This window comes from Notothenia rossii, assembly GCF_949606895.1.
Source record: "Notothenia rossii genome assembly, chromosome: 9".
Lineage (NCBI taxonomy): Eukaryota > Metazoa > Chordata > Actinopteri > Perciformes > Nototheniidae > Notothenia > Notothenia rossii.
In genome coordinates, this window is record NC_136907.1 from 69963657 (window position 1) to 70252014 (window position 288358).

General features: G+C 40.2%; 15 protein-coding genes and 1 pseudogene across 54 annotated transcripts in view; 8 read left to right on the forward strand and 8 right to left on the reverse strand.

Annotated features, from left to right (window-relative positions):
• Positions 1 to 16633: 16633 nt before the first annotated feature.
• On the forward strand, positions 16634 to 48863 carry LOC307018793 (unconventional myosin-IXb-like). Of its 3 annotated transcripts, XM_079649218.1 has the most exons (43): positions 16634 to 18206; positions 18304 to 18340; positions 18612 to 18739; positions 19433 to 20258; positions 27785 to 27879; positions 28051 to 28113; positions 28289 to 28388; positions 29040 to 29140; positions 31297 to 31420; positions 32253 to 32342; positions 32441 to 32557; positions 32991 to 33125; positions 34124 to 34245; positions 34788 to 34923; positions 35562 to 35751; positions 35947 to 36016; positions 36266 to 36358; positions 36457 to 36496; positions 36667 to 36789; positions 37299 to 37379; positions 37467 to 37577; positions 37839 to 37961; positions 38321 to 38470; positions 38751 to 38887; positions 39213 to 39527; positions 39831 to 39912; positions 40151 to 40348; positions 41230 to 41336; positions 41745 to 41818; positions 42102 to 42286; positions 42764 to 42871; positions 43029 to 43199; positions 43290 to 43331; positions 43418 to 43529; positions 43629 to 43702; positions 43822 to 44014; positions 44583 to 44711; positions 45018 to 45123; positions 45397 to 45525; positions 45679 to 45802; positions 46594 to 46694; positions 46781 to 46905; positions 47761 to 48863. In XM_079649218.1, the coding sequence occupies exons 4-43, from the start codon at positions 19491 to 19493 to the stop codon at positions 48045 to 48047; spliced, it is 5631 nt and encodes a 1876-aa protein (XP_079505344.1). In that variant the 5' UTR covers positions 16634 to 18206; positions 18304 to 18340; positions 18612 to 18739; positions 19433 to 19490; the 3' UTR covers positions 48048 to 48863. The 3 variants fall into 3 exon arrangements, with proteins under 3 accessions (XP_079505344.1, XP_079505346.1, XP_079505345.1); XM_079649220.1 differs by lacking the exons at positions 16634 to 18206; positions 18304 to 18340 and having other exon boundaries at positions 18373 to 18739; positions 46781 to 46917; positions 47761 to 47899; XM_079649219.1 differs by lacking the exons at positions 16634 to 18206; positions 18304 to 18340; positions 40151 to 40348 and having other exon boundaries at positions 18375 to 18739.
• Positions 48864 to 49465: 602 nt separating this feature from the next.
• Positions 49466 to 67649, forward strand: mfsd14a2 (major facilitator superfamily domain containing 14A2). Its single transcript, XM_079649223.1, has 12 exons — positions 49466 to 49745; positions 52345 to 52440; positions 55051 to 55113; positions 56145 to 56272; positions 56406 to 56520; positions 58009 to 58227; positions 58925 to 59038; positions 60067 to 60138; positions 60637 to 60749; positions 62314 to 62411; positions 63435 to 63592; positions 64327 to 67649. The coding sequence occupies exons 1-12, from the start codon at positions 49662 to 49664 to the stop codon at positions 64537 to 64539; spliced, it is 1473 nt and encodes a 490-aa protein (XP_079505349.1). The 5' UTR covers positions 49466 to 49661; the 3' UTR covers positions 64540 to 67649.
• Positions 67650 to 77319: 9670 nt separating this feature from the next.
• Positions 77320 to 131143, forward strand: insra (insulin receptor a). The gene is made up of 21 exons (XM_079650537.1): positions 77320 to 78449; positions 88232 to 88780; positions 106136 to 106472; positions 110725 to 110864; positions 111464 to 111608; positions 111939 to 112153; positions 115610 to 115736; positions 116446 to 116699; positions 118760 to 118927; positions 120965 to 121163; positions 121916 to 122196; positions 122945 to 123084; positions 123853 to 124012; positions 124520 to 124619; positions 124706 to 124773; positions 125149 to 125378; positions 126214 to 126324; positions 127705 to 127864; positions 128488 to 128617; positions 129090 to 129224; positions 129573 to 131143. The coding sequence occupies exons 1-21, from the start codon at positions 78353 to 78355 to the stop codon at positions 129928 to 129930; spliced, it is 4104 nt and encodes a 1367-aa protein (XP_079506663.1). The 5' UTR covers positions 77320 to 78352; the 3' UTR covers positions 129931 to 131143.
• Positions 131144 to 134197: 3054 nt separating this feature from the next.
• On the forward strand, positions 134198 to 154964 carry LOC307020875 (rho guanine nucleotide exchange factor 18-like). Of its 3 annotated transcripts, none has more exons than XM_079652522.1 (22): positions 134198 to 134464; positions 137704 to 137751; positions 141467 to 141527; positions 141648 to 141770; positions 142078 to 142209; positions 142371 to 142511; positions 143186 to 143436; positions 145288 to 145413; positions 145607 to 145724; positions 145858 to 146109; positions 146823 to 146899; positions 147038 to 147219; positions 147576 to 147631; positions 148296 to 148475; positions 149163 to 149300; positions 150151 to 150242; positions 150328 to 150390; positions 150505 to 150552; positions 150770 to 151249; positions 151600 to 151912; positions 152499 to 152606; positions 154016 to 154964. In XM_079652522.1, exons 5-22 carry the CDS (start codon positions 142119 to 142121, stop codon positions 154165 to 154167), a joined length of 2868 nt encoding a protein of 955 aa, XP_079508648.1. In that variant the 5' UTR covers positions 134198 to 134464; positions 137704 to 137751; positions 141467 to 141527; positions 141648 to 141770; positions 142078 to 142118; the 3' UTR covers positions 154168 to 154964. The 3 variants fall into 3 exon arrangements, with proteins under 3 accessions (XP_079508648.1, XP_079508647.1, XP_079508646.1); XM_079652521.1 differs by having other exon boundaries at positions 142103 to 142209; XM_079652520.1 differs by lacking the exon at positions 137704 to 137751 and having other exon boundaries at positions 142103 to 142209.
• Positions 154965 to 155641: 677 nt separating this feature from the next.
• On the reverse strand, positions 155642 to 165990 carry sppl2 (signal peptide peptidase-like 2). 3 transcript variants are annotated; one of them, XM_079652524.1, is made up of 16 exons: positions 165854 to 165990; positions 164158 to 164274; positions 163844 to 164026; positions 163052 to 163141; positions 162672 to 162811; positions 161146 to 161288; positions 160337 to 160433; positions 159944 to 160060; positions 159718 to 159799; positions 159540 to 159614; positions 159389 to 159451; positions 159199 to 159298; positions 159035 to 159112; positions 157995 to 158155; positions 157744 to 157784; positions 157129 to 157274 (listed from the first exon to the last, which is right to left on the reverse strand). In XM_079652524.1, exons 1-16 carry the CDS (start codon positions 165899 to 165901, stop codon positions 157265 to 157267), a joined length of 1545 nt encoding a protein of 514 aa, XP_079508650.1. In that variant the 5' UTR covers positions 165902 to 165990; the 3' UTR covers positions 157129 to 157264. The 3 variants fall into 3 exon arrangements, 2 of the variants coding, with proteins under 2 accessions (XP_079508649.1, XP_079508650.1); XM_079652523.1 differs by lacking the exon at positions 157744 to 157784 and having other exon boundaries at positions 155642 to 157274; XR_013803000.1 differs by lacking the exon at positions 157744 to 157784 and having other exon boundaries at positions 157137 to 157274; positions 157892 to 158155.
• A 12258-nt stretch (positions 165991 to 178248) lies between these two features.
• Positions 178249 to 188350, forward strand: LOC307018609 (tropomyosin alpha-4 chain-like). Of its 4 annotated transcripts, none has more exons than XM_079648932.1 (9): positions 178249 to 178566; positions 180919 to 181044; positions 185163 to 185296; positions 185950 to 186067; positions 186163 to 186233; positions 186330 to 186405; positions 187157 to 187219; positions 187300 to 187369; positions 187556 to 187789. In XM_079648932.1, the coding sequence occupies exons 1-9, from the start codon at positions 178453 to 178455 to the stop codon at positions 187636 to 187638; spliced, it is 855 nt and encodes a 284-aa protein (XP_079505058.1). In that variant the 5' UTR covers positions 178249 to 178452; the 3' UTR covers positions 187639 to 187789. The 4 variants fall into 4 exon arrangements, with proteins under 4 accessions (XP_079505058.1, XP_079505057.1, XP_079505060.1 ...); XM_079648931.1 differs by lacking the exon at positions 187556 to 187789 and adding an exon at positions 188007 to 188350 and having other exon boundaries at positions 178259 to 178566; XM_079648934.1 differs by lacking the exons at positions 178249 to 178566; positions 180919 to 181044 and adding an exon at positions 183697 to 184096.
• A 1223-nt stretch (positions 188351 to 189573) lies between these two features.
• LOC307018796 (ras-related protein Rab-8A-like) lies at positions 189574 to 194752 on the forward strand. The gene is made up of 8 exons (XM_079649224.1): positions 189574 to 189765; positions 190370 to 190430; positions 190931 to 190991; positions 191107 to 191184; positions 191295 to 191384; positions 191514 to 191579; positions 191665 to 191715; positions 191920 to 194752. Exons 1-8 carry the CDS (start codon positions 189642 to 189644, stop codon positions 192007 to 192009), a joined length of 621 nt encoding a protein of 206 aa, XP_079505350.1. The 5' UTR covers positions 189574 to 189641; the 3' UTR covers positions 192010 to 194752.
• Positions 192701 to 198838, reverse strand: cib3 (calcium and integrin binding family member 3). Its single transcript, XM_079649225.1, has 6 exons — positions 198735 to 198838; positions 198102 to 198136; positions 197605 to 197716; positions 197017 to 197164; positions 195468 to 195663; positions 192701 to 195295 (listed from the first exon to the last, which is right to left on the reverse strand). The coding sequence occupies exons 1-6, from the start codon at positions 198783 to 198785 to the stop codon at positions 195274 to 195276; spliced, it is 564 nt and encodes a 187-aa protein (XP_079505351.1). The 5' UTR covers positions 198786 to 198838; the 3' UTR covers positions 192701 to 195273.
• A 2616-nt stretch (positions 198839 to 201454) lies between these two features.
• On the forward strand, positions 201455 to 204987 carry LOC307019945 (excitatory amino acid transporter 1-like; annotated as a pseudogene). Its single transcript, XR_013810577.1, has 7 exons — positions 201455 to 201595; positions 202298 to 202495; positions 202861 to 203032; positions 203211 to 203403; positions 203515 to 203709; positions 203839 to 203973; positions 204242 to 204987. The product of XR_013810577.1 is annotated as an excitatory amino acid transporter 1-like (transcript).
• Positions 204988 to 208157: 3170 nt separating this feature from the next.
• On the reverse strand, positions 208158 to 210651 carry admp (anti-dorsalizing morphogenic protein). The gene is made up of 5 exons (XM_079652633.1): positions 209940 to 210651; positions 209700 to 209836; positions 209462 to 209584; positions 209163 to 209352; positions 208158 to 208823 (listed from the first exon to the last, which is right to left on the reverse strand). The coding sequence occupies exons 1-5, from the start codon at positions 210226 to 210228 to the stop codon at positions 208399 to 208401; spliced, it is 1164 nt and encodes a 387-aa protein (XP_079508759.1). The 5' UTR covers positions 210229 to 210651; the 3' UTR covers positions 208158 to 208398.
• A 1813-nt stretch (positions 210652 to 212464) lies between these two features.
• On the reverse strand, positions 212465 to 217654 carry pnhd (pinhead). The gene is made up of 7 exons (XM_079651042.1): positions 217259 to 217654; positions 216713 to 216808; positions 216349 to 216488; positions 215763 to 216039; positions 214690 to 214868; positions 213848 to 213906; positions 212465 to 212793 (listed from the first exon to the last, which is right to left on the reverse strand). The coding sequence occupies exons 1-7, from the start codon at positions 217308 to 217310 to the stop codon at positions 212643 to 212645; spliced, it is 954 nt and encodes a 317-aa protein (XP_079507168.1). The 5' UTR covers positions 217311 to 217654; the 3' UTR covers positions 212465 to 212642.
• A 4004-nt stretch (positions 217655 to 221658) lies between these two features.
• On the reverse strand, positions 221659 to 224679 carry ccl25a (chemokine (C-C motif) ligand 25a). The gene is made up of 6 exons (XM_079649649.1): positions 224640 to 224679; positions 223711 to 223934; positions 223144 to 223225; positions 222768 to 222885; positions 222534 to 222645; positions 221659 to 222325 (listed from the first exon to the last, which is right to left on the reverse strand). Exons 3-6 carry the CDS (start codon positions 223202 to 223204, stop codon positions 222302 to 222304), a joined length of 315 nt encoding a protein of 104 aa, XP_079505775.1. The 5' UTR covers positions 223205 to 223225; positions 223711 to 223934; positions 224640 to 224679; the 3' UTR covers positions 221659 to 222301.
• Positions 224680 to 230888: 6209 nt separating this feature from the next.
• ranbp3b (RAN binding protein 3b) lies at positions 230889 to 247619 on the forward strand. 6 transcript variants are annotated; one of them, XM_079652525.1, is made up of 17 exons: positions 230891 to 230990; positions 233047 to 233102; positions 233215 to 233251; positions 233353 to 233430; positions 233540 to 233611; positions 235894 to 235959; positions 236149 to 236241; positions 236461 to 236564; positions 238354 to 238464; positions 238840 to 238937; positions 239035 to 239110; positions 239224 to 239320; positions 240038 to 240165; positions 240254 to 240374; positions 240685 to 240827; positions 244539 to 244728; positions 246432 to 247619. In XM_079652525.1, exons 1-17 carry the CDS (start codon positions 230969 to 230971, stop codon positions 246473 to 246475), a joined length of 1536 nt encoding a protein of 511 aa, XP_079508651.1. In that variant the 5' UTR covers positions 230891 to 230968; the 3' UTR covers positions 246476 to 247619. The 6 variants fall into 6 exon arrangements, with proteins under 6 accessions (XP_079508654.1, XP_079508652.1, XP_079508656.1 ...); XM_079652528.1 differs by lacking the exon at positions 238354 to 238464 and having other exon boundaries at positions 230889 to 230990; XM_079652526.1 differs by lacking the exon at positions 233540 to 233611 and having other exon boundaries at positions 230889 to 230990.
• Positions 247620 to 262163: 14544 nt separating this feature from the next.
• On the reverse strand, positions 262164 to 271441 carry LOC307019610 (neurturin). The gene is made up of 3 exons (XM_079650611.1): positions 271180 to 271441; positions 264722 to 265055; positions 262164 to 264289 (listed from the first exon to the last, which is right to left on the reverse strand). The coding sequence occupies exons 2-3, from the start codon at positions 265026 to 265028 to the stop codon at positions 263853 to 263855; spliced, it is 744 nt and encodes a 247-aa protein (XP_079506737.1). The 5' UTR covers positions 265029 to 265055; positions 271180 to 271441; the 3' UTR covers positions 262164 to 263852.
• Positions 271442 to 274266: 2825 nt separating this feature from the next.
• Positions 274267 to 277509, reverse strand: LOC307019947 (la-related protein 6-like; the record flags this gene model as incomplete). Its single annotated transcript, XM_079651043.1, has 4 exons — positions 276950 to 277509; positions 275587 to 275639; positions 275323 to 275509; positions 274267 to 275220 (listed from the first exon to the last, which is right to left on the reverse strand). Exons 2-4 carry the CDS (start codon positions 275601 to 275603, stop codon positions 274267 to 274269), a joined length of 1158 nt encoding a protein of 385 aa, XP_079507169.1. The 5' UTR covers positions 275604 to 275639; positions 276950 to 277509.
• Positions 277510 to 277633: 124 nt separating this feature from the next.
• LOC307020878 (receptor-type tyrosine-protein phosphatase F) overlaps positions 277634 to 288358 on the reverse strand; it is a 169299-nt gene continuing 158574 nt past the window's right edge. For all 25 annotated transcript variants that reach the window (XM_079652549.1, XM_079652544.1, XM_079652555.1 and 22 more), the window contains 5 exons: positions 283688 to 283814; positions 282935 to 283060; positions 281700 to 281854; positions 281016 to 281151; positions 277634 to 279514 (listed from right to left, as the gene is read on the reverse strand). In XM_079652549.1, coding sequence (XP_079508675.1) covers positions 279446 to 279514; positions 281016 to 281151; positions 281700 to 281854; positions 282935 to 283060; positions 283688 to 283814 — 613 coding nt within the window. In that variant the 3' untranslated portion in view covers positions 277634 to 279445. The remainder of the gene's footprint in view (positions 279515 to 281015; positions 281152 to 281699; positions 281855 to 282934; positions 283061 to 283687; positions 283815 to 288358) is intronic.

Consider the following 288358-nt stretch of genomic DNA (forward strand, 5'->3'; position numbering starts at 1 on the left):
ATGTAATGCTGACCCAAATGAAGTGAAAGATATTTCCGACCGGTCTACAGCGATGAACCAAAAGACATATCTATCAATAGAATCCAGATTTAAAGACTAAAACCCCAACAGAGCTACGAAATGATATCTTTTTAAAATGTGTGGCTCTCAACTTTGTTTTTTTTCTGGGAACTAAACAGTGCGGCTTCACAAAGACATCCGTCAGGGACTTAAAAAGCTCGGCCTGGGGTCGTCTCAGAGTCCAGGACGCTGCGTCTTCAAAAGGACCAGACAGTCGGACTTCTTTTCATTCAGATCTGACCTGCAGCAGAAACATGCTCTGACCCAGATACAACCGTCACGTTGGTCATTAAGTAGCTCCATGCCAACGCCTGTAGTCATTAATGCAGGGCAGGAGATCCTACATTACTTCACGTCCAGTGACTGTATCAGAAAGAAGTATTCATATCCTTTACTTTCCTGTAAGTGCAGTATTAATATATATTATATTGTGATGTATTGTTGCATTGATGTGTAAGAAGCGTTTAACTGCTGTAGCTTGTTTTGGAAGGTCTATCTATAACCGTGCATCATATTTTAAAGGTTAATAAAAATGTTTATGTATTTTTAATTGGAAAAATAAAAGTAGTATCTAGAGTAATGTAGAGTGAAAGTAAAATGCATAAAGATCAAACTGAAGAACAGTTTTCATCCCTTTAGAGAAAATATTTTGTTCTTCATGAATGCATTTTTTAAATAAAAAATATAATAATAATAAACCAGAGGACAGTGGGCATACTGAGAACTGTTCAAGGACTCCGCTGTTGTACAAAAAAGCCCACTTGAAAGCATTTTCAAAGGCAGTTGGAGGAAGTAGAAGTAGGCCGTGCTCCTTCCTTGAACTATTCCAGGCACAATGAAGAACGAGAACTGTGCGACCCGCAGAACACTTATCAACTTACTGTTAAAACATTTTATTTAGAGAAAGGGAAAAATGAAGAAAGAGGTAACGATTCTGAAACATGGGTAGAAATCCTAAATAGACATTAGGGTTCATTATCTGGTAACCATAAATGTTTTGTTTTTTTTACAACATTTGCCTGAAAATCTATTTCATTCTGGTTGAAAAACATTGATGCTACACAAAATTATATTTATTGTTTCTGACAGCTTGATTGTTTTACATCTTAGCTCCTTAACTCCTGATAGTGTTTTTCAAGTAGATATATTTATTGTTTTTAGCCATAAAAGGTTGGAAACCACTGGAGTGAGACAGCAACATGTTAACATAATAAGCTATTCAGATATTTAAAACTGATCATTTAGGGAATAAGTGGCTTTGTTAATTAAATTCATCAGTCTTGATTTGATTAACTCATTCTCAGACGCAGGCAAGATATATTTACTGCGAACATCTTTGCTGTTATACATAATAAGTAGAAAACTACCTTTCAATTCTTGCCGATCAGGCGACGATACAAATACTCTCTTCCTTTGTATTTTATCTTGACCTTTAAGTTCACGGCTGTCCATTTGTCAGAGCAATCTCTCATGTTTACCCACAAACAACAGCTAGATCATTCATTCACAGACACTTCCTTTTAACACAGTGAAGCCTTCAGGCTGCAAATCACCACATTTGAGATGAAAAGCGCTGCACTTAAATCCGTGCACCGAGGGAGGAATCAAAGCCATGCTCAAGCTGACAGCCGCTCATCAGCATTATGTTTAAATTCACATCCATTCTGATTAAGTGCAAAACCCTCCAAGTTATCCAATTAACGTCAAATCATCAATTTCTTCCCCAAACACTGACTTTAAGGCCCCGTCCACACGGAGACGAAAACGAACCAAAGTCGTATTCAAAAAAGTCTTCCGTCCACACGAAAACGCTCGAAAACGCTGGAGACGCTGTAGTACATATGCCAGGCCTGTAAGTGGCGCTGTACTTCCGCCACATAATATACCAAAAGCAGCGAATAAGACCGATGGCGATTATTATTATTATTATTATTATATTATTATTGTTTCTGATGGTTGTGGTAGAGGAGCTGTACATTTTGCACTAAAATCTGTATCATGGTCAGTAGCGTCTGGAGCACGAACACAACCCTGTGATCCGCCATTGCTGTTGTTGTTGGCGAAACGCATCAGCAATGACACGGGGGACGCGAGGGTGAGCAGCAGAGATGGGGAGAGGCGGGACTATGGCGTAATCGTTTTCAGGAAATGAACGTATAGGGCGTACACACGGAGCCGCAAGCATTTCGTCCTCAGACCTACCCACTTTGGGAGCCGTTATCAAAGTCGGGCTCCGAATCCATGGCTCCGTTTCGGCCTCCTGCGGACGAACCCTCTATACAATAGAGAACGTTAGCGGATTCAACTGATATCGTCTCCGTGTGGACGGGGCCTTACTCTGTCTCAAACAGAGACTTGCTCTGAATAAATATATGTGCTGCTCTTTTGTGGATCTTTCTAGAATATCTCCGTGTCTTTAGATATTGAAGTGTAAATCAGATTTCAAACTTTGATGTACTGTGAGAAGCCAGTGATTTAATGTAACAAGTACATCTACTCTGTTTGCACTTAAAAATATCATATTATGCTAATGTTCAGGTTTCATATTTGTATATTTTGCCTTTTCTGTGACATGTCTCCATGCTTTAATGTTCAAAAAGGTATTTATTTTTCTCATACTGCCTGTGCTGCAGCACCTCTTCTCACCCTCTGTCTGAAACCAGAGCCCAGTCTGTTCTGATTGGTTAGCTGGCCGGCTCTGTTGTGATTGGTCAACCGCTTAGAGATGTCCCGCCCCTTAGCCAATCACGTACAATGTGTTGCACACAACATTAGCTCCACATCAACCAGCTATGATGGACCCATAAATGCATAATCCAGTCATTTAACATAAATGATTATGAAATTAGCCAAAACACTTAATAAGTATTTCTACTTTGGTACATTAACTATGTTTTAATGCAAATACTTTTGGATTTTTACTTATAACCAATAACTTTTATACTTTAGTAGCCTCCACTTCTGGAAGACTCTTAGCCATTGTCTCTGGCTGGTGAGAACATTACTTGGCTCACATTTAATCTGTAGAGAAGCGTGCCACCATAGACCAATGATCATTAAAAGGGCCTTGTGACTTTACTTAGTGAACATTTGCAAAGATGTCCTGATGTTACCCTTAGCGTGGGAAGGGCTACTCGTGGTCGGTGGAGGTGTTTTTATACTTCGTAAACACCCATTACAGAAAGATGGGCAGTCCTGCGAATAGCTCCAGGAACAGCCGAGCCTGGGACTGTGGTTTAACACTCTGCTGACGCAACGCTCAATCTTGGCTGCAGCTTTGCGACCTCTCTTATTTTCCAAAGTGGCAGTGTCTTATTTAGTGCTGCAGCTCTCATACAGCATTGTCTGTGAGTGCGGAGACCTTTTCTCTTCTGTAAATCATTGTTGAAGTGGAGACCATATGAGGTGACTCTCAAACTCATGTTCAAATCAAGTCTAGACGGACACTTACTTATCAAAGGTAACCATTCCTCCTTCCTGTATGGCTATTTATCAGTTTAGATCATTTTATTTCTACCAAATGATGCGCACAAGCCTCTTGTCAATGAGTCCTTGCCAATGGTTCTTGCACACTTCCTTCAGTGCGGTGACACGGTTAACGAGTTTATTTCAGTTGAAAGAAAACAATTCCTACAAGGTCTGTGGATTCAAAAAAAGAAAAGGTCTGGAGTGCCGGGAAGTATAATTTAGATTACTATCTGGTAAAACACAAAAGTTAAAAATAAAGTTGTTTTCAAGAAATGTTCAGAAGTACTTGCATATATAAGACCAAGAATAGAAATAGAGAAGTATACAGAGTTTGACAACATGTCTATGTTCCCTCTGAGAGCTTGATATCGCTGCGATCAACACCAAAACAGGTTGCCTGGAAATAAATAAAATCGTCTCTTTCTATCCACCGGCTGCTGGCGTCAGAGACAACAATGCTTTTCATAAAACAGCTTTCGATGGATGAACATGAGATTCACTCTTGATGGAAATTCAGCTGCTAGTTGTTGAATATTTTGTGTGTCTTGTGACACAATTAAGTATATTTGTTGATGCTTACTAAAAACGTTGCTATTGCTGCACTATTTTACCAATCATAGGAGAAATGGAGGTCAGGGGCCGTATTCACAAAGCATTTTATCTTACCGCTAGGAGTGCTCCTAACTCGCGCTAAAACATTTTACGTAGGAGTTTTTTCTTAAAAGTTATTCACAAAGCCGCTGAGACCTACTCATACTAAGGATAAATCACTAAGAGTGAACTAAGAGTGACGCGCCGTTGCTATGGATTATGTCGATTCTCGTGCATGAGTTTAGAAGCGGTCAGTACGGTGATTGGTTGTTCAGAGCAGGCGGTCTCGGTGAAACTCATCCGCAACATCCCACAAACAAGCCCACTAAAACAAGGAAATAGCCTAGGCTAGAAATGTATTCCTATCAAATAGTTATGGACAGTGCAGTTAGCAGAATACAAGCATGATGACAAGTTTGTGCAGACCACGATAATGACGTTGTATATGCACGTTAAAGAGAGAGAGCAAACAATAAAAATACGTAAATTGCATTAAATCAAGGAGGCAATTAAAAGGACCCCGCAATCTATTATCCAATGAGCATATTTCCAGCACTTAAACACTTTCAATAACAACCCATACAGCCGTTAAAGCCCCCCTATCATGATGAATGAAAACAATCTGCGTGTTGATGGAATGTACTTTCTTTCTATTGACGAACACGTCCTCATCTTTTGAGGGCGCAATTATTTGTATGTGCGTCCCGTCAATAGCACCGACCGCACCGGGCATACCTGCAATTGCCATGAAGTTGGCTTTGATCCTGTGTAGTTGTTGATTGTCCAAAGGAAACCGGATAAACTGTTGGATGATATGTGGTCTAGAGAGCGCGTTGATGGTTTGGTTTATGGCACGGCTGACTGATGTTTGCGATATTCCTAAATCGTCGGCATTGCAAAGTTGCATTTTCCCTGTTGCTAAATATCGTAGTGTTGCCAAACATTTTATTTCCGGACTAATAGGGTTATTCCTGTTAGTCGAGGATATTATTGCATCCCGCACTAATTCCACAACAAGTTTGATACCCTCACGATTTTGCCTATATCTCTTGATCAATTCACAGTCTTCCATTGTCTCCAAAACATTTCGTCTCGAAGCCATTTTCAGATTCTTTGTGAATAGGTCTTACTGAGTTAGGAGTCCTCTCGCGGACTTTTAAGCTCTCCTAAACTTAGGTGCTACTTTTAGGCCTAAAATACTTTGTGAGTTGCTCTTAGTTTATACAATTAGGAGTCCTAAATTTAAGACTGACACGCCCATTATGTTTAGGAGTTTCTCCTAAATTCGCCAGTTAGGAGCTACTTTTAGCCCTAAGATCCTTTGTGAATACGGCCCCAGGAGTGGATGTGAAACTCAAAACTGCAAAACATTAAAACAAATAGAAAATGTCAGAAAGAACAGATTCAGATATAGGAAAACAAATAGAAAATAAACTAACAAATGAAATACATGGAAAACCCTTTACCTTTTTTTGTGAATTTAAATGGCTAGAGACATTGCTGTTAGATGGTGCGTGGGGAGGCGTGTGGCGCAGTGGATAGAGCCTTGGTGTTCGGATCAGGGGAGCACAGGTTCAAACCCCACTGCAGTCGGCATGTCGTTGTGTCCCTGAGACACTTCACCCCAAATTACTCCTGTGGGGATTACCCACAGTATTGAGTATGTAAGTCGCTTTGGATAAAAGCGTCTAACAAGTAACATGTAATGTAATGCATCACTTCCTGTGCGTCAAAAACTGTAAAATGTTGCTAACTGCAAGAACAGTATACTACAATGAAATGTATAAATCATATAATGTATATTTATTAAGCCTGTAGTTGTAAATTAGTAGCTTTGGCACTTACCAGATAAATCTATCAACAGCCATTTATTTGGTTATTATTTTATAGTTTGAGTCGTTTTTAAGCAGCATTAGTTCCATCTTCTTCTTCGACTGAACATTATAGAAAACTGGATATATTCTTAGAATTTTGGACAGTCAAAAAAATACAATGTTGGTCTAAGATATTGGCATTCACATTTTCCACAGTTTACCCTGTTTCCACATTTTGCATATACACAAACTTTTGCCCACACCATAAAAAGATGTATTGAGAGAATGATTGACAGCATAAGTGATTATGATTATCATCGTTACAGAATCTATGAAACAACGTTATAAGGGTATTTATGTGACAGGAAATGTACTTTCAGTCAGCAGTGGTACAAAAAACTAAGTGTACGCTCGAGTAGATCAGTCCTGGATGATTATTTATACACTTTTAAACTAAAACACTTCTAACTCAATATAATTAGCTCTCTGCTTTTCCTGTGTGAAGCCGCTGGAACCACAGAGAGACAGCTCGGTATGCTCCAGACTCTACTAACCACAGCAGGGGTCAAAGGTCGCCAGGCCTATTTCACAGATGCTGTTTTCCTTCTCTGTTAGCAACTGGATATCCTCTGACCCCACTGAGACTCCAGGAGTTCAGGCTGGATGTTTTACACATTCTGCAGCTGCTCACATGCTGCATGTTCAACATTTTCAAATTCCTCTCATTCCTGTTTTTTCTTTTTAACCAAGCAGGCATGAAATTGATTGAATGGATCTTTGCCGTCTCTGAAATATATAAAAATCCTCCTCATGGTCCATAGGTGGCACTCAAGATCCTTAACAGTTTTGCAAGGTCATGTTTTCACAGCAAATCATTATTTCTGCAAACAGTGAGTCACTTACACGTGCACATATGCTTTATTCTTTCATTTAAATGATGCAAATATATTTGTTGCATCCTAAATTAAACATACCTTTGATATAAATCATGTCGCACAGATATTTTATGGATGTTATCCTGAATAATCCTCCTGTATAAAACAACCTTTTCCGCAGTAAAAACACTTCCCATCTCTGTCCTTCATTATCTTGGCTGCTGAAACTCTTATTGACGCTTTTATTGCCTTAAGATTTGATTAATGCATCAGCACCCTCTATGGCACATCTCCTAAAGTCCTGCAGTATTACTTACAGCCTGAGTGCTCTCTCTCTCTCTCTCGCCCTCTTTTTATTAAATTACTTATTCTACCTCTAATATGCCTGTTGGCTTTGCATGCAGCAGAGGATGCAGATCAATCCACTTCTCGTCACAAAGGGCTCTTCATCATGTGGCCTCTTCCCATCTATGCCGCGGTATTCACTATCTTACACTCTTCCTCTAGAGCTGATGCCAAATGTCCTGAAACTCTCTGGAAGGATAGAGAAATTAAACGTCCGTCATTATCCACCTTCAATCAAACACTTACCGCAACTACTGTAAAAGTCACCTATTTAAATAAAGAGTGGGTAATTTCCCTGTCACAAGCCTTGTCTGAGCCCCTTTTGTTCCTGCCAAATTACATTAATATGACTAAAGTAGTACTTTCCTGGTCCTTTTTACTTTTCTTCATGCATATTATTCTAAACTAGCTGGTGCCGAATTTCCGATGCCTAGATGGCTGGACGGTTGAAGAAAATGTGAGTTTGAAGACCTTACATGATTACAGGTCAACAGCCGTGCTAGCAGCTCTGAGACTATGGTTTGGCAGAGCAGTGCTTTGAGCTAAATGCTAATGTCAGCATGCTAACATTTGCTAATATAAAAAAAAAAGATGACGCTGATGGGAATGTTGTTAGTCGTGCAAATGTTTAGTCATTAGTCGGAGTTATGGACAATTACATTTGACCTGATGGTCGCGGTAGATGAAGTTGAAGAGGAGAGAGATGTCGTATTGTCATTTTTAAAAAAATGTTACTCAGAGATTATTTGACCTACACATGTCATATTTTCAGGCAAATGTCCTACTGTACATGTGTCTGCTATCTTAAACTACTTAAAGTGCAACAATATAGTAATGCATGGAAAATCAGCAGTAGTTTAATAAAGCATTTTATTTTATTGACTTTTAAGGATTAGATCAGATAAGGTTTAAAACATGATTATATTAACACAACTCTGAGGAGGTAGGAATGTGATTCCTTGGTTTGCGAAAGCTAATTAGATTAATTAAAGTTTTTTTAAATAGTTAAGATTCCCCATGAGGGATATGAATGTGTGTAGCACATTTTATGGAAACCCATCAAATAGTTGTCAAGACATTTTACTTAAAACAACAAATATGAACCTTGGCGATCGATGAAAAGCCCTCGGGGGGCGTTTTGAATGAAAAGTCTATTATCGTCGTGGGAAGCTGACAATTGAGTGGCCCGACCAAGCAAGGAGGCAGACGCAGAACGTCCAAATACAACCCGGTGTGGGCATTTATTAACTCATGAACACATGACACACAGCCTCAATCCTGCTGAATATGTGCACACCGTAACCAACCACAGGGATCTCCCACACACTACCTCCCAAACAGCAAAACCCCAGAGCCTAAATGCCCAACCCAACAGGACACAGGTGAGGGGGGAGGAGACAACACAGGGCACCAGGTGCACACAATCAACGGCAACAGACAAGGGGAAAGGGGAACACATTTCAAAATAAAATACAATAAACACTACATCAATAAATAGTATAAATTGTATACAAATGTGCACATATGCAAGGCCCGAAGCCATCAGTCCGCAGTGACAAAGTTACCTTCATCACACGTCGTCATCACCGTTCATTTGAATCGAAAGCAAAGTGATGGATTTATTGTCATGTTCATCACCAACAGCATTACAGGAATTCAAAAATAAGGGTTGATTTATATAAGAATATATAATTTCCCTGCAACAGAATGCCAATACACAAGTTGTTTACGTCCAGCAGAAAATGTTTTTTTCATGATCTAATCTCAGGTTTCAAACGTCAGTATCAGATACCAGTGCCACTATGAGAGTTAAAAGGCTTGTTGGACAATCAGAGCGCTCATAAGAAGTTAACCTGCAAACTCTTCCAGCCGTAGCCACACGTAATGGACAGCCAGGCCTCTCGGAGCCAGTTAGCCCATTAGCCGCGGCTAATGCGTCCAGGACTCCCTGCCATGCTCTGCCTGTCAGTACCGGCTGGATCTGGTTTCACACAGAAGCCGCCTCATCTCTTTCAGCTCGGGGCAACTCTCGCTGCAAAACAATTTTCTCTGAGAAACAGTTTCTGAGAAAAGTATGATTTCACTCTCATACTAATATATTTGTGTGTTTAGTAGCTGAAGTTGAAAAGGTCAAGTAAAGGCCTAGGAGAGGATATAAGGTATCTGGCACAATAATAAACATTTATGAGGTTTCACAGATAAACAGATTGTGGTTACAAGCGTTGGGAATACTCTGAAATGAACAGATTACAGAAAGCAGTATATTGTACGCGTGTGGTAACGCATATCCGATTCCTGTTTCTCCTCCGAATGTAAAGTGGGTGAAATAGTTTTTGACCGTGCTTGTGATCTTGGGTTTCACAGCTCTGGCTTGCTAAATGGACCGGGTGCATTAGGAGCCAGAGGAGCACGTTGCAGAGTGCTCTTAAAAGGCAAAGGGAGGAAAACAACTGGAGACAGCCTCCCTGTGTTGTTCGGCCCCGCTGCCTCTCTGCAGAGGGACGGTGACATGGACCCACCATGTAGGGACGCGCTGTGTATCGGGTTGCTGCCATCAAATCACAACAATCGTCCTGATGGAGAGAGGGCAGGAGGGACATGCACGGTATGGTGACTGACATGAGGGCCCTCGTGTGATGAAGGGTGAACATTTTCCATTTCCTCTGGTTTGTTACAACTGGATAGTGTTATTTTGCACCTCTTCTTCTCCCACATTCCACATCGCAGAAACTCCAAACGTTCAGCTCCGTCGGGAATCGATGGCTATTACTTTTCTTATTCATAACTTTTATAATTCCAGAGATACATCCCATAATTCATCACATTTTTAACCATTGAAGTCAATGGAGAAACTCTTCAGACTTCAACAATCTTCATGCGACTTCAACTGCTAACTGTTCCTTCATACTTTCACTCAGAAACCTCATTCCAACTTTAAAATGTTACACATCTTTCTGCCATTATTTGTGTAACACAACCTTTAAATCTGATTGGTACTTTTAGAGATATTAAACATTGTTCAGACCTTGGTAAAGAGGCCTTCTTCAGATTTTAGAGTGTGTGATGTCACAGAGTGGAGGACAGATTTAATTTTGCCTTCATACTTTCTTTTAAACCTGCCATAATTCCCAAACCCTACATTCCTGAGACATACTTTTTCATGAGAAACGTAGGAAAACATCTCGTAGCTTAAAAAAATAAATAATTAATTAATAATAATAATTAAACAAAATGCCTTTTTGTTTGAACAACTTTCAACATGTCTCCATTAAACCCCATTGTAAGTTCAGCCTCATCTTTCCCCACCACAGCAGCCGCACACCTTTAGTTAATCTGGGAAAAAGGCAACATTATTAACCCGAAAGTACACAAAAAGCGCACTTCAGATGCTCAAGTTCCTTTACATGCTTCACGCTTTGAAATTTCACCGATATCTGTTACGGTTCTACAACAAAACGTTCACATAAAAGAGGTTTATCTCTCATTCAGAACAAGGAAAATGCTCTCCTCTCACTGATTACTGCACATCACCATGGAAACCTCTGATCTCTGGACACTAGTTAGATCAAATATAAACACCTGTGTCATGGAACACGATGATGTCATAACTCCAACTGACATGCTCGGAGCAGCAGACTCCAGATAATGGTTAATGGTCCTGCCCTCAACAGCTCTACGTCAATAATGGGGTGTCATCATATGCCGTTTCCATGGAAACGCATCCCTCGCCATAAAACATGATGTCGCTGTAGCCCATGCCTCAACAGCTTTACGTCAAATCTGAGATCTCACCATGGGCTGTTGCCATGGAAACGCATCCCTCACCATAAAACACGATGTCGCTGTAGCTCCAATGGACACGGTCCGGTCGTCCCACAATCTTCACCTGTATATCACCTCTCCATGCCTCAACAGCTCTACGTCAAATCTCACATTCCACCATATGCCGTTTCCATGGAAACACATCCCTCGCCATAAAACATGATGTTGTCGTAACGCCTATGAAAAGGGTCAAAACAGCACCAGAGTTCAGATAATGGTTAACGGTCCAGCCCTCAACAGCTCTACGTCAATTATGGGGTGTCATCATATGCCATTTCCATGGAAACGCATACCTCGCCATAAAAGACGATGTCGCTATAACTCCTATGAAAATGTTCAAAAAGTGCTCAAACTTCACATGTGTGCTAACAGTCCAGTCGCGAAAACATCTACGGGACAGTTTTGAGATTTCTTCAATTGCCGTTGCCATGGCAACACAATTCTCACCATGAAACACGGTTTTCTCATAACTTCAGTGAAAATGCTCCAAACGGCCCAAAACTTCACAGGTTTGGTAACGATGCAGCCATCAACGCATCTAAGCTTATTATGGGATGTCATCAAATGCCGTTGGCATGGCAACAGATCATTCCCCATCAAGTTAGTTCAAAAGTTTGCAGTATAAATATTCTGCTGCTTTTCCAAGCCTTTTTATTTTATTTTCTTCTCTCATCACACATTCAAGCCCCCAGTGTTCATGTATCATTTCAATCTAAATTCTTCACTTTCTTCTTACACATTACATTTCAGCATAGCAGTTTAGCGTCAGCTTTTCAGCATAAAGCATCCCCACTAGCAATTTCTTCAGGAATTGCATTCTCTAGTTTTCTTTCTTATTCATCTAGCAGCAATGTGTGATCTTGCAAAAAGAAGAAACAAGGAATTATATTCTTTGGACATCATTTGGGCATTTTTAAGTCACTAAAACATTTATCCTAGTAATCAATAATCAGTAGTGGTGCTTACTAATGAAAATATTTTTCTTATTTGGTTAAAACAACTTTATCTTGAAAGGCAACGTTTGTTATTTGCCATTTTTACTATTGTCAAGCCACTCAAAAAGTCAAAAAACAACTATCTAATAAAGAGATAAGCCTTTAACAATTGGTGTTAAATATATAGTTGAATATATTACAAAACGTGTCCCAAACCAGCTGAGCACAGTGGATCTATCTAGAAAAAGACACTCAAAACAGAGTAAAAGAGCTTTTTTTGGAGACTGCTTTCTGCTGGGAGATAATACACATTTGGTTTTCCAGTTAGTATTTCGGGGCAGTATGATGGTGTTTGTGGATGTGGTTTGAAATAAACCACAGTGCTTATGATAATGAATGAACATGTCACTCAGTGTAATCATCTTGTGGCTCCTTGATGTGTTTTTAATAGTTCTTTGTCAACAATCTCTTTGGCTCAGAAGAATAAAGAACGCTACATGATTCGGCTACACAGACAATACTCGTTGATGTGACTGAACATGGGATTTGTTGAAAGAATATAGAACAGCCCCAGATTCAAAAAGCCTCTCTTTGACAAAATGGTTCCTAGTGTAAAGAATAAATATCCATGCTCTACAGATTATTTGATATTTTCAGTCATGAATGACACATTTCTTGGGTCGTTATTCTTCCCCACAAACATTAGCTGATATGTTACTTTTATCTTATTTGTTTCATTCAACTTTATGCATACTATGATCCATAAGCAAACCACTGCTTCAACAATCACTTCTTTGGTATTTACATTTAAAGTGTTTGACTATTTTATTTTATTGAAGCTTTCAAATTCATGTGAAAAACATTGGAAAAACTACCCAAAATCGGATGGTTAAAAAAACATTTTGTAGGGGAAAGTGTGTTAAAGTTGTGGTATATTTGTTTAACGTCTGACACATTTCTATTGATAAAACATGTACATCTCCTACAGGATTGGGATAACAATACGTTAGGTACCCATGGGTGCTTTTTTAATTTAATGTGTGCTTTGTTGGCTCCACAGTTTTAACGTTGGCACTAAAAAGAGATATTTTTAACTCCGAGCATCAAACTAATAATCCTGTGTCTGAATGAAACAACCATACAAACAGCAGACAATGTATCCCTTTCAGTGCGAGTCTCCCTCTCGCTCAGAAACCCACATCTTCTCTCACCTCCAGCATCAGAAGTGTGACTCATCACGCTGAGGCTAATATGCTGATAGTGTGCACTACCAGCAGGGTGTGTAAATTCCACACCTGTCCCATCATCCTCTCTCTCTCTCTCCGTCACCCCTCCCTTCCCCTTGTGTGCCTTCTCTCTTCTCACACATGCCCCCCCCCCTCCTCCTCCCTCCTCACCACACTCTGGACAGCTTGAGGAGCAGAGAGCAGCGCTGACTTGCTAAGAACATGCAACAGAAAACAGACGATCAGGCAGCAGAGACAACAATGAGGGCCTTTCTTCTTGTTTTCCTCACAAACAGGTAAGTGGAGATTCACCCCTTTCACATGCACTTTTATGACTAACTGCATGAAGCCTGGTAGAGGACTCTAGATGAAATAAATAGCAATTGTTGGAATAAGAGCAGCTTTTTTGAAAGTATTCATATCTGAATGTGGCGCTGCAGAATTGGTCGTAAAGAAAGATTATGTTCCCCTACAGTATTTTACTGTCTCTCTCTGTCCTTATATAACATCCAGTTTTTCTTATAATAACTTCACTATCTCTGATTCATGTTCCCGTTATTCTCCCTTCTAGAAGAGACCATCAATCTGAGCAGAACAATCTTTTAATAAGTTTAATAAAGTCATGTATTAAGGTGATGGCGGAGCCTTTGTGCTCCTGCTCATTTGACACTGAAGATGGATCTTCTCCTCAGGAACGAAGGAGGTGATGACAAAAGGCTGCAGCTGCCTTTTCTTCTCATGAAGCTCAGTGAAAAATGACATAATGGCATTGGAGCTCAGGTAACTTCACTTGGACACTGATACCCTTGAAACCAAAGTCTTGGGTGTGTTTACAAGATGTGTGCTGCCGCGAGAGTGTGAAATCCAAGACATTTTGAGGACTCTTTGGCTAACAATAAAAGAAGTGAAGAGGAAATTAGGTAATGCTGTAATTAAGACTGTGATTAGGTGTTATCTTCTCATGGAGTCCTATGTTTATAAGGATGTATCTATTGCTACTTAGAAAGACTATATATAACAATTGTAGTATCAAATAATGAGTTGCTGAATATTAATGTATGCCTGGATGTCCACCCAGTTTTCTCCAGATGGAGACGAGCGTGAGAGAGACTTGTTTTCCACGGAGCGGTGATGTCGTGACACCGCTGTTTGGGCGGACGAACAGTTTATTCTGAAAACTGAGCCGTGTCCCGAGGCTCAGACAAACTATCCGAGTACAAACGATGAAGGCAGAGAATCTTCACAGCCGAGGAGGAAAGGAAGATATCCTCTGTGTGAAAGGAGAAAGACGATAGCTTCAATTGAAGTTCATAAAACAACAGTTTTTTACACGCAGTTTATAAAAACAAATATATAATACTTTTCAGAAAGCGGAGGCCTGCATCTGAGGTAAAAACTAGCTAAGCACCTTAATCCATGTACTGTTCTTATGTGAAATATAGAGGTGCTTTACTCGTTCATTTCCATTTTATTTTCCATTTGAAAAGGAAATAGTGACCTATTTACTGAACTACATTTATAGAAAAGCTTTTGTTCCTTATAACTAAGAGAACTTGAATATTTTTGCAACATTTAAAATGGTGCACACGTGCCTTACAAGTTGCAATCATTCCCACCTTTTATACTTTCAGCACATTTTGAATGAACAAATGGAATAATTTTCACTTTAACTTTAATAATTGAAAAACTTCTTCCACCACTTGATTTACGGATCGATTCGAGGCCATTTCCTTTTTACAACGCCTATGAACATGCAAGTATGAAAGGGTTATTAATTTTTTATTTGAAAGTAATAAAGTGGGGTTTTACTTTATGACTAACTATCATCTTATGTTTCCACACATGTCTTATTAGAGCCCAGAGTAATATATTAAACAAATCAAATCAATTTCCTATATGTAATGATCTCTTCTCCTGCAGTGAGCCTGGATTTCTCATTTAGTGAAATCACAGCATGAAAACATTCAGCACATTTTACAGAAGACATTAATACGTTTGGAGGGCTAAGTATAATTGCAACATCCATTAAACCAGTAATCTCCATATGAAAACTGTATAATTATGAGTTGTATAAAGATTTAATTTTTCTTGCAGATTGAGAGATCTGCTGATGATGAATGTCACTCTGGGAAGACTTTTCTGAAGATGCAGAACTTAGCTCATTAGTGAGCATTGAAACAAACAAGAATTGTTCACAGTGGCTAAGTTCAGTGTCTGACATGAAAGCATGAGCTCCAGCAGACCGTCCCAACACGGAGAGGTGAGGCGAGAACGTTTTTGCATGCCAAAACACTGTACAGTAGGAAGAAGAAGAAGAAGAATCGCTGTTATGATGATTTGATTCAGTAAAAGTATTATAAATGTGTCAACGACATGTATGGATCCTCACAAAGTTTAAAAATAACAAGAACCACAGCTTGTTAAATTCTGTGCTTTCAATCATTTTGGGATTTTAATAATGTGAACTTTAAATCCTGAGTTGTGCACTCGTGTGCCTACTGGACTGGATTCAGTGTGTCTCTGCAAAACTGGCTCAGTCCAGCAGGAACAAGAGTGACTCCTAATGTGACACCGTCGATGCTAACAAGCCTGTCCTCATCGTCCCCATTCACAATAATCTAAAGGATCACGTCCCAAATGACCACGAAAATGTTTATCACAGCACTCTGCAGCAGGTATTTTGTCAGGAGTGATGAGTTTGCGTTTCTGACCCAAAGAAATTATGCTTGCGTGTGTATCTGTGTGTGTGTGTGTGTGTGTGTATGTGTGTGTGTGTGTGTGTGTGTGTGTGTGTGTGTGTGTGTGTGTGTGTGTGTGTGTGTGTGTGTGTGTCTCTGTGCATCTGTGTGTATCTGTCTTTGTGTGTGTGTGTGTGTGTGTGTGTGTGTGTGTGTGTGTGTGTGTGTGTGTGTGTGTGTGTGTGTGTGTGTGTGTGTGTGTGTGTACGTATGTGTATCTGTGTGTGTCTCTGTGCGTCTGTGTGTATCTGTGTGTGTATCAGTGTGTGTCGGTGAGTGTATTTGTGTCCTGATTTGTCTTCTCCTGTGTGGGAGAATGTGCCTCGGCTGCAGGTAGTCGTTATGAACAGCAGTTGATTTGTGCTGAGTAACACTTCACGTTGCCTCTCATACCTCACGCTATAATAAGCTGTCAGTGTGTCTGCGAGCTTCTTCACTAAATTGGGATTCCACCGCCCCCCCCCCCCCCCCCCATCCCCCCACTCAGTCATTATATACCCGAATGGACAGGCTGCATTAGCATAAGCAAAACTGACCATCATTAGACTTTTTATCGATTTGTGTATCCTGTACTCATTAATTAAAAAAATGTGCACACATGCAAAAATGTATATAGCCTGATCTGAAAATTGCACTCTGCAATTATATTATGTATCTGTGTATCTAACTTAATCTATGTTGAGGAAGCATGAAGAACTTTCATTTCTTCATTAAATGTGCTCATTATTTCTGTGTCAGACAGGTAAGATATTTTCGTTTCTGAAGATGGATCTTTTAAGGTGCACAGATTCTGGAATATATCAAAGACTGAGCCCTCGTGAGGATTGAAATACTTGCACACAATGTGGCAAAAATCCTGTAGTGAAAAATCAGGAGCTGTCATTCACCTCTCAGTTTGGTTTCCATCTTGCACATACATCTTTGTCTGTTTTGTTCTAATTCTATCTTTAGGTTATTACATTACATGTTACTTGTTAGACGCTTTTATCCAAAGCAACTTACATACTCAATACTGTGGGTGAAGTGTCTTGCCCAGGGACACAACGACATGCTGACTGCAGCGGGGTTTGAACCTGTGACCCCCTGATCTCAACACCAAGGCTCTATCCACTGCGCCACATGCCATCCCTTATGTGCTATATATCCTATTTAATGTGTTTGTAATATGCTTTAAATTGTCTTGCATATTTGTCTCTTTTTAATAGCAGAAATAGTTTAGAAGAACATTGTCAAGACGAGGGCACAAAATGTGTCAACTTTTTTCCAAAAATGTTACCAACGTGATTATGCAGATTTGAGCTTTGCCTGAACCCCTCTCTGTCAGTCTCAACAAGGTTTAACTTTTCAAGGTTAACTGCAGGTTTGTGTTGAATTGCATTATATTTTACATATGCTGCTTATTTTTTATCTTGTACACTAAATAGAGTATAGAAAGGCCAAATAATATCCCTACTATTGACTGCCACAAGAACAGTTTCAGGCCCAGTTGAGCATTTTAAAACCAGTAATAGTCCCAACAGGATCATTTACAAATACTCTATTGAGATTTGTCCGCGCTGAGGATGGGGATCTCAAAGAAGTAGTAAAACAATATGACATTACTCAAAGAATACAATTCTATAGTGTAATAAGATACAGTTTCATAAAAAAGTAAGAGGTGTGAAAAGGTGGCAAACAACAATACAGAACATACAGAGTAAATGTACATTACATGTCACTTTCTTTATGTGATAGAATAAACATACTTAACTTCACTGTCTTTGTGTGATAACATAAATGGCTTTAACTAGTGTTTTAATGTGGTAAAATAAAGGTAAATTATTCTGTATGTCGTCAAATAAATGTACTTTATAATGTATGTGGTCAAATAAATGTACTTTATAATGTATGTGCTAAAATAAAGGTACTTTATATGTGCTAAAATAAAGGTACTTTATACTGTATGTGGTCAAATAAATGTACTTTACTTGACCGCCTATATGTGGTAAAAGAGATGTACTTTATGGTAAAAATAAAAAGGTACTTTGTACTTTACGTGGTAATATAAGTGTACTTTACTTCACTGACTGCCTATATGTGGTAAATGAAATGTACTTTGTATGTGGTAAATTAAATGTACTTTGTATGTGGTCAAATAAATGTACTTATATGTGGTAAATTAAATGTTCTTTATACAGTATGTGGTAAAATAAGTGTACTTTTTAGGTGGTTCACTGCATGTATCTGCTAGTACCATAGGGCTAGTACTCTAATATGATGAGAGGTGGTTGTAATACCCCATGTTTCCACCAGGTGGCGCCTAAACCCCCCAGTTCACCTCATAACAAATGAGGTAAATTAAACTCTGTATTAACTTCTGCTCCTCGTTAATGTGTAAGAGTTATCTTCTCTCGACACGTCACAACTTGCTGTGTTGTTTTTATCTGCAGCTGTACCTCCTATTGGCTAAGGTGTGACATCTTTCAGGTCAGTAAAGGTACAACATTAGTGTCTACCTCGTCGGCGGGTGTGTCAGTGTGTGTGTGTGTGTGCGTGCGTGCGTGTGTGTGTGTGTGTTTGGATAAACCTAGGAAGTAAAGTTTTCGGCCAGGACGACGCCGAGACGTGAACCCTGCATTTCTTTAAGAAGCTGTGATTTAAAACTAAAACGTCGCCGAACTGCTGGGAAATTACTTGTTAACCATTTAAAACGGTGAATATGCAATTCATTCGCTTACCTTTTTTTCTCGAAACTCAGGTGAAGAAACATATTTTTCCCTGAAGTTGTGTGACCGGATTTCGCAAACGCCAAAGACCTTCCTCTTCCTCCCGTGTTCAGGAATATTTCGGCATTAGAAAAGGAAATGAGCGGGTTTTTCTGTAAAGGTGAGATTTATTTTTGTCATCTTGTTACTGTTAGGTATTTGTTACCTGGGCAGATTATCTTGGATTATCGTTGATACAGTTGATACAGTGTGGGAATGAGGCCAACTAACATGCCAATGTTATGTCATTTGTACACATAGATCTCAATGTGCATGGTCTCAAAACATTTACCTGAGATAGTTTCACCGTAATCACACTTTCTATTTCTTCATTTTAAAGTCGCATTTGTTGACGTTTGACACTTGTTAATGAGTGGATGTATATGGGAATTATGAGGTGGATTAGATTCTATAGTGTTACCTGTTGTTACCGTGTGTGGGAATGAGCCAACCAATGACAAAATGCATTTGTTATGTCGTTTGCCTACGTTTTATATCCCAGAAATAATTACATTACATACAAAGGACTCAATAGATTTCCTGTGCTAGTTTTACTCTTATTACACTTTATATTTCTTAATTTTTAACTAGCTTTTGATGACATAATGTGGATTATCTTTAGTATTACATGTTGATACAGTCTGTGGGAATGAACCAACCAATGAGAAATGCATGTTATGTCGTTTGCCTACGTGTTATATCCTAGAAATAATTACACTGCATACAGATGACTCAAAGATTATCTGTGCTAGTTTTACTCCTATTACACTTTCTATTTCTTCATTTTTACCTAGCTTTATGTGTGTTTCTACAGTGGATGCTGGCCGAGAGTTGGGAGAGTGAGTTATGCTGAGGCCTGTCTGTACATCAGGATGAGCTATACAGATGGATCCGGGCGCCCTGAACATAATGGAGAGGCCCGAGTTGTGCAGATCTACCCCAGGCTGCCCCGGGACACTTCCACCTACTGTCCCCTGCAGGTCAGCGGAGGGGACACGGCCAGGGCGGTCATCCACAATGCAGTGATCACTCTGGGCCTGGACGCCAGCCAGAGGTACAGCCTGCTGGAAGTGAGGAAGAGCGGCGGGGAGGAGAGGCTGCTGGAGGCCGGGGACCACCCTCTGGAGAGAGTCCTGCTGTGGCCCCGCAAGGCTCAGAGGTGGCACCCTCAGAGTGAAGGGCACTACTTCATCCTGCAGAAAGACAACAGTGCAGGCAACCAACTAGAAAGCTACAGAGGCGGCTACGATGACCTCTGCAACCTCCAAACTGTGACTGAGGAGAGCATCCTGAAGGCTTTACATAATCGCTTCTACAGGCTCAACATCTACACCTATGCCAGCAACATCCTCATCGCCATCAACCCCAACAAGTTCCTGCCTCTTTACTACAACCCAAAGTTTGTGAAGAAGTACGAAAACCAGCCACTGGGCAAACTGAGCCCTCATATATTTGCAATAGCAGACGTGGCTTTCCGTGCGATGCTGACCAGGCAGAAGAACCAGTGCATCGTGCTGTCTGGAGAGAGTGGCTCCGGGAAGACTGAGAGCAGCAGTTATCTCATCCACTGCCTCACTGCGCTCAGCCAGAACTCCAGCGGACTCGAACGCACCGTCCTTGGGGCTGGCCCGGTGCTCGAGGTAGGTCACTGTGATGAGAAGCACCTGATGAAACCACAAACACCCACATCTGTTGTAGCAGTACACACTGTCAGCTCTGTAGAGGCAATAACAAGAGAGTGTGACACTTTCCTGCTGATTCACCATCTGTGTCAAAATGTCTTTCAAAATAGGTTGACAGAGGGCCAATCAACAATCAGAGAATCAAGTTATTTGTCAGTTAAATTCAGGGTTCATACAGGTGCTGGAAATCCTTGAAAATGCTTGAAATGTTATGAGGTGTTTTCAAGGATAGCCTGTATAGACTTTTTTCAAATGTTCCTGAATGATAGCCAATCGTCGTGGGGTTTTGAGTGACGAGCCCTGCGCCAGGTGGAGTTATTGAGGTGAAGCAGTTCAGCTAAATCTCGGTTGAATCAAGGACTGCATCGGTTTTTTATCCTCATTTTTTGATTGGAGCGTGTTTATTGATTACCATACCAAAGGAGTCATAAAAGAAGGACCATGCAGCATCGATGTCAGGGATCAAGCTAATTCTGTCCCACTTGATAGCAGCCAGGTCGTAGAGGAAGGCTTGTTCATCAAAATGTTTCAGTATTCGTCTGTGACTGGTAAGGACTGGCTGTTTAATTGTGCCGCCATTACGAATGCAGCCAATAAGAAAGTGGTCACTGAGATCGCTACAGAAGACGCCAGTTTTCTACCTGTCAGGGTTATTTGTGAGGATGACATCAAGGAGGGTGGCTTTTCCTGGATTGTTGGTGTCATACCGTGTAGGAGTGAGGATAATCTGCGAGAGATTAAGAGAGTCCCATTGTTTTTGGACCTGTGCAGGAGGGTTGAGCATTTCCCAGTTTAGATCCCCCAGTAGCACGAACTCAGAATGAGTGTGGGGAGGGTGCAGAGAGTAGGTAGGGTACATGCTGGGGCAGAGGGTGGGCGATAGCAGCCAGCGACTGTCAGTGTAGAGCTATTTGTCAGTTTCATGTTTACGATAAGTAGGTCAAATAGTTTGAGGACAGATTTACTAGTGGCGATAGAACACTGGAGGTGTTGCTTTGTGAATATAACTACTCCACCAGCTTTAGATGATCTATCCTGCCTAAACACATTATAACCAGCGATGCCGATGTCAGAGTCTGGGATATTCTTCTTCAGCCAAGACTCAGTGATGACAAGTACCTCTGGATTGGAGCTTTGAACGAGTACTTTTATCTGGTCAATTTTTGGCAGTAAGCTTCTAGCATTTACATGTAGAAAACCTAAAGCCTTACGAGAGCAGAAGTCAGGGAAACTCAGATCGTTGTCAGGGCACAGGTCAGAACTAGGGCTACATACAATAGAAGGTCCAGGATGAACATGCACATTGCCCGATATCATTAGTAGGGATACAATCAGAGCACGGCCAAGAGCTAGCAGTGAGTCACAATGCCTAGTTTGATTTGTGAGCACATTGACTGTGGAATGTAACGTGGCGGCGAATAACATAAGGAAAAAGCAGTGAAGTTTGGGATTAGCCATTGTTAGTCCAGTGAAGGTAGGAAGCCGCACTCACCCAGAGGTCAACAGTCCTTGGTTGTTTATAGCATAAAGAACATCTGATTTAATGTGAGTTAGGGGAATAATCATTTAAGTATAAGTATGTGTATATAAATATGTAATTTACAACAGCTGTAAGATGCTTGAAAAGCTTGAAAATGCACCTTGAAAAGTGCTTGAATTTGACTTTGGAAAAGGTGTAAGAACCCTGTAAATGTTCAAGCAAAACTGTCCAACATTCCCGGTTAAGGTTTCAGGATATATTTGGGTTTTATTACTGCTGGCTGAAGAACACAGGCAGTTTGAACATACCACTAAGTCTCTGGAAATATGATATGTATGTTTCACTGTGTTATGACATAAACTACTAATAACTAAAGATCCAAAGGGTCATATGCAGTAGCTTTGGCATACATTGGCCGGAAATCCGAAGTCTCAGGCTCCTCCAAAAGCACAACATACAATAAACTCAAGACATAAACGAAACAAAATATAACTAAAAAACAATTTAAGAAAACACAAATTTTAAATCAAAAAAGCATGCTCTGAAGTTTAAGCCCCTGCGAGCACATCAGTCTGGCCCTCTTTTTTTTCAGTAAACTTTCGAAATTGTCGCAATCTTTCACCAGAAACCAATTTGCACGCACGTTGGTTGATTTAGAAGAGTGATTATCTGATGGTTTAACTAATCTGAGTATCTGCCTTCACCGTTTCCTGCAGAGAGTAAAATGAAGCAATGCTCTGCCATTCTGTCTTCATAGGATGATGTGAATATGAGTTGGATTATTGTGGATGGTTTTTTTCTTGTTTGTTGCTTTAGGTCAGCTTTAGAATTTTGAACTGAAACTGTTTCTGTTATATCATTTCCTTTTCTCGACCTCTTTATCCAAAATATAAAATGTCAAATGAAGAAAAACCTCTCCTTTTTATACAGGAAACAAAAATATAACCACCATGTGTTTTGCACTTCCTTGCAACCAAACCCAGCCAATCAGTTTAATCAACAATAACCGCACGTGGTGTAGTCCAAAATGAAAATCCAATCAAATCCAATCCACTTTATTTATATAGCACATACCGTTTACCGAAGTGCTTCACAGCAGACATAACATTATAATAAAATATAATATTACAATAATAGATAAAAGGCACACATAAGAATCGATAAAAGGTACATAAAGGCTATGGACAGACAATAAAAGCATAACAATCGATAAAACATAGCTCAAACTGACTCGAAAGCGAGGGAAAAGAGTTGGGTCTTCAGGCGGGACTCAAATGTTTGAAGGTACACTGTAATTGATCATGTACTGTATTTGCAAGAAAAACAACAAATGGCAAAACATAAAGGGACAAAATCTCGTAAAGGTTCCTAGAAAAAGGCAAAGAAATCTGTATACTGGAACACATACAAATATTAGGTTTTACATAGTTTATTTTGCCTCATACGCTTAGTCAGACATTTCATCAAATCAAAACCCCCAAAGAGCAAAACAGTGGCAGTGTTTGTCGACCGTGAAATCAGACTTATTTTACACTCCAGTTTCGTTCTCACTCTTCTAGGTTAATAGGTCTCTTTGTTCACTATCAAATCAGCCGTGTGAATAAATGTTTCAATGAGTAACAAACAGGCCGCTTCCCTGTGTGCTCTCTGTTTCATTTATCTGTTGGGTTGCACCAAGGTTTGACTGATACCTGATATGAGGCTAGGCTAAATGCCTTAGAACTAACCAAACTTAGATTTTTATGGGAAGAAAATTGCATTTTTTGACTAGGAGTCTCTTTACATTGTGCAAGAACACATCTGAAAGAGGGGAAGCAAGGCATTGGTTGGTTTCAGTTCATTTAAAACACGCATTGTTTTTGCAATGGCTGGCTCTTTACTTACATCTACTCCAGCTACCATTAAGTACATGCTATGTCTATCCATCAATACAACAAGCTAACACAAAGGATCCTGGCCTGCTTTGTTACTAAAGACACACACACACACACACACACACACACACACACACACACACACACACACACACACACACACACACACACACACACACACACACACACACACAATCCCAAGGGGCCAGCCTTTCGTTGGAGAGTGGCTAAAAATGGATTCTTCCTCTCTAAACAAGTCCAACAAGTTTATCCTTGTAATACGCATTGGCTAAAGTATTTTTCCTGTTAACTGATGTTCCTGGATCAGTGTTCACAGAGGCAGAGATTCAGTTTAAGGAAAGAAAGTGGCGTATTGTTTTGGTGCAATTGATTGTTTTTTTACCAGGGTAAATAATTAACACGATTGCTGAAGAAAGAGATTATGGCATTAAAGTTAATTTTAGGTTAACACTGATGTACCACACGTCTTTACATCAAACCTGAACATCAGTATAGGAAAAGACAGACCTATTGCCAAGATACCTACTGTGTATTGAGTGTTTATTGGTTTGGGTTTGTATGATTTTTGATGTTTTTGTTAAAATGCCTCCTGCCGTCTTGGGATTTCCCTCTTATGCATGAGTAACATCCTAAGATACTTCCTTTTTATCTGAAATGACAAAGCTTTTACTTTTATTCAACTTTAAGTTTTGGGGGGGAGGGCATCTTCCTCTATCTGTTGACTTATCACATTTGACATCAGTATGTAGCAGAAACTGTACTGTGTATCTGCAGCTGGCTTTACATTCAGTCCAGCTTTGAAATGTGTGTTTGATTTCAAAATCTGGAGAGGATCTGCAGTCAATGGCCAGCAGGTGATTACACCTTGCTTTCTTTAAGCTTGGGTTGGTGATCAGGAAGCTGAGCACTGAGCACTGAGCTTCACGGTGGGAATTTGCAGGGCGTTGTCTTTTTAGGGAACACCAGAGGGAGAAGAGAACAGGAACGTGTCAGAACAGGCTCAGCCAGGTCTGCTCTCATTCTCACCAGTGCACTCTGTCTCTGCTTCTTCTGTCTTTGATAAACTGTGTTTCAATTCAAGGATCGCAGTTCCTCTTACATCTTCATTTTAAGGTGCAATTCGGCCCCATCTTGCAGATTTGAAACCTTTTGCTATCCCGCTGTCCTCTTGTCTTTCTAAACTGACACAACAGGTGCATATTGTTTCATTTTCATTGTTACACATGTTTGTGTCCTGTATTTTATTTTGCACAGGTCGCATCAGTCCTTTATTGCAATTGTCGGGTTGTTATTTGCAACTCAGAACATCAGGATATGTCTGGGAATATCAGATTGTATTTTATTTTACATTGTAAAGCCCCCTGAGACAAATGTATAATTTGTGATATTGGGCTATTTAAACATTATTTGATTGATTGATTGATTGATTGATCGACATGATCCTGTCCTTAAGGCAGTCATTGATGACCGGGACATATATTAATAATAATAATAATAATAATCCTTATATTTATTATAGCGCTTTTTCAATGACTCTCAAAGCGCTCCTTACAAATACACATTACACATATATACATGTAATGGTCATGTACTGTGGACAATACCCACAGGAGCAAATTCAGATGAAGTGTCTTGCCCAAGGACACAACGGCTTTACAGACGCAGCGGCGGCGGGTTTCGCCCCCTTGATCTGATAATCAATGTACAGCGCACTGCGCCACACCGCCCATCTTCACACCTCGAAGACATCAAGGCGCTTTACAAGAACACATTGATATCACACATGTACTGTGGACAATACCCACAGGAGCAAATTTGGGTGAAGTGTCTTGCCCAAGGACACAACGGCCTGACACAGTGGCGGGTTTCGAACTGGAGTTCCCCAACGCCCCCCTTGATCTGATTATCAGACGCACGGCCCACTGCGCCACTCCGCCCCGCCCCATTTTGTAAGAACTAGACCGGTTATGGCCAATAAAGGGGCTGCAACTAAGTAATGGAGTCCCAACACAATGTACAGGATAAGAAAGCAGAACTATTTTTGTTTTGTCCTGGCAGGAATGTGTTTTTTTCCGACCCTCTGCTAATTATTTTATTTTGCTAATTTAATTGTAATTTGTTTGTATTTTTAGATAGGGCTTATATTATTAGCGATTATTTCCCTTATTGAGTAATTTGCTGATCTCCTGAATTGATTGGGGATTGCTTAGTTTGTAAACTGTCACAGCTTGTCACAGTTCAAAAGAAGTTGTCCATCATCTGTTGAAGTTAGACGTCACAGCTTATTCTGACAAATTGGGGATTATCCAACCTAGCCCAGTTTTTCTTGGTATTTCCCACCTTTTCAGGAGTTTCTCGAGGGTAAACCCCTGATGATAATCTTGGAATTCTCTTTGTTTACATGCAGACCAGTTCTACTTAAATGCATCATTAGTTTCTATCTCTGTTAGTGGGGAGATGCCTTCTTCATGATGGTCTCCCTCCCACGAGTTATCCCCTGAAACGGGACGTGGCGAACACCTGTTTCTCTCCCTCTTCCACATGCCATCCATATCTTTTCAACTACATTTGATTGATTGATCTGGTAGAAAATGAAAAACATGCACTGTACAGGGAGGAACATTCCTGCCTTTCAGAGTGTTACCTGTCAGAGATCAGTGCCGTGTGCAGGACAGGTCGAGCTCACTGTGCGAACGCTGCTCTGGCCTGTTTCGACACGAACATCTGCACAACTCACACTGGAATGAGGGGAGAACAAAACCTTTGTAGATGCAGACTTTGCTCAGTTTTTTTCTTTTGCTTTGGGAAACCTGGAAAGTACAGGCGCTCATAATCCTGTTTACGTCATTTTACCTGGTGGTGACTTTAGGCGGAGTCTGTTGTGTTATTGTTCAACCTTAGATACCGTCTCCAGTTACAGAATAACAATCCATGCAAATGTGAGGGCAGTCATCACGTTTTCCTCATGATCTGCTACCAGGATGCAACATGATCCCTTTCTGTAACACTTCATGCTTTACCTGTCACTCAAAAATGATGTGGGTTTTTTGGCTGGTGAATAAACCAAATGTACTAGCTCCTTGCATATTTGTGTCGCTATTTAAATGGTGAAAGTAGATTTTTGCAATTGATGACTATCTTAATTTTCCATTGTTCTAGCAGTTTTCTTTTCAATCAATCTTTTTATTTCTAAGAACATTTAATTGGATCAAATGTGTTTTTAAATTGCAAACTTTGTGTGAACATCAGAGATATGTTATTCATTTAATCAGATATCATTCATGGTATGAAACAAAACAAACCATAAATACTAACTAACATGAACTCAATTAATGTAGGCAGTGCTTTATTAATTAAAAAAATTATAAATTAATCAATTGTAAAGATAGCTAAATGATAAGCCAACCGCAACAACAGAATATTACATTACATGTCATTTGTTAGAAGCTTTTATCCAAAGCGACTTGCATACATTCAATACTGTGGGCAATCCCCACAGGAGCAATTTGGGGTGAAGGGTCTTGCCCAGGGACACAACGACATGCTGACTGCAGTGGGACTCAAACTACCCCCTGATTCCAAGTTCATCGCACTAACCACTGAGCCACCGCCTCTCACTGTACCCATGTACATAATGTCTTACAGTTCCTTGAACTATATAAACCCTGGGACCTGATGGATTTATTGTTGATGGAGTAAATCTGCAACAATTAGGAGATGAATTAATAATTTCATTTAAATAAAGCTAGCAAAGTAACAGGAACCTTTTAACAATTGATAAAGAGTTATGACACCTTTTATTATATAAAGAAAATTACCTGAATTTGAAAACCTAATTTTGGGCTCTGGGAAGATTTAATGGAGATATTTCAAAATGTTTTGAGATTTTAAAGACCTTAGAAGAAATAATAGTTTCAGCTGTAGTTTAGAGTCAGACCAACTTGATCTTCGATGTCTCGTCAGGTTGGCAACAGAAAAGTCTCCTGCCATCGGACATTTGATCGCTGCCCTTTCCAATGTTTAGGTGTGGGTGCCAGTGTCTGTGAGAAACATTGCTACTCTTGTCTGTTTATTCAAGTGAAAACTTATGTCCACTATGTTTTAAACAGGCCTTTGGCAATGCTAAGACAGCAGAGAATAACAACTCGAGTCGCTTTGGGAAGTTCATCCAGCTCAACTATCTGGAGAGCGGTGTCATCAGAGGGTACGTCTTCATGTTTTACATTTATCTCACTGAGCTTCAGTCGTGAATCACACAGCACAGTTGATTTATTTATCAATATTTTACTTCCTATGTCATAATGGTACAGTGTTGGCAACCACAGCAAGGCTTCGAAGGCTTTGTTGACATTCTCTTCTTGTGCGTCTCTTGCAGGGCAGTTATCGAGAAGTACCTTCTAGAAAAGTGCCGCCTGGTGTCCAGAGATCAAAGAGAGAGGTATATTTAATTTACATTGTATTTTTTAACCTCACTTAGATTACCACCAAATTGTACCTGCACTTTGAACCTTCTAACATAAAGCAGACAACATTAAAAACTTTTGTGTTCAGTGAAATGTTGTGTCAATAACATAGCATGGGTGTATTTGTGCTGCGTGACCTCTGACCCGCAGGAACTACCACGTGTTTTATTACCTGCTGGTGGGCGCGTCGAAAGAAGAGAAAGAGGAGTTTCGTCTGTTAGAGCCGCAGGATTATCTCTACCTCAAGCAGGTACCTTTGATCCAAACACTTAACAGCAGCAGAGACAGGATGTGTCTTTAATTGTTATGAAAGGCATGTAAACTGCTGGGAGATGTTTTATAGAAACAATCCCACAATATCTAGAAACTTCTCAGCAGTAAAGTCATAGTGTGTCAAAGTGCTGCCTCTGCTTTGGATTAACAGACACTCACATAACTGTCCAACGACACATTAACCAGAATTATAGAGCAACTGCTTTCACTCACAATCATTTTATTATGTTGAGAATTTAACTCCATGTTTACATTAAAGAACTCAAACTCAACACATTTGGAAAAAACTAAAAATGTTGCTTTTAAAACTTATTTACAGGTTTGAATAGCAACTTTAAAATGCATTATAGGCAAGTTTATTTATTTATTGAAACCATTAAAAAAAAAAAAAGTTTGAGCATAGGAGATAATAGAGAATCGGATAAAACCTGAAATATCAACAGGAAAATAAATTATTTTCGATACAGAAAATCAAACACAAAAAAAGAAAAAGAGATGATTCTGTTATTCGTGTTTCTACATTATCGATTTTGTGTTGACATTAACATTAGATGAAGATTGTTTATTTGTGGTTATGCTTAACATTTACCCCGTGTTTCTATCCGTATCCCATATGATTTCCCCTCAGGATGATCTCCATTTGGATGATAAGGAGAAACTTAGGCAAGAGTACAAGAGGCTCCATCAGGCTATGGAGATGGTTGGCTTCCTGAGCTCCACCAAGAAACAGTGAGTATGATTTCATAATGAACGACACAACTGGTATGCTGCAGGCCTTAATCAAAAGTGCTTAAGAACAATAAGGTTTAATATCAAGATTAAAACATTGCAATTGTTGAGGTTTCCTCAGTAGTCGTCACACTGCTGAGCTGCCTAATGACTATCAATCAGTCTATCAATCAATCAATCAATCAATCAATCAATCAATCAATCAATCAATCAAGGGGAAAAAGGGAGAGACCTCAGGGAGAGCAACAGAGGAGGGATTCCTCTCCCAGGACGGACAGACGTGCTGTAGATGCCGTTTGTAAATCGAAAAGATAATACATTTACAACATACTGTAGGTAGACCAAATGTTTGGAAAGACCAAATGTTTGGAAATCTTGTGTCTATAATAAGAAGATGAATCCACGAGGATGTCAACAATCCTGTGGGAGCCATCAGGGAAGTAGTATGGTGAGAGTCAGGCAGGACCGCAGAGACAGGTTCAGCCACGACTCGAAGTCCAGGACTCAGATCAGGACTCAGGATCCCGGCGTAGATAGACACCATAAAGAAATGTGGGGGAAGCTGGGTTATTCGGAACATGAGAGTACGTAGGTACAGACAGAGAGAAGGAAGAAGGAAGATGTCCTCTGACAGTCTAAGCCTATATCAGCAAAACTAGGGGCTGAATCTAATCAGCCCTAACTATAAGCTTTATCAAAAAGGAAGGTCTTAAGCGCACTCTTAAAAACGGATAGGGTGTCTGCCACCCGAACACAAACTGGAAGCTGATAACACAAAAGTGGAGCTTGATAAGAAATAAGATTTTTTTTTTATTTTGCCTTTATTTATACAGGTGTAAAATCTCATTGAGACACAAGGTCTCATTTTCAAGAGAGACCTGTTCAGTGGTAACACTACCACACAAAGTTACAAACAGACAGGGCACTAAACACAGAGGCAACACTAAAATACAACATCGTTAAAAAGTAGTCAATCCATCTTCTGATCGAAGACACAGCAGCACATGCCTGGGGCTTTAGCCTGTCTGAGAAACATATATCATTACAGTAAAGGCTTCTCACTGGGAAGAGAGAGCCACGAATTACAGAAATATTTGAAAGACAAATATTTGCTGTATGAGGTCCAACAACACTCAGTCTCTCAGTCAGTGTTTACAGGGAGTTAGCTCTACCAATCTAATCATGATGTAGTCATGTGGATCAGTTTGTTCTTTGACTTGTAGAGTTTCCACACGGCGGGCTGGTGTCAGGAACAGGTCAGAGCTTGTCAAGCAGGAGAAAAATGCAGCAAGTATTTCAGAAAGTGCATGATGGCCTCGGGACACGGCGTACACATAAAAGCATGGCAGCACAGTTTGAAATGTGTTCAGGTGCAACCTCCTCGTGAATAACAGTCTAACATCTAACAGAGCAATGTGCGGTGAGAAACATAACATATATAAAGTCAGAAACTACAGACAAAGTACAATTGTAATTAAAGTGACTTATACGAAATGAAGGGCTTCATGAATTCCTTAGCAAACACCTCCAGTGAAGTGACATACATGTAGATACAGTGGAGACTTCCTTACGCTAAGTTAAGTCCATACAATTAACTTTAAATATTCTGTAAAGGCACATTTTCTTTACTTTTACTGCAAGTCAATCTAACTCACTGTCTCTCAACATGCATGTTGTTGCCCTAAGGAGGCATGTCATGTCTATCAAGAATGTCTAACAATGTTGCTCTTAAATAAAGGACACACTGTAACTTCCTGTAACGAAGCGGAAGCTCACCTGTTTGATCTGCAGGATTTATGAATGGACAGACTGAAACCTGAACCGTCCATTACTACCACTTAACTGTTTGTTTTCTCTCTGCTCTGAACGTATCCATCGTCACTTTCTCTCTCTCTGTCGCACACTAGATCACAAACACTTAACTACTCTTATCAAATATGCAGCAAACTGTCAACTGTAAACACGAAATAACAGCGGCACAAAACAACTGTATTTAAGAGCTTTAAATAATATCTCAAGTGAGGCTTTCAGGGTCGAGGCATACTGTATATTAAAAAGGATATTGTGACTCAAAATGCACAGCAAGTCAAATCCAATGTGTGCATTTTAGGCAGAAATAAACCATCTGTTTGTGTGTCTGTTTTTCTTCTGTGCAGTATTTTTTCCATCCTCTCTGCCATCCTGCACCTGGGAAATGTGACGTATTCGCAGTCAGAGGACGCAGAAGTCCTGGTGGTCGGACCGGCAGACGTTTTGTCCACACTGTCCGACCTGCTCAAAGTACTGAAGTGAAACGGTTGATTTTGTATTCTGTGTGCTAAATCATCATCTGGATTGATTATGGAAAGTCTTTGGTTATTTTTGATAAGGCTGCACGACGTGGAAAAAATAACGTATTGTAATTATTTGACTAATATTTTAATTGCTGTATGAGTTACGACATGGTTACGATACAGGAGGAATTGATCGTTTTTGCATCTCATTCTCATGGATATAGTTAAAATGATCATATTGGGATTTTTATTTTTTTTTATTTTATAAGAGGATCTGTACTAAAGATTTTTGTATTAAGTCCGTATTTCTGTAGTCCATATTGCAATTTTTATAATAATTGCAGACCCAATGTTTCCAGGGCTCTAACACTTTGGATGAAATCACTGTCACATCATTATATTTGCACTCTGTGTATAGAACCAGAAACAGGTTTATTGCCAGGTAGGTTCGCACATACTAGGAATTTGACTTGATGTTATGGTGCACACAAGAAATCTAATATAAAAAACAAAATATTTTACACCGTAATAAAATACAGTTAAATAGCAATCAAATAAAGTAGTAATTTACATGGAAATAGAACGCTACGAATGAATTTTTGCATATAAACTATGAAAAACTTCATTCATAGCATTCTATTTCCATTTCCATTTTCCAGAGCAACTCCCACAGATTAAATGCGTCATCGCTATGCCTAAAATTAGTCCTGTATTGTTATTTCTGAAAACATGTTTCAACCTGTTCTGTTGATCAAGTACAGTCATAAGACGTGATTTAATTTGGTATGCATATTGTGTAACAGTGTAGTGGAACCCTCTGTATATATTTCTCTCTCCAGGTGAAAAAGGAGCTTCTGGTGAAGACTTTGACCAAGAAGAGAGAAGTGACGGCCACGGAGAGCGTAGATTCACCGTACACACTCCAAGAGGTACAGAGTTAAGAATGAACTATAAACTAGGAGATGATATGTTGGATTTTGGTCTTTCGTTGAGTTAAAGCAGTCATTTGCTTTGTGTGCAACATTAGGCCTACAAAGTGCGGGACTCCATGGCGAAGTCTTTATACGGCGCTCTGTTTGACTGGATCGTCCTCCACATCAACCACGCAATGCTCAACCGACGAGACATGGAGGAGTCCGTCTCTGTAAGTAACACAGCCACAAACTACAATACTGAAAAATGTAGGCAGCTGACATTTTTGTGAAATGGGAGAGGGTTAAACGCTTTTTAGTGGTCCTCCTAACCTGCCTATTGGAACATTTATTTCATATATTCAAATATAAAAAAAGTATCATCAATTCTTGTCTTTGTTGTCACTAAAATTGGGAAATTAATGCAGTAAAAGCACGATATATAAAGTTTTGAAGCACATTCCTTTACAACATTGAAAAAGTAATCATAAAATGTTTGTGCACTCGTGTACCTGATGTCAAAGTGGCTTCATTCATGAAAAATGCATACATTGGATAAGCAGTGTGCAGTAGCATTAACGGTCTCACACGCAGACCTAATGTAGTAATTCATTACACTGTCTCAATTCTAGTTTGCATGTTGGTTCTGAATTGTCTTGTTTTCAGTGTTTGTCGATCGGTGTCCTGGATATGTTTGGATTTGAGAACCTCAAGACAAACAGCTTTGAGCAACTGTGCATCAACTACACTAATGAGAGACTGCAGTGTTACATCAACCAGCACATCTTCACGCTCAAGCAGGTATGTGTTTATTTTATTCCATCAAGATATTCAAGAGTGGTTAGTATTCATTCTTTTTTTGGACCTGCAGTGGCTAATTTATTGGATAACCTAATGCCTTCATAGCCTCTGCAGTGAGTCACCAATGAGCCTGTGAAAGTCTTAAAATATTTACATTGTCTTACAGACAGGTATACTAATGGTTTTGCTGGTTATTTTTTTTAATCCAGTTGGCATTAAAGAGTCTTAAAGGGCCCATGTCATGCTTTTCCGGTTATTACCCGTCCCCTTGTGTGTTATGTAGCTTGTTCTGCATGTAAACGGTCTGCAGAGTCACAAACCCTCAAAGTACGCAGAAAAGACCTGTCTATGCTGCCCCAGAATGCCTCGTTGGAGATTTTTCTTTTTCCTTTTTTTTCATCCCATTTGACCAATCCGTGGAGCTCTTCACACAAACACACTCTCTCAGCGGCAAAACAGGAAATGAACCCAGCTCACACTGTCCGCTCCTCACAGCAGCGAGCCGACGCGCAACGTCCCGCCAACACGGCACCCAGACCCCACGCAGCATTCTCATCTGTTTTGTTTGACTGGTGTCATTTTCTGGTTGCTAACGCCATCGTAACACATAATCACTGATGTTCCGCTGTAACGGTGGTGGACTCATCAGAACAGAGTGGGCGAGCTGACCAATCAGAGCACAGTGGGCTCATAGGGAGGGGGGGGGGGGGGGCAGGAGCTTCAACAAGCCGTGTACGTCAGAGTGAATACACATACTATACAGAGAGGCTGTATGAGAAACCAATGTCATTTTGGAACTTTGAACAATGTAAATCTATTCTAGTAGACCTCAACAATGGAATTATGATCAGTAGAAATGGCCATGACATGGGACCTTTAAAAAGCGTTTGCACTGTTTGACTGTTACTAATAAATAAACTTCATCAGTGCGACAGAGACAAATACATTTACCTCCTCTGAGTGACATAATTATGTATCTGGGATTTAATTATTTTCAGGAGGATTATGTGTCGGAGGGCATCACCTGGACAAAGGTCGACTGCACGGACCACAGTGGCTGCAGTCAGCTGATCAGCCAGAAGTCAACAGGGCTCTTTGACCTGCTGGATAATGAGAGCAGGTGAGTGAGCCTTGCTTGTAACTATGATTTCTAACACTAAGCATATAGTAATATTATACAATACATTTGAATAAGTGGTCTGTCAGGTTAGTCTTAGTAAGTCTTAGGGTAAAGAGAGGTACAGTATAGTTTGTTTTGTTAACAAATAAGTTACAAACCCTTTCCTCCAACTGTCAGCTATTCAATCCCTATAGATACTGTATACATCTAGCTTTTCAAGTACCAATTGACTGCAAAAACAATTGTCTCTCTCTCTCTGTCTCGCCTTGTGAAGAGGAATTTGCAGTTGATCCAAGAGGATTTCAAATACTTTATTTAGCTTTACTCGACACATAAAGTAATAACTTGCTCAGAATGCTAGACAGCATTATTCTGTTACATTAAATCATAATTTCAGCATGTTTTTTTGTACATTTCTAGTTCATCAGTTGACCATTTCTATTGCTGGTGACCTACAGTTTTCACCCTAGTCCTTCTTGTTATCGTTCCCACATACCACACTGTGTGTTGATATTGATATTCTTCTTTGTGTTTATCTTCAGCCTTCCTGAGGCCACAGATGAAACCCTGCTGGACAAGTTGCAGCAACAGCATCAAGACAAAACCTTCTTTGAACCAGCCTCAAATACAACTTTTGTCATTCAACACTTTGCTGGGAGGGTTACATATCAAATCAAGGTGGAGTTTATTTCCCACACTGCAAACATCTTTATACTACAAAGTAAATATAAAAGTAGGGCTGCTCGATTATGGCAAAAATCATAATCTCGATTACTTGGGTCAATAATTGTAATTGCGATTATTAAATGCGATTATTCATTGACTTTGAAAGCATTCATTTATTGGAGAGAAAAAAATGTGAACAGTATGTTTTTAGCAGTTGATTACCCTGAACTTATAGTATAATTCAACTGAAAAACAAAACAAAAAAAAATTATTGAATTTTTTTTTTTTTAAAAAGTAATAATAATATTTAAAAAATAATCGTTTTATTTTGATTACGTTGTTTTCGTAATCGCTGCAAGCCATAATCGTAATCGCGATTAAAATACGATTAATTGAGCAGCCCTATATAAAAGCATTTCAGTAAGTGTCCACTGTGACAAAGAGAGGGTCTGCAGTAACCTTCTCAGATAAGCCACCGTGGGAAAAACCTAGAAATGTTTGAACTAAGTGAATGATTAAAGCTGCTCCCTTCACAAGAAGCCTGTTGTTTTCACAGTAGTTAAGACATGTAATGAATGTGGAGCTCTCTTTTGTGCAAGCCGGAATAAAGGAATAACACCATGTTGATCGTGATTATTCTTGCTCTTCAGGATTTCCGGCAGAAGAACACAGAGCACATGCTTCCTGAAGTCGTCTCACTTCTACGGAGCAGCGAGAGGGCGTTCGTGCATCACTTGGTCGCGTCCAGTCCAGAAGCCCTTTTCAGATGGGGAATGTTGCGAGCCACCATCCGCATCCTCACCATTTTCAAGAAATTGGGACGCAAGCGGGCAGAATCACGTGGGTAGCTTTATTTACAAATGGAGCCACATTTCTATTTTAAAATCTGCAGATTTGTCTTTGCAGTTATAACATGTTTGTTTAACTGACTTTTTCTCCAAGACCCAGGTGTCCTCCACTTGATTCATGTGTTATTTGAATTCTTCTTTGAGTAATGTTCTGATGATCTACTGACTTGCTGTTTTGTCTCCCCAGTATCTGCCAGAACACGCAAAACCCTCCGAGAGATTAGACAGAGCAGCTCTGCTGTGGACAGGCTGTCCAGGTACATTTAATACACTGGTGCATTGGAAATTGATTTGACTGCCACTGACTGTCTCCGTTTAAATATTTATATATATTTGATACAACAAGATGCATTCAATCTGACTATACTTCTTGAATCAGGCAGGGTTCCTTTGTTTCAAATTCAGATCTGTTTTTAAAAAAGATTTGACATATTAAAAGTACACAACCTCTCCTGCTTATCAAAAACGAAATATACACTTCAAATCTCTCTCTCTGACGTTTTCAGCCACAGTCTGACTCTGGATTTCTCCTTTGATCGCTCTGATGAACATCCTCTCGATGTATTCGAAGACATCTTTGCCAATTATGAAAAAAGAAAGTAAGTGGGCATAGGGCTTGAGTTCAAACAGACTTCACACACATTATTTTCAAAGCTGTTTATTGTATGGAGCTGTACTTTGTGTGTATTTTCTGCAGGAAAACTCGCAGCGGTCGACAGAAGCAGCTCATTCCAAAGGTGAGTCTTTAACGATAAGTGCAGCGTTAGCTTTTAAAGTAATTTTAAAAAGCATAGATGCTTGTGATTGTTTTGTTTATTTTTCACTTCATGCATCTCTGTGTGTTTATCCATCTATCATGTATGGGTCCATCAAAAGCTCACAGACGTTATCATGTCTCTTTGAACAGAACCTCATGGATCTGAAGTCCCTCCGTCATATCGTTGGTGTCACCGCACATGACAGAACCAGCAAATATATTTTCCACCCTCACCGCAAGTCAAAACCTCCGACAGTCGCCGCCCAGTTTCAGGTTTGCCGACTAATATTCCTGCTCTGTTTCATAATCTCAAATCATGACATAATGTGAGGAACATGAAAGCAGTAGGGAATGGAACTTGGATAAAACTAAAGCACTATGAATAAATATCAATCGGCAGGCAAACAATATAATAACTTTTGCATCTCTTTAAGCCACACAAATGTCACTCCTTAAATAAGAGGAAATATTTCCTCCAAACTTTAAGCTATGGATTAAAAACCGTTATACATAATTTGACATAGGAGAAAAAATGGCATTACATCACGAACTGTATGATTTAAGGGCCATATTGAAATCATGTTAGGCTCACTTGATACCTGCTGTGTTGATGTTTGATCATAGTGGACTGAGCATAGGATGGCTCATGTACTAAGAGTACAGAGAATACAATAGTTTTAAAACTCCACACTATTCCCTTTATTCTAGAAACAAATTGTGTTTTATAATCTACTATCATAAGAACTTAACCATCAACCCAATCACCACTCTGTATCTCACAGGCCTCCGTTGGGAAGCTGATGGAGACAATTGAAAAGGCTGAGCCGTTCTTTATTTTCTGTGTTCGCTCCAATGCTGAAAAGGTATCTGTCAATCTGGAATATCATCCTCAGTGTAAATGCAGTCCTACACATGTACGGTTCATCACTTGGTTGTTTTTGTGTTTGCAGAAGGAGCTACACTTTGATGAAGAGCTTGTGCTAAAGCAACTCCAGTACACAGGCATTCTGCAGCTGGTTCACATTCAGAAGGCTGGCTACAGCGCCAAATACACATTCAAGGTGGGAAATCATTTCTTAATGATGTTGTAATAATAATAGATTTATTTTGCTTTTACAGGTGCTCAAAGACGCTTTACAGATATGGTGAAAAGAAAAGAACAAGAAATAAATATATATAGTTAAAGTCAAATAATACAAAAACAATCACAATGTTGTACATTATATTCAAGCAATTTTTCATGACAAGGAACTCACTTCTGTACCTATCAGTGACGAGAAAGTTAAGTTGCAATTCTGATACGGTTTTGTTCTTGTTGACAGGAATTTGGCGGGAAGTTCAGGATGTTGCTTCCTAAAGGAGCGATTGCAACTTCGGAGCAAATAAGTGAGCTGTTTAAGAGGATGCAGATCGAAAAGACCAGCTATCAAATAGGAAAAACCAAGGTAAACATTCTTGATAATGATAACATTAATGTATTCTCATAGTAACTCCACAGATTCCTTGTTATGTTGCCATGTTGGAAACTTACTTTACACTGAGCTCACCCGTAAGCACTACTTGTTCCTGCATTAATGTTGTTGCTTTTTACTTTGAATGAAAGCATCCAACAGATGACTTTCAAGAATTTTGTGAACATCAAAATCTCTCTTACAGTAAACTGTTACTTAAGCCCTTGAATGGTTTCTGTATCATAGTGGGTAGATGTATTTGAAAGGGTGTGTCCATGTCTAACAGGGCCGCATGGATGTATAAATGTTCCCAGTGATTTCAAAATGTGTTTGTTTCTCATTCATCTACCCAGGTGTTCCTCAAGGAGAAGGAGAGGCAACTGCTCCAAGACACTCACAACAAAGAAGTGATGCGTCACATCATCGTCCTGCAGCGCTGGTTCAGGGCCTGTCTGATGAGGTCACACTTCCTGCAAAAGAGAGATGCCACTCTGATTATACAGGTACTATTTAAAGTGTAAAATGATAGTGCTCCAACACATGGTACGTGGTAGGCAAAAGAGCAGGGCATCTCTTAGCGATTGACCAATCACAACAGAGCAGGCCAGCTAACCAATCAAAGCAGACTGGGCTCTGGTTTCAAACATTGAAGCTTAAAACAAGCACAATATGTCCTTTAAATAGTTTGTCGCTGTGCCTTTTCTGCTCCAGCCCAAAATATATAAGTCTCAAAGCATATAAAGACACAGGAGGCAAAAGTTGATGATTTCTGGTGTTTTTCAGAGGAGCTGGCGTGAGTTTTACGAGAACCAAAACCGGGCTGCTTCAGTGATCCAGACAGCGTGGAGGATTTCCCTGAAGAAGAACCCCCGTGAGACAGAGGATGAGAACCCGTCCGAAGAACGACCGGGACGAGACAGGTACACACACAACTAAAACTACACTGCTTACATTGTAAGAGTTACACAGTAGTTCAATTGGTATACATTAAAAGAGATATTTGTTGACAACACTAACAGCTTTATTCCAATGAATGTAATACTGAGGGCTCTGTCGGAGGACTTTTTCATTTTATTTTAGGGTTATAAAGTCACAGAATAGGAGGACAGATTATCAAAGCATCATTCCAAAAACATTTCAGTTTCATCATCATTTCAAGTAAATAATCAAATAAATTAGAAAGCATTATCATTTATGGAAACGTTAATGTGACACCAGCCTGATTTAACGTTCCTTACACAACAGCTTGAAGAAGGAGCTAAAGAGGCAGGAGAAAGTGGAGCTGAGCCCCAGCAGGAACCAGGACAGGTCCCAGAGTCGAGAGAGACGAGAGGGCCGAGGGTCGCCTCCCCCTCTCACCAGACCCCTCTCCCTCCCACTGGACACTAAAGATGACAGTGATGACGGCTCTTCTGGCCCCTCAAGTACGAGCAGCTCGCTCCAGCGCTACAAAGATATGGGGGGCATCAAGAAAAAGGCAGAACAGTGGAGGGAAAGAAAGAGCGAGGGCGAACACACGGATGAATCAAGTCCAGAAGTGCGGCGGAAAGATGAGTTTCGGTAAGTATCATAAACTATTGGAACAGATCGAAAATAGCTTAAAGCTTCTCATCCTTCTTTAAGTATTGTATTTGTATGCATGATCCTTTTTGAATAAAGACACACATTTAACTTCAAATCGTCAATTAATATTGCACAACAAGGTCTTTTTTTATTTGAGTATTTATTGTTTCTCTCATAATTAGATAGACATATAGACATGGCAATGCTTTCGCTAAAGGTATATCTTGATGGTCTTTAAGGTCTTTAACGTTTTAGTCCCACAAGGGTCATGAAGTGTGTCTATATCATTCTTTAACACAGGAGCAAAGGGAAGTCCATGTCTGTAGATGAACTGTCCAGGATCAGCACATCAGGCTCGGATAGCTCACCTTCTGCCAAGGAGGTAAACATTTGAGATATGTTATTATATTATATAAAAAACACTACAACATTAAATGTTATGTAATGTTTGTTGTTGTGAGTGTCTTGTACAAAAATACAGGTTGGCACTGGCTTTTCAAAGGACTTTAGTTACAGTACAGTATGTGTGCTGTAAGCTCATAAACGCACAAATGGAGGCTCCTTACGCATGATTATAAAAAAAAGGGCCTCCCACTCATCACCTCTCCTGGCTCAATTAGGTCAGCGTGCGTCTCCGCAAGCAGCCCAAACGCAAGCGGCGCTTAGCCAATGCCCGCAGCGTTATGATGCTTAACTTTGGGAGCTCCAAGGAGAGCGAGTACTGGAGCTATCCGCTGCCCCCCATGAGCCCCTTTGTGCCCACAATGAAGAACTCGGCCAGTAGCGTGGATGTCTGGCCCTCAAAAACCAAGGTCAAGGTACCGACCAAACGGACATTTTAACGCAACAAGACAACCCTCTGCATGCAGGCGTTGCTTGGGACTTCTCCTTTCTGCTCTGCAGCCCAGGAAAAAAAAGAAATGAGCTGTTTCTTCTGAAAAACTAAAAGGAAATCTCTCCGCAGATTTCCCAAAGCTCATTTATGATCTTTTTTGTCCCTTTAACAAATGTAGGTCCGCAGGTACAGTCACCACAAAACTGCTTTTATGTGACTTGAACATTAAGACAATTATTGTGACTTTAAAATTCACTTTGAATTATTTAGCTTATTGATGGTTTTTGTTTATTATGTTAACATTACAGGAGTACAATACAACTTACCTCACATTCATTATGAGGTGATGGGGGATATAACACTATTCCATCTTTGTCAAATAATGTATCGAGTCACAGACTTACCTTTATCATATTTACCTGTTAAACTGTAACTGTATGAACAAAAACATACAAATTGTGTTAAAGCTTAAACCATTTAATAATGAACGGATAAATGATGGAATAGTATTAAAAATAAGTTGAATGTGTAAATAATGAATGTTTTAACACACTGACACAATGTTACCGATGTATGAACTAACTTAACTCAAAGTAACTTAACTCAAACTAATTATGGCAAAAAAGGTCGAAGCTCAGCTGGTGGCAGGAATAAAGGCAGCTATGCGTTAAAAATGGTGATGTTTAAGGGGCCTGGCTTGGTGATGGTACAGCTGCTTTTGGGCGATGTGGTGGTGAAACAGCATCAGCTTGGACAAACAATTTGGGGTTCCTGGGACTTTTTTTATGAAGTATTTGTTGGTTTTAGTTCTTTGTTCGCAGGTTATATACTCCGGCATAATTACCTGTGTTGATACTGTTGCAGATATTGTCAGAAAATGATGGGGTAAGATTCAGTCTTCCTGCCAGGAGCAGCAACGAGAACTCAGAGCAACAGGAATCCAACCAATCACAGCTCACAACTCCTGAGAGGTAAAACTACACCCAGTTCAAAGGAAATGTTTAAAGGTGTTGTCGTTTTTGTTTTAAGCTTTATATTGTTTTTTCATTACTTAATAGGGTTGTGTATTGTTTAAAAATACCAATATTGGTTCCCGTGCAGTAATAGCTATACCAATAAAGTAATTTGATGGATAACTTTTTTATTTATTGGATTTAAGTGAGCCAATTACACTCCACTTCAAACCAATTGCTGTGATTGGCTGCAAGCAAATACTTGCCAATGTCTTTTTCCCAATATCTGCGTACAAAAAATACAGTTCAAAGGAAGAAATGTCAATGCTTGGTACTGGGTCCTTTTTGTCGATACCTTAAAGGTATCAAGTACCGGTGACAAGCCCTGTTACTTAAAATATATATATTTTGCTGTCTGTTCTGCAGGATTTGGTTTCTCAGTAGATTCCTGAAGAAGCGGGCTCCTAAATATCCCTCTGGCAACGACTCAGTTATAGGAGGTAAAGTAGTAGCAAAGTGGCGATACGTAGCTATTTATAAATTGCAGATATTTTTTATGTACACATACAGTTTAATACTTCAAAATAGGCAGCAGAGTGTAGAAAGTAATGTGAACAATATTTCTGGTAATGTTCTACTCTTCACTGCCATCTGGAGGTTATGCTGATCAGTAATATGTGTGAAATAAAGAGGCTCTATGTATCCTATCCAGTAGATATAAAGTTTAAACTTGTATTTGTCGTGTCAGACTAATAATGAAACATCTCCCTCTTCTGACTGCAGTCCCCTTGTCCAGCTACAGCCCTCATCCCTACCAAAGGCCAAACCAGAGCACTGAGAAGATCGCTCGAAACCCGACCATTAAAATCAGCCGGGCCACGCGGGCACTGCAGTCCAACACCGCTCTGGATCGGGAGATCACCGACCCAAAAGAGCTGCGAAACCTGGATGAATTCCTCGGAAATCAGGTGAGAACGAGACCTGAAGAGGGGAAATCTGAAGCCCAATTATCAGCTTATTCATGTTTTATTTCTAGCACTTGACAAACCTACTTGCACGGTTTTCATACGAAATTGGTGGGAGGGTGTAACAAGTGCAGAGGAATACCCAACACAATTTTGGATTGGATCCAAATCACGGCACAGATACACAAATTATTTTTCACTTTCATTAACATAGCGAGACAAATCTAGCCTTGGAAGAGTTCTGTGATCTTTGTGGGCCCTAGTAGTTGTACATAGATAGATTGTAATCATCTTTTATCTAGTGCATTTTTGTAGTTGTTCTACAGATGTCTACGTTTTTGGGTTCCAATTTCTAAGGGACATCTAGAATTTGGAAAATAACTCTACCCTGGTGAAAGCACATCACTTTATTTTGTTTTGTATTATACCCCTCTCTATCCTTAATCCTGTGTTCCACATGTTCCTTGTCTTTGTCCTCAGGTGAATGAGCTGCAAAGTAGGACAAAAGATCTGTCGCTTACAGAGAGCCTCTTCCTCACAGCCACCATGGAGTTCAGAGAGACCATCAAAGGGATGTACTCTATGCAGGTCAGGCCAGCCTCCCCCTCGGTACAATATAATGTTTCATCTAGCTGTAAGAAAGTAAGGGATAGTATGTATGTGTTTTGGGTGTTAAAATCGATTGAAGTTTATTTAACTGTTGCTTATTATAAGTCTGCAAACTAATATCTTCTGTTATCGACAGAAGCCTCAAATCGGCTACAAATATCTGATGAAGGGCTTCCAAAACAAAGTGAAAACACTAGCAGGGATACAGAAGAAGGAAGAGGCCTCGCTGGTGGTCAACCTGTTTCAGTCTGTGCTGGACGGGTTCATTAGGGGCGAGCTGAAACGAGCGGATTCTGAGCCAGCCAAGGTGAATTAGAAACTTTCAATATCTTAACTACTTTGTGAGTGTAAACCTTCCATTGACCCACTCGTATATCTCAATTCTGGTTTCTCTCAGGCCAACAAGACGGCAAAGAAGAGGAGAAAAAAGGATAAATGTGTAAGTTGAGCATCTAAACCTGCATTGTGATGTTTCTGCATTTATACATCCAGGCAAACGATTGTATGTACTTCCTGTCTTTACAGCCGAAGAATCCTCTGGATCACTTGTTCAGCACATACCAGGTGAATATCATGCAGTCATGTGACCTGTGTGGCTCCTACATCTGGGGAATGGAGAAAGCCTACATGTGCAGTGGTGAGTTCAAAGACCTGCAGCAACACAAAATGTAACAGCATTTTCTTTGCCAATACGAGAGTAACGCAATTAAATCAATTTTTTTCCCTTTTTTTTTAGCTTGCAAGTTAATATGTCACAAGAAATGTCTGGATAAAATCATCACAGATTGCTCGACACGATGTGCTAGGCAGGTAGGAACTGATATGTTTCAATACTACTACCATTATGTCTAAATAACTCACATTGATTGCTCAAACTCTGCCCATAACTCCCTGCAAATGAACAGCCCTCTTGTCTTGTCTTGTGATAGGATGACAGCGTGCCAGGCTCCCTTCACTTTGGGGTGCAGGTGTGTGTCCTCACCAATAAAACTAACCCTGTGCCCAAAGTGGTGGAGTTGCTTCTGATGCACATTGAGCTGAACGGCCTCTACACCGAGGGCATTTACCGCAAGTCGGGCTCTGCATGCCGAGCGAGGGAGCTCCACCAGATTTTAGAGACTGGTAATACATTCTTTACACACCAGCTGAAACTCTTTACTTCAGTTTTGGAGATCCACTTTACATGAGGTTACTGGTGTTATTAATCTGCATAGTTGGTGTGCAGCGGCAATAGCCATAGACTATGAAGACAAATAAATAATTGCAGTTGGAGAGATGTTCTCTATCTGCCATAGAGACACTTAACATGATTTTATATGATATGTATTTGACTTTATTTTCTATAATATCTCAATTCTCTTATTGTCTGTCTTTCTTTGTCTTGTCCTCTCTGTTAAATTGCATTTTTTGTGTGCTCATGTTCAAATCAAGAATAATTATAGCTTAGAACCTATGATAGCTGGGTTTTTAAAAATATTTGGAAAATGATTATGTCGCCCTTGTAACGACCTTAAAAGTTATATTAGGTTTTTTAGCACTTTAAAGACTAAATCAAGTTTTGATCGATTAAAAGGGAATATATTAAAAAAAGAAAAGATGAACTTTAAGTACTGTACTTCTAAAAATGTGATGGTAGAATCACTATTAAATGTTTTGGTGTGTTTCACCTGTGTGCTTTGTCTTGTTTCAGATCCGGAGGGGCCAGATTTAGACAACTACCCGATCCACACCATCACAGGTCTACTGAAACGTTGGCTCAGAGAGCTGCCGGACCCCCTTATGACCTTTTCCCTCTACAACGACTTTCTGCATGCCGTGGGTGAGTGAATATTTAAATGATACAAAACAGCCTGAAAAAAAACTGTTTTTGTATAATGAAACTGAAATAAAACTAAGTTGAAAACAAAAACAAAAACAAACTGTACATACATCGGTAAGTCCGCAACTAGTGCCTTCTTTTAACTTTTCCTTTTAAAAAGTCAATTCTTTCAATTCATCGATACATGAGAAGTAGTTCAGCTCTGCTTGTGATTATCTTGATGTAAATGATTGGAAATCCTTGTTTGGGACCTTGACTCTGGTAGATTTTTGAGTGTTATTGATATCCATGTTTTTTTGCCCTCAGAGCTGCCGGAGAAAGCTGAGAGAATAAGGGCTGTTTACCAAAAGATTGATGAACTTCCTCCTGCTAACTACAACACGTTAGAGCGGCTCATCTTTCACCTTGTCAGGTAGGACAAACTCTACATAAGGTACATTACAGTTTCCTCACTTGATTCATTCATCCTGCCACATTTATACATTTGTTTTACTGTGGAATGTGCTATAGTAAAACAAAAATAAATAAACAAAACAGAAAATCATATCTCAAAAAGACAAGAATTGTGTTAGTATAAATTTTAAAAAATGGTTCATTAATTGTTTTAATAATACAATATGAGTTGATGATATGTTTACGTGTAGTAATGACATGAGTGAGACCTTTTATCTGTGTGTCTTTTTAGGGTTGCGAAAGAGGAAGAAAATAAGATGTCAACAAGCTCTCTTGCTATTGTGTTTGCTCCCTGCATCCTGCGCTCACCTGATGTTGACGACCCATTTCTGGCTATGAAGGATGTGGCCAAGACTACAACGTGAGTCATTCTGCACACTCCCATATTCATTGTTTTATGTATCTTTTCAAAATATCGGGTGTGCTTTTGTTGCATTAGCTTTACTGCATGTATTTCTAGAGATGAACGTTGTTTACGTGGAGGACTTCTTCTCTCTGACCTTGTTTCCTGCAGGTGTGTGGAGATCCTGATCTCGGAGCAGCTCAGACGATACAATGAGAAGATGCAGAATATCCAGCAGCTGGAATACGCAGAGGCAGTGGCTGTCAATCAGCTCAAACTGAGGAGACAAAACACGGTGAGAGAAAGCTAAAGACCAAAGGAAGATGCATCATGAAACATGTGGTCTCTCAGAAAGTCAATTCAATCTAGTTAGTTGTCAGTCCAGCTATTATATTTAAAAGTTGCATCAAGACAGCACAGACCATGCCACAGGAAAAGTTATACCAACTCAAACAAAAACATTGAAATTGGATCTACCAGTACTTATTATTAAATTAGTATTAAAGGTGGGGTAGGTAAGAATGGAGAAACCAGCTTGAGTGCGCTAGAATTTGAAAATACACAGCCGGAAGAAATCTGCCACTTCCTTACAGAGCCCCTCCTCCAACACACACGAACGCGCACATGACCAATGAGGGCACGAGATAAGTTTGTGCACAGATGGAAGGCTGACAGGCAGGTAGGCCATCCAGTTATTGTAGCCGGGCCGGCTCAGATGATTGGTCGTGCTTTTTACAGTGCTACGGCTTCCACAGATGAAATTTTTTTATGGATTTTTTGTCAAAGCACTTCAGATATTCATTGCTATCGGGATGTTAAGAGCATTCCATGGAATATAACAAAAATTGTATCTCGAGCCGGTTTCTCAAACTTACCTACCCCACCTTTAATTAAAGGTAACATTAAACAAATTAACTTCTTCCTTTATATTGATTTTGTTCCACACACCACTGTCACCTAAGTTTGATTCATATCAAATTTAAACAAAGGACAGCTAAAAATTACTCTTAAACTAAACTTTGAATAAATTATCTCGATCTATAAACGTGCACCCATCTTACTCCAGCTCCTCTGATCTTTGTTCAGGTTGTTGAAAAGCCTCCACAGCTGGATGTTCCCGATCATAGGCCTTCGGATGAAACGGAGAGGACCCTCATTGATAGGATCAAGTCCATCAAACAAGAAAAGTGAGCTTTCCTTTTTTCCATTTGAGTTGAATGCTTTGTGTGCAATGCATTTCATTAATGATGATGTATTGTTTTGTTGTCTTCAGGGTGGACTTGGCTTGCAGGTTGCCTGACCTTGAGCAGGATAACTCTGACGACAACATGGACTCATCATCTTCATCGATGAGCTCAGAGAGTCTAGAGGACCGTATGGGCAGCCTAGACTCGGAAGGTCAGTAGGGAGGTACGGTACTTTCACCTTCTTCTGGGTTTAAGGAGACAATTTCATAAACGTCATATTAAATAAAAGCGTTTTTGTATCTCCCCACAATGATACATGGTATAATAGATAATGTCCTCATGACAGTGTTCTGCCTGTGTATAAAGGGTGAGGTATTCTTAAATAGAACATATTCATCATGGCAGCAACAGTTGTATATTAAATCACAACAATTATTAGGTAACAATAGAAATATACTGTTCAAGTATTCTTCCAGGAATGTGTGCTTACACTTAGTTGATTGGCCATCACAGTATCTTTGTAGATGGCATTGAGTGGTGGTCTATCATAGGTCGAGCCAGGTTAAAGTTTTGTGATCCTGTGTTTTATTTTTGCGGTGCAATGTTGGAATCCCTGCTGCACCACCTGAGGGCATGCAATATTGATATACTTGAACTTGTAATTGCAATAAAAACATTTCCTTTGATTTCTCTATGAGATTCAATATATATTGTTGAATGGATATACAAAAACATACAGATAAAGATCCTTATTATCCTTTATAAATATCCTTATTAATTTGGTCAAGTTGATTTTAATGCTCAGCCCTAATGTGCATTTGTTTTGTTTTGAACGTGGCATTACATTTTCTCTATCTACGTCTTTTAAAAAATGTAATTAAACTTTCCATATGTTTTTTTTAAATTGTGCAGCAACTCTAGCAAATTACTATAGCTTCATATCCTCTGTAACCACACAGATCATTCGCCGTTTTTGACTGGTTCCATATACATCAAGTCTCTTATGTTTATTGTTAATTTAATATTAAAGTACTAAACAAGTTTGCTCATCTGTTTCTATCACCAGCCAAGGTGACCATGCGATCAAAAACCCAGAAACCCAACTGCCCGCCTAAACCTGCTGACCTGGCGCAGAGAGTGAGAAGTCTGATGGCTCAGACAGGTAATGCGTGGGGAGGGTTCACACCAGGACAAAAGACAGATGTTACAAAATCCATGTGCTTCCTGCCCAACCCAGATAGCCCCTCCCCCGACGACAAGCCGCAAATCATTAGCAAGTCTTTCAAAGGGAGCTATGACGACCTGGACATCCCTTACATCGACGATGATGAAGAAGATCCCACCTGTGAATAACACCACAAGTTAACATAATAAGAATATGCTCCAGGTGTGTTAATAGAAGACTGGATTTTTCTTGGAAAAAAAGAACTGTGCACTTTGTTTTATAGACTTTTCCATGTGTCAATGCTGCTATGGAAACAAAGTGCCTTGAGAATTTAAATGTATTTAATGCGAGATGTACGGAATGTCTGGAGAAGATCCAATTGCAATGAGGACTTGGCCTCTTTATATACAATACACTGTGTGTGATTTTAAACATATCTCAGAATTGTACAGTTTTACATTTAATATAAAAAGATAAGTACTTATGTAACAATGTGAGACCAGCTAGGGATCAGGAGCATTTGAGGATACAAGGTTCTCCTTTACTAATGGACATTATTTTGAGCTCATCCACTGTTGCAAATAATAGGACGTTATGGTGTTTGTGGGTAGAAAAGTGTGCATCGGAGAATCAGAGTGGTTCTCTATTGTACAGACACAGAACCATTGCATTTTGGGTTCGCTCTTAATGCATGGTCGTGCATATGAAATGTTTCAGTTGTGTTTTTCTGCTTTTAATATTCCTGTGGTATCGACTGCTGCGACTGACTCATTCAATACACTTGTAAGGCAAATGGCCATATTCCTGCCTTTAAGACTGACTGAAAAATACTAACCTGTCACTGTGCAGTTTCACCAAGTAAACATTTTGTCAATACATATAGGTTTTTTAAATAAATATGCATGCCTGTACATTTATAAGGGGTTAGGAATCATGCGTATTTGGGTGAGCATCCTCAGAAATCGTCTTTTGCCACATGAATAAACTGACCTTTTTCAAATGTCTACTGCTGTAAAACCAATCATTTCAACCAATACTGCAGCTTTGACAATGACATGTCAATTAAGAACATATTGCATATTGTAAAAAAGTACATGAAATGTTTACCATTTTAATAAGTGTTCATGTGAGGAAAGTTTTTCATTGTGTCAATGAGATCATGATTAAAAATGACACCTATTGCAGACCATTCTCGGCCAAATTTAGATTTCTAGCAGACCCGGCTGCTCTTGATAAATGTTTCTAGACCTGAATGTTGTTTAAATATAGGGGCTTTGTGATAATAAGACGCTGGTGGTAAGGTAAGTAACATACAAGTATATTTATGAATGTCTTTCTATGTCTTAACAAAGACTTAAAGACACATTTGAAAATGAGTGTAAGAAAGGAGGAACTTAAGGATGTGGATGTAGCTGAACATCTTGTACACTTTCCTTATAAACACAACCACTCATAAGGGAGTTCCTCTTTCTACACAGAACCGCGGTGTGGCGTTCACCAATCACCATTTGAGGATCAATAGCACAAACGTTGTTCTCAACCAATCAGACGAACTGGTTGAACTGGTCGTTTATCAGACAGCTAATCGCTGAGCGGTGTTGCCCTGGAAGGGCGGGTCAACATTTAGTACAGGAAGAGAGGTTGAAGTGAGGTGGAGGAATCATCAGTTAGCTCACTGCTAGCTGTCTCCTGGAGCCAACCGCCGATGTGTTATGAGCTTTGTAGCCGAAATCAGTATATTATTTTAGTTTCGATAGTTGCAACGATGACACTCTGACACCAAGAATGGACATAAGTTAACAATGACGGGGGAGAAAAAGAAGAAAAAGCGGGTGAACCGCAGCATTCTTCTTGCAAAGAAAATTATAATAAAAGATGGAGGAAGTGTGAGTTAAATATTTATTTATCTTCGTTGAACCAGTTTGCCACGGAGCTAATCTTACTATTGTCCTATGAATAAGTTAGTAGCCCATGTTTATATCAAGAAAAACAGTGGTGCGGCTTTTGTTTACGGCTTTGTGTCTTTAGTGGTTTGTCCCAGCGGATAATGTTAACCGTTAGCTGGGTCCGCCTAGCTAACTCAGCTAGCTGTGTGCTACCATTGGCTAATGTAAGCGGCCTTCGTTTACACGTCAGCTCAGGTAACGCAGGCTAGCTCATATTAACGTTAGCTGTTTTTCTTGAGGTTTTCACAGTAATTCTGCTGCCCAAAGTATATTTGATACCTTACTTTAAACTATCTATTTAATGCTTAACGGTTTCTCTCGTTTGTTCAAATATTGTGGAATTTATGCGTGACAGTGCATCACTAAACTGGGGCTAGGTTAAAATTAGCTCACTAGCATATGTGTGTATTATGTGGGGTGTTTTTGTCCTGTTGTAAACAACGGTTAATTAAATAAAGGGTTTAAAATACTTAATGTATTACCTAGCAAATGGTTTAAGAAACAAAGTAAGCTAACTTGTTGGATATCTTTAGGTTTGTTCGTTTACGAAGGCTAGATAGGGTTGGTAGTGTTTGTTTAAAAACAAGCAAACATACCGTTTAAGTCAACATACCAGGAAAGCAAATATACTAATTGCCACTGTATTAACAGCTGTGCAACGCAACTAAGCTTATAACCATATAGGGTTTAGAATCGGGTGCCAATGATCTTTAAACATCATTTAAAGATATTTTTCTATGACACATTTATACCCTATTGTCTGGGTTATTGACACCTGTATTCAAGGTCGGAACAAGTCCTACTATAGTGACCTGTGATAAGATGCCCTTACCTGGGAGCATCAAACCTCTTTAATAGACATACCAAAATAAAAGCAATTTAGGATCAGTGAACCAATACTAGGTGGTGGAGTGATGATTGTCCCAAATGAGACAGTTGGCAAAGAAAAGTGAGTATGATAGAATTGTTATAAAGAAAACAGTGAGGCATCAGTGCTGGTTATATAATCAAATGAAAACCTGTGCCAAACAAGCTGGGTGTCCAAATGAAGACACACAGACTTGTAATTGTAATTAAGAGAACAAAAAGGTTGTTTTCCCTTTTTGTAATGGGCCTGTATTCCTGATGACAACCTTCTGTCTGAACACCTGACATGATGTGGCGCTGTTCCAATTAGGTCTTCAGTTTAAATTACAGTTATTTCTTTACTCCTGCAGCAAAGTCTGTCCACTCAGCTGTTAATATTTCACTTTCAGCAACCAATCTAATATGGCTTAGTTGCATTGGTGTCAATAGCTAAATTTGATCTCTAAAGATGCAGCCTGGCTGGGATTTCAGTTGCAACATCCATAATATGGATGTTGCAACTGAAATCATTATAATACAACAGTTTCAGGTTAGCAAGTGTTGTTAAATAAAAAGCCGGGGTTCTTTCTAATTTACTGCTAGTCCAGCAGTCAAACTCTGTAGGCGTTTACTTCTCGATGCTTTTACTCTCCCCACATAGGGAAATGGCAAACCACATGAGCGAGTAAACTAGCAACTAGAGTCTTTGTAAAGTTGGACCTGGCCTACTTTGACTGTAACAAAATGATCACACCTCGCTTTGTTTCCTGCCAAAGATCGTGCTTCCACGCTCACTTTTCACCGCACTTTGTCTTCACCTCACAGACTTGTATAGATTTTACTGTGCCGTGGTGAAGTGTCTACTTCACTAATCACAAGGTATTGCATTTGAATGAAAGTTAAAAGAATGTGTTTTTGCTCATTAAATAGATATGTTTGTATTAGGAGTTACCGAGTAAACAATAGCACATAAAAGTTTACTTGTTGGATTAAATACTTTGCTTCGTACCTGTGACATTTTCTTTGAATGCTGAAGGGTTAAACATTTATTTGAATGAATATTGTTGTGTTTGCCAGTAAACATGCTATTCAATCTGATGCCACTTTAACCTATATACATGTAATCTAATTTTACTCAATAAAATTCAATTGTCATCATAGTCTCAATTATAGTAAGGCAATTTATCTAAAATTACACGTCATGTAAATGGTTGAGCCCAATGTCTTACATTCATTTAGTTTACAGTATGTATGACTTAATTAATTGAGCCACAGTGATCGAATGCTTTTGAATTAATCTTGCCATGAAATAGTGAAATGAAGAAAATTAAGATTTGTATTTAAATTGACAAATAAAACAACTCGCAGTAATTGTGATATGATGTGGTGGCTTCTTTAAGTTAAGATTCAGCAGTTTATTGACGAAGTCAAAACTTCCCCTGTGTACACATCCTCCAGTTTCAGAGTGAAAAAATATTTCTCATAATCGTACTCACTATTTCCTAACTGTGGGCAGTCCTACAGATCGGCTGATGCAGAGTATTGTGTCATCAGATGGATGTTGCTTTGAAATGGATTCCAGTTTAAAGTTTGATATGTTAATGTGTACAGGCAATTTGATGCTTTTAAAAATGTTTGTTGCTTCTCGGCTAATGATCTTTCTAATTGTATGCGCCTCTCTGTCTCCATCCAGCCTCAGGGAATCGGTGAGCCGAGTGTTTACCATGCTGTGGTGGTCATCTTCCTGGAGTTTTTTGCATGGGGTCTTCTTACCACCCCAATGCTCACGGTAAGCCTGGACACAATGTACTTTAACATGGAGGCAATGTTATGTAAACTGACATAACTTTCAGTAATAAATTCATACGCCTACACCTCTCCTCTCTAGAAACTTAGCCAGAGAGTTTTCCATTGACTGGAATCGCACCAGGCCCATCAGTGTCTATGAATGATTGAACTCCTAATCCAATGAGCCTTGTGTGACGCAGTTTTGTTTTTTGTGCGTGTCTGTTAGCAGATGTTTATTCAAGCACTACTGGACTGAGAAATATGAAAAGGGCATCAAACAGTTGTATTGTCTGAGCACCAGTTCTTTGTTGAAAAGGCTTATCAGGGGGTCACTGGTTTGTGTTGTCAGGCCACAGCAGTGATACCGACGAGCACGCCACGCACTCACTGTGCTCTGCGAGTGGTGGAGTGTACGTGTTTGCTACAGGCAACTCAAACAGCATTATTTAAAATACTATTCTTAAATGTCACCTGTCTTTCTGAAAAATGTTGGCACCAAAAGATCAACCAATTTTTGAAAAACAAGGATTATTATTTCCTTAAAAACTGATCTTAATTGTAAGCTAAGAGCTAAGGTGACTGATAGTGACGACATGCTTTATTTCACACAAGCAGGGGATCGTGTATTAATAGTTTTTCTATTTCAGGCACCATATTTTTTCATTTTTCACCCAAGCTCGATATTTATTAAATCCTGTCAAGGCTTTCTTAGCCTAAATATTTGTTTTCTACTAAAATAAATTACCATTGTTTGAAACTAGTATCCCAAACAAATGGTGGCAGACATCTGTTTGCCAGATGATGTTAACCAGACAGGCTTTTGCAGTGCAGACTGCTGTTTGAAGAGGTGGTTATATGTGTAACTGTTAAGCATTAATTACTGGGGGTTTGTTGCCCTCAAGATCCCTGGACGGAGGGAGGATTTGCATTTTGGACTAATCAGAGGGTGCCTGAAGATGAGAGGGTCTGCTTCACTGCTCCCAATGAGCGCGCTGCTTCATTAGCATCCAGCAGCAACAGCCGTCACTGAGCCTTCACAGCCAGTGTGTGTTGGGTAGCTGACTCCCAGAGGAACAGAGGAGATTCTTAGCCATGCCACAAGCTTCTCCACATGTTCTCATTTAAACCGAGGCTCCATGTTCCCACAGCAGTGTCAATGACACTTGTGCTCTATGCTTGCTGCACACAGACATATGGACTTTGAACTGAACAACATATCAATGATTTTTTACCATCTAAACACGTCTTTCTCTTCCGTATTCAAACTATGATACAGTATTAGAGGAACAGAGTTTCTGATTTATTTTTTCCTGAAATACTTGAGGATTATTTTTATTTGCGGGAAAGCACAGTAAACCAAGCATGCTCAAAAATATAACCGTTCTCCATTTTTCAACCTTGCAAGTGAAGCAAGTACTTAATTTCTGTAATGCATGACTTTAATCTCGGTAAATCTGAGTTGTTTTTTTCTCAGAATATGACCTCCCTCCCCAACTCCATAATTAAACATTTTTGAGAATATTAAAAACATTTTCCAACAATTCAGACAAAAGGATTGTGCAGACTTGAAAAGGTATTTACTCTCGGAGTACCTCACACAGAGCAGTTTGTCATCTAGACACCAACAAACGGGTGTCACTGTAAGTCAAATGTTCTAAGATGATCTGATACCACGAGAACAAAGAGGAAGGTTATTTTGCACACCATTTTTATTAACCATATTACTCAGCTCCTCAGTTTATGGCCCGACTGTCCTTTATATCAAGATGAATACGCTCTGTAGTGTCCGTGGCCACGCTTGGATTGTCGTACGTACTAAAAGTATTAATGTTCTTCTCAGAGGGAACAGCAGTTTGAAACGGGCAAGACCACTGAATTATGGTCCTTGCTGAACTGCATTGCTGCATGTAGCCTTTCACCCCTGGGTGCAATTAGTATAGTGTGAATTTATTTTTTTGTATAAGTGTAAATTGCTTTGCACAGGACGTTTCACAGGTCTTGAGCCTACCAACCAAAGACAGAAAATAATATGCAAAATGAAAATGTTTCTTTTGGATTTAAATTCGCTAAATTCACTTGGTGGGGCCTGATATATTTTATTTTATTGTTTTAAAGGCTTTTTATATCAAGGAAACAAAAGATAATGTATTAAATGTTCAGTAAATACACAATTGTTTTATATGCTTTGAACAGTTTAAGTTGATCTGCATGTCAGTGTTTGTTTTGCTTATTATATGGTTTCCCAATGAATAAATGATGTTTTAAAGGTTTTATTTGATTACAGAATAAAACCAACTCAACCAATTTAAGGATTATGTGTGTCATGTCCCTGTGGAACGTTTCAGAAAACACATCAAATATACAATATGTATGTTCCATCTAGGCCTTTATAATGTAAAATATGATTCCTTTTACAGTTTTTGTTGCAGCGTCTACTTTAATGCCCTCGGCCTCAATGAGTGAATTAATGGTCCGTCGCTTTTGTTCGATTTTCACACTTTTTATGCTTACTAGTTAACTCTACAAAGTACAAAATCCCTTGTTTGAAATGTGATGCAGACTGTTTGCATCAATTGGTTTCATGTTGCGTTATCTGTGTTTTGGTTTTCAGGTATTACACCAGACATTCCCACAACACACATTCCTGATGAATGGGCTCATCCATGGTGTCAAGGTAAGACAACAGCACACACAAACACAATATTCTGTGGTGACAAACCATGATGCAAAAACACATTCCTGTGTGCATGTTGGCAACTTACTACTACTATTACAACATCCTAATACCAAGCTGTATCCTTGTGCTACGACTACATTTGTGTTCACTGTGGGGTTTTTCAGTTAATAATTAATAGCATCATTCTGGCCTTCTCTAAACCTCTTGACAGTTTGTACTACTGCTCTTGCTGTTAAATAACATTCTTCTTCAGCGTGTTGATCTTGCTTTTATTTGCCCTTGGATGATTAGCTGAGCGTGTGTGCTCTTGTTCGGCGACGCCCTGCTCGACAACAAACGCAGTTACATGTTAACACCTGCGAGCTGTCCAGTAACGGCAGCCGCTCCCCAGCTGGAGACCGAGCAGCAAACGAGAGCACACACAGCGATGGGCCCCGAGTGAACCTTAATGATCTTTATTTAGGGAACGTGTGTCCAAACATAGTTGGAGAGGACACGCTTGTAATTTATTTCTGGGCTTTTTTCTTGTGATCACACGGATGAAATAAAGAGATTCTCTGAGGAAGAAACACTGTGAACAAGCAGAATTAAGAGGACACATATATTAGTGACCAAAACATAACTATAATGGCACTCTGTTGTCCGTCCATATATCAATGTAAAGGATTTCTTATTGCAGACTACTAACTACAATTTCTTGGTGACACAAGACATCAAAGTCCACATAAAAGGCTCTTTATTTGTCCAACAGCAGACACTGGTAGCTTCAATGTCAGTGAAGGACAAACTGCAGCTAGAGCTTCACATGTCGCTGATGTTGATTTTCCGCTCGAGCTAGCCACGAGATCTAGGTTATAGATATGTTTTGTTACATTGCGCCGAGTATGTTCATGAACTCGAATCAGCGTCCCTGTTAGTCTACAAGTGGTAGCTTTACTCAAGTTATCCATTAACAGCACTTTTCTGATACATTTACCTCCCTCTCCCCCCCGTGTCCTCCCCCATCCTCCTCTCTCCATCCTCTGCAGGGTCTATTATCATTTCTGAGTGCGCCACTGATCGGAGCGCTTTCAGACGTATGGGGACGCAAATCCTTCTTGCTGCTAACGGTCTTCTTCACGTGTGCACCCATTCCACTGATGAAGATCAGCCCATGGTGAGTGCAAAGCGCGGACCACTCTAACAGCGAATACATTAAAGCTCCAAAGATTATTAATTAACTATAAGGTTGCATTGTATCATTTGTGTTTGTTTCTATATTGATAATCTAATCTCCTTTCCTCTTTCAGGTGGTACTTTGCCGTCATCTCCATGTCCGGCGTGTTCGCCGTCACCTTCTCTGTGATCTTTGCCTACGTGGCCGATATCACGCAGGAGCATGAGAGGAGCACAGCATACGGTTTGGTAAGGAGAAAAAAATAGGGTCCGTTTCAAATTGTTATATAAAGTAGTATTTATGACTGTACCTCAAGATGGCTGAAGACAAAAATAGTTATTTTGATTAGGCCCTTAATCTCATAAATTATTACCGGATGTATTATTCAACAAACATTTCCATGAACGGAGAAATCAAGATTTTAATGACTTTACCTAAAGTTTAAAATGATTATGAAATGGAAATATTTGATCACTTATTTCATTCACTGGAGTAATATGCATCTGAATAACAACGCTGGATGACGCATGGGGTAAAGTACGTCACCCTAACAGCAGCTGTGCATACTTTAGACCGGCACGTTAAGAAGCTCAAAACAATTGACAACGCTCTCTAGAATTCTATATTCCTGCATATAAATACTAGTGTTATAAACCATTTCCAATTTGCAGAGCTTATATATATACCACATTGTAGGGCTGCTCGATTACGGCAAAAATCATAATCTCGATTATTTGGGTCAATAATTGTAATTGCGATTATTAAATGTGATTATTCATTGACTTTGAAAACATAGATTTATTGGAGAGAAAAAATGTGAACAGTATGTTTTTAAAAGTTGATTACCCTGAACTTTAAAGTGGACCTATCATTCTATATTTAAATAATATAGTGTAGGACCATACCTATATAAGGCATATTTATACTTTTTATTTTTGAAAATACCAAACAGATCATGCATTTTAGCCATTCCTCATTTCGCTCAATTTAACACTGTCTTTTCATGGGCTGATTCTGTGAGAACAGCACCATCTACAGGCCTGGCATATGTACTACAGCGTCTCCAGCGCTTTCGAACGGCAATGTCCGTGGCTGTCTCCTCGTGATTGGTGGAGTTGGCCCAAAAGGTGTAGCGCCACTTCTGTGACGTCATAGAAGTGTTCAAATCTGGATCAGTCTGTATCAGATCCGTTGCAGCCCCTTTTTAAGAGATTTGGGTATGGAGGGAAATAAAGAGGGTTGTGTTTTAGGACACTTGGTGAGTTCCCTGACACACCGGGGACACATATTCATGTAGAAAAGACGTACAAAAGTGCATTTTGCATGATAGGGGTCTCCTTTAAGTATAATTCAACTGAAAAACCAAAAAAAAAAAAAACGTTTTATTTCGATTACGTTGTTTTCGTAATCGCTGCAAGCCATAATCGTAATCGCTATTTAAAATACGATTAATTGAGGAGCCCTACCACATTGTTGGGTCTGTGTGAAAATACTTCATCATACTGGAGAGGAAAACCATCCTTTGACTGGGCACAGCCATCATACTTACATACAGATGAAAACAATCCAAATCGACGTAAACATCTCAGAAATGATTAGGAGGCAGTTATCATGATAGAATCATGCCCGTGTCTGTTTTGAGTCCTTAACCCAAGAGTCCTCAAAGACAACAGCCTGACAAGACGCATCCATCACTTCCTGTTTGTCTCACCGTGAGCTCCCCCCCCCCCCTCCAGGTTTCGGCTACCTTTGCAGCCTCCCTGGTCACCAGCCCGGCCATCGGAGCCTACCTGTCCGTTAAATACGGCGACACCTTGGTGGTGATCCTGGCCACGGCCGTCGCTCTGCTCGATATCTGCTTCATCCTGGTGGCCGTGCCGGAGTCTCTGCCGGAGAAGATGAGGCCGGCATCGTGGGGGGCGCCCATCTCCTGGGAGCAGGCAGACCCCTTTGCTGTGAGTACATGTACATGGCCCAGTGTAACACATGGGTTAATCAAAAATAAAGGACCAGCAGTTTATTGCAGTTTGTTTTATCAGCTCTAAGTATTTCTTGGAATAAAGTGGGATAATAATGTGTGGTTAATTTATTCAATGGAAGCTTACTTACATCATTAATGTTATTAGTTGTAGCAAATCATGCTGGGAACAAACTGTTGCAGGGGCACATTGCCCACAGAAACACAATTATTTTAATGAGAAAAAAAGAACAATTATTTTATTCATTCATTCCTGCATAGCAACACAAAGATGCATAACCAGATTGCTTTTTGTAATGAATACATTTGACTAACACTGTAGCTTTAGGGATGAGTTGTTATTTTATAATTTGGCTTTGTTGCTGCCTAAATGTATATTTTGATGAAGAAAACCAGATTAAGGGGCTTCTGGATTATACATGTGTTATACAGGAAAGGGTTGAAATGAAAGGTATCCATGGGGTGTTCAGTTTCTCTTTTTAAAATAGGAGTTACTGGTTTCACAGAATATGAAACCCATGTTGATTGCTTTGGTAGTTCTACCTGTGATACTGGCCATTCAAATATATGTTTTAATCCAATGTAAGTGCTTGGGGACAGATTCCACAGTCCTTGCACTAACATTGCTCATGTTTGAAATGAAGCCTAATCCTTCGTGCTGTTCTCTTGCTCAGTCTCTGCGTAAGGTGGGCCAGGACCCCACAGTGCTCCTCATCTGTATCACAGTGTTTCTCTCCTACCTCCCTGAGGCCGGCCAGTACTCCAGCTTCTTCCTCTATCTCAGACAGGTAACACACTGCTCTCCCTGCTTACCTTTTTTGTAGAAAAAACACAAAAAAGACAGATTATACACATCTAATATCGCCTAATCATCCAAAAATGTGACCTAAAACTGTCATTTAAAGATTTAACTTCAACTTGTTTTCATGTCAACACCAACAGCTCTTATTTTACCATATTGTAAAATGAATTACATAATGATTGTGGTGATATTCAGAAATGAAAAACTGCTTCCTCAGCTCAAGTTGGGTTTCCACACAGAGGACATTGCAATGTGGTATTTTATGCAGCAGCATCCGACTTTATCCATTAGTTTTTCTAATAAAAGACTTAAATTGCTACTGGAAAGCTCGTCGAAGTATAGCTGAGGGGGGGATTGTCCAACACACACTTTTGCTAACATCACTTTAAGATTGGATCAGCAGATCTGCTGAGCAGCCAGTTTCAGTGTGTATAAGTAGAGCACATTTACAAGGTGTCTCAGCAAAATGCAACCGCAGGAAATCTATTTTAAAACCACAACGAGCCCAAAATGGAGAGTATCATCTGGAAGCAGCAGGTCGGTTTCTTGACAAACTGATTTCATGTCCTTTCGCAATCTGCTGAAGAGAGGATTATGTAAAGAGTGTCAGGAGAACCAGTCGGGGGAGTCTGAAGCTCATTCTCTGCTGCCACCATCCTTCAAAAGCCAGAGAACTAGTTCTGAAGGATTGCTGTTAGCGTTACTCTACACGCCTTCCTGTTCCAGTTAGGCCATTTATCATATATCTCTCCACATTCATTGTAATGAATTATACATACTATTAAAGTGGATAAAGGGCAGTTTGACCTAAATCCAAGGGAAGGAAAAAGCCAAGCACCTTTCTTGTTCCAGGACACAATAGTCAACATCTCGTGTTTACATAAGGCCAAATAAAAAAACTTTTTTTCCATTGTTTTGTGAGAAATAGGTTTAGTGTTTGAGATACTTGCTCGTCTCTGCATGCTTGTTCTTTTCACGTCCTAACTTGTGTTATCTGAATGCTCTCACCCTCAGGTCATAAGCTTCACACCAGAGACAGTCGCTGCCTTTATCGCTGTCGTGGGGATCCTCTCAATAATAGCCCAGGTACGACAAAATACACTTCTGCTGTAGAATTGCATGTGATATTGAGGAGTCATGTTCTGAGTGTTATTATTGGGTTTTTTGTCTATAACGTGGCAGAAAAGCGTAAAAGATTTCAGAATTCACAAAATCCCAGAACCCAAGTTGCCAGTTTGAAATCTAAAATAAGTACTTCCTTTCAAAGGAAAAATAAAAAAAGGAAAAAGCTGTGTGAAGAGCAGCAGAGGACGGACAGACATGTGATGGATGTGTGTACACAGCAGACAGTCTTCATTTTTCTTGCTTTGTCTAAAAAAAACTAGTTTTTCAGTGTACCATTAGAGAAGACAAAGGTGTTAAAGCTATCCAAACTATTGACATTTCATTTTAACATTGTTTCAGATCATCTTTCCGTCCATATAAGATTCAATAGTGATTACAACAAATATTGAAAAGGTTTTGATAAATGACTCAATGCGTGTTTAAGGTTTCTTGTATGACCTTTGTTCTGTGTTTCCTCAGACGGTGGTGTTGGGGGTCCTGATGCGCTCCATCGGGAACAAGAACACCATCCTGCTGGGCCTGGGCTTCCAGATCCTCCAGCTGGCGTGGTACGGCTTCGGCTCTCAGCCCTGGTCAGTACACACACACACACACACACACACACACACACACACACACACACACACACACACACAGTCACACACACACACAGTCACACAGTCACACCTTTCCACTACTTTTATTTATATTTACAAGTCGAATACCCAATATTCTAAAAACAATCATATGTTTTTCAATTCCACTTATTGATTCACTAAAGTGAAGTTGAGCTCAGGTTTCAAATTAGTTGGCAAGGTTTACAAAAGTGAGTACTGATGTAAGAAAGAAAATGTAATCAGTCAGTGAATATAATTCAAGGAAGGAAGTAAGTTTGGCTAACATGACTAACATTTCCTGCGACATTGTGCAATACTGCAGTCATAGTCATAATGCCTGTGACTAAGTGAGTGATGGCCCGTTCAACCCCAGGGAAAAGGTGAATAACTTCTGCATAGCACATCAATTAACCTTTTGAATAAAAAAGAAAATCATAAAATACTTTAAAACAAAGGATTTAAAAAAAATTCTTCTGCCTTTTTTTTTGTTGATTTTTGTGACAGTAAAGAGAGATTCCTTAAAAATGGAGTAGAGTCTGATATAAAACTGAAATGGAAACTATTCAAATCTAGATGTCAATGGTTTTGCGTTGAAATATGTTGTTGTTGTAATACCATGACAAACCACCAGAGGGAAGCATAGCCTCAATCCACAGCACTGTAACCAGATACTGGTGATAGTCTATTCTGATAGTGTAGTGTTGTAACTCGAAACCTTTAGTTTGACTATTGCGTAACAGTTTTTTTTACACGTGCACAGGCATTTAACTGTCTTTGACCTTACAGTTTGAGATGAATCGCCTGTCAAACATGCCTTTGTATGGCAAAATAAACCGTAGTAAAACTAATCCTTCTGTGTTCATTCACTTGTAATTGGAGAGATTGTGGTTTTTATAAAAAAAATCCCCCGCCCACCCACACAGGCCACACTATCAGTTTCACTTCTCTTGTAGTGAGATCATATCAACTGCGTCAGTTTCTCTTGTTGTTTTTGCCAAGAAGTCGGAGTGACCCACAATGTGTATTGATCCTGAAGGGAAACATTCACGACCTGTCTCCTTGTTGCTCCGCTCTGCTTTGGTCAATACCCAGGAAATTAGGTTGAACAAAGGTCAAGCTGTTCCCTGTTCACAAAAATATAAACAATATCCTCTGTCTAGTGTCTATGTTTGGGATTATCATTCGAATTTCTACAATTTCAAGGCAGTCAAGTTTATGATGGAAATACAAAACATTGTCACGGTTTTAGTTTTTCGTGACAGTGACATTTTGGAATTTGTCATCTCGGTCCCTGTTTACTTTGTGAATGTCCCCGCTGTGGGACAAATAAAGGGTTTCTGATTTAATAATAGCAGTTTTGTTCAATTAAAATAAATATTTGACAATTTATTCAGATACGTTTTTTTACACATACGGTTTTAACCAAAATCTGTGTACCAACCTTTCATCCACCTTTTAAAGAACGTGTACAAATCAAATTCTTGAAAGGTTAAATAAGGCTTTGTTTGCATCCTTAACAAATGTGTGTTGTTGGCTGTAGGATGATGTGGGCTGCTGGAGCGGTGGCAGCCATGTCGAGCATCACCTTCCCCGCCATCAGCGCCATCGTGTCCCGCAACGCAGACCCCGACCAACAAGGTAAACATCTCTCACCTTTTCTCTGTCTTGTTGTTAAACTAAGCATGTACCGTAATTTTCGGACTATAAGGCGCACCTGAATATAAACCGCAGCAGCTAAATTGAATGATGTGTACATATATAAGCCGCACTAGACTATAAGCCGCAGGTGTTTTTAATGTTTAATTACCATATGTAAGGGTTCGTGCACAGAGGGGATTGTCGGGAAAGAGATGGCTGTTTGAGGAAGCTCCCATTTATTAACATTTCAACAAACAAGTTGCATATTTGCATAACGTATTCAAGTGTTACCATTTAGTGCAATAGTAGCTACAGAACATGTACTGTGCTGTGTAAACTGTACTGTATCACATAGCGTTTCAGACACACAAACTTTTCAACTTTCAAACTTAAACGGTGCGCTCCCAGCGCACGTACCGGCAGTGATCTACAGCAGTGGTTTTCAACCAGTGGTACGGGGACAAACTGTCTCGCTCTCGTAATGTCTGTCTGTCTTGCTCTCGTTCTGTCTCTCGTACCACTCTCGGTTCCACTTTTACTTTTGCGCGCTACCTGTCTCACTCTTTTCTGGCCTCCAGCTTTTCCTGCTGGAGCCCGCCGCTTAAAGGTGGGGGGCGCGGACCGGCCATAGAGCCCATAGAGTTAAAGGTGGTGGACTGTAACCTGTAAAATCCATAGATTTAGGAGGTCCCCTAGTGGCTGTTAGCTGTAAAAATCCATAGATTAGCCGAACCGTTATATAAACCGCAGGGTTGAAAAATGTGAAAAAAGGCGCGGTTTATAGTCCGAAAATTACGGTATACGTGTTCTTTTTCTTTAAACAGAGTGCTATCTGTGATCTTTTAATTAATATAACCGTTCTGCTCAACTAAAAAGTCTGAAATAAGTTAAATGATTGAAACACAAAGTACAAAATGTGACTTTTGTTATAGTCACAAAGACGTATGTAGATGTTCAGTTTGCCCTCTGAAATGTAGCATGTATCATCTTGACAGCATTGTGTTTCTCTCCGTCTGCCTGTAGGAGTTGTCCAGGGGATGATTACTGGAATCCGGGGCCTCTGTAACGGTTTGGGCCCCGCTCTTTACGGTTTTGTCTTCTACCTGTTCCACGTGGAGCTGACGGACCCAGACGGAACTGAGAAAGGTGGCAAACCCAACATGGCCAACCCCACTGATGAGGTAGTTGCACAATACTGTTACACAATACAAACATGTTGCACATATTGAAGCTGTACTTAAAGAGACAGCTCCTCAAAATAAGGAAAACTCATACCTGTAGTGCTATTATTGTTTTGGTGTGACCTCTAGACATATCTGTCTTCTATCAAATATGATGTTATTTCATGGCACTTGTGGTGCTTAAAGTGGTAAAAAAATTAATACAGCTCTTTCTAGAAAACAGGAACCGGTTACTCAACATAGTCCACAGATCTTGTGAACACTTTTATGGAAGCACCATTTTCTTTCTACAGAAATACACCTTCCAACCATATCACTGCACAGGAGGAAGCAGCTAGTTCCTGGATAAAAGACTTGTGTGTTGGCTGGTGTAGTTTGATAGAGGAAAAAAATGGTCTTGGTCAACAATGCAACAATCTCGATTCATAAATATATCTACATGTATCTATGTTAGATTTTTTATAGTGAACTGTCCCTTTAAACAGGATGTGAAGTGACTGTTATTTTGTATATATTGATTGTTGCGTTTTTATTTAGGTCTTAATGTGTGCACATGTAAAAATGTGTCTCTGATTCTGTGTATATATATCTACATATTTGCACACCTATTTTTCTATACGTTTGTTTTTATATTCGGGATTGTGGGAAACGGTATTTCGATCTCTCCGTCTGTACACACAAACTGGAAAATTGACAATAAAGTTGACTTTGATGATTCTCTTTCTTTCTTTCAGAGTTCCATCATCCCAGGCCCCCCCTTCCTGTTTGGTGCGTGCTCCGTGCTGCTGTCCCTGCTGGTGGCGCTGTTCATCCCGGAGCACACGGGGCCCGGCGGGAGGCCCGGGGCCTACAAGAAGCACAGCAACGGGGCCCAGAGTCACTCCCACAGCCCCCAGGGCAGCGGGGCCGAGGGCAAGGAGCCGCTGCTGGAGGACAGCAGCGTATAACCACATCTCCGGGGGGCAGAAAGCTCCAACCAACCAAACACACACACGGACTGATACACACATTTCACCACATGGACACACACTCACCTCAGGCACACATCAGACTCAAGTGCCACCAAGAGGTGTTTGTGTCCACGGCACAAAAAGTGGGCACCCCTAACTTAGCGGCCCTTTTCTTTCTTTCTTTTTTAAAGCAGGGTATAGGGAAGACTCTCAAAGCGCCCCGTTATAAAGAAAGAGTGTGTTGAGGATCATTTGCTCGGGCTGCAGTGGAAAGGTGTGTGACCCGGTTGAGCTGGACTCTTATCCTTGGTTTCTATTAAAGCAGTGACAGAGAGCGAACAACAGCTTGCACCCCCCCCCCCCCCCCACACACCACCTTCTCCTGGTACAAAACCAACCAGGGTGTTTTGGTCTAGAAGTGAGGCTGGGGTCAAACGTTACTAAATCCCTGTGTGATAATTAATGTTCCTCTGAAGCCAGTGAAGTGGCAACTTTGCTTGTCCAACGAGGGTTTAACAAACAGATAGTTGAGCACTTGTCTAAGCTAACCTCTGATTGGATGCTTGTGATGCAGCTCTGTTAAAGTCTCTGGAGAAGTGAACTCAGATCTTACTCTGAATGCACAGCAGAAACCTGCGAGGGGAGTCTCTGTTGGAGACGCTGCCTAATCAAGGTCAGGATGGGTCAACCAGTTCCGATATAAAAAGCTTCGTAAGACCACACTTTGTCGCAACATCCCACTTCTTACAGAGAGAGGTGGGAGAGAGACTACTTTATTAGCAGAAACTGTTTCTTAATGTTTACTTGCCATTCTCTAGATTAGTAGTACAGTTTGGGTTGTATATTTTCTCCGTTAGAAACTGAAGGCTAGTTGTGCTTCAAGTTTTTATTCAAGAAACAAATGTTGCCTCGAAGTGACTTAATATATATATATAAATATATATATTAATTATGTAACCTGTATGAAGACCGAGGTCTGAGAAGGCTCTGTAATCTTTACGCTATCGCTCCCATCGGAGCCGTTACACACTTTTTATTCCTCCTGTTTTCAAGCCCACGTTAATTTTGTTACCGGACATTTATCACCATCATGGTCAAGGCTGACAAAAAAACAGGTTTTTTAATTTCATAAGCTTCTGGAACATTTGTAGCTAGAGAGGAGTCGCTATCAGGATACAGAGTCTTTGAATTCATATCATTAGGTTGAACAGAATATCACTCGTGCTGCTGCAGTAGATCATTCAAAGGTTAAGTGTGATGTAATGAGCAATGAAACGGTTTCACAGAACCCCTGGCGTTTAATGTAATCTTCATACAGTCAACAGGCACTGCATATTTCCCAATTTGTAATTAACAGATGGTAGACAGTTCAGATGTGAAGCATCTCAAGGAACTGGCTTTTAACTCGCAATTGTGTAGGCATCCGATTCTCCACAAAAGGAGCGGTTTGGTTATTGTCAGACCGGTGTGTGTGTGCACTTTAACCCGCACCACCTTTAGGAAAACAAGTTTGTAGCCAAACAAATAATTGTTGCCCCCCTACAGGCAAGGAAGGTAACAGCTGCTTAGAGTTTAGCAGATGTGACCGCTGCAGGTGGTTTTAAAATGTCCACAAAAAAACATGCTAACTGAAAAACTCAAACTATTCCATCATAAAGTGTCTCTCGAGGATCAAGTTCCAATGTATTCATTCATAAAAACATGGAAATAACAGTGTTCACATCCTAGTAAACCAAAGCAAATATAGAAAATAAATTCCCATGAGTTTAAAACAACACAAAACTACATGACATGAGACAAAACAACCTTTCAAACAGAATGAAAAAAACAAAACAGAATTAGAATATGAGTTTTGATCCTGCCTCCTACCCCCTAGTATACATTCAAATTAAGCAGCCTGTGATTTTGAATCCATTCGTTGGTCGACGCCTCACCCTTAAACAGGTTTTACTCTAATCGAGCCAGTGGTTTTTGCACATCGGCATATCTGTCAGCTGTTACCTTTCCAGCCAATAGGTGGCTCAGGTTCAACATGACCCTCAGAAACGGTTGCAGCTCCATGATCCAATGATTTAGTTCTACACCTATTTTGGGGTGTTTCATCAGTGACACTGTGATCCCTTTTGTTCACAAACTGCACGAGAAAATGATCCTAGAAGTTCATTTATAAATGCCTCGGGTGCATTTAAATCAAAGCTTAACACGGACTCGAAGCTAAGTGGGTGTGACGCTGTCTAACATCTATCTGAAGAGAAATGTTCGTCTTATATTTTGTGCCAAATGTTTTATTTTTCTTGGTTTGCTTTTTCATACGGTGTGTGTGTGTGTGTACGTGTGCTTGCTCACTTGAGTGATTTGAATATTTTCTTTTGTGTGTCTTAATTTCTTTGGCTGAAGGTTTAATTTTTAGTGCTCAAACTTCATCTGATCATTTTTAGGAATCTTTTGGTTAGATGGTTAATCTGTTCAGTTTCAATCTTCAATTAACAACAAGCATTTCAGTGTGTAGTTACATTTGATATTAGTCCCAGATTGATCAGTAGATAACAAGTCACTGAATGTTTGAAGCCAAGTTGTACATGTTGACCACACTATACCCTCAACATTTTGACTTAACCTGTCCTAGTTTTTATTATTTCAGAAGGGGAGTTACTAGACAGGAGGCCATCGGTGTCGATTTATTCTCTAAATATCATATAGTTCTTTATCATTTATTGGACCAACACATTGGTAAACAATTCAGATCCTACACAAATTGGTAAGATTCTGCACCAGCCCATGTGCACCCGTACATTTTCCAAGCAGACGACTGTAAATGTACAAACGTCACCTGTACGTACAGCTAATGTATATATCTATCGCTCAAGGAGACGGCCACCTCTTGGTCTATTTGGTTGTATGGTGCAATTATTATTCTATATTTCTCAAGATTTACCTGCTAGCCACTCCTGTTTTTAGTACGATGTGGTTTGTGGCCTGAACCCCCCTCTCTGTGTGCCTAAAATTAGCCAAGAAATGAGTATGGCAACATAAGTAAATGGTGGTTATTATGTAAATATGGGAAACTAATGACAAACTATTTATTAAAGGTTTATTGTACAATGAAATGTTTGAGTTGTCTTTGTGAGTTTTGGGAGGTGTGTTTCATTATTGAGCCAAAGCTAATTGAGTGGAGCAAGTAAACATTAAATAATTCTCATGTGTTTTGTTTAAACAGGGATCTTAAATATAATGGCTGCTAAATCCTATTTGATCCCATAACAAATAGTTAGTAACCCATTCAGCTTTTACTGACTCTTCATAATACCAGTTCTTTTTTGTTTAAAGCTCTCACTTTTCTGGTTAGTTGTTTAGTAATCCTGCCCTTCGGACTTCTATCGCGGCTCTAATGCCTCCCTCCACCAACACACTGTCTGTTATTAATGCACAGACATAAGCTTACTTACTCTCTGAGCCTTTCTTTATTAAAGCCACATGGAGGCAGTAGTAAAGTCTGGCAGGAAACGAGGCCATCACTCCCCTGAGCAAGTGTAGTAGGTGGGCGGTTTGATCCAGAATCAAGTCATTTCAGAGCCACAATGATATCTTTTTGAATGTTAAAAGCAGCTACTGTAATAACGTGCTGGGGAGAGGAATGTGTGGTGATTCATGAGCTATCTGAATATATTGAACATTCCAGATAATCATTTGAACAACATTAGGCGTTTCTTTTACCTTTCTGTGCCTCTATGGTACAATAACGTTAACTTAAATGTCAGCGCTCACAAGAGTTTTGTATCCACAGCTTTAACTTTAAAAATATCCTTTTTCTTTTAGTGTTTAGTGTTAGTGTGTCATCAGTCTTGTAGAAATGTGTATTTGTAGCCTCAAGATCCTTTCACAAACATGCATCATAATCCTTTACTCTTTTATATTTCTCCTATTACTTGGATAGACTTGTTGTATCCATCAAGCCCTTTTGAAATGTTGCTTTATTTAGAAACGGTTACCTCTTGATATAGGTGCCCCAATGTTTTAACTTTTAGATTTTATGGTACATTTTCAAAGACAAACATATCAAGAACGACAACAAGCACGCAATACTGAAACAAATAAATAATTCAATAACAGATGGGGAGGAATTACAGGGTCAATCTATTTGATGCATGTGTTCCTATACAACAAGTAGTGTGGACAAAGGAACACATACATGCACGTGGTCTTGTAACAGTACATGGTTTACTCCAAAACTTAAACTAACTTTTATTATTATTATTTAATGTATTTGTTCTCCTCTTTCTCCTGATGGATTCTCTATGACTCAATAAAGGTTCCCAAATGAATTAGAGGTTGCAATCATTAAGACATGTTTTCACTTATTCATATGTTGAGTTCTGTTCATTTTACTTCAGCAATTGATTATGAACAGTAAATCTGCAGCATGGTGTGAATGTGGAATAGATATTTCAACTCATTAATGTGGACTATTATTGATAAGAGGAGAATAGTCTGCGGGCCGGAGCAGCCTCGCTGTGTTTATACGCTCTGCATGTGATGAGACAGGCAAAGTGTCCGAGTGTAGCAACATGTGCTGTGTGGTCTTAGGAAGAGATAATAATAAGACTCTTAACTTTAATCCACGCTCATTGTTTCTGGAGATCTCTAATAGCACTGGACACTGAAACAGTTGTGGAAAGTAACTAATTACATTTTTCAAGTACAATTCTATCTTGTATTTGACTTGATTCTTTTAATTTTTAAACTACTTTATACTTCCATTTCAGAGGGGATACAATGCGATTAAGTCTACTACATGTATGTGACACTTAAACTGACTTTTTAAATATATATTTTGAAAAGGATCTTGATAGGAAAAAGGACAAATGAAAGGATCTGAGTACTTCTTCCATGAATGGCACTGAGGTGGATTTTGTTAAAATTGACAACACCAGGGGGTCTCATTTTGAGAGTCCTTCATCATTCAGTGAGTACCATGTTGGCTTCAGTGTGCGAATGACCACTTGATTACTGTTTCATACCATACTTTGATTTAAGTTTCCTCTACATGTAAAAGTTATACAACATTCGCTTGCACCACAAACCTTTCCCCATGTCAAACACAAACGGCTCCCAAAAGAAGGAAAGGGGGGGGGTGTTTTAACTTGAGGCCTTGTTGCTTGTCGCTACACAACACATCAACACACGGCAGGTTCCAGCTCCCTGGGAATTAGGGGCGCGCTGCCTTGTTGGGATTAACAGCTCTCTGGCAGCGAACAGATCGGGCATGTTTTAACAAGAGCGACTTTTCTGAGCACTTTAGAGAAGGTAGCTGCTTAGATTATTTCTAAGGCGTAAGTGTGAGTGCGGGAGTCCCTCTTTAGTGTTTTTCTGTACTTTGTGTGCTCATGTTGCAGATGAAGGGAGGCCATGTGAATATTTGGGGGAGCTGCTGGAATGTATTGTGATGTATAGTCGCTGTCATAGCACATTTACTTTCCAGGCTTCAATTAGGTGCATGAGAGTGGAAGAGTGCTTACATGTTTGGAAAGTGGCCTCCCTGACTTGGCTACAGGCCATGCACAGTCCACAGCACTATAAATGAGAGAGTCCATTAACCTGAGATATGAAGTGTATCCATCATGTTCAGCCTCAAAACCAAAAGTATTGTCTTTGCAAACACTGTACGTGTCAGCAGGAAGAAATCTGTCTTTAGAGGCGTGCAGCTGAGACGTACTGGGAAAGGGAAGTGGGCCCAGTGGATGTCCCACTCTGCCCTGACACCAGCAGCATCTTTTCCTGTAGCACACTGACGTCGAGGAAGAGCCCCGGGATGAATCATGTGTGAACCTCATTGTTCTTCCAGTCAAACAGGTCTGTGTGAACCTGGCATTGTCACTAACATCTGCCACAATGTCGACTTTCCCATGTTCTATATGCAGACCCTCAACCTGACATTTCCTCACATGACTTCCTAGCACATTGGTTGACGATTAACTCAGAGATAGGTGTGGGCCTCCGGCTGCTTGCTCTTTCACACACAAGAAACCCAACATCTCTGGATGCTTTTCCTCCTTATGGAAAATATTATCATTCTTAAGCCCTATACCCCACCTCTTATAGATACAGACGGACATAAATAACACCAGAATGTCACAGTGTTCATAAAAACACAGTGAGTCCGTCTTATCACGCTGAACTCTGACCTGTTGTTTTTGCTGTCACATTTAAACTGTGTGTGGTTGTTTTTAATGCAGCTCCATGAAGCAGACACCTTTAAGAGTGGCAGAGAGAGCAGCCACTTGCTTTTATGTAAGAGCACTTTAATAATCCCTGCCTGAGGATTTCAAGCATATTTATGTCATTACTGAGAGAGAAACAACATAACTAATGCACCTGTTGTTGTGAGTGGTACCACAATGATGGCTTTTCAATGGCTGTTTACCACGAACGGTGTCTACTTTGCTGCTTCTTCCCCTTATAATAAGATATATTAAACAGCTCTTACCTCGCTGTGTGCTTCCTTATAACCTTTTAGTTGACTTTTAGCTGAGCGCAAATCAAGCTGGGTACACGTCGGCGCTGAAAGAGGTATTCAGATATCTTGGATTAAAACTAGCAATACTACAGTGTAGAAATAGTCTGTTACAAGTCCCGCATTCAAAATATTGCTTTGGTGGAATAACAGAAGCATACACATCAAAAATATTAATCTTATTTACTGGATTATAATTATTGATGCGTTAACGAGTTAATTACTTTAATGTGTGTCGCAAATTCGCTATAAAATGGGTCACCTAAACCCACAAATAGTAGTGACCCAAATCAGGAGCCCTACTGAAAATGTTCGCTTATTTTAAGTGATTGTTTTTGTTTGTTGACATATTACTTTTCTACTCATTTCAGAAACAAAAGAGCATGCCGAAGCAGAGGCTGCTGAAAAAAGTTTAGGATCTAGCAGTAAAAACATTATTTTTCACAGAAGTTGGTGGAGAGCTAATTTTAACATATTTGTTGTGACCATACAACCATATCTCTGCTGATTAAATATTCTAAACTCAAAATGCATTAACTATCTTTTTCTTGAGTTTTGAACCCATATCTCTCAGCCTTACAAACAGGAATTGTGGCGACCCAAAAAGAGAAGTAATAAAAAAAGTTTTTTATTATTTGAATGATTATTTTATTATGTTATCTGTCTTTTGTCTCGTCCGCTTCAGTGTCATTGTTTAATTGCTCTGGAAACCACTTAAGAATCAGCTGCCAAAAAGCTCCGAATGTTGATGTTTTGCCAAATTCCTTTCCGGGACATCTATTTTTGCATACTGTTCGTCTTCCGGGTCTAATTTCCTGTTAACTTAGCTTGTGAAATCAGTGTTTTTTGACAGACCCCATGTAAATATCGGATGTTAAAGCTTCCTTGAAGGCACCACAGAGGAAGAGTTATTTCTTGAGCAGCATGACCACACAACATAACTGCCGACAGGAAACCAAATGGCGGGAAATTGTTCAAGCAAGTTTAAACTCTGGCAAATACAATTTGTAATACTTAAGTTAAATGAATGGAATACAAAGCCTGGTTGGGAGAATCTTGTGATGTGCTTTGACAAGGTGTAACCAATTATTAAAAGTAATCAGTGTGTTATTTGTCAATGGGGAGATGGATGTAGGAACAGACCACTGTGTTTGCAAGTTGTGGCTCATTAACTGTGACACTTTCCAGATATTCAAGACAGTTAGTATGTTTGTTGTACCTTTCCATTGCAGCCCCTGGTTCGCTTGAAACACAAAGATACATTCTCTCAAAGTTGAATGTATTTATCTATACGGAAATTAAAGTGTTCCCATTCATATCAACCACCACTTGTTTACAAAAATGTAAATAAATAAATACACCAAAAAGACCGACAAAACATTATTCCACAAGTGCTCCATTAAAACAGAAACATAAAAAACAAACTGAGATTAAAATAATAGGGATGTAACGATATATCGGATATCGCGGTAAATAAATGTCTCAATACCATCGTGAGACTGACAAAATCTACCGCAATTTTTTTTTCTTTTTAAAAAAAAACTTTATTTAACCAGATGGTCCCATTGAGATCATCGATCTCTTTTTCAAGGGAGACCTGTCCACCATGGCAGCAAGTAGGTTACAACATGAACATAAAACAACAGATAACACAAAAGGACATGGTATTTACAGGGCTACATGTACATACCTGGAGACATTGACAAGTACCAACAGTATATGTATATCTCGCCCTGTCAATAAGCCTCACCTTCTTGGCAAAAATTGTATTGTTTTTGAAGTGGTGGAGAGACAATGCACAGTTTGACCCACTGCTGTCACCCATGGCCAAAGCATATCTCTCTGTCCCAGCAACATCAGTACCAAGCAAGAGAGTTTTTTCCACAGCAGGGGATATTGTAAACGCCCAAACATCCCAGCTTCTACCTGGAAATGTGGACATGCTCATATTCCTAAAAGATAACCTTGATGATGCTGAGTGAGTGAGTTAGTGAGCTAGAGTTGAGTTACTTGAAAAACTAAAGTGAAACTTGATTGATTCTATTGCAGGGTCTGATTATTATATTGTTGACATTTATTATTTAATAAAGAAAAACAAATTCACATTCTTTTCTTTTCTTTTTCAATATCGCGATAAATATCGTACCGTGGACTTTTTATTGCGATATTATCGTACCGTGAGTTTTTGGTATTGTTACATCCCTATAAAATAAGGATTACAATGAAATCATAAGAGTATTTTTTCCTCGATTTGGTTGGTTGTAAAAAATACTCCAATGATTCTGTTTAATAATGTTCTTACTGTACTGCAGGTCAAATACATACATGTCTAAATTGCAGCAGCATATCAAACATGTCTTATTATTTGCAGTAGTGAAACTAAAACATGCAAAACCACTTTCATGTTGCACTAGGTGTTTATGAGGAATGAGTCAAATCAATTCTTCGTTGTGGTTGATGATGATTTTAAACACCGCCTGTGTGTTCTTTCCCCTTTCACCTGAAGCCAGTAGAAGCCAGGGTCCTGTTGTGGTCGTAAAGTCTGTTCCACCTTCACAGACCCCAGCAGAGGTCAGGATTAGCGGGTCGTCTGGATTAGGAGACACGGCACAAACAACTTCCCTTCAGCCTTCAGTACCAGGCAGCAGGCATTCACATCATGTTTTTATGACTCATTTGTTATTTTGTTCAGCGCATCCTTGATAACACATAAGTAGTTCTGAGCCATTATGACCCCCATTTGGACAAAACAGCACATGGGTTACGTGAACCTCTGGCCCAGGCGGTTTCAAGTATTAGGTCTAAAAAACAGTACTTTTTCTTCTTACAGTGGTAACGATGTGTTGAGTTTTTGCAGTTTTGTGATTTAAGATTAAACATAGGTTATATATATATATATATAATATATGTATTGATAATATACAATCCCACTTTTCCTGCAACACCTGAGTTTTCCACATGTTAAGCTTGAAAGCTGTGAGAATTAACTATAGCCATTTCAATTTGACGTTAATAATGGGTTCATAGTAATTTTGGGGAGGGGCTCTGAAGGGGCCTGAGGGGATGCGTTGTCAGTGTTGTAAACTTTAATGACTTTCCGGCCAGATTTATTGACTTTTGATCATGTGCTGCGAACTCCATTAGAAAACAGAAAGATATGCTGGGTTTTCAGTTTGAGTCAAATCTATACTCTTACATGGCTTTCCTGTTGCCGACCCAAACTTTAAGGATATATATGTTAATGGAGTTAATGGTTCACTTTTACATGACATTAAAAAACATAAGAAACATGTGCTTATGGTTTATAGAAGATTACATTTAGCTAAAATGATTAATTATTAAAGAGGGTATTTAAAGAAGTTATAAGGCACTTTTGACATACAACACATTTAAAACATTGTTTTATTGAATTCTGTAAATGTTGTTAAATTTAACTTTTATGCTGAGGTGTTATTCTTTCCCATGTAAAGCACTCAGTTACAATAATTAAAAGATAATTGGTTATTATTTGTTGTTGTATGATAGCATGTATCTAAATCTTAAATGCTTCTGTAGTAACCCCATATGCAAAACATATCCTCTTCTCAAAATATCCATTATAAGCACAAAATACTAAAGAAAATCATAAACAAAAACTTAAAACTCTTACTTAGGATATTTGTTGTGAGTGAAATATAAAACTTGATTTGGCACATGGCTCCATGAAGTAATTTGCTAGGATTTAATCTCATTAGGGCACCTCACTCCTGCAGACTGCACACACAGTGTGATTATATTTAAGATATGGAAATTACAGCCATGCAGTTTAGCTCTGTTTCCTTTTTAATGCGCTTGCGTTGCAAGATGTCCTAATCGGCTCAGTAACTAATTATTTGTGTGCCATTGTAACCTTCCTCTTACAAGTGACGCATGTTGAGAGGCGTTAGCCCGCATCACCTCTTGACCTTGCTGCTTCGCTCTTCCTTCCACCTCAGGAGTGTTGTTGGGAACATGTGGGAACCTCCAAGTTTTCCTCTCTTGCCAAATAACTCTGATTACAAAATGCTGATGTTACTAATGAGCTGCTCTCGTGTTTTACTTTTCTTCTAAGTGGCCCCTTCCGTCTGAATGAATGCCTGCAACTGCAGATAGTGGTTGGTGTTCATTCGCACACATGCAGAGAAATCTCAACTAGAGAATATTTCATAATAAAACGTTGATTGAAATGTCACTGCTGCCACAGAAATCACGTAATTGCAGCTTTTTTAGTATTCCAGTCAAATCTATTTCAGCATAACAAACAACAGGATAGTATTATCTTGCACCAAACAGGCTGCTGCGTAATCAGGTAGTGAACAAGCAGTGTTGATAGAGATGGCATTGGGGTACAATCTCAGCTCACATAAACAAGATATTTTCAGCCTCTGAGAGCTCCTGTGTGAATGATGTGTTTTTCCATATTGTTTTTCCGAGTGTGAGAACATCACTGGATCAAAAGGAGCATCATGTTCTGTTCCTAAACAATAGTTGACTCAGACAAGGATTTTCCTTCCTCATTCTTTCCTCCAAAGCTTCCTAGAATAACAGAGGAACTTCTTAATTTCCGAACATGTACAGTAAATCTTGTTCTACCTTGCATGTTTGTTGATACTGCATACTTTGATTTGCAGTATGCATACGATACTGCAGTGGTCCCCATCTCTATTTTAAGACATCCACAGGCTCTTTCAGAAACACATATGACTTCATAAACAACCCCTGTAATGTATCAAATGTATATGTTGGATTTTAATTAATCTGACACTATAAACTACATAAAAGTGGATGTTTTTTAAATCATGTACAAACTTATACTGATAATGATTGGGTCAGTTTGGTCAAGTTTGATTTGTGCTATAGTAACAGATGCTAGACCTTTAAGTTATGTATTCTTTATATTTAGCTATTTTTATACCAAATGTATCAAACTATTTCCATTTTTTATCTGACAAGTTGATGAAAAATGTTTCCCTGATGTCCAATTTTTAATATGAATTATTCCAAACTCATTATCCATTACAATGTATATGTCTTAACTTTAATTAAATTCCAGCACTTACAACATTGTGTACATCTTATAAATGATGTTGCATATCTGTAAACAATGGTCAATCTGTTTGACGAAACATGAAACAAGTATTTGTAAATATTTCACAATTGCAGGTAGTAAAATAGTTCAATACACCAGCTGCTCCTCTGTCTGTGTGATGTTGCAATGTGAACAAATAAAAGCGGAGATCAACAACAACTGAGACTGTGATGTGGCCGCAAAATAGCTTGAGATAAGATTGATTGTTTCCAAGGTCCAGAGTTATCTAATTCTGAATCCGAATCGGTTCACTCCTTCAAATGCACAAGTGTGTCATATATCAGGGGAAGGGGCAAAGCGCTGAAAACCAATCCCAGTAATGGTCTATTATGTACAATTCAATTATTAGAATAATGATCTCCAATACTGTTTTTTAATTTGAATAACTTTATTCATTTTAAAAGACTACATTTATAAAATAATTGGAATTATCCCTTTTAACTTTAGGACGAGCAGCTGATTAGATATTATTACATTAACTACACTAACTTTACTGGTCATTATATTTTGAAAGCAGAACAATTGTATTTTCTTGCTGTAACTAGCCATTTTTTTTGCCATTTTTTTTGCCAATTATTCAATTAATTGGTCATTTATTGTGTTTAACTTTTTGTTTAGAAGTTAAAATAAGCATTACAAATATGGAATTATAAAGTGAAATATACCCTAACCCAAAGTACCAAAAGTAAAAGTACTTATTAACAGAATAAAATGTATGTTATTTTTGGAATATAATTATTAATGCATTAATTGGTTTTATCACTTTACCTCTTCATCTTGTAAGAGTGAATATCATTTTAATTACAAACTATATACTGCTGGAAAGTTTGACCTATAATAATATCATATCTTTAGTTGATTATATATTTTTTGAATTGAAGAAAGTAATTTAAGTGTTTAAATTAATGTAGTAGAGTAAATAATCCCTCTTTAATAGTAGCAGAACATTTTGATATTTAAATGAAGTACAAGTACCAGAAGGTGTATACTTCAACACAGTACTACAGCAAATGTACTTAGTTACTCTGGATATATAATAAATAAATGCATTACTTTCTGACGCGTTGCCACCTGACAGTAGGATCAGTTTGTTGTGTAATCCAATAAGCTCCAGTCCGTATTTCCCATGGAGCCCATCTGGCTGACTGGCTCGGTTTGTTTACTGGCGGAGGCTGAAGAAGGGGATCCTACAGGACCTGCTGGGAGACTGTACAATCTACCTCTGTTTGTGGAAGAAGAACAGGGGAAAACAACTTTATTTCCCATGCTTTCCTCTCATTCAGATACACGCTTACTTGCTGTGGTGGCAGGAGCCTGAACACAACTCGGAGCATTTATAGGTTGTGTTTTTTTTTCTATTCCCAAACAAAAAGAAGAAGAAGTGCGGAGCCACGACTGAAGTCTGTCAGAGAGCTGAGGTCTCACTGAAATCTCTGCACTGACTGGAGAGGACTCGTTGGAGTTGACCAGGGAAAAACTACACTTTGTTTCCCAAGCGAGAAAATCAACTGCGATGTTTTGTTTTTGCAGGAGGAATTGAGGGATTCTTTTTGTTTTTTTTGTTTTACGAAAGACACGCTAACGTTACGCCACGCATGCCACAACCATCGAGTCAGCAGCTCCAAAAAATCCTCTAAATTAAGTTATCAGTCGCTTTAATGGGATTTTTCTTGCATGCAAATCGACTTTTGTATTAATAATATCCAGTGCAGCTGTAAAGGTATGCGGGGGGTTTCTTAAAGTAAAACAATATTGAGATAGTTGCTGAAAAGCAGCGCAAACTTCACTTGTGGCCTGGACTAGAGGTGGAGCTAGGCTAGCTAGCTTAACCGTAGCATTTTTTCGGAACAACAAGTCTATTTTTGCTCTTTTTTCGGACACGGACAATCTAAACTGGGTCAGTTTATCCATCAAATGTATTTGAAGACATAAAAGGAGCTCTCATATCCCCTGGTGATGTGTGTTACGGGTGCTTTTCCATGAGGTGGCTAACTTTAGCAGTGCTAGCTTGTGTTTGAGTGAACACGTTGGACTCGTTCCTCCGCCCATCTTCCGGGATGGCTTTTATTTATTTTTGTTTACCTGTTGGCCCACGCCGCCAAACAAAACCAATTTCCTGAAGGTATTTCTCCTTCAGTCTGAACTGTGTCCTCGCCAAGGATTATTCTGCATTTGACCCGGAATAGTGCTGCATGGTGTTTTATTCCGAGTCAGTTATGTGGCTCCGGACTTTGTGTTTTGTTTTCACGGTCTGCATTGTGATGAGCTGTCATCGAGCAAGTGGAGAGGGTAAGTAACATTATTATCACTTTTATTCATAGTTTATATTAATCATTTTAATCATGTGAAATTATCTGAAAATGTGGCTGTTTGTGTATAAAAACATAGACAATATGCACAATGCTAAGGATCTACAATTTTATTTAAAAAGAAATGTCGGACTGTCAAATATTTTGCTTTTTTTTTGTCTATTGCATGTAAGGGGATTCACAATGACATCTAAAAATCATTACTTATTTGTTAATTTCACCAAGATAGTGAGGAAAGGATTGACTCTCCTTTTTATATTTTGTTAGAGAACCTTAGGGATATACACTATTAAATCATTGTTGCATTCATTATCAGTACATTTTATACACATTATTAATACAATAGTCAGTGCAATTACATTAATTTGAAGAACATTATTGGACATAATTTAAACATACTTATGATTCTCAGTGCTGCAAAGTTGTCATTTAAATTATAATTTTTTGTTATTGATGGTGATTTCTTTTTGAAGGCACGTAGGCAGCAACAGTGGTGTCGTAAACAGTCACTGCATTGAAGGGACAAAGGTTAACACTTATCGGCTATTTGGAGTCTGCAAGCACTGTAAACAATATATTTTCCTCCCAAATAAGTAAGCAGTCTGAGCATTGTGGAGAATTAAATGTCTGTTATTGTGAAAGGGAAAGCCTTGGCTTGTTGCTGTGGTCAGTGCAGGAATGCAACAATAAGCCCTCTTTACAACTCCTGACAATCCCTTTTCATATGCAGCAGCCAGCAAGCACCGGGTGATAAGAATGAATGGATAATATTTGCAATCACCCCGAGACATTTTCAACATTTTCAAAAACCACAATCGGTATTTCACACTCCTTGAATCTGTAAACCTAAATATTGGTTGTATGTGTGAGGAAATGTAAAGCAAACCGATGGGACTACATGCTGGTTTAAAGTACTGTACAGCAAGTGTGCACTTCAAGTATGACAACACCAGAAATCAGGCTGGTAAACAATGACATTAAACAGTTCTTTCACTATCTCATATACTAGAAGATGTTACCATTTTGATCTAATCAGATGATTCAGTGGATGTTAGTGATGCTTTATAAGTTAAATAATCCTTTTCCAAGTTAACAGCTCTTCATGTGGTTTCTGTTCAAACTTGTGAAATAGCTGTTCTTTTTAACTCATGGATTTGCATATTTTAAAGAAACGTGGCCTGTGTGTTCAGTCCATGTGTTATAACCTTGTCTTGAGTTGGGAAATGAACTCACAAAGTGTTGTTAAGATACAAGGCAGGCATTTAACATTTAAAATGGTAATAAAGCTTAAAAACTCCACAATAAGCAATTCAAATGTATATAGCTATCAATTAAAAACTCTGTGGTGTGATGACTTGTTTACAAAATAATGATTTCTATAATTGTTGCTCATTTATTTTCTTCAAATCTGTACATACAACAGAGAATGCATGTCAAAATACATCACCTTTCGTTTTGGTGCACAAATGCAAAACTAAAGGCATTTAAAGATGCTTTTATTAGGATTATGACTCAGTCAATACTCCCTAAATGCTCTTGTGTTTTCACCCTTTTTTTCTGCTCCTTGCGAAAACATTGCTCCCAGGTTTGTGCTGTCTTACAATAACGTTGACTCAAGCTACACATAATCCTCTTTTGTACGGTATAATAAGTTTGTCCACTTTATGTAAACACAGCATGTAGCCCCAGGTAGCTCTAAATCTCCCCGACTGCTGCAGTGCTGCGTGTGGCTGTGGTCGGATTTAAGAGGCGCTCTGAAGGAAAAGCAAAGCACAAGCTCTCTCACCTTTCATCGGATTTTAGTGAGGGGCGAATAGAGCGATGTCATCAAACCAGTTTGAGCAAGAATTTTAAGACATAAATCAAAAGCAAGTTGTGTAATTGTGCACTTCAGCCCCTTCCACCCCCCTCGAGCTCCTCTCAGACTGGAGAGAGAACCGCAGAAGGGGAGAGAACCTGGGCCTCACACCGGTCTATTTTATAAGCTGGACTGACCAGTGTCCAAGTCAGGAAACCTTGATGGAAACATTCACTTAATAATAGGAGCTTATATTTAGTGGCAGCGTGATATTCATTTCGTTTATTTATAATCCGATGGCTGCTAAAACGCTCAATTGTAACTGCAAATATATATTTTTTACATATATTATATTTCAGATAGCTCCAGCTTGGGCCTCTTATTATAACATTAAATTCAAGTCACAGAGCCAACCATCTGTTTTTCACAAAGATACATATAAACAAGTGATCTTGCTTACGTTTACAGTTACTGATCTTCTAAAGGGATCTCTAAAGATTACATCTTAACAATCACGACCAAAAGATATTCTCCCTTCAGCTGTACAATCAAATTTTTAACCTGTTTCTCAAGTTGTGTCACCGTCTTCTTACACATATGTCACCTTGGGATTACATGTTCGGGCTCCATTTGTACATCGTGAAACTACATTTAAAAGACAACTTTACCTCAGGCTATTTGTCTGAAGGTTTTTCTATCATAAAAACATTTTTATTAAGCCAAATAAGATCATAGATCCAGTATATTGTTGGGTTGAGGACCATTTGATATATAATTGCATTTTGAGATTGTCGTATCAATAGTAGGCAAATTATAAAGAGAATAGAGACAGGTGGTACAACACGATACAAAAGAGGCTCAAACAGTGTTTTCCATCAGCTCGTTTCAACTCAGGTTTTGAGTGGAGGTCTCAGGTGGTCAGATTGTCAGATTGCAGCGTATTGTTGTGCCATTATAAAGCATCACTTTATCAAGAATGTCAAACGGCAGGGGGACCCGATGAAGCCCCTGCAGCCTGTTGTTGAGATCCACTCCGGTCACAGCAGGTCTCGAAGGCAGGCAGCAATCCAGAGTCCTGGTACTCGTGATTTAGGCCTCCCGACAAGGAGGGCATTTGTAAAGTGATGAAACTGTCACCTCCCCTCCACCACCAGCACTTCTCCAAAAACACTACAAACAAACTGCCACTGCTGTTTTGAAGAAGTCACGAGCACGCTTGACATGTATACAATGGAATCATCTTTACACTTGTCTACCCTCAACAATGTCTGTTTCATCCCAGTTGACAAGTTCATGTTTGAAAATGATATGCTTTGAAAATGGAGTAAACTGGCACTCCTTCACTCCAACCACACAGGCGTCTGTCAAGGAAGCCTTGTTGTGTCACATCTTTACCCTTGACACCGTTAAAGTAAATGTGCTTGTTGGGCTCTCACACTTCAGAGGTAATAATTACCTAACTGCCAAAATTGGTGAGAAGAATAATGTGTATCTGAGTGCAGCTGGCGGGCGATCACCAAACGATCTTTGGTCCGGAGCCATCCATACAGGATCCTCTTCAAATGCCTCACGAGGGAACTTTGTGGTTTAATAGGCTTTCTCTAAAAGCCTGAATCACTTTTATTTAATTGTATTCCCTCTAATGTAATGCATTGTCATTGGGCAGCACTTGCTATGTCACCCCTACCTAACAGCTGGCTCATTTGATAACCCGCTCGAAAGACATTTATAGGCGAGCCTGTACTCTTGAGACATTTACCAAGAATAGAGCTGCAATGATTATTCAATGGACCTTTTATTTTAATCGACAGAAAAATAACCTGCAACCATTTTGATATTAGATTTATCTTAGTTTTTCATTCAAAAGCTTCTAAAAAAAAAATTGAGATTTCCTGCTTATTCTCTTTTTTCATCATTAAATGCAATATTTTATGTTTTTGACTGACAAAACATAGCAATGAAACACATTAAATTCGACTTTGAGAAACTGGAAACCTTTTCAAAATGTTCTAAACCAAACGATCTTCAAAGGATTTAGTAAATATATAATAATGAATTGTAATTGTTAGTTGCAGCTAGGCCTGTCGCGATAAGCAATTAATTGACTTATCGTACGATAAATAATAATGAACTCGATAACTTTTCTGACCTCGATAAATTGCCCTTTAAATGTGTGTTTGTTTACATAAGGATGTGACCAGCATTTTAGCCAGGTGTGCTGTGAGGGGCGGGGCTCACACACAGCCAGGTCATATTTATATATACAGTCTATGGTCAGGAAACTCCGCGTGAAACAGCGTAGCAGCCAAATGAATAATATAGAGAAAATATTTATCGCAATAATTTCCAGGAAAATGTATCGTCCAACTAAATGAATTATAGTGACCGGCCTAGTTGCAGCCCTACCCTAGAAGGTTGTGTCTCTGTGAGTTATATTAATACCATTGTCTTAACTGCTGTAATATATCTTATCCTGTGCAGCTGAAGCCAGGAGAAACCTCTCCTAATTAACAAGAATTGCAGCCGAGAGCCTTTTTGAAGTAAAAGTTCAATGGACTGTCTGTCGATTCGTCAAACAGATTCTCGAGCTGAAACGGTTGTCAGAGTTTAATCTTGTTTGCCTTACTTTTGATGTCTTTTATACATAAATGTGTGTATGTCAGGAAACTCACAAAGCGTCAGAAAACAAAACCCTCTCTCTTTTCCTCTGTACCCACATCTCTAAAAAAAGAATAAAAAAAGGGTAGTGCTAACAAGCAGATCCAGAGTTTTCGCTCCTATAACGTCATTGGCGAAATGCGGACAACGTGACACGTCCTAACCTATATTCTCCGGCACACGTGACACCAACCTACCGTCTCCGTATACAGTTGCAGCTGTGTGTCTGTGTATTCAGCAGGATGTCTGCAGGGAGGCACTTAGAGTAAAGTTGTTATATATAATACATATAATGGCACTGTTCTAGCGGTAAACACTTAAGAAAGAACATGTCAAGCTATGTGCTGTATCAGAAACAATGCACGGTGTGTTTTGGTAGTAATAACCATGGAGCTAAGCTAACGCTGTAGGCTACTGGAGAGAATATGTGTAACGTAATGTCCTTGTGGTAAACCCTGCGAGAGTGAAAGGTTTGAGCTCCATACTGTTTCAGAAATAAAGCTTGAAGTGGTTAGGAGCATAACATGGCATTTAATCACCGCAGCGTTTAGCTGAGCTTCTCCCGGTAGAAATCTCTCTCTAGCAGTAGCAGGGGAAAGCTGCGTGACGCTACAAAGGGGCGTGGCTAGCAGCAGACGTTCAATTTTTAAAACAGAATCAGCCTGTTTGCAACAAGGCTGCAAAAGAGGGGTATGAGCAGTATGAGGCATGGCTACAATGGGTGATCTGTTTGGTATTTTATGCAAAAAAACTTCACAGACATGTTTTGTATAGGTATGGCCCTACAATATGTTTCCAATATAGCATAATAGGTCCACTTTAAGAACCATAGTTAGTAATGGATTGAATTATATGTTTTCTGTGTTTACAGTGTACCTTTTACAACTAAGAGGTGGTGATGTTTTACAGCCGTTCTTAAAGTGGATTACATCCATACATACGTATGGACCTTTACCAATACGTCAGATTAGTAAAGGTGAACGTGTATCTCGGTGACCTCGGCATTTTGTGGATTCGGGGTTAGTTTTAGTCTGGGTTAGAAAACAACAGAGCAGCAAAACCTTGAAAAGGGAAGTTTTGCAATCGGTGAGTGTTTGTCCCTGCATGCTCATTGAGGCCTCGGTTTTCTCTGAGGCCTGGCAATAATACACGCCATCAGTCTAACTACCTGTAAGCAGTGTTTCCATCAGACCAGGGTTGAGAGGGTGTCCACCACGAGGGGGGGGGGCGTTTGTGTGTGTGTGACGACATGTCGTGTCACGTGACTTGAATTTTGAATTGAGCCGTCCCTTATTGATACTATCTCTTTACGTATTAGTGATGGGAATCCCGGCTCTTTTTAGTGAGCCGGATCATTTGGTTCGGCTCACTAAGAAGAGCCGGCTCTTTCGGCTCCTAAACAGTTTACCAGAGCCTCAGTTTCACTGCTGCGAGGCTCCGGCGCTCGCAGTTCATGCGAGTGCTCCCCTAGCACCCCCCGTCAAGGCTCGCCGGCAGTAGACTTTCCGTCACAGGAACACACTTTGCTGGCGGCTAAAATAATCCCACCAGACTCCTTTGCCAGAGGGATGTCCTTGTCCTTGTCCTTTTTCCTTTTCGTCATTTCAAGCGATAAAAACTCTCGATAAGGGCTTCAAATGACAGCAGGACCCGCCCCCTGGCGGAACCGCTGCCTGTAACCCCCCCCACCTCTTCATCCACCTCCTTTTAAAGATCAGAAACTTTAGTGCCTGTTGATGCATGCAGCTGCATTGAAAGGATTGTGCTCAGACTGTGAAGAGCTGACATCCTTTAGCATAGATATGTACAGTATTTGTGCTCCTGCGTCAGTGATATATCTCTGTGCATGATGATATAAATTAGGGCTTGCTTGTGGCCTAGGCGTGTTTTACATCAGGCATTCACAGTGGTATCTATTTTTGATTTATTACAATGGGTATGCATTTATACTCTTCTTGCTTACAACTTGTCTGCATTATGAACAGAATTGTGACATGTGGGAAATTGCAAAAGTAGGGTCACAGAAGTCAGGTGTCAGATGTGAAGAAATTGACATTTTCTTGTTGTGGGCGCATCTTTTCACTTAATTTGATTAAGCTCTCTGGATTTAATGTTATGCCTGGCTGACTCTCACTGTGGTGTGCTGCCTGTGTGTACTGGGCCAGCTTCAGTGGATCTGTACAAATCCGATTGCATGCACTTATATATTGCAATATTGTTTAGTGGTTTAACTAACAATCACTTACTTGCCTGATTTATTAATCCATCGCAAATATTGAAAAATATCCTCCACAACTTTCTCTTGTCTAAAACCTAAACATATTCAGTTTATGTTTCCTGTCAGTCAAATCCTCTCATTTCATAAGCAGAAACCAGGAGAAAAACTTTTCTGTGGACCTCTAGTTGAGAATTTTCAATTTCCAAGGATAAGAATAAAGTTTGGTGCTTTTGCGTCAATTGAATTTATTTTCTTCATTTTCTCTTTAAATGCCATTTTAATGCATTTCCATGCCTGACTGAGGGCACTTTGATTATATCTGTGTTCGAAAAGTGCCACAAATCAGCTTCGCCTGTCTTGTTAGTGGGATAAATGTTTTGTTTTGATCGTTTTCTTGACCAAATGATGGGAAACCATCCTTCTGGTCCTTTTTAATTAACCTTAAAAGTTCATCTGGCTCAGAGCTGCAGGCACGGAGAGACTTGGGCCATTAAAGATCTGCTCCACTAATGACTCTAATTGTCGATTCGCAGCACCCGGGCTGTGTTTTCGGTCTTGTCTGGCTCAGATTAGGTGATGTATGGAAAGCAGGAGCTGGCCGAATCGCCATAGTAACCTTCGTGATGTCTCCCAGTTTGTTCTCTTTCTCAACAATAGAGGCAGCATTTCAATTCTGGGATGCACCTGGTTCGTTTAGCTTGAGCTGTGTGAAGTCTTCAAGGACAGAATTGTTTGTTCTCAAGGCCAGAGTAACAAAAACAGTGCTGTTTTTTTTTTATAGAAGTTACAATTTCTGCCAAAGTTTTGTTTCTAAACAAAGTGTTCACACATGGATAAGTCGGCTCGGCCAATGTTTTCTCTGCCGCCGCTCTAAAATTCCTCACTTACACACCAAGGCTGCCATGTTCTAGTTTCCAATATGAGCCACTATCAGTACGGCCGGAGTGTATTAGATTCTCTATTGGGAATGCGCTGCTAAAAATACTGGCCTGGCTGAAAGTGTACACTGATAGGAGCCTGGACTCGCCGCCCTGTGATGATTTGCCTTCTTCACAGGGTCACCCAATGCTCTGCTGGAGACCACACTGTCCCCTAGTACACTGCTAGGGTCTTTGTCTATTAAATTGTTTTGATTGAGAGCGTGTGGGGTCTTTTATGAAAAGATAGAGGCCCTTTGTAGCGTCAATGGATCTACAGGAGGCATTTGCTGCAAATTCCTCCAGCAGTTGCCGTCATTTTGATTAGCAGTGTTTAATTTGGAGGCAGATAAGGTTTTGTGCCACGCCACGTCATGCTTACAATTCGGCTGTTACTCCTCGGACACAACCACAAAGGGAGCTGCAGATCTAAATGTATGACATGTACTTTTTATCAAGCCAGGCTGCTTTTAATAGCTTGCAGTTTAAACCCATGTTAGGACATTTTGTGTGTATTTTAAACAAGTGTCAAAGTTGTAGGCTGAACTTCAGATAACTTCTGCGGGGTGAGTCTGCTGGTTAAGGTCATGCAGTGAAAAGCTTGTTGTTTGGACACCCAGTGATTGCACACTCAGTGTGAGTGACGGTTGTCTGGTAGTGTTATGCAGCAGAAGGTGTAAAAGGAGCCCCTACCATAAAGAGTTGTACGCCTAGCTGTTTTACCTCTTCCCCCCTCATGGTTGACCAGTTGGCCCGATGCATGGTTGGTAAACAAATACAGTCCACTCTCCAGGCAGCACACCTCCAGCTGCAGCCATGACTTGTGAACTGTATAATTGGGCCTGGAATGTCCCACATCTCAGCCGCAAAGGAAAACATCTTTATGAGCGTCATAATTTGTGTTATGTCACACAAAGCATATGCTTACGAGTTTGGCTCATTTGCAGAACAGAGAGCTAAGGATATCCTCATTACTGTTAGTTCTGCTCATACAGAGCCCCCTGAGTGTAATGTGGTTTAATGTATTTTCCAGTAGGTTTCAAAAGCACTGTACACTGCACTATCTGAAGTTTTAGTACAGTTGACATTCTTCCAGAGCTAAAAACAATGAGCTAAATTGGTTTAAAACACAAATCCACATGGACTGAAAATAATGTGCACCCCTTACTCATCAAAACATAAATAAACAATACAAATAGTTGTCAATGGTGTTAATTAATGACCAATATTTACAGTCATTACTTACAGTAGTAACTCATAGTAGAGAGCCATACACTATTATTCACAATTAACTAAGAAAACAGTCAGATACCTGACACGTGATATAGTGTAAATATGCAATAAACTAAGTGATTCATTGGAAAAATTAAGAGACTATTTATAATGGCTATTTGCGACCCTACATTAAACTCTTGTATCATTGTGATACAATAGAATTGAAAATGATTTGAGACGGTAAATATGTAACCCATCTCTAGCATAGTTAAGGAATGTCTCGTGAAACAGGATCATGTGTCTGGGTGAAGACTGACAAAGCCACAAATCTTCTACTGGTGCAATACGTGACCATTAGTGCTTCAGTTCCCCCTCCCACCCAGACAAATATTTTTAATGCATTAGCTAGGGTTTTTTATGGTCTTGAGTTACAGAAGCAACTCCACAAATCAACTCGGCATTACCAAGGATGAGCACAGACTTGCTCTTATGACAGCACTCCATATTTGACAGTGGCTCACAGCCAGATATGTGGTTGCTAAACAAAATGTCAGCAAAGACGGTCTGGTCTTTATCAAAGCCAGAGACATCACCACATATTTTTCAGTGAGATATCCCCTCTAATTACCAAGAAATCTATTTTTTTCTTCAGTCCTTGAGACCGTGTCTGACTTCTTTAACCTCCTTTTTCCAGTTTACAGAGCAGACATCTTGCCTAATGCATCAGTCACGTTCAGCACAGCATAAATATTATTAGGGAAATCCTTTTTAATGTTGATGTCCAAAAGCCATAACATTTCCTATTCATAATAAAATAATGTTTAGTTACTCATAAAACGTAACATGTGCATCTTATCCTTTCCACAGAATGGTGTTTGTTTGTTTTGTGAGTCATGAATGAAGGTTGTTCCTCTAGTTTCTAAAGAACCTTTGTATTTCCTTTTATATCTTTTCAGTTTGTCCGAGCAAGGACATCCGCAACAATGTGACCAACCTACGAACTCTAGAGAACTGCACTGTGATCGAAGGCCACCTGAAGATCTTACTCATGTTCAGGACCAAGCCTGAGGATTTCCGGGGCATCAGTTTCCCCAAACTGACGGTGGTCACCGACTACCTGTTGCTCTTCAGAGTTTACGGCATGGAGACCCTCAGCGATCTCTTCCCCAACCTTACGGTCATCAGAGGCAACAACTTGTTCTTCAACTACGCCCTGGTGATGTTCGAGATGCTCCAGCTGCGAGAGATCGGCCTCCATAGCTTGATGAACATCACCCGTGGAGCAGTGAGGATTGAGAAGAACCCAGATCTCTGCTACCTCTCCACTCTGGACTGGTCCAAGATCCTGGACACGGTGGAGGACAACTACATCATGGCTAACAAGAACGACAGAGAGTGCGGAGACGTTTGCCCGGGGGCGGCCATCGGAAAGACCACCTGCCAGACCACCACCATCAACGGACACTTCAGTGAACGCTGCTGGACCCAGAACAACTGTCAAAGAAGTAAGCAGTCTTTTTTTATAACTCAGAAGTTATATAGTTTGTACCTCTGTGATTCTTTATAAAAGCGCTGGAGTACTGCCTAGCTCTGATCCATAACCATAATACAACATATCACGTCCTTGAACACCAAACATTTCATACACTTGACAATCATAGAGTTTGAAATGAACCAAATGGTAACAAATTATCAAGACACTCTCTGGCAGGGATTTAAATGCTATATAAATAGGACTCTCATTTTAATCTGGTGTGGCTGCAGTGTTATTTCTGGCCACCGGTGACTGCGGGCTAAATACAACCTAGTGCTTGAATGATTAATTGCTTACTCTAAAGGCACGGACACACCAGGTCGATTATCGGCGTCGGTGGGTGTCAGTCTGACGATGAGCGTCGACACGCCCTACTCAGATTGGTGTGTCCCGCACCGTCGGGTCTTTTCAGCCGGACCGACGCCTTTTCGGCCAAAAACCACTGCCTTTGGCCGACTGCTAAATGCAAAATAAATCAATCTGATTGGCTGTTCAGCTAGCGAATCAGTGCATGAGAAACAAAACGGAAGTGAGGGACCCAAACAAACTATTAAGAAGGCAAATCTGAGATTTCATTTAACTCCAACTCTCGACACAGGTTCGGGAAAGCTCCATGAGCTTCTCGTTGTAGACTGAAAATGGAAAGCACACGCTATTTGTTGTTTGTTTATATCACGCAGTCTGTTCTTCTTCTCTCGGTTATCACGCAGTCTGTCTTCCGTTTGTTGCCTCTTTTGAATGACGAATACACACTACCGCCGCCTGCTGGTAAGGAGAGTTATTGCCTCTCACGAATGCGCAGTTCGCACGTGCAACTTGGCCGTCGGCTGAAGTCTTTGCGGTGTGTTCCAGTGCGACACAAAACGCAGGAGACGTGAGGCGACGCAACTGTCGGGGTCCGTCTGTCAGTTCTTTGTTGTCAGATTGGTGGGTCCGGGCCTTTACACTTTTCATAATTTATTTGTTTTTAAATTAAAAACATTTGTAGGTCTAACCTTCAACCTCAGTGTTAACTGTGAGCATTTGCTGCTTTTTTATTGTTTCAAATAATTATTCTCATTAAACAGATTTATATATATGAATGCAGAATCTGTAGTAAATGGGACACGAGTTGAAGCGTTCTGGTCTATCATGATGCATATTGTCCAGCCCTACATCATAAACCTTTGTACTTCCCCTCTTGTAGATGAGAAACAATATCAAGTGCTTATTATTAGATACATTTTTCATAATTTCCCGACTGTTACATTTTTCCAGTGACCAGTAGTAGCTTGTGTATTATTTCCTCAGCTACTTTCCGTCAACACATCATTATTTCCCTCACACGTCCAACCGGTCTAACATTTACTGAATTCAACTCTCCATTTGGACCAAATTAAAGTACATGATGGTTGGTGTTTGAAACTAAAATATTTTCTTGTTCGCGTTAGAATCAACGACTGCTTGTAGCCTAAAGTTGTTTTGCCAAAAGTTGGTTGTGTCCGGTTTTAGTGTTGAAATGTCAGAGCAGTGTCATGTGCTCAAGTTGAGTTAAGTAGGCCAAGTTCTGTGTCAATGCAGCTTGAACTGTACTCTAATGTGACGCAACACTTAGACATAGACTGTAGTTTTGTTATTGCTCATATAGTGGACGAGGTAAAGAAGACATTTAACGTCATGACACATTTCACATTGTCTCATTTAAGCAAAGCTCCTGCGAGACGGGCCTTTCCCTCTGTGTTCTGGTTTTTACTGTAAAATGACAAGCCCACCCATTTCACACTGCCAAAGAGTTCAAGTTCGAGTGCTGAGAAGAATTTTGCGCATGGGTGATGTCTGAACACCTTGGCTCGCACCATTACGCAACACTGCACGCATTAGTTTAACGGCTCTTTTGAAAAAGTTTCCCTGCACGTCTGCCTTTTTAAAACTCTTTGTAATGTTTGTTTTGTGAGGCAGCTACATGTTGAGCTGACCATCATTATGCTCTTCAGTACCCTTTTCACTAGTGTTTTATTTATAGATTGTCCAATGACTTGAGGTGATTGCTCAACACAAATCTTTGAAACATGCCACATTATAATTGAGGAAGTGTTGTATTCCCCACAGCAGAGATGATTTCCTTATTTTGTGCCATTCTCTGAAGATTAATCAAGCTCAAAGGTTGACCGGCAAGCTCTGATCTCCAGTCATTGGCCTGCATTCGGCACGGGCAGGGCCTGTGGTCTTGTGGTCTGTGACTTGCGGTTTTTTGCCTACTTTCACTAAAGCATGAAAAGATCTGTTAAGCCCCATAACCACAGGACAGAGAGCAAGGCATTCCTTGTTGGCTTCAGATGTGCCAGTTGTTACTGCTTTTTATAGACCTGCTGTAGTTTATAAAGTAAGCTACTATTCCCAAATGTGTTGCTTTAGTCCAGGTTCAACAGTCACGTTCTCGCTTGATTTGCGGGACCAGCGTTGCAGTCGGGAAGAAAAGCAATGTGGAGCGGCACCTCACCGCTTCATAAGGAGTTTGACTGTGATTTTCCTTCTGGCAGAATCAACACATCAGCCCCATTGAACAGCCTAGTCGTGCCAGCCTATACTGCACATGAGGGGCAGAGCTTTACTCTGTGTGTGTTGCAACTTGCATGGCGTAATTTCCACTGGGGACAGGGGGAACATGTCCCCCCCCACTTTTCGAAATCCCGTTTGTGTCCCCCCACTTTATGAATATGTTTATTTTTTAACGCAAGCCGTCATCGCCACGGAGCAGCACACAGCCTCTGTGAGCGAGCGAGACAGAGAGAGAGAGAGAGAGAGAGAGAGCACACCTTTATCTATTTAATATAGTTGTAAAAAATAAAGTAAGAAATCATTCCAATGTGTACTATAGGACAGTAATTGATTAGTAAAATATGCTTAAATAAAAAGAAAGAATGCTAACTAGGTAAGTTAGTCCATAAATTCATTTTGTGCTCAAAGTGCACCAGATGGATGCATTTCACTTCAACATTTAAAAATAAATCTTCCCAGGGGAGCATGCCCCCGGACCCCCCTAGAGGAGGTGAGGTCCTCCCCCAAATAAAGCAGGTTGAAATATTTAGATTGCATACATTTTCTTTTAGTAAACACTGAAAACGGGTCCCGCAGACCCAAACAGCACACAAAGGTTAAAGGTAAGCATATCATAATGTTAAAAGGTGCTAAATATATACAGTGCAAAAAACCAAAAAAAAGAGGAGTAAAAGTAGCTCACGAATTGTTTTATTTTTTGAAAGTAGCTCTCATCCTAAAAAAGGTTGGAGACCCCTGCTTTAGTCATATCTATTCTCTTCAGGTCTCAGGTCTGCTGTTGTTGTGACTCTGATTTATTTTTTATAAACAAATGTGGAGGATTGATCTAAAGTAGCATTTGAGAGGTAAAACAAAAATATAATTTCACTTTGTTATGCCTAAAAATCTCACTCAAATAAGGGACTGCCTGGGACTTTTTTTGACTCCAAAAAGTGTCTGTCAGCTCTCTTAATAAAAAAGAAACGCAGTGGTTAAGTGCCAGAGGTAACTGTGGGTCACACATCATTTCTGCAGTCTGTACACCAACAGAAAACAAAGCAGCAGAACCACGAGACTTGGCTTAGTGCCCATGTTTGGAGTCAAAACCCATTTCACTTCCCTGCTTCTATAACAGGGGTAATTTGAACCTATCTCCTAATTTCCCCCTCCTTTTTACACCAAATTGGCTGAAGTGGCAAAGCAAGGTTGCAGGAGTTGCTCATCACCGAAGCTGATTAGATTTGGCTACAGAGACACACAAACGCACACACCATGTCAACGTGTTTATTAGTGGCAAATACATGACATCATCCTGTGCAGCCTCTCTCTCATCCTTGAAATCAACTCTATTATTATTTTTCTAACTGTTTTGATAAGTTATAGAGTTGTATTAGAAGGTAGTGCCAGACAAATACTTTCACACGTCGGACATTCGTTTGAAAAAATAATAAAAATAACCATGACTTCCTTTTTAATAAACAGCCATATCTGAACAGGCTTAATGCAACCCAAAATAAAATAAGTTCATAAAGTAAACTACCTTTCCCAGTCGTGATAAGTCCTCTTCACGACTCAGGTCACCTAATGTTGTATACACCGAATCATGTGTCCATCCTGTTATTCATGTCTCTATTAGTTTGGGAGTAAATTAAGGTCAATGTTAATCCAAAATGTATCAAATACTATTTTAAAAAAAAAACCTGTAACTGTCAATAATCATTAGTTTTAAAACCCCTACTTTTGTTTTGAGTTTTAAGTATATCAATTTTGTTGAAAATAAAGGTTTATGTATTATGAAATGTGTTTCAAAAATAACGCAGGCTTTTTATTTCCTTCTAAAAATAATTGGGTTGAATTACTGGACTGGGTGAAGGGAAATGGTACCGTTGAGCGTATTTACTTGTGATGAAGTACTATTTCTTGCCAACATCCAATTGAAAATAATGGGCATTTGATGATGTTTTGATAATGGCTTTTATGTGGCACAGCTTGTTTGGCTGATAGGACCTCGGCTTAGTCCTGAAAGGACCTGGCAGCTGGACATACTGGCTGAGACTCAATAAGAAATCGGAGGCTTCCCGTTGGGATATTATCTTTTTTCACTGCTGAGCTGCACGTACAGAAGGTCCATCTGCCCCTCAAATATTGTCTTTAATTTTGTGTAATATGTTTTCTTATTTATTTGGCACTTTTATTAGAGTGGACGTAAGAGGGATAACAGAAAATGAAGGGAGGAGGATCGATGGCGTTGTGCTTTATGGTCAGCGCCATAAAACCTTTTGGCCCTCAAGGGGTGCCCCCAATCTTGCATATTTAACAGGCTGCTTTTTATTCAAATGTGTGGAAATCTAATGGCATTTCCTGTGCATGATAAATTCTTAGTATATCACATCTGTGAAGCTTTTACCGTCATTTCCATCTTTGCATTAGTGTCATCTTTAAGATCTCAGTGTAATCGAATGCAGCTTATGTTTGTTCTCTTTTCCGAGTAGCCTTTGTTGCATCGAGCCGTGAGAGATATACATGGGCTGGTATTTCCCAGGTGGCCCGTATTTTACACACATGATTAAAAGTGATCTTAATTATCTACCCTCTGCCAGAGATGAGACACCCACGGGAGGCCTTCATCTTCCTCCTCCTCCTCCTCCTTCTTCTTATTCGCAGCAGCTTTCGCCAGTGTTTTCAAGATCTGTTACATATTTAATAAGGTCGAGAACGGCTTTTAGCAGACGCTTCGATCTCTGATTGGTTTGGCACTTTCTACACTTGTAGCATGTGTGACCCTGTGGCTTTTGGCAGAGGTTAGTTGGTTTCGTGCAGCCTGTCACAATTGGAGTATTTCTATGAATCACATTTCAGTCAGGTCAGGTCAGGTGAGGACTCGCTGCCGGACATTTCTTGGTATATGGATGTTCCAAATATACTCTTGGCTCCCATCCCATATGTCTGTCCGCCAAACACAAGATGTACATGAAGATTTGTCAGTGTGTGTCAGCAACACAGACATGGGGTTATAAATCACACAGGGGCATAACCTCTGCGTGTGTCTGTGCAGACAGAGTGGATGGCCATTGTTTAGTCTTGCTGCTAGGAAACATGAGTAACACTGCGGTGTAATCGTGCATATGAACACATCAGTCATTCACCCAGGCGATATCAGAAGGAAAAGCGAGGTCACCGGTCACTACGGGGGTGAGAACAGTGCAGAGGGGGAATGAGTAGGGGAGGATGATTCCCGCCTCACCGCTGTTGACCTTTAGCCCTCCTCTTCACTGACCTTGTCGCAACTCCCACACGCAACGGCAGCGCTGGCGCCACGATCCTTTTCCACCCCCGAACAATGGCTGTCGTAGAAGTTCATGGAGAGTCCTTCCCGATTGTTTCCGGTCTTTGTTGGTCTGCTTCCTCTCCGAGGTTATGAATGGGCGCACAGGCCTCGGCTGATGTCTCGGGAGCGGCAGACACTTTTATGAGACCAAAATACTGATGGCCGATCCTTGGGAGGTCAGCAAGGAAGGAAAGAGGACACATTTAGCCACTAGTAAAGCTGTCTGTAGGGAAATAGAAAGATATTGTTACCAAGCTTTATTATTTTGAGATGGAAGAATTGACCCCTGTCGTGACATAACACAAAGAAGCTATGACTTTATTACATTGTCTTGACTCTTGACTTGCCTGTGTGTCACTTTAGATTCTTGGATGTCTCTGTGACATGTTAAAAGCTTCTGTATTCATCGCCTGCGGCATTGCCTTAAAACATGAACTATGTTTGAAAGCCAAGCCAGCCTGGTGCCCCTCCCATCACATGAATCATTCCTTCTGTTTCTATTTCTGTAATGGCTCCTCATTCATTCTGTATACTCTATAATATTAAACCTTTAAGCTTAAATCTGTAGCACTTCACTCCAGTGAGAGGTACGTTTAGTTTTTAAAGTTGATAGAAAATGTGTGCTTGTAAAGACATTACATCACCGCTGATTTTAAACTGCTGTGTCGCTGAATATATGGCTAGCGAGTTAGCAATGCAAGAGATATATCAAATCAAATCAGGTTTTATTTATATAGCACATTTTAAATACGATTTTTGGTCAAGCCAAAGTGCTGGACATGCAAATAATAAATATATAGATTTAGTTTTGGGAATAAGATTACCCTTCCAAGAAGTATTTACAACCCAGCCATCATGTATGAATTCCTTTCCTATCTTTCTTTGTAGCCACTGTGCAAAGACTTCTAAACTAATATTTAGCCCATCATAATTTCTCTTGTAATTTTTTATATTTGGTGCTGAGCATTACAAGTCAGTAAGTGTTTGACTCCTATACAAGCTAACATTGTTGTAGGAATAGGATCAAATCAAAAGCGTTGACTTTGGAAAGTTTTGAGATGAATATAAAACACTCGGCATCAGAACAGCAGCTTGTTCTCCTTCTGTGTTGACACTGATGTGTTGAAACTGATGTGTTGACACTGATGTGTTGATACTTGTGAAATACAAAGCTATATGTCCCAAACCAAGGACATATAGCACATTTCTAAAAGGCCATTCAACAAGCTTTACAAAAACACAAAAAGCAATACGCCATACTAAAAAAGAAACACACAAGTTACATTTAAAAACAATCATCACATAACGAATTATGAAGCCAAAGGAATACAAAAGAATGAAGCAAAAAAAGAACAAAACGGGTACAAAATACAATTAAAAGAATAATGGATCTCGTGTAAGGACTTATTTACGAAAGTACATTCTGGCTTGTTTCTTTCACCAAGCGTTTAGCTTGTAATCAGCCATGAAAAGAAAAAAGGCAATGACACAAGATCAGACAGAGACGCGTCAGCCTGCCTTTACAGTCTGCTGCTCTCTTCATGGTTCAGTATGCAGAGCGCTATTCTACTAGCCTAAATCCAGAATGCTCTCAGACCCCCCCCCCCCTTGCTCCACACACACACACACACACACACACACACACACACACACACACACACACACACACACACACACACACACACACACACACACACACACACACACACACACACACACACACACACACACACCATGAGTCTTTTCCTTTGAGCTGACTTAACTGCTCTGGCACTCAGTCTCGTGGAGCTGCACCCTGCGAACCCTCGCCGCTCCTGGAACCATTCCCATGGAATCCCAGACATTTCAGGCATTTGGTAAAGCTGGGCCGACAGGCGTTTCTCCACCGCTGTCCGCGCTCACACTCACCCCAGCCATTCGATTCACCTCACTGTTGTTTATTTAATCAGACCCGCAGGAACATTTTTGCTCTTTATCTACTTTCACAAGTTACACGAGGCCTTGTAATCTATTTAACCTGTTATTTAAATGTTGTTATGCAGTGGCAAAATATCATTATTATTTAATACTGTTCCACTGATGCAGCGGTGCCAAGCCCTAATATTTATAAGTTCTCCAAGCTGTAAATGAATAAAGAAATACAAAAAACATCAAGTAATGGTGTTTTTCAACCCTTAGAGTTTTAAAGGCTTGAGGAGGTTTTTACTGCAGTCCACGTAAAGCTAAATGGAAAAATCTATTGTAAAATGTTTACAATAGATTTGTAATTCCAAAATACAACGTTTTAATTTGAGTTCAAGCACAACTTGCGTAACTTTTATTGTTCTTTGTTACTTCTCTAGACTGCTGACTTCTCTTTTTTCAACCTCCATTGTAAGTCTGACATTGTTAAAGTGAGGAGTACTACTAAATTGGTTTGTGTTTTTATACTTTGTCACGTTTATTTTTCACAGATTTTCTTTTTTAGTGAACACAATCTGTTATTGATACTTCTGGAAAACTAAAAGATGATGCACTCAAAAGACAAAACTGTGATGAAAATAGACCAGATATTTTGAAAGAGCAGCAGTACCCGTGCTCTCTTGACTTGGATCCAGAAATCATGTGTACATTGCTTTGGGCAAAAGTGTCTGCCAAAAGAAAAAAGTATTTCCAGTGTGACTGGTTTTGTGATAAATGTCTTTGCGAACATTTTGGATTTATTTTTTAATGCTTACCTTTTTAAGTAAGAAGATTAATTGCGTTGGATAGGATTTGACAAATACAATGGGTGTTGTCCATTTTATTATGACGTAAATGTGACATTAATAGTTTTGATGTCATAGCAGGTAGTCAAAGTTAATCGAAGAGGTAGTCATTATTTCAGCTTGACACTGAGCGCTGAGAGGAAATGAAGATTCAAGGCTGTGGCGTGCGTCATTTGCCTGTAAAGCAGGCAGTGTAATTGCCATCAATGAGTGCACAGTGTTTATCATTCCTATTCCAGTCACGGACAAACTGGATATCCTGCCTTCAGATGACAGCGGCGGCAGGGCAGCGTTAAAAACAAAAAGTGCCTTTCCATGTTGTTTGTGTGTTTTTGTTCTATTAACGGAGACTGGGCCAGTTAATGAAATTGTTTACGGCTCTTGTTACCACTCGAGTCGCCTCGACCAAGCCCCGCTGCTGCTGAGTCAGAGCAGCTCAACAGTGGTTAGCGGTGAGAAATGAGACAGATAAATAGTTTTTGGGTCGTCTGGTTCAGGAAGATTCAATCTTTTTTGTTATGTTCTTAATTTTGCTTTAACTAAGTTTCTGAGAACGATTCAATATGTACTCTTCAATATTTAGTCATCGGCCGTGACTGACATCTAACTTATTTCTGTGCTAGACAAAACTAAATCACTGAAATTAGTTGGAATATCAAATGGAATAAATATCACCTGTTTGTCGTTCTTATGATTGTAAATCATTCGACAATAAAAAGCAAACGACTCAAACTAGAAGAACTTCAGAATGATTATAATGAAAATATCTGCTTTGTCTATGAAAGTCCCAAAACAGTTACAAATGCCCAAAGAACTTCCCAGATCCCATGGAGTCAAAAACCCAAAGATCTTCAGATTATTAACTTAGAATAAAACATTTTAAAAAAGTAAAAAGCTTGTTACCAGCAAAGGAAATGCCACTTTTCATGTTAAATGACTAATGATGATACTGTATTAGGGGCTCTGACTTAAAGTTCACAAAAATATGGCTGCCCTTCTTATAACATGTTAAGTCCCTCCAGTTGGAGTCTGTCCCCATTGGCTGAGTCGCCCCCCATGTACAGCTCACAGGAAGGCTCACAGGAAGGCTCACAAAATGTCTCGCAGGTATATATATATATATATAGTATTTTTTATTATTATTATTTATTTATTTATTTATTTTTATTTCATTATTGTCTAATTGTAACTGATGTATTGTGTCTTGGGGTTGTTTTGTTAGAAATCGCAGGGGTAATGCATTGTATTGCTGCTGTCTTTGTGTATTGAAAATCGCAAAAATAAATCATATATATATATAAAAAAAAAGACTAATGATGATAACATATTTATTATTAAAATTGAGTGTTGATCGATTTACTGACAGATCAACAAAACACCTCAAACCAACCCCTAAAAAGACCAAAGGAAAAGAAGAAAGTGTTGCTTTTGAGAAGCTTGAAACAGTTTGATGGTTGTTTGAAGAATGACTTCATCAAGTTATCAATCAAAGGTTTTGATGTGGACTAATGATCTTATCGTTGGCTGTCAGCTGGTTTCACCTCTTAATGAATGCTTTCCCTCTATGCCCGGAGGGACCAGGCAGTCTCTCTCTGTCTCTGTCTGTTATTTTGTGTTAATAAATATAGAATTATAAATAATTACCCTCAAATTATATAAAGCCTTAACTCCCAAACGACATTAAAATGGATTGTCTTCAGTCTACAAGGCCTGGGGTTGTTTGAGTCATAATAAAGCATTTAATTAAATGTCTATATCAGTGTCATTGTCAACGACTTGCTTTTATATGGAAATTGAGCATTAATAAAGCATTATCGCTGATGTCCCTGTGACTCCTTTCAAAGTCAACAACACGACTCAAACGCCATGCGCTCGATGAATTGATTTATTGCTGATTGGTCTTCATTTGCAGGAGCTGCAGTTTGCTGAGACATGTGTGGAAATAGAAGACTATAATACATCTGTTGCTCACTAGCAGAGAGGGAACCAGGCCGCTCTGAATTAATGACAGACATCTTTGGGGCAGAGACCAGTAATCCCACTAAGGGCAGCCCCAGGGGTTTTGATTCTGTTCTAAAACTAGAGTTAAAGATTGTGTAGACCCGTGTTTTATCAAACTTGCAAAACGTTTTTGGTGGAGAAATAAAACAAGCCACAAGAAGTACACGACAGTGTTCGAAAATCTTAAATGCTACATTTCAAATGTTAGTCTCTCAATTCCTGCAATAACACTAAGATGGTGTTGAAGATGTGTTGAACTACACTTTATTTATTGTTGCACTTAGATTTGAGTGAGAAACAAGGAACGTTGTGTTCACCTTTCTCCGTGTGTTTAGCTGTATTGCTTCTATGTTTCCAACACAAATTAGTTATCTGGATTTCCGTGTAACTTCAACCTCCAAACTTTTTTGAGTTTGTTTGCAGTTAACCTTTGCAATCAAGATAAGAAATGTTGCATATAAAATGTGGTTTATCGTACTAACAATCTAATTGTATCAAACTTATTGAAGTATAATTATTTTAAGAACAATGCAAAATCTGATATTTTTTTACCATTACTAAAAAAGAAATTCACTCAAGTACCCCCTGCAGTACATCAACATCCCCCCCTCACTGGACTGAGGTTTTTTTTGTTTAAATTGGAAATAGGAACAAAGAAAAAAAGAATAGGTTTCAGATGTCTGACTCATACGTGCCTCAATTTTTAGGACATTTTGTTTCCTTACAATCTGTGTTCCTCTTGCCCTGCAAAGCTCTCACTGTAACTGTGCTGTAAGAGAGATCAGCGTGCCGCTCTGTGGGTTTCTACAGACCAACACCTCTGTATGCCGTTATGAAACTGGGTTATCCTTTTCTTTCTCTCTGTGCCTTTCCCATGCTTAATGCATGACCTAATCATCACTGAATATCGAGTCAGCTGTTGTGCAGCCACCGCCAAGCAATGCATGTCACATGTCAAACATAAATCAAAGTTCAAATTTGGCATTTAATTCAGCGCTCAAGTTGCAGCTCTTTTATTCTGTCAGTTAATTTGAAAGAAAAGTTGAAAGTTCGCCATTTTTCAAAAGCTCTTTATTTCTTCTTCTTTAGATTATTCCCTTCTTGAGCTTCAGCAAAACTTTCTTTCATAAGAAACTAAATACTACCCATGTCACGGCCGTGGAATTTTAATTACCAACCCGCGCACCACCACATTCCCGCTTGGCATTTTCTGGGGTCTAATATGATCTTGACGCAGAAAGCCTGATTATACTGCTGTTTTACTCCTGCCAAATAAAAGTCACTTGGAAAATCTCACAACCCTTAATAATTTCAGAGAGAACTGTGGTTCATAAAACGTACGGAGGCTCTTCATTTTAGGCCGAAACCTCAGGGTTTGGGGGAGTTTGCTCCTCCTTGCCTGAATGAACACATTGCTAATGGCTTGCTGGTGTGCATTTCAATGTTGGTGAAAACAAGGAACATCGAGATAGATATCTCTTCATACAGTGCGTGTGTGTTAGGTTGCAGATATCAGACAAGGAGCCGATTATGATGAACTGTGTGAGTCATTCCTTGCAAGCCAAGTGGATTCTTTCTGCCTTTTCGACACCCCACGTTGTTGAAGCTCGCCTTGTGTTGGAAGGCTGGGCAAATCTGTTTCTTCACCTCCTATCTCCAAGTTGGCATGGACCTGACAGGATGTATTATTCTCTATCACACAGGGGCTCGGAGTTGAGTTGACTTGTTGTTGATGTTTGTCTCGAGCCACGGTGATTGAGCGTCTCATTGTGTGGCAATCGTCCAAATGAAACCTCTGCTGATGAGATAAAGAGACAGGCATTTCTGCAGCATTTTTCCTCGGGCCTTCATGTGATCATACCGCATCAACTGCATAACAAGAGATCAGAGTGGTGTCAGAGGAACCAGAGTAATACGGATAAGGACTTCAGACACGGGAGGCAATTCATTCAGCGTCAAGACTCAGACAAATAAATAAAAACTGTAGCTAAACTTTAAACAGACCTAAGTCCAACTGCCGACCCAGCACTTGTCAAACAAAAATCCCATTGATTTATTGTTATCAGGTGATGCTGTCCAAATGCAAGATAAGTCTTGAGATGCTGACAAGAGCAAACTCAAGCCGAGCATAACTAATTGACCCGCTGAGAAAAGACCTCTGCTCTTCACGAGCGGCTAACTGAACGGTCTCTAATGATAATAAAGAAACTGGGCCTCTATCTGGAGATTTGCATGTTTTAGGGAAAGAATGACAAAACCGTCTCCTCTGCGTCCTTCTCGCTCGAGGAGATCAAAGATGGCTTGGGGTGGCCCCACTCTCAAAGGTCCTCTGGGTCTTCCCCTTGTAAACATTTTTGACAGGCACACAACATCTCCTTCAGTGTGGTCACTGTTGTTGATTTTATAAAAGCCCCCGTGACGAACAATACAGCTAATTTAGGTTCGACTACCAGCATTGATTACAACTTGGCAGACACGGCCAAGTCAGCTGTTGGCAAAGAGAAGTGTGCAAATCTTTTCGACAGTTTGTTCTTGAGCTTCATTAAAAGGGGTGGTGCATGTCTGAAGGTTGATATCAGTTACTCAAATTAAATGACCCTCTTTAACCCTAAAAGTCTGCATCGTCCGTTTAAAAAAAGCATTAGACATTGCTGCAAATGACTGATGGATTATTATTATCATCTACTCATGTAAAGTGTAGCTAGATACATTTATTTCTTTGAGCATTTTTACATGGAGACACAACTGAAGGGATGTCTTGGTTGTACAAATATCTCCAAATAAATGTCTTTCTTTCTTTAGTTAACTGATTAAGAAACTTAAGATACACCGCTTCAGATCTAATTGAGATCTAAAACAGATTCTATGTGGAGATGCAACTACCTAGTTATATTCCTTTATCTGAACCGTCTATATCCATTTTTAATGAAACTTAAAATAAATAAATAATTCTTCTAATTGATCGAACACAATTTCCAAAGATATTTCATTTTAAATTATACAAAAAAACCAATCAAATTTGACCCAAAACATATTTTTGGGTGATCATAGCTGAAATGCTCTATCGTTTATCAAAGTTGTTAATATTAATGAGCAACTTTCAGCTTTAATGCAGGGTTAATATGATAACAGGATTGTGTGACTACCTTATATTAGAAGTTGGCTCGAATGTAGTTATTATCTAAAATCATTATTAAACAATAATGAATGGCCTTCCACTTATTTAATCATAGTGTCTGAAATGATTATTTTTCAAAGTAAAGTCAGCCCTAATAAGCCCCTGATCCATCAGTTTGTTGAAGGACTTATTATTATTTTTGTTCAAACACATATTTCAATTTGTATGGACTTTTTTCAGTTGTTCCCGTGCGGTTAAAGTATGTAAAATCTGCTAATGAGTTGTGGACATGATGAGACCTGATGCATCGCCCAAGGCAACGAGCTGTTCATCTCAATACTAACACAACAGGTTTGTCTCAACACGTGTTTGAACCCATTTTACTACTAAGTTCCAATCAACAATCACATTAAAGACAAAGAAAAATGTTTTCCCGTTTTAAAAGTTTTGACAAGATTGATGTGCCTGAAAATCAGCACTATTTACCAGGAAATACTTGTGTTTAGATTAGTAGAAAAGAATTCACAGTTGTGAGGTGACGGAAAAAGTAGAGCAGCTCCAGCCTGTTACTATGTGGCTCTTGTGTCGGAGGGTTTTTCAGACCTCCCATTGCTGCTGCCGCTGTCTGACTGGCTGCGGGGGAGAGAGGGACACAAAGGGTTAAACTGTGCGCCTGTCTTCCTTGGAGATGGGAGAGGCCATTTGAATGGCTAGCTTCTGCAGCTAGCCTACACATTGGCTAAGGCTGAGGGTGGATCTGCTGCTGGGCCTGTGCTCCGACATGGAGCCGGCTGCAGGATCAGGAGTCAGTGTGAGCAGACTGCAATGCTTTGGGAGTGTGTTTGTGTGTACATACATCACATCGGAGGGGAAGTTGAAGGGCAGCTTTTCTAATAAACGATTGAGTCTGAACATAAACCTATAAAGTGGATATTTTTCTTGTTTTAAAGCGTGAAAATCATAATTTTTGTATTTTTGTAAATCCTGTTGCCGAGTAGATTATTTCAATTTACAGACTGACGTAGATAAAAGGTGGTTATATCTCCCCGTGCACACTGCCATTCTCATATTGCTGCCACCCGCCCCAAACACACACACTCTTTTAATGTTTAAGAGCTTACCTCTGTGAATCTATGAGGACAGGGGGTCCATGTTGTTTTGTTAATGGAAGGGTCAACCTCAGGACACTAATGAAACCAAGCATTAACAAATGAGAGCGAGCAAAGAAGAACAGACTTTGGAGATAATTGTCACATAAATGTCCCTTCTTGTTTTGTTTTATGTGGGTGAAAATGATTTCAAACCCCTAAAAGAAGGAACATAATCCCAACTTTACGAGCTGACCTGTAACCTGCCCTTAACCTCAGGAACTCAGTATCTCCTCGGCTGTCAAACGGTCTTAATGTGGCTCTCGTGGCTGACAAGCTAATCTGAGCAGGCAGGTCATTCAGCTGTATTTACCTCTGAGAATCCTCCATCTATCCACACACACACTCAGCTGATCTACTCAAACACGCTCACACCTGCAGAGTCTGATGTTACGTAACTGGCTGAATTAAGGGCACGCACACACAAACAGCCAACCTACAGACTTGTCTCTGTCCTTAACTAATCTTGTTTAGACCACTAAAACCTTCACTGAACTTCAGTGTGTGTGTGTGTGTGTTTGTTTGTACTGCATTTAGAGCATGTGTAAGTTGTGTTACTAGAAAGAAGGCCGGGGCAGTTTTGTTTAGCTCTCTTGATAGTCTTAACATTAGATTAGATTGAAGATGTTTTAAGTGTTGGACAGCTGGTCTGACGAAAACAAGTATTACCTTGGGCCCTAGGAAATTGTTATGGACATTTATAAGAATTATAAACATAACTGAGTATATAGTTTTAGAATTGAATTGAATAGTGTACAATTATCAGAATATTTGTTGATTACAGCTCTGAGTTGTTGTGATGTTTATCGATCATAGTGTTTCTCAGCGTGAGGAACTTGAGGAAAGTGCAAGGGTGCTGGAAGATTTGTATACATTTTTATTTTTCAAATAATCCTTTCTAAACACAAATAAGGAAGGGACATTTGATTTAATTTTATATCAATTAAAAGTCACTCCTTTTATTGTGTTTAAAAGAAAAGAAACAAGCAAGACATCACGCACGTGTCTCGCTCCAGTTTTCTCGCCCTCTGTCTCACTTTCACCAAGCCTTCTTGATAAGTGTCTGTCTTTTTTCAACTAGTGTTGGATCCCCGCTGTTTGTACTCACCATGCTTGTTGGCCAATGACAGATGGTCTTCTGGGCGGCTGGCTAGTGAGGGAGGAGGGATTTCCCTCCTGCTGACACATAGCTCCGACCATATAAGATATCTCCGGAGTTTGAGATATAAATATATATTGTAATATACTGTAACTTGGGGAAACCTAGATTCAGAATACCTTTATTAGTCCCGCAGAGGGGACATTTAAATTGTTACATCGAAATTATAGAGGCAAAATATGAATTAAGAGCCATGCATAAAATATTAGAGATAGAGATGACAATTTACAAAAATTACCAATCCAGGTAGAAAACAATAGGTAAAGTAACAGTATTTAAAAAAATTAATTAAAAAAATAAGTGCTTTTTTTTATGCATGCTTCGTAGGTAACATTAAGCTGTCTTTGGCTCTTTCCTGCTGTAACAATGTAAATGTCCCCTCTGTGGGACTAATATAGGTATTCTGATTCTGTTGTAGGGCTGCACGATTTTGGGAAAGAATCTAATTGCGATTTTTCTGACAAGTATTGCGATTCGATTTGCGATATTTGTTTTTAAGCGACCCAACAGAAGTTTATTGTAAAATATCTCCGGCTAGGAAGGTCTCATCAACGTGCTCCCGTCTCTAGCACCCCCGCAGCCTGAGCTACGAGTGAAAGAACTAAACTTACATGAAACTTCCGTTGGGTTGCTTTAAAGTCAAGCTTCAGTTTAAGATTCACCCTGTAACATTACTAACCTGACTCAGACGCTTTGTTTCACCAAACCATCGAGGAAAGCTTCATTGGAAGCCATTTGGAAAAGGGCAGGCACTTTCAAAAAATACTTGGCAGGTGATTGGATCAATCTGTCTATCACCTTCTATCATGGGCCACTTCTGATTGGTTAACAATGGCTGGTACATGTGGAGCACAGTACTTCTGATTGGTTAACAATGGCTGGTACATGTGGAGCACAGCCCTTCTGATTGGTTAACAATGGCTGGTACATGTGAAGCACAGTACTTCTGATTGGTGTGGATGACTGACACACAAGAAGAACAAAAAAAAAATGTTAAAAGAAATCGCAGGCTTTGCGATTTGATAATCGCATCATTTAAAATCGCGATTTCGATTTAAAATCGATTAATCGTTCAGCCCTATTCTGTTGCATGTAGTAGAAGTGTGCCAGATAACAGTAGTACAAGTAAAAGTACATATTGCACATTTATTACAGATTTTGTTACAGTAGTTGAACTGAAATCAAATGCAGGTGTCTGCATGCTGATAAGCTTCTTTTTCCTGCCTCTTTTCCCTCAGCTCATATTCAACCCTTTCTTGAACTTCCACATTTGCTTCACTAACTCTGTCCTTCCTCTCTCCCCTGCAGTGTGCCCGATGCATTGTAAGCATCGAGCCTGCACCAAGGACGACCTGTGCTGCCACGACCAGTGTCTCGGCGGCTGCCTGAAGCCCCACTCAGCCGATCACTGCGTGGCCTGCCGCGGCCTCCAGCACGAGGACAAGTGTGTGGACCGCTGCCCCGAAAACCACTTCACTTACAGGGGCTGGCGCTGCGTCTCCTTCGGCTTCTGCCAAGACCTCCACAACAGATGCAAGCACGAGAAGGAGCGCAGCAAGAGCGCCGACTGCCACGAGTACGTCATCCACAACGGGGCCTGCATCCACGAGTGTCCCTCCGGCTACACCACCGTCAACTCCTCCTCGTAAGTGGACACTCATGCCGGTCTGATGGGCTCCTGATGGTCAGATGGAACAATGTGTGATCAGTGAAGCTGGCTAACAGAACACTTGTTATTATCTGGTGTGAAACAAATGGTGGCTGCCAGGAGCATTCACTGGCTATATTTTATTTACTCTTATTCAAACTCTCAGCAAATGTTCTACATTTTTCTATCAACTTATGAAATCAACCATCTAGTTGAGTGTCAGCTTTTCTACAAACCTTATAATATTCCTCATCTTTTATACCTTATTGGTACTTTCAAACCTTTGAATCCCATTCCAAAAAATGTGACTCTTCCCCACTAATACAACTCATTCATAGTCCTTCAGCTGCTTCTGGATACAGATTTAAGCCAGAAATGCCGTTGTTGCCTCTTCCTAAAAAATGTCCTCCTTTTAGTTTGATGTTTGTATTTGACCCAAATAGATCAGGCAGGTGACTAGGAAGAAAAAACTAAAGACATAAAAAGTAGTTTTTCAGATTTGTATCTTAAAGCAAAAAGCTTTAAACTTTTATAAAGAAAGTGATCATAACGATAGCAACAACAGACTCCATTTTAAAAGAAAAAATAGTTAAAACTCTTAAAAAAAAAAGGTGGTGTTAAATTATAATTTCCTGCCTTGTTTAGTTATTGTCACTGTGTTCAGAACACAGAGTGACTCAGCAGGAACTGGAGGTTCTACTGAGCTCAGACAGCACTGTTTATGAGCACATACACACATACACACCTCTCTGTAGCGTGTGTGTGAGACCGCAGAAAGCCATCTCAAAGTGGTGCAGCGCAGTAAGCAGCCTGGCACATCCTGGTTTCGGAGCCTGACTGTATCCATCTGCGGAAAAGAAAAAAAATTCTCACACGCCTTACAAATGATTGATGATTGTTTACCAACTGCTGCTGTCCGCATTGCGGTGAGCGAGCTATAGTCGCTGACGTGTGAAGTGTTTTTTCCCTTCTTATCCCCATCTGTAATTTACAACCAGTTGTGTGCATATCTTGGTAAGCTTCATCCGAACAGACTTCCCTCCCTGAAGTGTGGTGTTGTGGTTGTGCTGAGTTGCCATTGACCTTTATCGCATCCCTCTTTGACAACTTCACTGACCGTGACGGGCTGTTGATTAGTGTGGGCGTGGCTGCGAGACTCTGCAGACAGGACTAATCACTCTGCTCGGGCAGAGGTTGAAAACGCAGCTGGATCATTCAGGACTTATTGTCTTCTGTTACAACAAGACTGGGAGGCACTTAAACTCCAGGGGAGGCTGTCAGTGACCCGGGGAGCAGGACTCCATTGGCCAGCTGCAAATAGAGAGTGAGTGTGTCTGGCAAGCAGCAGCGTGGAGCGGGCAGCCTGCCTCTGACGACAGTGATGACAGGCAAAAAGTAATGTGTGTTTAACCTTTATCCATCCAGAGAAGATTTGACAAGCACCATTCATCTCTGTTCAAACAACACACAGCTTCACATTCATGGAGTGACACACCTGGGATGTTTCTACCTGGACTCTGTGAGCAGATGAGGGTGAAGTGCCTTGCTCAAGTGCTACTGATGTTTGATCACTGTTCAGATCCAACGTTTGAGATCAGAAGAAAATCACACACACCCAGATGTTCCTTTTTGTGCAACAGAAATAATGAAAAGTCCACATAGATTCATTTATAATCAGTTAAATAAAATGCTTCAAGCTGTAGTGCATTTCATCAGGCTTGTAAAACAATACGAACCATTATTAAAACATTTGTTGGGTTCAAGTTCTTTGTTCACATCATATGCGCAACAATTACACTTGGCAGTCATGGCAATGCAATCCTTAGGCCTCAGGCACTCTCCAACAATGCTCATTAAGTATTTATAACAATTGAAGTCATTCAGTTGAACGCAAAATCTGTATCTAAGACATAAGCTATTGAAGTGCAAGTTAGTATTGCAAATGAATAATATGAATGTAAACGTTGCTTAAAGGTGCATAATGAGAACGAATGAGGAGGAGCTCGATACACGGCAGCCATCTTCAGTGCCAACTTTAAAGGGTGTTGTCATAAAGGCATGACTTCTGGTTTGTATCAAATCTATTTTTTGACACCACGTGCTTTACACACATAACATTAATTGCATTATATGATACTGTCCTCACTTATATAGATATATTTATTTTTGTTCAGCAGAGTTAAAACAATAGGAACGTTGTAATAACGAAATAAAAAATGTACCGATTACAAACATTTTAACAATAACATCACATTAGTGCATCTCAATATAAAGCAATATATAAATATATGTTATTGTGTACTTTTTGCCTACATTGCACAGGTGAAACTTGAGTGGGAGCTGCTCGTATCTTTGAAACAATGCTTTTTCATTAAAAGGAGCCTCTCGATGGGCAGATTTGATCCCTTCCTGCCAGGTGATCAGAGCTGTAATCCAAACCTTTATACCAGCGCTGACCTGTGATGAACCCACCCTCATCTCAACCTCTGAATCCCGTTCTGTTCCCCTTATGGCACAGCTCTTCTCTTTGGCATCCATCTCCCGTCTCTGGCTTCAACCTAAGCTGTGGAAATGAAAGTGCTTTGTGGATAAGCGGTGTACTCCAAGGCGTTATGAGTGTCTAGGCTGAAAGTGCAGATGTGGCACTAGAGAGGGAAAAAGGTCAAGAGATATGTAACAATGCCATAGACCTTCTTTTGTTTGCAAGACACGCTTTTCAGCTATTTTATCTTTTGTGTTTTGTCAGTGATGCTTTGTTTTGTTATTTAAAGCTGTCATGAATCTTTTACAAGTGCCTCTGTACCCTCTGCTTTATACTTCTCCTGTTTTAACATATACTTGTAGATTAGTGCCATGATATCTGTAGCTGCCACCAGCATCCATTATTTGGCATCCACAAAAGAAATGCCACATTCTTCTGTAATTGTTGTGACAGCTTAGTCAACCGTTGATAAACAATGGTACTCTCCACTCATAAACCAACCAACCAACCAACCAACCAACCAACCAACCAACCAACCAACCAACCAACCAACCAGTCAACCAACCGGCCGGCCAACCAACCAATCAGTCAACCAACCAACCAACCAACCAGTCAACCAACCAACCAACCAACCGGCCGGCCAACCAACCAACCAACCAACCAACCAACCAACCAACCAACCAACCAACCAACCAGCAACAAATACTTGAACACAATCAAGACAAAAACTCTGTGCAAACAGCTCATCATTGTCACCTTAAATACTACATTTGAACCTTCAAAAACAGCAAGTGTCTCCTCACTTTGTGAATCTGAGAGACTGCTGTGTACTTTATATTTAACCTCATCATACAGTGGATAGCACTGACCACATTATGAGTGTGGGGATTGCACAGACAGCTTTTCAGGAAATGGGTTAATATGGTTGACACACAAAGCCATGACCATACACCGGTTATGAGAAGACACTTGTTGTGAAATCATTGCGTCAGCCAAAGGGTCGGGGTCTGTTAATTAAAAACACAGGTTGAGTGAAGCTTCTTGTTTTAGTGTTTTTGTTTTGCATTCAGTGCAGCTTTGACAGTTCACCACCAAATCAAAAATACATATTGTTTTTCTTTCAGGCCATAAATGCCTGTCTTGTGAATATATAACGGAACTATGTGGCACTCGGCTTGTTGTGTTCAGAATACCCCAAATATACATTTTTAAAACTTAAGTCCTGACCTGGTTACACAAGATCAAACCACAATCTTGTTGTGAGTAGTTTTCTTTTAGGAACTTACTAAGTTCTCTCTTTCTCTTCCACTCGGCAACTCACACAAGAAATATATAGTTTAAAAGAAAGCTGTCTTTGGCAAGAAGAAATGTATGGATTGTTATGAAGGTTTATGGTGCAATCAATGTTTTCACTACTAGCTCATAGTAATGTATCCACAGAAACAAGTTTTCCGCTCTACAGAAAGATTTGGTGTTTTTAAAGGGACTTTTGCAGCTGTCTGTCCAGCGACTTTACTCTTTCCGTTTAATATCACTGCTTATCAGCTCATTCAGCCATAACAGGCAGCCGGTTTCAGCAAAAACAAAATCAGACTGTTCACGACCTGCAAGCCAGATGCTTCTAGTATGTCTATGTTAAAGAGAACTGTAAAAGAAAAAATGGAATTAACTTCAAAGCACATCTATCAGTTTTGATTTGTTGCTCTGACACACATATTTCAGAATATTTGACTAATCTTTGTTTTTTGTCACGCTTTTCTTCAATAGGCTGATCTGCACTCCCTGTGCAGGGCTCTGTCCGAAGGTGTGTATGGGTCTGAAGACGGTGGACTCTGTGACGGCGGCCCAGGCTCTGAGAGGCTGCACAGTCCTCAACGGGAGCCTCGTCATCAACCTGCGTGGAGGAAGTGAGTATCTGTGCTGTAATCAGATTACAATATACAACAATAGGAGACATTATTACAAATAAACCAGATTGTAAATTGAAATAAAATCACATTTAGAATCTAAGACCACTCTGAAAATTAGATGATCTCAAGTGGTTTATTGTGTTTTTATAAAACAATTGAAATATTTTGAACAAATATACATTAATGTAAGGGGTTTGCATGGTTTTGTGTGAGTAAAAGGATGTTTTGGTTCTTCAGAAAATGTATTTGTCCTTTCTCTAAGAAAAGGCAAGAAGCTAGTTTTAGATTAACACACAATATTGGTTTCAGATTTGTAGCACATTTAACGTAACCATTAGCACAAAGACACATTGGGCATGAACAGTGTATGACATTTTATAATTAAATGTCTAAAAGTTTATTTGATTGTAAACTATAATTTCTTTGCCAGAACAGTTTATTTTTATTTTGCAAAAAGAAAGCTGGGATGAACAAAACAAAGAATTGAAAACAGAGATCAGTTTGTTGCCAAACAACAGATGCCTGAGGAGCTTCAGCGCTGAGCATGCTGGGGAAGCACAGGTCACTTCAGGGCTTTTTCTTCTGGTTTTCTGCAGACAACATCGCAGCTGAACTGGAGGCCAGCCTGGGCCAGCTGGAGGAGATCACTGGATACCTGACAGTGAGACGTTCCTACGCCCTTGTGTCCCTCTCGTTTTTCCGCAAACTCCGTGTTATTCGTGGGGAGGAACAGGAAATCGGGTGAGTCTCCTTCTTCTGAGCCTCGTCTCATCCTCGCCATGTCACAGCCTCTGCCTGTAATTATGAGTTAAAAGCGGAAGGACTGACCTTTTTCAAAATGTCTTTCTGTGGTAACTGTTTTTTGTTAGATGCTCCCAAATCATATATGAGGTTTAATTCAGTCGAGGTGGAAGGCACTTGCAGTACATTGGGCTACACTTAAGCATGGCATATGATGCAAAATGTGGGCTAACCACTCTCAGACACTTTTACATTTTTCATATGATCCTCAGCTAAATCCTATGCATCATGAAGGATATGTTTCATGCAATTTTGTGTGTTCTTTTCCAGAAATTACTCGTTCTATGCCCTGGATAACCAGAACCTGCGGCAGCTCTGGGATTGGTCCAAACACAAGCTGACCATCCTTCAGGGACGCATGTTTTTCCACTACAACTCCAAACTCTGCATGTCGGAGATCCGCAAGATGGAGGAGGTGTCGGGGACCAAAGACAGGCAAATCAAGAACGACATCGCCTCCAAGACCAACGGAGACCAGGCCTCATGTAAGAACCTCTGAAAACATGCCAGCTGTTACAGGAGTCACTATGGCAACAGACGAGTCGACTCTGGTACAGACACAAACAGAGTCCTAGTTATTGTTATGATGGTCATTTCCTGTTCCTATATGTTTACTGATGGATTCACTGGGAACAACCAACAGAGCAAAGCAAAGAATAACTGTTGACATGGTAACAGTGATATAGGTTTTGTCCTATTTGTTTTTTCTGTCTTTAACTACATATTCTGATCTAGGTAGGTGATGGTGAGCAGGGACGAGTTTATGCTGTTTCATTATAGATTGAGACAAGGGGATAATATTTTATATGTTTTTGATACTTTTACTTTATTCTTTTGAAAACTAAAGAGACTCATGGTTCCAACGTGTCCTGGAAAACATTTTTAGTCAGGGAAAAGAGCGAGAAAGTAAAATGTCCTGGAAAATCTTGTGGAAAATAATTTCAACTTTGCACCGTTTTTTTCTTCCGCTTAGAATGAGCTGTAACAGAAAACGTTGTTATCTGAAAAGGTGACGTTGTGTTCAGGATCATATCACTGTTTCCAATGGTAGTTTATGAACAAGAGTATTTCCAATAGGCTGCCCCTACAGTATGTTGTAATGTGAACACACCCACATGTCACATGATAGCAGATGCTGGTTGGATGGCATTACAGGGTGATGCTTTCTTCTACACTTGTTTTAAACGGTTAAATATAGTTCAGTTGCTAAAGTTGGGGTGCTTGCTAGTAGGGCTGCTCGATTATGGCAAAAATCATAATCTCGATTATTTGGGTCAATAATTTTAATTGCGATTATTAAATGCGATTATTCATTGACTTTGAAAACATCCATTTATTGTACTTTAAAACAAATAATAATTTGAACGTTTTAACTGTTGAATTATACGTTCAGGGTAATCAACTGAAAAACCAATACAAAATAAAAAAATTATACATTCATATCTACATTTAAATAAATTATATAAAAATAATAAATACCAATAAACAAGATCAACAAACATGTTGAAGTGCACTCTGTCCCAACCTGAAAACTCCTTAACATACAGGACTGTCTCAGAAAATTAGAATATTGTGATAAAGTTCTTTATTTTCTGTAATGCAATTAAAAAAACAAAAATGTCATACATTCTGGATTCATTACAAATCAACTGAAATATTGCAAGCCTTTTATTATTTTAATATTGCTGATTATGGCATACAGCTTAAGAAAACTCAAAAATCCTATCTCAAAAAATTAGAATAGTTCCTCAGACCAAGTAAAAAAAAAAGATTTATAACAGCAAAACACAATCAAACATTTGAAAATGTCCATTAATGCACTCAGTACTTGGTTGGGAATCCTTTTGCACGGATTACTGCATCAATGCGGCGTGGCATGGAGGCAATCAGCCTGTGGCATTGCTGAGGTGTTATGGATGCCCAGGATGCTTCAATAGCGGCCTTTAGCTCATTAGCATTGTTGGGTCTGGTGTCTTTCAGCTTCTTCTTCACAATACCCCACATATTCTCTATGGGGTTCAGGTCAGGGGAATTTGCAGGCCAATCGAGGACAGTAATGCCATGGTCAGTACACCAGTTACTGGTGGTTTTGGCACTGTGGGCAGGTGCCAGATCATGCTGGAAAATGAATTCCTCATCTCCATAGAGCTTTTCAGCAGACGGAAGCATGTAGTGCTCTAAAATCTCTTGGTACACAGCTGCATTTACTCTGGGCTTGATGAAACACAGTGGACCAACACCAGCAGCTGACATGGCTCCCCAAACCATCGCTGACTGTGGGAACTTCACACTGGATTTCAAGCAACTTGGATTTTGCTCCTCTCCAGCCTTTCTCCAGACTCTGGCGCCTTGACTTCCAAATGAAATACAAAACTTGCTTTCGTCTGAAAAGAGGACTTTGGACCACTGTGCAACTGTCCAGTGCTTCTTTTCCTTAGCCCAAGTCAGACGCCTCTTCCGTTGTCTTGAGTTCAGAAGTGGCTTGACCATGGGAATACGGCTATTGTAGCCCATTTCCCGGACACGTCTGTGAACAGTGACTTTTGATACCTGGACTCCAGCTTCAGTCCACTGTCTTTGAAGCTCCCCCAAATTCTGGAAGCGACTCTTCTTCACAATGCTGTTAAGGCTGCGGTCATCTCTCTTGGTTGTGCAGCGTTTCCTGCCACATTTCCCCCTTCCAACAGACTTTTTGTGGATGTGCTTTGAAACTGCACTCTGTGAACAGCTTGCTCTTTGAGACATTTCTTTTTGTGTCTTACCCTCCTGATGGAGGGTGTCAATGACGGTCCTCTGGACAGCAGTCAGATCAGCAGTCTTCCCCATACTTGTGATTTAGTTTACTGAACCAAGCTGAGTGTTTTTCAAGGCTCAGGAAACCCTTGCAGGTGTTTCGAGTTAATTAGACGATTCAAGTGATTCGTTGAACACCCTACTAGTATACTTTTTCATGATATTCTAATATTTAGAGATAGGATATTTGAGTTTTCTTAAGCTGTATGCCATAATCAGCAATATTAAAATAATAAAAGGCTTGCAATATTTCAGTTGATTTGTAATGAATCCAGAATGTATGACATTTTTGTTTTTTTAATTGCATTACAGAAAATAAAGAACTTTATCACAATATTCTAATTTTCTGAGACAGTCCTGTATAGCCAACATTTTGGTAAAACATATTCAACATATTCATTTTTTTTTTAACAGTATGTTTTTAATAGTTGATAACCTGAACTTTAAGCATAACTCAACTGAAAAACCAATTAAAAAAAATTAATAATAATAATTTTTTAAAAATCGTTATATTTCGATTACGTTGTTTTCGTAATCGTTGCAAGCCATAATCGTAATTGCGATTTAAAATACGATTTAATTGAGCAGCCCTACTTGCTAGCTTGTTTTGCGTGCAAACATTTAGCAGCCGGGTCATAACAGCAAACTGGAGACCAACTGTATACCGGCAGTGGCTCAGTCAGTAGAGGCTTGTACTGGGAGCCGTAGGGTCGCCGGTTCAAGTCCCCGACCAGACCTAAAAATGAAGTCTGGACTGCTACTTGGAGAGGTCCCAGTTCACCTCCCAGTTCACCTCCCAGTTCACCTCCCAGTTCACCTCCTGCCCTGTCGTGGTGCCCTTGAGCAAGGCACAGGACAACCCCCTCCCCCCCACTTCCATTGCTCCCGCTGTACAATAGCTGCCCACTGCTCCTAGTACTAGTCTCCTGGTACTAAGATGGGTTAAAAGCAGAGGCCAAATGTCACCGTGTGCTCTTTGCCCATTAAAGAGGGTTTCATCCCCCCCAATATTATTATTAGTCAAATACAGGATTAATACTTGCTATTTGTAAATGGTAGCTTTACAATGAAGTGCTGTGCTTTTTGTAACAGATAAGTTATAGCCATGTACTCCAATTTTTATTTTGGTTCTTTTTTTTCTTGATCAGGTGAGAACCATCTGTTGAGGTTTACCCAGATCCGAACCATGAGCGATAAGATAATGGTCAAGTGGGAGCCCTTCTGGCCTCCAGATTTCAGAGACCTGCTGGGCTTCATGGTGCTCTACAAAGAAGCGTAAGTACATTTTAAATCCATCTTTAACATTCAGACCTAGATCTCTGTCAGACAAATATTTTATTAGCTGCCATAGTACATTATATTTAAGAAAAATATGAATTGAATCAGATCAGATGAATTTTGGATGGTGTTAATGGCAAAACACTTGATATAACACAACTACTCTGTTACTGTTTACAATATTAGCCCGGTACTTTACTCTATAACATCAAAACATATGAAAGAGTCTCTTTAATAATTACATTGAACTGACTAAGAAGTCATTGAAGGAAGCATTTTAGATTCAACACAATAGATGTAACATCCTCTGCCTGTAGTAGCATTACCACAGAAACTAACATGAGGTCAGCTGTTGGCTTTAGTGAAGCAACAAACAATAAACTGGAGATCAACCCTGCAATATATTGTATCACTAGGTCATGCAGGTTGAGTTTGAATTAATTTAAAGGTATTATTTATTTATATTCAATAGTTTTGGACCTTTATTAGTTTTTAAAAAAAATCCTGTTTTAACCGCCTCTTCTGCCTCAGAGATGTTTTGTAAAGCTTTTTACCTTCACTGCCTGGCCAGATATATTCCGTGATAAATGGCTGTAAAACATCAAACTGAAACTCAATATCCTTTTCTCAACTGGAATACAATTTAAGCCTGCATATCACTTTTTTTCCCCTTATCATCTACTGTTATTGTTTTTCCCCAAAATAGAACTTTTCAGAACGTAACTGAGTTTGACGGGCAGGACGCCTGCGGCTCCAACAGCTGGGTGATTGCTGACGTTGACCCTCCGCGCCGGGCCACAGATGGGGACAAGGAGCAGTTTGAGCCGGGTCACCTCATCTTGCCTCTGAAGCCGTGGACGCAGTACGCCATCATGGTGAAAACGCAGCTCTCAGCCTCTGACGAGCACCAGGTCCACGGAGCCAAGAGCAAGATCATATATGTCCGCACCAACGCCACCAGTAAGACTGATTCTGTGTTGTTCACTGGATATCAAGTTAAATACTCCCCCGATTTATTTGAAATCTCTGGATTATTCATTTATTATGTGAATAACAGATAAGCTGTTTAAGAAAGTGAAAAAAGATGATATCAGTAAAGGCATGAGGTTACAGTAACGGACATGAACAATTATTATCATCGAGCAATCTCTTAAAAAAAATTAATGTTCGAGACACGTCCTCTTTAATTAACAAAACAAGTAAAAATCTCAAACTCAATCCAAATTCTTAAGGTTGTCAAAAGATGCTGTTATTTGAAGCTCCAGGTTACGATTTGTGAGAGAAAAAAAAAATCCCCCAAAAAAGCCTTTTTCTTTTGACATCTTTAGGGGTTGTCTGCAATCCACATTTGTTTTGGTGTCACTATCATTGACTGGTGCACTCCAGTGTTGTGTGTGTCAGTCTGTCAGCTCAAAAAATGTCCTTGGCACAAGAACAGGGGAGAGGCAGACAGATGGCACGATCCGCTCTGGGCGCCATCGACCGACGCTGTGCTACCTCGTGCAGCAAGGTGTCTGCAGCGGGCGGTCACGCCACCATGATGAATCTCTTCCCCAGTACTTAATTGTAATCTGCCACCCACGGTGTGCATCGTGTACAGATGAATTTGTCGTAGTCATGATGGCCCGTCTAACCGGCTTCCTTTTACACAATAAGCTCTTCCTTCCTGATAAACCGCATCAAACATGACATCCTTCGCTCACCCAACAGGCTTCCAGCAGCAGACACATCACTCAGTCAGTCAGAGATGTCGGGAGGGTTGTTTTTTTTACCCATCTGGCAACCTCCCCGGTTCCTGGTCTGTCTCATGTCTAACCAGAATGCCTCTTCAGAAGGGCAAAGCTGTCATTACGAATAAGCTGCTGCTGGTGAAACTTAGTCTGACAATGCAGTCGGACCAGTGTGTGGCACCGTCATGAAACAGGGACAACCCGATCACACTGTGACGACCCAGCTCTCTGTGTCTCCTCAGGGTTCAGCCTGTCGTGCTTCCTCCCGTTCATTCCCCTCTACACAGTTTCTGTTCAGTGATATTTCTATTGTCTCTGAACTCCTAGTTTACCTCAGGCCGGGACGCTGTTAACTGTTAATATGGAAGGTGTCTGTTTTTTTTTGCCTCCCACTCGAGAATCTGATTCATACGTCTACTTAAAAGACGGCTCAGCAGACTGACAGTTATACGGTGATGCCAGTCTGTGTTCCCGCCACATGTAGCTGGTGACCTCTTTTTGTACTCTGTACTGCACAGAATACACACTTTGTAATCAGATGCCCATATTTGGTGCAAATCAATGATCACAAAACTTGGTTAGATAGAGGCTAAATACATTTTGTCAGCTACATTTCATTTTCACAAACAAGCAGTTAGTGCAAGAGTTCCCATACTGCTATTGCAAATCACACTGACACATGTTTATCATGCCTCTTGCATTACTGGAGCTAATCTGTGTTCACTAAGTAGGGTCGAATTAGGAATAGAAAATTCATCTTAACATGCCGTTTGTTTTGCACCTGGAAATTACACTAACTTTACAGTCATGAAATGATACTTACATTTCATTGATCCACCTCAAACTGCGAAGGACGCATAATTGTGAAAACCAAGGTTAATACAGTGAGAAAAATAACATTTTAAAGAGTTAAACATCTGAATCAAATGTAATATTGATCACCTTAAAACAATTAGGAGAGAAATTGATAACTAAAAATGTATTTTCTTACAGCAACATTTTTGACAATATATGTAGATGAATGTTTTTTTTATAATATTAGTTAATTGACCCATCAACATCTTATGATTTTATATTTGTATTCATAATTAAACTTATTTTTAAATAGTTTAACAGGTGCACCCTATTCCTTACAATTGTGTACATGTTTGTAACTGTTTTTAAAAAGTGTATTTATATGCTTTTTTTGTCACGTTTTAATCAACGATTATGCGTATGCTTTAAAAAGCCCTGCTGAACATCAACCAATCCCACTTGTTAAACCTCTGTATTCCTGTGATCTCTCCTCAGAACCCTCTGTCCCGCTGGACCCCATTTCCTCGTCCAACTCGTCCTCCCAGATCATCCTCAAGTGGAAACCTCCCAACGACCCCAACGGTAACATCACCCACTACCTGGTCTTCTGTCAGCGGCAGCCGGAAGCCATCGAGCTCTACAAGTTCGACTACTGTCAGAAGGGTGAGCCGCATTGTTGTGGTCGTCTGTTGTTGTGTCTGCGTCTGAGTTTGTGGTTTGACTGTCGAAGAGCAAGAGAGAGGAGGAATGTCTTCTGTCATCTTCACATTACTAGAAAGCTCCTCCCACTCAACAGCATTTCAAGCTCTTAACTGCTTCCGATAACCCCAATAGGTAACATGACATTTTAAGTACATATTAACTCTGGGGTGTGAATCTTAATGCATCTCCGTTCATCAGTTCGATTCCAATTCAAAAGGCTATGATACCTTTATAAATCAATTATCGAAGCATTATAGGTTTTGCAGAATTTTTTGCTACTTTTCAAATAGTTTTTTTTTTTTAAATTTAGGCATCTTAACCATGACTCAAGTGGTAGTAGTTGGTTCAGCCACAAGGAATGAGAGCCCGGTCTTAGGGGAGAGTTTAATATTTCAGCTCATTGACTTGTCTACATAAAGACCTACTTTTAACTTAAAGGGGACCTATCATGCAAAATGCACTTTGTGATGTCTTTTATACATAAATATGTGTCCCCGGTGCGTCGGGGAACTCACGCAGCGTCAGAAAATAAAACCCTCTCAATTTTCCCCCGTACCCCAAAACTTTTAAAAACGGGTACAACGAGCGGAAACAGATTCCATCCGAACTGACGTAAAATCGTCAGAAACAATGCCTGACATGTTTTGGACGTAATCTCATCTTTGTTTAAATTAGGAAGCCTCGCTAACACTCAGAGCTAACCTGTACTGTAGAGCACATGTGTTTTTAAAAAGCAGGGAATCAAAAAAGAACTCACCTTGTGGTAAACCCGCAAGAGAAAAAGCATTTGAGCTCCATATTGTTTCAGAAATTATCTTTTGATGTGATTTAGAACAGGATGGCGTTTTATCACAGCAGAATTTAACTTTATCTCCGGTAGAATTCTGATCAGGCATTAGCTCCGCCTCCTCTTCTTTCTTTTTTTCAAGCTAAGAACCCAAGATCCGTGTTTCTCTAACAGGGCTTCAAAAGAGGGGTTGAGGCATGGCTACAATGGGTGAACTGTTTGGTATTTTGAAAATAAAAAACTTCAGACATGTTTTGTATAGGTATGGCCCGACAATATATGTTTCAAATATAGCATGATAGGTCCACTTTAAATTACATTATTTAATTATCAAAACGAAAGCATACCATCTTAACGGCAACAATTCAAAAACAAACATCCAAAACTAAATCAATAAAAATTGTACAAACAACCATCAAAATCTTATCCTCATTTTCTTTATATATTTGTTTGCTTACTTCATGTACATAAAACCGTATTAAGTTTGAAGAAACTCCTTCAAATCAACAGATATTCAACCTTTTTTTTAAAGCTTTCATTAGCTGGCAGATCTGGAAGAGTGGCTTGTCTTTTTTAGAACATTCAAATCACCAAAACTGGAGTTAATAAATGCCAATAGAAATATGTCAAAGAAACAGTGTTCATGGTGTCTCAGCAGGAAGGACAAACAAGGGCAAGAGAAAAGCATTTCTGGAAAGGTTTTATCTTTCAAACATAGTGGCACATTTGTTTGAGTTGAACCAAGATCTAATCTCTACCCTTGAGCCAGAAAATCTAGTGCAGTTAAGTTGATCTCTTTATTCGCTTAGGATTATTTCGACTAATGTACGTGAAACCTGGCACTGGATCTTCCCCTCACTCTGCCTCAGGTTCAAGCTAAGTTCAGACATCTATCTTGGTTCACTTTTTGCTGTCTCAGCCTGACCTTCACGGATGCACTGCCATCAGTTCCCGACAATGTTTGCATAAAACTGAGCCCAAACTTTCCTCTTCTGAACTCCCATCCCTCCCTCACATCCTGGAGGGATGGGAGTCAGTAGGAAGGCAGTGTCACTGGTAATTTATCTCAGAGACGGGGTGAGGACTCGGTGATGACAATGACAGACTCGCCCCTCAGGCTTGTGCCAGTGTGTACGTTGATGTTTGTGCATAAAACCTGTCTGCGTTTATTGCACCAACAATCCCATTCACTCCCTTGTTCTGTTCACCAGGGATGAAGGTGCCGTCTCGAGTGCCCACTCAGGTGGACAGTGACGAAGAGCAGAAGTGGAACCAGACGGAGGATCAGGGCCAGGGGACGCGGTGCTGCGGCTGCCCCAAGACCGACAAGGAGCTGAAGAAGGAGAAAGAGGACTCGGAGTACCGCAAGACCTTTGAGAATTACCTCCACAATGAAGTCTTTGAGCTCAAGTAAGACAACTGACAGCAGAGTACTTCTTTTAAGAATTAAACGTAAGGAAAATGTAGTGTTTTTGTTTGATTTGTTTTCAGAGAGCTATTTTTTTCTTTGTCTTCATGTTGTCAAACTCAATACACTGCAATATTGATTTCCATTTAGCTTCCCACAAAACATGTTCCATCTTGTGTTTGCTATTTGGATCCTGCTGAGCACTCTTATATAAGAGAGTATGAATATTTGTGCTAAAGCAAATGCTTATCAGTTGTATGGAAACGGTAAATATAATTGTAAATGCATCCTAGAACTTTCCTGTTTTGCAGTCAATTCAACTCAGAAAAGCACACTAAAGTGAACTAAACTGTATAATACAGGGTGATACTAGGAAATAAGTCGTTCTCACAAAGAGTTGTCCATACTTTCAAATTCAAAGGTGTTTAAAGCTGATCCAAATATCACACCGGTCATCTTCATAGAGAAAGTGAAACCCAATTTAATAATGGAGCTTAAAGCACATTTTTAGACAATTTCTCCTGAAAAACACTAATGGTGTTGCTCTCATACACACTCGAAATGACACATGGTTGTGTAATTTAAAACAAAGGAACTAGACAAAGAAGGTTAAACGTAACTTAGCCAATTACGTTGAGTGCTTGTGAAGGTCACTTTCAGGAAGTGACAGACTTTGTCACACACAGGTTTCCAAAGTTGCAAGGAGATCTGACATCTTTTTAATTTCTTGTACATTTTGCCTTTCCTTGTTTAGAGGCTCCAGACATCGGCGGTCTACGATGGGCATCGCCAACCGAACCTTCCCCTTCCTCACCACCGCCCCCAGCCCGCCCCACGGCACAGGCACCCCCGAGGACGGGGAGCCGTTGGAAAGCATAAAGACGGTCGTCACCGTCCACGCCAAGGAGTCCACCGTCATCTCCCACCTGCGCCACTTCACAAGCTACCAGATCGAAGTTCACGCCTGCAACCACCCGACCGACCCGCTGCGCTGCAGCATGGCGGCGTACGTCAGCGCCCGCACCATGCCTGAAGGTAAGGAGGCACCTGGAGCTCTCAAACAAAACATTAACATCAATGAGTTTCTACCTGGAGATGTTGGTTATTCTCACAAAAGGCGGTTTTTCATTTCCTCCACACAAATGTTTTCTCACTCTCTGTAAAGAAAGTAAAATAGTGGTTAAGTGAAAGAATGTCATCTGTTTGTTGGGCAACAAACAGATTTTTTTTATTTTGGTAACGCCTTCGACTCGTTCATTACAAAGATGTTTTTGTACTGTGTATTGAAATTCCTAGAATATTTGTTGAAAAGCTCCGTAAATAGGGGCCTTGAGCTTTCTTTAGAGAACATGCATTTCTGCACTCGTAGGAATAACCAGAAAGTCCAACTAACAAAGAAATCATACACTTCTTACCGTCCTTTCAATTCAACCCACCTTTTGTTGTCATAGCGACATAAGAGTCCATTTGTTTGCACATAACATTTTGTTTAGCATTGCAATCCATCCAGTCAAAATACATGCAACAAACTCAGCGATCCCATCTTTGTCCTTGTCCATAATTATAAAAAAAACATAACACTATTCTAAAAGACACGGGGAGCCATGGGAGCGTAGGTAAAACTATAATGATGTCTGTTTTTCCATGTGAGCAGAGGAGAGTGATAGAGAGAAAAAGAAAAGTATTCCTACTGGATACATCTCGCCCTCTATTTTATCCACACAAACCTGGGTTTTGCTAGAAATAGGATTTATAAGACAATGTGACTTTGTTCTCCCCGCAGACAAAGCCGATAACGTCTTGAGTCCCATCAACTTCGACGTGACGGAAAATGCTGTGCACATCACATGGCAGGAACCAAAGTCTCCCAATGGCATGATCATCCTGTACGAGGTCAACTACAAGAGACTGGGAGATACTGAGGTGAAGAAACACACACACACACACGCACACGCACACGCACACGCACACGCACACACACGCACACAGTGTTTTCAGTGGTTGGGTCACTGAGTACATGAGTTCACTGCGAGTTTACAACAGCACATAAACAGTTATACTCATTCACAGTCACAAAGCACTTTTTATATTTCCCTTTCTCATTTGTCTAACGAGCCACTAATGAAAGACAATTTCACTGACAATCAAATGTAATGCATCCATCTTTAAACTGCCCATGCAGCACAGACAAATAAGAGAGGCAATACTTATTACTGGACTTGCATTTTGAATTTGTGGTTTCACTAATGTGATTTGGGTGATAAAGTTAATGGAAAAGTAATTTTAGAGTTGCACCATGTTTCAGTTGCTATGGAGACAGGTCTACAAAACATCTGGCTGATGCTGCAGACTGTTATTCGCTGTGGAAAACAAGAAAAGACATGGATGCTTTCCACAGTGGAAATGTTAAATAAAACTTTAAATCTAATGCAAGTGCAAATGTTTTTTTAAACTGGGAAAGGATGAAGCATTGGTTTGTCATTTATTGTTCACATCTCTCAGGTCTTAATGTGTGCACATCTAAAAATGTGTCTTTGATTATATCTACATATTTGCACACATATTTTTATATACATTTGTTTTTATTTTTGGGGATTGTGGGAAACGGTATTTCGATCTCTCTGTCTGTACACACAAACTGGAAGATTGACTTTGACTTGACATCTGAACCTCTGCGTTGTTCTCCTGCAGGAGCTGCACTACTGCGTGTCCAGGAGCATGTTCAGAGAGACCCACGGCTGCAGGCTGAAAGTGATGCATCCTGGGAACTACACGGTAAGGATCCGGGCCACGTCTCTGGCTGGTAACGGATCCTGGACCGACCCCACGTACTTCTACGTACAGGACGCAAGTAAGTCCATCTGACATGAAGGCAAACCAAAACCATGCATGCATCAATATGATTCTATTCACACAGTTTTACAATCAAGTATTGCTATTTCACGTCTCTCAAATGCAAAACCACACAGGACAGGATTTACAAATAAGTTTGCACAGATTCTCACATTTTTTACTCAGTTTTTAATTCTATCATTTGACCGCACAGGGCTCCGTAGAAATACAATATTTGTTCTGAAATGTAACTTTAGTTAATTTGATATTTTATGAGATTAGTTCCCACCAGCAGCACACTTGATGAGATGGAACATTTGATTACACATCAATCTGAATGTATGCAAAAGCAGAAGATTCAAATGCAGATGCTTTGTATGACTAAGTCCTCTCAAGCATTACATGGAGATCAAGAGATGCTACAAGTTGTACTCGTGTATGTTCACAGAGCCAGATATTGATCCTTGCGCTGCAGCTTGTTGTTGTTCTTACCTGAAATGTGACTCACTCTCTGTGTGTTGAACAGGCGATCCTCTCTACGCGATGAAGATCGTCATCGGACCGATCATCTGCTTTGTGCTGCTGCTGTTCGTGGCCGGCGCAGGATTTGTCATGTTCAAGAAGAGGTACGGAGTCAGTACATCCTGTTGTTGTCATGCATTATCTTATTATGATGTATTTATTAAAATAAATGTTGTGTTTTTCCTTTTAGTCAAACTCAAGGACCTAGTGGTCCAATCTACGCCTCTTCTAACCCAGAGTACCTCAGCGCTGCTGACGGTAAGCAAAGAGCCGTTTCATCAATAATATAGAAGCTTACTTATGTCCTCTTTAATATGCTCGCACATGACACAGCCTGATTGGATTTCCAAAACAAGTACATTTGTCGGAATAAGTCCAAAACCTCACTCTACTGAGAAACATGCCCAATGTTCTCTTCAGTCCTTCATTGTGTAACACTAGCCAGATGTCTTTTAAAATGCATGCAAAATATCATCAGATTTGGAACATGCAAGAGAGGATATAAATCTGATTACTGATCAATTGCATGATCACATTATCCAATTTCTTGTTCTAACCAACCTTCGTAAGGTCCTGTGAACTCAGTCGCTATAAGCTGCATGTGTAACGTGTTCCTGTAAAATGTGCCTGCAGTGTACGAGGAGGACGAGTGGGAGGTGCCCAGGGACAAGATCAACATTTTGAGGGAGCTGGGGCAGGGCTCGTTCGGCATGGTGTACGAGGGAATCGCCAAGGACATCATCAAGGGCGAGGGGGACTCACACGTGGCGGTGAAGACGGTGAACGAGTCGGCTAGCCTGCGGGAGAGAATCGAGTTCCTGAACGAGGCCTCCGTCATGAAGGCGTTCAGCTGCCACCATGTGGTAAGGAGAGACGACATGTTCTGAAACTCACCTAGCACTTAAACATAGAGCTTTTTGGTTACTGATACGTACAAGTGCAATGTGGGGTGTGAATCAATGAACCCCACAGAAACGTTTCAACTGTCCATACAGTATGTAGACACCAAACTGATCGGAGAAGGATATTTCTTTTATTTATTATTATTCTATTTCAGTTTAGATTTTTCGATTTCATTTAGTTTTATTTATTTTTTGTGTTTCAGTATTTAAGTTGTATTTATTTGTTATGGTCTGTTGTTGTTAGTGCCAGGCATAATGTCTGTATATGTAGCTACATACTACTCAAACTAAATACATGGTTGGAGTACTGTGTAGGGATGGCCATAATGGTAAAAATATTTTTGCGAATCAAGTTACATTCCCTAGTTGGTTACATTGGATTTGAGACTTGAGAAAAGTGATGCATTTTAATCTCCTGGAATATCAAGTCAGTTCATTTCAGTGGTTCAATGTCGAGAGAATTGACCGAAAAGCTGTCTTCTATAAAAAAATATGTTTTATTTAACCAGGAAATAATCCTTTATTATTGTTTAGTTTTTCTTTATGGATATGGTTTATTATCTAGTACAAAAGCATTTTTTACTGCCTATTTTTGTTTAAGTTTAAAACAAATAACCCTGATCTAGAATAGTAGGTGCTAACTGTCTCACCATCCAGAGACCAGACCTACATATAGCTGTGTGAAGGGCAGCAGAGTCACCTTGCTGTTACCAGACCAGTTGTTTGTTAGATAAATGCATAATGCAAACAAGCCAGACTATATATCAAAATAAAAGAACCCTTCTTGTCCCCACAGGTGCGTCTGCTGGGTGTTGTGTCCAAAGGGCAGCCCACCCTGGTGGTGATGGAGCTGATGACGCACGGAGACCTGAAGAGCTTCCTGCGCTCTCTGCGACCCGACGCTGAGGTGATGCTCATATCTGCTTTTAGCTTTAGTGAACATGCAGAACTACTCGTATCTTCTGCCATGCACTTACTTTTCTTTTTCTCCTTTCTGCTTTATGTAGATAAATGGTGCAGTGCTTTTTCTTATCTGTAAACACATTTCAAATGTGATACTTTCTTATTTCCTTTTAGCTTCTGCATTGGAAATCCTGTTTACTGTTTTACTCAAATTTAGAGAAGTTAGGACTTCCTTCTGGACTTTATAATACACTTTACTAAACAAACTTTACATCTAAAAGCGCAGTTTCTCCCCAACTGCTATCGTGGATAAAGCCACAGATGTTCAAACAGAGAACAATTTCAGTGTTTAAATGAACCAACAGTTAAGTTAACACAATAAGTAGGAAGTATTTTCTGAGGACAAATGTGACTCCATCTGCTGGTTTCCTCCCAGACAGGTGGTGGTGGATTCACGACTAATCCCCTAATATAATACGGATCATAATACGGATCGTCACACTAGTTTTACCTACCGTACCTTCAAATTAACCACATTTTGCGTCCGACCTTCAATTGTTTTTTCTTTGTGTACAGATTATTGTGTACAGACTAGCTTGTACAAGTTATCTATTTAAGTGTCATCTTCTGAAGTGTGTCAATATCCAGATGGCACTTGGAATGCAATAGAAGGAGGTTTAAGTTATTGGATGTTGACAGAGGAGTTTAGCAGTCGGCACTTGGCAGCTGAAAGCAGACTTGTTTGGAGACGAACAGCAGGTCTCCAAACTGACTGAAAAGGTTAGGCTCTCGTCTAAAGTGCAAACCTCAGGTCAGCAACAACAGCAACACTGAGGCCACTGTCTGCTGGCTCCATCTGGTCCGAGCGATCTAACAGGCTTCAAACATATATCAGAATCAATAAATAAACATCAATAAAAGACTCAGATTCAAATAACAGTCATATTAAAAGAAGAAAAAAAGAATAATGAAAATGATAAAACACAATGGATTAAATTATATTAGTGTGGTGGTCGTGTTTTATTTGGTGCCACTTATATTTTGTCATGCGTATTGTCGTGAAAATAGACTTGAAGTGTAAATAAAGGCTTCATGATGCGGTTTTGCACGTGAGACGCGAGCCTGCACGGAGACAGCTGCGAAGTTTAAAATGAGATCGTATCTATTGCATGAGTCGGCAAGTAAAACATGCATATGACAAGCGTGCTGTCTTGACTTTTGAAGTTGTGTGTGATGATAAACTTTTGGTTTTGTATGAACCTGATTATTTTGACTTCATCCTGCGCAATCAAAGTTTCCAAATCACGTGCTGTTGACATGGAACAAGGTTTGAATTTTTATGTTAGCAGGTCAGATATTAAAGATCTGTCTTGTGTCCTTTCAGAACAACCCCGGGCGCCCGCCTCCCACTCTGAAGGAGATGATCCAAATGGCCGCTGAGATCGCAGACGGCATGGCGTACCTTAACGCCAAGAAGTTTGTCCACAGAGACCTGGCAGCCCGAAACTGCATGGTGGGAACCGACCTCACCGTCAAAATAGGAGGTACGTTTTGGCAACGATGCAGGGTGGTTCTCACATCACTAGGACAGCTTATTGAATTTGAAATAAGTATTTACCATTTGAGGAGCCATTTTTAACATGTAGTCAGGAAATTGCTGAAAAAAGGGTGGGGAATTATTTTATAAATATGTGGCTTTTATGACTTTATGCATCAATAATTGACAATGCTTGTATGGCGAACATAAGATATTCCACATAAAGCTAGATAAAGTTGTGTGGACTGTTTGTTTCTCTGTACGTTGTGTTGAAATGGATACATTAGCTTGTTAATGTAGACTCAGTGGCTTTTGGTTTAGAGGTATAACCATTATAACCTATATATTCATTATGTTTTCTTAATTAAACATGACTTATTTATGGAGAACAGACAACAAACCTAAACTGGCTCGCCTCAACAAAAGCACCAAGTTGAATTACATCTATTTATTCAACATATTTAACATAAAACACAGATTTCGAAAGCAGATTAAACACTCCAGGGACGAAGAAATCCGTAAAGAATAAGTGCTAAATTGTATTGGTGCCTTAAAAACATACCACTTTGTATCAAATCGATTCAGTGTGGGTGTGTATGACTGCAATCAATAACAATCTTTTCCTCGCAGACTTCGGCATGACGAGAGACATCTACGAGACGGACTACTACAGGAAGGGAGGCAAGGGGCTGCTGCCCGTCAGGTGGATGGCTCCGGAGTCTCTGAAGGACGGGGTTTTCACCGCAAATTCAGACTGCTGGTCAGTGGTGTGTGTGTGTGTGTGTGTGTGTGTGTGTGTGTGTGTGTGTGTGTGTGTGTGTGTGTGTGTGTGTGTGTGTGTGTGTGTGTGTGTGTGTGTGTGTGTGTGTGTGTGTGTGTGTGTGTGTGTGTGTGTGTGTGTGTGTGTGTGTGTGTGTGTGTGTGTGTGTGTGTGTGTGTGTGTGTGTGTGTGTGTGTGTGTGTGTGTGTGTGTGTGTGCACGATATGTCTGGTAGTATACAGTATAAAGAGAATAAGTGCATCTTAAGTAGGTCTTTATCATATGAGATCAGATCATGAGTGTGTTCTGTAGCTAACCTGTTTTCATCTGACATTGTTTACTAGCATGGCAGCCTCCGCCCTCGGGCTCGCTGCGTTGAGTGTTTACAAACTGATTTCCGCTGTCAGGTGTCTAATTGGCTCGTCCTCTTTGTCCCTTTGTGGCTGTTGTTTGTCTTCGAATTGTATTCCAGGTCGTTTGGAGTAGTGCTGTGGGAGATCAGCACGCTGGCCGAGCAGCCGTACCAGGGCCTGTCCAACGAGCAGGTCCTCAAGTTCGTCATGGACGGAGGATACCTGGACCGGCCGGACAACTGCGCCGACAGAATGTGAGTACAAGAGATGGACTGAGAAAATATATTGTGATCATTTTCACTCTACTTGAGTATGTTGGTTGACATTGCTCCGTCACACAGATGTTCTTACTGTCTACAATAGAGCCTCAACAGGTAGTCAATATAACAGTCACAATTAGGGAGTGGGTTATATCCCGAAAAGTACAGAATTTCTGAGATTTTATTATAAGTAAATTGATTAAAGAATAAAACTCAGAAATGTGTGACCTTTTCATATCGGATAATGTTTAAGAAGAATGTTTTAAGAACTTGTAAAAACGAACAATTAACTATGGTGAACGAACAAAACTAACCCCGATCTCACTCTTTATCCTCCACCAGACACAACCTGATGCAGATGTCTTGGCAGTACAACCCCAAGATGCGTCCCGCCTTCCAGGAGATCATCGAGATGCTGCGCGAGGACCTGCATCCTTCCTTCCAGGAAATGTCATTCTTCTACAGCGAGGAGAACAAGCCGCCTGAAAGCGAAGACTTTGACCTGGACATGGAGAACATGGAGAGCATCCCGCTGGACCCGTCGTCCTACTCCCAGAGGGAGCAGTGCTCGGACAGGGACGAGGCCTCCTCCATGGGCCTGAGGGGCAGCTACGAGGAGCACCACATCCCCTTCACACACATGAACGGGGGAAAGAACAACGGACGAATACTGGCCCTGCCGCGGTCCAGCCCCTCATAACATACTGTACACATCCCGTGCAAACACATCATTGCTATAGATTTGAATATATTTTTGTTTTTTGTTGTCATTTTATATATATATAGCACACTTTTATCACACTCTCTACAGGAGCCCCACAGTGCATATCTCAGGACCTTATTTTTCTCCTCCAATGCCACAAAACACACACTACAGCAGGTCCGCACACGGATGCCAGAAGACACTTTTTGTATTTAAGGACGGACCCTCCCGCGTCCCTCTCGTTCATGATTGTAGTTTATATACTGTATATACATATATATATACATATATATATATGTATATACATATATATATATATATTGCCAAGTTTGTGCTAGAATGGGTGGATTAACGATTCAACTGTGAAACAAACTCTTGACAAACAAGAAGGCTGCTAAACCCCTCCCGAGTCCAGACTGTTTCCCCCTCCCCTTAACTCAGCAAGAGGCTTCATCCCCGGGTTGCTACGTATTTTGAAAAAAGTGCCCTTCTATTTTGTCTGTGGCCTAAATCAGTTGTCATGGAGCTGTGTCTGAGTCTTTGTACGCAAGCGGATGACGAACTATGATTGAAAGACTTTGGGAACGCTGTTGGATGGTCAGATTCGGTCCATCGTCGAACAAACTCTTATCCACTGGAGAAGCTGGTTGAAGTGGCCTACCTCCTCACACTCTGCAGTATTCCAAAATGGCAAACAGGATAAACACAGGACTTTTGTTGGGTTCTATTTTTTAATTTTTATTTACGTCTCTTTCTTTTCCTTATTTTTTTTTTTGAGTTCACATTTACAGCTGAAGGATATTTAAACTGTTTTCAAAAACATGTTGGTGAACGAGTTCCTCAGATTGACCAATAGCTGCTTCTTTGGTATATTTTAGTGGGTATAGAAGATAAAAAAATATATATAAATATATATATATGAATATATTGTTGATGTTTTTGTACATAGCTGATATGTTGTCATTCTTGAGGTATTTACGATGATAGAAAATGTTTTTACATGTTAGTCTCTGTTTATTTTTTCTAATCCAGAAAATCCTACTAATTCGCTTTTTTTTGGACTCATGATCAACCAACAGCACTTGGTCTTTTTGCTACGTGATGCCTGGGAGTAAAGAGTGTTTGGCAACTTCAGCTTAAGATGTCTGCCCGTCATATCAAGATCAAATAAAATAGTGCTGTAAATAAAGCAGCGAGGTGCATTCGTGAAGAGGCTCCTTCAGTTTTTTCTGATATTTTCCATTCTTTCATTGATACTGTTTTTCAAGTCAGTTCTTTGTTTCTTTAGGGAGTACTGAGATTGTTATGTGTGTGTGTATATAAAGGGAAGTTTGTGTTTTATGTCAGTGAGTATGGGAAGGTAAGAGTTAGTTCTCAACAGAGCCAGAAATGCAAACATAAGGAGTAAACAAACTCGAGCCTGGGTGAGATGGGAATTTGCGAAAGGCCAACACAGATATTGATCTTTCTGGATACGAGAGAAATCCTTTGGCAGATTATTTTTGTTACACAACCACTCAACACTACAGCCAATTTTTTTGGCAATGAATGCTCAAATATGTTTTTTAGAAGATATTCTATTTTTTACATACTGATAATTGACTCATAATGATTAGGCTTTTAATTTGGAATAAACTTGACCATAGTTGCAATCATTTAAAACAAGAAAGGCTAAACATAAATACGACTAAGTAAAAAAGAAATGTCCTGATAGATTCAAATGCAGCCTATAAAATGTTTATGTACAGTACTTTTCCATGTGTATGTCTGCCAATACGCCTATAGTATTTAATAAAAACCTATCTCTAGGGAAGAAGACTAATGCATTTATCAAATTGCATATATTAAATGCTATGTGCAGTAATGTTTGTAATTGTTTTTCATGCTGGATGGCTGTGTTCATGTATTAGGGTTAGTACAATGATGCCACCTGCTGGACGCCAGCATATGGAAACTACCCTCTATGTCAGGGGTGTCGAACTCAATTTAATCTCGGGCCACATTAGCATCATGGTTGCACTCAAAGGGCCAGTTTTATATATAAGACTATATAAAAAATACATATATAAATATTTAATATATATAAAATAATGTGTTATATTACATTATTGCCTCTGAATTGGATTATTATCGGATAGGGTAATAACTTCATCATTAACTATGTCTGAAAGCAGAGGTCTAGGGCAAATCATCGCAAGTCTCTTTAGTGAGCATTTGACAAAATGATTTAAAAAGAAAAGGCAAATTCTGTAAAAAAAAAAAAAAGAAGTCAAAATAAAGATAAATGACATTTTGAAAAAAAGGTGACATTTTGAAAAAAAAGGCAGATTCTGAGAAAAAGGCAGATTCTACGAAAAAATGAATATTTTGAAGAAAAATAGTAAAATTCTGAGAAAAAAGGCTAATTTGAGATGCATTGTGGGACATGTAGTTTATGGGCTACGTGCTTCTATAAATCGGCCTGTAACCGTATAATAAACATATGATATTCTTTGCTAGCTCTTGTGGGGCCACAGAAAATGAAGTCACGGGTCGGATTTGGCCCCCAGGCCTTGAGTTTGACACCCCTGCTCTATGTGATGACATACTACATGGCCAAGCTTTGAACAATTTATATACGTATTAATCCTGCACATAACTGCACAAAATTAAAAACACATTTAAGGATGAATCCAGATATGAAAAACAAGTAAGCTTCGAGGAAAATTGGTTTAACACTTCCTTATAGGGAGTTTAGATGAAGTCATGCCTGACATTTATCTGATGCTTTTATCCAACACGACTCGCAATTAGAGCAATAAACCATAAAGGTTTAAAACAAACAAGGTATGCAGGTAAAAATAACTAGCATAACTAGAATTGTGACCGATTTAGTGCCTTCCGTAAAGGCTTGTAAATATGGTGTTACAGATTAGCTTCACTTACAATGTGTATTTGTATATTGAAAGAGTTTGGTTGGCTCTTATTATTCCTTTTACTATTGTGAAAAGATACTTTTATCTTTCATAGCGTATAGTGATTTCCTTTGACAAAGCGTTCTTAGCACCAAGTGTGGTTATGGGAGCTTTCAATTATAGCACACTCTTAACCAGCAGGTGGAGTCACGCACTTGTTATGAAATTGTAGATCCACGCAAAAGAAAAAACAAACAAACACATGAGTTCGTCAATTATAATTATTGAGGCATGTATGTGTGTTCATCACTTTAATGTTGTAGCTGGTAAAGGTGAAGTTAATTTGCTTTATGTACTGCTGGGTATTAATATACAATTTTAGGCTACTATTTATTTTTTAAGGATCTTCATTTGTAAATTAACCAAAGTTATAAAACTATTGGAGTTAAGAATAGAATATCGTCCCCCAAAATCTAGTGGCGTAGAAATGTTAAGTAGCATAAAATGGAAACTCAAGAATCTCAGATTGTTACTTAAGTACAGAATAACACCACTGCCCACCTGTCTTCAATTTGATACAAAAAATGCTTAATGGCAAATGTTACCTGAGTTCCTACCTGCATTGCCTTTAGTTGCCTATAAAGAAAAGCTGTGCATTTTTTTCGAAATAAAACAACATCTCAGTTTTCACACAAACAGGTTTCCACCCTCAGCGTGCTGGGCGCGGTGTCATTGCTTCTAACCTTAAAAGTAATCCTGAAATGTAATGTGATAATTAATGTCAATGCCAAATAATTACTGTGGAGCATGCAAGGTGCACAAGCATTCATTATGTAATTTAGACAAAGGTGGAAGATGTATTCAGGTTATAGCAATACTGCAGTGTTAAAATACTCTGCTACAAGTAAAAGTCTTAGCATCAAAATAGGATAAAGTACTCATAATGCAGAATGGCCCATTTAAGCAGCATATATTTAAAACGATTGTATTATACTTATTGATGCATTTATGTGATCATCAGTTCAATGTTGCACTTAGTGTGGGCTATTTGAATTACTTCAATTACTACTGGGTGGCTTATCCTTTAAGAAATATATGATAATGTATTAATTGACTAACGTTTTTTTATTAATAACATAGATCTGCAAATTAACTTGTAACTAAATATGTTAAATACATGTAGTGGAGTAAAAAGTACAACATTTGCCAACAAATTGTAGTGGAGTAAAAGTATAAAATAGCACAACACGAAATAACTCAAGTAAAATTACCTAAATGTTTTACTAAAACACAATACTTGAGTAGATGTACTTAGTTACATTCCCCCACTTAATTGAAAGGGAATGTGAGCAGCTGTCGGTCCTGCTGGATGAACCTGCAGAATGTGTTGACTGAACTAAACCATTCCCACAATGCTCAGAGGAGGAAGGAGGGCTCATCCAGAGGAGGCTGGGATTTATTTTAAACGCCCTCCTCCAGCCATGCCTCCCACCTCCATTATATCTTAATGTGTGTGCACTTGTTCTTCCTGAAGCATCCTCACTGTGTCTCCTTTATTTTGGACATTGTTGGAATATATTCCATATATTGCCTTTCCGTGATAAAAACTTGCTGCTGCTGCTTTATTTCAACACCAGGTGAGAGGAAACTATTGTTTAATTGTTCTTGTTAGATATGGCGGACAAGTTGATACACGACGGTGATTAATGTTAAAATGTGTTAGCAACGTAAATTAGCATGTTTTTGTTAGCATGGGTTAGCTACCTTTACCCATGCTAACTAACTTTATAAACATGTCGCCATAATGAAAACAAAAGCTGTTTCCTCTTAGTGTTTTGTTTCTTATTTAACTCGACATGACATGGGAAACTGACACTAATGTGTTACTTTAACTCTAAATTGAGGTTAATAAATAACGTATTTGTAATGTGACGTTGCTGTCGTCGGTTTAGTGACATTATGAAAGTTAGCTAAGGAAACTTCAATTTAATTTCCATTTGTCAACTGGTAATGTTAGCCTTGGGAAACACAGGTAGCTAACAAGTAGCAACCTGCTGTCACAGCTGTCTCAACTCTAGACTGGCTTGTTCTATCTCCCAAAACTGACAAAGCACCTGTCTCTGTTCAGTAATCCGACATTATAATGGATAATTTTAATGTTTGGAATCCAGGTCAATAGCTCTCACCTGTCACCTTGGGATTCCTAACATGCCAGCTACCGTTGATAACACAAATTCCCTTACGGTTTTGAGTTGTAATCAGTCACAGGAAACATCCAGACCTTATGGCTAAACTACATTATTGTGAGCAGTACTTTTCAAGTAAAACTGTACTGCCATTTAACAACAATGCAAGATAAACAAACAATAACCCAGGCTACATATTCATTGTGATTCAAGTTTAAAGAGTTTTCCGAATAATGTTCATACTCTTGAAAATTACCTGGGAAAAAAAGAAATCTAGTACAAATCTACAATTATTTGGTACATTTGGAAAAGCTCATGAAGAATGGACAGCTTACATAAGTTATAGTAAAAGAGCTCAAATGTGTTATTAAACAAGGTCATTCATGGAGGGTATCGGATCCAAATAGACTAGATTTGTTTGACAGTCTCATATGTTTACAATTAGAAAGTGCTGTAAGTTACACAGGGTAAATACTGCATTGCATGCACACATATGTCCCTTTTGGTAAAGGGTAGAATTCACCTGTTCACACTGACAGAAACAGATTGGCATGCATTTACACACTACACCAACATTAAAAAAAACACAGACAGTGTCGAGAAGTTAATGAGCAAACTGTGTCAAGGCTGGTTGATGTGACGGCATTATTTGTTATTTATTATGCCTTTTGCATCAGCTTTTGTGGTTTTAGAAAAATACTTCTGGGATGATGTGAAACAACTGCCCCCCAGGGCTTGTAAGAAACAAGAGCATTTCACATTACTTGGTTCTTTGTATCAGTTAGCTATTGTGACGTCTTTAGGCTAAAGGGTAAAGTTTCTGGGATTATAACCGTTGATGGCCGGTTTCACTTGCCTTGTCATGTTGAAACATCAACAGCTCTTACTTGTTTTAATTGTGTTGTTATTATTTTTCTCAGTGAAACTACTTTCCACACACTGCATTTAGCAGTTTTTCCTTCTTGTCTCTCTGTCCTCTGCAAGATACTTGGCAGACTTGCTGGTCTTGTTTTGTCTCTAGCAGGGAATGACCTGTATTTCATGCTGTTCTGTTCCCTTTCCACCCAGTGTGGGTGAATCATTTGAGGTGTGGCTGTCACTCACAACAAGGGGTTTCAACCGTTTCAACCTACAACCACAGTTAGCTAATAGCATACGAAGAAGCTTAGAAACATGTGCATAAAGAAAGAAATGTGATACGTAAGTGCCTGGAAAAAAAAGTGCTTAACCCTGGGCCTCACTTTTTAAAACAGTTGCTTTGATGTCCTTAGAGAACTACAATGTCTACTACAGACACAAATAACTGTAACTATAAATACTATATTGCTGATCATCACTTCCAAATAGTACATTGTTTGCCGAATTGTAACCTTTTTAAATTATAGTATGTTTACATAATGCAACAGTTTTTTTTTTTTTGTGAAGTCAGATTTCAAAAAATAAAAATAAAATAAAAGGCTAGCATGTAATAAATGGCTCAATCTTATCACAAATATATTTTTCTTTTGGAGTATTGTAATACAGTCTGGGGCATTGTGATTCCCCCCTATGATTTTGAGGACACAACAAGAAATGTTTGGGCAGAAGAGATCGTAACAGTGTCAAGATATGAGACTAGATTTTTTGGGGGCAAATAACTGATTATTTATTGATTGTCTGGCATTTTTATTCATGCTAAAATCCATGTCTTATCCCTGTGTATTGCAACTTTTTCTGGTTGGTCTGTCTGTCCATCGTTTCCCCTCTTTGGCCCACAAAGAATGATCTCAAGAGCCATTAGATGGTGAATGTTTCTATTGTTCACCTGCGTCGCAATGTAAACATCAAAGATTACCATTGTTATTGTGAGCATGTTAACATCGGGACATTTGCATTAGCTCAAGGCACTTCTATGCCTAAGGTGCTTGCATGGCTGAATCTTAGTCTTGTGTCTTAGTCAATTGCTCGCTTTAAGCAATTAAGAAAATTTCACAATTGTAATTCTATGTTTTAGCAATAGTCGATGGGCGGGGCCCGGGGGGTTTATTTACCTGTACTTATCGTCTATTTGCGGAGCCCATATCACCTATATCAAGTGTATTCGAAAAAACACCCACCTCTAGTAGCATAGTGAAGCTATTATGAATATAAGGTTTGATAAGCCTTTCTAAGCAGTTGGTACTTTAGTTTCTACTCTTGTTCTATAAAACATTTGGTTTTGTGTCGAACAGGTCGGCCAGAGGCTAGCTGGACAACTCCTGTGTGACTTTGCGTCCCAACTTCTTTAGTCAAACAGCTGTGTGTTTGTTTTAGGTGTGTCTGACTTTTACCAGCTGCTACTTTGACACAATTAGAATGCAGTATGATTTTTGTTACCACGTAAATAATAGAATGTTTTCGGTCTTATTTGCCTAAAGCTTTGCTCCCGCTGCATTGAAGGCAGGTGGAGGCCTTAGTACACAACAGTGGGTCAGTCTCATTGACTCTCATTAGCATGCACACACACACAGATACTCAGACACAGACAGCAGGGTCACTGAGGGCCTTTGCACCAACACCAGAACACACACCGCTTTCTGCTTTCTGACTAAGCACCTAATTCACTCAGACGGCGACCAAAGAGCCTTCAATGTCACTTTTGTTCTCCATTTTCTTCTCCTGATTTTATCCACCGTTTTAACAGGATTTTCTCCCTTCTTTTTTTTTACCAGTGTTACGAGGAAACAGTGTACACACGGAAAACAATAATATAAAAAAAGGTGAGTCATAGAGATTGTTTTTATTTAGAGTCATTCAAAAATAGAAATTAAGGAAAGATTTTTCTTCAAAGCTGGATTTGAAAGGATGTGTCAGTCATAGGATTAGACATGAGACATGTATCACAGTCACATGGAAATGCTGCACAGATTAAGGCTTGTTGACATTCATGTCTTGTGATGTCCCATTCAAGTCGAAAAGGAAGTTTGTGATACATTCACCGTACTCACAAACGGCACCTGTTTCCCTTTTAATTAATTGTTTCATTTGTAGTACAGCTGTGTGTTTGTCTAAGGGCTGTCCCAGTTTGTCAAACCTGTTCCCTCTCCAGTGTTACATTAGCTTGTTGTCTGGATTTAGTACCATGACATTAACTGTGTACTGTTTCTTTTTTTTTCACCTTTTTATTTTTTATTTTCGTATAAACAAACAGCCAGACAGACAGCACAATAGCAGTTGGCAAACAAATTAGGATGACAACAATGTGATTCGAGTTCGACAGGATAAAAAACAAAGACAAAACAAAAAATAAATGAAACAAAACAACAAAAAAATGGACTGCGACAGGACAAAAATCAACAATAAATCTAAAGGCTCTGAGTCTAAGTCCATTATTAGTAACTTAATGCAACAGTAGAGATCAAGGAATGTGCATAAATGGAACAAAAATACCAAATATATCAAAAGATTAAAAAAAAAAAAAAACATAGCACTTGTTGGTCAGCCCACTAATTACAATTTAACACCACAGGTCCACCACCCTGTTGTACAAAGACATCCGGCATGTCCAGCTCCCGCATATTTGTAGTAGGGGTTCCAAATCTTGTGGAATTTCCCCAGGGAGACCCTCAGTATGCACCTTATTTTCTTGAGTTTGGCTGAATTTAGGACTTCTTTTAACCACAAGGTGTGTGAAGGGGATGTTGGGGACTTCCACATGAGCAATATCAGGCGTCTGGCTAGTAAGGTAACAAAGGCTATGAAGGCTGTCTCCAGAGAAGAGAGTGGCCATGTGGGTGGGGTTACACCAAACAGTGCGGTCATGGCATTAGGAGCGATCGGTTTTCCAGTGATTTCTGACAGTGATCTAAAGATGTCAGTCCAATAAGAGTGTAAGACCGGACAAGACCAGAACATGTGTGCATGACTCGCCGGTGCTTGGCTACATCTGTCACAAGTTGGGTCCACCTCCTTATATATTTTAGAGAGCCTGAGTTTAGTAAAGTGTGTACGATGCACTACTTTGCACTGTATCAGTCCATGTCTAGCACAAATAGAAGAGTTATGTACATTAGCGAGTGCTTTTTCCCAAAGTTCTTCAGAAATCTCCTCCCCAAGATCTGTTTCTCAAAGAGATTTAATGGAGTTCAGGGTAACCAAACGAAGAGAACAAATCTGAGCGTAAATACACGTCATCATTCCCTTCAGAGTAGGTAACGGCCTAAGGACTGTGTCTAGCGGCGAATCAGTTGGGTGATTAGGAAACTGAGGAAATCTATTATTAACAAAACTGCGAATCTGTAGGTACCTAAAGAAATGGTGCTTAGGTAGTGCAAATGTATCAGATAGCTGTTGGAAAGAGGCAAATGTGTTGTGAATATAAAGGTCTTTGAATGTTTTAACGCCTTGGTTAAACCAAATAGTAAATGCGCCATCTACTAAGGATGGAGGAAAAACATGGTTTGCAGTTAAAGGGGCTAGTGTAGAGTATGTTTGGAGATCAAAGAAACGTCTGAACTGATTCCAAATTTTCAAGGTTGCTTTGACAATTAAATGTTTTGTGTAAGCAGAGGAGGGGGTCTTAATGAGAAAGTGAGCCAATGCTGAAAGAGATACTGGACTACAGGAAGCAGCCTCCATTTCAAGCCAAACAGGCGGAGAGTGCTGTGAGTCGCAGGGTCCGATGGGCACGGTCAAGTAGAGGCGTCTCGTCCAGCTTGAGCAAGTCCCGGAGCAACTGCGCGACGAAATCAGTGGCACGGGCTCCCTCCAGTCCCTCCGGAATACCCATCACACGCAAATTATTCCTCCGCGACCTGCCCTCAAGATCCTCACATTTGTCATCCAAGCGTTTCACTTGTGAAGTTAGCATGTCAGCTTTAACTTCCAGCTTGTCCATCCGAGTGTTGTGGTGAGTGGCAGCTTGCTCCAGATCTCGGATCGTGGCTTCGTGTGCCTCTACTGCACGCTGAAGTGGTTCAACTGAGCTCTTCAGTTCTTGTCTCACAGACAATATTTCAGAGTGCAGACTTGCGGCCGATTCATCAATTTTCTTGAATATGTCATTCTTGAGAAATTCCATCATTGATTGTAGCAGCGAGGCATCTAGGGTGTCCCCAGCAGCGTCAGCAGCGCTAGCCGAGTCAGGAAGGAGTGAGGGTTTGAGCAGTAGCGTGGGGAAAAAATTAGGGGAAGCCAATACGTCCTTTCTTTTGGGGTGGGGGGGGGTGTGGTGGTCAATGTAATAACGTAACCAGATGAGTGATTACAGCGCCCAGTATCATTTTACACACATTTGTATCATACAGATGCAGGACTTACACACGCCTGTTATCTGACCGACAGGTCCGCACGCACTCTCCAGCCGATACTCTTAATAAGCATTCATTCACCAACTAAATCAGGAGACCTTTAACGTTTTACGTCCGGTTCGCTCCTTTGTACACAGCTCCAGTTTGGGCATTGGCCTGTCATCAGATTGTATTTGTTGTTGCTGCTGCAGCGGAAGTTTAGTACAATTATTTTTGATTAAATACTCCAAATCTCCACCCTCCATAATTGCACTTGCTTCAGTTGCTTGCTACTTTCTAACGGCGGTGAGAGTGGTGCAGTAACGCTATCTATCTTCTATCGATTAGATTTATGATTCGAAAATTATAAAAGTAGGGTAGACATGTGGATATTATCCGACTGAACAAAACGTACATTTACCTAACAGGTTCGTTTTCCACTGACCTTTTTTCGAGCTATTTTCCAAAATCCTATGGAGAAATCCCATTGCTATTTTGTCGAGGGAAACCGAGCGCAGCTTACTTCCGCTTTTTGGGACGCGTCACTGCACCACTAAATTGATGCGATTTGATTGGATTATGAGGCAAGGGAAGCCGGCCGCCTCTGGCTTCCCTTGGCATGGCCCTGACCAATCACAGGTTGGCAGGGGCATGACGTGAGCCTCATCTGATTGGTCAATCCCTCCATTTTTTTTCACCAAGGGAAGCAAATTTCGGCTGGCCTCCTCTCGCAACAGAGAGTGTAATCTACTGTTTCACCATAACATCTAGAGGGGCGCTGTTTCACTCTTTGTAAAATACTCAATGAGAATGGGGGAGAGATGGGCCGGCAGCAACACACAACAAAGAATTTCCGAAACTAAACGAAGTGTTTTTATTTATTTATTAAAATTATAACTTCAATCCGAAAAAACAGGGGAAGCCTGGCTTCCCTTGGCCTCCAGGAGAAAACGCCACTGGGTTTGAGGCCTCCTTTTGCGAGGTCTTGTTTAGATCGAGTAGTAGTCATTTTGGCCGGTTACAAATCAAAATAATTGAGCTAGAGTAATTTATAAGTACCTTATGAGTTGTTGCATACTATTAGTGAGCCAAACTGCACAATGGGAAAGTATTTTGAAGTCACTAATCTCGGAGCTGTCAGGACACGTCTACTCGCCTCCGTGCATTGCATTTTCTTCAATGTGTCTGTGTACTTTTTCTTGTGTAGGCACCCGTTCTGTCTGAGGGCTTGTGAGCCAGCAAAGAGCTTTCAGGAACAAATAATAAAGGTATGTTTATTTGCACTTCCTGTTGAGTAATTAATCCTGTAAAACCTCATTGCTTCTAATGTGGCACCGGGCGAGGATCTTTCTGTCTTTGTTACACAGTCTGTTTTCTCTCTCTGTCAGCTCTGGGGAGAGAGTTTCTCCCCCGGCCTCCCATGGCCATGCCTGTCTCATCAGTCCAGGAATGACAGTCACCCCTAAAACACACACTGCTCAACCTGATTCCTCCTTTAACAACGACACAAGGTAGGTGAACATCTATTTTAACAACTAATTTTTCCTTTAAGAACCCTTAACATTTACAGTAAGGAAAGACAATCTCCTGGTATAGCTGCTATCTGGAAACAGTGGCATGCTTTTTTTTTACATTCATCGTCACTCTGATAAAGAAAAGCGTTACAGTAACTGATTCTAAGTCAGTTGATGTTTCTGTTTGTATTTACTGGCATGTCCCCCTTTTGGCATCAAGGTTGTGTTACACTTGGCATCAGATAGATTAGATCACTGACGGTGTCTGAATGTTTGCGCACTGATATCATTGTTACCTGTTGAGGTTCATCTCATCACATACCAACTAGATTGGATCCGGTGAAGATGGATGAGGTGGACGTCCTGCGGTTGAAGCCTTCCTCTGAAGACGCCGTGTCGCTGGTTTCCTCGTTGGCTGAGCCCATCAACCTCGAAGGTCAGTGAGTTTTTGACGGATCGGTGAGAAGCTGCTGAAAGCTCCCTGTACCACCAACACAAACACACTTTTTATAATTGAAACAAATACTCATATGAACACAGAGCACAATATTTGTTCGGGTTACACAAATCCTAATGTGGCTTTCTGTGTGTTACCAGATTCCCATTATGCTTTGCTGCAAGGCGAGCTGGAGCACGACCTCAAGAGCCTGGAGGCGGAGTCTTGGAATGTGGGAGTGGACCAGAGCTACCTGAAGGCCCTGAGCAAAGAGGCCGTGAAGAGACAGGACGTTATCTATGGTAATTTCCACCAGCTACATCTGACTCTGATCAAATCCCCCCCCCAAAGCCGTAATCATGTATGACCTTTTATAGTGTAGTACAGAGACTGAACTTTCTCATGTCAATCAGCAGCTGAAGGAGATTCATCTTACACAGTGATGGCACGATTTAAGCAGAGATGACAGTGCCTATAATTATGATGATGAGTAATGCTTATTTTAACTCGTATGACCTTTTCAACCACGCTGCTATAACAATAATGGGTTGAAGAATATAACTAAGTGCAGTCAGTTAACCAATTACTGTACACTTTTGAGGTACTTGCTTCACCTATAATTGTGCGTCACTAACTTAAATATTTCACTTTAACATGAATTATTCAGTAATAGGCCATACTAAAAAATAGAAACTTTGGCTTTTGCAATATATGTTTACTTTTATGCTAATTTCAATGTTTAAGTAAGATTCTGAGTATTTAACACTGGTATTGCTTCTTTTATCCAAGAAAAAGGTCTAAATACTTCTTCAACTGCAATTGTATTCACCTAAGAATATATTTCTCCAGTTTTGATTACTTATATTTACTTACATGACTTTGTTTGCCTTCCTTCTCTTAATGTACCCTATACAAATGTTTCTATATGTTTTCCTTCTCAACCATCAAGACACTCTTCTTTACTTGTATTTCCTAGAGTTGATCCAGACGGAGATGCACCATGTACGCACCTTAAAGATCCTCCTCCGTGTCTACCTGCACGAGATGAGGCAGTCTGCGCTGATCGAGGAGGCCAGGCTGGAGCGGCTCTTCCCTGGAGCGGAAATGCTGCTCGACCTCCACCAGCGCTTCCTTAACTGCCTCAAAGCGCACCAACGCCAAAGTCTGGAGGAAGGAAGCACAAACAACTACCAGATCACACAACTAGGGGACATTGTCATCTCTCAGGTAGGGTCTTTTGAAAGCAGGTTTTTGTGTAAATTATCAATCATTTGAACTGATCCTCTTTAATCGATGTGTTCAATAAGAGAGGGATTCTTTGATGTTATCCTCAGGTTTACTTTACACCCTTTATCCTCTGGGGTCAATTTGACCCCAGTAGTTTACAACTCAAGACAATGATCATATTTCAAATTGTAACCAACATGTATGTCTCTGGTGCTTTGGGTATGGTATCTTAGTTGAATACCTAAATAACCATTTAAATAAAACATTACCCCAACCTTCCCCCCACACAGACCCCTTTATACATCCAGAATTCCTATTATGTGAATATCGACAAATATATAAATCACCATAAAATCTCACTGACTGAAATAAAATGTTAAAGTAAGATCTTTTTGATGTTGTAAAAGGACCAATAACTAAAGCAGAGGGTAGTTTTGTTTTACAATGATACATGTGCATGTAATAGTCACCTCAATATCGTCCTACACAATCTACACAAATATTGAAATTTGTATACGTTTTATACTACTAAAACAAACTGGGGTCAAATTGACGTACAAAGTGCGTACAGGACATTTAAAAAAGATCTTCATGTTCATTTGATGTTTACCCATTAGTTCTCACTAAATTAGGAAAAGTCATGAAATACTAAGCAAAAATAATAATAATATGAACCATTTTTTTAACATTGAATGGGGTAAAATTGACCACAAGGATAACAGGAGGGTTAAAGTAAATTGTTTCGAACAGGTTGACACACAGCGATTGAGATGTGTGGTGCAGTGGGTTGTGCGTTGGTGTTGGGATCAGGGGGTCACAGGTTCAAACCCCACTGCAGTCAGCATTTCGTTGTGTCCCTGAGACACTTCACCCCAAATTGCTCCTGTGGAGATTACCCACAGTATTGAGTATGTGAGGTGCTTTGGATAAAAGCGTCTAACAAATGACATGTAATGTAATATACTTTTCCATACAACTGTTCTTCAAAACAACCGCAGGGAGTTTGGGCTATTCTTTAGGATTCCAGAAAGTTTATAAAAAGATCATGAATTTGTCTGAAAACATTGCTCAATGTTAATCACATGTTTGTGTAATTGTGTTGTTCCGAGGCGCACTGCATCTCCTACTCCTCTCCTATTGTACGTTTGTACTGAAACCATTGCTTGCAAATGCATCTGGACCTTTACTCTCAGCTCCACCGTTTACTTAGTTTCTGACTCCTAAATGCTATGTTTACATTTCTACACAGAGGCTTACGACAAACAGTCTCCCTTAAAATGTTGTCAGACATCTTATCGTACAACTCTGCTGTCAAAAGTGGGATTAAGTTGCAACATGTTCATATTTAAATGACCTTTTACCATTTAAAAAAGAATGGGCACATGCATTACTTTCAACCATTGCTTCCAGGGGCTCAGATCCCAACTGACAGACTAATTGGTCACCATTACCTGATATGTAGGATATTCAGGTATAAATAACTGTGTTTATGGTGCTATTTATTTATACAGTATGTTCAGTATACATCCAGGATATCTCTCTCCACCTCTGTCACTTAGTGCTGAGTGAGTGAACAGCTGTTCATGGGAATGGCTGGTATGTGTGATACAGGGACTACAGGTGCATATGTTTGATCCATTAACCCAGGAATGATGCTGCGTCACTGGCATCACATTTTTGGAGAACCATTTCTCCTTATGTGTTTAGAATCACAGATCACAGAGCTTTCTGTTCTGAATGATTGTTTTTGTAGCATTACAGTGAGAAGAGGATTTACAGACAGAGATTGAACTTGCTTATAAGTCATATCCAGTTGATAAACATATATTTCTTTTGTCCTTATTGTGTTAGTTCTCAGGTGCACTGGGAGAAGGAATGATGGGGTGTTACAGTGTTTTCTGCGGTAACCACATTGAATCCATCAGCTCCTACAAAGAGCTGCTGCAGAACAACAAGAAGCTGCAGACCCTCACGAGGGTGAGCAACATTCACTCATTGGTCAATTTACAGACATGGATACGATTTTCTACACGACGCCAGGGAGGCTTGCATGTTGAAGAATTTGATATTAACTAGTTGCCTCTCTAAAAGTATCTTTGACATTGGAAACTAACAGAAATAGGAATGATGTATGTCTTGAAAAAAAAAAACGTTCTTTATTTTAAAACAGAAAATAGGTCAGCTGCCTCTGGTGCGGAGGTTGGGAGTGCCTGAGTGTTTTCTGTTGGTGACTCAACGCATCACAAAGTATCCAGTACTGTTGGAGCGAATCATACAGAACACAGAAGGTAACACCTCATTACACGTATCTGCATCTCAATAAGTCAGTATACCACTTTCAGATAACATTTTAAACTGAATCCCAATCGGCTTTTGCAATACGAATGGTTTCATATATAAGGTGTTCTCTGCTTCTCTCAGCTGACACAGAAGAGCACAAGTCTCTGGTTCAGGCTTTGGCGCTGATCAAAGAGAACATTTCCCAGGTGAACTCCCAGGTCAGTGAATACGAGAAAGACGCTCGTCTCAGAGGCATCGGGCAGCGCCTGGAGCCAAAATCTCAGGGCCGTATGAAGAACGGAGGAGTTCTCCGCAGAGAGGATCTGCTGCAGGAAAACAGGACGCTGCTGCACGAAGGCACCGTCACCTGGAAGACCTCCGGGAGACAAAAAGGTTTGTGACTTTGTTGGTGTTGTCCTTTTCAATTTCCCCTTCTCACAGTTATGCAAGTGACCCGTTTGGCTACTTATTCTGATTATAAGCAGAGGTGCAAGGGAAAATAAGTCTTAAATGAAAATGTTTTTTTTTTTTAATTGGCCGATCCGACTTCCCTGACAACTTAAACTTAAAAACAGCTTTTTTGTTTCCCTGTTCCTTAGTGCAGTGTAAGAAGGAGGAACAAGACATCAAGTAATACTTTTAATTAAATATGAACTTCATTCAGGTTCTTGCTTCAATGCCTCACCCTTTTGTACATGACAAAAGATACTTCCTCACAACTTTACAGGGATGATGCAATAGGTGAGTGGAAGGTCACTGAATTACTGCAGTATTACAGGGGTGTTTTTTGGGGCATTTCTTCGCCAGATTTTTTGCCAGATGAAGGCATAGATATATAATGAAAAGGGAAGAGGCATGTCCCATAACAGAGGTCCAAAGGCAGTAATCAAACCTATGAACTTGCGGTTTTATGGCATGCACTGAGCTACAGTACTTTAACTGCATGGCAAATTTCTTTGTAAAAGCCGACTATAATAGCTGAGTCATCACTGAGGTGTTGAGCATTAACAGTCAGACAACATGCACACTGTATCAAGTCCCTCCATGCGGTTTGACTTAGAACATCCAGCACTTGTTGATTTGATGCCGTTTGTGTCTCCCTGCAGAAATCCAAGCTGTGCTGCTGTCAGACGTGATCCTCCTCTTGCAGGAGAAAGATCAGAAGCTTGTGTTTGCCTCTATGGTGAGTTCAGCTATAATAACATTGACAAGCTATTATTCTAAGAAGGAAAAAAGTTGTTGTTCCAACTTTATCAAATTGTTACATTAACATCTCAGACCGTGTTTCTAAAAACCTGCTGTGTTATCGTGGCTCACACAGGATAACAAACCGCCAGTGATCTCCCTCCAAAGGCTGATTGTGAGGGAATTGGCTAACGAGGACAAAGCCATGTACCTGATCTGTGCGTGCACAACGAGTCTGCCGGAGATGTACGAGATCCACGCGCGCTCCCGAGAGGAATGCGTCACATGGATGGCGCTGATTCGGGAAGCTGTGAACCGGTAAGCTGAAGACTTCTAGAAAAAAGATCAGATGTTCTGGTTTAGTAGACCGCCATGAAGAGTTGTAACAGCCTATGTGAATAAGCATTTATACCTAATGTTGTTTGATGTGAAAGAGCATCATCATTGAGCTTTATGGCAGTAAATCCTTCAAACAGTAAACAATTTGATTTGTGTATTATCAGCTTATTATAGTACATTTGTTTGGCTTTAAGTTGATTCAAATCAGGATATCATTGAGTTGCCAAAATGTTAATCATCATAACCTTCTCTTTGCGACATATTGTAAATGTGGTATTTATAGGTGTGCATATAATAAGTATGATTATACTTAGTAAGATGTCTGTGTGATGCAGCTATCCAGAAGAGCAGCAGCACCGCGAACTGACCGCCAGTCTGCAACGATACCAAGGTAAGACAGACGGGGGTACTCTCTCTTATTTTAAATTGAGATAATAATAATAATAATAATAATCAATTAAGACCCATTCAGTCAAATATATTTCTCACCATAGACGTGTCTAGATGATGAACAATGTGTTTATCCACAGCTTCTAGTGAGCCTGCTTAGCCAACGTAAAGGCCTTCAAGTAACACTGTTTTTATAAAGGAAAAAACGAGACGGGTTTGCAAGCTGTAACAAAAACATCCTCCTATGATGAAGACGATGTGATTTGATGTATATTTGCGCGATGCATCATTACATATGTGTTGGGAGTTTGTAAATATCAGTGTGTATACGATATACTTTATTGTCCCCGTAAGGACATTTGTTCTGGACTCCGTCCTGCAGTTCATGTACATATACAAACATAGTGGACATTAAGAGACATACACATATCATCAGTCATACACCGTTTGAACAAACACAATACACAGACGCACATACTGATAATGGCAACCTATTGCACAACCCTCATGGCCAACATTTCAAAAAAGTACATTTCATTTCATGTGAATGTTAAGAAGCTTAATCGACATAGTTAGGAAATGTGTATGATAACTTTCTTTCTCTCTGCATTCCCACTAAATGTGTAAGTTAGACATGTTACTCATTGTCTGCTGTTGCCCTTTAGACATTCTAAGAGTGAGGGATGAGCAGATCGTGCAAAGTCTGACAGAGAAGCAGCAGATCTTCGCTGCTCTCTACCAGACGATGACGGAGCAGGAAACCCCCCACAAGGGGCTGCTGCTGCGAGGAGACGCCACCCCCCTCCAGCAGGGGGCCACGCTGCTCAAAGGAGCCATCGAGGAGGGTAAGAGCAACATCAGCTCCTCTTCTCACTTTTGTTGGTCATAGTTAGATTAATAAAACGGCATTCTATCGATCATAAATCTATCAATTAGATTTACAATTAGAAAATTATAAAAGTAGGGTAGACATGTGGATATTATCCGACTGAACAAAACGTGATCCGTCTCTTCAATGTGTGTCAACCACAGACCCTATTTCCAGCTATTTTCTAAAATCCTATGGAGAAATTGCATTGCTTTTTGTCGAAGGAACCGATGTGCAGCTTACTTCCTGGTTTTAGGACGCGTCACTGTGGCACTCTATTTGTTCTACATTGGTTACCTATGAAAACACAATCCATAGTTGATTTTAAGAGATTTGTATAGAAGAAAATACATTATACACGGTTATCATATTTATATATTCTTTGCAAGAATAGAATAGAAATATATTGCTTAACTTGCACAATATATTCAAGCCTTCTTCTTAGCTTCTGTATAGCTAGCTCTCACAACAACAACAAAAACTTCTCAGTTCCCTGGTGGGTCCTTAAATGTGTGGGAAAGGCCTGGTTTTCCACACATTAAATGCGTATGTGTATGAAGGTGTGGGAAGGAACCCTGCATACAGCCAAGTACTGACTCAGAGAGTGCTGAGGAGTTCTCTCCAGGAAGAGATTAAGGAGTTTCTTTTTCTCTTTTGTCTGCAGTGGAAATCCTGCAGAACCTGCTCTTCTTAAGGATTAGAGACCCAAACCTTGTTGTTGACGAGAGTAACACACAGGAGGGGCTGCTGTGGGGGGGCGAGACCTCAGCTGATAATAACCCTGCTGCACGCGCCATGAAAAGTAAGCAGACATACGTTTCCGATTTCTATGCATGCTAATATTAGTATATTTACACTGAACAAATAAATGTTTGACTGCAATTCATTTATCTAACATATTCTCTGACAAGCTAACAAACGATGTGTTTTATTGACTTATGAATGTGCAACTTCAGGATCAAGAACTGTTGTTATGCATTTGAATAGAGGTAGTCTAACAACTTTATTTGGAACTCATTCATAATTTGGAGAAGTTAACATATTGCTCACCTTTTGTATAAAATACAGTATTCTAATATTTGTTATAAACAGGGGTGCTCATAACTGGTACACAGGTACGCATGCGCGGCAACAATCTGAATTGCGTACCGACGTACTTGTGAAGCTTTTCCAGAAGGCGGTTAGATCACCGGACGACAGAGTCGGTCTCCGTGTGCACAGACGGGGGCTGCTGTTAACGTCGGTCTGTACAACGGAATTGTGCCAAAACTACGCCAACCGGCTGCGGAGGGAGACTCCCCCCCCCCCCCCCCCCCCTTCACTTGAGAACTGCGCTAAAACAGCTGATCACAACGTTCATGCTCTGTGGTCACGAAGTACTCCACTAGCCCCCCAGCCCCCCCCCCCCCGTTGACGTTTGTGATACAAAGGGCTTCATCATATAACTTTGAGTGCAGCCAGAAGTTGGAGTACCAAACACTGACTCCAGGTACTCATCTGAGTACCTCACTGAGAAAGTGATGTGCACCCCTGGTTATAAACATGTATCGCATAGTTTTTTCTTACTCTAGGCTCAATCCTACTGTGATCCCACACGTTCACAGGGATTAGGTAACTGTAGACTTTGGATGTGTGTGGTTTGATTTTCTCAGATGGAGATGAAGCTGAGAGGCCAGATGGCAGCGAAGCATCGAGTGAGCCTGAACTCCAGGAGAGTTTCAGCTCTGAGAGCCTGGACCAGTTTGTGAGTGTGACATATTAAAAGAATCTGTTCTTTCATCTGGTATTTGTTTAAAGTATTTACATTAATTGTGCTATTTTGCTTCAAGGCCGAAGATGACACACAAAATCCTAACTGCAAATTAACCTCCGCACATTTCCCTGAAGCAGAGGTAACCCTTCCAATACTTATTTGCTTTGTTATTTTCCTCATTCCTATTCATTCGTACATACATATTTATATCTGTCACTAATGGTATTATGGTGTGTATTGTTGTTTTGTGTAGGTGTGTGACAGGGTGATACTGCTTGCACAAAGGCTCTACAGTTTAGAAGTAAGACTTGGTGTGAATTGTTCTTAAATATGTATATTGTATTCGACAGGCACCTCATTTTATTATTTATTTTGCAAAATGGTCTTTTAATGTTTTGCTGTGAATCTAAACGTGTCCTAACATAAGAATAACATTAGTGTTCTATCACAATAATGAATGGTATGTTTTCCGATGTTGGACACAATGTGATGTTTAAATTCAATGTTTCAACGTGCAGGCAATCATCACCCAGCAGGACAGCCAGATTGAGCTGCTGCACGCTTTCCACACGAAGAGCAAGCAGCCGGCCCGTCACTACAGCAGCGTGCTGCTGGAGCAGGAGAAGCAGCGCAACCTGGAGAAGCAGAAGGAGGAAATGGCCAACCTGCAGAAGCAGCAGGTCCAGCATCGAGAGGTGCAGCAGCGCTGGGAGAAGGACATGGAGCGGCAGAGGGTTCAGACCGAGATCCTGGAGGCTCAGCTGCGAAAGAGGGATGAGGACTGCCTGATGTTGGAGAGGAAGCTGAGCGAGGACAGGGCTGTGCTGGAGGAGCTGAAGGAAAACTACCAGCAGGACTTGGAGAGGCTCAGAGAGTCCACGAGGTCCGTGGACAAGGACAAGGAGCGTCTGAATCAAGAGAGGAGGCGTCTGGAGCACATGCTGGAGAAATGCAACAACATGATGCAAGGAAACTCCAACTATGATGATCCTTCTCAAGTAAAGAACTGGATTTTAATAATACCCGTTTATGAACTTATTGTGTGCTTCTCTGTCCACCACGAAGTATCATTTAGTTGAGTAACATTTAGTCAGCTAAGTGTATATAATAATATGGATTATGAGATCATCAGAACTTGTTTGAGCCTTGAATTACAGTGAAACTGTTGATGATCAATGACCTAAGAAAACTGAAATTAAATGTGATTAAATATTTTAAGTATCAACATTTTGTTGGAGTAAAATACAAAAGCACTGAACTCAATCTTCACAGGTAGAAGTCAAATGAGCGATCAGTTGAATTTGCTCTGAAGTTGACAGTTTGAGTTTTGCATTTCCTCTCTTTCTAGTTGCGGAGTCTGCAGTCGTTCAGGGGAAGTGTAGTGGGCGGAGGTGGGACATTCAATTCAAAACCGCACGTCTTACCCACCAACTCGAATACCTTGGAAGTCCCTCCGAAGGTGCCCCCGCGCAGAGAGAGCATCAGCCCCCAGCCGGCCAAGCCCGAGCTGCCGCTCCACCTAATCAGCACCACCAACCAGGTGCACAAACCTGCATCCCTACTGCAGCAGATCCCCACCAAGCTGGCCGCTGCGTCCAAGGGGAAAGAGAAGAGCTTCAAGAGCAAGACCAAGAGGTCCCACCAGAGAACGCACAGTGCAGGTCAGGAGACGGGCCTGGGCTTATTGTCCTTTTCCTCAGATGTAAACAAAGTAACATAACAAGCAAAGAAAAAAGCAACACAACTAGGGGCAACCCCCCAAGGAATATTGTACTTTTAACTCCACTACGTCAATTTGACTGCTTTAGTTACAAGTTACTTTACAGATTTGTATTATTCGCAATTACAAACGATGAGTCAATAAACATTCAAACGAAGTAATAGGTTACTATCAGCAGCAGTACAAATGTAATTAAGATAAGCTGCACCATCACCACCTGTAAAATACACATTGCCTTTGGTACTTGAGTATATTTTAAATGTAAATTGTTATATGCAGGACTTATACTTGTATCAGAGTGTTTGAAGAATTTATTTTGGCTACTTTTACTTGCACCTCTGTCTACAGACTGAACAACATTAATGTAGTTATTATTGGGAAGAAACATTTAGTTGCAGCTGGAAAAAATACACACCATAATACCAGCTGAACTTTTAGCCCTCTGATTCAAATGTCCTTAAAGTTTTGGTTAATGTGTCCACATGCATGGTTCCAGCACTGACCCACTCCTGTCTCTCCTCCCGCAGCCTCTATAGACGTGAGCCAGATGCTGCCCATCCGAGTGATGGGGAATGAAACAAGCAGTCTGAGAGCCAAACGCACCGGCAGTCCCCAAATAAGAATCTACCAGTCAGGTACAGACGAGTCATCAAGAACCATACCTCCTGTAGACTTAAATTCAGGCTCCAAAAGTAACATTTAAAATAAGCAATGTCATTTTACTAAGGTCTATGTTTAGTGTTGAATATTGAACTTTGAACTTAATCAAAGCCTTATTCATAAATGTTTAGAGGGGACACTGTGACTGTATATGTTGAGTTTTGATTCATTATAGTGTTTTACCGAGAGTATGAAAGTGAATTCTCAGAAAAGCAGCAGCTGCAGAAGGATTACAAGTGCAGTAGTTACTACTTTCCATGCCTGCAGGTGGAGACATCAACATTACTACTTCTGCAGATGTATTCCTTTCTTTCCTGTATGGTGCAGGTTGGCATGTGTAATCTAGCAGCTCCCCCTTGTGGAGAATCTGCAACCTGGTGATTTAGTTTGTGAGTTCAAGCCACTTTCATGAGGTGCCTGATGACCAAAAACAGGACAGGGCAAGGTTAAAAGGTGATGATGGAACATCTCAAACAGAACAGGATATGAGCTGAAACACTATCTTGATATGGGTATACATTACTGTCCTGGCCCAACACACACACACACGCACACGCACACGCACACGCACACGCACACACACACACACACACACACACACACAGGCCGTTTCTCAATCGCGAGGATACTGGCTTGGTAGTCGCATACTTCCAAGTATACTTCCTTCAAAAACGAAGCAAGTATACTTCCAAGCCACGGCTTCGGAAAACAAAGAAGAATGGAACAGGCTAACAAGTGTGCCACTCTCTCTAACGGTTCAACATAAACTGTACCGAAAATAAATACCTCACGATGTCTATCTAATTATGAACTTGCTTTACTTTACTACACATTTTTGGTGATAACAAATGCAACAAAGTAACATATTTACCAACACATGTTCTACGCAACTACATACTTACATTTAAATGTGTGCTGCGCTGCGTCGGTTCAGCCATTCTCCGCAAGGGTTTTTGAAATTGGTCCGTGAGCAGAGCATTGTGGGGATTTGAAGGACGCGAAGTCTACCCATGTGCAGCCTCGAAATTAACCCCAAACCAAGGACGTGGCCTCGGTGGAATTCCAAGTATGCTGGAGATTGGAACAGTCCTTCGGCGGCACTCGATGACGTAGTATCCTTGAAATATTGGCTTAGAAGCCAGTTTCCTCGCGATTGAGAAACGGACACACACACACACACACACACTCACTCACTCAAAAGGACACACACACACACAAAAGGACGCTTGGGATATATGCTTGTGTACCATTACTCCTACGACTGGGATGAGGAGATTAGGCATGCAGTGCAGAGATAGCAGGAATGGTTTATATGGTTAGGTGTTGCTGTGACTTTACTTGTACCTACTGAAGACAATTATTCATCCGTTTGTTGCTCCTCCAGGTGCCTTTGACCCACCAGAATCTGTTCGCAATAAGAAAACGTCTCAGTCCTTCAGCACGCAAAAGAGGAGCAACGATGGTCCCCCACCACCCCCACCTCCGTTTCCCACAGATATTCTGGTAGCAGGCAAAGAGAAGGTAATATTCCTTTAATCCTCAACTACACTCTGGAGTCTGGACCGGGCCTCGTCCACCATAAAAACTCAAATGAAACACTGATGGAGCTGTTACGAGGACTTTCACACATGGAAAGACTAATGGATGTTATAAAAGACATTGGACATGACCGAAAGACGTCTCCATCATGAAGAGGACCGTCACGGTATTTTATCACTGGAAACCAGCTGTTTGTTTACAGATTGGTCAAAAAAGTAAATAAATACTGATGGACTTTGTAAAAATATAAAATATGTACAGAGATCAACCCATTTGCACATTGAGAATATATATAATACCATTTTGAAACAAAACCTTTAAATGCCAAAGTTGTTTATTTGAAATGAAAGTCGGTTGCCTTTTACCATTAGCACTCATGTCTTAACTGCTAAGCTTGACTTTTATTTTACTTAATGATACATTTTAGATCTAAGGAGCCAAGCACAAACTTTTTATTGCAGAGTGAATCCGATAACCGAGGAATTTGACCTGTAGTTTCGCTCTTTGGTATTTCCTGTCATCATGAAACTAAAAGGTTATGTGAATGAACCTACGGTTTGTAATATCAGCTGTTTATTGCACTTCCTGAATTCAGGTTGGTTTTCGTTTACGACTAAACGGCCGCGGGAAGCATTTATAAGAATGTAAGATAATTACTTACAAGTGGCATTCCCTGTTAAATAAGGTTCTGGCATAATTCAACATGTTGATGATGGAACTTTGTCTTTTTTTTTGTTTGATTTGAATTTCCAATACCAACCAATGGTTCTTGGAATAAAAGATTGTTGACTTGAGTTTTTGGTTTATTGGCTTCATGTTGTTGAAGAAAACATAATGTTTTCAAAGAAACTAAACTGGAAGTAACTCAAAACCATAAGTGATGCTGAGGTGCTTTTAATTGAACTTTCCCCATTCATTTCCTGTTATCCAGTGGAAGTATTTCAATGTAACACAAATCCATCCACATTCATCTAGGCTGGCTGATAGAAGCAAATCACAAACAAGATTACATTTTTTGTTTTTATATGATATATTATATATTTAATAGTAGTTTGCTTTAGGTAGGGCGATGTCTAATATCTGATTAGTATGAAGTATCATATACACACAAAATACATGGTTGGGGAAGGGTGTTACCTTGAGTACCGTTTCACTTCCACACATTAAAACATCCGGACTGTAGTTAGTAAAATTACTCCCGAGCTGAATAGTTTGGTTAAATAACATTCGATACATTTTCAATATGTTCTTGTTATTTAATTTTTACTACATTAGAAAGCATGTGAAAAACATAAAACCAACTCCCAGTGTCAGTACATGCATGGTATATTCATGTGTACTGTAGTAATATACATACCCTTTGATAAAATAAAAAAAAAACGAATAGAAAATTCAAAACCTTTTATAACTTTTTTTCAGTCTCGAAAAAACCCACTGTAATATTGTGCAATAAAAAACAAAACACACCAAATAACAAATACAATGTTTCTTTATTATATGTATTCCTCAACAGAGGCTTTAAAAACCACTTGGTGACAAACTGTTGGTGAATAAATAATCTGATGTCCTCAAACACATCCAGACAACTAATCTCACATCTGACCAAATGATTTGTACTTCTTCCCTCAACGTCTTCACAGGAATGTTAAACTTGTTTAATAGGCCTCGTAAATGGATAAGAAATACATTTATACTCGTGTACAGAGTGATGTCACCTCTGACTTCCAAAACTAAATTATGATGAGTATTGGATATATTGACACCTTGGGTTCACCCTTTATGAGAATACATAAACATATACAGCCATGAGGCAACAGCTTCATTCATCCCATGAATCAAAAAAAAAAAATTGTGCAAATGCTTTTTACAACTCGCTCTTCAACTCATACGTCAAACTACAGCACATCATTTCATAAAGCAACTTTTACACTCGACACATTCCTCTTTACCTCCCGACACAGACTCAATAAGGCCGAACCAACTCTTTTAAGACAACATGGATGAGTACTAGGGGGAACAGAAAAGCAATGGTGGACATTTTAACTGTTGCAGCACCAATACGGTCTACACCTAGGATTATACAGTGTTTTTTTTATGAATGGTAAAAACAAAACCATAGCATGCAAAACAAAAAGTATACCAAAAACAAATTAACAAAAAAAACTAATAGCTTTGGCTCAGTTAACAACCTTAACTCCCCATTTTAAAACATCACTGCTTTCTATTTTGAAACCTTAGTTTATAATGTAATGAAAGGATAAGGGACACTAACTTGTAGTGTTTGTATTTGTGTGCTTTTTGGAAAAAATGCATTCGAGCCAACCGTGACCTTTTAAAGGTCCTACCACATCGGAGAGTTTTACACAAGTCAGCGATAAACATGCTCGTGCTAATCTGTCACAGCTGATCTGTATACCTAAGGATAGCAACTAAAGATTATTTATATTATTAGTTATTGTGCCATTTATCCAATTGATTATTGAATTGCCTTTTTTAAATGTCAGAAAATATAAAATGCTTATAAGTTCAACCCTGCAATGACTTTGTTTCCTTCAAATAGCAGTTCAAAGATACCCAGTTTACTTGTATGTATAAACAGTAAAGCCTTAAAATCCTCAACATTAAGAAGCTGGAGCCTGAAGATGTTCGGCCTAAAGCCTCATGTAAGTCTTTAGTGTAACAGTTTGTGTAGCTTCCAGATTTGGCTTTTATTCCCTTTTTAAAAAGGAGGTACAGACTGTAAATGAGTGGGTTTTTTGGTATTTTTTCTGAGACTTCAGAAAGCACAGATCCCATCGCTGTTCGCACCGAGTGCAAATAAATGTCTGAACTTGAAATGCCCATTAACTGAGACACAATTTATAAAAAAAATATATAAAAAAAACACAAATTAAATATGAAGTGAAATGTAAAATGCCGTACTAGAAGTCCTTTCAGTTAGATTTGTTTCCTTCTTGTTTCCGGACCGTTTCCTGAGGCGGTAATTGGGGTGAGTCTTCTTCATCATCTTCTTCTGTGGTTTGTGTCTCCGGTTTATTCAAATGATCCTCGGTCGGCGGTGCTGCAGATTGTGTACAGTTGATCGGTGCGAGCACTATGGCAGGCTGCAGGGGACAAAAACAGTGTCTATATAAGATGGCTGAATGGTGTGGAGCAGAAAACTAAATGTAATGGTAACAGAAGACAGAAAAGGCCGTAGATAAGACAAAGAAAACAAAATGCAGTCCTCCCACTGTACACGGGTAGATTTAAGGCTTTTCATTACACCCAGTTAAAGGAGCCTTAATGTCATCAGAGGTATTCCTGTACGCAGAGATAACAAGTCCCAGATATGCACAAAGAAAAGTGGAAGCATATCAAAGAAAATCCCACATACAAAAACATGCGTATTATTTTAGAAATAACACAAGCTTTTCTAAATCACCACCAATGTTTGTTTAATCTAAAAGCTAATCCCAGATGTGTGCACGCAGAAAATAAAAACACATCTACTCTAAAGGGAAAAACCACAAAAGGAACCTTAAGCAACATGAAGATGTTTTAATGGTAGAGAAGCAAGCCCACATGGAGTACCTGCAGTGACATTCACAGACAGCTGAGCCCTCAGCAGCAGACTACAGCACACCCATAGTAAAATAAAGGGCAAGGAGCAGCGATGGGAGGGAGGGGACAGTAAAACAGAAAGAAGCACGGATGGTATTATTAAAAGGGGTTACTCAACTTAAGATTCTACTTTACTCTGCATGTTTTTAACTTAAGATTTTTTTTGTGTTGATGTTTTTTTGTTCTTCGGCAGTAGGCGGTCATATCAAACTGGTATTCACCACAAATCCACTTCCAGTCCAGAACTGGGGCAACTCCTTGCGCCACAGCGCCACACTGAGGCTGGTGAGCAGAGTGCAAGGCACCAGGTAGAGCAAGGCCGGCTGACCCATCTGCATCACGGCCAGCGCCACGAAGGTGATCAGCAGGCCCACGCCGTACGCTACAACCGGAGAGAAGGCAGACACAAGGTCAACATTTTTTTTGAAAATCCAGACAACACTTGAGTTGAAGCAGATTTCACTCCAAAGCCCCATTCTGATCTGAATTAGGTCTTCAGTGTCTTTGGAGTGATTGACATTAGTGGCACTGGTCAGACATTGGATCAGCTCAAAGTGAAATATGAATTAAGTAAGAACATAGGGGACATTAAAAAGTGTCTTTGCTAATCTGATATATGGAAACATGTTTCCAGCAACCTATTGTTAAACTTGGGGAGGGACAGTACATTAAAGTGGACCTATCATGCTATTTTTGAATAATATATTGTAGGACCATACCTATATAAGGCATATTTATACTTTTTATTTTTCAAAATATATCCATTCCTCATTTCGCTCAATTTAACACTGCCTTTCATGCTCGGATTCTGTGAGAACAGCACCATCTGGTGGCCTGAAATATGTACTACAGCGTCTCCAGCGCTTTTGAACGGCAATGTCCTTGGCTGTCTCCTCCTGATTGGTGGAGTTGGCCCAATAGCCGTAGCGCAACTTCTGTGACGACATAAAAGTGTTCAAATCTGGATCAGTCTGTATCAGAACCGTTGCAGCTCCTTTTTTTAGAGATTTGGGTATGGAGGAAAATAGAGAGGGTTTTCTTTTCTGACACTTGGTGAGTTCCCTGGAACACCGGGGACACATATTCATGTATAAAAGACGTACACAAGTGCATTTTGCATGATAGGTCCCCTTTAAATGGGCTCTTGTAATTTCAGCTACAGATAGTCTCTCTTGGCTGGTCCTGCAGAATCCAAATGTAACCAAACACTACCATACCATTTAATCTTCACAACCCTTATAATACTTATGTATGTACGTACCGATAGTACAGGCCACAAAGTAGATACGGGAGGATTGTGTTAAAATGTCAAATCTGTGACAGTAAACCACCAGCAGACCTGAGAAGAAAACAGAGAGATTAACAGATCAATATAAACTACAATATTCAACCACCTTTAATGAGTTTGAGTTCCTCTCTAATTACCTGGTACTAAGATATCCCCAAAGCCCAGGAGGGAGAAGGGCCGGTCACACAGAGCCAGAGGAGAGAAGTTCAACCTCGGCACTTTGAGCACCATGGGGAGCTGGAGGAAACAAACATTTGTTTATTAGCATTTACTTTTCCTCTGAGCTGAGAGAAGCAAAGGAGTCGTGTTGATTCAAAACGAGCGCACCTTTTCATGATGTGAGGAGTCGGAGGGACCGGTCGCTACCTCCACCATAATACTCTCCCCGCTCTGTGGAGGACAGGCCGTGGGCAACGTGAGTATGACGCACAGGAACACAGACTGTAGACATTTGAATAGCCTTGAATTAACTACATACCTTTGTAAAGAAGGGTGTGATAAATACGAAGAAAACATCGTAGATAAAAAGAACCGACAGTAATAAGGTGCAAGCCTGCAGACAGAAAGGGAGGTCAGCTGAGATTACAACTAACATACGCAACAAACAAACCCAATGAAAATGTTCAAAACAATATTTGATGAGAGTGCTGACTCACCTTAAATGTGGGGAGTCTGACTGTTTTGAGCATGTAGAGACAGAAGGCGATCCCCAGGGCGTCCTGTAACACCCACGCCCACCTGGAGGACACGAGACTGAGTCAGCTGGCAGACCCTCATGTAATGCACCTCCAACATGTACACACACTTCAGAGTCATTTTTACACTGAGACCAACAGCGAATAAAATGTTTATTTTATTTATTTTTTGTATCTTTGCACTTACTGGTCTTCATTGCGAAACACCATCCAGGTGATGCTGACAGCGATGCAGAAGGCCGTGAGCAGCAGCATGCGGATCTGCGGCCGCTTGTGCAGGTATGGCAGGTTGTTCTCTGGGACCCTGCAGCGGTAAGCAGTCCACACATCAATGACCATATATTTATATCAATCAGACAATGTGATTTTCTGGATTTTTTTTTTCTCATTTTGTCTTTCATAGTTGAGGTATACCTAGGATGAAAATGACAGGCCTCTCTCATCTTTTTAAGTGGGAGAACTTGCACAATTGGTGGCTGACTAAATACTTTTTTGCCCCACTGTATGTAAATTATACAATAATACATGACTTCTTGGGTCAGCTATGATTCTGAAATCATACTCATGTGAACAGTCTCACCTGCACTTGCAGAAAGGGATTCTCCGGACAAAAGGCCACAGGCAGCTGTGCAGGCCCACAGAGGAGGCCAGACAGAAGATGGCTATGACCCAAATAGCTGGGGGGTGAGGAAACAGGGGAGGCAGGAGGAGATCGTTACACGTGATATGTACATTTCTATGGGTTGTTTAATCTTTGACAAATCTAGTCCAATAGGTGTATCAGTTTCACCGCTGTGTGTCCAGTATATAACGTACTGGAGTTAAAATGCAAAGCAGTAGTCTGTTTTTAAAAATGTAAACTGGATCATTTACTCTTTTACTGCACAGCCAGTCTTTCAATGAGGAGGAATCTATGGTTTGAACTAAATGGAGGAATTATTAACTCATTTTTGCTCAAACCCAACGTCTCGTCTTAATGATTTAAACAACTCATAGGGAGAGGTTTTATATTGTTTTCAAAGCGATCAATTTATCCATTTTGGAATTACAATAATAGCCAAGTAATTTGTGTGCGTAGGAAATCAGCTATAAGAGGTTACACTGATGTCATAATTAACAACACAAGCCTGCGAGATGTGCTTTACAATTAGAAAAGGGTGTTAAGTGGAACTGGAGTTACGATTATTTGTAAAACATTGTCGACCACATTCTTCACATCCTGATTCCTGCATTATTGAGTCACGCCTGACCTCAATGAGTGAAGCAGGAAACACAGCAATACATCAATTGACTCTCATAGAAGTGGATCTGACCCAAAAATGTTTTGTTTAACAAAAAGTGAGTATGGACCAGCATGTTGAGATATATCATCATTGATATTTGTCGTACCCAGGCTGTCGTAGAAAAAGTAGAGTAGCACCAGCATGCTGCAACACATGACCACGAACACACAGATCATGATGGGGGTGACGTCGACCGTCTCCTCGTCCTGCTTCTCCGCTCCGTCGTCCCTCTTGTGCTTCATGTATCGTCTGCAGGAAAGAACCCAATTTCAGAGAGGCGTGCTGGCCTGAGGTTCTTGTTTCGGACGCTCATAACTCGAGAGGCTCATCTGCTCGGGTTCCAGCTTATTAAACAAAATAGGGTTATGGCAGGGATACTCAAGTCCTCTCTTATCATTTTCAAACAAACTAACTAATACTATAACTTGGAAAGCAATTGACAATAAACAGATAGTTAACTGACTTTACTTTGCACAGCCTGAAAGACCATCACCCTCTTGACTTTTTTCATGCACCTTATTTACATAAAATACAAAATATCCCACGGGAACTGAGTAAATCGTGAGGCGCGGAAACAATGGCTCCTTTTTGGGGGGGCTGGTGAAGTTGAGTATAACTAGCGCAGCACAGACAGCTTGCTCTTAGTTTGAAACAGTATTTACTGATGGTTGGGACTTTCCAAAGCAGCCAGGATGATCACCTCATCATGCTCATATAATATTTACCACCACGTTGCTGCCTGGGCTACTTCCTTCCTTAGTTCAACACACACACTTATACTCCAAACTGTTTTCTTGCCCGTGGTGCTGTGCGTCAGACTGTGGCCTGAGTCACCGTGCCAACTCGGTCAGGAAGAACTGACTCGCATTGGCTCGAGCCATGAGTCACCCGTACAGCTTCAAATAAACAACGCTGCACTTTGGGGGAGGAGCAGACTGAACACACACTTTACTGAGAGAGAAGACTGAGCAATCGTATGCTCGTAGTTCTCTGCCAAGAGAACTGGGACTCATTTTCCCTGGAGTCGACCCCCCTGGTAACTTCACTTTGATTTATATTTATCTGTCTGTTTTAAAAGAGCTGCATGTGTTAGGGCTGCTCGATTATGGCAAAAATCATAATCTCGATTATTTGGGTCAATAATTGATATCACGATTATTAAAAACGATTATCCATATACTTTTAAAACATCCATTTATTGAAAAAAAACAGTTGATTACCCTGAACTTTAAGTATAATTCAACAGAAAAATCCCCCCCCCAAAAAAAAAAAAAGTTTTATTTCGATTATGTTTTTCATAATCGTTGCAAGTCAAAATCGTAATTGCGATTAAAATACGGTTTTAATTGAGCAGCCCTAGTATGTGTACAGGAAGAAGGAAACTGCATCCTGTGATGATGCAATGTAACGGAAAGAACAACCAGCATCATCTTCTACCTTTTTTGTCTCTAAAATATTTTTTTTACTAGTTTCCAGTTTGGATTTAAAAAGTTCCAACCAAGAAAGGGGGTACCCTCTATTCTTAAAATATAAAACCACTGGGTTATTTCTGTATACATTGTAACCCACTTAAGCATTCAAAATGACTATTATTCCACATTAAATGTCAGCTTCCTCCATCGTTTCACTCACTTCTTGGTGTCTCTGCTGCCGGCCCAGTATCCTCCAATAGCAACGGTTCCCACTGCCATCAGAAAGATGATCACCATGTTGTAGTCCAGCACCGGCTCACTGGGAGCGTACATGGCGACCTGTCTTTCGTCACCAAATTTCTGCAGCAGTTAGAAACCACATTTAGTCGAGGCTATTTTTTAAGCTGTACACAACAAAATCCTTCTCAGTAGATTCTCATCAAACATGCATTATTTAGCATTTGGCAGAGATCCACTTTCCTGTCTCTCCAGAGTCAGACTCTAAAATGTTTACGGTGAGTTGACTTTGCTGGGGAAGAGAAAAACACGGACACAGTTGAACACTCAGGTTTGTTAGTCTTCTGTTGAATGGCCCCTCACCTTGATAATCTCCAGCAGATCAGTGTAGCTGAGCAGCGCTACAGGAATGTCAATCTCTTCATACTGAGTCCTGTTTCCTGCTGGGGGTGTCTGTGATTCAAAACAAAAACACATTTCTGTTTTCCGAAGTGCCAAATGCAATATTCTCTTGATGCACAATGTAATAAGCTACATCTTTAAGATGTAGAGGCAAAGTTCCTTCCTTTTCAGTGGAACACCATGGGACATTATTTTAGGGGGATACAAATCGAACAGTTGTCAATCTATTTTGTTGATTTTTTAAATGTTGCTATGAGTTGCACATATATTTGTACATTTGAAAGATATTGTTGCAACTCCAAAATGTAGAAGATTGTTTTAAAATTGTTGCAATAGAAGACGGAAATAACAAAACTGACAACACATTTGAAAGTTGCATAAATGAAGTAATATCTTTACCTATTCTCTCACTGCAGCTACAACGCCTGTGTTTCATATCGGGACAATTAACTAGCTCGCAGTTGCATAGCTACAGCTCTCGGCATGGCTAGGCTTGTAGTGATTTACACCTCTTTTAATACTTGTTTCCTCGTTGTGAAAAGAAAAGGGAAATAGGATTTGGTAGCAGTCAATCAAATGTCAGTGTTGGTGTTACAGCTGTTTCACTTAAAAGTAAATGTTACCATGCAAAAATGAAATGTTCTCAACTTTCAAAATGATCTCTTATATTTGTTTTTATTAATGTTCCAAAATAAGGCACAGGGGTGGCATATCAGAGACAGATGGACTTTTTAGAGTAATAAGCATGTTTACCAGTCTGTCCTTGCTGACGATGAGCAGGCCCTTGGCTCCGTTAATCTGGGCCAGTCTGACCTTTTCATAGAAAGTGCAGTTTCCTCTCATCACCATGGGGATGCGATTTGGGAATCCTCCCTCTGGGACGTCAGAGGGCGAGCACAGGACCGATGAAGTCAGGTCATAGATCGGAAGACGAGACTTTAAGACACACAAAGGGTGCAACGTTAACATATTCTGTTAGGGGTCAACTCTTACCATAAATAAAAGGTCACAAAGTGTCTTTATGAATAAGCACTGCAGACATGTCTTGTTGCTCGCTCGTGACTTACTGCCTTGTTGAGGTCCTGAGGTAGACGGGCCCACTGAGAGTTGAAGAATATGCAGTAATCCTTCCCTTTGCTCTTGCCCATGTCACTGAAATGGGCCATGCCGTACTCTCCCACCACCTGCCAACATGACAAAAACATCACTCCACGTCCATCAAACATTTATAAATTGATTTTTTGTATAGAACATAGACTTGAACATTATTTCCACACACATGTGAACTGTCGTTGCTGTTCTGTAACAAGGTTACATTCAAAACCATTGCTGTAAATGTATCATGTTTATTTGTATTTTCTAAACAATGAAGATTGTTAAAGTTGACACTTTGAATTTGAGTTTGTTTTTTTATGTATTGCAATTTTTTTTTTTGTTATACTAGCCATAATATATACATTTGGAGTTGAAGGGTAATTTGAGTAAGATATGTAGCCCACTCACTTCTAATCAACTATATAATTAAACAACAATGCGCATGCCCAAAGCTGTGGCAATGGAAGCTGACTTTGATGCCAGGTGTGGCTGATTGCCTGTTGCCCTGCTGCAATTTGATTGGCTGATTGCCAAATAGTGTTTTCTAATTGGCGCTTAGATGTCAGACGTCTGAATTTCACCTATAAAGATATTAACTTCGATCCCCATGAACAATGCAGAGTATTTCCTACAGCACATAAGTATGCCTTTTGCTGAACATCTTGAGATAAAACTGAGAGTGAATAAAAAAGGGCCATTCGTGAGTTGAACAGATATGTGCTCTGTCTAATTATCATGTGTTAAACTCAGTGGAAAATTGGCAAAGTGTATGTCAAATTGTAAGATATTAGGATTTGTACAATGGTGGAATGTAACTAAGAACATTTACTCAAGTACACTTTGGAGTATTAATGTCACGTTATACTACTACTCGAATACCTTTGGAAATCACATGTTGTAATGTTTACTCCACCCTTTATTTGCCAACATTTGATGTATTGTAGAAAAAACCACTTGGCAGTGTTCGAGATTAGCCCCTCCTTCAAAACATACAGTATGAATGCATCACTAGTTATAATAGTTTAAATGAGCTATTCTTCATAATGAGTACTTTCTACATATTGCACGTTTTGTATATTTTGATGCCTATACTTCTACATAAGTAGAGTTTGGATCGTAAGATTTATATTTGTCTTTGTGTTTTTAGGCTACTACTTAGGTAAATAAAACATAGTACTTGTTTTATTATAACAAAGATGATGTCAAATGTCTTACAGACAAGAGAAGAATAAAACACTTGGTAATACTTTAGAGTACAGTTTGTTTGATGACATTAGGACATTATAATTGGCTGAGAATTTGTTTTACAATCCAGCCCAGATGCTCAGACGCGTTACCAGAGATGTGACACTGTAGCAAGATGTGAGTTAATGGCTAACATGTTCCTAATGTCTGGTTAATCGATACTGAATCGCAGTCGGCCATTAAAAACTCTAGTGGTTAAACATGAAGCAGTGAGTCATACATAATCCTGCTTCGTTAATTTTGCCTCAAAGTGTGAAAGATGTGCCTGTTTCCAGGGCCCTCGGTGATCTCCGCAAGCTAACAGGCATAGCATCGCAGCTAATACATCCCGAAAACACGGCTGTTTTTGCCAGCCATGTCTGACAATGCAATGTAAATGTGCAGAGAAACAGTTTATGAAGAAATACCCACTGTCTCTCTCACCTTATGTATGAGAAAAGCGGCCCAAAGCAGTGTTTCAGGGACCTTCATGATGCGTAGCTTGTTGTTGTTTCCCCCATCAACCACCCAACCAACCAACCGCTCCACTCAAAGCGCCTTGCACTAACCCCCACCAGCTGTTCCAAGCCACGCCCATATTGCTTTTTGGAGTTTTTTTATTGGCTGTCACCGTCAGAAACGAGTGAACATGTCCCTGATTGGTTGAAGTCAAAGTCAGTCAAAAAAGAACACAGAAAAGTGGAAATATAAATAGGCCTAATAGTCTAGCGCAGCAAGTCCTCAAAAAAGGCTTTAGTTTTAGAGATACCCCTACCCGAGGTAGAACAAAACACAACAATGCTTTTTCTTATCTTTAGGGTCTCCCGTTAATGAAATTGATTGTTGTCAAATTTTATTTTGGGGGAAAACTGGTTGTTCTTTAGAACTACCCCAATCCCTGAAAAAGAGCCAAATTACACCAGGCCGAATATGGGAAAGGTGACAAAAAAGCCCATAACTTGAGAATTATCACTATTTTCCTCTTCAGATTTGCTGAGGTATTATCCAGGTGGCTGTCCTACATCACCAAATAGTCAGACAATTATTTAACTAAAAAAATACTGAATTATAGTCCTGTAAATTTAGCCTTAGTTTAGACGGAAATTGTACTTTTTGGTGATAGGAACATAGGACTCCATCACTTTTCTCTAATTTATCAGAAAAACAGTCATCCCTAAAAAATATACCATTACTGAATTGTCTAGTGTGCTATTGAACACTAACCAGTGGTTGTATGGACATATCTGGTACAGTTCTATTGCAAATGGGATTTCTTTAGACATAGGCCTACCTCTTCTCTGATACAGTCAAATTCCGAATAAGTGGCATGATAGCCTATAAGTTAAGAATGCTCACTCTGATGGTCATCATATTTGGAGAGGGAAATACCAGGTGGCTGAACTACATCACCAAATAGTCAGAATAAGAGTAACCTAATCAAATAAATTATATTAGTTCTAAATTGCAAGCCTCTAAAACATAGGTGTAAATAGTACAGGTTTTATTGAAACTTGAACCTTAATTCAAAGTACAGTATACAATTCATCAAATAATTCTGTGAGAGGTCAAGTATATAGATACTAGAATATAATGTTAAATGTCAGGTTCCTCAGAAACGTTAGGGGACACATTTTGACATTCTTCACAGCAGGTGCAGAATTCCGTACAGGGAAGGCCAACAGAGAGGCACTGGCACTTTCCACTCTCTCCATCAATCAATCAATCAATGTTTATTTATATAGCCCAATATCACAAATGTTACATTTGTTTCAGTGGACTTCACAGTTTGTACAGAATATCAGTATGACAATACGACACCCTCTGTCCTTAGACCCTCACATCGTACAAGGAAAAACTTCCAGAGAAAACCCACAGTTTAAAGGGGAAAATGGGAGAAACCTCAGGGAGAGCAACAGAGGAGGGATCCCTCTCCCAGGACGGACAGACGTGCAATAGATGCCGTGTGTAAATTGAAAAGATAATACATTTGCAACATAGGTAGTCCAAATGTTTGGAAATGCATGTATGTATAATAGGAAGATGAATCCACGAGGATATCCATCCAGGACTTATGATCCAGGACCACAGCCACGATTCAAGATCCAGGACTCGCGATCCATGACACAGGACCGCAGGATCATCCATGACTCCGGATCCCGGCGTATATAGACACCAAAAAGAAAGACATTTGGGGAAGCTGGGTTAATCGGAACATGAGAGTACACAGGTATAGACAGAGAGAAGGAAGAAGTAAGATGTCCCCCGACAAACCAAGCCTATATCAGCAAGACTAGGGGCTGAATCTAATCAGCCCTAACTATAAGCTTTATCAAAAAGGAAGGTCTTAAGCGCACTCTTAAAAACGGATAGGGTGTCTGCCGCCCGAACACAAACTGGAAGCTGATTCCACAAAAGTGGAGCTTGATAAGAAAAGGCTCTGGCTCCCATTGTACTTTTAGAGACTCTAGGAACAACCAACAACCCTGCATTCTTGGAACGCAATGCCCTAGTAGGACAGTAGGGTATAATGAGTTCTTTAAGGTAAGATGGCGCCTGCCCATTAAGGGCTTTGTAGGCGAGAAGAAGAATTTTAAATTCTATCCTGTGTTCTATAGGGAGCCAGTGTAAGGCAGCCAGAACAGGAGTAATGTGGTCCCTTTTCCTAACTCTGGTTAGTACACGAGCTGCAGCATTTTGAATCAACTGAAGCGACTTGACTGACTTCTTTGTACACCCTGATAATAAGGAGTTACAATAATCCAGCCTTGAAGTAACAAATGCATGGACTAGTTTCTCTGCATATTTTTGAGGCAAGATATGCCTGATTTTTGTAATGTTACGTAGATGGAAGTAGGCGGTCCTTGAAATTGATTTTATGTGGGTGTTAAAGGATAGATCCTGATCAAATATAACACCAAGATTCCTTACAGTCTCACTGGAGGCCAAATTAATGCCATCCATAGTTAGTATATCTTTAGATAATTTGTTTCGTAGATTCTTCGGGCCAAGTACAATAACTTCAGTTTTGGTCGTGTTTAACATCAAAAAATGTAAGGTCATCCACGTTTTTAAGTCCTTCAGGCAGTCTTGAATTTTATTTAGATGATTCATTTCATCAGGCTTGATTGATAAATATAGTTGAGTATCATCCGCATAACAATGAAAGTTTACAGAATGATTCCTTATAATATTGCCTAACGGAAGCATATATAGTGTGAACAAAATAGGTCCAAGCACTGAGCCCTGTGGCACTCCATGGCTAACTTTGGTTTGCATGGAAGATTCATCGTTGACACGTACAAACTGAGAGCGTTCAGATAGATAGGACCTAGACCAGCCTAAAGCAGTTCCCTGTATGCCAACTAAGTGCTCTAGTCTTTGCAATAGGATATCATGGTCGATAGTATCAAATGCAGCACTAAGATCGAGCAAGACAAGAATAGAGACAAGTCCCTTGTCTGAGGCTATTAGAATGTCTTTTGTGACTTTAACCAGAGCTGTTTCTGTGCTATGTTGTGTTCTAAAGCCAGACTGAAAATCTTCAAATAAATCATAGTTTTTTAAGTAATCACACAGCTGTTTTGCGACTGCTTTCTCAAGAATATTCGAAAGGAACGGAAGATTAGAAATAGGTCTATAGTTGGCTAAATCCTCTGGATCGAGGTTGTGCTTTTTAAGAAGCGGTTTTATCACTGCTACTTTGAATGATTGTGGAACATAGCCTGATAATAAAGACATATTCATAATATTTAATAAAGAAGTGCTAATTAATGGAACAACTTCTTTTAACAGCTTAGTTGGAATCGGGTCTAAGATACACGTTGATGGTTTAGAAGAGAGAATCATTGAATTTAATTGTTCAAGGTTTATGGCTGAAAAGCATTCTAGTTTACTATCTAGTGTAATATTAGAACTTACGTTTCCGGGAGCTGTTGATAACACTATACTGGTCAAAGGCAAGAGGTCATTGATTTTGTTTCTAAGAGTAACCATTTTATCGTTAAAAAAGCACATAAAATCATTACTACTGAGTGCTATGGGAATAGAAGGCTCAATCGAGCTGTGGCTCTCTGTCAGCCTGGCTGCAGTGCTGAAAAGAAATCTTGCATTATTCTTATTCTCATCTATTAATGAGAAGTAGTAGGCTGCTCTCGCTTTACGCAGTGCTTTCTTATATTCATTGAGAGTAATATGCCAAATTAAACGAGATTCTTCAAGTTTATTGGAACGCCATATCCTTTCAAGTTGTCTCGACTTTTGCTTTATTTTGCGGGTTTCGGTATTATGCCATGGAGCTGATCTATGTTGTTTTATTTTCTTCTTTTTCAAAGGAGCAAGAGAGTCTAATTTTATTCGCAGCGCATCTGTAGCACTATCAACAACATGATCAATTTGGGGTGGTGTACATTTTGTATAAGTTTCCTCCCTTACATGCAGACATGCTATCGAGTTAAGTATTGGTGGAATCTCTTCCTTAAATTTGGCTATAGCACTAACAGATAGGTTTCTGCTGCAGGAGCTTTTGGCTAATGCTTTGTAGTCTAGTAACAGTACTTCAAAAGTTACTAAGAAATGGTCGGATAAAGCAGGATTATGCGGTTCGACTAATAGTTGCTCAATTTCAATACCATAAGTCAGAACAAGGTCGAGAGTGTGATTATAGCAGTGGGTTGGTTTATTTACACTCTGACAGAAACCAACAGAATCTAATATAGAGTTAAATGCAACAGTAAGGCTATTTTTATCATCGTCAACATGAATATTAAAGTCACCTACGATAATTACTTTATCTGTTTTAAGTACCAAAGTTGATAAAAACTCAGAGAATTCTGATAAGAATTCTGAATAAGGACCTGGTGCACGGTACACGGTAACAAATAAGATTGGCTGCAAAGTTTTCCAGGTCGGATGCGTAAGACTAAAAACGAGGCTTTCAAAGGAGGTATAATTTAATTTTTGTTTAGTATTGATAAGTAAACTTGAGTCAAAGATTGCTGCAACTCCACCTCCTCGGCCCGTGCCTCGGGCAATATGAGTATTGATATGGCTGGGTGGAGTGGCCTCATTTATGCTGACATATTCTTCATGTCTCAACCAAGTTTCAGTGAGACAGCATATATCAATATTATAATCTGATATTAAATCATTTACCAATATTGCTTTAGATGCTAGAGATCTTATGTTTAAGAGACCACATTTAATCTTCCTGTTTTGTTGCACTGTAGTAGTTGTTACATTTACTTTTATTAGGTTATTATGTATGACACCTCTATTAGGTTTTACCTTAAATTGTCCTTGAGCAGACACACACACCGTTAATATTGGGTATTTTATTGGGTTCGGGATTCCTATTGATGACTGCCTAGGAGAGAGCGCAGAGAAGCGTGTAAGACTGCGACTCTGCCTCCTGGTCTCAACTCCAGTTTGTCATGGATTAAGTCCACAAAGCCCTGAAATGTTTGCCGAAATGAGATTTGCACCTTCCAAAGTAGGATGAATGCCGTCTCTCTTAATCAGACCAGGTTTTCCCCAGAAGGCTGTCCACACTTTGCATCTTTGCAATACAAGTGAAGTGAGTAATGTCTCTCACTTCTGTAGGTGCTGGGGGTTTGTAAATAGCACTGGTTGAATGGCCCCATCTCTGACAATCCACCCCTTGTCAACAGGACTCCCTAACAAGGGTTTGGGTTCGGGCTGTGACACCATATCGCTGTCTGAAACATTGCTCTTTGCACATGTTGTTGAAATGCATCCTCTGTTGGCGGCAGATTTTCCAGGGCTGAATCTGTTGTTGATGCAATTATGAACCTCAGTTCATCCAAGTTTGTGCACATCAGTCCAATTTCCTTTTTTCTTTTTTCCATATAGCAGAAGCGCAAATTCTCTTGTGATTGGCAAAGACTCTTCCAAGCTGGCAGAGAGTCCAACATGGGCCAGATATTTGAGCTCGGTGAGATGGGTCTTGATTTTGGTGAATGCTGTTGTCTTTCCTATTCTGTACAAACGACTTGTTGTGCCACAGCCAGTGAGTGCACGACATGCTGGTAGACAGTTAGACATGTCTTTTCCTATTTTCTCACATACGGTGTTGATGGGGACAGATCTCTCTCTCATTCCATGGCCTGCATCCATGTACACTAGAGATGAACCAAACATGTATTTGCTTGCATAATATATGAGCAGTATTTCCACACCTGTGTCATCACACCTCACAATGATGCGGGAAATGACTCTGCAAGATGTATGGCATGGAGCACCATCCTTGTGTCTGCCTCCTCCTGATCACTGTACAGTGATGTCAAACTGCTGACTCCTGCTGTGCAGATGCTCTTCACCTCCTCCCCTTCGTCACATCCTGAGTGTAGTCTCTGTGGGGCAGCAGTGACAATGTAGTTGCTCACAAACGTGCACAGTGCAGTCTTGTTTCCACTACTCCTGAAGTACTTCCTGTAGTTTGGGACATTTGTTTTGCCAGTGATAACATGTGTAGGCCTTCCATCACTTGCACCTCTCCTTTGCCTCTCCAGGTCTTTGATTGACTGTGGGCCGTCATACCTGTCAAATACTATGACCACACATTTCATTTCTTGTTTTCTATATATATATCTATATATATATAGATATATATATATATCTATATATATACCACCATATATACAGTGCAGTATATATCTGAAGAATAACACAAGTGTTGTAGCCTAAAGCAAAGCAAATGTCCAGAACTAAAGGAAGTACTTGACAACAATCAATTTCATTAATGGGAGACCCTAAAGATAAGAAAAAGCATTGTTGTGTTTTGTTCTACGGGTATCTCGAAAACTAAAGCCTTTTTTTGAGGACTTGCCGCTAGACTATCTACGATTACTTCAATTTAGTTCAATTTATAAGAGTTGAACACGGTTTAGTTCCTGATCTTGACACTTGACACGTTACCTTTTAATATAGGGTTTTATAAACTGTTTACACCTCTGTAGCCTATACTGTACTGTTTTGATTTGTTGTCATTATAATAATAATTCCTTCGATTTAAGGCAGCCTCTCACGACACCCAAGGACACCATACAATTCAGTAAATACTCTAAGAGGTTAAAAGCAACCCAACAGGATAAAACCCAAACAGGCTATCATGGAGGAGACAGAGTCTGGGAGCAGTGCAGGTAAAAGCCCGAGCAAAACACTTGTTCTTGTATCTGTTTATGTTCTTTAATGTCAATTTCTGTTCTGTCTGTTAATGCCAGGGTTATAAGAAACCAGATAAAGAGAACACGCTTATTTTTATATTTCCAAAACAAAAGTGCTGATTTTAGTTTCAGTCAAAAGACTCAAGCCTTAGAAACAGGTGTGTCATTTTGGAGGAGAAAATGGGGTAAAGATGTGTGGTTTTACCTCGGAAGTAATAGGTCAGCAGGGGTCGCTATACTACAGGGAAAGTTTAAAAGTCATGTTATCAGTCCACAATAGAGAGATTGATATTGGAGACATAGGAACTTAAACCAAAGAGCATATGGAGCAATAAGAATAGATCACAGCAGTCCTGCATAGACTTCTGATCTCCTCAGAATCAGAAACAGGTTTATTTCCAGGTAGGTTCGCACATACTAGGAATTTGACTTGATGTCATGGTGCACACATAAAATATAAAAAAACAAGAAATCTAATATAAACCAAAAATATTTTACACTGTAATAAAATACAGTTAAATAGCAATAACAATTAAATAAAGCAGTAATTTACATGGAAATAGAATGCTATGAATGAATTTTAGAAGATAAACTATGAAATGTGAAATAAGAATATGTGCAGAAAGGAGTATGAACATTGTGTGCATTAATGTAATGCATATAGTCTATGATGTGGCAGAGGTAAAGTGTCAGTGGGGGGACCGGGCCTTGTTTAAAGGTGACCTATCATGCAAAATGCACTTATGTACGTCTTTTATACATGAATATGTGTCCCTGGTGTTCAAGGGAACTCACCAAGTGTCAGAAAACACAACCCTCTCTATTTTCCTCCATACCCAAATCTCTTAAAAAGGGGCTGCAACGGATCTGATACAGACTGATCCAGATTTGAACACTTTTATGACGTCACAGAAGTGGCGCTACGGCTATTGGGCCAACTCCATCAATCAGGAGGAGACAGCCACGGACATTGCCGTTCGAAAGCGCTGGAGACGCTGTAGTACATATGCCAGGCCTGTAGATGGTGCTGTTCTCACAGAATCAGCCCATGAAAAGACAGTGTTAAATTGAGCGAAATGAGGGATGGCTAAAATGCATGATCTGTTTGGTATTTTCAAAAATAAAAAGTATAAATATGCCTTATATAGGTATGGTCCTACACTATATTATTCAAATATAGCATGATAGGTCCACTTTAAGAGGCCGGTAGCGGAGGGGAAGTAACTGTTCAGGTGGCGAGAGGTATTGGTCTTGATGGAGACATAGAACATAAGTTGGATTCAGTACTAAAAGAACCCTCAGTCTTTACAGATCATACTGCTGTTATCACAAAAGTCAATCTGGGACCAATCAGACATAACTGTATCTGGGACTACTGGAAATTAAACAAAACACTCTTATTAAATACTGAATTTAAAACCGAAACTCAGAAATATTGACTATGCAGTGGCTTTTTAATGCTTTGCCTAGGAGTGTGCTGCAGCTTCTTAGATATCCAGATACTGAGGCCTCAGTGGTTGATCTTTCTAATAGCAGTATATTCCTTGGTGAAGTGGTCGTTCATATACATTTGCGAGCATTTGTTGTTAGGTTGCTGTTAGGTTAGCCCAGTCTAGCGTCATGATAAGACAATTCATAACAAATTGTTTATTTACATTTATAGAAGAATACGTGACATCAACTGTCAGTCCAGGGGGAGAGCAGAGCAGCAAGGTAGATATAAGAATCTAAGAGATATTAGAAGGGACTACATTGAATATCAGGAAGACAAGTCAAGTGATATGTGGGCGGATTGACTAATATTCCAGATCTAATAAGGTGCAAGATGAACTTCGAAATACAGTTTAAAAATATTATACCGTGCAAAGAGCATGGTGATTATTAAAAGAATAATATGCCACAGCTGACTGCCACTATCATAGGGGCATTAAAGTGCAATGTCATTATTGTGTATTTTGTTCTGCAAAATAGCCATTGATGGAAGCAACGCACCTGTTGTCCAGACATAAACCACACCCTTGTTCCCATGTTTCACTCTAACCCTTTAGACATAAAATGAGGATTCTGATCTAATCTAAATACACATATTCACATCATGATGTTTCTGCCAACAATATCATGGTCTGTCATTTGTTCTTGCATTTAAAAAGTAAAATGTTTAAACCCTTCGTGGTTTTTGGGTTGTACATCAATCTGTTCCTTCTACCCAGAACCCTCTATTTTCATATCTGATATTGTTTTTGTAACATTACCTCTCTGCTGACTTCTTTCCATCTTGGATCTCGTTCCTTAACCTTCAAGATCTTTGTCAAGTATTTTTATCCTGCAGGCAAACATTATTTATTGCTCTTCAATGGAACACATCTGAAGCAGCAACTATTAATAAATGGATAAATAACCTTTTAACCTGCCTGGCCATGGAAACAGTGAAGTCTACTGCTAACGTCAGACCTGTATCCGCTACCTGCAAGATACCCAACCTCTTTCTGATGAAGATAAATAAATGTAGATCATACATGACAGAATGATGAACATGCTGTTTTTGTTGTTGTTTGTTTGTATTTGTCCTTTATGTTTCTGTGTGTCCGTCTATATTTGTGTTGCTGTTTGTGTCCTGCAAAATTATGAAATCCAATAAAATAATAATTCAACAAGAACAGAAAAGTGCATGGACAATGTGAACTTGATCCATTAACGACTATAACTGCTAATATTAAATAGCATCTAAGTCATACATACTGACTTCATTAAATAGACTCTTGAAACATAAGTAGAAGCATTGCTGCTTCATATATCTAAAAATATACCACTTATTATTATGTCAGTGTGTTACAATACACAGAGCTACTGGAGTAATAATCGAGGTAGTACAGGCTTAACATTAAAATAACTTTGGTCTAAAAGCCTTCGCAACTATGCACAACCAAACAGCTGGTGATTTTCACCTCCGTGTATGATGGAGTGGAGTTGTGAAGGGATGGATGAAGGATGGCAAAGACATTTAAAAAGTCATGTGATGTGTGAATGAATATTAGATTTTTTTGGTAGCCATTTTCATTTAGCAAAGTTAAATGAAGAGCCAAATAATGCAAGGATAGCAAAAATGACAACCATCCGAGTTTCTTTCCCCCCCTCCCCCCCCCCCCTTGGTGTGAAAAGCCTTTCAGCACTGGGCTTGAGCAAACCAACTGTGGCTCATTAAAGTGACAGATCTCTGATCCTTGGCTGGTAAGATAGAGCTGAGACATTGTCAAAGATGCAACTGTACTGAGTTACAGAGCCAAATATAACAGATTGCAACTTCCCTCAACCACGTCCATACACTACACACTGTTTGAGTTTGGAGCTGTAGGTGGGGATCTCTGGTTGTACTTCCGTAGTCAATGAACATGTTTGTACAGAAGCTGCAGGGCTTAACAGGGCTGACGCGTTACTATTGTTGCGAAATGGGCTTGTCTCAATATGACTCCATGTATCGTGCAGGTGTGACATACTTGATAAGTCCGATGTGCCGGTGTTGCCAAAGCAAACTTTATCGATACTAGGCGTCCATTATTGTTCCCTGAGATCTATTGCTGTGATAAATGTGTTTTCAGTGTGAAAAACTGGTCATATAGCAGTAAGTTTGAACACAGAACTTTACCGGCAGTGTCCAAATATCCCTTGCATGACATTAAGCACTTTAGGCTGCTAAAACTAGTACTAGTTTGTGTTCTTGGTAGCATTAATATACACTGTAATCTGTTCCACCATACCCATGTCATTGTGATGTATACTTAGCAAGACTTTGACTTTACTCCCAAGACGATCCTGTGGCTTTTCGGGGAGTTTTTACCATACAAGGAGAAGAGTTTAGTATGGTTTCCTGTGGGAGGGTTCTGATTTCTCTCACTCTGCATCTGATTCACCCTGTCTCTATTCCTCTCTCCTTTTATCCCTCCCTTGTCTCCTGGATCAGCTCCAAACCTCCTTTCTGCTCACTGTACAAGCTGAAGGGAGAAGGGAATCTTATAAAAGAAGAACCTCACTAAAAGACTTCCAAAATCAATATTTGTTATCTTGAATAACCAGAATTGTATGTGAACAATGCATTATCATAACATTGTGTGCAACCAGCATCCTGACAAACCAAATAAGGCACACAGTTAATCTCATGATGTCTGCCTGTGTAAACCTGAGGACTGTAGGGCTATCAAACTCACCACTTTCATAAACCTATGCCAAAAAAGGCTGACGACTTCCTCCCCTGCTAGGAAGAATCCTAGCAGTTTTGGTCAATAACAGAAAATATGTGAATATCTATATATCTGCTGGCTTTCAATTTGGCAGATTCAGTCACACACTGCGCAGTTATTTACATACCTCTGATATGAAGCAGAAACTCACCGCAAATGATCTCAGCCAATATGACAGTCATGACTATCCCTATCAAAAAACATCATACATCTTCAAAATGGCCCCAAAAACGATAAGCTTGGTTTTGCAACAAAGCTTTTTTTGTGTTAATGGCAATGGTTAAACTTTCCCAACACATAAAGAAAGGTAAACAGATTTCGATGGACAGCAATAACTTTTTCCTAGCCATCTTCCTCTGTGCTAAACAACAATCAGGACCATGTCTGTATAAGGAATAACATCAAATGTAAATGGAGACCCCCCCCCCCCCCCCTGTGATCATGGCGATGAAACGTAAAAAATCCAAACATGCATGTGTCCGGTTCTATCTTCAGTCTCTTAAATGGTCACTGTATGCTTTGCTTTTCTTTGAGTTTCCTTGTAATCTTTATTTTTAGTCGGGGCAGCTGGCAGAGAAGAGTTGAAGGCAAGCAGACAGTCATTAGCTCTGATGTCATTATTACACAAACAGATATACACAGCTCCTGAGCGCTAAAACTATTTCAAAAGTAGCACTTTTTGCAAAAAGATGAATCATAAATTACAAAAATGTAAACATCAATGTGTAGTTTTCATGAGCATGACCCATTTCTTCAAACATACATTAAAAATAAATCCTGAACACAATCTAAAAACACAAGTTAACAATCATTTTTTGATGTTGTGTGACTAACAAATGACAGAAAACAATTCTAAATAAAATGTCAGTCAGACCAATGGTAATTAAGGGGAGCTTAATTAGAGTAGACTTTTGGTTTATGTCCGTGCAGCTGCCTGGCGTTCGTCACACGCAGACAGACTCTTTCTCCAGAATCTGAAGCTGGATCATTTTCCAACAGCCCTTTTTCATTCAACAGTAGAATGAAAACTATGTCCTTCCTAACCAACTCTGGTATTAACATCAATTTGAACATTCCTGAGTAAGAACACAGGCATATAGATTTGCAGCCCAAAGGGGGAAAAATGTATCCTCCAGTAACTCATATTACTAATGTGGACAAAGTGTTTTTGATGTCTGAGTTCTGGACCTGCTTCTTATCTGATATTTCTCTCCTGCTGGGTTCAAAAATAAAAAGGCCATGATCCAAATAAGGAGATGGGAGATCTAGAGCAAGTTGTTCCTCCAAGGAGCCTTCGGAGAGGTGAAGTTAAGATTAGAGAGGGGGGGCACAGTTGTAGAGGAGCCCAGGCGGGGATTGGCGGAAAGGGGTAAACGGTGGGAAAGGGCTGTCACTGGAGACTAGGGCTGTCTCTAAACATCCAGACAAGCTTAGATCACACAGAGCTCCAACGTCTCTCCGTCTGCATCCTCCTCTCCTCTCCTCCTTCTCTCCTCCTCTCTGCATCTGCTGGTTGCTCTCACCCTCAACTCTTCTGAGCCTCTCTTCCTCTGAGCTTCTGCAACAGCTATTCACCTCAAGTTTTCTTCCAAAGCCACTTCCAAGACACTGAGACCCAGCTGTCGCCATGGAGGCCATCAAGAAGAAGATGCAGATGCTGAAGTTGGACAAGGAGAATGCCATCGACCGAGCAGAGCAGGCTGAGTCCGACCAGAAGGCAGCGGAGGATAAATGCAAGCTGGTGAGACAAGCTGGTGGATGAGATGGAGCAATGTGTTCTTGTATAACGCTAATTTAACAAATCTGGAGTTAGCTTGGCAATAGTTAGATTCTTATTGTGACTTTCATAAATACTCTATAAGATCAAATGCTTTATATATCCCACTCAGAAAGAAGTGCACATGCTACTGTAACAATACTTATACTTTGGTTTGAGTTATGATCTGACCAAATTGTACTTATAAAGCAACACAAATATATAAAATGAATTCATAAGAGTTTAACATCAACAAGATTATTTTAATTGTGATTTTGTGTTAAAATTATATTATTTATGCTGTTATTTTGGTTGTATGTAAAACACAGTCCTAAATGTGGCATTTAGTTGCTGATCATATCAATTGGATTTGTGTTTTTTAGTCCACTATTCATGCAGATATATTGGGCTAGATTATTATTATATCTATAATAATACAAATTATTATTATTACTATTTATTTTGTTATTTTTATTTCATTATATTTATTTAATTATTATTTTTAACAGAACATGGCTCAATTTAATTAATTTGCTATTCATATATAATATTAAATTATCTGTATGTTTTATATTAAATTAAAATGCACTTTCCCTCAAGTAAATACAAAACATACCAAACCACTTGTGCAGTCTGTAGAGGAGCTTTATATCAATGTCAAGTGTTTCCCAAAGCACTGAATGCAGCCTAACAGAGAGCAGCTGATACTGAGCCCAGGGGTTTTGTCTTTTAGCGGACAGGAGAAGTAGAGGAAGTCCACAGGGACGCACAAACAGAGCGCTGAGTGACGCCTGCTGGACATTTCATCAGCAGCGAACCAGAGGGATTACTTGAAAGTACCAGAAAGGATGCTGCAGGAGTTTAAATAACTCATTTATAGCAGCTGTTGCTCTGAGGACTACATTACCCAGCATCCTAATTTACGGGAGTGACATATCAACAAAACATAAACTCCAAAAAGCAGCACAACCATATTTGGTGTTGCAGTGCGAGAGCCTTAGACAGTTTGGTATTTCCAAGGCTGACTTCATGATAGTGTCCTTAAACCACTTGATACAAGCAAAGTAGAGTCTGGAGATGTAATGTGATATTTGAGGTTGTCTAAATAGAGGCAAATATTGCACAGTTGACATCATGGGGCTACGAGAGGAATTCTAGTGAGCAGGGAGTTGGAGAGGATCTACAGTATCTGCATTAAAGCAAGTGGAAAGAATCTTCTCTGGGGTTTCTAATGTCGTAGTCAAACCCTCAGAGAGCAAAATAAGTGACAGTTGGCAGATCAGGACCCCCAGCATGTCTTGCACAAAGGAACAGTAAGCATGAAATCCTAGAAGATTATGCAGAGCTCTTTAATTTGTTTGGATGGCATCGATACAAGAGATGCTTTCTTTGCTATTCTTGGCACGATGGGACAAACATAAGAGTGCAGTTAGGATGATGGAAGGCCCTGAATATACACAAAACTGAAACTCAATCTTAACACAAGTTACTAACAGTCTGCTGCAGCAGTTAAAAGACCAGTTTATCCAAATAACAAAACAGTTTTAAGAATTCAGCATTAATGTGGCTTTTAAAAAGCAATGTCCTGGTTTGACAATCCTTCGACTTCCTCACAAAGGGTTTGAATCTAAATGACTTTCTACCAAAGAAATAGTTCTAATGAAAACCTTTCACAGCATTTTCTATAGGTGGTGGATGGATTATTCTGAAGTTGTGTTCATTCATGGTTCAGCATTCAGTCATGCATGGTTCCCAGAGAATGAATCCTAATGACATTTGTCTTCTGATATTTCATCTAGCGCCATCATGAGGTTGATATTTGAACTTTTAAGAGTCATTCTTCTACGACTAATGGATGCTTTGGTGTGACAATATTCATGTCCTACAAGAATTCATTGCATTCCTCCAGTGCTCCTCTGACACTTCATCTAGCACCCTCATAAGGAGAAATAAAAGTTCTTCCAATAGTTGGTTTTATGACTCAACACCTGTAAAAACAACATTCCCATCAGCGTTGGTGTTGAATGCTAAGAAGCAAATGTTATATGCTAAACATTTTCCTCGTGCATGTAAGCATAGGGAAGCCACAAAGTTTAGTCCTGTTTTGAGAAATGTATCTTAACTCGGGACTGCCATGTCCCCAAGTGCTTCTGGTTTTATTGACCCATCTTACTTAATCGCTTAAAACCTAAAAAAAAATAAAAATAATGATCATTTCCCTTCCCATCGCTGTATCGAAACAGTCCTGGATTTTTCCATTCAGTGTTTCATTCGTACTTACTTGGTTTGGTTTTGCTGTGTCCTTCCTGACTCTCTGTCACGTTTGTCTTCTTTCAGCTGGAGGACGAGCTGCTCGCTCTGCAGAAGAAACTGAAGGGAACAGAGGATGAGCTGGACAAGTATTCAGAGGCCCTGAAGGATGCTCAGGAAAAACTGGAAGTGTCGGAGAAGAAGGCCATGGATGTGAGTTAACCACAACGCCATCTGAAACACATTAACCACATTACAGTGGAACACCACAACTTCTAAGTTTCAGTTTTATAACGTATTGATTACCACACTTTCAGTTGGACTAAACTAAATATTATTCCATGGTTGACAAAAGACCAGCGATAGAGACACATTCAGGGTTTGCAAAGTGCCTAATGCACTCAGTCTGAGTATTGCTATCACAGCTCACACTCCCAAAAGAGTCATGCCTGAACTTGCATTTGTGACATTTGGTTGTTTCTTCAGTGATGAAACAGCAGCAACACGTATAACACTGACATTCAGATGATATAAAAACCTGTTTTTAAAGCTTTTTGTGTAGCTTTAATCTTGAAAAATGAGGGAAAATATTATGATTTAAACAAAAAAAGTAAACCAAGAAGGCAGTAAAGAGGATCTTATTGGCACATGTTTGCCATCAGATTGGATTTAAACACAGGAAGGTAAAGTATGTCTTCCAACAACCCTTAAAGGAATCCTGAAATCACTGCCTTGTATCTTTCACTTTCGTGTTGAGAATCGTTGAGAATCACTGAGTTATTGGTCTTTGTGAGGTCTGTAATGGAGCCATTTCTCAAGCACAGACATAACTTGGCCAGCCTGTAGCCGACCAGGAATCCCAGGAATGCAGCTTAAGCAAACAGAGAAGCCCATTCTGCAGTTTCTAATAAAATCAATGCTCTGGCCATTTCTGGGGGCGGAGATATTACACTCTGTGCTTTAAATGGCCTTACAGTACATACCTTAACTTATCGAAACCAATGGTCAATGACCATTATGTGATCTGTCTTTTACGGCAATGTCCCATTTACCTGAAAAATACTGTTTTGGGTTTCTCTGACCTTAAGCTAAAGGTCAAGCAGAAATATGTAGACAAATAGACTAGCTTTCCACTAAGAGTTAGATGTTTTACTTTTAACCCTCCTATTGTCTTCGTTTCCCCCCCTTACTTATGTGTTCGCGGTCAAATTTGACCGGTCCTGTTTTAACTGCTATTACATTAACACAAAAACCATTAATCATCACCACATTTCATTTAACACCCTTTCAAACTGTAAATATTGTATCAGACTACTGGTATACATGAAAAACTGCAGTAAATATACAAAGAATAGACACTGAACATGTATTGTGTGTGCTAGGTGTGATTCACATGGGGGGATTGGGCACATAAGGGGGGGGGACACATCTAGAGTATGTGTGTGTGTGTGGGTGTTTGTGTGTGTGTTTTATCTGATCCGGATGGTTACTAATTCCATTTCTTTATGGCGGTCATTTTTGACCGGGAACACCATGGGTGTTACAAAGTTGACTAAATCATCCACAATTCAATGAAAGTGGTGATCAGCAATTGTATATGTTCAAATGTCTACTGTGAAGGATATCATAAAGCCTTAATGCAATGGAATCTAAAACAAAAAAGTTATGATTGATGAAAGTAGTAAATCGGTCAGATTTGACCAGGAGGGTTAAGGTCTAGATTTTTCATCAGATTTGAAGTAAGATGCATCTTGGTAAAAAGGTTATGCCTGTGGGTTGTTTCACACACATCATTACTATAGTTTCAACTGAGATGTATTTGTATTATTGATTATCTGATTATTTTCTTGATTATCTCAGGTAATTGTTTTGTCTATTTAAGAAGTCAGAAAGTAGTGAAAAAAAGACTTATTACAATTCTCACAACTGAGAAACTGGGACTAGTGAATGTATAATATTTAGTTTATTAGAAAAGTTGCAAATATAATGTATTCTTCAGTTGGTCGAAAGCAGAGGTAATCGCTACCTGCTGGGCATTGCAGCCGGTCCCACCTCCACAGGTGCCCTCGGGCCAGCTGCAGGGTCCTCAGCTGGGACTTCACAGATGTTTGGCCCCTTTAATCTCAGTACATCTTGGTGGGACGCCTCCCTCCCTCTCCCTGCAACTGGTCCTAAAATCCTCGCTTAACCTTTATGTATAGCCAAAGCCAGACCCATAACACTAAAACTGAATTAAACACATAGCATTGAATATAAACTAGATTCCACAGTATGTCCAAAAAAACAGGTCAGATGAAACCCCTCAGGTTAAAGGTCACATTAAAATGTGTTCATTACAGATAATCCAATGCTAATTATCAGACTTGTGTTGTTCCAGCACTGCTTCTTCTTCTCCTCATAAGTTTCACACTGCAAATGATTGTGATACTTGGACAGAAAATGACATTTAAGGCTCTTCTTAAAAAATGAGGAGGAGGCATAAGGGGGCGCTGGAGGAATGTGTCGCCACCATTTACATTCCAAGCTGCTACAGGTCCACAACCATTGTTGAAAAGATTATTATCGCTTCACCCCTTCTACATGTTCATCTTTAAACCCTTTATTTCTATACAGTCTACAACTTGCCTCTTTGTCCTTTCAAAAACTTTTACTTTTCTTCCCCCCTCACACAACCATGTCTAATCTTGCATGATTCGCTTAAAGTGTCGTAGGAGTGAATCACACCTATGAATCAGATGAGGTAACTCCTTCCTGATCTCTATGCCCTCCTCCTGCAGAACAAATGCAGCCTAAGCAACACCTTACGTTTGCCATATAAGTCCACAATAGAATTGACGTTACACACCTCTTTTGTGGAGGAAACGACCGAGTGCCTTCCCCCTTCTGAATCCTGTGATGTCATCTGAGACAGGCTCCTTCACGGGATTGGAGGATCTCGCCATACATTTCCTGAAAACTCCCAGCCCTTTTTCCCCCCATCTCAACCCAGCACGTCCCTGACTTCCTGCCCTAGAAAAAAAGTTTTCCTCGCAGTCCGCAACTTTGAGGCGAATCAATAACTTTTTTCGCGGATACAGCCAGTCGATCCAGACTGCTACATTTGCCGGGCTACTTCTTTTTCTTTTGTAGAAAACAAAAAGCAGTCGATATTATGGAGGTCGTGAAGAAGAAAATCCAAACCCTCCAGCTACAAGTTGATGAGGCAGAAGACCGTGCACTGGCAGTACAAAGGGAGTTGGACACTGAACGGGAACAGCGAGAAGAAGTGAGATAATTAATCATGTATCCAACTTCAGTCGCATTTTTACTTTTATATTAACTTTTTGAGCAACTTTTATTGTGGACTGTAACTTAAGGGATTCACACGCTAACTGTCAGTGATAATGAGACACGCAACGCCCCTGTAAAGAATTTCGACCTTTTCCTGCGTATCTCATTTGAATTGTTGCCGTTTCTAACTTAAAATGTGTCAATATGATGCTTTTTAGAGGTTTGTTGGAAGAAATTGCATATTTGTAGAGACATGACGTATGAAACTTGTGTTCGGCTGCGTTATCTAACTTTAACCCGCCCTAGTTCTGCCTAAACCACCAGCAAATGCAACGACAGCTTCAGTCGATTATTACATTAACCGTCAGCGTGGTTGCTTAAGGTGTGGCAGGCTTTATACGATTTTCTCCCAATTTATGTCAAAGGTTGTTTTGTCAATCAGGCATTATTCCTTGTTCTGATCGCCCTTTGAGCTTTTTCTCCGAAAAACATTTGACACATATTAGGAGCTTCAATCCCTCCTCTTGAGCCTCTACACAGGAAGAAGAGCGCAGAAGTGGTTATCTCTAATATCAGTCCCACAGGAAACAGGCCCAGAACAGGCAATCTGTCGTCCCCCAAACATACATTTAAAAAAGTCAGACCAGATGTTCCACTTCAGATATTTCAGGGTTAAGTTTGGCCACCCTGGTTTTCTGCTTCAGCAGTTTTCAAAGTATCAGGTCAAGATTCAAAGTCCAGAACTCCTCAGGGTTGTTGAAACTGAAAACAAATAGGCCTACACGGAAAAAATCTGACTTATTGGACAGGAGGATAAAATGAAATGTATTTATGCACATAGTCTTGTGATTGGTTCCACAGCATGTAGGCATTATTAAATAATCTATAAAAAACACTCTTTATATTGAGATCAAGAAACTAGTGTGTTTCACATGAGCAGCTGGGTCCATTCTCCACAGTATCCTTCCTCTTGAGGCAGCAGCTTGTTTCCTGGCTGACCTGTGACCTCTTTTCCTCTCTGTGTTGTGTGTGTGTGTGTGTGTGTGTGTGTGTGTGTGTAGGCAGAGAGCGATGTGGCATCCCTGAACCGCAGGATCCAGCTGGTGGAAGAGGAGCTGGACCGCGCTCAGGAGAGACTGGCCACAGCCCTGCAGAAACTGGAGGAGGCTGAGAAGTCTGCGGATGAGAGTGAAAGGTGAAAATCAACACTGCCGGCGGTCATTTTACACTAACCACAAAGTTGTAGACGTATACAGTATTAGAAAATGATCATCTCACAGCATTAAGGGTCACACATTTTGATAAGGAGCTGCGAAGAAGAGCCTGACATAGGCCGCAAACATATTATTTGTAATATTTCAAGAAGATATAGATTCTAGTTTTGGAAATCTAATACAAGAAATGTAATAAACATCTCGATGGGATGTACGGTCAAGTTAGACGTTTGCTGTACGAGAAACAGACCAGATAAAACTTCAAAAAATACAAAATTAGAGCAAAAGAAGCTAAACTATGTACCACAATTTATTCAAATGTATTTAAGAATTAAAGGATAGAAGAAATTCAAAATCTAATATTAGATTTGAGTAGCTATTTCAAATATCACAGTATAACCTTGATGATTAATCAATCCTGTAATGATTATGAGTTATACATGTTAAACGTTTGGTATGTCCAGTGAAACCTATACATAAGAGCTCATTTGATGCTTTTATTGAGAGAAGGCCTGGAAAAGAGTTCTGTCACCTGCATTATTCTTAGACTCCGACCACAAAAATGAAGTCAGAGGCAGTCTGAACAAACTTTTTGTCCTTTTGAACTAAAAGTCTGTCTCTCTGTGATCATCAGAGGAATGAAGGTGATTGAGAACAGAGCCATGAAAGACGAAGAGAAGATGGAGATCCAGGAGATGCAACTCAAAGAAGCCAAACACATCGCTGAGGAGGCGGACCGCAAATACGAGGAGGTAGAAGTCAAGAAGATCACATTTCAGCGCATTTTCAGTTTGCAGACGTCAGTTCTGTTAACTGTGTTTTTTTTTTTTTACTAATCTAATGTCAGGTTGCCCGTAAACTGGTCATCCTCGAGGGCGAGCTGGAGAGGGCAGAAGAGAGGGCAGAAATTGCAGAACTGTAAGGAGAAATAGCAGAAGTTGAATGCATATTTAACACCATTGTCAACATCGATCATGTTCAGAAAATTCAGATGTGTTTCCTCTATTCAAACAGTAAGTGTGCTGACCTGGAAGAAGAGCTGAAGAACGTCACCAATAACCTCAAGTCGCTAGAGGCTCAGTCTGATAAGGTGAGTTTTGTTAATCTTCACATATTCACAACCACTCAGCTGTTCCCCTGCAGCAGCAGCAGCAGCAGAGCATTTTTAACACATTTCATTGAGTAGAGGATTGTTACCCATTTAATTGCCCTGCATGTACAGAAAGAGAAAGGCTTTATTTTCTAGTCACAATAGCTACATCGTTGTTGTTGGCAATTAAAAAGTTCCATGTTCCTCCAACAATGTATAATACAATATACTTAAAGGTAGGGTATGTAAGTTTGAGAAAACGGCTCGAAATACACCTTTTGTTATATTCCATGGAATGCTCTTAACATCCCGATAGCAATGAATATCTGAAGTGCTTTGACAAAAAATCCATACAAAAATGTCATCTGTGGAAGCCGTGGTGCTGTAAAAAGCACGACCAATCATCTGAGCCGGCCCGGCTAAAGTAACTGGATGGCCTACCTGCCTGTCAGCCTTCCATCTGTGCACAAACTGATCTCGTGCCCTCATTGGTCATGTGCGCGTTCGTGTGTGTTGGAGGAGGGGCTCTGTAAAGAAGTGGCAGATTTTCTCCGGTCATGTATTTTCAAATTCTAGCGCACACGGGCCGGTTTCTCAAACTTACATACCCTACCTTTTAAAAAACATAAAAATGACATAAAATAGTACCAAAGGACATTAAAATACATGTGGATTAACTTGGTTTCACGATTAAAACCATGTGGTATTTATTGTGTTTGCAATGAATTTCCTTTCCTTTCTGTCTCTATAGTACTCTCAGAAAGAAGACAAATATGAGGAGGAGATTAAAGTCCTGAGTGACAGACTTAAGGAGGTAAGTTTATGACCACTAGAGCTATATTCTCTGAAGGAATCTGCGTCAGAATGATTAATATGTTTTTTTTTTTTTTAAAGGCCGAAACCCGTGCAGAATTCGCAGAGAGGACAGTGGCGAAACTGGAGAAGACCATAGATGACTTAGAAGGTACACTTCATTTTCATTCTTGTTTTCAACCCTTTACTGACCGTTCTTTACTCAACCTTTGTTCAAATCTTTAATTTTCTCATTCTTAATCTCTGCTCTGATTTTTCTCTTTCTCCTCCTGATTTTCCATCCTGGTCTTCAAAATGTCTGCCTTGTCCTCCACCTGCTTTCCTCTCTGACCTTCAGACGAACTGTACACTCAGAAACTGAAATTCAAGGCTATCAGCGAGGAGCTGGATAATGCCCTCAATGATATGAACACCTTGTAAACGTTGCCTTTACCTCAAGATGCTTCCACTTTCCCTTTTCACTACTTCCCTGATTTAAAGCACTTTGTCTTTTACTTTCTCTCTTTGCACTTACTGTCCCTTGCTCCTTTTTTGTTAAACTAAAGCTGAATAAAGATATTTTCTCTCTTTTTACTGTCTCCTGTCATTTCAGTTAAGCCTTCTCTTCCCCTCGTTTCAGCTGTAACATTTACTTTGTTAATTTGCCATCATGAAAAGGCCTTTGTAGGATTACTTCTTGTGTTATGTTAGTCTGCTTCAAACCGATTTTCCTAGCACTTATGTACTCATTTAATCTTTTCACTAACCCAGCCATTGTGTTTCACATCTGCTGTTACTTTCTATTGCAGAGAACCTATCAAAAGAGAAAGAGCAAAACCTAGGAATGCAGCAAGTCCTGGACCAAACACTGCAGGATCTCAATAGCTTGTAAAATGCCAAGAACAACATCAAACGAATGAAAAAAACAAACATTTGTTTTGTAAAGGATCTTTTCTATATGCCATCCATTCCCTGTAATTCCTCTCTAGTCCTGGTTGTTAAAAACATGTACCCCTTTTTATATATTTATGGTTCTTTTGTTTCTTCCCCGCTTTTTTTAATAATGGTTTTGGGTCCAAATGATAATCAGTTTGGTTGCTGGAAAATGCGTTGTACATCAAACTCTGAGCACAAATAAAACTGATGAAGATGATGACATGAGTTGTATGTGTTATGTTGACGGTGTGTGTTTATGCACCATTTTGCACGCACAAAGAGCTCACCATTTAATTAACATGTGCTAACATGCACAGCACCCTTTGCGCTCTGCAAAGTCAAAGATACTTCTTAGCTGAAAGCCTTCCTGATCCCTTAACAGTAATGTCATTTACTGATATTTGTTTTTTTATGAAGGTGTCAATGTCATCTCATTAACCACAGCAATCAAATGACATATGACCAGATAAGTTCAATGTTAAAGATGACTTAAAAAAGGGGAAAAAAAGTTGTCAATTGTCGAAATAACATACATTAAGAAGTCCTTATTACGATGTGTATTGCCAAGTAGGCTTTCACTTAGCAATCGCTCAAAGTGTATTTATATAGCCCAATATCACACATTTTACTCTTAACATAAGAAGGTGGATGTCAACAATCCTGTGGGAGCCATCATCGAAGAAGTAGCATGGTGAGAATCTGGCAGGACCAAAGTGACAGGCTCAGCCACGACTCAGGATCCCACCGTAGACAGACACCAACAATACATTTGGGGAAAGCTGGGTTTTTTGGAACATGAGTACACGGGTACAAAGAGAAAGAAGCAAGGTGTCCCCCGACAGTCTAAGCCTAGCAGCAAAACTAGGGGCTGAATATAATCAGCCTTACAGTAGCTTTATCAAAAAGGAAGCAGTATAAAATATTATGATACACTATATTGCATACAAAATATATTGGTTTCATTGCACTGTTGTCTTACATAATACTCTTTTACATAATACTCTTAAGTATTGATATTTTATTTCTATATTTATTTGCATGGCATTTAATTTTGAGAAAATCCAAAAGTAAAACGTTTTTTCGGTAATAAGCTGTTGTAACGAAATATATTTGTGTGAACTGTATACATGTAAATCAGAAACATATGAGCTAAAACAGAATTGAAAATGAAATATTGTACAGGAATAAAATACTGTTTACTGTAATAATAAATAAATACAATGTAAGTATAATATTAATACATGGGATTTTTATAGCGCTTTTCCTAATGCTCAAAGAAGCTTTACATAAAGGAAATAATTAAAGTATAAGTACTTCAAGAATGTGGACTTGGACTATGGTTAATACTTCCCACACTAGACGGAAACAGTGACTGAAGGGTAAACGCCCACTGGTGACAGTTATAAACTGCAGGGAGATTCCGGGCCAGCAGGCGGCGTTATTTCAGTATATTTCAGTACCTCCACATCACTGGTTCGCCGGGCGGGATTTCCGCAATAATATCAAGTATGGCGAAGACATACGACTATTTGTTTAAATTACTGTTAATCGGCGACTCTGGAGTCGGGAAGACCTGTGTCCTCTTCAGGTTTTCAGAAGACGCCTTCAACTCCACGTTTATCTCAACCATAGGTACGGATTTGATAATGCACGCTGTCTTTCTGTCTGTTTACAATGGTCCGTCTCAAGGGCTCCGTCTACTTGCTGGAATGCTAGCTATGCTACATTTCCGGCTGAAAGTAGTTTATCTTTTTCATTAATAAAGACTTTTTGGTTCTTCGAGATGTCATTAATATAATGTAACTCGCAAATACGAGATGGCACGGGAACATATCGTGACCTATGTGTTTTGAAGGAGGCTAGGAAATTGGTAGAAATATGTGTGTTTCATTGTAATTTTTTTGCCTTGTGGTTCCACTTGCTAGCGGACGTTTGCGGTTAGCCAAGTAGCTTTGGCGCTAGCCAGTAGGTTCTGTCTATATCCTGGTAAGACACCGGAAAACCTTACATGTAGCACACTTTAACTGGTTAATTTAACCATGATATATGCGCTTTTGTTCTTTTATGCTCTTAGTAATGCTTTATGACATGATAAGACACCAAGACGCCTGTTAATACCTTTCCACAAGTGACATTTTTTTGTATCGCAGTAGGTGTCGGCCAATGTTTGACAGGTACCGCTAGCTAGCAAACTATCGCTATGATTGACATGCATCGTACTTCTTTATCCCTCTAGGCATTGATTTCAAGATTAGGACAATAGAGCTTGACGGCAAGAAGATAAAGTTACAGATATGGTAAGTTGTTCGTTATTTATTACTTGTTCCAGAACATTTCATGCGCTGGTAGGGTTTTTGTCAATATTTGGTTAGTAAAGTGCGGTGGCACCCACTTTTTTCAAGGCAACGTTAATGGTTCTCATAGATGTACAGTAGGATGCCTAAACATCATTAACACTCTTAACGTTCGAGTATTTTTGATTTTAAAGTCGTGCAATTCTTTTAAGATGTATGTACGTGTTCTAAAAGGCAATTTTAGCATATTTTATTTCACTTTTATCTATAGTTTGTTAATTACAGCCTACAAAATGAATTCATCCAAAGCCAACCTTTACATTCACCTGCAAAAAGTCAATTTAAAAATAAATAACTTTACATAGCTGGCATATTTTACTACAGTTAAACAATGATTACAATTTCCACAAGTTTTATACAATTATTTTAAAAACTTGTTTCATGCATTTGGTATATATTCTTTAACTTTCTGATGCATTGAGATACTTTTTGTTGTTTCTCAGGGATACGGCCGGCCAGGAACGCTTCCGAACAATCACAACAGCCTACTACAGAGGAGCAATGGTGGGTGTCTCTTGTTTTTTCAGACAAATGCAACATAACCCTTTTCCTCCTTGAAGGAACATATAAGTTGCTTTAATACTCAACACATTTGATTTACTGTTTTTTTTTTCTTCAGGGCATCATGCTTGTCTACGACATCACCAACGAGAAGTCTTTTGAAAATATCAAGAACTGGATAAGGAACATAGAGGAGGTAATAACTGGCTCAAATATGTCCTATTTTATCTGCCCACTTCTTCAAATATCCAAATGACAGCATGTGTAGAAGGTTGTTTTCATTACATTTCTTTGCTCTGGATCCAGCATGCATCATCTGATGTTGAGAAGATGGTCCTCGGCAACAAGTGTGACATCAATGACAAGCGGCAGGTGTCCAAAGACAGGGGGGAGAAGGTGAGAAGCTTGGTTTACTTCAAATCAATACGTTGTCTTCAAATTATATTTGCTCATTAAGAATATTGGTATGATAAACCAATGAAAAAGACTGATGGTCACCTCCTTTATTTATTTATTTCTTTTTAGCTCGCATTAGAGTATGGAATCAAGTTCATGGAGACGAGTGCAAAGGCCAACATCAACGTGGAAAATGTAAATATACATTCATCCTTGAGTTATAGTGTGCCTAAAAGATTATAGATCAGCCATGTAATAACATTTTTTTTTCGGTTCACAGTCATTTTTGACACTCGCCAGGGACATCAAATCAAAAATGGACACAAAGCTGGTAAGAACTCTTCGATAATACCACTTCGTTTTTGGAAATGGGCAAATTGATAAATGTTACAATTGCTTTTGAGCAGCTTAAAAAACTATCCATAGGCCTCTGGTTTTAGAAAGTATTTGAGGACTGTAAAGAAAGTGGCTGAACTATATAAGACCAAGCAGTTCTACATGACAGCAGTGACCTTTTTATTTGTCATTTTCACAGGAGGGCAACACGCCGCAGGGGGGCAGTCACGGAGTCAAGATCTCCGAGCCTCAGAAAAAGAGTAGCTTCTTCCGCTGTAGCTTACTCTGAGGACCGAGGCCTTCGATACTGGCTTCCAGCTGGCTGGACAAAAATGGACTGTGCTTGCTCTTAGCACTTCCTTCCCCTTCCTTCTTTCTACCCAGTCCACACAATCCATTATATTCCTAGTAAGAGGAGGACTTCCCCTCCTCTCTTCCTCTTCTGAAAGCTTCCAGCGGTGCTTCTCTTTCATTCTAAGGAGATCTGTTGTCTTCATGGGTCAGAATGCTTGACTGGTTGAGATAAAAACCAGGAGCATTGACCAGATGTTCCTTATCACACAAAACACAGGCTTTTTCTTTTGATGTAAGTCTCTTTGTACAATGCCCTCATATTTCACACAGCCAGTAGCACAACTGAAGATGAGAAAACGTTAAATTAATGTTCTGGGATTGCAAATACAAATGTGACGTTTAGATCTATTTTTAAGTGCTATTTCCCGTTAAGTGATAAACATCAACCGAGACTGAAAGGCTTGAACTGAAGTGAAACAGAGTTGCACAAGCTTTCCTTGTCATTTGAGGAGTTAACACTCGTGCCATGCATAAAGCAGTCAAGGGTCAGAGAGGAATTGGATTAAAATATCTTACATTTGAGTTCAGTTCTCTGTTGACCATTTGAGTAGCTTAAAATAAGTTTTAACATCCGGTCCTGTTCATCGCACCCTGCCTTCCACTCTTTTATCTTTTTGCAGCAGCTGTCATGTTGAAAGGCAGATTGGCAATCCAGATTTCTCTTTAGATAAACTTCTGCTGGCACATTTTTAGTAGAACTTTGGTGAGGTGACGCGTTCCCGCTTTGGCTTTCTCTGGTGTAGTGACCTGAAGGAAAGGATTGTACACAGGTGTGGAAGGGAAAACGTGCAGAAGGTTACCCTTTTTACAGAAAGATATCAAGATGTGTTCCCATTATAATTCAAATAATCCTTCAAAATGAAGTCCAGCGTGTAATGAGAGGGGGCTGCATTTAGCCATTATTTGTATTGATTATTCTGCCACTGCATTCTTTGATTATTCGATTTGAATTTTGGTCTCTAAAACATCTACAAAGTGGGGAAAATGGCTATTTTTAAAGTCAAGGTGACATCTTTAAATTAAAAATGTTGTCATATCAACAGTCCAAAACCCAAAATCATTCAATTTAAAATCACATAACACAAAGAAAATCCTCGCATTTGAGAAGCTGCAACTAAACGTGTTCTATATTTGCTCTAACATTTAATATCAACGTTTAAATACGGTTGCATTCAGTTGATTGTTTCATGGGATTGCTTTAAAGCGTTGGCCGTTTGACTTTAAAGTGTTGTAGCAGCTCTGATTCACAGTCAAGCTAAATGACGTCTCTGGTTATTTGATCAGAAATTAAAATCACTTTTGAATTTTTCACACTATAAGTGCCCCCCCCCCCCCTCTTCTGCTATCCATGCAGCTCTCCTTGCACTTTACCAGTAACTCGTGTTTTGTGTGTAGTCTGTGCCAAGTGATAGTTTTGCAATACAAGTACTTACTTAAAAACATTTTGAGTCTTGGTAATATATTGGGCATAATTCCTAAACTCTTTTTTACCACATCTACTTATAAATGACTTGATATCCTTTGCTATTTCACTTCTAGTGATCCACTGCCCTGGTATTAGTTCACTGAAAAACATTGCCCCGATGTACTTATATATATTTATATAAAGAAAAAAAAGCCTGTTCCTATGCTACTGCCCTGCCAAATTATAGTTTAAAAAAGTAATGTTTCTTGGCTTATTACATGAATGCTGGCTTGGTGAAAGCTGAAAGGTGCTCCCACTAGTATTATTGTGCGTTTGTGTTTGACAGTGGCCCTTTAGTTTGACAGCTAGGTGGCACCAGAGGCACAGTATGCACTATAGATGAACACCTGAACTCACATTTTAATCAGTATTTTATTAAGAGCGCGAGGCACAGTGAGCTATACCTGTGTGATCCAAACATGTACCCACTATTTGACATCTATTTCCACTGTTCCTCATGTCTCCTTCCTTCATTTCTCACCAGTCTGAAAATCGAACTCCTATATGCACAATATCGAGGGAGGATCTGCTTCTGCTTGCCTGCACTTTTTTTGTATTATTATTATCAATTCATTTGGGACCTCATGGCCATTTGTCTTAACTGCTAATACTCAGTTCTGTCATAGGTGAGCTATGCATTGTGAATCTTGGACCTGTGCATATTTGTGTGATGTAATTTCAGACGTAGACCTGTACAGTTGAATGTATGGGCTTTTTTGTGTGTCACTCGTTGAGCCAAAAACAGGACTGTATAAACGGCATTGCAACAACAACGCGAGTTGAGTTTATCATGATGGAAGATTGAATAGAGAGAGCCTGTAAGTGTGGAGCTGTTTTCCCTCTCGAGTGATACTGTAGCTTTGATTCATAAACAGAAACGTTGGGAGCAGACTTTAGAGAGACTCTGAACTGCGTCATTTTCATCTGAAATGAACCTCTCTCTTTGATTTTAGTTTTGATATCATATCCTTTACTAACATAATGTACATCCCTTTTTACAGCCATATTTTCAATCCATCGATTTGTGAAGTACACGGGAGAATAATAAAAATACATTTTGAAGAAAAAAAGTGAAAAAAATTGTAAATATCACATTGAAAAAAAAAAGAGATCTACTTAAATTGTACTGTACTTTCTAAACCCATATGAAAATGTATCTACAGTTTGTAGATATCTGTACTTTTGATTTAATAAAATAAGATTATAAAACTAACTTTATTTCTATTCACTGTCTTTATTGGCTGCCAGTTGACCCCATGCAGCTTGACTGCTTGCACAACAAACGCTTCTCTCTATTCGGACCGCTATAACCCTGTGGATTATTCTGGCATGTGTTTTGTTTTATACTCTTGTGTAACTGATCCCTTTTTCGATACAAAACAGATCTGCTGTTGATGGTCATAACTAATGAGGCTTGTCTTTAAGGCTTCGTCCATGCCTGCATGTGATGATAAGCCTGCAGTCACACCATGACTTGTGTTATTTCTGAAGAAGAATCAACTTGGTATGTGCGTACAAATCTAATTTGTCTTCATGCAACATGTCTAAGGGATGATTTTCTCTGATATAGATCAGTAGGTTTTTATTGGTTTTTTTAAACAACAGAAAACACAAAAGGCACATTTTAGTTATTCACAAGATTAGATTTTGTTGCTTGAGAAGTCACACTTTCCAGACACTCAGTCCATCATTAGGTGGTATTAAGATTAAGAAATAAAGGAAAGCTTCATTTCTTTATATCCGTATGTGGAAGGTGCTGTGAACAGAAATAAGAGAAGTTAGATTTATTCATTAGAAGTTAAAGTTAAGAACAGATATTATTATATTAAAAAAACATTGGATGACGGTCATTGATACAAAATATGTAATGATGAATTGTTCTTATGTATCCTTTGTAGGGGTTCATCATGTGGTTATCTCTGGCCTACCTCAGAAAGTCTGGAGCTCGGACGATCATGGTCTGGAAGTCCTCCAGGGAGAGCCGTCCGTCGTTGTCCAGGTCCGACTCATCGATCACCTTCTCGCACACCATCCTCACCTCGTCCTCCGTCAGCTCGTTACGGGTCAGTTTGTTCAGAGTCTTCTCCAGGTCGGACTTGCAGAGAAAGTCATCATTGTTGAAATCTGGCAAAAGATAGAAATCAAGTAGGAAATAATCTCAATGAATTGTGGACATAAAAGTATGTTTGAATATGTTGACTAGGGCTTGGTGGATGTTTTCCACTATTTGGACATGTTATGGACCAAACTGTTGAATAAATATAATAATAAATATTCAGGGTTTGAACTATATCTCTAAATCGAATAGCATTAATTATTTGTCTTACCCCGTAATGTTACTGCTTTTTCCTTATCCATATTAAGGCATTGTTTAAACATTCTTTAAGCCTTACGTACTCTCCCAGTCCGCCATTAGAGAGTTCATTTGAGGTATCTAGCTCATCATAACACAACCCTTCTGTTACAGTATGTCCTCCTCTATTGGTCTGAATAATGAATGAAAATCTTCCTTGACCCATGACCATGGCCATGTGTATGTAACTTCTTCATCTGTCAGCATTTGTTAATTAGAGGGGGGGCACTATTGCAGAGCGCAAACTGGGCTTTGAAGAGCTCTTTGCCTCTATAATGGGCCCCTTAATCATTTATAACATTCCATGCACCATCCGTCATGCTTACAGCTCCCAGACTTTGCACCGTGGTTCATTTTCATAAGCCTGCACATTGATGAAATGTCAAAATATACTTATGTTTAACAACTGTTATGAAACTGGCTTCATAGTTCAAATGTTTACAAGGGATTAGATGAATGTGTTGCACACAGGCTAGGTATCAGCGTGGTTTATCACACGCTTCAGTTAGGCCTACATGTTTCCTAATCTTCAGTTTGTAGTCCTGAAGATCCCGGGCTGTCGTTAACAGCTCAAAAATCATACTTATTATTATATTACAATCACATTATGATCTGTAACCATTATTCCTGATGACATTTCCTAATGTTATTGTGTTTTACTTATAAATATGATTTCTTTCTTATTCCTTTACACAAAGTGATGCAGTTTTTCAGGTTCTCATCTGGTTGGATGCAAACACACTACGTCTGTACAATACTGCACAATTCTTGGTATTTGAACAACTTTTTGACAACTAATCTGAAAATATATTATAGCATATAAAACATGTAATGTTGTTGGTGTATTATTTATATGTTATGCTAATTTCTGCATGCGGTCACCTTCAACATATGTTCAAGCTCAGTTTGAGACCACTTCCATACCATTCACTGAATTAGGAATTAAATGATCAGAAGAAAAGAAAGAGGGGATTCAAAGTGAGAATTACGTTCATTTGAATTAATGCTCTTACACCAGTAGTATCTGTGGAAGATAAAGCCATTCTCAACTAAATATATTTTTAAAAATTTGATAACCTCCATTTGATTTTTAAAAATCTCTATTACTTTCTTTTATATTTCACCATATATTTTGAAAGCGTAGTAGGCCTTGAGGTCACGCGGGGCCATCTCGCTCAGGACTGAAAACATGTCCAAGAAGTCGTCCAGGGTCATGTTTCCCTCTCCGTCGTCAGAGAAAACCTCGGCGATCCTCTGACGAAACGGGTTGTCCTGCACAGAGGGGACACCAGCACCTCTTTAAGTTAAAACTGATGAAATCACAAAGCAATAAGAACCGTTTCCTGTTGGTCTGATGGCTTCGCTGTGCTACAAGATTGTGTTTATGTTCAATTTATATATAATTTTCTTTCATAGTTTCTGTTATTTTAAGAACTCAAAAAAGCTCTTCAATTTGGATGAATGTAGGACAAAGTACAATCTAACTCTCCCTTTCTCAGGACATGTCAGCGACAAGCATGTTAACACATATGTTTACCTCCCTGTCATTGTGTAAAGAGGCATATAATTGACCCATTTCAAACAAGTGTGCCCTGAGGGACGCACCAGCTTTCTTAAAGTTTAAAGGAGTCGGGTAACATATAACGTTTCAAATAATTCTGTCGATTAGTTGGCCATTAATTATGTATTGGGAACACAGGGAGTGGGTCTACCTTCAGCTCTGGCATGCTGCCAATCAGCTCATATGGTAGCTTCACATCTGGCTGGCAGGTGTAGTCGAGGGGAACGAGCTGCGGCGCCAAATCCCGATAGCGGTCAAACAGTCTAGGAAAGGTTGAAAAAAAATGTCTTTCAATATTAAATTACAAGATATCGTTTAATATAATGCATTTGATATTACATGGGGCAGATCGTATCTAAGAAATATTAAAAAAAACTCTATTTCTCTCTTTTTATTATCCACACGGAAAACAATGTCTTCTTAGCACAGTCAAGCAAGAATTCAAAACAATGTGATTTCAATGGTAGCCTGCCCCACAGTAGGAGAGGCCTCATGATATTGTGGTTTAGAGTTACAGTAAAGTATTGTGCAGAACAGAACAGAAAATGTGCTGTATAATGTCTAACCAGCAATAACTTTGATACAACAAGATTTTGATACCAGTCAGATAATTTGATTTAGGAGAAATGCTATAATTTAATTTCTCACCTGAGAATTTCTTTCCTTGTAAAATATGTACAGTCCTGCAAAAACAATCAGATTATGGCAGGAATGTTGAGAAAAATAAAAAAAGGTATGATGCAGCGTTTCTTAATCACTTGTTTGACACTAGTTCTAGAAAAATGATTCCGCACAATATAAAACCTCGTAAAGGTCATGCATTTTAAACCATTTTTCACCAAGATATATTTGCCACAAAAACTACTTATACTTAATCTTAATATCTGTGTATACTCTTAAAAAAACATGTAATATTATTTCTAGGGATATTAATATAGGTTAGAAATACATGTGATATTACTATATGTATGTTTACCTTACTACAGAAGTAAGGTCACTGATTTGACATCAAAACAGGTATCTAAATAAGACTATCACTTGATTAAAACATGCCACTATGTATCCTGTAACTAACTTAACACCACAAATGGCCTCTGATGCATTGACTGTAACAAGTCCAAATACTTTCCTTTTCGAACTGCATATTTGGAGGTTGAGACATGACGTCTGACAGGCCTATTGCCCTTGTTTACAGATGCTGGGAGCTGGTATTGATAAGCGATGCACCAAAGAGAATGAGGCTAACCGTCTCAGTCAGAAAAAAACGGGATTGACACCAACCTGATAGGAATCGAGCTGCTGTGCTGTGAAGATGGTCTGTTTATTCCCCATGTCCGAGTGCACAAACGCCAAGCCTCAGGTCCATCGCTGCTCCAGCATCTACTGCTTTTTTTGGGTGTGTGGATATGTCAGATATGAAATGCTGGCACAAAAGGAAGCCGGAGCCAAAGAGGAGATCAGGTGTCGGGCTGCCACCGGGCCTTTGGTCCCCATTATAATGGCAGCATTTCATTGTTTTCTCCATTGTGAATAGCAGCCCCTCTGACAATGAATAAGGGCTGTCGTCCAGCATCATGCCAAGTGGTATCAACCCCTTTAGTGCCACTGTATGGCCGACGCCTCGCTCACAGCTCGGGTTACACTCTTTAGAGACGGGGTATTGTAGTGGGCAAATAGACTTTTTGATGGGAGACAAGTTTTGTTTTAGTTGAGACCTCCATTATTGGGTATATCCAACTATTGAATGCTATTTCTCCTTCAGCTTTAGCACAGGTATTACATTAAGCTCAATGATAATGCATTGAATTGAACAGCAGCACTATACGATCAATGCATCCCACATTCCCCTCACTGTATTGTGCTCTGCAAAAGAAATAAGGAAGACATTAAATAGGAAGGAAAGGTTTTTAGTAACAAAAAAGATATTTGAAATGCTTATCCTTTAAAAAGTCCAACATGGTGCAGTTTCATTTGGGAGAATCGACTGTATCTCAGTGGGCACAGGCATGGGGGTCTGGACCTCTTCAGGAAGCCCCATAAAATGTAATTGGTTGCCAAATCCATCTGTGATGCAATTCACTGTCAAAACTTTAAACCTCCAATGAATTTAATATATTTAGTTGATTAATAAATCCATCCATTTTTCTTGTGCTTGTTTAGGACAAGGTCATTTGTTCAAAAGCAGTTTTTGGACAGTTTATTATTATGATATGAAATGTAGTATGTACTGTTTTATGATAAAAATATGATTTGACGGTAGGATATTAACCCTCCTTGTTTGCCATTATACTTCGGCCTGCCCTATGATCATGAAACAGGTATAACATGTATTTCTGTGAGGTGTTACAAATCTTTGGACCACTGTTGGGGAAATATTTTCCAAGGCCCATAACTTTGACCCAGTTCATCAGTTCATACTGTCCTGACTGAGCACACGCACCTGTAACCTTGGCTGCTGTGCTCTCAGTGTTTTGTCTCCCTGTTCCTGCCTGTTGGCGTCAGCTGATAGAGGTGTTATGATTATATCTTGTTATGCAGCATGTAGATTATCCTCTCAGAACTAGCTGAATACATGGGTCTGGGGTAGAGTTCTTCAGATTTGACGTGGCAACTCTACTGTGAAGTCAGAACCTCTGACTCTTTGACTTGTTTTGTGAATTCTCCGGCCGAAGCTCCAAATAAACCCGTCAGTGTTTGACATCAGAGCTCCAGCTCTCCCCGTGTCTCCTTTTGAGTCGGTGACTCCTCCTGCAATGCTACAAAGAAGTTTCCCCCACAACCACCATTGCTCTTTGCTCCTTTACTACACCCTCACATCTCGCTGAAACAGTGTTTTTAAAAAGGTTTCACGTTTACAATATATTGTCTCCTAAATGTGTTTCAGTTATTGTGCGAGAAGCTCCTCCGGCTGCCTCCACCTGGTTTGACTAGTGTGTGTTTGTTTGCTCACCTCCTGGGGGGTTTATTTTCCCGAATTAATTATCTTTCAAGGATGCTGCAGGCCCCTAACTGTTGCTGCTTTGCAAAGTGTAGAACTAGGCAAACTAGTACAAGTGTCAAGAGGGAACTATCCAGCTCCTAAAAGGTTTGATGCAAGGACTCCTTTATCGAAGGCTGATGAGGAATGTTGTCCTCTTCTTGTTTTCTGTAGACTAGCTTCTGTTATTTTAAACCATGTTGTGTTTGAAAAGTGTATACATTTTGTGTCTGCATTTACGATATATTTAAAATTCTGTTCTCAATGTTGGATGTTGTATATCAAGATCTATTTGAGATATTGAATGTCCTCCTTGTCTTTTCTTCTGCCCTCTATAAGGTCAGAGATGTCAGAGCTCTAACGTTCAGTCCAATATGAGCACAATGAAAAGTTCTGATGTCAACGACAGCCAGAAATGCCAGGAGACTTCTGAGCTCTCAAGAGCTTTGTCCAAGAAAAGATTCAATTTGAAAGGTTTCCTCAGGAGGAATGCTTTTGTTCTTCTCACTCTGGCTGCTATAGCCATTGTTAAGTATTTGTTTTACTTAATCATCGTTATAAAGTGACACTGTTTAAATATCAATGTTGAATGGATGTATTCCATAAACATTTCCTATGACCTCTTTGATCTAATCTGAGAGAGTTCCTACTTGTTAGCTTTCATGCTATGCTAGCAGTAAATATTACAGTTAACCAAAACAAGCACTTGAATGGCAAATAGTAACACAACCTTTTTTAATCACGTATTTCATGGAAACATTTTAAAACATATTGTTCATGGATGTTAAAATAGATCTGACCTTACAAAAGTCGTGGAGCAGCATCTGGTGGATTTGATCTGTGATAAAACTCTTCTCCGTTCACCTGAGTCCTGTTTTACATCAAAGGCGTGTTAATGGAGATTGCCCCTGTTTTCTGCATAATGCTATTGTCCAGCAGTACTTTGAGTATTGACTGCAATGCATTTTGTATTTTTGTGAATGAATAGTAATTGGAGAAACACACTGACATGTTGACCTTTTTTTATATTTTTCTGAGGGGTTGGCTCTGCAATACAGTAACATGACATCCAGAGAGAAACAATACTTCACCTTTCCTGGAGAGCTGTTGATGCGGATGCTACAGATGCTGGTGCTTCCTCTCATCACATCCAGTCTGATTTCAGGTTAGATCCCTGGATATTAGAGTCAAATGGCCCGACATACTCAGAGAAGTGGCGATTTTCTATAGTTGTAAATGGACTGCATTTCATATAGCCCTTTTCCAGTGTTTTGTACTGGTCAAAGTACATACAAATCAGCATTAACAGATAACCACACTTTTGGCCATGCCATCGGGAGCAATTTGGGATTAAGTATCTTGAGTGTGTCCTGCACAAGCATAGTGGGCATATCCCCCCCCCACACCCCCGAAATTCTCATTTAAACAAAAAAAAGTTTTATGTGTGATGTTTGTCACACGATGGTGTTCAGTTCACCACTATGTTATGCATTTTCCACACCATACTATTAGTAATATCCTCAATACAATCCTATCCAAAACAGCAATATAACTGCAACCTCTTACTTAAATACATTCCCAGGATGTGTGATTTATTGTTGGGATATTGGTTGACATTAAATTGACAATGCACAGATCCTAGTTTTATTTTATTATTTCTAAATGATGACACCACTCTAACATATGTTTGTGTGTGTTCAACTATATGTAAGAATGTGTTTACCATGTTAAAAGGTATTCCTTGAATTAGTATTGTTTCTCTTTGTATATGTTTTTTGTATATTTGTTGTGTGTTTTACACCCAGATATCAGCTATCAATCTAAACAGAAAGTGTATTCATGTGTTCATATGTTGCATCTTCTTTAGCGATGTCGTCTATGGACAAGAAGGCTTTTGGGAAATTGGGGCTCCAGGCTGTTTGCTATTACACGGTTACAACCCTCATATCTGTGTTCATCGGTTCATCGGCATCGTCCTGGTTGGGAAATCACACGGGAACGCCTCAGCGCCCCCTGCTGGCGAGGTTGAGGCTGGGCAGACTGTGGATGCCTTTCTGGATCTCATGAGGTTAGTGTGCATCATAAAGGATCAATCTCAAATACAAACAACCATTAAATAACCTACTCTCTTTCTTTAATTTACAGAAATATGTTTCCCTCAAATATTGTGGAGGCTTGTTTCAGGAACTGTTTTTTTTTTTCCTACTCATAATCCTGCTTGATTAGAATGATGATATATTTATTGAATTCAGTATAAAACAGTTTATTCCAAAATCAAAAGTCTTGATGGCAGCAATCTGATTCAAACAAGTAGGTTCAATAATAATTATTTTTCTGTTCTTTGTAGTTGTGATCAAATATTTATATTTATCTAATTAAATACAACTTTTATTATCATGACTTTTAACGGCTTTACTGGTAATCTTGCAGATGACACAGCACAGATGCCAGGCACCTCAGAAGGGGTCAATATTTTGGGTTTATTGGTCTTCTGCATCGCCTTTGGACTTATCCTGGATAAGGAGAATGAGGCAAAACCTCTGAGGCATGTTTTTGACTGCCTGAATAAAGCCACCGTGCATCTGATCAGCATAGTAATCTGGTAAGAGAAACTTCCAACATTAAGACTGTGAATTCAATCAATTAATTAATCATTAATTGCGACTAAGCCAATTACTCTATCAGTGAAGTTTGAAAAAAAAAAACTAAAACACAGTACAATCATCATTCAAAAAGATTTGCTGGCTTTTACAGTGCTTTGCCACACTTTTCTCATGCAGGTACTCCCCAGTGAGAATCCTCTTCTTGATCGCAGGACAGATTTTGAAGCTGAGAGACAGTAGGGGTATAGGTCTCCAGATTGCAATGTATGCTCTCACTGTGATCCCTGGACTCTTCATCCACAGCTTCATCAAGCTAAGAATCCCTCCAGGTTTATGACTGGTATACTACCACCTTTGGGACTTCATCCAGGTGAGCTGGAATTCCAGTTTTCATTGTTGTTTAAAGGCTACAGCATAAACATTACAGTTAAGATGGATCGGGCATGAGAAAGTATACAATCTCGCACTTTTTTTCATACAGCACTGTGACTCTACCGATCGCCATCCGCTGCCTGGAGGAGAATCTCAACATGGACAAACGGGTGACACGCTTCATGCTGCCTTTAGGGGCCACAATGTCCATGGATGGCACAGCACTTTAAGAGACAGTAGCTTCCATATTCATCGCCCAGATTTATAATACGGAGCTGGATACGGGTGAAGTCATCATCATCAGGTATGGTTAAATAACTTTATCTTTCTACATTGTATGTAAATTCATTCTTGCATATTCTAATGATTCCCGATGCAGCCTCTAAAGTGACTTATTGTTACTTGTTCATAATTCAAATGTATGTGATTGCAGTATCACTGCTACATCAGCAGCTTTTGGGGCCTCAGGCATCCCTCAGGCCGGCACCGTATCCATGGTGATAGTGTTGACATCAGTTGGACTCCCTCTTGAAGGCATTTCTTTTATCATCAGCATTGACTGGAGGCTGTAAGTGTGTGTGTGTGTGTGTTACCAGAGTAGAATAAAAAAGCAACCATTAGTGTAAGAAATGTTCTACCAATATTTTTGCTGTACTTAACAGATGTGTTCAATGTTTCTTGGTAAAATGTGTATATGTGTTGTTGAGAGGAAAGCACAAAGTTACACATATTCTAAAAACAACATTGGACTTCCTGCATTTATATATGTGTTTGTGGTCAAGTCACACTCACAGTCACATGTTCCTAACTTTAGAACTTCCTGTATTTGTTGATAGAGATCGTTTGAGGAAAACCACCAACGTGCTTGCTGACTGTATCGTGTGGGCGATGTGCAGCATCTCTCCAGACATTAGCTGCAGAGCTCCAGTTTTACAGAAGAATGCTTAGTGGAAGAAAACAAAGAGAGACTTTCTAACTGAGAGGTAACACCACAGTGCACTCCTGCTATTCCTGCAGCAACAAGTTGAGATTCGTAGTGAGGTCAAATTCAAGCTGAAATTATCTTTATTAAAATGCACAATGGCACTGGTGCAGACGTATAATATTGAACTTAAAATATACTTGGACAAATAAATGGGTAAAGCTACATTTTTGCAACTTTTGATGAGGTTTTCTGGTTTGGAAAGCATGTTTGAATTAGAAAAGACTCTTTATTAATATACACAAATTACCGCACTTCAAAATATCGTCCATCCATCCATCCATCTTCTCCCGCTTATCCGTGGTCGGGTCGCGGAGGTAGCAGTTCCAGCAGAGAGCCCCAAACTTTCTTTTCCCTGGCCACATCAACCAGCTCTGACTGGGGGATCCCAAGGCGCTCCCAGGCCAGCGAAGAGATATAACCCCTCCACCTGGTCCTAGGTCTACCCCTTGGTCTCTTCCCAGCTGGACGTGCCTGGAACACCTCCCTAGGGAGGCGCCCAGGTGGCATCCTTACTAGGTGCCCGAACCACCTCAACTGGCTCCTTTCGACGCGAATGAGGAGCGGTTCAACTCCGAGTCCCTCCCGGATGACCGAACTTCTCACCTTATCCCTAAGGGAGACACCAGCCTCCCGGGGAAAAAACCCATCTCGGCCGCTTGTACCCGCGATCTCGTTCTTTCGGTCATGACCCATCCTTCATGACCATAGGTGAGGGTAGGAACGAAAATGGCGTGGTAGACAGAGAGCTTTGCCTTCTGGCTCAGCTCCCTTTTCGTCACAACGGTGCGGTAAAGCGACTGCAGTACCGCTCCGATTCTCCGACCCATCTCACGCTCCATTATTCCCTCACTCGAGAACAAGACCCCGAGATACTTGAACTCCTTCACTTGGGGTAAGGACTCATTCCCTACTTGGAGTGGACAGTCCATCGGTTTCCTGCTGAGAACCATGGCCTCAGATTTGGAGGTGCTGATCCTCATCCCAGTCGCTTCACACTCGGTTGCGAACCGATCCAGTGAGTGCTGAAGGTCGCAGACCGATGAAGCCATTAGAACCACATCATCTGGAAAAAGCAGTGGTGCAATCCTTAGTCCACCGAACGGCAGACCCCCTCCCCCACGACTACGCCTCGAAATCCGATCCATGTATATTACAAACAGGATTGGTGACAAAGCGCAGCCCTGGCGGAGGCCAACCCTCACCTGAAATGGGTCCGACTTACTGCCGAGGACCCGGACACAGCTTTCGCTTTGGGAGTACAGAGATTGGATGGCCCTGAGTAGAGAACCCCTCACCCCATACTCCCGCAGCACCTCCCACAGTGACTCCCTGGGAACCGGGTCATACGCCTTCTCCAAGTCTACAAAACACATCTAGACTGGATAAGCGTACTCCCAGGCCCCCTCCAGGATCCTTGCGAGAGTAAAAAGTTGATCCGTCGTTCCACGACCAGGACGAAATCCGCATTGTCCCATCCTTACTGTACACAGCTTGGATGGTTCCCTGCTTCCCCCTCCTGAGGTGTCGGACAGTTTTCCAGAACAACTTTGGTACCGCCCGAAAGTCCTTTGCCATGTCTTCTCCGAACTTCTCCCACACCCGCTGCTTTGCCTCGGCCACGGCTGAGGCTGCTGCCCTTTGAGCCTGTCGGTACCTTGCAACTGCCTCGGGAGTCCCCCAGGATAACAAATCCCTGAAGGCCTCCTTCTTCAGTCGGACGGCTTCCCTGACAACCGGTGTCCACCAGGAGGTTCGAGGGTTACCGCCCCTTGAGGCACCTAGGACCTTGAGACCACAGCTCCCCGCCACGGCTTCGGCAATAGAGGCTTTGAACACTGACCACTCTGGTTCAATGTCCCCAACCTCCACAGGAATGCCCGAAAAGCTCCGCCGGAGGTGTGAGTTCAAGGCCTCCTGAACTTGGGCCTCCTCCAGACGTTCCCAGTTCACCCGAACTACACGTTTGGGCTTACCAGGTTTATCCAGAGGCTTCCCCCGCCACTCGACCCAACTCACCACCAGATGGTGATCAGTTGACAACTCCGCCCCTCTCTTTACCCGAGTGTCCAAAACATACGGTCTCAGGTCCGATGATACGATAACGAAATCGATCATGGACCTTCTGCCTAGGGTGCTCTGGTACCACGTACACTTATGAGCATCCTTATGTTCGAACATGGTGTTTGTTATGGCCAATCCATGACTAGCACAGAAGTCCAGTAACAAACCACCACTCCGGTTCAGATCAGGGGGGCCGTTCCTCCCAATCACTCCCCTCCAAGTGTCTCCATTATTGCCCACATGTGCGTTGAAGTCTCCCAGCAAGATTAAAGAGTCCCCTTCAGGAGCCCCATACAGGACTCTTTCCAGGGTCTCCAAGAAGGCCGTATACTCTGAACTGCTGTTGGGTGCATAAGCACACACAACAGTCAGAGTTTTCCCCTCCATAACCCGCAGGCGTAGGGAGGCGACCCTCTCGTCCACTGGGGTAGACTCCAACAACGAAGCACCCAACCGGGGACTTGTGAGTATCCCCACACCCGCCCGGCGCCTCACACCTTGAGCAACTCCGGAGAAGAATAGAGTCCAACCCCTATCCAGAAGTAAGGTTCCAGAGCCGACGCTGTGCGTAGAGGTGAGCCCAACCAGATCCAACTGGTAACGCTCCACCTCCCGCACAAGCTCCGACTCCTTCCCCCCCAGAGAGGGGACGTTCCACGTCCCCAAAGTCAGCTTCTGTTGCCCGGGTCTGGTCCGTCGAGACCCTTTGCCTTCACTGCCACCCTTCTGGCAGCGCACCCGACCCCATCGCTGTTTCCCGTAGGTGGTGGGCCCGCGGGACGGAGAAGCGGAGGTGTTGCCCACGTCGCCTTTTCGGGCTATGCCCGGCCGGGCTCCGTGGCAAGCCCGGCCACCAGACGCTCGCCGACGAGTCCTCCTTCTGGGCCTGGCTCCAGAAGGGGACCCCGGGCTTCCTCCGGGCCGGGTATCCTCACTTCGTGTGTCGTCTTTCATGAGGTCTTGTGAACAAATCTTAGTCTGGCCCCTTGCCTGAGACCAATTTGCCATGGGAGACCCTACCAGGAACACAAGGTTCCAGACAACACAGCCCCCAGGTTCATCAGGAAACACAAACCTCTCTACCACGGTAAGGTGCTGGTTCTTCATATCGTATCACAGATTTTGTAATATACGGTAAAATTATTCCAATTAGTTTAAAGAAATATTATTGAAAGCAACTGCTGTAACAATGTCTTGATTAACTCATTAAGTACTGATTGATTAACTAATCCTTGACTCCTGCTTGTGTTGCCTGAACAGGATCTCACATGTATTATTCTGTCTACAATGTGTGGCATTTTTAACATGATAATTGTTGTACTGCTTCTGGGGAAAACACACATTCTGTCATCACGTCTATGGTATCCCTCCTGAAATACAAAGTCTATGATGGATTCATTTAGTTTGAAATGTGCCGGTGACATTTCTTCTGTGATTGTGTGCCAAAAAAGGTTGTCAGTGGGTGAGACTGCAAGCATCCTTCCTACTATAAACACTGCAGGGAATTGGCAAATTTGTTATTGCAAGAAGTGTGAGGGGTAACCTTTCATTTGACCAAATAATTACTATTTTGATAGCTTAATAGTTTGTTGGCTTTTCATCATAGTCAATAACTACTCAGTTCAGTTTTTCTTAAAAATATGTAAATTTTTTGAGTGAAATGTATATTGTAAATAAATTCAATCTAAAATATTTGTTTACACCATTTATTCTGACTGTTGAACAAATCACAACAGAAAACTGAAAATATACACATCTTTCACAGGATATCACTTCCATCACTGCCATATATTATAATTTAAGAATATTTACATATATTACAACACCACATCTGGGACTATGCACATTACTCATTAGATGCAACTAAGTGTTAAAGGGCAGCTGGCTATTCATGCATCAAACCCTGATTTACATTGTATTTCTTATGTACAGCCTGACCCTGATGTGTTAGTGGCAGCCGCAGCTTCCTGCCACCATGTCATTATACTGTTTCAACACCACATTCTCTGCATCATCAAAGTAAAGCAAGTTGATGGAGAAGAGCTTGTCGGGGACGCAGCAGGGTGTATCGATGCCTTTGATCAGCTTCAGAGCGTTGATGATGGACTGGACGGTGGCATGGTTGGTGGGCCTCATGTTCTGACCCAGGGGGAAGGGGCAGGAGCCTTTGCAGTGGTAGGCGTTGTAGCCGCGAGGAGACACGATCCAGCCCGACCAGCCGATCTCCTCAAAGTCGACGTAGAGGGGCTGGCGCTGGCAGGGCGAAGAGGCACTGTCCTCCTCGCTGTAGTCCAGGGAGCGGGCGATGCGGGGGGAAGGGCCTGACATGGGGGCTGAGGGCAGGTCGGAGCTGACTTCTGTATCGTTCGGGTCTGTTTAGAGAAAGGAGAGCATTTTTGTTAGAAAAAAGTCAGTTTATTCACTATTTTCTTCTGAATTGGAACATAGCATGTCATATTTCATGTCCTTTCTTCTTATATTGCTCTTATTCTGAAGGGTTTTGGTTGTCAGCAGCAGAAGAATGTTTTGATAGCCAATAATAACTGGATGTCAGATTTTACCCTTACTATGTTTCTGATAACTGAATTAATTTACAAGGGTTTCCCCAAGGCCCCACAATTCTTATCCCTGCTCATCAAGACTGTGTGTTTTTTTTATATCACTGGACATAATCCAATCAATCAAATTACATTAACTTGACCTAAACTCACCAGTGTTTTCCAGAGTAGTGGAGCGGCTGCCATCGTCTGTGAAGAGGACCAACATGGGCTGTTTGCTCTGGTGATGGTTGCGTCCTGAAGCGAAGCGGATCAGCTTCAGATCCATCTGACTTCCTCCAAGAGTCCGAACCACCACATGGAGCCCCAGGTTACTGCGTTCATCGCTCATCCAGGAGCGGACCTTAATAAAGAAGTTCACATTAGTCAAGTAAAACTCATAGCTTAAGCAGGTCTGTAAAAGAAAAGTCTGTATATGTGATTGAAGGCCTTAAAGGAGAGTAAATACTTACTGCTTGTGTAATGGTGAACACTTCCCAGCCTGTAGAGTGGACTGGGATCAGTCTAGAGGACAGCAGCTTCTTCTCCTGTGTGTTGTTGTTTTTGCTGGTGTGAAGCAGCTGATAAACACTAACCTGAATGAAAAAGAGGTAATGGATGATTAAAGTTATGTCCCTGGAGGAGATGCATTGTAATGGGTTTAAAGAATTTCATAACATTGTTACCGTAATGTTAGTGAATGGTACATACCTGGCAGAAATGGTGTCTGTTGAGTGTCAGTGTAGCCTGAGGTCTCAGCTTGAACAGATGCAGCTCTGCAGTGAGAATCTTCTCAGTTCTTGCAACCGTGGACAAATTGAACCTGAACTCCACCTGTTCACTGCGCACTGCAAATGAAATGATAACATTAGAAACAAGAACAAGCGTGACCCTATTTCATTGACTAAAAAAGCCAGCAAGAAACGCATGCATGTTTGGATAAAATCTTACATTTGTCAAAGAAGCTGCGCACAGTATTCCCCTCAAGCAGATACGGGTCCTTTGTCACACCGTCCACATCAGCAACAGTGTTGTACAGATCGAGCATGTACTGAGGTGGCTGTTTGTGTCCATGCATAGCAGGAGGATCATCCATCCCAAAAACTTCCAGAAGTCTCTTAATTGCAGCTGAGCGTACTTCCCCTGACTCGGCGGTGAACTGATTCTCCAGGTAGCCGAGTGGAGGCCGTGCAGCGGTGGTGCAAACTAAAGCGGCAAAGCTGATCACAAACAGCAACATGTCTGAAGGTAGAGTAGATTCCTTGTGCGTCGGTGTCCTCGGAGCACACAACCGGCCAGATTGTAACTGGAGTTGGAGTGACTGCAGGATCCTGGAAGCTTGACTTTTTATATCAAATGCTCCCGTTCACTCTTCAGCCTTGGTAAACAGCAGTAAAGATGCTATTTGGCCGCCAATGTAAATCGCCAATCAGCCAACATAAAGGGAGACTAATGGCGGCGTTAACAAGGTGTGAACCCGATTGTAGATTTTATTCAAGCCCATTGTCCCGACGTCTAGCAATAAATGTTCAATAAACTAATTTCATCCTTTGAAATACCTTGGTACTTATGGACCAGTGTCTATGTTGTGCAGGAATACATTTTATGTATCATGCAATCGGAGATAAATGAAAGAAATGTGAACAGAATAAACCTGAAGCTGATCTCTTCAGGAAGTGCATTCACCATGGGAGGTCGACGGCCACTAAATGAATCCATTAATTTAGAATAAGGGGCACAGTGCCTTAGGTGGAAACCAATTACTTCGATAAAGAGACGGGTGTCCCTCTCTACACCTCGAGAGCTTAACATAACTGCTTATCCCGTGACTGCTGGATAATCACCACATTTGCAAAAAAAGAACTCCAAATGCAATGCGGTTAAGCTGATCTGGTGCTAAAAAGATTATTTCAACTTTAGTCAGTTCGATCATTTCCAATCTTAAAAACACCCCCCTTATTACATTCTCATGTTACTCAAGTTAATCAAGATAAGATAAGATGGACCTTTATTAATCCCCGTGGGGAAATTCAGTAGTTTAACAGCAACAGGGTAAGAATGAAAAACAGGACAGCAAATGTTCCTTTGGTTGTACATTTCCTGAAGATTTAAGAACACAATTGTGTGTACACTGAAAATGTTATGGTTCCATTCAGTTTACCTTTCAACACTTAGATACAGAAATATATATACAAAGATAATGCATTTTAATCAACCCTTAGTTAAAGACAACAATCTTAGTCATTATTTTTACTTAAAAGTTTGTTTTTGTTTATTTGTATTTCTTAAAACCAACTGAATTCCTTCCTATTTGTCTGACAAATGGCGCACTGTGCCATTTGGTAACTTTGATTTTTACTCACAATTGCAAGAGCAAAACGTTTGTTTCCCCAGCTGTAATAAACAATTAGAGATCAAAGTGTTGTCTACATGACACCTTGTAAGCAAGTCATAAAACTTCTTCTCTTAAGATGACAGAAAAAAAAACCACAAAAGAGTTTTTCGCACGTTGATATGAAAATAAGGAGCTATTAGCTACCTGCACGTGTGTTTTTTCAAAGGGACATTTGCTAAACTGGTGGGCTTTTCATGTGCTCCATACCTATGCTTCTTCAAAGGCTGTTTTTAACTCCTTGATACTTTAAACATTCACTTAAACACATAATGGTTTTGATTTGTTTCAGAATGTTTTTATCAGATTGTCTTACATCATGTCAACAGAGGTGGGAGAAGTACTCAGTTATTGTACTTCAGTAAAAGTAGAAGTACCAGAGTGTAGAATACTATGTTACAAGTGAAAGTCGAAAAGTATTAGCATCAAAATAAACTTAAAGTACCAGAAGTAAAAGTACTTATTATGCAGATCGGTCCATTTCAGAATAATATATTTTATGTTTTGATTATAATTATTGATGCATTGAAGTGTTTATCACAGCTGGTGAAGGTGCAGCTAGTCTAAAAGACTTTGTATAATGCAGGGTAGGTGCTGCATTTACTCCAGGTGTAACTTAAGTCTGATTTAAGTGATGATCATATTTCACATTATTAATCCAAATCTGAAAAGTAACTACAGGTACTGAATAAATGTAGAGGAGTAAAAGTACACAATTTACCTCTGAATTTTAGTGGGGTAGAAATACAAAGTAGCATAAAAAGGAAATACTCAAGTCTCTCAAAAGTGTACTTACAGTGCTTGAGTACATGTACTAGTTACTTCCCACATCTGCATGTCAAGCATGCCAATACTTCCTCTTGTGACTGTTATATTTCCTTGTTTTTCTTAACTCAAACCCCACAGTAATAACTTTTTTAAGTAATGACATGGATATAATAATGTTACAGAAGGCTACACCTTGTATTTGATATGTGGGGAAGTTTCTCAAGTGCTATTTGAGGTTATATTTCTTAGAAATATTTATTTTTTATTCGTTTTTTTGGTACAAATAGGGTGCTCCAGTTAACAAATACCTCACAGATTATTGTATTAAATTTATTTACAAAATTATCATTTAAACATATATTACATATAATACAAAAATACTTTAGGAGAACTAATTCTTAAACGGATGTCAGACTTTTTGGTGGGGTCGACAATGGACTGTCGAAAACTCCTGAGAAGGGATTTGAAGTGGTTTCCAGTAGGGGGCGCTGTGGTCAGTTTTGACAAAGGCAGGATATGATGGAGAGGATAGTGCGTATATGTCCATGCTGGTCGAGGAAGCTGTGGGTCTCATAGCCCTCAGGAACACAGGAGCTGGACTGTTTTTCAGCCCACAAGTGGCAAACTGCTGGATCAGATTGATTTCTGCAAAAATAAAATTGAAATAACATTTAATTCCCTTTGTGCTACACATCAAAGCTGTTTGTTGCCAGAAGCATACATAGAAAAATCAATAAAAATGCCTTAATGAATGCCTCTGTTTGGTTACACTGTGAAAGTTAACTCCAGTATGTGAGGTTCTTGTATGCTTATATCAGCTTATGCCTGTCAAGTTTGACTGAAGTCATTATGAGTGTCAGTGCTTCCACTATGCAATACACAAACACCATGCATTAAGACATGCATTAACCTGACCTGCTGTTGGCGCGGTGATAACAAATTCATACTGTGTAAGTTGTAAAAAACCCTAAAGCTTTCATTTATATTAAAGTTGAAAGCCCAAATGTCATTACATTTAAATTAGCTGGAACTTTCTCTTAAAGCAACAATAAGTGCAATTGTGCATTGTAAGTGCTGGTGCATTAGTCTCAATTGTCCTAAATCTTGTTCAAAATATACTGAATATTTCCGGTTGAATTTAGGGAAAAGATGTTTAAAACAAGTGCACATTACATCTAGAATACTTTAATTTGATTTGAAAGCTGGAGCTCTAAAACATCTTGGTTTTCAACATTTAACTCAGTGTCAACATCATATCGCTAAAAAAAGTGCTGAATAATGTTGCTATGATGCGGGGGTTTTTTAAATGAAAAAATATGACTTTTTTTGTATTTGTCTGTGCACTATTTTCCCTCTCCAACCATTCAATCAAAATCCAATGATATTATGAAGGAACTACATTACATTACATTACATGTCATTTTGTTAGACGCTTTTATCCAAAGCAACTTACATACATTTAGTACTGAACTATTAGGTACATTTGTAATGGGGATCTCTTATTATGCCATATACAATTATATACAGTATTTTCTTCTACTTTGTTCTGAGAATGAGGCAGACTTCTGAAGGAGGGACATTTGGTTCAGGAATGTAACGCTGACGACATGCTGAGCACAGAAAGTGTCAGAGCTCACAGGCAATTGTTATGAGAGGGTCCGAGGAGGTGTGGGTGTGTGGCAGCTGTGTTCATGCTTACCTGAGAAGGCATCGGGTTCCTGTAGTGCAGCCTCCCAAACATCTGCCAACGTCTATTTCCTGTGGAAAATTAGCAACACACAGAGAGGGCAATCAGCACAGCTGGTCACAAACATTGACCCAGTGGAGCCAGGGACAGCTGTTGTTTACGGCTCTGATCCGACACCTGCTGGGGCCATTTGTGTTTGCACTGCAGACACACCCTTGGTGTTGAGGCACAGCCAAACACCAACTCTGTCCATAAAATCAGTCTTTAAATCCTTAATCTAATAAATCTTTCATCAAGTTAAGTCTGGGGTAAAGATAAGAAATAGTTATATCAATCTTTGTTGTATTGATCTGATTGTGGATGAACTTCGCATTAAGTGCTTCAAAGCTTTTGTGAGGTTTGATAGAGGATAATGAGACTAAATTCTTATTTGCTACAATTGGGCCACAAAGCAGTTTAAATCAGGTTTCGATTGTATTTTCCTGAATTAAGTTGAGCTGGAACTCAAACCTGCCAGTCTCTGTTGTGTATTGTTGCTGGCTGTGCATGAGTTTGGCCAGTGGATTAGCTTGATTAAGTGCTGTCTTCCACATGAGAGTCTGATGAATAAAGATACTTCATTACTGTCTGGCACCCGACAAGACCCTCGTTTCCTCTGAACTCCACTACAATAGAGACAGTGTGAAACCGGCATCCCAAATGAATCACGTGTGTGGTGTTAAGTAAGCCATGGTAATCAAAGAAGAGAGGAGAAGGCTGGATTCAAATATAGAGTTGAAGTCATGTACATTTTTCTATTGTGGATAAACAAGACAGAAACATTTCTTTAGTGAAAGTTAAGAATGTACACCTACTTTAAGTTTCTCCTCTTTGACTCCATCGTTGTGGACTACTTCATAGTGATACTCCATGTATGGGACCCTGTAGCAGCTTTCTTTCAGCTCACAGGACACCACTGTCTGAATCAGCTCCACTTTGTTTGGGGTTTCCACCAACTCTGAGTCAAACTTAGTGGGAACACAGGAGAATCCCTCTGTGGAGGATTAAGAAAGGAAGAAATTGAGTTATATGGGCAGAAGGGATCAGCTCAATAATAATATCTGATCCAAATGGAAACAAAAACAACACCACATTGTCTTTGGGATCACTCCCACCCTAATTGATAGGTCTTTTAAATTACTAGAAAGCAATTTCACAAGTTTTTATTCTGATTATGTTAAAGAGAACGGTTTGATCAAGTGATTTTAATTAAACAGACAAACTCCTGAGTAAGTAAAACTATTGTATTGTGTATGTTCATGTAGCTTGAATTGTGAAATGGCCCAAAAATGAGCATTGGGAATTTAATTGCATCAGCATTGTGGTATATTCTGATGAAAGCAGTGCAGGCCTGCTTCGACTATATGGGCCTGCAGTGACTATCACTATAACTAAAGTAGGCCTATATCCTGTTAGGTTTTTTGTGTTTTTTGAACACAAACATTGTGCAGTTTCATATTATTAATAGTTTAACATGGTGACACATATCTACCTTCAAATTAGTTTTGAGGTCAGACAATGATGTCAAATAAAGATTTTTTTGAACTAGCTTTACTTAATGTTTTCTGTTCTAGTGAAAAATATCTTGCATCGTTATCTCCCTTATAGTTTTAGATAATAATAGACTAACTGACTGAGTTCTGTTCAACCTATGTGTGTTAGGAAAGTCAATCATATTTCATCTGATCAGCTGCTCACTGTATATTTGTTTATCCTCTTCCTGTTTTTATTGTTATTTGGAACGCAGGTAGCTGAACAATACACACGCACGCGCACACACGCGCACACAGACACGCACGCACACACACGCACACACGCACTCACACACACACACACACACACACACACACACACACACACACACACACACACACACACACACACACACCTGGTGAGCCCTTGGAGCGGGAGCAGCCTCCTACGTCCAAGACAGCCTCATATGGTGTCTCGCTGTAGTAAGTCCTGAGCGCGGGCACGCGGAGGCACTGGGTCAGATTGAGCTCGCACTGGCACTCTTGGATGATCTCCAACTCGCGGGGTCCCTCCAGCAGCAGCAGCCGGTCCACGCGCACCCCGGTTGGCTCACACACCTGGTTCATCCCGCAGGAGGGCAGCTGGCCCTGCGGCTCGGGGCTCTCTGGAGCTGAGGGTCCGCGCGCCCTCGTCTTTTGTAAGAGAAATAAGATATGTCAGAACATGTTTCTGTGTCCATCATTGTGAGTGGTGGAAATTATTTTCAGAGTGCTATTACAATTAAAGTGCATTCATAATAATTTAAGAGCTATGCGGATATTCCTACTAAAACCATCAATATATCTTACAGAACTATCATACATCCTTTAAAAACAATATACGTGATTTGATGACGCGTCAGTTATAACGTCATACTAATGTCTATTTGAGTTTAAGTAGATAACTTTACAATTACAAAGGGACAGCGCCCCCGTGTGGCCACCTGGGGAAACTCAACTTACTTTTTTACTCCTGAGAAATTCCAGCATTGAGGAATGTCTGGAGTATTCCTGCTGCCCTGCTTCATGTGAGGGCCTGGGTGCCCCCCCACAGTGCGACCTGCACACCCCCACATCCACACTGACAGGACTCCCAGAGATGTCTGTGAGCAGAGTCACACAAAATAAATTTGAGGTCAGACAGCAACATTAATAACATATAAAACATACTTTTTTAAACACGTAAGGCTAATCATGTCAGTTGCTTTTACATGAAATCCTCCGACAAATTATACTGTGGCTTATTTTAGAGGATTGAAGACTTGCAGTTAATTGCAAATCAAAACATGTGCTTTTACTGATGGAAGAACATGTGGTTGCGTGTTACCTTCTCCAATGTAGACAAAGTGGCTCTGTCTCTTGCAGCACAGCCTCTGTGTGATCAGGTTTCTGTGATCTATGTGTTTACTAAACACTCCGGTCACTAGAAAACACAATCAGAAAGTTAACACTTTTATGCTTTTACTCAATATATACTTGTATAATGTCACACTTTCTATATTTCCCAAAATAGGCCGATTCAGATCAATGGGATCACACTGTTTTACACACAAGTTAAACTTCCATATTTCCAAGTCTTTAATGAATCAAAAACCGAAATCAGCAGGTACTTACGTTACGCCCAGACAGGTTTATTAATGCTTAGAATAATAGCTTTACAAGAAGAAAAATGAATGTTGGTGTCATGCATGACTATTATTCAGTGCAGCATCACCCCATCCACTACACTCATGTTTACCAATGTTATTACAAGGGATTAGCAGGTATATTTGATCCGGTTGGTGTCAGTCCAGTCAGTGAAGCTGCTGTAATACATGTCACAGCAGCAGCAGCAGCAGCAGCAGCAGCAGAGCATAGAGTAAACAGTACTTACAGGTCAGGTGGAGGGCACACAGGAGGAGAAGAAAAGGCCGGGGTACATCCATGGCTTTAATCCGAATCTGCTCCTCAGCTGCCAGATACTGAGTGTCCCTCTGCTCACTGACGCCTCTGATATTTATATGGGATCAAGCTTCAGCCCCAAATGTCACCTGAAAACAAGCTCTCAGACTGGTGTAGGGTCAGAAAAAGTGAGAGCTACTCAAATTTCCATGCGGAATGCTTTGTGGGATGGAGTTCTTACAAGCAGGGGCCTTCACTTCAAAGGAAATCTCCACAGCCTCTCTGTTTCTGTTGCGAGGACCGAGTGGCTCGAGTGTGTCGACCGGCCCGAGCTCTCTCTAATGAAGTGTTTAAGTAGCCTCGAGCCATTAAAGCGTCGCTCATTCAAAGGCCTTAATCATCTTTTATCTCAGGGGGAAGGTGTTTAGCACCTCTGACTTAAAACAAAACCCGGCCCAAACACATAAACAGGATCAGCATGGGGGCCTGAGCCTCCCCTTCAGAAGCCCCAGCACCTTTGTGTTTATTCAACATGACACCAAATGGCCAGAGCAAATCCCAGCTTCTTTTTCTCTTCAGAGAAGGGGGCTAAAAGAAATATTAGAATAACATAGATTTCAGACATTTCAATCTCTGTGTATTTAACATTTTAGAGTTGAATGTAAGCTTAAGAACACAGTAGACTGGCAAAAAGGCCTAGAATAAACCTCAACATTTTTAAAAAGGGCGACATTAATACCCTGTGAAGCTTTATTTACAGGCATAACACATATGGTCCAAATAAATCATCTTAATGTCAGGAAAACCACTTTAATATGGTGTAACGTTGGCATTTGACTTATTCTTCATTCATATCTCAACAAGGTGTTAACCCTTCTTTGAAGTGCTGATATGATCCCCTCATTTTCAGCGGGATCAACGGATCATCGTTCAGAGAGCCATCAGCACTCAGACCTGTTGATTAAGGTGACGCCTGCAGCAGTTTCAATTGTGGATTGCTTTCACAAATCCTATTGAAATGAATCATAATCCTGGTTGAACCCAGATATAATTATAGTAATCACTTGATTGAATTATTCAGATCATATGATATGTTGTCAGGAAACTCTACTATAAAGATGACCACAATTATTTTACAAAAAAACAAAAGGGACCCTGCGGGAGAGCGGGCCCACACAGCTGTAATTTCGTTATTGATTTATAACTGTGTGCTTTGTTTTGTAAAATGCGAAATGGACTCACTTCAAAACGAATAATTGACTGTTCAGGGGTCAGAGGTTAAAAAGTGTGAGACTCATGACCAACAATCTAATGAAAAGCTGTGTGGTTTCTGGATCTGCTGATTGTCTCTCAACAATATAAGGACTTGAGAGCTTGAAATGTAAACCAGCACAATTCCTTGAGAACTGAGCAAAGTCTCTCGGTTGGAGAAGATATTATAATACCACAGAAAGCTCCAAAGAAATTATAAATGGACATTGTGCTGAGATTGTTCATCAAACTACCTTGTCCAAGGTCAAGAATTAACCTCTTTTGTATCACTTGAACCTCAAAGTTGACCCCCTGTGTATCAAAATACTAATATATTTTAAAATGCGTTCCCTACATGAGTATGGTAATTTTGAACAATGTTTTGAATTATTATATTAACTTGTTATTTTCAATATAATTTCTCTTTAGAGTGACACACCGACAGAGTGAAAATAAAACCTCTTTCATTGAAATAGCAGTAGTCCTATGTTTCCTGCAACCTTTGATAAAGTTTAGTCAACATTTACTGACTTTAAAGAATGATAAAGATCTCCCTACTTTCTTTAGAGTCATGACATATTTCGGTCACATGTTAGAACGATATATCAACAGTTATTTATGATCCTTCAAATGTAATAAAGAGAAACTGGCTTCCATGACAGTGTTTGGGCTAAGGGTTAAACTGTACCAAATATTATGGCAATAAACATAATGTCATTCTCAAATAACTTTGAGGTGTGCGATACTTTACGACCAATTTTATCTCTTCCTTTTTGCTGTTGCTCTTTCTACGTTCCCATAAAAATGATTTATTATAAGAGTATGTCAGTCTTTCCCACCAAACTTGCACAGACTTCTGTTAACATACATTTCTAGATTTTACAGAAAGTTAGGGAGATGGCAGATACATCACTTTTGATGTTAACAAGTTTGTGCTTTTTGGTGCTTAATATCCCATGTCTTGTAATTCATCACTTTTGTTTCAGTGTAAAGTGTTTGGTTCAGATTTGGTTTCCTTCACTCATTTTTTCTAATCATGGTTTTCTTTGTTTGATGAAACAGGGCTAAATATTTCTGAGTACGATGCCAAGTAGCTGTTTCTTTCTGCCCAGGCAAGCAAAAGCAAGAAGCTCAGCACAAATGTCAGTCTGTTGAGATATCGACTAAAAGAAACGAAAGCCTCAGCTCCAAAATCCTTTTAAGGTGCAACCAAAGACTTTGCATGTGTTAGTCATACAGTACTGTGTGTGCCATTAATGTCTTAGGCATTATTAGTTATCTGTCAGTTTATATTTCATTGTTGCCTTAAGGCATTGTTTGCAGCCAATTCAAAGAAAAACATCACCAGTACAAAGGTTTATCTGTATCCAAGTGTTGATTGATGCTAAAAAACAATCACTCACTCCCTCCTCTCAACATGTACATTACCAAAAGAGAAGTGTTCGTTAAAACATCAAACACACAGACCCGTCCAATAATTTTACTACGATACACAGCTCTAAGGTAACATGTGTGAAATAGATCAATGATGAAGACAACGCGGCCAAATACACTGCATTAGTCATAGTGAGGTCTTATCACGTGCATGTCCCAGCAGTTCTTGCTGTTGCCGATGGATATGAAAGAAGAACACACATAGATCAATGTGGAAATCCAGCCTCATGTCAGATCAGATCCTGCTGGTTGTAAATCAGCACATCACAGTCACCGAAACGCTCATTGAAGATGTGTGCACACCTGCTTTCTTTCTGCAGATATGTTGCCCTGCAGTTGTAATCAGGCGGAGGCGTGTGGTATAGTGAGTTAGTGCATTGGTGTTCATATCAGGGGAGCACAGGTTCAAACCCCACTGAAGTCAGCATGTCGTTGTGTCCCTGGGCAAGACACTTCTCCCCAAATTGCTCCTGTGGGGATTGTCCACAGTATTGAGTATGTAAGTGGCTTTGGATAAAAGCATCTAACAAGTAACATGTAATGTAATCAGAATACTTCAATCTTGGCATTTTTACAGCTTACTTTGCGGTCAGCAGTGTATCATTTCCTAAAAAGCACCGTCACCCAAAGAGCCACAATGGAAAAAAGCACTTAATAGGCTATGCAAATATTGTTTATACATTTCATATGTATTTATTTTAGATATATTTTCAAAGAGAAGAGAAATAAGAATATGGGGAGCATACAAATGTATAACTGTCATCATGTTAAAGGCAAACAGTTTGTGAACGTATTATTTAAACGAGTTGTCAAATAAATGTGGTGGAGTAAAAAGTAAGTTTGCTTCTAAAATGTTGTGAAGTAGAAGTATAAAGTGGCATCAAAAGTGCATTTACACAAACAAATTCCTTAGTAAATGTACTTAGTTACTATACAGCACTGTGTACAGCTTAAGTAAAATGGTGAATGTGTTACTTTTGCACTGTAAATCGCTGCCTACAGTGGTTTTTATCATTGCAGGTACAGTATCCATAGTAAAACTGTTCTGATTTTAGTTACACATCTACTTCTTACACAGAACTGTGCCATATTACAATTGTGTTTAGACTTTTGTAAGTAAAATACTGCCTGCATAAAAGTGTTTAATGATGGTAACGTCAGGTGGTGAAGGAGATTTGTTCTTCATAGCAGGCTCATAAAGAAACAATGTGCAGACATTTCCAAGATTATTCAGATTGTAAATGCTGTGTGCCTTGTGTAATAATAATTAAAACGCCTCATAAATAAATATGAGCAGGAAAAGGGTGTTCCCTTTCCTCCTTTTATTTGTATACAAAATGTCCCTGTTTTAATGAAATATAGTGTTAAAATGTTTATCACAAAAAAGTGGGCTAAACAGAAAAACTGTGTAGAAACATTTATGAACAAATGTATTTACTTAGTACATATCTGACATTAACTATTAAACACATTTGTGCATTCTTTAGAAGAGAGACACTTGTTCTGCCATAGGCCTACTGGGTCAGGCTACAAGGAAGTGGAGAGGATAATAGCATGATGTGTTTCATACTGCCTAGTGAAGTCCACTAGTTTTACTTTGATTGAATGACTGTCAAGAAAACATCTATAGCAATGATTTTATATCACTGTATAGTAGGTTTAAGTAATGCATTAGCAATTGTGGCTAAAAATACAAAACAAAAATAATAAGTTTCAGAAATCAGAAACACGTTTATTACCAGACAGGTGAACATATTCTTAAACTATCAACAACAATAGGGTTTGGGATGATAAGCAACATTTATTGAAATAATGCTTATATAGGAACAAATACATATACAAAAAATATATGAAAAGACAGACAGTTTAACATTTCAGAAAAAAGTTAAGACAAGAGTTTCTCCTTTTCTATGAGACAGATTTCCCAAATGCATTTACATTTAATGATTAGTGTTTGTATATAAACGATTATTGATGGCCATCTCATGCAAGAAGTACTCATGTATTATTATCATTTACACTGATCACCATTTATTAAGCAGCTTATTGAATACCTCATGTATTAAAAGGCAAGAAAACGGTCACAAAAGTATTCTCATTGGAGCAGCCATGCTACTGAAGGCGTTTATATGTCAGTTCATCCTCAAACAACAAGGTGCTGCTGCGATTCTACCCAAGCGTTGACCTTTGCCTTAGTGCAGAGTGAAAGCAAAAGTAATGCTTGAAGATTTCCTTGGCCAGCCTCATCGACTAGATTCCAGAAAGACACCATAAAACCGTGTGTTGCTTAATGATAAGATTTGGCAGATGAAGGCGAATGACTCTGGGCCATTTCAGCTGGCAGACGCCCTCAGCCTCTGTACGGCTGACCGTGCTGTGAGGAGAACAACAACATTAAATGTCAATTATTTTGAAAAGGGTATGTGTATTTTAGAGTAGCATGATGCCTTTTTGTTACAAAAACACAACCTAAATGTCATTTCTGGAGACTATCAAAACAAGGATAGAAAAATCGAACATCCCTTATTAAACCAGCATGACATGATGACATGGACAGTTTTGCAGCTTCCTTAATCTCATACCTTCATGGGTTTCTTGTGACCCCTTGGGCGTCTGTCAATCTTATTTCTCAGATCTGTGACCCATTTCTCTTTGGGGTTTGCACAAAACTCACGCCCCCTCTTCATGGTGAAGCTGAAGGATAATCGATGCAAACATGTTTATTTTGAGCAGCAATGAGAGAACATGTTATGCCAAAGTTGAAGTGAGTTCAGTATCACAGTGGATGTTCTTATCGTTTTTAAATCTTCACTTACATAACAGCAGGGATGTTGCAGCCTCCATCTGGTACCTGCAATCTGTAGGCCACTGCATGTCTTTGAGTGCTCCTACCCAACTTTCTCACGTACTTCAAACAGCAGTCGTCATAGGTCGCTGGAGAATCAGAAATCCAGAGCAGTAAAGTCAGAAATCGAATACAATCCAGTGCCACCACAACAACGACAGTAAAATACTATTCATACATCACACAGTCAAATAATCAGTCAACACAATGCCGAAGGTCCTCGATGCAACACAGTGAGGTAACCTCCAACGCAGGTACTCAGACAATAAACCTGCCTTTTTATCTTTATTGTCGAAAACGATTTGACACTACAGTCGGATACCCGCTGCTCTATTTCAGTGACTTACTTTGAGCGAGTGCAAGGCAGACACAAGTCAGACTCAGCAAGATGAGCGTGTTGAACCGCATGGTGAGGTCTGTATAGCAGCTCTGGAAGAAGACAGATGAAACCAAAAAGTAAAAAGAAAGCTGACCTGCAATCAGCTTTATCACTGATAATTATCCCTCTGCTCTGCCCACGCCTTTCCTATTCACGTTGGAAACCTTGAACCTTGAACAAATATTTCACAACACCTCTCTTTATGTTTATGTACACGCGCATACATTTGTATCAAACAACTAGGACTTTTTAACCCTACAACTCTCGGTTGTCAAACACATCTAATTCTCTAGAGTCACATTACACGCCTGTTGAATGAAGAAAATCATAGCTCTAAAACATTATTCAATTTGTTTTTGATTGTAATTGCTTTTGGTGCTGTGAAAAGTTAAAGAATGATAAATAATCCAAACAAAACTAATACGAATTACATAAATTGTACTGAATCGAGTCTGATAACACACTTATGACTGTACAAAATATGGAGGAAACTCCAAATAATCTTTTTTTTACCATGTGATTGCTTATAACTCACCTCTTAAGTTGCAGATGTATTCCCTTCTCTCTTCTTGTGTCTGTGCAGGTGAGGCGAGGCCGTCCTATATAGAGCTCACACGCACGCCAGGGATCATATTTCAATCAACGCAGCTTACCTTTGCACCCCATCTCATCTTTATTTTTTCCATTCAGGGGATTTTTTTTCTTTCCCCGATTGCTGTATTCAAGTATCAGTCTTACCATTGGGAATTGGACCCCCACCTTATGTAAAGATAATTTTGATCACTGGGATTTGAGTCAAACAAGCTCATTTTCCAAAGCCAAACATTTTTACTTCTACAGTTTTCAAACATTTTCAAGAAGTGGGGAATTCTCAGCATGCATAAAAAAAGACTTTGTGATCATAATTCATTTCGTTTTTAAGTCTGCATTTTGATTTAGTACGACCAAACAGATCTTACCATGAAATAAACTTCCTTGTTACCTCGGGTTGTTTTAGTTGGAGTCTAGCCTGGTAAACTCTTAAAGGTTTTTGAGAAATACTTAGGCTTCCAAAGTGACAGTTGACGGAAGGTGTTTAATGCCAATACACACATTTGTTTTCAACTCATATCGAAAAGAGTTCCTTGGAGTAAATCCTTGTACTCAAGACAGCATTTAACTAAAAGGATGGAGTAAAAGACTTTAAAGCAATTGAGTTGTTATGCTAACATGCAGCTGTTAAAGGTAATCCTGCCCATTTCCTTAACTTGATAAAGTTTAAAGTTTTTTTTTAACACAAGCAACTCAACTATGTTTATATTTGTCGGCAAGTTTTGTTCAAAGAGTGTAGACTTTAAGGGAAGGGACTGTCACGATTCTTAGGTCATGTCACTGTTTTAGTTTTGTGTGTCTGGTAATGGGTTTTGTTCTCCCTGTGTTTTCCTCCCTGTCGTTAGTTTCCCTGGTGTGTCTGATTGTGTTCACCTGTTGCCCTTGTGTTTCTCCTTCCCTGCCCGGCTGTTTCTCGTCACGTGATTACCCCCTCATTCTGTCAGGGTGAGTGGAAAAGGTAGGACCCAAATGCAGTATTAACAAAAAGTGAGCTTTAATTTACAAAAAAAAGCCAATGACAAAATAAAACAAGAGACAAACTTAGCATTACCAAAACAGGGGAGCACGAGTAAATAATCCAGGACCAAAACTTCAAGGACAAACATGGAGCGTGACATGAAGGGAAAGACTAACAATGAACCACAACCGAACACAGGAAGAGACCAGACTAAATATAGGGAGTGGTAATCACGAGACGAGAAACAGCCGGGCAGGGAAGGAGAAACACAAGGGCAACAGGTGAACACAATCAGACAATCAGACACACCAGGGAAACTAACAACAGGGAGGAAAACACAGGGAGAACAAAACCCATTACCAGACACACAAAACTAAAACAGTGACATGACATAAGAATCGTGACAGGGACATCATATTTATATACCGATGTTATCAATACAATAGACTACGATATATGGATATGCATTTGTATCTAATATTCACTATGCTGAGTAATGTTTTTACTGTCGTTTCAATGTATACCTAACGTTTAAATGCACATACAGTACATTCACTATAACACATGTAGGAGCAACTCATTTAAAACAGGCAGAATAGCATTACTCACATCTCTCAGTTAACCACTTTCCCCTTTTATTAAACATGTGCCTCTTCTGCTTCCGTCACCACAGCCTATCATCTGTTTCCATCTCTTCCGGTCCTCTGCATCTCCCTCGGTCACAGGAACCATCTGCATCTCCCCCCTCACCCTATTCATCGTTGACCTTCCTCCTTTCCTATTGCCTGGCATCTTCAGCAGCATCCTTCTCCCAATATACAGAGCATCTCCGCTTTAGTCCCCCTCACAATCATGCCCCTGCACTGGAACCTGCTTCACCACAATTATGGTTTACAGTATGTAACAATAAAATCCAGTATGACTTCCTATTTAATTTGAGAGACATCCTCAATATTTCCATATAGAAAACTATAACATGTCATAACGTGTTAAATCTTTTTCAATCACGTTCAGTCTTGCTGTGGAATAGTTTCTAAGCTGTACATTATTGTATGCAAAGAGAATGTGTGATCACTGTCTCTTGATACCTTGTAAGTATCAAACATAGACTGTTTGACATTAACCAAACATTAGTTGTCGTACAGTATCGATGTGAAAGTGTTCACTTTTAATTTGTGTGGAAGTCCCCATGGATGGCACACACTAAGGTTTTATCAGGCCATAAACAGTGTATCTCAGAATCAATAAAGCTCAGCTGTACGACAAATGAAAACCTTTAAAGTATTTGAGACAAATGACGCACATACTATAAAACCCAGTGGAATTTCTCAGTTGCACTGCCAGTATTCTCTGGAGAACCCCCCTCTATTGTATGAAACATAATTTCTACAGAATTACATATTAAAAACCTTCCTTTAGTCACATTGTGATCTGACAGATGAAAAGATATGCAATAAAAACAACTGTCAGCATATGGCGTAACCACCTAAAGCCTTTCCTGTTAACTTCTAAAAACAGTGTTCATTCGTGGACTTTTGTTGAACGCTTTTTGACAGATATTAATGAGCCTTGAGGGCTTGAGGGGACATTGGATAGCGCTGTTCCCTGTTTATGCTTTTACTCACATCCAAAACATGCTTCTAAGGCCTAATGAGGCGTTTCATGAACATGCCCTCTCCATTTCCTTTGCCTGCAGGATACTGGTGCTAACTTGAGTTGTTTGCTACACTTCTACTCAAGAACACACGACTGTGCATTATATGATAGAAATAATGTACGTTTTTTCCCCAGGTGCCACTCATGCATCAAAGCAATTCATATTAAATGTGCTCTTAATTTTCTTATTGCCTCAGTCTGTTTGTGTGATTCTCTTGATCCCTGCTAGGTGTGTCCGTTCAATCACAGTACAAAATAAAAAAGATCAGAATATTCCTGGGAAAAACCACTTGCAGCTTCAAAGGGGCCTAATTATGCTCATTTCCAGAGATCATATTTGTATTTTTTGCCTCTACTGTGGAAAGTCTACACGCTTTAATGTTCAAAAAGTGCTTTATTTTTCTCATATTGTGTGTGTTGCAGCACCTCTTTTCACCCTCTGTCTGAAACCAGAGTCTGATGTGATTGGTTAGCTGGCCTGCTCTGATTGGGCAACCACTTAAAGATGTCCCGCCCCTTAAGCCTATCCCATACAATGTGTTGGAGCGCTAGCCAATAAAAGCACAAGGTTTACATAGTGATGTTACCCAAATCAACAAAATAATCCCATGGAGGCGTTTCAGGCAGGGGGGAAATGTGTGGGAGAGAAACTCCCTCTGAAGAGAACTTTGGGATTTGAGCCTTTGCAGACCAATTACATGCAAACAAAATCAATAAAACACACAAAAGGAAAAAAAACTCCAAAAAGTATAATATGGCACCTTTAACATAGAAAGACTGTAATCTCTATTCCTGGATTCGATGCATTTTCAAAATGTCATGATGGTTGAATGAATATTTGTCAGGAGATGATGGTCCACTGCCAAAGGAACTTGGACTCAGGCAGTATGAGGACACTGTGTTGTCTACACAGCATTCTTTTCAGACAATATGATATGTTGTTTTATGCCTTTGCCGTTGCTGTCGTTTTTACATTAATGAAAGAAGTCATATCCCAGAAATCATTTATCAGTGTCTGAGTATCTTTACTTTGGCACGCAGTACAAAAAAGCACAGCAGAGATGAAGACAGATCTCTGACATGCAGAGTGTAGATTGAAAAATGATACTGATTTAGCATCTACTCTTTTTGCAGCCATCCAGTTGTAAACTGTATATGCATGCAAAACAAGAATACTTGCTGCAGTATGAAAGGTCGATGTTGTAAATACTTCTGCAATCGGGTGCATTTCCTTTTTAGACAAGATTTTTTTTTGTGCAACCACTATTCAACACAAGGTCTGAAGAGATGTGTTCACAGTTCATACTTCATTAGATATTCATCAGAACAGGGTTTGTGAGATAAGAAATTATACAAATATGTGCTAACTTTAAATTAGGACACGATCTTTCCCTAACCAACAGATATCTTAGACAGAGGTTATTAAAACAACATTAAACATTAACAAGCATCATCTTCTGTTTGCACAAATGCATAATTATAAAAACATTTCGGGCATTATACCTCTGCAGTTTTATTCCCAGCAAGAATATATCTAACAGGTACGCAGATATTAGCTACATTTACATTTTTTACAGCTGTTCAAAAATGTATTCCTCACACAGTTGTTGTTTAGCTCCAACCAGAAGTTTTGTTCTTTAGTTCAAAAGATAAGATCAGATTATTCACCACACAACAAATGAGATGGTTTTGGGTTTTGTGAAAGAATGTGGGCATCATAATTACTTTTGTGTTTCTGTCAAATTTCCCCCTGGAGTATATTTTTAGGTTTTAGTTACAATAGTCATGAAGAAGAATAGGTGTGTATATGTAACAGAGTGTGTATGAAGTGGTGTAACTGTACTTCAAAGCCGCTTTTATTATTATAAACATATTACACAAAGCAGAACAGGAAGTCAGCTTGTCCAGTGTCTGATGCAGCACACTTTCATCGTTATAACAATGTAACAGACTCTGTTTGGATATCTGCTTCACGGGATGTTTACACAGACAATTTTGTCTGGCAAAAAAAAAATGCACAAATATTTATCTTGAGTATAAAGAGAGTTTAGTTTAGCTCCCTGGCCTGCAACCAATACAAATGCTGACTGTCTCTGATTGACAGTGGACATTGGACAACGGCTTCGCTGACAGAAAGGGAAAGAAGTGAAACTGTTATGGCTCGGAGCACAAGCCAAGCTCCCCTGACAGATGACGGCTTTTGTGGCAAACATCATCAACACATGCAGTGGCTTGTTTGAGTTGTGCCTGAAAGGGAGATTCTAAATATGAATCTTGCAGAAAACTTTTGGTCGGTATTGTGCAATAAAAGCTCTTATGAAATGTCCTCTATTCACTGTTCCTTAACCATAGTTGAACTAACAAGGCAAACAACTGTTTATGTTTATGCATGATATGCTGTATGCCCACTCTTCTTTTCTTTACCTGCATAATCACTTTTTAATAGAAGCATTTCATATGTGTTTGCGTGGGAGCTGTTGTTGCTTAATATACCAAAGTCAAACTTTTGCATAGTCATAAAACACATGGCAAGTGGGGAATAACTCATCTTGTGTGGTAAGTTTATAGCTTTGCTGAGGTGTTTCCTGTGTTTCAAACAAGCTGATGAGAATAATATACAGTGACTGTCTTGAGTATAAAAGAGGCTCACCTCCAGCATTAAATGTGGTTGCCCTCTGGTGGCAGCTGAAGAGAATGACATGCAACGCAGCAGATTACTGTATTTCACAGTGTACACAACAACATGCAATGTTGGAAATATCCATATAAAAACAAACTTTGGGCAGTAATGTGAGGAAAATATTAAAGGGGTCGAAATTCAGATTTATGCTTGCTATTGTACCAACCTATAGCTGGGCTTGATCAGTGTCTTTTCTGAGTTCACTGCTCTGGGGAACAAGCTGCATTGCGAAACAGTCCACAATGCTTTCATATCGGATTCATGCAACCCTCTATTAAAGGCACTATAGCAACAGTGAATGAGAGGGACACTAGCTACAAGCTAGAGTAAACAATGCTGCTTTTGTTCTAAACGTTTTATGACGAAGGAAATGTATTCAACATGTTTGTAATAAAGAAAAACACACAGTGTTTTGATGGAAACACCGATTTAACAACATTAGCATGGTATAATTAATTAAGTCTGTTTAATGACTGCAAAAGGCCATCACCTACTGAGAGCTTTAGATTTATGTCTGGATTGAAATTCCTTTTGTAAATGTCCATGATAAACATGCATATAAGTCATCAAGTGTATAATGTGTCAAGAAAAAAGTAGTCTGTGGTGCTGTGTATCCAAGACTATAATAACCCATTGTTGTTTAAACTGCATGAATGTATTACTTCATGACTTAGTTATGACTCACCTTTTCTTTGACTTACTTCCACTTTCACATCTGACTTGGGGTATTTAATTTTGTCGGTTTTTTAAGCTATTTCTTGGGAACATCTCTTTAAGATCCATTATTGCTGCACTGTGGCCACCAGCATTTATTCCTCCTGAAAATGTGCCTCATTCCTCAAGGCCTCAAAGGCTTTTGTTTGTATTTTGTTTTTACATCAATCTTGGTAACAAAAATAATGATGACAACTAAACTATCTCCATGAAACTAAACAAACCCCATCCGCTTTGGAAAATTAGGCTATGAGATGGCCCCAGAGTTAGAGAGTTTTTTTTTCCAAGGTCATAAACAAACTAAATAAAAAATATTTTATTTTTCTGGGCCACTTAGTGCAACCTTATGTGTGCAACTTTGTATTATTATCACAACATATTAGACTATATTTCATAGGGCATGAAGAGTTGCTTTAATAGTAGACAATGGCGGATATTAACACAATAAATGTACTCAAGTACTGTACCTAAGAGATACTTGTACTATCTATACCTAAGTATTCTCAGTAGGCCTACTTATACTTCTGCTCCACTACATTTTAGAAGCCAATATTGTACTTTCTACTCCACTATATTCATTTGATAGCTTTTGTTTACTACATACAAAATCTAAATCAATGAATACATCAACATATACTTATTATGTGTAAAGATAACCAGCAGCAGCAGCAGCAGCAGCAGTAGCTATATAAGGTTATTCAAATTAGCTGTACATTTACCAGTTGTGATAAATATACATGAATAATTGTAATAGTAACCAGGTCACTCAACGTTTCTGAAATAGGCCATTGTGCACAAGGGGTACTCTTACTGTTGGTACTTTATTTTGATGCTGATACTTTTGTACCTTTAATAGGTGAATGCAATACTTTTTCTTGAAACAAAGTACTTTTAAAAAGCTACTTTAACTTTGAGTAACACATCTGAGTACTTCTCCCACCACTGATAGTAGGCTACGTTAGGCTATCCAAGTAGTTATTTATGTCTGGTTGAAACGTGCTTCAATCCAAACATCAACATATGACAGCCTTGGACAAATAGTATGTTGGTGTCTTACCGACGGGGGCAAAAGAGAGGAGGGGGTCGCTCACTGTATTGGTAAACGGAGGCAATGTGCTCTGCCACTGAAAACATTTCTGCCTCAACTTGTATTATCTGCGCGGTGGGTTGTGGGTGTGTGAGCGTCGAAGTAAAATGGCGGACTTGGCAAACGAAGGTGAGTAAGTGGCAGTATGAGAAAAACAATACAGCTACTGTGCCGCTATAAATTGTGAATATATATTGTCTGCACATTTGATCGCTGATGTGACGCTGCCTGGCCGTGTGTTTATAGTGAGTTATGGTGAAGTATAGCTCCGCGGCGTTAATTACAAGACTACAACGTTAGCAAGCAGGCTAACAATGCTAACGGCTGGGCGGTGGCTAATATCTGGAATGCTTCGGAACGCCCTCGAATGCTGCCTGCTTCTAGCTGGCTTACCTCCTAACGCTAGCACCCGGTTATTTATAGTCAGTGTGTTTTGGCATTTGTGTTAAGCCAAAACATCTAATGAGGAATACACAAACATCTTTCTACGCCAAAGTTTCAAAGCTCATTTTGTAAAAAAGCAAATATAGTGATATTTCACTTGATAGGAAACGTTTAAAGCACGACATCATCCTTGTTTGGTGTGGTTAGCTCTCAGTGGCAGTATTGCCTGACGTTCATTTAGGCGCGTAGAGTGAAAAACGTTAGCTAGGAGCCAATGCTTTGGTGTAATTGCTGCTTTCTTTATATGTATCTATTTAATGTGACCCGGTCTGATCGTCATTAGGTAGATCTGGGCAATTTAGCTGATATTCTTGGTGCCTTTGCTTGTCTGGCAAGATGACTCATGCGGGATGCAGCGCATTAGCAAGCTAACTATAGTCAGTAAGCTAAGCTAGGCTTGGGGCTTTTGGAAACAACCAGTGGCGCCGACTATTTGCTGGTACGGGTCAGATAGTGTAAATGCTAGCTGGTTATCATAAGCCGGGAGCATCTCCGGTGGCTTGAATTTCCTGCACTGAATCTCAGTGTTGCACGCAGGAATTCTTACATTCATTAGCAGAGATAGTGGATTGCAAGCTGCAGAAAGAAACAAAGCTGGATGTTAATATAGGTCACACACATGTTCTTGTTTTCTGCCATTATGCACGTTTCATACATAGGCCGCTAGTAATAGCCATGAGGTGTTGTGTTTGAGACGGTGAATGTTAGTCCAGTTAATAGTTCTGGCAATGTGCTGTTGGCTTTTTGTCCATTAACGCATACATGTATGCCCCAGCAAGGCTAACAACGATGCTACACCTGCTTAGTGTAATAGGCCCAACCTAGACAGAGAAAACCTTTGTCTGCTAACGTTATAGGATTACACATCTTATGAGTTACAGTGTGAAAGTAGACGCATTAAGTGGCCTGAGGTGACATCAACTGTTTACCTTGCTTGGCGATTGTTATTCTTGGTCATTTATGAAAAAACCCTGAAGCACCAACACAATATTTGGCGATGAGCTGAATGAAGTCCACATTTTGATTAAAAAAAAAAAAAAGTAGATACATTTGCTATTTGGAAGTGCAGAATGATTGAAAGTTTGGTAGCTGTGTACTACATTTGGATTTACATAATGTTTTAAAATCTGTTCATATTGTCTTGTATTAGAGGATCTGATTTGTTTAGTTTCCTAGTAGGGTTGCATGATGAACTGCAGGCCTAGATTAAATGAGTTTTTTCTTTTGACTGTCTGACATTGACGTAATGCTTTTCACCATTCTAGAAATGTGTTTTCTTGGGTCATATTGTTCTCACACTTCCCTCTTTTACACTTATTTTTGGACAGAGCCAAATCTGACATTAAATTAAACTTTAAACAATAGTGTTTCTCTCACTGGAAGCTTCACAAGAAGTATTTTATATAAATGCACACTTTTGTATGTCTACCATACTGTATGGGACATAAGTATACATATATTTTGGATGATATTTTCACAGTGTATGTTATTACCTTACATGTCTCATTGTGCCATAACATTTGGTGTTTGAGTTATAAAAAACAAATCAATACTAATGCACTTAAACATTCTAGCTTTTTCAACAGTCATTTTGTAACTACTTTTGAGAGGATAATTAAGGCCCCATCATGGGTATGATAGCTTTTTTGTTTTCAAGTGTAAAGCATGTAATCAAACAGATGGGATTCCTGTACACATTAAGTTCATGCTTAAGTGACTAGCCTACATCTTCTCTTAACAGACAAGCCTGCCCTAGCGCCTGCTGTGTTTGTTTTCCAAAAAGATAAAGCACAGAAGGTAAGTTTCTCTATGCAGTTTCTCTATTCTCGATGCTAGTGAAGCAATATTTTATAATTTTGAAGATTTTTTTTTCTTACTGATATTCAGTCTGGACAACTTTTACTTTCAGAGATCTGCAGAGGGCTCAAGTGCAGAGGATGGAGAAGGTACATCTAATGTCCAAATTGCCATTTTATTTGTTAACATTATTGTTTCTCATATAATTATTGGAACTGCAACAATACAAATATTTGTTTACTTTTTCCAGATTCAGATAAAGATGAGGGAAGCTATTGCCCCCCTGTGAAAAGGGAACGGACCTCATCGTTCCCACCCCCACATTCTGGTAAGGGCACGTGGTGACTAAACACAGAATTAGTTTTTTTCCTGTTTCTTGCTTGTGGTGTACACATTGATTTGTATGCTGAGTGCAATGCCTCTTCGCTACTTTGCAGTTCCCAAGAACAATGTATTCATGCCCCCAAGTTTCTGCCAGTCTCCAACTGGGAACTCTGACTCTGAGCCAGGTGAGCCATCCAGACCACTGTTTGCTTCTTTTCACAACTTAAAGGCCCTCTGCAGTTTAAATATATTAGTTTGACTAAACACAGAGTTCAAACATATAATCTAAGGCAAAAAAAAACAACACAATTCAGAGATAAACAACAACTTTTGCTAGCCCTAGTATTATGTCCTAAAATATATTTTGAGCATGTGTTTATTCTCTGTTTAGATATCAAAAGTAGCAAATAAGATGTTTTGTGTATACCCTTTCTGCAAATGCACGCTATTCAATCTGACCAGCTCTAGTCCATCTACATGTGGTAATTTTACTTCTGAGCTAGCCCTTCAAGTATCCACCGTCAAGGTCTGATGTTATTCTTGGATGGAGGAAAATGCACAGTAACAGAATGCAGAGCTCCACTTACATGGACAGCCAGATCCCCAGGCATGAGAGGATACTTTTAGGAATTATTAAAAATTATAAATCAATGTGAATACAGAAGTATTCTCTTGAATTCCCTCGTTAATATGTAGTATAAATCATGTAACATTACAACTGGAAGAGACTTCCCGTGAACGTTCATGCTGGTTGGTTTTGTTTCTGGTAGAGGTTTTCTTTTTTTAAAAATAATTATGTTATCATCTTTCTTTCTTTTTATGAGTTTAGGTTTATAGCCAAGTACTTTTACACATACTAAGAAATGTACGGCTGCAGTAGTGGTCTGCGTGAGTTTGTCTCGTGTTGTGCAAAAAGAATATGCAGTATAATATACCCAGCAGATAGAGATGAAGTATTTTTGTTGGATTTGTCTGGTTGGCTTCTGTCAGTGTGGAAACCAATATAGCTTGCTTCACAAAAGCCCCAGTAATATAGAGGAGGATTTATTTTTGTAGAAACATTTAATGACCCGTGACAATGGAACATAACGTAGTTCTATTCTGTTTACTGTATGACCTGCAGAGTTAAGCCAGAGTTATTAGCCACATTTATTAACTAGGTACTTAAATATTGATAGGTGCATAGGATTTGATATTATAAGAAGCTATTGTGTCATGTGCTGGTAGTTGGCTGCAGTTTATTTAGTGACATGTCAGATGAATATCTTATGAGGGATTGTTATAGGGTGTGTTTGGTGCTGGTTTCTATGTAGACCTTACTTGTATAATAGTTTTCCCCAGAAAAGTTATTTTGTATTAAAAAAAGAATACAAATCTGACGTTAGATCTTCAACCCGGATGAGCAGAATAGTTGTTACGGTTTTGTATCCCCTGTGGGTCAAACGTCCAATATTTAAACAGTTCACTCAAAATGTGCATTTTATTAGAGGGAGTAATACAAAACTTAAAGTTTCTGAAATGATGACTGCAGTGGGACTTTAACAACAATGAATGTGTTTTTGTGAATTATTTAAATTGTATATTTCTGTGTTATAATGTGTTATTTAACTTTGGATTTTGATTTATTATTATTATTATTACATTGTAGATTGCATTCCTGCAACCATCTTAATTGTTAAGAGTTGTCATTGGTGACCAGTTAACACAGCCTAACAGAGACGACAGGGCCTTTGACTTACTGTTTATTATAGTGCACAAAGCACTTATTTGGAAATGAAAACAAATATATAGTTAGGTTTTAAAATTGTTTGACTGATAGAGATCATGCAATGTTATTATTTGTTTATTGATCGTTATGAACCTGCCTTAGAACCACAGATGGAAATGAGCTATAATCTGGCATATTGCATCTCTTCTCTTTGCTGAGATGAATGTATTTGTATGCATGGTCCTTATATAAATAGATACATACATACATAAACACACTATTAAATCAAACAATGTTTGAAAAACTAGGTTTGTCAACTCTACTAGACTGATCATTTCAGTTTAATTGGACATTTTTACTTTTGTAGTTGCCATTTCCTACTGCACAACTGTGTCTAGTGTGCCATATCCTAGGAAATGTTGCTGCCTTAGTTAAGTTAAAAATGCCCAAAATAAGTAATGTTCAGTAGACAGTGTATTGATCTCATAAACGTTAGTGGTAAGAGCTCTCGGCTTTCTGATTTAGCACTGATTAGGGCCAGGTCACTTCGGGCTAATACAGCCACTGAGATGGAGAGTCAGAGGAAGAAATAGATCAAAGGCCGTAGAGCCCGCCATGTTGGAAATCTGGAGGCTGTACAAGGGTTGCTGTAGTAACGGGTCTATGGTTGGAAGGGGGCAAAGACACAAGGAACGGTTGCTGTGTCACTCTTGGATCCTTTTTTAATGTCTGCCTTTTTCTTCTCCTCCGTCTCACCAGAGGAGAAGCCCGTTGGATTCCGCTTAAAGCCGCCAACCCTCATACACGGACAGGCCCCGAGTTCAGGTTGGTGTTTGAGGTTGTGAGCCTTCGTTGTGTAATATTTTCTCAAACTGAAAAAGAAACCCCATATTTATTTGCACCCTTTTCATATGACCCTTTTTATAAATGAAAATGGTACATCTAGACTTGAACATTTAGACTCAGAACATCTCATTGTGTCAAACCGTATGAGACAAGTTGGCTCTGTTGCAGGCGTCCCAAGTCAGAAACCCAAGGAGCAGCAACGCAGTGTCCTCCGCCCTGCAGTTCTCCAGGCGCCGCCCTCTAAATCACATATAGAGTCCAGTGAGTGCAGCTTGGAGTCACCTGCACTCATTAGTTAATACTAATAAAACATTCTCAAATATCATCAAAATCTTCTTTGTCTGATCATTAATTTAACTTTATTGATAGCTTTCAATGTGCAATTGTTTTGTCTGTTTTCAGCATGTGGCTACATTTCCTTTCGGATGGTAAAAATAAAAGAAAGTATAATTTCTTTGTCCTTTCTGTCTGTTGATTTAGATTCCAGTTGTGGAACCAACGGTGTGAAAAAGTCACCAGATGGGGCCCCTGGCTCCCAGTCCCTCTTCCTGAACAACACGGAGCACACTTTGACCAAATCACAGGTGAGGAGTAGCTTGGTATTAATCAACTAATGCCATTCAGTCAGTAAAGGCTTTGTTTAAGGAATAAGACAATGCTCTAAGCCATGGGTTTTCAAAGTGTGGGAAGGTGAGCCTCCCCTCAGAGAACATAAGAACAGCCGCGCCCCCCCTCCAAATTATTATTATTATTATTATTATTATTGTTGTTGTTGTTGTTGCTATAATGCAGGGGTATTATTATCCAGTGGAATGCCCTTACTTACTGGCCTAGTTAAATCAAAGTGGTTACTTTTTTTTGGCTGGGCAGTGTAGTTTTACACACCGTCTTATTTGACTTTTTAAGGACTTAAAACTCTTTTTTGGGGGCAGACCCCCACAAAGAAAAATATATATTTACACACGTTAGGTCATCATCTTAACAGTTTGTTATGCTCATCGAGTCATCCATGAGCAGAGCATCAAGTTGGCATGCCTATAACAGCTAAATGCGGCGGTTACCATCTTGTTCAGCAAAACGCCTCACCAACTTATTAAGATTTAAAGCTTTAGTGCGTTTTGATTCAACGCAGTACAGCCAAACTGACAGTCTCTTCTCTGTCATTGTAGACCGCAAATACCTCATTCCTTCCATGTACTTTGGACCGAATGCTTCTCGTTTTCTGCCGTCCCGTTCAAATTAAATCGCCACCAATCATATTTCCTGACTCGCGCCAGGGCTGGGGGAGGGGTTACAAGGCTCGCGTCTTGTGCTGCATTCACTTGCACTCGGACATTAGGGATTTTCTCTCATAAATGTCCAATGAGCCATCATTTTTATTTCAAAACGAAGCTGCCAACTGGGGTGGCCAGACGCTGTCTCCTCTCACTTTAGGTAACTTCACAAAAAATCAATCCAAGTTGCCGCTCTCATAAAGTTAGCTGAAGTTAACGAGCTAGATTTCACTGTTTCTCTTTATTTTTTTCTCACGCTGCACCTCGCCTAAAGCTCTCTGGCGCCCCCCAGGGGAGGCGCGCCTCACACTTTGAAAACCGCTGCTCTCAGCCACATGTGTCAAACTCAAGGTCCGGGGGCCAAATCAGGCCCTTGGTGGATTACATTTAGGCAAGCAGGATCATTTCTAATTACTATTAGATCTGGCCCGCTGGTATATTGCACGCACACCTTCACTCCATCCTGAGGAGTTCCTCAGCTCAGAGCCTGACCCCAAACATTGATGAACTTGCACCCGAGATGAGATGCCAAGTATCTGGCTTGAACTAGCATCACAGCAGCACACTGAGTTTAATGGATGTTTCCTTCTGCACTTGGTTTCTCACGACAACAGGGCATGTTAGGTTTTTCTTTGAGGGAAATATTTTTGTTGAAGCTGCTGTTGGCCTGTGGAAAAATGTAATCATAAGAAATGACTCTGGAAAAGCTGCAGATGGAGCCATAAGAAATGAATGCAACTGATTATTTAATGTTTAATGTTGTTTTTATAGGCAATAATGTAAGCTTTGTTAGTTCCAGGGTTAATATGTGCAATAAGTTCATTTCAATACGTTTTGCAATAAACATTGAACCAGTCCGGCACTCGACTTGTACCCATTTTTTAATGTTGGCCCACTGTATATTTGAGTTTGACACCCCTGCTCTAAGCTTTAAACTGTAGGCTATTTATACACAAGCTCAAGATTTGTAGATTATTTCCTAGCTCCTATACTATATTGAGTATTCATAAACATTTAAGCAAATGTTGGATATCACTGTTAGGGAAATAAACCCTTATAACCCCAGTTGACCCTGGTGCTTTTTTTGTTCCCATTTCAGAAACATGAAAATGAGGAAGATGGAGCAAGTGGTAACAAAGATGGAGAGAAGAAAGATACAGATGTAGCAATATCTTTTGTGTTTGGGCAGAATATCAAAGACAGAGCAAAGGTGGGTTGTTTTCCACCTGCGTCTAACATACAGTAACACTTCATGTGAGAATGTGTGACGAACAAAAACAATTGCATGGCCAAGGGCAGACAGGAGGGTCTTTACAGATATAGGATCATACATGGACAACAAGTTTCCTCGTCTATAGTTTGTTTTATTTGTGCCTTTAAAGCATTTCCAAGCTAACACGTCAAGGGTCTGGTTTCCCTTGCAAGAAGGATATCCTGTTTTGTGACTAGTTCCTGATAAGAGGTGTTTTTCCTGTGGTGAAATCAGAGAAAGTCTGATATTATTTACGATTGAATGTTTTTCGGTCTTAAAGTTTTGGTCATTTCTTGAATCATAACTCCAAATGCACACTTTCTTTGTTTCTAGTTGGAAGAGAACAGTACAGAAGGCAAGTCAAAGGATGGTTTGCCGCTAGACGCTAAAGAGGGCACTAATTATTTCTTACAGTACATCTCTACCCCAAGGTAAGGAGATGTGTCCAAGTATTTTTAGCAACTTGTATTCATTCATTAATCACTTCCATCAACTCACAGTGTTTTCTTTTCTGTTGTGTCCTTTCAGTCCAAAAAAGGCCACAAACAGTACAGACACTGGGGCAAAGTTTGTTTTTGGGCAGAACATGTCTGAACGAGTTCTGGTAAGTTTATGCTACCTGTTGCAAAGTGAATCTGCCATCCTTGGTTTCAAAATAAAACTCTTGATTATAAAGCTTTGAACAAGGTCCACTGATAAGCTTTGTTGTGTTTTCAGAGTCCCCCAAAGGGTGAGCCCCCAGTTGAGGAAACAAAAGAAGTTTTAGCTGCCCCTGCTCCAGAGCCCTCATCACAGGAAACCCCCCCAGAGAAAGGTAGAAACACACAACCCCAGCGATTACTGAAGAGTGTGTGATGTTTGGCTTATCTACGGATATATTTAAGAGATATGTTTGGCTGCACTCCCGTGATAACTACAAACGACAGAAGCAAGCCCTGGGACAGTTTAAACGTTGAAACAAATATGTGACCACCCTAAAGCGAATGTGTAATATGTTGTTTATCTATTTGACGTTACGTGATGTCTTTTAATAGATGTATCCGATACACTTGGGAGCTCGTGTGTCATCATCACACCATTAAGGCAGTTCTTAGCAGTGACTAATAACGTGACACTCTTTAGCACCAGGAAACTTCACTGCAAATGCTGCTTGATGAGAACGAGGTTCAGCAGACATTTCTCTTCACATCTGTACCAAGTGTGAAGTGAAAAAATGGCTTGTTTAAGGGCAACAGAAAACATTTCAAATGTGAGATGACGTACTGCATGAGAAATATATCCACCAACACAGGGCCATGAATATACAATGATTTATCGTTTTTAAAGAAAAGCATTTATGAAGGATAGACATTGTGCTGTTGGCAAAAGAGGATCCTTCATAACGCCCTGTCAGCACTTGATGGTCCAACATGTTGCAGAGAAGGTTGTTTTGGTCACTGCGAAACCAATATGGGAATAAGAGGAGGCTCTCAAACTGACATTAGTTATTGATCTGAGTGACGTGATGACTCACCACTGTATCTCCTCGCAGCGGCGAACAGCGTGTCGGAGTCTTTGGAGGAGTCTGCAGCAGCTTACACCAAAGCCACAGCCAAGAAGTGCGTCTTAGAGAAAGTCGACGTCAAGACCGGAGAGGAATCAGAAAGCAACGTTTTACAGGTACGCGCCACGATCTCTTGATTCAACACAGTGTGGTTTGTAACAGAAAGCAACACAGTTGATGTTTGTTGTCACTCTCTAACTTCAGATGCAGTGCAAGTTATATGTTTTTGAGAAGACTGCTCAGTCGTGGATAGAGAGAGGTCGAGGTTTGCTGAGGCTCAACGACATGGCATCGACAGAAGACGGCACGCTACAGTCCCGTCTAGGTAAACACATCGAAAAGAGGTTCTTTGTGGTGGCTTTCAATGCCTGGTTCTTTAATACCCATCATTGAACACAAGGGGGAGCCCACTCCTCTGCTACAGCCGTGTGAACTACGCACTAGAGTGCTGAGAAGTACTTGTACATGGCTGATGGTTGAATGTAGAGTAACAAGTGTGTGTAATTTAAGAAAGAAATCAAAAATAATTGTTTTTGAACTGCTTTTTAAAGGAGCTTGTCTTTTATACTATTGTAATTCTAAATGATGTTGTGCGTCCTTTGGGCCTGTACCTCATTGCTGTTTTTGTGTTGCAGTGATGAGGACCCAGGGCAGCCTCCGGTTGATCCTCAACACTAAACTTTGGGCCCAGATGCAGGTGGACAAGGCCAGCGAAAAGAGCGTACGAGTCACTGCCATGGACACAGAGGACCAGGGGGTCAAGGTCTTCCTAATATCGGTATGCATGTTAAACGTTATACTACGGTGGTGCAATCCTTTCTATCAAAGTAGGGGAAGATTTGAATCTTTTCTTGCTCTACACCAGGGGTCTCCGACACGTCGATCGAGAGGGCAGCTTTTCAGTAGCTCGCCGCTCGCTGTTCACAGACAGTGTAGAAACAATCCAACAACAATAAATGCACCTGAATCAGTCCGTGTCGCTGCGGCTCAGACACACATGGATTTATGTTCTTTTAAATACTGGCTTTAGCACCATGTCAGGTTTTTGGTGGCTGTAATCAAGTCCTTGATTACAGAGTATGAATGTCCTCTTGCTATTTTCAGTTGATAAATACTTGTGTAACGTTTGTGAAGGCAGCCAGGAGGAAAAAGCTTCCGCGATCCCCGTCCCCTCTCTGCTCCTCCAAACCCCGCCCCCTCCCTGAAAAGAATGAGTGACAGACTGATAGTAACCTGATAGAAACGTTATTATTCACTTAATCACTGATTGAGATATGATGATGCTAACTTAATCGCATACATTCATGGGATGTATGTAACAGTAAGACGGAGAATGTAAGTGTGCACCCACATGCACTATTTTAGTTTTGATATGCTGTTGTAAATACTCCTGTTGTCTGCTGTGTTCAGACTCAAGTCATGTGTGTGATGCCACATTCAGGAAATTCAGGCCCAATCCCAAACCGCCCCCTACACACAACCCCTCCGTTCGCGCGGAGGGTCCGCCACATTAATTGCTTTTCCAAAGCAACGAGTGTGGAGCGGTGTGGAGGGAGAGTGGGCTATCAAGCCCTCAAACAGCGAGTCTGCAGCGGTGCTGACTGGAGACCGGTCTCTACCTGACCGGAGTCACGCTGTGTGTGCCCGTCAGGAAACACGCTGTTCAAGTAGTTCCAGCAAACATCCACTGATAAACTGCGATGTTAACAACCTCATGATAACCTCATATGTTTTTAACTTAGGATCGTACCTGTGTTTAGTCTAGAAAAAGGTAAATGTGTGCATTTTATTATAAAGTTGTGTATATTTACAGACTGTTGCAAAAACTAAGAAGCTTATAAACATCAGGTTTAAAACTAAAAGAGCTTTACAAAAAACACAACACAATTAACACTAGAACCGCCAGAGGTCGCTGTGTACCTAAAACCGCCAACGGGTAAAAGGTACAGTGTTCTTTTATTTATCATACAGAACAGTGAGTTTTGATCGCACGGGGATGAATCTTATACCAATAGAATCTGTGGACTCTCAGCTTTTATATGATATAGTTTGTGCAGATAGCATGAAGTATAAAATATGGTTAAGAGTGCTGATTTAAACGCTTGGTGTTAGACTTGTGTTTTGTTTAGGTACAAATCTATCTCTCTCTCTCTCTCTCTCTATCTATAACTATCTATCGATCCATCTGTAATGTTCTGTTCTATGGACATATAATTGTCTACATAAACAGACGACGCGGACTACTTCTCTCATTCCGAGTGTCCATCTTTATTCAACTGGCACGTAACCTGCACACGCATTACGTCCTCAACGTGAGCTCGGTCATCCAAGATCTTGTATTCTCCAAGATGTTACTCTATAACTATCTATCGCTCTCTCTCTATTTATCTATCAATATATCTATCTATCTCTCTCTATCTATAAGGAACCGCAGTAGACAAAAGGCATTGCTATAGCAACACGTCATGTTTACGCTGCATTTTCTATGAGGTGAATATTACCCGCTGGCGGATATAGGTATAAATGGCAATTTTTTGGGCCTATTTTTTTCAATCTGACTTCATATTGACAATTTTTACAGAGGCCGTCCCAAAGCTTGCCGCTGTATTTACTCCCTCCGACAGGAGGGAGCATCGTTGAGCTGCGAGTGTCACTCCATGGAGTTCACTCCGTCACGGAGGTGGAGTGTGTAGGGGTAGGGTGTGGGGCGTGGTTTGGGATTGGGCCTCAGTGTCCTGTTTTGAACAGAAGACCGTTGCTAGAAGCTGCAGCTAGACTGCAGAAGTATTAGTTTTTTGTTTTTGAGGATGGAACGATTTCACACACAGATATAGGGAGGCCAGGCTAGACCTATACAATTGATTTATTATGGTTTATAATTTAATGTCAAGACGAAGAAAAAAGGTGGCTGAACTGTGCAGTGTCAATCCCGTGGAGATGGAGGTTATAAATCTCCAAAATCATGTTCAGCTTAAGTCTCAGCAAAACTCACAACATTTGTGGAGCCTTGTAGACCCAGAAAACTCTTAAGAACATCACCAAGCAGCACTGGACATGTCTGCTTTATTTGGCTCTGCATGCCTTTTTTAAGAAGCAGCTTTTTCTGACATGAAGGTCATGAAATCTAAATACAGAACAAGACTGAGTGATGAACATTCAAATGACTATTCAGGGCTCAACGCTAACTTTTAAAACTGGTTGCCAGGCTGGCAACCAGGCATCAGCTTTTGGTTGCCAAAACTGAAAATACGGTATATCACTGAAAATTCACATAAATGTCCAAGAAAAAAAGACATTTGTTCACTTCTTATTATGGCCCTAAATACATCACCTTATTCACCACCTTACTAGCATTTTATGGCACATGTGTAAAATAAGTGCATTCACTCATCACAGTTGGTGAGACGACTGGCACGGCATGGAGTCCACCAGAGAGGTGTATGCTGGACCCACTTAGGTTCACTCTAATAGCAGGGCTCGACAATAACTGTTGCTATTGGCAACCATTCAGAACTGGCCACTTTCATTTTTTCAAAGTAGCTCTCAGATGAAGAACGGTTGGAGACCCCTGCTCTACACCAATGTAAAAATACTAAAAGATCTCAACATATAGGTATTCTTTATAGTTATAGTATATGACTGCTTCAATACAAATAATAAAGTAAAGCTCAAATATTTTATTTTGGGGCAGAAACTAAAAGCTTTTGGATATTTCACCTCCTCTTGCTCTTACTGGTCTTCTTGAGAAGACATCATTATCTTGATTACTGCAGGCAGGTGGCTAGTAGGTGTTAGCTACCCGGCTAAGGGAGGTGACCCAGATTAAAAAGCAGAATCCGCACACTAATCCCTGGCCTCATGTGGTCAGATAAGGTCTCATCAGAAAACAAGGCGAGCTCAGATCATTGAGATTTTCTTCAGGTGACCCCTCTTGTTAAGATCATGTTGGATTCACTACACGCTATCAACATCCAACTGAAGTGGGAGGGGCTCTAGCTGATGCAGACAGATCTCATGACTTTTCAATGAATGGAAAGTTTTTCTGCATGTTGTAATAACTTTGTTTTCATGAGGTAGCCAATTCAAATTAACGATACACATTTCAATATTTCCCCCGTGCTACATGAAACCTCTTCATACTAAAGACAGACCTAGGTTGTACTCCTTATCTTCCCTTTACTCTAGAAAGAAAACCACTGTCTGCTCCTGATTTGAATCGGCTTGATATTGTTTTAGTACTGCTCTCTTTCCCTTACTAGTTTCAGTTTGTGCCAAGCTGTTGGTAATACAAGTCAACGCTTCCTTTAGACTTTATTTTGTTTACTTCAAAAGCCTTCCAGATGCTCAACATAAATAACTCCCGTTTGTTTTGTCCAGCTTTATATGAAATCTACAGAGAGTGGTAGTGCGCTCAAACGGCACTGATAACACAGATTTAGTCTCTTCTTCAACGTGCTTAATGGATTCTCCCCCCGTCTCTCCCCTTCAGGCTAGCTCTAAGGACATAGGTCAGCTTGCTGCAGCGTTACATCACCGTATCTTAGCCCTGAAGAGCCGGGCGGACCAGGAGCCCGAGACCCCGACAACAACCATCCCCGATGCCGAGGTACCGCAGTCCGACGACAGCGACGAGGAAGACAATGCCTCGGCTTCAGCTTCAGCCTCCACTCCGGCTACGAGTCAGTGATTTATTTGTATTATGAATGTGTTTCAACACTCTTAAAGGTCACCTATTATGCTCCACTTTTTCATGTCTTTTATACCTCAACCTGTGTCCCCTCTGTGGAAACAGGTTCTGAAAGTTTCAAGAAAAAAGATTCTCTCTGTTTGTCCTGATCCATTTCTACAAAAACCTGTCTGAAAATAAGCTGATCAGATTTTGGCCACTTTATGATATTTTTTGGCTTGAGTAACCTTTAGCCAATCACCAACCAAGGTAACCCCCCCCCCCCCCACCTTATCACCTGAATCTCCTCCTAGAGCACCATTGTGTTCTTTTTAACCAAATATCTCTCATAGGGGCGTGGGGAGTGGCTCCTTATTTTCATCCAAAGTAGGGGTGGGGAACCCTTTTCCTCTCAAGGGCCATTTACATTTTTTCAACATCCTCCGAGGGCCGTACAAATTATTGAACTCTGCTTAAAAATACTAAAATCACAGCCCATTCATTTGGCCTTTCTTTCATGCTGTGCAAAGAAAAAGCAACCTCTTAATCCAGATATCTCACCATGACTCACGTATGCATGCATGTGCACGGTGTGGCATGACCACCAACACAGAAAGATATGGACACAAGATGTGTGCAAATGTATTTAGTTTACTATCCATGTGGACATGATTGAAGTGGGGGGGGGACCTAACCTCCTCTAGGGGGGTCCGGGGGCATGCTCCCCTGGGAAGATTTGTTTTTAAATGTTGAAGTTAAAAGCATCAATCTGCTGCACTTTGAGAGCAACATTAGGAGATCTATCTCAACATCCATATGAAACTGAACTGGAACCAGATTTAATTTTTCTTTATGGATATTTTACAAATCACTCCCCTTTGAAACTGTCTTCTTGTTTATTAATAACAACTTTTTTTTTACCGTCATATAGGATTTTATACCCGTTTACTTTATTCTCTTATTTTTTTTATAACTATAATGATCATATAAAGATGTGCCTTTACCTCACTGGTTGGAGAAAAAGCTTCTTATATTCGTTAGCATAGCTAGCTAACCAGATGCTAATAACAACAGAGTTATTGACTGTATGATCAGTATGACAGATGAACAGATCGCCCACTGAGCTTTCAACTAAAGACACAGCCACGCAAAAACTGCGGCATGTGTACGGCTCCTTATGGGTACTGCAATTTGCCTAGCGACATTCTGGTGCTCTCAGTCAGAACTGCACCCCTGTCGGACTAGACATATACCACGTGATGACACGTTAGGCTCGTGTTGTGTTCAAGGACCCTGACCTTGGCCAGGAAAAACAGGCACTCGCTTTGTTTAATTCTTTTGCGGTCTAGATTTCTTTAATTTTTTTCTTTTTTGTGTGTGTTTTATAAATTACCTCGAGGGCCGTACTAAATGGTCTCGCGGGCCGTATACGGCCCGGGGGCCGGATGTTCCCCACCCCTGATCTATAGTAACAGACAGAGAATCAGAACGTTTTAAACAGGGCTGAAACAGAGGGGATTATGGGATGCTGCAATGATCTGTTTGGTGTTTCAGCCAAACACTTAGGAGACATGTTTTGTATATATCTGAGACCTATATTAAATGTATCTAAAACAGTATAATGGGGACTTATCCGGATTCAGAGTGTCCTCTGTGTGATGTTTATATTTAGACAACAGAAACCTTATCAGCCTTCTGTCCCTTTCCTTCCTGCAGGTAACTCCGAGGGAGGAGAGAGCCAGGCAACAGGAAGCACATAGCGTCACTCTTGGACAGCCTGCTAAGATGCTGCCGTTGAGGCATTTTGCTGTAGGCATCTCCATGGACACCCCTTGACCAACATGGGTCCTCCAGACCAGTACTTTTGGATATTAGAAGTCTAGCTCCAGGAAATAACCCCTTGTGCCGGAGTGTCTCACCCAACACGTGCAGTTCATCTTCTCTGCGTTCAGCGTAATCTCTGGAGTCGTTTCTTCCCTCCCTCTCCTGTTTTGTGTTTTATTTTTGTTTTCGAGTATTTTTCCTCTCCCCGATAGCAAAAATAAAGACTTCAAAGCTTTGGTTTGGGACTTTTCTGCTCATCATATTGATGAGTGTAAGGGTGTTCTCCTCTACATTTGAAAGTATGGCACATGTTAAGACTGCAGTTTCTACTTTGGGACCTTTTTACTCACTCTACAGTCGTGCCTCTGGACGCCACACATCCAGAGGAGCTTCATTCGCGGTGTATTTGACTAGCCATCAGTCGGTTGTTCCTCCATTGAGTCCAACTCTCCTCCGACCCCCCCCCCCCCATCCCAACCAGTCTCTGTGTTAGGTTTTGGAAATGTAATTTATTTTGGATTGTCATTTTCATGAGGCATCTCAACTCATATGTGCTGTTTGTAATGGCTAGCCAAGACCACTCAAGTTGTCATTAATAGCAGTTTCTTATATTTCCTATTGAGCTATATTATACAGAATAAAAGACTGAAACAATGCCGTTTCTGCTAATGTGAGTTAATGATGTGAGAACAAAACAGCAGAAGAATTCAATTCAAATTTGTCTTCAAATTAGGAAGTTGTTTAGTCATTCACCTTGTGGGTTTTTTGAATGATTGTTTTTCCAAATCAGCCATTAAACTCATTGGTCTACATTCTGCATGTAACTGTTATTTCTTTTTATTCTTTCAGCCTCCCAAGGGTTTACTGTGTTACATATTTTTATTTTGAAGATATACTTTTTATTCATTTTCATTTGAAGAACATGTTGGAATGAAGACTTAAGTTCATGTGTGGAAACTTTGAGTGATAACTCTAATACCCTTTGAATGTCATGTACATTTGAATATATCATTTAGAAGCGCACCATGTTTTCTCATCTCCAATTACCCTCTTTACAAAATAAAACATTTTGGACTGACATCTGAGATTTTTCCTTCTGAAACCTGATCTTCTCTGCAAGAGCACAAATGAAATGCAGAGCAAGACATCAGCAGAGTGTTGTGTACTTTACCATTCATTGTCTCATGTGGATTTAGGATTTCTAACATCAAAACAGCAGCCAGGAAAGGGAGAGTGCTTCATCTGTTTTGTATTCATGTGTAGGTGATGTAAACTGCTCTGACGGCACAGAGCGGGAATAGGACCGAAACCTCCTCATATATACAGCATGCATCACGGAAGGTCATGAATATTTGATGCATGTACCTATCAAGACAGCCCGACACAATCATATACACCAAACAGGAACCTAACTGCTGCTGCCCCTAAAACCCCCTTATCTGCCTTCCTGTGATGATTTAGGAAAGTGTTTTTCCCATAAATGTCTCAGCGGTAGATTGAAAGGTAGAAATAAACATATTGCCGACCTTAGATGTTGGGACATGGTGCTTTAAGAGGGAAACAACGGAATAGTAAAAGTCCAAAAGACATAAAATGGGGAGGCGTGTTCAACCCACAACATGTGTAATAAAAATAAGAGAAAGCCAAAGTAAACAGTGATGTGGTCTACTCAGATCTTGTAATACCAATGAGATATTGTTTTTCCCAGGATGCCCTTGGCTGAAGGCACAGAGCCACTGCGAAAAAAATCAAGGGTATAACTGACATCACTCACATTCTGGGGTAATTTAGAGTCTTGCAAAAATAAACATACAACCATGATGAATTCATGATATTTTAAAGCAGAGCATTATTGTAAGCAGCTCGATAAATCATACCATGCCAGGTTATATGTTCTCCAGTCATTGGATACAGCAGCCAGACAACTCAAAACATCTCTAACACTGGATGGTTTCTTTTTTAGCCAATTATACAATTACTTTTTTTCGACATATGACTTTCTTTTATGACATGTTCAACCTACTATACAATGACTTTTTTTAAAATATGATTTTATTACTTTTTCCCACATATTCTACTATTACTTTTGAAAATACTATACTATGTATTTTTTATAATATTTTTTGACATAGGGTGCTTTGAGCTTTTTCATATTTTTTTCAACATACTATACAATGACCTTTTTCATGATCTTTCGACCTCATATACTTAAGCTTCAAGATATTTGATTTACAATCATACAAAGGAGGGCAAAGCAGGACACACCGATACTTACAAATAATAGGTCCCATATTGTGAAAAATTATAATTTCATGCCATTTTGTCTAACTGCTGTATAAATACTGCTTAAGTATCAATATGTTCAAACAAATGAAAAGATACAAGCTGCCCTATTTAGAAACGGTTCCTTTAAACAAGTTGTTTTCAGTCTTATTATCTTATGTGCATGTGAATGACATCAGCTGACAGGAAGTAAACACAGACCCAAGCTGTTGCCTAGCAACCTAATTATTTTAAAAGTGCTTAGGTGCAGCATTTCAGCCAAAGGGTGAATACAGGTAATACAGGGACAAAGTATGAGACAATTAATGGGTTTTATAAGCATTAGAGAACATAAAGATATTCTAAAAGAAGCCATACAATACATGTATGAACCTGGAACCAACAGAACATTATGACCTTTAAGAAATGTGGGCGAGACCAAGCTGCCAGTAAACAAAAAAAGAAAAAGACTCCACTCCTCTCCTCTTTGTAGTCTTTGTAGATTTATGGGGCTTAGGACTATTCTCTCTTCAAAAAGTTGTTGCCTAAGGAACTCCCCACCAGGGTAAACAAACACTGATCCGCTGGGAAATAGGAGGAGGGTTTGTTGAATATTCAAAGGTGGTCCTCCTACCTGTTGCCTGGTAACATAACTGTTTTGCTCAATAACGCGGGTCCTTTTTATGGTATGCTTTAGGCCTTAGGGTCAATAATCACCGCAATAACATAACTAGACCAACCATGTGTTGTCAGAAGTACTAAGCAACAATTTAGGGTAAATATGTATGGTATATGGCAGTAGTTACCAACATTTATCAAAAGGAAACAATGATAAATCAAAATGAAGACACAAGCACACGCCATATCATTTTTATAGCATACTTTACGATTACGCTTATTCATGAATTTATTTTATACCATACCCTACTATGACTTGTCATTGCATTCTATATTACAATTTATCTAAATGAAATGATATACTACTTTTACTACTTTTCACACAAAAAATGTTTAGCATACCTTTCTATTCATTTTTCTCTGACCTTTTTTGGTGACACAATCTCTTACATATTTTGACGGTATACTATAACATTATTTTTTATCATATTTTAATTGCATACTATGTAATTTTTAAGTACACTTATTTGACATACATACATACACTGTTACAGGTTTTGTGAAATGTTTATGGTATACTAAACAATGCCTTTTATGACAAACTGTACTATGACATTTTTATGCATACTTTAGTTAGATCTTGCAGAGGACATTTTGTATTTAATATGTGCATTGTTAATATCCATGTTTCCATGCAAGTGTTGTTCTTTCCTTCCTTTGTTTGTGGGTAACCTCCACTTCCTCCTCTTATAAAATATAAAAATAGGACCCACTGATTAAAACATTGCATAGCTCTGGTTATGATCAAAATGTTATGTCTAATGTTGTAACGTTAAGGAATAATAGAACTGTTCTTTGTTGTAGTTACCCGAATAAAATTCCTCTGTATCTGCACAGAATTAATTTACATTGTTTTTGGATCAAATGAATTTTCACACTGTGTTTTTCGACCAAATAAATGCAAATGGCAGTCTTTAGAAAACGCATTACTTCAGACCAGGTGGAAGCTGTTGTAAAGTGATACCACTCAGTTACAGCCGCTCCTGAATTTCAGTAGACTTGGACGCCTTTCAAGCCTATACATGTCATGATGTCAGAATATGCAAGTGCCCAGGAATTAACCTCTTAAATCATTACTCTTACAGCTCCTTTTGAAAATCCCTCACAGAGAACAAATTACACCTGCTAACAAATTCCTCTTATTCACACATTCAGCTCCGGTGTTGAAAGTCATTGAGCATGAAAAGGGAGTGCAAAATTCAAATTGCCTCCTCAGACGGCATGTTTTTAAAGACCTGCTATCACATGTGGGCTCAAGCATGTTTACAAAAGACATTAGTCACACAGTTAAAGTCAACGTGGAACATTTTGGCAAGGCTTTAAAAAGGATTTAGGTCAGAAGGGGAAGTTGATAAAAGATTGTGATGAAAATACTTAGAGAAATAATTAGTGAAATGCTCGAATGGAGAAGGCGGAGTAATGTGAGTCAGTGAACTGAGGCAAATATTTATCAAAGTCGTGCTATATTCTTCCTTCTGAGAAGCTTGGATTAAAAAAACAATTCTCCAAAACAAAGTAACATTTGAAAAGGATCTCTCATAAATATCATTCTTTATATGTGTCATGTGTCCCCTCACAAGAAGTCAAGGCGTTTGTAAGAGGGCTGGGGAAATGAGAATAACAGCAACATGACTATTTCTTCTATGAGGCATCCCCAAAAAGCATCCTCCCCTGGAGATGTTTTTATAAATAAAGAAAAGATTACTAACAGAAACGAAAGATTTAGCATGACGTAGAGCTTAGTTAAATCCAGACCTCAGCGTACACATAAATAAATTACTCAACACTCAGATGGTGCCACACGAATACAAAGTTTAATCTTTTCCATATCGAAGAAAATACACTGCACAGATATACAAGTGTGCGAGAAACGTCCTGAGACCATCAAACATCGCAATACATTTCCAAGAATTGAAATTGGATTGTTATTTGATCAACTTCAAATGTACTTGGGAGTGTGCACCACTGCAGCAACTTAAAAGATCACTTGCATGCGCTTCATTATTTCAAAGGGAAACATTGTTCCTTCTCAGCCACTACATTCATTTAAAAGTCATTGTTACAAGTTACAGCAGTATATATTGGCTCCACTTTAACCAGATTCAACATTTAAACTATGCTTTAACATGAATTAATTAGTAGAATTAACCCAATTATATATGATATAACCTGGGGACAGCCATTCTGCCAGTTAAAGTAAACTTTTCTTTCCTTATCTTTGTACTTTTACATTACTAACATTTCTTATGCAGGTAGTCTCAAAGTAGTTTCAGGCAATTTATGGATGTATTGACTCTAACCCTAACCCCAGTTAGATGGTCATTCTTCTGTAATTCCACAAGGGGGTGCTGCCATGAGAACATTTCTATACCCAATACATTTCTTCCTAATACTGCAGGATTAAATTATACATTTCAGATTCAATACAGATTAAAGGAGCAAGGCACAGCTCAACAGAGGCTTTAAATCAATTGAAATAGGAAACCATGAATACAGGCAGCTAGAGGGAACTCTTGCTTCAGAGGGTCCATGTTGATTTTGTTAATTGTAATGACAATGTAAGCTGTAGGGAATATGTTTTGTTGTGTAAATGTTTCACTTTATGAGGACAATGTAACCAACATCCTAACAAAAACGTTTCAGCCATTTCACCGCCTTTAGTGTCCTGATGGGTCCAAGTACAAAACTGAAATATCATTAGTCCGCCCCACCATTACCTTAACTCTCCTTCATTCCTTCTGTCTTTTAAACCTCTTTACCACAGTAAATGTAAATCATGTTTCTTTGTTTGGAAATTACAATCAAACATCAGATCTTTATCTCACAGGGATATGCTATTTTATTTTTGTAGATAGTGACATCGCATCAGTTAAAATAAGAGAACATTAAACATCGGATGCAAGCTAAATAAACAGGATGTATCCAAATCCTGGATCCAGGTAAACACATTACATATGGAGACAGGAAGGATGTGTATACTCAGGTCCAATGCAACTATAAAGTGTGTGTGTGTGATTGAGGAGGGAAGAAGCTGCATGCTGAATTGATCTGCAGGATCATCAGTGTCTTCATGTTGTACACCTTGCCCCTCTTCTCCCTCTGCTTCCTCCTCTAATCGCCCTATTCCATCAAATCCTGCCGCTTCCAATCATAGCCCCCAACCAAAAGCCCCTATAAGAAACACTCATGCATAGGCTACTTCAAAAACTCACAATCACGCCAACCCTGAAAATAAACATCCTGGCATGCACAGACATTTTTATATCTGACTCAAATCAAAAGCATCTTACTGAAATCACCCTTCTGCCTGAACAGTGTTTGAACTTTGGAGCCCTCGCGTAAGGAGAGGGAATAAAAAGGAGGTAAATCACAGGTTTCAAGGTGTGGAGCATTTTCTGATCCACATGGGAACCAGTGAGCTAATCAACCTGATCTCACCAAAATGCGTGACTCCACCACGACTCCTTAGCAGAATGCGTGACTCCAGCACGCAATGCGGTGTTAAGGAGTCGGGGTGGAGTCACGCATTCTGGTGAGATCAGGTTGGACCTAATAGCAAGAAACAACAACACTACAGCGCACAGAAAGGCAAAGGGAATTTGACTACAAAGGCCAGACAAATATCTGCGTACCATCAATGACATTAATGTAGATTGTAAAACAGTGTACCCATCTGCAAAATGTCCAAACAGCTCTGCACAGAGGCCACTATCGGCAGCATCTCTACAACTACATTTCCTTCGAGCGGAGCCAAGTGAGACTGATGCAGAGAGTCAGACTGCAGGACATCAAACATCAGCAAACAGACGGTTCTCTGTTCAGACACACTCACGCCAGCCTGCCAACAGAACGGCCATCATTCTTTAAAGCGGACAGATGTTTGTCATCCAAGATCTATTTAGAGACCATACTGCCTAATACTGGTGCTAATGAAGCACCCTTTGCTCCGCCAGTGCCACCTCCTCAAACTAAAATCAGAGCTGTAGCCTGAGGACCGGCAGCCAACAGGACCCCCGTACTCTACCCCAGACTGTGTATTAATGCTGTCAACGTGTCATAATACAACGTTTACATTCAGTTATCATAAGTGGAATCGGCCATTCTTTCTGAAACACATTCATGCACTGTCATCTTGTTCAATCAGTAGCTGTATACATTCAGTAAATTATTAATGGTTATTTAGGTTTAAAGGCTTTAAATATTTATGGATGCAAATAGGGAAATGCAGATGAATTATGAATGAATATGAGGAGTGAGCATGTACATCTCGATTATAAAACGATACATCCATGATCTCATATTTCCCCCCTCAAGTCAATCTTGTATTCATTTTAAAATGCAATTGAAAATGAAACATCCAATATAGTTTTTAAACAGCTTGTTTATGTCTTAAACACATTGCAGTCAAATGACAGTCCCCCCACCCAACACTATTACAATAATATATTGTGTAAAATAAAATAAATTGAAATATAACTAGCCTACACATGTCAACATATCAACCACATCTCGTCGTCAACCCACAACAGAATGTGAAGCAGCTACTACAACCAGAGACAAGCATTGATCAAAGAGATGTGGTTTCCTTTGGAGATTGAACAACATTTTCTTATGAGGCCATGTACAAAGAAAACAACTTAGAGACAGGGGGGGATCTGCATGTTTCCTGCAAAGCAATACATTTATTGCCAGCGATGGATAATTTAATAAACCACACCTTCTTTCTCTTAGCAAGAGGGATTTCAAATATGTCGGCTAGTAACACTCATTGAGTTGAACATGGGATCTTAAACCAATCCGAATTGATCCCGATTATATTTTACATTTCGTGAACATTTGCGCAAGGTAACATTTCTCTGTAATTGATTCACTATGAGATCTTTCTTGTTATAAATAGGCTCCCTGTAAAAGCTGTACTGTAACATCTTTGGGCAGCTTTTTCACATAATGTTTCCCTTCCACTGTCTCCAATACACTCCAGGTTTTTCTCCCATAAGGGTTTATCTGTGAAGGATTACATTCTGCTACATGGTGAATGACATCACTGCAGCATACTATAGTAAGATAGCCTGGTTTGTCCGGAGAATAAAATATGTGCATTAGAGAGTCAATGTTACGTAGCAGTTTGTCAATTCAATTAGATAAAAGGCCTCAGGTTTTTGTGCAAGTAAATGGTCTCCAAAGGCCAAAATCCCAAAGTTCCGTCCACGGGGAGTTTCTCTCCCATGCACTCCCCCTGCCTGAAACGCGTCAATTGGACCCATTTATTAACATTCGAAACATAGTGACATCACTACGTAACACTCAGGCTTCTATTGGCTAGCACTCCAACACATTGTACGTGAAAGGATAAGGGGCGGGACATCTCTAGGCGGTTAACCAATCACAACAGAGCCGACCAGCTAACCAATCAGAGCAGATTGGGATCTGGTTTCAGAAAGAGGGTGAAAAGAGGTGCTGCAACAGGCAGTGTATACAACTCCCCCGTTACTTGGACTATTCCTTGCACCCCCTAGCATAAGCCCGAATGGTTTCAACCAGCGCCATATAGACTGAGAGTTACATCATCTCCGTTCACTCCAATGGACCACTTTTTTACAGCAATGGCGGATCGTGGAGCCTCTCAATCGTTCCCTGGAAGTTAGCGCCAAGGCTAGCAGAGCTGTAGAGTTGCAGCATAATAGACCGTTCGTGACGGACTTTTAAAGGTAAGAAGAAGTTTAAAGATATATATTGCGGATATTATCAGTAAATCTGATTCAAATTAACATGTGTATTAAAGGATGTCAGTGGATTATCCCTAAATTAGTAGATTTAGGGAACGTTTACATATAACAGATTAAGCTAGGATACCATACCATAGTACCATACACTATATCATAGTGGTTGAATACACAGTATTAGGAAACACTTTATACTTACTGGACATGTTATACTTATTACATACTGTATATAAAATATGACCAAGAATGTGAGACAACTTTATAGAAATTCATATCACATCTGTTACTGATGCCATTTGTCATACTTTGTTAAACTCACAAATAACAAAGTTCCATAACTTCAGTTGGGAACAAAGACCACACCTATCTCCCCAAGGCAATTTCCCATACAATAGGTGTGCTATATAGGTGTGTATAACCCTTTCTTCTGTCTGTTACTCCCTCTTTCAGCACAAGAACCAGAATACCTGCACTGAGACCCTCACCCTGCACCCTGAGTCTCAACTCTGTGTTTTTTCCCCCTGTTTTTTTGTATTAAACAAAACATTAAGCTTTCCCAATGGTGTGGTTTTCGTTTTGTGAAAAAGTGCAAATGCAGTGTTTGTATATAATAACCTCAAATATTTTTTTGCTGTTGGTTGTGAAATTGCTCCTGCTGACTTGAGCCAGCCATTTTTTCCTCCGCTCTGTGTCAGTGGGGAAGCCGTACATTCGTACTCCTTTCTCGGAGCGATTTGAGCATCCCCAGGCAGCACAGCAAACCAGGACAACACGGAGGAAAAGGCACAGACAAACTGCATGATATGCTATTCAATGTTTATTGAATTCCATATATTTGCAATGGATGTTCCTAAAACAACACATTTAACATCATCATCATCATCATGCTGCTGCTGCTGCTAGTCCTTTGATAGTCACCTGTCGGTCTCCTGTCCTTTCTGAAAGCCATAAAGATGACATTAGTCATTTCGATAACTTGTGTCCTCAATTACCATGGGATTACTGAAACTACCATGAATTTAAGAAAATGGTAGAAATGAATCTAATCTGAATTTTGAAGCATTCCTTTAGATCCCCTCCCTCTAAATATATCAATAAACATTAGAAAGTGATGCTCCTGACTACCATACAAGTTTAAAAAGATAACATTGGTTTTAAAGAATTCAAAGCTATAAATAAACAGCAACAGGCTCTTTAACCAAGGCACTGTTAGCCTAAGGTGACCAGATTTTCAAAATGAAAACCGGGGACATTTTGAGTTTTGCGGTCAATATATCATTATCATATCCAATTGTCTTCACTGTTAAAGAAAAAAGGGGGACAATTCTGGTTTAATGTAATTCGAACATTTGAGCTGTTGGATACAAACAGAAGGAAGATAGCTCATATATGAGACTTCAAAGGTCTTTTATTTTTAAACTGTACATCAGATTGTCCAGATTCTCTCTGAGTGACTAGATGGGGTGTCCTGCTATCACCCTGAAGTGAAATAAGTCTTTGATACTGGATAGTTTTTGTTTTATTCTTATCTAAAAACAGAGGGTTGATAGCTCATATATGAGACTTCAAAGGTCTTTTATTTTGAAACTCTACATCAGATTGTCCTCCTGATTCTCTCTGAGTGACTAGATGGGGTGTCCTGCTATCATCCTGGAGTGAAATAAGTCTTTGATAATTTGACCGTTTTTTTATTTATTCTTGTATAAAAACGGAAGGACAATATCCCGTAAATGAGATTTCAAAAGTATTTTATTTCGAAATTCAACATCAAATTGTCCTGATTTTCTCTGATTGACTAGATAGGGACTTCTGCTATCACCCTGAAGTGAAATAAGTATTTGATTGACTTCGAATGACTCTTTGATTATGGACGGTTTCCATTAAATAATAATCAAAATATAGATGGACAATAGATCTAATTTGAGATTTTAAACAGCATACATTTTAAATTGTGCTTCAGAAAGTAATGTTATTTTAGGAGTGTTGTGAGATGGTGTCAACATCCATTGAAATTAGTCACCCAGTAGAAATGTCAGATATGTCTTCATAACTGTATACTTCCATTTTACATTCACTCAGTTATAATGTGGTAGTTATATGTAGTTTGTTTTAAATTATTATTGATCACATTATATAGTACATATTTCTTAATTTAAGCTCCAGTATATATGAATATGTTTGGTGTGTTTTTTAGGTATATTTCTTATTGACCGAGTAAACGCTTTTATTTTGAAGGCAGTTTTTACAGGCCTCTACCGTAATCCATAGGATATTCGCGCACTGCAATACAACGTGCTTTTGACTGTGTTTTCCGAAGTGGGGGCTGGCTTGACCACAGTCTGTTTACCCAGTGTTTCCTGACATGAAACGTTTTATTTCACCTTGCTATGTGTTTTTAACGTATATTAAAAAACGGGGACATTTCCGGGGACAGTTTCAACCGGGGACAGGCCAATACAAACGGGGACTGTCCCCGGAAAACGGGTACGTCTGGTCACCCTATGTTAGCCTATCATGTAAACTAGTTGTTCACACTAATCCTTATCACTTAATATTAGCAAATTCTATTTTATTTTGTAAAACATATTGATGTAAATACATACACATATCGATTTGTTGTATAAATATTGCAAATCAAAACCTTTATTCACTAATAATTACCAAAAATCGTAGTCTCTTGTTATCAATGCATTCACATTGCCCGCCATGAACTTCCGGGGAACGACCCTCGTCTACATGAACCACGTGACGATAACCGTTTTTGGACTTCCGGTCAACCATATTGCAGCTCTAATGTGTCGCAACCGTCGCAACAAGATCGACACTAGTAGCGATCGGACAAATGAGAGTGCTGTTCATTTTGTGTGTTGTGGACATGCGTGGGCGTGCATGAAAATGTAAGTGCATATATTCTTGCCTAGTTCGGTTATTGGTGGGTTAACGTTCATAATACAGAGCTTACTCTGCAATAGAAGGCAGTTAGCAATAGCCGCTAACTTTGCCATGCTGACTATGGGACAGCACGAGGTGCGGCCGCACCAGGCACGCTCCCTCACCTTGCATAATGAACAATGTAACGCCAAGTTGATGCAGGGGCCAATGTATGCAGTGTTCTTTATATTATTGTAAGACTTCATTGTGTGCATTCCTGTATGTTGTTCATGCGTGATTGTTTATAATAGTTCATTGCTATATGTAATAACGTGTCATTTCAATCGCCATTCTGTTGCAGCCTGAGAATAAAATACCTTTTTCAACATTAAAGCATAGAGAAGTGTCATAGTAGAGGCACAAAATACAACTATGAACCTGAGATTGATAATATTTCCTAGAATTTGCCAATTGGGAGGAGTATAAGGGGCGGAGTTTCCTCTCAGTACTTAAGACATGTCTTTCCTGTAAATGTTTATGGAAATTAAGATGGAAAGCCCAACATCACTTTGAAATGGTTTATTCTTGTTAAGGAACGCCCAATTTCTTGATGCAGTGATTTCATCAGAAACAAACATGAAAAAAATGCCCCAAAACTATTGTGTTAGTTAATGTTTGGAGTGTCGCGCAGGAAGAGGCGTAACACCTGCTCGCTCAGCGTCAGGCTGCCAGGGTCCTCCAGAGTCACCGCTGCATCCTCCATCCTGCTATCTCCCTCTGAAGATGTCTGAACTCACCAATATGCAGCTGGTCATGGGAGGGGGTTGTAAAATCTTGGCATGTTTATTGTACATCTTGTCAGTGCTGTTACCAGTAACAGATGTCTTGTATACACCAACACTATTTTCCTCAAACATGCTAAAAATGTTGATATGAAGATTGAGGGAATTTCCTCTAAATCTGCAAACGCTGATATTGGTATTGGAGCGGATAGGATAAGGAAAGGATAATAGGTAAAATGTGGTTCTTCAGTCTTGCTTAATATCTCCTCTGTTCCGTTAAAGCCCCTAAATGGTATAGAGTTTCACTTTTTTCAGTTCGGAAGTCTATAAACCCAGCTTGCCCAAGGTATAAGCCACCATTATCACCCCATGAAAAATACGTCAGGAAAAACAAATAGCTGTAATGATTATTTCCACGAAAATGTCAAACCACAGATCAAGTGTGGCACGAATTCCTGTAGAGTTATCATAGCTTGATCAAAATGGTTGCCATGTGTTTTAATGCAGTTGTATTTCCTTGCTAGTGTTGCTTTCATTAGCCGTCTTTTCTTCCCTCAGGTCCCGCTTTTCTTTGCTGTGGGTGTGTAGGCGTTTTGGTTGAAGGCCATTTACAGCAGTGGCAAGTAGCGGAAATATTTGTATATAGAAGAGGTAAAGTGGTTCCACTTTTATTGCTGTTGTAAACATTTTAAGCATTTTTTGGTTCTCCGGGCGAAAAAAAATACCAAGAAATTAGGAAAAAAACTATATAAATACAACATGTTGGGAAATACCTCCCAATCGTTCTCCATGTTCTTGTAACTTGAGAGAAAGTGTTCACTGTTTGGGAAATTCTTGCATACATTAGATTTCATTAAATCCAAATGTATGAGGGCGTGCCCAGATGATGTGAGGGGCATGTACCCCTGTTGTTCCTGGTTTAAAATATGAAATTGCTTAAAATAAAAACTGTTGAAGTCATTTCTCCCACACAGCTGTAGTAGATACAGTAAGTCCCAGTCAAACTGAAACATGTGCTCCGCTTGGCCAAATAAAAACCAAAGGGGAAAAGATTAGTTTTTTTTACTCGCAAAAATACAACAGCCACCCAAGACCAACCATCAGCCAAATCTTTCCATGTGACCTGCCTCGGATCCACTCTGAACTCAGATAATTCAAGTTGACTTCTGTGTTACCTCAACATGCCTGCAGCCGTGCTATAAACCCCCCAAAGAGAGCTGGTGTGTCCTCATTGGAGCTGTGCAGGAAGTCTTATTGCGTTTTCTAGGATTTGTGTCTCAAAAACGATGTCTTCATTCAAACATTATCCAGGGGGAGCCTTTCCTGCTTAATATAGCTGATACTTAGGAGATGAAATATGGCAATAAAAACGTGTTGTATTTAAGATAACTTACCACCAAAGGGAAATACTGGTTTAGGGTGGGGCGGTATGTAAACCTCTCCTCCAACATACACTGTTACTTCACTAGACCTTCAGTATATATATATATATCATATTGAATCAAAGTGAGAGCTGGCATCTGAAGGCCTGGCATATACCCCAGATAAATATTGTTCTAGAATTACCCCCACATGAAAGATTATTTTCCAAACAATACTGTATATTCCGTGTATATATATATGAACTATCGCTGCCATGACGGGGGAACCCTCTGACTCATTTGGTGTGTTTAATGTTTTGACTTCAATTTGTACTAAATCTTGCTCAAATATTTAAACACTGTTGTATATTATAAAACGTATTGAAAGAGTTGTCCCAGATGTAAATACTTATATTATGGCCAAGCTCCATTTAGGTATTCCAGAAAGACATGTGAGATACCTTGGCCAAAGATCAGACAAATGTGAAAGGAATGAAGCTACAATTATTGACATTTATTACACCTGCGCTTACCTGCTATGACATGTCTTCGGGATGTTCCTTTGGAAAAGAAAACAAGTCATGGCCTTAAAGCAAGAGGTATTAAATTGTGTCAGCGTTAGCTCCCGGTTTACGAACCAATAGGGAACAAATTACGATACAATACATCTGTTTTGTATGTCAGCATAGAATAATGAATCTTGACAGACTTGATTTATAATTTCCCTGTCCAATCAAAGTATGATTCCATACATTTAAATGTAAGATTGACTTGCTCATTGACGACTGTTTCCTTGGTGGCTAAGCTGTGTAGGAGGAGATCAAAACAAGCACATCTCCTTCCTGTGCAATTGAAAACAAATGAACAGAAATGAAGGCAATAATTAAGACAGTTTCAAATGAGATCAAGGCAGCTGTGGTTATAAGAAAAATTCATGGCTGTAATGCACAAACTCAATTAAATCGACTTATATTTTTTTTTAGTCCATGTGACCTTCTGCATGGCTAGGTGCAGTGGTGTTAGTAAAAAAACACTGTAGAAAGTGTATTGTTCCTGTAAGAGTTCACAAAGTTCTCTCATAAAATCCTAATGTAAACCTTTCAGTTTGACTCAAAATTGCTATGTGGTGGAGCTAAAAACAAGTGTGTTGACATTCACAATGGAAAAGTTTACTTTTTTTTTTGTACAATGTTTTGGGGGATGAACTTTTGAACACACTTCCTGAAGGACATCTTCTAAATATCCCCAAAACACACACTGTGTACTGAGAATAAGGTAATTTCACTGATGGGATAAAGTTGGCATTATTTGATATTCTCTTATTCTCAATGATTACCAAACCAATCACTGTCCCTCATCACTTTCTGAAGCCCCTGTCTGTGGTAATTAGTTCCAAATCCAAAACTTTTAATAAATTGGGTCACAATTATAGTTTGAGTAATTTCCCACAACAGCTAGTTTTTAGCACATTTCTCATACAGCAGTAAATAGTGCACTTGTTGGGGATTATGTTCAGCTGCGGATTAATACACATTTGAAATGAGTAGCTGTCACAGTCGTGTCCCTGATGATTTCTCCCGCCTGCTGGAGGGATCAAGCTGTCTGGTCACAGCTCTGTTGTTTAAGCTTATGTCATCACTGCTGTTCAGCACGGGCGGCTGAGCTGCTGTATAATAGATGATTTCCAGGAGATAAGCTCACTGAGTGAAGCAGCAATCATCAAGAAACCTTCACACATTATAATGTCAAAGGTGTTGTGGTTTTTTCCTGCCATATGGTTTATTTAGTGTACTCAGATCTTTCCCCACATGAATCCCCATTGCATAATAGTTTATTACATTATAAACAGCATCCCGCATAATAATAATTGTATTATTTTATTTATGTATTTATTCATTTTAAATACAATCTGAGTACAGAATATTTGTTGCACCCAAAGGTTGATAGTTTGGTATAAATGATGAACATCCATACCTCTGAAATTATGTTTATTCAGCAGTCAATATAGAATGTTAGATAAAACATTTTTTGGCACAGTTGCTTAATGATCATAAGCTGTCCCGTTTCTGTGTGGTAATCTAAATAAATATGCAAAACCATAATTTACTTCCCAAATAAATACAATATAAACTACAATATAAGATGCACCGCATCCGCGCCCCACTCTGCCGCTCCTCAGGAAAAACAAAACAAAAACATAATTTATCGTACTTCAGGCAAACAGTTGCAATGGGTTCAAAACCAAATAAAGTGTGAAAAAGATGCTTCATAAGTCATTACAATAGCTTATTTTACCCTAAAGTTCTACCAGGCGTTACAACAAGGAGGCATTTGATTGGGCCAATAGAAGGCTGTACTGTGCGCTTCACAGGAAGTTACAGGGTTTATTGGATGGGCGCAAACACATTTGCAGATCCTGATTCTACGTCATAGTTTTTCTGTCAGCCAGAAGAAAAACCTGCCACTTATGATCACTAAAACCATTGTTCTTGTTTCACACCTGTGCCTCAGTTCAGCTGAAAGTGTAAACGTTCATAAATTACACCCAGAGACGATATTAAAAAGATTATATCACCTGGAACTGGAGACATGAGATGTTAGCACATCTAAGTTTGAGAAAACATCTTGCGTGTTGAATTTACTTGGTGTGTTTTGGCAATTCTTTGAGGAAAATAATTCCAGAGAATTATGGGTAATTACAATAATGGGCTATTTGGGAAAAGTATAAAAAAGGACTCAAACATGAGTGTGATGAGATTTTCGATGGAGAGCAGATGGGATCTATTTTCACTAAAGTGAGTGTGTTTTAAAACAGGCGCTCATTGATAATCTAAACAACATCAACAAACACAATCATTACATGTGCGGGCAAACCTGGAGCTATGGAAAATGATTTTCTTCACTCGTCAAATTCCTTATCAATAATGCTTTTTCTTTTCCTTGTATAATAACACTGCAATCAGTAAGATGATTGCTTGAAAGCAGGGAAACAGGGCACAAAGTCATGATCGCTGATAACAAGTCCACACTCCTTTAGGTAGATATGCTTCCTGTAGACAGCTGATCACTAAACAACACTTGAGGTCAATGGTCCAAACTTTTATTTATGGATTTGAAGTAAATTATTGAGCTTTTTTTTTTTGCCTTAAAGGTGGTTTAGTGTCTGCATTTGGTCTTACTAAACTGAATGCCCATTAATATGGCGTGTAGGAGCTGCAGTTCTAGTCCTCCATGACCCACAGCTCATCTATCGCATGTGCTAGCCAACTAGTCAAATGCAAGATCACAAACATACAACATTGCTACATCGCTGTTGTACCACAGTTTACAGTGTTACTAGACAGATAGAAAATATAATAAAAACGTTTTTTGGTATGAACAGTCATTTTCTGTCTCTTTACATGGAATCCACAAAATCACAGCACTTGCTGTCCACGTGATTTGGATCCAACTTGTTTTGACAGACGTCAACAGTCTCCCTGTTAGAAAAAGGCCGCCATGGAACAGCCATGAACACATTCCCTTCCTTTCCTCTTTTCCTTGAGATTTTATTCCATAGTTTGTCTTTAAACAGCATTCATGTCCAACTCTCCCAACAGTGTCTGAGAGCAGCATGAAGAGGTCCATTTCTCGGGGTCATACACACCCACAGTTCTTCGCCGACATATTTCGTACTGTGTGATGGAGGTGCCTGTTGTCCTGGAAGGAAAACTGTTTTTCATAAGCGATGGGCCGGCAGCAGGGCCCGTTGCTGACCTTGTCCTTGCGGCCCTTCTTTTTGAAGCCTGTCCGCACCATGTGATCCATGGTAAGGTCGTAGTTCTGCCGGTGTTCCAGGCATTTCCCGCTGCAGTAGCGCAGCAGCAACGTCTCGTCGCTGTCGTAGCCGAGACCCAGTTCACTTACGGTCAGCTCCAGCTCCCTCAAAGAGCAGGGCTTGGGCCTCCGCGCTCTTTTAGTCCTTCGAGCCTGGTTCTCTCCCAGGAGCCGGCTCTTCTTCCTCTTCCTGTCCAGCAAGGCGCCGACCACATGCCGAAGTTCGCCCTCCGTGAAGCTCTGGAACATCGCAGAAACTACCAGAGAGGAGGTAAATCATACGTTACTACACAGGTGGTGGAAGGATTATCTGATTTCTGTGTAACAATAATCAGATATGGTTCCCAAAGATAACATGCAGTAGTAGGCAGGATAAACTCATGTGCAAACAAAATAAAACACGTTTATCCGACAACATGACAGCTTCCAATGAGTCTTATCGTTATCTGCATCTCTTGAAGCTGATTCAAGTTGAGGAATGCCACGAAATGAGTCTGTGGGAAAGTTAAGTGTCATCCTTCCATATGAACTATGAGGTGCTAACTGACTGTGTGCTGCTGTGATACATTAAAAACACGATCTGTGAACACCAGAGTAAAATGTGAGATGTCTCCTGTCTGAACCCAAACTGCCCTTTAACACCTTATCTCAGACAGACAGGGAAGGAAGACAATAACAGTTTATCTTACACTCTGAGAGGACCGAGTTCATCTCGTCTGCGGAGCGGGGTCTCCGTTGAGGCCCACCCATCTGCCGGGACTTCACTGCCGATTCTGCTGATGAGGAGGAGGAGGAGGAGGAGGAGGAGGGTGATTGCGGTGAGGTCTTGAAAGTTGATTGAGAGAATGAGGACAGTCTTGATGAGGATGGAGACGTGTACGGGTATTTCGATTTAGGTCTGAACTGTCCGATAGTGGCCATGTTTCTAACGAAGACGATGGACAGGGCTGCGCCACAGAGCACGAAGGCAAAAGTAGCACCTTTCCATAACTTCATCTTAGAACGTCAAGGAGCATTGAAACTCTGTTGAGAGAGGGAAAAAGAGGACAAACGTCAAACATGTTCACACAGTCACTCCTTCACTCTCCTTCACTTGTCACATTAAAGCAAAGAGAACAATGAAACAAATGGTTATCTTCTGTGCAATCACATTTCTCTGACCTCCATGATAAATCCATTTCTCTCAGCAGAGCTTTTATTTTACCGCCAGTTTACTTTTTCTGATTCTGCTGTCAGCTTGTTTTCACTCTAAGTGGGTTCATGATCCGGAGCTTGACATCTCCTGCTGACACATGAGAATGCAGTGTGTGTTTAATCGCGGCTGCCTGAAGAGGAAAAAACATAAGTGCAATTTTTTTATTTGAACTGAAGGCAGGCTGGATTAGTTTCGCAACCCCTTGCTCTTTGAAACCGCTAAGAAGTGTATGTATTATTTCAAAATACCTGATGTGAATGAGAATACAAGCTTCCTCTCTTCATTTCTGAGGAAAACACTTTTTGTTTTGCAGAGGTAAATGTTCCCGAACCATCCTCTTAAAGGAGGGGAATCCATTCCTCCCCTCACAGGAACCACACCTATTTACAATGCTATGTATGATGAGGTCTCAACATGTGTGTTTGCACATCCCTTTATCTTATACCGCCGCTCCCTATCAGACACTGCATCGCAGCGGCCGCAAAAACTCACTTAGCAGGAGTTGTCCCTCATGTTTCCTCTCTACTTAATGTCACGCCGCAGGTATTTGAGTGAAGCTTTACAACCTCACTGCTTTGTATTTTTCATATCATGTCACCAGTGAGCAATACATTTCCCCAGAGCCGGAAACGGCATACTGGCAGTGTCTAAAAGCAAATCCAGACCGGCCTCCCAAAGTGTTTTGCCAGATTGGATTCTGTAATGTACAGACAGGCTCCTGCAGTGTTTACAATGGGAAACAATGGCATATATCGTTGTGTAGTTTAGCAGAAACAAAAATATGGGTTTTCCCTAGATCACATTAATGTTTACAAAAAATAAAGGAACATTTTGTCTTTATGCAGTGAAGTAAGTGAAACCACGAAGGACTATATGCAAATTGCAATAGTTCTCCACAGCGTCTGACTGTTTTAGACACCGCAGAATGAAAATATAAAGAGTCTGAGTTGCAGTGGTATACACAGAGTATAAACAGGTACAACCAGTCCTATCAGTCATAGCTTGACTCATCACTCATAATTCCATATGCGCTCGACGTGGTAATCAGCCACAATGAAGAGGTGGGATGGTAATCATTTGAAAGTCAAACATTTCAGCTAGCAGCCTCATATGACACACAGTCTGCTCGGTGCCCGACTGCATGATGTTCCTCTCTCACTGTGGGGTTTAATCACCAGACAGGACGGATAGAAGCCTCTGTGGAAAGTCTCAGACATTTAGCTTCTGTTGGTTCAACACCAGAAACCATGCTGCTCCATTGATATGATACATTTACAATTCTAAATGAGTTTGCTATGATAAGGTGCAAAAGGATGAGGTCATTGTTTTCTTGTGCTATTAATAGGTCAGTTTTCAACAGTTACTCATCTTTGAAGTTATCACTTTCACACGGCCGGAGAGTATTAACGTCTCTGGCGTGTTAGCTTTGTGGCTCATCTTAATAAAAATAATTAGCTGGTGAAGAACAGAAGAGACGTCTCATTCGCTGACACAGGAGGAAGCCTGATCATCAAACACCTATCTCATGTCCCTGAAGACACTTTGATTGTCATAATTACTGCACTCAGAAACCCATTAGTCCCATCTGCAGTCAATTGGCGCCAATAAAAGTGCCAAGGAGCATTTCGTAGCAGATTCACGGATGATTAATCAGTACAGATATCTAATATCTATCACTGGCCCCCCACTGTCATGGAAATACATATACAGATATTGATAGCGAGAAAGGGGCACCAGTGTTTTCTTTGGAGAGCAACGGAAAGACATGAATGAGGAGCCCACTTCCTGAGGACAAATGCTGCTATTTTCCAGAAAACAGAAGAGCAACAGTGCAGAGGATATAGTGGAACCCCAGAGGACCCTCCAGCAGAAGGAAAAGACATCCTCGAGCCGAGACATAAAAGTGCAGATGAGTCGCAAAGACAACTAGAACATCTCACACACACACACACGCACGCACACACACACACACACACAAACACACACACACACACACACGCACGCACACGCAAGCACACACACACACACACACACGCACGCACACACACACGCACGCACACACACACGCACGCACACACACACACGCACACACACACACACACACGCACACATACCATGTATACATCACTTCAGGGGACATTACATTGACTTACATGCATTTCCTGGAGACGTATCCTAACCTTAACCATAACCAACACATTACACCAACACCATAACCTCCATTATGTCCCCATAAGGGTAGCCAGTCCCCACATGTGACTGTGTAAACAGATTTAGTTCCCCACAAGTATAGTAATGCTAGGCCACACACACACACACACACACACACACACACACACACACACACACACACACACACACACACACACACACACACACACACACACACACACACACACACACACACACACGTCTGATGCTCACAAAGCATCCGTATAGATATGCCCATGCATGCTCCTGTGTTCAAAGACGAGGGCAGTTCAATGTGTGAGGCCCAAAACAAACGCAAATATCATCTATTCACAGGGAGAACAAGATACATTTGTATGCATGATAGTTATTTTTAGGAGTTTGTTTTTCTAGCGAGTGTAGAAGTGAATAAGGTATGTATGCAATGTGCACCTGATGTTTGCTGTCAAACACGAGTCACTTGAAGTGCTACCAGCAGAGTGAAAACAGTGTCAGATGATCATTAAGGCAACCGTGAAAGTGAAATGCCTCACCAATAATTCATCTGTCTGTCGGTCAAAGCCATTCCTGAGACATTATGTATTCTCCGACACATGCATTTGTCATTTGGAGTCCCATCCTCAACCCTCAACTGAGCTCTTGTTGTGACTCAAAGATCTCATTATTTCAAATGACACAATGAAATTGATGTTTTCCAGGAATAATTGGGTCAGTGGCGATGGCGCTGCTAAGCTGGCGGTAATGTAATTACAGCAGCATGGCACTTGTTTCCTCCCCTCTCTCCCATACTAGAGACACTCAACAGAATGCCACAGCCGATGGAGGATGAACTAGAGATCTGTCAAAATGGAGATAAGGGGCGTCTGTGGTTAACACTTATGAATGAGGCGGGCAGACAGGGGGTGCCTTCTTTTCAGATAGCTTGGATCTCGAGCAGTGTGACAGCCAGAGAAGATCACAGAAGAGAAATGAATGAAGAGTGTCTTTGTACCAAGAGAAAAGCGGATACCAACTTTTATGTCTGACCACCAGAATTTGCTCCTATACATTCCCTAAATACAGCCTGTTCTGTCTCACTCACTCACTCTCCCTCGCTGTGACCAAAGTCTATGGCTGTGACTCACACATACCATAAACACACACAGGCAGCACTTGCGTGGTTTCACTTTTCCCAAATCATATGACACAGGCTTGTGTAGGAAACGAGACAAAGTCTAACCTTCCATTGTCGTCCAGACACCCACTTCACTTTCAGGGCGCACTCAGACTCCCAGCAGCACCATCACATAAGACTAGATAATCCAGTTTACATAACATTGCCGCTTTTTCATATCTACAAATGTCCACAGGTCTAACCCTGGTGTGTTTGGCTACTCTCAACCCGAGGCCTCTGCCTCCAGAACATTGTTACCACGCTGTGTGTCAGCTCAGTTCCACCCATGTGACCGGCTGTCTTTGAACACACCCCGAAAATACCTCTACTAAAAAGATAACAGAGGAGCATAGCAAATAGCAGGAAGGCACCTACTGTGTTGTTCCAAGGAAACAACGTGCTTTAGAGAGTCCTAGAGAGGCCTTGTCTTGTATTGTCCCTCTTAAGTGAGCATCAGGAGGCCTGGGGACAGCTAGAGAGTGCTTGAGGAGGTAATAGGGACATATTCCAAAGATCAGGGCGGGATTAGCACTAATGCCTGCCGGCTTTATCTGCAGTCACGTGGGTTAACACCTGGCTGCAGTGCTGGTGGCGGAGCATTGGCCTTACTGTAAGTGTGTGTGTGTGTGTCTGTTTTAATCCACCAGACACCTCGATGTCAGGGGTTATGCCAGCATGCACTGCCTACTGAAAAAGCACCAGCAGGCACTGCTTCTTCTTCTACTTCCAAAACCTGCGTTCAATCAGAATAATGAGGAGAAAAGTAAGGGGTTCGTTAGTTGGATCCGTCGTGTTGGCACCACAGAGGGCCAAAAGGCTGTAAAATGAAGTGGATGTTCTGAGCCAGGATTGGCTGTGCTAAATCCAGCCTCGGTTCTAATGCAACTGAAAAAGGCTTAGGTTTGACTGCGCTGTAATTTTGCTGGGCAACTGCTATGGTTGGCTTGCGTTCTGTCACTCAGTAACCAAAAGGATAATTAAAACAAGGCTGTCCCCTGTTAGTGCGAAAGCTGCCGTTCGTTATCGAGGAGAAAGAAGGGGAAACCATGTGTGTGGGATTCAAGACAAAAATGTGATAATTTTGACACGCATTCTGTAAAATACTAAACCGGTTTCCTACATCCTTTTGGTCTACTGGTGGAGGTGAGCTGTTTCAAATATTGTATTGTTAACATCACAAAGGTTTATATGGATTAATCCGGTAATCTAACAGCCTAGCACGAAATCTCACAACTCAAAGCTGTGAGGGCGTCGTTAATGAGGCGCGGGAGAAGGAACACTTATAGGTGCACATTTGACCTCAGTCCCGATTTGTCTAGCCTATTCCTGGAAGGGATGAGTCAAGGTATAGACCTGTATTTAAATAGCTTTCCAACAGACAAAGAGGTGACATGAGGCTGGGCAGGAAAACCTCACCTTGCCTCATCATCTTGCAGTGAGCTGGTAGTAAGATTGATGATTGTTCTGGGCTACTTTCTAAAGAAGAGTCCATAAGCTGCTATATTCTGGTTGCTAATCTGTCTATGCCAGATCCCTTTTAACACACCAACATCGCCTCTAAATCCACGTTAAACATGTTGATGTTGCAGTTACAAAAGGCTGACTGCACTCTGGCACACACTGAATGCTACTTTAAAATATGACCAACGCGAGCAAGCACAAGCAAGTACAAACATCTGAAATATGAGGACATTTTACGTGTTTATAAGCTTGTGCTCGCTCCACAGAGCTATCATACTAATTATTTGGATGCACAATATACATTTTGGCAAGGATATGAAAGAGAAATGCAGAGGAGTGGTGCAGGAGTTTAGCTTTCGCTTCAGTTTCTTCCAGTTATGACCAGCTCCGGCAGGTTATGACAGTCCAAAGGCTCAATTGACTTCAGGCTTAACCTCTATCCGGCCTCTTGGGGCTCCGCTGGATACAGTATAATCTCTAAGTATGATATGGGCTTAATGAGAAGGGGATCATCACTTCAGTAAAATGCCCAAAGTGAGTATGATCAAGTTAGCCTCTCTCAGAGTACCTTCATTATCTTTTTAGATGACAGGTACAGCAATTTGACCCTGCTCCGCTTAATTATTTAAACAGGTAAAGGCACAGCTATGCCAAAAATTCCAATCTCCAAAATGAAGGCAGAAAATAATAATTATCCGAAATCACTATTTCATAAGCTTTCAAAGTAGGGCTGCTCTTTTTGAGAAGGGAAAGTCGGAGAGTCATAAAGAAGCAATTATGCGTGATAATGAGGTGAACCGCCACGCTGATGAGTAACAGAAAAATGTAATATTTCTCCCTGACAAAAACAAACTTGTCTGTGTGGTGAGAGGTTGTTCAAATTCTGCAGAAAGTGAGGAGAATTATTTATTTGACTTTTCCAACATGCCCCTTTGTAATCAATGCTTAATGCTCTGCAAACATTTCGTGACAGGCAGCTCCGCTCTATTGACAAGCGTTTCCAGTGAAGGCCCGCTTGTTGATACAGATAATCCAACGTGTGTTTTCTGCCACTCCAGCGCCTGGTGAGGCATCTCTGTCAGCGGCTTCTAACGCCTTCCCCGTAATCTGCCGGCTTAAACCAACAAAAGAAGATGTGGTGTCCTTACCGTTCGGCCGGCTAATCCAGATTTAGCTGCGTGGCGTCGTCTTCAGCTGACCTCCACAGGCAAGTGTTGGCTGGGTAAATCCATCATCATCACAGGCGAGGAGCTGCACTCCTGCTCGTTCCCCAGTAAATCATCACAGCTCCATGTGCCTGCTGGGAGCTGTCCGGGCTTGATTCAGGTCCAGATTGTGTTATTCTTTTATCATATCTGCATTTCATTCGAAATCTTTAAGATCAAGCTCGACATTCCTCTGAATGTAATCATGCGCCTCATGGCACTCAGGATGTTTCATTCACAGAAAAGGAGAGTTGGGTCTTCAGAGGAGTCCCCGACTTGCCATCTGGTTCACTTCAGAGAACTTCTGTTACCATGTCTCTTCACAAAGATCATCTGATCCTCCTTTCTGCACAACCCTGAACCTGAAGAAACACAGAGCAACACAGTGTCATGTCATGAAGAGATTTTACAGATGCCTTAACTTCTTTCCCATCTGTTGTGAAACTCCTATTTCAACAACCCTGATCATTTGATCCCCAAACAACAGCAATCAGAAAGACAATGCACATGTCCTTACCCCTATGCCTGCAGCAGGTCTTCTCTTCGGCTCCAGGGAGGGAAACTCTGCGGGTGGAGAAGATGGGTTAGGTTGAGGAGGGAGAGCGTGGTTACCGTAAGTGGAGCAGAGAGCTTCTCTGATGCCTCTGCCTCCTGCCTCCCCCCCTCAACTGTTGCTCCTCCTCCTCCTCCAGAGTTGTGCTTGTGGGCCGAGTCGGATTACTCCTGACATGATAATCTCCCTGGCTCTAGCTCCAGGAGCACTAAAGGATGCTTTGGCCTGAGCAAGGGCTTACATTTACCTTCTGCCGCAAAAGAGTCTGCCATCTTAAGTGGGAGATTGCCAGTCGCCTCGATTGAGATCAGAAGGGTCTGCAGAAGCAAGTGTTTTCCAATCTTTTAGGGGGAATTAAGAAAGTGCACAATTGGTTTAAATGCTGCTAAGACAACATTAACCCCAGTTAAATGGAATTATCACAGTGGAGGTATTTCATGAGGATTCAATCTACGGTTGGCTTGAGATAAAACCCAGGGTGTTGTTGTTGAAAATCTCAGGTTCACGTCGCCTCCAATACGAAACCGTTTTTTAGCCTTTGAGCCCTGAGCGGCAAATGAGGAGCAGATGGTTGTGCTTTTGAAGGTATCAGGCACTCCAGACTGCAATCTAAATAAACTCCCCATCCAGGGGGGAAATGCGTCAGGTGTGTGGGGTCAGTCGTATGTAAACAAAAGCCAAGCATTTTTGAGACAAGTGGAGTCCTTCATGAGGTAGGGAGGCGACCTAGAGTTTTAAATATGCTGTCTGGTACAATAAAGCAATCAATAACTGTACAGGTACAATGTTGATCTAACCAGAACGGATGGTTTCACAAATGGGTCCACAGCAAAAGATATTGAAATACAGCAGCTATTTCCGCTAGAGTCACAACAGGAAACGTATTATTTGCTCACAAACATCTCATCCTCACACTATGAGTCATTCTGATATCCTCGGGCCAAATTATACACAAATCACGCTATGCTAAGATCCTCTGAAGAGGAAGAGATGTGGCCAAGAGCTAACTTTCTCAGACTTCAAACCCCTCAGTGTGGACTGAGAACAAAAGTTATTTATCCGAGCTTTGTCTCATACCAACTTGTGAGTATTGATGGATCATTTATTGGATTGTTATCTCAAGTGTACATTTCATTTAAAGTTTGAGGCGAAGCCAACCAAAACTTTCCACTTAGCCCTTTCAGCGGCCAACAAATCAAAATAATATTTGTGCTCTTCTTCACCGCAAAAGTATTTTAGTCAGCAGGTGCAAAATTATGACGACCTTCTCCCCGAAAAACATGAGAATTATGACGTTGAATTTGTTTAACATTCATCATTATTGGCGGTAGGAGCCCACATGAAAGCATAATGACTCGCTGTTAGCTGGGGATATCGTGTTTTCGTAGTCTTGAACAGGAACTATCGGCACAGAAACATTTCCTGACATGGGGCAGGAACATTTCTTCTCTATACATATTGTTCACAGATGTGTAAAGTTTTCTTAGAACAGCCTTCGCTACAATAAAAGTTCAACAGCTGTTAATTGCTAAATAGAGTCAGAGACAATAGGAGGGCTACACTTGATGTGTATACAATGCAACGTCTCACTCAACAGCTTAGATTACATTAGTCATGAAGACAGTCTGACGTTCAGTATAAACAAAAAGAAGAAATACAGCAGAGTATGTTTCCAATTTGAACGTGATAGAATACCATACACATCGGATTGAGTCTTTTCCACTGGGTGTGGATGAGTGAAGAAACACATTTTGTTTAGGTTTGGGCAAGATTTTAAGGAAGCCCTCAATCAGTAACACTATAAACACACCATTCCAGTCGAGGTGTCATTAGAAAGGCTGGAAATAAGGCTCAAATGTTGCTACTCCGCTCGTCTTGCGCAAGATGTGGTTTGAGGATTGGACAAGTAGCCGTTAGCCAAATGTCATCTCACAGAAAGGAAAACTACTTTTTAGAGAACCATAATCTAAACAGGCATTTGGGACAATGAAGTCTTTTTTCTCTGTGAGAAAGTGGTAACAAGGTAAATCCAGCCTGACCCAAGAATACATATACATTGCAATTTGCAGATGTGACCAGCTGAGGCCCCAGCAGTGCAGACGCCAGAGGTGATTAAAGAAATCAGTGTGATTGAACTCTCAGACACTTTTCCTCAGCGCTTAAACACCTCAGTTTGTGCAACAATTTGTACCTTCAGCTAAAATGTGTTGTAGTCTATTTACAGTCCTTGCAGTGCATTTACTTCCTACATGACAAGGACAGACTGAGTGTCTCAAATAACACAGCTGTGAACACAGCTTAATGCTGCCCTCATCTGTCAGTGGATTACAACTACATGCAACACAGAATAAACAGTCCCTCACCAGGAGAGACACCAAAAAGGAAATAGCCTTTTCAGTTTAATACAAAAAATATTTATTTCTTTCATCAGCATATAAAATGTAGTAGCGTGTTGACGCTGCATTGTTCTGCAACTGTTAATCTGCACAGGCGGTCTTTCTGCTTCCCAGAGAGAGTGTGCGCTCCCCCTGAAGCAGCGGCCTCCTTCTGCTCTGAAAGCCCTTGGTGCTGTCGGGGCCGAGGGGCTGACGGACCACCGTCTGCATCAGGCAGTGCACGTTCATGTGCAGCGCCACCTTGGGGTTTAATACACTGGCTGCAAATTTGCGCCTCAGCACCCAGGGGCTCTGAGAGCTCTCTGCGTCACTGTCTCCAGAGCACCAGTTCCTCTTGCTGTGCCTCGGATTCAGACCGGAGAGGGACTTGCTGTTCCAGCTGCTGGAGATCTGCTCCAAGGTTCTTTGCACAGAGTTTTCCACAGACTTCTGGGACTGAGATGTTTTGTCCTCCTTGACTGAATGCTCTGGGGTTTGATGAGGATGTTCCTGGGAAGGTGTGTCCTCAGGTCTGACCTCGTTGGTTCCCTCTGATGATTCCCCCCTGTTGATGTAGTGCATCGACTGGAATCCCAAAGGCACCACGTGTATGCCTTCACCGCCAGACTTCTCCTCCTCTGCTTTCAGGGCGCTGTAGGTCTTACGAACTTCCTCCAAATGATTAAACTTCACCACTACACACAGTTGTTGGCCGAGCTCTTTGTGGCGCTTGGCGTAGCACTGCAGCTCCTTGGGAAGCTCCTCGCCAGCATGCAGGATCCAGGATGAAATAATCCCGCCATGGATGCTGAACTTCTGGAGGATGCTCTTTGAGAGGAAAGCCTGCTCCAGGCCTCGGGATGATCCATTGTCTCCGGTTGAATTCTCCACAGAAGAGTTCCAGGCGAGGAGCAGCTTGCTGGTGGGGGAACACAGCAGCCTCTTGGGGAGCGGTTCCATCCGCCTCACTTTGGTGCCTTCATCGTTCACCTCCAGGAGCTCGGAGTACTCTGCTCCTGCCAGAGTCATGTACCAGTTTGTGGTCAGGACCTTTATCTACAACAAACAACAGCAACCTCAGCTTTGTTTGCTTTTTTACTGGACTGTAAACATAGCAGAAAGCAACTGAAACCTTGCAATTAGCTAACATGATTGTACCTTTTTCAGACAAGTGAGGAGCTTGAGGCTGACGAAGCCCTGCTTGTTCTTCTGCACATGTTTCAGCAGGAAGCCGTCCTCGGCCAGGTGGCTGTCCGTGAACAAATCCTCCAACTGGGCCTTAATCTTCAAGCAGAGCAACTCACCTTCACAGTCTTCTTCATCCCGGGCAGATTGGGCATCATCTCTACAAAAAAACAAGAATCAGCATCTTGATATACTGCAATGTAGATTAGTCAACCATATGTTTTCTAATTTGCTTACCCAATCGGATTACTCATTGTATCTCCAGAGGACAGTGATAACAGGTCGCTGAGCTGTGCGGTTTATTGGTAAAGTAAAGATGGGTATTAGGGAAAAGCAGCTAGGTACAGTCAATGCTCCTGAGTAATGAAAAAATGCACCTGGACACAGTTGTCAGTTGGTCATTTGGGATCCAAAACAACATTTTGTAAAATGCTAAATTCCACATTCCACAATATCACCTCGACTATCAACAACTAGCAGTCAAACAAAAGTTCAATAAATGCTGAAACAAAGAGAAACTGTCAACATATTGTTCGCTAACATAATAAGTTAAGTGAAAGTCTACTCCAGCAATGTATCAGTGTTAATATCACAACACATCGTTAAGGCGTGCATTCCTGCAACACTATTCAGAGCTAAGAGCACAATAAAATACAAATGAAAGATGATATTATTTCTGGATTCCCACACACAGTCTAAAGCAGCAGTAAAGAACAAAAGAACCACAGTAATTATCCCTTAAATCCAGCTTTATATCCTGTTTGCTTTTGTCTTGAAATCATTTATCCTCTACAGCGTGTTGATGAAACAACAAATCCATCTGTTACCTTAGCTGCCATGTTTTAATTAGCATGCTTTCCATATGTTACGATCATCACACACAGGATAAATATACGACCCAAAGCTGTCCGCTTTTATTTCCCGCTCATAATGGCACTGATTTAACAGACTGTAGGCACACATGGACATGGTTCTCTAGACAGTGACATGAGTGAAAATCATCTTTCAATCGTATTTGAGGAGAATTTAACAAATCTGCATCTTCAGGATTGTGTGGGTGTGGGATTTGATTGACAGTTGCATCTCTAAAGGGTCCTTAAAAACTCTCCTCACCTACTCACTAAATTATATAATATATCAAACACTAATACAGTATTTAACTCTTTAGTGAGCATCAACTGATAGAATACACGTTTTAATCCCCCTCATTTCCTCAATCACTTATTGAATCTAGGAAATGAGATTGCAATGTAGATTTCTTTTAGCAGCGGATATTACTGCCCATTGCTTTTTTCTTTCAGGGCGCTGTGTATATAGTGGATACATCTTACAGTAAGAATTGAGACACATATATATGGTGGACTATTTAGTAAATAATGATTTTGTACAGTCTCAGTCACATCGTCCATCAGGAGTGTGCAGGTGTCTCCATGGCAACATAATAAGCAAATGACCTTAAATCAATACATTCTGATTTTCTTAATGTTATCTTCTGATTGGACCACAGAACACTGTGACATCATCATTCTCCAACAGAGACCCGCCTCTTTCAAACAAATTTGAAGAGCACAAATACAAAACATATTAAACCTTAAATTACCTAACAATAAGCGATGATGACTTCATTCTCCGTGACAGTTGGTTGCTGGGGGCCTTTAGAAAAAGGACAACTCCTAGATACACCCCTGCAAACAAATACAAACACACGTATCTGCATGTAATGTTGCATTCATGAAATAATTAATGCCTTGAAACAGAAGACAGTGAAGGATTTATCAGTTAAAAGAGGCCCAATTATGGTTTCGGGGATTTTCCCTTTCCTGTAGTGTGTTATATCGTTGCATTGAAATGGTTTTCATAGACTTAAATCCCTGTGTTCCCTCCCCACTGCCTGGAACACCTCCATTTGACTCCTTTTTTACTTTCAAAACATGGTAACATCACTATGTAGCATTCACACTGCTATTGGATAGCTCTCCAACACATTGTATGTGATAGGCTAAGGGGCGGGACATTTCTAAGCGGTTGACCAATCACCACAGAGCTGACCAGCTAACCAATCAGAGCAGACTGGGCTCTGGTTTCAGACAGAGGGTGAAAGAGGTGCTGCAGCACAGACAGTATGAGATAAATAAAGAGCTTTTTGAACATCGAAGCATGGAGACATGTCACAGGAGAGACACACAATACAACTATGAGCCTTACATTGAGCACAAGAGAGCCCCTTTAAGACTTTCACAATTAGGTCAAAACAGGGTCAAGAAACGAGGCGTCACAAGCCAAGATTTGTACAAAAACCCAATTATTTAACTTTATTAACATCAATGTTTTTTCATTTTCATCAACAGTTTCTTTTTAAATTCCAGTTCTTTATCAACAAATAGAAAACAGACTGTGTGTACAACAGATTGAACCCCTACAGCACTAAGCATTCACAAGGTAAAAATGAACATTTCAGTTTTTGCGCCAGCGTTTTCAAGTCCCCCCTCCCACCGCCGCTCCCCCACCGCCACCACAACGTTTAGGCCTCTTCAGACGCTCCCTCCTGCGGCTCGTGTGGGAGAAGATGTGTGCTTGAGTGGTGCGATTGGGTGAGGAGTGGTCCATCTTGATGGGTGGGGGTGGGGGGTTGTGCTGTTTTTCCTCATTCAGACGGACAACCAGCTGTCAAAGTTACTATGGTAGTACAGTAGATACAACGGTGTTTCCATTAATACACTCTAGGACAGCAGGCTCTCTGCTCTGTCTCTAGGGTTGGTAGATCAGCAGAATTTATCCTTTTTAACAATATACCTTTGAAGCTGTGTATATATCTATGTGTAATTGTACATATATATAATCAATCATAATTATATATATATTTATAGTTCTATTTCTGTATAAAATAATATCAGGTTTCAGTCCAAAGGGCCGAGTCTCTTTCCCCTCCTGTAGGAATGGTTGATTCTGTACAGCTTGATGCTCCTCCATGTGAGCCGCTCTCGTTCCTCTCAGCCGCTCGCCTCCAGAAAACTGACCAACGGGCAGCGAGGAGACGGGAGGGACTCGAAGAGCAACTTTATTCAGAGATCAGGGAGTTTATTTTTCGGTCAACTACCCGTTGGGTACAAAAGTCTGTTTTCCTCAGGTAATTCTCCGCTGTGGAGCATGAAGGCCTCAATGCCATAGGCTTCTGATGAAACATAACAAACAAAAAAACACGTAGAAATAATGTGCTTTCCATTTCTGTACACCTCTGATTTAGTGTCTCGTTAGCTAATTCATTGCTTGCTTTTTAAGTAGCTACCATGTTTAGAGGCCAAACTTTAGCGAGTGTGTGCTCTTCAATCAGTTTTCTTAAAGTTGACTTTTTTTATCCAAAATGGCAAGTGACAAGGCAATTTTTTTTTTGGAGTTATTGAACTGAGTAAGACCAAACATAACGGTTATGACACATATAATGGATAAAACAATAAAGTCATGTGATAAAAGAAATCTGACAGCAGCTCAGAGAACAGGGGTCCTCCTGTATTAGTATCTAGGAACGTGTTAAAAATACATGTCCCTTGTGCTAAAGTACCCTAAAATAACAGTAAAAACCCCAAAAAGTACCGATTATGATAATAATGCTTGCCCCAGGCTGGGCCGTTTAAGACAGAAATAATGTCTGATGTTAAAATGATTATTAAAAACAACAAATATACTAAACAATAACATTTGACAAAATGAATCACAATATCGACATTAAAATGAACATAAAAAGAACAGAGAGAGGGCTCTCTTAGTGCTACCAGTAGCCTTTGACAATCAGGGAGGTTTGGCTTGGACAGAGCAGAGCTGTCGCTTCTGTACACGAGTTGTCACGTTTGTCATAGTCATTATAATGTTTCTGTTATTATTTTTAAAGCAAAAATCTCATGTGGTTGGTAAAGTCGGCATGGATTTCTGTGATTGGATAAACCTGTCGCCGGGTTTGCAAGCGCTTCCCTTTCTCCTCCCCTGCGGTAGCGGTGAGGGGGCGGGGCTTAGGGGGGTCAGGTGGGTGTATGGTGGCTGAGATGGGACACTTGGCACACTCCTGAGAGGTCTGACCAGGGAGGCTGCTCGCTGGGAGTGGTTATGTTGCATAGTGGTCAAAGCTGCCCAGGTACTCCAACGCTGCCCTGTAGCACAGCTGGTACTGGTCCTGGGGAGAGGAAGAGGAGGAAGAAGAAGAAGACTTGTTAAAAAGGTTGCAAGCATGTCTGGAATATCACATATCAAACCTGTCACTATCCAGCTGCATACACACGACATCTACTGATTTTCTCTCCGTCCTAGAAGAGAGATGGTCTGTTGCTCTTTTGGGGTTTTTAAGTTTTTTCTGTTAAAAGTCTTTTGATGGAAGTTTTTTTTTCATCCGTCTAATAAACATTTTTACAGAGAGAAATGTACAAGAAGAATCTGGTCATGTTCTCTGCTCTTACCAATACGTATGGGAACTGATCATTGCATTTTCCCTATGTAATTCTGTTTTCTAGAATAAAAATGAACCAACAATAGGCGCGTTCACACCAAGTACTTTTCGCACAAAGGTTCCTGAGAACTACGATTTAGTTGCGTTCACACCAAAAGGTCCCAGGAACTAAATTAGTTCTAGAGAACCTTTTTTAACAGCCTTTTCAGTCCCTGCTAGAGAGCAGGGACTTTCGTGAGAGAAAAAGGTTCCTGTCTCTGATTGGCTGGGCGGAATGCAAACCACGCCCCGTCAAACTCCCTAAAACGTTTGTGAAGCCGCCATTTTATTATCCTCGCATTGCATTATTAGCATTAGCATTAGCATAGCGCAGAAACACAGAGAGACTAACTTATGACAACACAAAATAAAACATGGGAGCGGTGGAGATGAGGAGGTGTCGGCGTTCTGGCCGTTTACTCGGAAGGCTTCAGTAGAAGCTGCTGGGAGTCCCAGCAGCTTCTACTGAAGCCAATCCCCAACTCCGGGGACTTCCGGCCGGGGATGTTGGGCGGCAGTATACACCGTGAAGTTGTTTGCGGCCTGCCAGTAAACCCAAAGCAGAAGAAGAAGAAGTGACGTCAGCGGCTTCATTTGCCTAATCCACCCCCAGGAACTAATTTCCGGTGTGAACGCGATCTGTACTTAGTTTATGAGAACTAAAGAGTTCTCAGGAACCTTTGTGGGAAAAGTACTTGGTGTGAACGCGCCTAATATGTAAATATATTTATATCTGGTTGACTATAGCTGTAGTTCTTTGGAGTGTTTGCACTACAGGCAGCATTTAAGAAACACAGTCACAGTAACCAACATCTGAGGTCATGTTTTTTGTCTATAAACGCAAAACGTTTATGAAATCAGGGGAGTTCTTCAGAGGCCTCCAGGCCAATGTGGATTTGTTGGCTGTGATATCAATAAGGGCACAAAATGATAACTTCTTTAAGTCGGCATCATTGCTGTCTTCTTTAATATTTGCCTATTTATTAAAGACATTATTTATTGACTCTCAATTTGAGGAAGGTTAGACACTGAGGGTTTCTGAATCACCTCTAAAACCTCTACTAAAGAAACATTTGTAAGGCAGGAAAGGACACTTACTAGATAACATCAGGTTGTCACTTTAAACATATTCAATGCTGACTTTGGAATACCACCCTGTCACCGTGGGATATTAAATCGGATCTGTTCTTACCTCGGTCTGCACCATGGCGGGCCGCTGGGTGCGAAGCGTCTTCACCGTCTGGAAGAGGTCGACCACTCCTTCGTACCTCATCCTCTCCAGCACGATGCTGAGCGTGATGAAGACTCCGGTCCTGCCCACACCGGCACTGAGGACACACAAAAGAGCCTTTATAACTCCTGTCTGCTGTGTACTGAGAGGAGAGTTTGAACTGTGAGCATGTGACATGAATAATACAACCTTTGTATGTATCTTTTGCCATTATAAGTGCTTTCCTGGGGCAAACAGCCATTTCAGTTTAAGAATACCACAAAGTAACCTCCTTTAAGACAATACATTCAGTTAAGGGTATATTAAAAAGATTTCGAACAACAAATTCACGTTATAACCTTTATGAATGTAGGACTTATCACCAACCTAAGGCATTGGTCTGCATTGCTTTCAGCCAGGTGTACCTAATAAACTAAATATGGTCTTAAAAAAAGTTAAGGATCAAGGTGAGAGCAAATCTGAAATGTGGTTTACATCTCCGTCAAATCTTAATTCCCTTACTTGTTAAACACAATTTATATTAAACTTATAGAGAACTCTGCTGCTGCACAGCCATGCTCAAATCTCAGATATAGCACCCCTCCTTAATGTGTACAGATTTGTGATAAACAATATGATTGATATGATCCACATCCCCCTCCTCACCTGCAGTGTACAGTGATTGGTCCGTCCTGTCCAAACTGTTCCTTGGTTTTGTGCACTTGTCCAATGAAATCAATGAAGCCTTCTCCAGTTTTTGGCACTCCTTGTTCGGGCCAGTCAGTGAACTGGAACTGGCGGATTGTTCTGGACTGTCCGTCCTGAGGGGGAGCGAAGCACAGAGTAAGTAAGGATGCTTTCTCTGATGCTTTTATGAATGTCTCTGAGCAAAGAACCCTCGGTTCAGTTAGTGCTTCACACATCTCTCTCTGCAGAGACACAAAATCAGCACAGCTCCTCACTTGATGTTCATGACTACCAGAGCCCTGCTGCTTTCACCGCAGCCTTCTAATCGTCTAATTTACATCTGCAAGAATATGAGTAAAGCTGAGGACCTGGCACAAGAGGAACTCAGCGGGGCTGTGGTACACGAGAACTCGGTCACACACTTAACTGCAACATGGAGTCACACATTTCACTGTGATGTCACCATGTGTGAAATTAAAGCTTTCATGTATTTTAGGAATGTATTTCTGAATGTTTTTCTCTCTTAATGCACAAACTGTATATATATATAAATATATGTGTGTGTGTGTGGAAGAAGGAGTGGATGTGGGATTAGAGTGCTGTGCTGTGGGCCCTCTGATGACAGTAAAGTATATTTATAGCCCATTGAAACCACTGCATCACAGGGAGTTGCAGTACTGGCCCTCGGGGATTGAAGGCTATGCTTTTCATGTATTTTCACAGTGATCTCGAAACACACACACACACACACACACACACACACACACACACACACACACACACACACACACACACACACACACACACACACACACACACACACACACACACACACACACACACACACACACACACACACACACACACACACACACACACACACACACACACACACACACACACACACACACACTCCATAGAGCAGGCATACTGTCACTAAATCGGGGTAAACCTGTTTGATGGTGCTTGATGTTAGCATGTCAGGAGAAATAACATGCGATGCGTTCTGATCATCTCCACCTTGAATCACAGTCGGTATAATGCTTAACAGTTAACACGCGACTGTGAGCATTTTTAGCGACCTAACATTAAGATGGATTTCAGTTGGATGGTTGCATTGTGTTAAAATGCCAATCACTCCTCCTCGGAAACACCAAGCCTCACAAGAATAAAATACACACACGGGCAAACCCAGAGATTTGGACACAACATACCCTGGCATCTGTGACTTTGAACTCCCTGAGGATGTACTGGGGCATGTTGTACTCGGCCATGGGGTCCACCACAAAGTACTGGTACCTGGCTGAGCGCTCCGCTGGCCAGTACTGATGGCACTTCTCCTACAAAAGAAAAGGAAGGCAAAATATTGAGCACTTATATTTGAAGAATCTCTTTTTCCAACGCACAGGAAAAAATATGCTTTTACATAATGAATGCTTCGTGCAGGGTATTTTTAGTACAGTGTTCTGTAGGTTATTAGTCATTTTGAATCAAGAGAAAGGCTCTGCTTACAAAAAAATAAATAAAAAAGAGATTCATCTGTGGTTTTGAAATATTGTCTGATTCATTGGTTTGTGCTCTTAACCACAGCGATGATGTGCATGAGAGCTTTAGTTCCTAAACTGTGATAATTAATGAGAGGGTGTTGAAATGCTGTTTTAGTGGTTTCCGAATCGCTCCGTAATCATAAAAAAAAGGAAATGTAAAAAAATACGATTCCATTTTTCACCATGTTTGCTGTAGTCATGCTAGCTTGAACCCAGATGTATTCCACTCATGTTGATAATGAAGTTAACTCTCAACCAAAGTTGCTGTTCAGGGTTGGAATGGATTAATATTTGAGCCGTGTGGCGCAGTAGCTGAGCTGAGCCAACCGAGCGTATAAACATTATTATCGTTCCCTGAAATGGTCCGCTGGCCTTACAGGTGCTGCATGCATTTCTGTTCAGTCTGTGTTAGAGCATTACCCGTCCCATCTCCCGTAGCTTGGTGAGCATGACCACGATGGTGGAGTTGTGCTCCCACAGCATCCTCCAGAAGTCCTCGGTGGTCTCTGCCAGGGGGCCCTGGGTGGCCAGGTAGGCCTTCTGCTGTCTGTGGACATAACCGCACATAGAACAGGCAGAGGTTAAACACAGCATTAAGACATTTATGGTTATTTTACAACCGGTGTTAAAATGTACATAACAAAGCCAATGCCAGATCTAATGATTAAGGAGTACAGCTGTTAATAGCAGACAAGATATGAGACTTGCAACAAAACTAGAGTCTAATAAAGTGTTGAAATACCTTCAGACTAGGGATGCCAGAAACTGACCATGATCAAAATCGAAAATCGGACAGCCCTGGCGAATAATAATCGATTATTTTTCGTATAATAATTTTCGATTATGGAGACTGTAACGAATATTCGAATAATCGCTGGCATCCCTACTTCAGACATGAATTATTCTCAAGTTAAATTCAAAGGACGGGGAAGAGAAGTATCGGTTACTCCACAAGACACTAGGGGTGCTCAATTAATCCTATTTTAATCGTGATTACGATTATGGCTTGCAACGATTACGAAAACAACGTAATCGAAATAAAACGATTATTTTATTATTATTAAAAAAAAAATTGTTGGTTTTTCAGTTGAATTATACTTAAAGTTCAGGGTAATCAACTGTTAAAAACACACTGTTCACATTTTTTTCTCCAATAAATGGATGTTTTCAAAGTCAATGAATAATTGCATTTAATAATCACAATTACAATTATTGACCCAAATAATCGAGATTATGATTTTTTTGAGCAGCCCTACAAGACACACCAACAACTCAGGGGACTCTTGAGTGGTTATGTACGAGGCACCTACAGTGCCATCATTATAGGAAAGGGATTCAAACCCCCTGTGCTGCTAAGAACAAATTAAACTGCCGATTGTTTGCGTAAGTATGCACGGTTCATTGTCCTCTGTTAAAATATACCCTAATGCCAACATGACAATATCCTCCATGAACAGAGAAATCATCTTCGGCGTATAGCACCATCATTGGTCTATTAAAGCCCGTATAGATCCTAGTCTACATCTTCCCCCTTCCTCTCCGTACGGCAGCTCAGAAAGAGAGAGTGTGCTTGATATGCTCACAAACTAGAGATGAGCTCATCCACAGAGCAGTGCTGGTGTCCTACGTGACTTCTCTTCAGCTGAGCAGTCTCTCTGGCAGCCAGCAGGTGGCAGCATCGCTCCGACACACAGAGCCGTGCTGCACGCACACACGCTCACATGTTTGCAGCACATGTCTCATTCAGGTGGAGCATATCAAGCATGCGGTAGTTTCGCATGTATCTTCAGACACGCTGCTACACGCACGCAAGCACGCACGCACGCAGCCACACACTGAGCTACGGCTGAACAACTAATGAAGCTGCTGCAGGCAAGACTCTAATGTGGAACCGGGAGATTAGAATATGCTCTCGGCCTCGCTCGCACAAATAAAGAAACAACAGATTGATTGAGAGGAGAGGAGACGGCGTGCGAAGAGGGGAAGGCAATAGAGATGGGAATCAAATGAAAAACATGAGAACGGGGAAAGAGAAGTAAAGAGAGCAGAGGAAGAAGAAGAAGAAGGGGAACATGTGAGGAGAGGAAAGGAGGGAGCACTGCTTTCTCCAGCTGGTCGTCTGAGTACAGAGAAAACTGACTGCTGAGGAGAGGAGAGGAGGAGAGGAGGAGAGAAGAGGAGGAGGACAGGAGAGAGGAATGGAGAGAGGAGCGGATGAGAGGAGGAGAGGAGGAGACAAGAGGAGGAGGAATGGAGAGAGGAGAGGAGCGGAGGAGAGGAGGAGAGGAGGAGAGGAGAGGAGAGAGGAGGAGACAAGAGGAGGAGGAATGGAGAGAGGAGAGGAGCGGAGGAGAGGAGGAGAGGAGGAGAGGAGGAGAGGAGAGGAGAGAGGAGGAGAGGAGCGGAGAGGAATCGAGAGAGGAGAGGAGGAGAGGAGACGAGAGGAGGAGAGGAGACGAGAGGAGGAGGAGAGGAGCGGAGGACAGGAGAGGAGAAGCAGAGGAAGAGGAGAGGAGAGGAGGAGGAGAGGAGAGGAGGAGACGAGGAGAGAAGAGGGGGAGGAGAGGAGAGGAGGAGACGAGAGGAGGAGGAGAGGAGAGGAGGAGACGAGACGAGAGGAAGAGGAGAGGAGAGGAGAGGAGAGGAGAGGAGGAGGAGAGGAGAGGAGGAGACGAGGAGAGGAGAGGAGAGGAGGAGACGAGGAGAGGAGGAGAGGAGAGGAGAGGAGAGGAGGAGGAGAGGAGAGGAGGAGAGAGGCAGAGTAAGGAAAACAAAGCCAACAAGGCGATGAATGCTCCATTTCAAATTGTCAGGGCGGACCCCTCTAACCTCCCGGTAATGCAGCCCCTAGCCAACACAAAAACAATTCTAAGCGCATCACACAATAGTGACTTCTCTGCCTGAGTCCTGATGAGCGCTGCCACACAGCTCTCTTCCCACATGACTGCAGAGCTCCAGGACATAGCGTTTCATTTCAACCTCATTACAATGCTAAAGCTCCAGCCTGCATCGGAGCGTATCCCGGGCGCATGGCTGGAATCAATGCTTCGCCTCTCATTAGCTTAGCATATTATTGGCTTTTCTTGAAGACGCCGGGGTGAAGGACACTGGAGGCCCCTGTTTAGTTTTTATTTATGCCCGAGCATTTCAAAGTGGCTTAATCACACGGTGCCGTCGGTGCACACAACAGGTCCCCACCCGGATATGTCAGTGTCTGCCGTGATGTTTGGACGGAAAATTAAGATGACCATTGAGAGAAGAGGGTGGGAGGAGGAAGGGTGCTGAAAGAGGTGCGAGACAGATTAAGGAGGGGAACAGTGTGAGATAGAGATAGAGAAGAAAAAAGAGAGAACATGGAGGAGGAGAAACAGAAGGGAGGGGTTTGGAAAACACACTTCATTACACTACTCTCTTCCTGCAATTATGCTATTTACACAGCAACAATAGAGGGTCTGCCTCTGCGGAGCACCGTCTCATTACCAGCAGGACTGGAGGGAGAGGGGGGAGTCGGGTGGGGGGTGTTGTCTCTGTCATTGCCTGGTACTAAGCAGAACCCCATATTGACTGAATGGCATTTCAGGCGGGCTAAATCCATCCCCCCGCAGTAAACTTCAACCACAGAAGAGTCAGCCTCTTTCTGTCTCTGTCTTTCTCTCTGCCTTTCCATCTCCCCCCCTCTAGGAAGCAGTTTGGACCCACAGAGCACACAAGGACACGCAGTAGCTTGGATATGGAAGCGGTAGTGGCTCAGCGGACGAGAGCCATATTGACAGAGTAATTCTTGCAACTGGATACTGCCCACTGCGGACTCATCGTCAGTCCCCTCCCATACATTTTCATCCTGTCCACTGCGAATCCCCGAGGTGTTTTCCACACCTGTAACAATCTATGATGCCTAGAAAACAACTGCAGACACATCCAGTGCCGTGCCCGAGATACTATGACACTGATGCAATTCATGTTGTGCTGGCTTTGTACTCCAGGACATCGGATTTAAAACAAGACAAGTACTGCTAAGTTAAAGTTCAGACTCAAATGTATTTTAAGGATGTTTACCTTTATGTCAGAGCAATCGTGTGGTTTATAGCCTTATTTTAGAGACAGAAAGCCATTTGAAAAAGTTACAGGAATCCTAATTATCTGTTTCAAGTGACTATGAGTAATATATTATTTTACTGTAGAGCCATGAAAAGATTGTGCTTCGTATGCAAGCTTAGGACAACTGTCCTGCTCCCTTGTTCTTAAATTAGAGAACTACAGTATGTACAGAAATAAGGTACAAATCTTATCTTAAATTCCCTTTTCACTAAAATTAGGTGTGAATAAACTGAAACACCCTTAAAGGATAGGCGTATGTCAGGGATGGCCCCGCCTCCTCTTTTTGCGGCCCTCAGATTAATTTATAAACAACGTAATTCATTTAAAAAAAAAGAAAAAATATCTTTAATTGTTTTACTTGTAGTACTGATACCGTCCACTAGACTCCTAGCTACGTCGCGAGCTGCGTACATGATTTCAAATACCGGCGCTGAGGAACAGCAGAGTGCGGGCTGACAGGTGTCTGTGTTGACATTCCCCTTATTGTGGAATAAGGGGAATGCAGAGACAGGCTACAAGTGTCTTAGGTTCAAGTTAGACAACTAATGTCTGGGTTAGTGTTCATGACTTCATGTGTATGTCACCTTAATGGTTCATCTCAATACACACACATTTTCCGTGCTTTCCAATAGTTTAAAATAGTTTTATTCCACTGTTTAATATCCTGTGCAATACAAACATGCCACTTGTAAAAATTAAATAACATTTCTGTGAACTGATATTTGTTTAGTGAGCTTATCAGAGGATGTTCCCTGAAAGATTGTGAAATGTCAATGAAGATGTCAGACTTAGTATATTTGTTAATAATTACATACAACACATGGAATGTGTGTGTGTGTTTGTTCCAAGTGAATCTGCGGCCCCCTGGTGGCCAGTACATCAATTATGTGGCCCCCACCACCATCAAAGTTGCCCATCCCTGGTGTACTGTATGTTGTCTAGCTATTCCTCATGTCATCATCAAATCAGCAATAAATTGACGTATTGCCTAGT

Excerpts from the sequence above, each read along its gene's own strand:
- LOC307019610 (XM_079650611.1), bottom strand. The coding sequence starts at position 265,028 with ATGAAGTTATGGAAAGGTGCTACTTTTGCCTTCGTGCTCTGTGGCGCA. Across the intron at positions 264,290-264,721 it reads GAACTCGGTCCTCTCAGAGT|TTTCTGCGATGTTCCAGAGC; the intron begins GTAAGATAAACT and ends CCTCTCTGGTAG.
- admp (XM_079652633.1), bottom strand. The coding sequence starts at position 210,228 with ATGTTGCTGTTTGTGATCAGCTTTGCCGCTTTAGTTTGCACCACCGCT. Across the intron at positions 209,837-209,939 it reads GCGCAGCTTCTTTGACAAAT|TGCGCAGTGAACAGGTGGAG; the intron begins GTAAGATTTTAT and ends TTTCATTTGCAG. Across the intron at positions 209,585-209,699 it reads ACAGACACCATTTCTGCCAG|GTTAGTGTTTATCAGCTGCT; the intron begins GTATGTACCATT and ends TTTTTCATTCAG.
- LOC307020875 (XM_079652521.1), top strand. The coding sequence starts at position 141,709 with ATGACAGTCACCCCTAAAACACACACTGCTCAACCTGATTCCTCCTTT. Across the intron at positions 146,110-146,822 it reads GACCTCCGGGAGACAAAAAG|AAATCCAAGCTGTGCTGCTG; the intron begins GTTTGTGACTTT and ends GTCTCCCTGCAG. Across the intron at positions 147,220-147,575 it reads ATTCGGGAAGCTGTGAACCG|CTATCCAGAAGAGCAGCAGC; the intron begins GTAAGCTGAAGA and ends TGTGTGATGCAG.
- sppl2 (XM_079652523.1), bottom strand. The coding sequence starts at position 165,901 with ATGAAGGTCCCTGAAACACTGCTTTGGGCCGCTTTTCTCATACATAAG. Across the intron at positions 164,275-165,853 it reads CCGCTTTTCTCATACATAAG|GTGGTGGGAGAGTACGGCAT; the intron begins GTGAGAGAGACA and ends TCATGTTGGCAG. Across the intron at positions 159,800-159,943 it reads GTGTTTCGCAATGAAGACCA|GTGGGCGTGGGTGTTACAGG; the intron begins GTAAGTGCAAAG and ends CGTGTCCTCCAG.
- LOC307018796 (XM_079649224.1), top strand. The coding sequence starts at position 189,642 with ATGGCGAAGACATACGACTATTTGTTTAAATTACTGTTAATCGGCGAC. Across the intron at positions 189,766-190,369 it reads CACGTTTATCTCAACCATAG|GCATTGATTTCAAGATTAGG; the intron begins GTACGGATTTGA and ends TTATCCCTCTAG. Across the intron at positions 191,385-191,513 it reads CCAAAGACAGGGGGGAGAAG|CTCGCATTAGAGTATGGAAT; the intron begins GTGAGAAGCTTG and ends ATTTCTTTTTAG.
- mfsd14a2 (XM_079649223.1), top strand. The coding sequence starts at position 49,662 with ATGACGGGGGAGAAAAAGAAGAAAAAGCGGGTGAACCGCAGCATTCTT. Across the intron at positions 60,139-60,636 it reads TCCTCTCAATAATAGCCCAG|ACGGTGGTGTTGGGGGTCCT; the intron begins GTACGACAAAAT and ends GTGTTTCCTCAG. Across the intron at positions 63,593-64,326 it reads TGGCCAACCCCACTGATGAG|AGTTCCATCATCCCAGGCCC; the intron begins GTAGTTGCACAA and ends TCTTTCTTTCAG.
- LOC307018609 (XM_079648932.1), top strand. The coding sequence starts at position 178,453 with ATGGAGGCCATCAAGAAGAAGATGCAGATGCTGAAGTTGGACAAGGAG. Across the intron at positions 181,045-185,162 it reads CGGAGAAGAAGGCCATGGAT|GCAGAGAGCGATGTGGCATC; the intron begins GTGAGTTAACCA and ends GTGTGTGTGTAG. Across the intron at positions 185,297-185,949 it reads TCTGCGGATGAGAGTGAAAG|AGGAATGAAGGTGATTGAGA; the intron begins GTGAAAATCAAC and ends TGTGATCATCAG.
- LOC307018793 (XM_079649218.1), top strand. The coding sequence starts at position 19,491 with ATGAGCTATACAGATGGATCCGGGCGCCCTGAACATAATGGAGAGGCC. Across the intron at positions 28,389-29,039 it reads ATTATCTCTACCTCAAGCAG|GATGATCTCCATTTGGATGA; the intron begins GTACCTTTGATC and ends ATTTCCCCTCAG. Across the intron at positions 36,497-36,666 it reads AGAAGCAGCTCATTCCAAAG|AACCTCATGGATCTGAAGTC; the intron begins GTGAGTCTTTAA and ends CTCTTTGAACAG.
- ccl25a (XM_079649649.1), bottom strand. The coding sequence starts at position 223,204 with ATGCGGTTCAACACGCTCATCTTGCTGAGTCTGACTTGTGTCTGCCTT. Across the intron at positions 222,886-223,143 it reads CTGCCTTGCACTCGCTCAAA|CGACCTATGACGACTGCTGT; the intron begins GTAAGTCACTGA and ends CTGATTCTCCAG. Across the intron at positions 222,326-222,533 it reads GTCACAAGAAACCCATGAAG|CACGGTCAGCCGTACAGAGG; the intron begins GTATGAGATTAA and ends TTCTCCTCACAG.
- cib3 (XM_079649225.1), bottom strand. The coding sequence starts at position 198,785 with ATGGGGAATAAACAGACCATCTTCACAGCACAGCAGCTCGATTCCTAT. Across the intron at positions 197,165-197,604 it reads GCAGCATGCCAGAGCTGAAG|GACAACCCGTTTCGTCAGAG; the intron begins GTAGACCCACTC and ends CCCTCTGTGCAG. Across the intron at positions 195,664-197,016 it reads CTACGCTTTCAAAATATATG|ATTTCAACAATGATGACTTT; the intron begins GTGAAATATAAA and ends ATCTTTTGCCAG.
- ranbp3b (XM_079652525.1), top strand. The coding sequence starts at position 230,969 with ATGGCGGACTTGGCAAACGAAG. Across the intron at positions 233,612-235,893 it reads GAACTCTGACTCTGAGCCAG|AGGAGAAGCCCGTTGGATTC; the intron begins GTGAGCCATCCA and ends CCGTCTCACCAG. Across the intron at positions 238,465-238,839 it reads ATATCAAAGACAGAGCAAAG|TTGGAAGAGAACAGTACAGA; the intron begins GTGGGTTGTTTT and ends CTTTGTTTCTAG.
- pnhd (XM_079651042.1), bottom strand. The coding sequence starts at position 217,310 with ATGGATGTACCCCGGCCTTTTCTTCTCCTCCTGTGTGCCCTCCACCTG. Across the intron at positions 216,809-217,258 it reads GTGTGCCCTCCACCTGACCT|TGACCGGAGTGTTTAGTAAA; the intron begins GTAAGTACTGTT and ends TGTGTTTTCTAG. Across the intron at positions 214,869-215,762 it reads CCGCTCCAAGGGCTCACCAG|AGGGATTCTCCTGTGTTCCC; the intron begins GTGTGTGTGTGT and ends AATCCTCCACAG.
- insra (XM_079650537.1), top strand. The coding sequence starts at position 78,353 with ATGGTGTTTTATTCCGAGTCAGTTATGTGGCTCCGGACTTTGTGTTTT. Across the intron at positions 127,865-128,487 it reads CCTCACCGTCAAAATAGGAG|ACTTCGGCATGACGAGAGAC; the intron begins GTACGTTTTGGC and ends TTTTCCTCGCAG. Across the intron at positions 129,225-129,572 it reads GACAACTGCGCCGACAGAAT|ACACAACCTGATGCAGATGT; the intron begins GTGAGTACAAGA and ends ATCCTCCACCAG.